Below are 265,057 nucleotides of genomic sequence, written 5' to 3'. Positions count from 1 at the left end.
ATGTGGAACTGGGGGGAGGTAGGGAGGTTCCCAGGACTGAGAACCAGCCTTGGTCCCAGGAGGAGCTGCCAAGGCCCATCACGGGATGTTGAAACCCCAAACCATTTTCTCGTCCCTAATTTGGGATCCCAAAGGATTTTGGTGGCTGCGATCACAGAGTGGTAGCAGGTGGGGGGTGAACTGGGGATTTGCAGCTCAGGCTGGGAGGGAGGGAGGTGTTTTGGGGGAGAAACTGCTCTCAGGGATGAGGGGGTGATGGGAAGGGAGGTGATCCGAGAGGGGTTGATCCCAGGTGGATGATCCTGGACTGAGTGCAAGAAGCCCGATGCTCATCACCAGAGCCAAGTCCCGCGGTGAAGCCGGACCATTTGTCCCCAGGGTGGTCTTGGCTTGTCCCTGCTGCTGGCTGGGGTCCCTTGGGGGTCCCTCGGGGCCCAGCTCCAGCCCTTTGAGTCTCACACCCCCTGCATCCCATTCCCGGTGGTGCCAGGGCCGTTTGTCCTCTGGGGGAGGTCCCCTGGCACTGGGTCCCTTTTTAAAGCAACGTGACCTTGAGAGTCCTCGTCCCACCCTCGCTGGTGGCCTCTGGGGGACAGGGCTGGGGTCACTGTGCCCGGCTGGGGCCGTGTGGGGGCCCTCGGCCCCGGGGGGCGATGCCCGGAGGGCCAGGACGCCCTAGCCGGGAGGTGGGTGACAGTGGCCTCGGTGGGTGACAGTGGCCTCGGTGGGTGACAGTGGCCTGGGCACACGGCAGAAGCCACGGTCACGGTCGGCATCGGCTGCAGAGGGGTCGTCGTGAGGGTCCCGCTCATCCCGGGGGGACACCGGGGCTCAGCCGGTGCTGCCGCACCCTGGGCGGCTCCCCAAGGACACGGGGACGGCACCGGGCGGCTCCGGGGGGACAGGTTCGGTCTGGGGGTCCGGTTCGGTCTGTAGGGACCGGTCCGGTCGGGAGCGGCAGGTGCGTTCCGGGACACGGGGACCGGGCAGATGCCGGCGTTTTTGCGGAGGCTGGAAAAGAGGCGGATGGAGGCGAACGGAGCCCTCCTTGGGGGTCTCGTCTCCCCACGCCCGGCACAGCCCGGGGGGGCGCGGGGGGAGCGCGGGGAGCCCCCGGTGCCGCCCTCTAACGGCGGCGGCGCCGCTGGAAAATCCCGACCGGGAGCGGGGGGGCGGGGGCGGGATGCGGCTGCTCGGGGCCGCGCCGGAGCCTCGCCCAGCTCCGCACCGCTCTGCACCGCCCCGCACCGCTCCGCACCGCCGGGGATGAGGTACGGCTGCACCTGCCCCCCGCACCCCCGCGCACCCCCCGAACCCCCGGGGGTCCCGGCGGCTCCGGCCGCTGAAGCCGCCAGGGATGGGGGGAAGCGGGGGGGGGCTGCGCGGTGGGGCCGGGGGGGATCGGGGTGCGGTGTCGGCTTGCGGGGGGTTGGATGCACCGGGGGGGCCCCGATCTGCGCCCCCTCCCCGCGGCCGAGGTGCCCCCAGCCCTGGCTGCGCTGGATCCTGCGGCAGGCGCGGCTCCATCCCGGGGGATCGGGGGGATATTGGGGGACAGCAGGGTTCAGGGCGGATCAGGGGGTTCAGGGCGAATCGAGAGGGTCGGGCAGCGTTTATCCCCCGCATCCTGCAGGGACAAAAGCCGGACAATGCCGGGGCTCGGCGAGGGGTCCCCGGGCGGGGGGGAAGACGGAGCAGAACCCCCCGTCCCCATCCTCACCTTCATCCCCTTCCCCATCTCATTCCCATCCTGCGGGTGAGGCGGGGGGGTCCTCCCTGGGGTGACAGCAGCTCCCCCACCTCGATGCGAGCTCGGCTCCCCGCAGACCCCCCCTCCCGATGCTCCCCCAGCACGGCTGGGCCGGGGATTGGGGCTGAGCCCCAGACTTGGAGCCCCAAAACCTCACCCAAAACCGCACCCCGAACCTTCCCCACAAACCCGCACCCTAAATCCACCTCCCAAACCAGTCCCTGAAAAACCTCGGCCGCTAAACCAGCACATCAGCCCCACCCAGGGGGCACCCCAAGGGTCCCAGTGCCGTGTCCCCGGGCAGGGGTGTCCCCAGTCACCCCTGGATGGGGGTGGGGAGGTGCCTGCTGGCCTGAGCACGTTCCACTCTGCTGACTCCCACGGGTGCCCTGGGGCGTGGGGGGCCCTCCATTGTGTGGGGGCTGTGCTGGGGGTGTTGGGGACCCCAATGCTCGCCCCACCAGGGCCCCACATCCATCCCCAGGCCCCGATGTGTGTGTGCGTGTGTAGGGGGCTGCGGGGGGAGGGTCGGTGCTGTGCAAGAGGAGGGCGATGGATCCCAAGTCCCGGTGTCCCTGCGTGTGCCCCCACACGTGTGCAGTGTCGAGGTGGGGGGCCTGTGCTCCCCAGGGGGGGTTTGCTGTGGCCGGGGGTCCCCGGGGCCGGGTCGATCAGCCCGAGCTGGTGACAACACGCTGTTTGTTTAATGTCCCCGAGGGCTCCGGGAGCCGCAGCCGGCCGGGGGCTCAGCTGTGGCTTTGGACGTGGCTGCGCTCGGCTGATGGCAGCGGTCCCTGTCCCCAGAGCTGCTGCCAGGCTGCAGTGAGCCGAGGGGTGCGGGGAGCTTGGGGTATCCCCAAGGCCCCCCAGGCCCTGCCCTGCTCTGCCCAGGCCAAGGTGGCATCAAAAATGGTGAGCAGTGGCCAGTGGGTGCTGTGGGCAGGACAATGCAGTGATGGACAATGCAGAGGACGGTAGGGCGGTGGGCAGTGGGCACTGTGGGCAGTGCAGTGGGCAGTGAGGGTTGGCAGTGGGCACTGTGGGCACTGTGGGGTGGGCAGCGTGGTTCACAGTGGGGTGTGCTGGGCAGCGCAGCTGCTGCTTCATCTGCTGCAGCATCTGCCCTGCCAGGAAATTGCTGGATGCATCCAGGCCCCACCAGTGGCCTCAGCCGGTCCTGGGGTGCCCTCAGCAGAGAGGGGCAGCTTTTGGGGGTCAGAGGAGACACACCCAGGACTGCGAGCCATCACATCCCCCCATGGTCAGCCCATGATCCCGCCTGGGATCCAGCCCGTGGGGGGACACTGGGTCCTGTGGGACAGTGACCATCAGGGTGCTGGAGCGTAGCTGCCGCCCTGGCCCACAGCTCTGCCCCCCTTCCCGCAGCCCCAGCCCCCCTTTCCCACAGCCCTGGCCCCCCTTTCCCGTTGTGTCTCGCCGCTTCGTGGATGCAGGTGAGGCCCCAGCCCCTCCCCGCAGGCTGCAGATCCCGGCGCTGCTGCGGCCGCTGCACTCAGCCGGCCCTGCCAGGAATTTGGAGGGCCAGAGCTCAGCCCCCACCTCCATCAACCCCCCAAATATCCCAGCCCTGACCCCACCAGGAGAGAGCTGGAGCACCCCAGAGTCTTACAGGGTGGGGCCCCCTGACTGAGCTGTTGGGTGGGTACCCACAGGTTTGGGGTGCTGGGGAGGGGGGAACATGTTCCCCTGGAGCAGTGGAAGCCCCTGGCCCCCATTTTCCCCTATAGGGCTGAACACCCCCACCCTCCACGTCTGAGTCCTCAGGAAGGGCCGGGAACCGCCTGTGCTCCCCCATCACTGTTGCCATGGCAACAGCAGGCCGTGCTCATCCCGCATCCCATATCCCGCATCCCGCATCCATTATCCTGCATCCTATATCCCGCATCCATCATCTCATCTCCCTCACCTGGCACCCTGCGTTCCTTATCCCCCATTCTGCATCCCTCGCCCTGCATCCCATATTCCGGATCCTGATCATCCCTCACCCTGCTCCGTCATCCCGCATCCATCATCCCGCATTCCACCTTCCCGCATCCCTCACCCATCCTCCCACATCCCTCACTGTCCACCCTGCATCCCCCATCCCACATCCCTCATCCCACACCCCACACCTCCACCCTTCCTCTGCTCCCCACCCTCTCCCGTCCCATCCTCCTGGGGTTTTTTCTTTCCCGGGGGGAATTTTTAGCAGCTGGGGGGGTTGGCACCGGGGGTTTTGTGTCCCTTGGGAATCACGGGCAGGTCTGGGTGCTTCAACGGGGGACCCCACAGCAGGACCCATAGGGCAGGAGGGGGGGATCCCCCACCGCTGTGGGGTGCAGGGGTGAAGGAGCAGCCTGGGGGGCCCAGGATGGCTCCTGGGGGTGCGAAGGACATCGACGGGGCCTTGGGGGGTTGCTGGGTCCCACCACTGCCTGGTGGGGCCTCTGTGCTTGGAAGGGGGTGCTGGGACCCCCAAAAGCATTTGCAGAAGCGGAGGGGCCCCAGGGAGCCGCCGTGGGGCAGTTTTGGGGGTGTCAGAGCCGTGGGGGGGGGGGGGGTGGTTCGATCGCTGCCGCCCCTGAGCCCGCTGTGGTGGGGGGGTGCGGGGTGGGAGCAGCAGAGGGGAGGAGGGGACCCCCCAGCCCCCCCATCGCCGGCTCCCCCCGCTCACACGTGGTGCTGACGAAGGCACCGTGGGGCCGTCGCGCTCCCGCTGCCGGCCCGACCCTCTGGGGGGGTGGCGAGGGGTCCCCGGCCCCGGCCCCCCCTCCCCGCGTGTGACAGCGTCGTGTGTGTCCCCCCCACCCGGGCAGGTGCGAGGGGCGGCCGCGGGCGTTGCGGCAAGAGGAGGTTTTGGGGGGCTGGGGTTGGCTGGGGGGCACAGGGGGCCTGAGAGGGTTTGGGGGGGGGCAGAGAGGGGCGGGGGGGCCGCGGAGGGGTCGGGGCTGCCCCCGGTGCTGGAGGGAGAGGAGCGGGAGAAGGTCGGGAGCGGGAGAAGACAAAAGCGAGACAAAGGGAGCGCAGAGCGGAGCTGTGCGGAGGGTGGGAACCAGGCGGGGGCTGGCGGGGGCTGGGGGGGCCCTGACTGGCGGGGGCGGCGCTGGACCCCCCCCCCCGAGCCGGGGACGCCCCTCTGGGGGGGGTTGGGGGGGCACCGGCTCTTCCAGGGCTCAGGGGGTGCGGGTGGTGGGGTGTCCGGCGCTGTGCCGTGGTCTCGGGCGGGTGGTGGGTGCTGGGGGGCTGTGAGGGTGCTGGGGAGCCCCCCGGGGTGCTGCCCACCCCCACGCCCCCCCGCAGGCGCTGGAGGAGGTGAAGATGTCCGGCTCCATCGCCTCGTACGACCAGCTGGTGCGGCAGGTGGAGGCGCTGAAGAAGGAGAACAGCCACCTCCGGCGGGAGCTGGAGGACAACTCCAACCACCTCTCCAAGCTGGAAAATGAGACCTCGGACATGAAGGTGGGGACAGGCCCGGTGGGTGGGGAGGGCACAGACCTCCAGCGAGGGGGGGTTTCCATCCACGTCTCCCCCTCCTCAACGGCTCCATCCCTGTTTTAGGAGGTCCTGAAGCACCTCCAGGGCAAGCTGGAGCAGGAGGCCCGAGTCATGGTGTCCTCGGGGCAGACGGAGGTGCTGGACCAGCTCAGAGGTGGGTGCTGGGTAGGGTGGGGAGGGGGGGAACCCTGCCAAGCCCACCCTGACACCACCATCCCCGTCCCCAGCCTTGCAGATGGACATCACCAGCCTCTACAACCTCAAGTTCGCCCCGGAGGTGACGAGCGCCGGGCGCGGCGCCGAGGAGAGCCCGCCGGCCCCCGCCTCCCACCGGGACGGCCCCGGGGAGCTGGGCAGGGCCACCTTCCGCATGCTGGAGGAGCTGGACCGAGAGAGGTGAGGGGCTGGGGGATAACGGGGACTGGCGGGGGGCCGGGGGCTGTGCTGATGGGGTCCTCCCCTCTCCCCAGGTGCTTTCTGCTGGGGGAGATCGAGAAGGAGGAGAAGGAGAAGGTCTGGTACTACGCGCAGCTGCAGAGCCTGGCCACGCGCCTGGACGAGCTGCCCCACGTGGAGACGGTGAGTGGGGGACACCCCCTGTCCCCCCTCCCAGGCCACGGGGCACCGCCCGGACCCTGCTCCGCTCATGCCACCCCCTGTGCCCCTCCAGTTCTCCATGCAGATGGATCTGATCCGGCAGCAGCTGCAGTTCGAGGCGCAGCACATCCGCTCGCTGATGGAGGAGCGCTTCGGGACGGCCGATGAGATGGTGCAGCGGGCACAGGTCGGGTTCTTCACCCCCAAACTCCCCCTGTCCCTCCCCTGGGAGGCCCCAGATTGATGGGCTCAACTCTGGGCACCCTCCAAGCAGCTCCAGGCACCCTACACCAGCTCTTTGCACCCTACACCAGCTCTTTGCACCCTACACCAGCTGCTCACACCCTACACCAGCTCCTCACACCCCGTTCCTTGCACACTGAAACTCCTCCCTCCCATCTTTTTGTGGTTCTGAGGGGGTCCCAGACCTCTCCAACTCCCTCTCTGCCCCCCCCCCCAGATCCGGGCATCCCGGCTGGAGCAGATCGACAAGGAGCTGATGGAGGTGCAGGACAAGGCGCAGCAGCCGGAGCCGCAGGTAGCGGGGCCGGGGTGTCCCTGGTCCCCGCGGGGCGATGGAGCCAGGGAGGGTGGAGGAAGGGGCCAGCACGGCCCCCCCGCCATTGTCCCCGCGCTGTCCCCATCGGCACAGCCAGGGCTTTGTGTGGCTCGGGCACCGTGAAATGGGCAGTTGCCATGGAGACCAGAAGTAGGCCATGGCGGGCGGGCAGGCGCGGGGGCTCCCGCGGCATCTGCCGCCGACCGAGACGCCAGGGTGGGCAGCCTGCCATCATCACCGTCATCGTCACAGGCTGGCATCGCCACGGTCCCAGTGTCACCCACAGCCCCATCACCGCCGTTGTCCCACTGTCACCCACAGCCCCACCACCATCATCATCGTGGGCTGCCATCATCATCGTCACTGTCACCCACAGCCCCACCATGGCCACGGACCCACTGTCACCCACAGCCCTGCCATTGTCACCATCACAGGCTGCCATGGCCATTGCCACTGTCACCCCCAGCCCCATCACCATCATTGTCGTGGGCTGCCATCATCATCGTCACTGTCACCCACAGCTCCACCCCTGACACCATGGCCATCGTCACTGTCACCCTCAGCCCTGCCACTGCCACTGTCACAGGCTGCCATCACCACAGCCCCACGGTCACCCACAGCCCCACGGTCACCCACAGCCCCACCGTCACCCACAGCCCTGCCATCGACACGGTCCCATCACCACTCCCCTCCCACCATCACCCACAGCCCCACGTGGCAACACCAACAGCCCCCCCTCACTCCCAGCCCCTCCAACACCCCCAGACACCCCCAGATCCGCACAGCCCCCCATTTCCAACCCTCCCATCAGCTCCACAGGCTCAGCCCCCTCCCCGCTGCCCACCTGCTCGCTCGCCCACGCTCTCCCTTCCCTGAGCCCGCGGCTGTAGCAGCCCCCCCATCCCTGATTTTAGCTTAAAATACACCCCTGGCACTGACGGAAGCAACGCCTGGGAGTCGCGGGGGGTGGCAGGAAAGTGGGGAGGGGCTGGGCATGGGGGCGAGGGTGCTGCAGTGCAGCCCCCCCCACCTGCCCCCTCCTCTGCAGCTCTGCGGGAAGGTCCCGGGCATGGACGGGGACGGCAGCCTGGACCCCCCGACCCACCCCGAGGAGGGGGGCAACACCAAGGTGAGGGGCAGCAGCCGGAGCCTGGCTGGGGCGGGCTGAGCCCGCGGTAGGGCTGAGTGTGACCCCGCGTGTCCCCCCGCAGGTGGAGGTGGTGTTCTGGCTGCTGTCCATGCTGGCCACACGGGACAAGGAGGACATGTCCCGCACGCTGCTGGCCATGTCCAGCTCGCAGGAGAGCTGCCAGGCCATGCGCAAGTCGGGCTGCCTGCCCCTGCTCATCCAGATCTTGCACGATTCCGACGGGGAGCCGGGGCCCCCCGAGAGCCCCACGGGCGCCAAGGACGCCCGGATGCGAGCCAACGCCGCCCTGCACAACATCGTCTTCTCCCAGCCCGACGAGGGCCAGGCCAAGAAGGAGATGCGGGTGCTGCACGTGCTGGAGCAGATCCGCTCCTACTCGGAGACCTGCTGGGACTGGCTGCAGATGCAGAGCCGGGACGGGGGACGGGGCCCCGAGGGCGCGGGTACGGCCGGGCCGGGGCTGGCCGGGGCTGGGAGGGGCTGGGAGCATCTGCGTGGGACAGAGGGGACTGACCCTCATCCCCCCGCAGTGCCAGTGCCCATCGAACCCCAGATCTGCCAGGCCACCTGTGCCATCATGAAGCTGTCCTTCGACGAGGAGTACCGGCGGGCCATGAACGAGCTGGGTGAGCGCAGGGCGGGGGCTCCTTCCCTCTGCACCGCAGCCACACGGTGTGCTGGAGGTGGGGGAACCCCAAATGACCTCTGTCCCGTCCCACAGGTGGGCTGCAGGCCGTGGCCGAGCTGCTGCAGGTGGACTACGAGATGCACAAGATGACCAACGACCCCCTGAACCTGGCGCTGCGACGCTACGCGGGGATGGCCCTCACCAACCTCACCTTCGGCGACGTGGTCAACAAGGTGGGGGGCGGAGGTTTGGGGGGGGTCAGCCGGGTCTGGGGGTCACGGCGTCACCCTCACCACCCTTGTCCTCCCCGCAGGCCACGCTGTGCTCCCGCCGGGGCTGCATGGAGGCCATCGTGGCTCAGCTGGGCTCCGACAGCGAGGAGCTGCACCAGGTGGGTGCTGGTGGGGCTCCCTGGGGTGGGGGACAGGCAGGGGGACAGTCCCAGTGGTCACTCACCCCGCTCTGCCCCTCCAGGTGGTCTCCAGCATTCTGAGGAACCTCTCCTGGCGCGCTGACATCAACAGCAAGAAGGTGCTGCGGGAGGTGGGCAGCGTCACCGGGCTGACGCGCTGTGCCCTGCATGCCGGCAAGGTGAGCTCGGATGGGTGACAGCGGGCACAGGGTGACCGGACAGGGCTGATGGGGCTGTGTGTCCACCTTGGGGTGGGTGACAGTGGGCACAGGGTGACCGGACAGGGCTACAGGGCTGACAGGGCTGTGTGTCCCCTCCTGGCACAGGAGTCGACGCTGAAGAGCGTCCTGAGCGCGCTGTGGAACCTCTCGGCGCACAGCACGGAGAACAAGGCGGCCATCTGCGGGGTGGAGGGGGCCCTGGGCTTCCTGGTCAGCACCCTCACCTACAAGTGCCAGAGCAACTCCCTGGCCATCATCGAGAGCGGCGGCGGCATCCTCAGGAACGTCTCCAGCCTCGTCGCCACGCGAGAGGATTACAGGTGAGGAGCGTGGTGGGGTGGGGATGCACCTGGGGATCCCAGGGCTCCATGGACCCCAGGATGGCATTGGGGGATGCCAAGGCTGGGGGTAGGATGGGGATGGAGATGGAGATGGAGATGGAGATGGAGATGGAGATGGAGATGGAGATGGAGATGGGGAACCTTGGGCACCATGGATGGTGTTGGGGGGATACCACGGCTGGGGGTGCTGCAGGATCAGGGGGCACTGCTGACCCAAGGGAGCACTGGGGCAATGTCACAGCTGGGCAGCTGTGGGGGCACTGCAGACCCCACAAAGGGGTTGGGGAGGGGTCCAGGACCATCCTGACGGCTGTGGGGTCTCCTCTGTCCCGCAGGCAGGTGCTCCGGGACCACAACTGCCTGCAGACGCTGCTGCAGCACCTGCGCTCGCACAGCCTGACCATCGTCAGCAACGCCTGCGGCACCCTCTGGAACCTGTCCGCCCGCAGCCCCCGCGACCAGGAGCTGCTGTGGGACCTGGGGGCGGTCAGCATGCTCCGCAACCTCATCCACTCCAAGCACAAGATGATCGCCATGGGCAGCGCAGCCGCGCTGCGCAACCTCCTCACCAACCGGCCCCCCAAGTACAAGGACGCGGCCGTGGTGTCGCCGGGCTCCTGCATGCCCTCGCTCTACATGCGCAAGCAGAAGGCGCTGGAGGCCGAGCTGGACGCCAAACACCTGGCGGAGACCTTCGACACCATGGAGAAGCAGAGCCTGAAGGGCCAGAGCGCCAAGAAGCCGATGCGGCACATGGAGAGCCTGGTGAAGGACTACGCCTCCGACTCCGGCTGCTTCGACGACGATGAGGTGCCCAACGTCTCCACCGGCGTGGAGACGGCCAGCGCCTCCGTCCTCTCCATGTTCCTCAACTCCTCCTTCCTGCAGGGCCAGGCGCTGCCGCGGGCGCTGGCGCAGCGGCACTGCCCGGAGCCGGAGAAGGACGGCAGCGGGAAGACGGCCGAGCCCAAGAAGCCACCGCTGCCGGAGGATGACGTCTCGCTGGCCGCCGAGAAGTTGGCCAACAAGATCTCCAGCACGGTGGCCAAGATCGACAAGCTGGTGGAGGACATCTCCACCATGCACAACTCCTCGGACGACAGCTTCAGCCTCAGCTCCGAGGACCACTGCCTGGACTGGCAGTACGGCCCCGAGGAGGGGCACGAGGCCCGCGCCCAGTCCTGCTCACCATGCCGGCTGTCGGATGCCGGTGGCTTCGCCAAGCGGGAGAGCCTGAGCCGGGCGCACACCCTGCTGCGGCTGAAGACGGCCTACACCAGCCTGTCCACCGACAGCCTCAACAGCGGCAGCACCAGCGACGGCTACTGCACCAAGGAGCACATGAAGCCCTGCCCCAGGGCCGCCTTCCTGGACTATCGTGACGAGATGCAGCGCTACCAGAAGCGGCCCAGCCGGCTCGACCTCAAGAGCATCCTGGGCAAACCAGAGCGGGTCGAGCCCCCCGCGCGGGATCCGGCCGAGCCAGACAAACCGGAGCAGCGGGACCTGCCTGAACGGGCCAAGAAGACGGTGACTTTCCCCAGCCCAAAGATACCGGAGAAGGAGACAGAGTGGAAGAAGGAGGTGGGCACCAAGCCACCCACCGACCCCCATGTTCGCACCATCAAGCTCTCTCCGTCCTACCAGCACGTCCCCATGCTCGAGACCCTGGCCAAGAGCAGCGCTGCTGCCGGCCACCAGCCCTCCCTCCTGGGCAGGAAGCAAGCCTGGCTTTCCCCGGCGCTGCTGCAGGCGGCCGAGCCCCTGAGCAAGATCCCAGAGAAGCTGCCGGCCCAGCCACCGGCCTCAGCGGAGCAGGAGTCGGTGCAGAAGTACTCAGTGGAGGACACCCCGATCTGCTTCTCCCGGTGCAGCTCCCTGTCCTCCCTCTCCTCGGCAGACAACGTGCTGGACGGGCAGAGCCACAGCGAGAACGACCTGGATAGTGACTCCTCCCTGGAGATCCTGGAGATGGAGGAAGGGGACGCAGAAGGGGAGGGCGGGAGGCAGGAGAAGGAGAAGGCTGTGGATCCTGGTCCCACCACACCGGTGGGGATCTCCCAGCCCATCTCCATCCCCTTCCCAAAGCGTGACAAGGTTTTCCTGCGGGAGGCCTCGCCCTCGCGCCAGGAGGACCTGACACCCTCCAGCTCCTCGGAGAACTACATCCAGGAGACGCCGCTGGTGATGAGCCGCTGCAGCTCCGTCAGCTCCCTGGGCAGCTTCGAGAGCCCCTCCATCGCCAGCTCCATCCAGAGCGACCCGTGCAGTGAAATGATCAGCGGCACCATCAGCCCCAGCGAGCTGCCTGACAGCCCCGGGCAGACCATGCCCCCCAGCCGCAGTAAGACTCCCCTCTTCGAGCTGGGCTGCCAGCCGGAGAAGGAGACCAGCCAGTTCAACATCCAGTGGGAGAACAACGTCAAGAAGTTCATGGAGATCACCGACTTCAAGGAACGCTTCCAGCTGCCCCAGGACCTGGACTCCATGGTCTACTTCACGGTGGAGAAACCCAACGAGAACTTCTCGTGCGCCTCCAGCCTGAGCGCCCTGCCCCTCCACGAGCACTACGTCCAGAAGGACGTGGAGCTCAAGCTGATCCCCACCTTCCCGGAGAAGAACAGCCTGAACTTCGCAGCCCACGAGAAGCGGGAGGAGCGGCGGGAGGAGCGGTACCTGGAGGGCCGGCGAAGGGCCGAGCGCCCCGAGCCCCCCGACGACGACGACATCGAGATCCTCAAGGAGTGCATCAGCTCGGCCATGCCCTCCCGCTTCCGCAAGGTCAAGACCTCGCTGCTGTCCGGCCAGGTGCTGCACCCGCAGACCAAGAAGCCGGTGCACGTCCCCGTGTACATGCTGGTGCCGGCCCACGCCCACCCCGGCGTGCCCAAGCACCTGCGAGCCACCGCTCGCGACCTCTTCAAGGACGACGACTCCTTCACCGACTCGGCCGACGGGACCCCCGTGAACTTCTCCAGCGCCGCCTCGCTGAGCGACGAGACCCTGCGGTACCCGGCGGGCGAGGAGGCCGAACACCCCCTGCCCGAGCGGCGCCGCGAGCCTGGCACCATCCCGGCCCGTAGGGCCGCCTCCGGCAGCTCGGCGCCCGCCCGGCTCAGCTCTGCCGGAAAGGGCAAAGCGGGGCCAGGCCGCGGCGAGGGGAAGCGGGGCCAGACCCTCCCGAAGGGCACAGCCAGCCTGGAGCTGGGGGTGGGCAGGGCCAGCGGTGCCCCCGGGAGGAAGGATGACGCCCTGGAGGACGGGGTGGTGTTCCAGTCTCTGTGCCACACCACGCCGACGGAGGAAGCCGTCTACTGCTTCTACGATCCGGATTTGGACGAGCTGCCCGAGGAAGGCAGGGATGGTTCCAGCAGCAAAGCCCAGCCCGGCCGGGCGCCGCGCAGGGAGCGCTGGGGAGGCTCCGTCCCCCACAAGGACCCCGAGCCCGGTCCCCGTCCGGCAAAGACGAAGCCTCAAAACAACCTCATCGCCGACGAGACACCACCGTGCTACTCCCTGAGCTCCTCCATGAGCTCCCTGAGCGAGGCCAACCTCTCCGAGGGCGAGGAGCGGGGCCAGCCCTGCGGCAAAGCCACCTGGCCGCGGTCGGCCGCGGTGGGGCAGGCGCAGGGGGGCTCGCCCAGCTCGCCCAGCCTCAATTCGGAGGATGATCTGCTGCAGAAATGCATCGGCTCGGCCATGCCCAAACGCCGGCGGCCCACGGCTCGCCGCAGGCTGGTGGAGAGAAAGCAGAAGCCGCCGGGCCCTGGCGGGAGGGAGCGGAAAGCCGAGGCCAGGCATCACCCCGAGGAGGAGGCCGGCTCCGACCGCGGCTCCGACCTGGACAGCGTGGAGTGGCAAGCCATCCAGGAGGGAGCCAACTCCATCGTCACCTGGCTGCACCAGGCTGCCGCCTCCCTGTCACGGGAGCCTTCCTCCGAGTCCGACTCCATCCTGTCCTTCATGTCGGGGCTCTCGGTGGGCTCCACGCTGCAGCTCTCCCTGGGCAGGCAGGAGAAGCAGCGGCCCGGCAGCGCGTCCGGCCGGGACACGGCGAGGAGGGAGCACAGCAAGGGCCGGCCGGAGCGGAAGGAGGCGGCCGGTGCCCGTCCCGCCGGCCGTGCCAGCGCCAGGCCGGAGCGGAGCCCTGCGCCCGCCAAGCCGGTGCCCAACCTGCCCGTGGTCTTCCGCGGCAGGACCGTCATCTACATGCCCAGCCTGGCCAAAGATGCCCCCAGCCCACGGGCCACCCCGAAGAAGACCCCCGCGGCCAAGCCCGAGGCACCGCCGGCCAAGAACCTCTCTCTGAGCCAGCAGCGCTCGCGGAGCCTGCACCGGCTGGGCAAAGCCCCCGAGACCGGGGACCTGGCGCTGCCCAAGAGGAGCACGACCCCTCCCGCCCGCATCGGCAAAGGCCCCCCCTCCTCGGGCTCGTCCCGCACCTCCACGCCCTCCCAGCACGCCCCCAAAAAGCTGCCGTCGCCCTCCCAGGTCAACAAAATGGGTGGCCCGGCCGCGGGCAAGGCGGGCGGCTCCTCCTCCCCGCCGGGACCCCCGGCCAGAGCCCCGGCCCCCAAATCCCCGGCTCCCAGGCAGTCCAAGACGCAGAAATCGCCCGTGCGCATTCCCTTCATGCAGAAGCCCAGCAGGAAGGTGCTGCCGGGCCGGGGGGCCATGCCGGTGCTGGAGGAGCAGGTCGATGGCTCCAAGGCTCGGCCCGGGGGGCCGGGGGGCAGCCGGCTCAACCTGGTGCGGATGTCATCTGCCCGCTCCAGCGGGAGCGACTCGGATCGCTCCGGCTTCCTGCGCCAGCTCACCTTCATCAAGGAATCCTCGAGCCTGCTGCTGCGGCACCGCTCCGACCTGTCCCCGGCGCCACCGGCCACCTCGCTGCCCCGCCGGGGCTCCCCCCAGCGCAGCCGCGGAGCCGCGCTCCCGGCCGTGTTCCTCTGCTCCTCCCGCTGCGACGAGCTCAAGGCGGCCAAACCGGCGAGCCCAGGCCAGCGGCCGCTCATCCCCAGAGCCCAGCCCGGCGGCAAAGCCACGGCCGGGGTCAAGCCGCCGCGCCGGACCAGCTCCGAGAGCCCGTCCCGGCTGCCGGTGAAGACCAGCGCGCCCTCGGCCGAGCCCTTCAAGCGCTACTCGTCCTCGCCCAACATCAGCGTGGCGCGGCGGGCGGCCAGCCCGTCCTCCGTGCGCTCCGAGGCGGCGGCGCGGCGGCGGCAGAACGAGCCGGCTCCCGGGGGGCCGCCGGGGAAGCCGCCGGTGGCGGTGATGAAGGGCACGTGGCGGAGGATCCGGGACGAGGACATCCCGCACATCCTCAAGAGCACGCTGCCCTCCTCCGCGCTGCCGCTGGCGGGCTCCGGTGACGAGGAGCCCCCCGGCACCCCCGGTACCCCCGGCACGCCCAGGAAGACCAGCGACGCCGTGGTGCAGACCGAGGACTTCGCCACCTCCAAGACCAACTCCAGCACCTCTCCCACGCTGGAGACCCACGACGGACCCCCGCACCCCCGGGTCACCGGTGATGGCGAAGCCCCCGCGCCCGCCAAGGCCGCCCTGCCCATCTCCTTCGGCCACGATGCGCCCGCCGGGACCTTCCCCGCCAGCCGGCACGGCTCCCCCAGCAAAGCCGCCCGTGTCACCCCCTTCAACTACGTCCCCAGCCCCATGGCGGTGACGGCGGTGGCCGACAAGGCGGTGGAGAAAATCCAAGCTTGATGATGCCCCAGTGAGGGTCCTGCGACACCCCCAGCCCCACGGGAGCTGGCCAGGACTGTGCTGGGGGCACACATGGGGATTTGGGACAGCTGGGGACCAATGAGTCACCCTAACCCGCTGCTGGCCCCGGCTGGGGTCTTGCTGTGCTGAAGCATCACGATTGCCAGTGGCAAGGACTGGACAGAACTGGGAATGTGCCGGGTCTGACACCCCAAGCTGGGGCGATTCTCATGGACCATCTCCTGGTGCTGATGGACATCCAGGGACAAGCTGAGGTGGGGCCGTGTCCCCGCGTGCTCCCATCCCGCTCACCCAGGGGTTGAACCAGAGCCTGATCCCACATGCCGGGAAGCTGACACAGCCCACCCTGGTACCGGGAAAACCCCACACGCTCCAGCTTGTCTGGCACCAACTCTGGCTCTGCCAGCGATCACAGCTCGTTTATTAACAGCGGAAGGGACTCAGGGGAGAGGCTTTGGAGGGGGAGATGGGGGCCAGGACCCCCGTTTGTGCTGCTGGAGGCTCCTGATTGCTGCTGGGTGACCTGTGCCGGTCTGAGGTGGTAGCAGGTGGAAATGGTGCAGGAGGAGCTGGGCAGGGGCTCACAGGGGTGGCTGGGGTCCTGATGGGCTCATCCCGGCGACTGCTCACAGGGTGCTGTCACCAGGCTGGGGGGCTGCCCTGGGAGGGGACAGGGTGCTAAGCCAGCACCGGGATGCCCCAACCCCCAGGAAAGGGTCTGGGGTCCTTCACCTTCATCTGCAGCCCCCCAGCCTCCCACCCCTGGGGCAGAAGAGCCTCGGCTCGCAGCCAGGATGCTGGTGTGTCCTTGTGGATGTGGACACGAATCCATCCAGGACTGGATTACGCCCACGAGCACGGGGCCTCCTGGCCCCAAACCCCGGAGACACCCCCACTGCTGCTGCCAGCCGGGCCCAGGTGCTGAGACCGGGGTGTGTGGGAAGTGCCTCGGCCCCTGGGAGCGGGATGGGCTTCAGAGGGACCCCCAATCCAGGTGGTCTCAGACCCCATGGATACCTCCCGGTCCTCCCACCATCACTACCTGCTTCAGGTGGGGTCACCTTTGTACCCCCCCATCCCAGTGCTGGGGAGTGCAGGGACAGACACAGGGCTATGGGGACATGTGCAGGGGACACACCTGGGTGGCTGTGGGGACACAGTGAGGGGCTCTGGGTTGTTGCACTGGGGACATACAGTGGGGACAGGGGGACACCAGGACCGTGGGGACATGCAGGGTGTCCCCAGGGATGTGCACTGGGGTTGTGGGGACGGGCACACCCCAGTGCCCACTGGAGCCCCCCTGCCCTGGCAGCAGCCGGCACTGAAGGAAAAGGTGGAAAATCCCAGGAGCAGCACTCCCGAGTACTGTAAGGGAGCGCAGGGGTGGCAGAAGGGCCAGCATCACCTGCCGGGGTCCAAGCCACTGCCCTCCCCCTCCTCCATGGACAATCCCGCCGAGCTCCGCTCCCCGTCACTGTATCTATGTACTAAGGATGTTATTTTACCAGACTCTGGACAGTATTCCCAATTAAAAGCCAACCTGTGTAAATAGGAAGGGGTGTTCTGTCTATCCCTGGGGGCAGCCCCTCCGCAGAGTTTTCTGGATCCATTTCTTGTACTTCACGGTCGAGGTGGCCACTGGCGGCTTGAAAGGGTCAGTGGCGTTCTGGCCGCTGAAGGACATCACGCCGGCCACTGCCGGCCGCTTCCCGCACACCAACGGGCCCCCCGAGTCACCCTGAGGTGGGGGACACCGGGGAGTGAACCCTGAGCAGGGGACAGGGACCCCCACCATGGCCAGGGAGACATCTCACCTGCTCAGGGTGAACACCCTCCCCGTAGCCCCCCGCAACCCGCACCGGGGCTGGGGGTGGGCAGAGCTTTATAGCCCTTGGACCCCCAAACCCTCACCTTGGTGGGTGCCGAGCCGCGGTTCTGCCCCTCGAAGCAGATCATGGTGCGGGCGATGCCGCCGTGCCAGAAGCGGCTGTTGTTGCACATCCGCGCGTCCATCACCTTCACCTCCAGCTCCTGCAGGGTGGGCGACAGCTTCCGGCGCCCGCGGACCCCCCAGCCCGCCAGGCTGCACCGCGCTCCCGGCGCCGGCTCCCGGCTCGGCAGCGAGATGAGACCCCGTGTCCTGCTCAGGGTCACCGTCCCCTCCAGCTGCGGGTGGGGGGCGGTGTCAGATCTCCCCCCACAGGGGTTGGCAGGGAGCACCCCAATGCCGTGGGTGGGGGGCTAAAGGGGAGCCCCCAATCGCGCAGGGGAGGGGTCGAGAGGGAGCATCCCCATGCCGCAGGCGAGGGGGCGGAGGACGAGCCCCCCAAGGCCGCGGATCGAAGGCGGAGCAGCGAGGCGGTGCAGCGCCTATGGGAGCGGGGAGATGACACCCAGGTGTGAAAGCTCTTGGGGGTGAGAAGCGGAAATGTCACCGAGCCGCCCGCCCTGGCTGCGAGCGCAGCTGCGCCGACACCGTGCGAACCCCCCGCCCCTTCCCCGCAGCGCTTCCCGGCACCGCCGCCGCTCCAGCCCCGCATCGGAGCCTTCCCCGCGGCCGGCCCGAGCCCCACCTGGAGCAGGAGCAGGTCGTTCTCCATCGTATCTCCGTCGTAGCCGGGGTGTGGACAGGCAGCCCGGATGGGGAATCTCTGCACGTCCGCCCCGCTATCCCGCAATTTGTGCAGCCCCACCACCAGCTCCAGCTTATCCCAGGACCTGCCCCGCACCGGGAGTGGTGTCAGCCCGGTGCCGGTCACTCGGAGCCCCACCCAGAGCCCGGTCTCTTCCCCGGGCAGGACACCCATGCCGGACTCACCCCCGAGGCAGGCAGTGCGCGGCCGTCAGCGCCCAGCGCCGGTGCAGCAGCGCTGCCCCGCAGATGTGAACCTTCCTGAACTGGAGGGACGCCATATAGGGCCGGGAGTGGGGTTCGGCCTCGTGTCCCCCGATGATCGACAGATGGAGCCAGGTCCTGTCCCCACCAGCACCTTCCACCGCCCCGGCAAGTGAGTCCGAGCCCCCGCTGGCCACGCCGGACCCGTAGCCCCGGTGCTCACCCCGAGGGAGGGGCGGCAGCAGCAGCAGCAGCAGCAGTGGCCCCAGGCAGCCCCTCGCCCCCATCCTGCCTGCTCCGCGTCTCCCGGCGCTGGTCCCGAGCTGGAGCAGTGCTGGAGGAGCCCCAGGTCGCGTGTGACAGCAGAGCAGGGCAGCAGTGGGGCACAGATCACGCTTAGGGGGGCAGGAAGGGGAAGAAGCACCCACAAGGTAACACCTGTGGGGGTGGGAAACACCCACGGCCCCTCCTTTGCAGACAGAAAGCGGCACTTTCAGCTCGCCAAAAAACGGGGGTTTATGGGATTTATGACAACCCACAGTGCTGGGTGACCCATTCCCACCACCTTTATTAGCAAAACAGGGCAGTTTTCACACCGTGGGGCTGTGCTGGCCCCCAACCCAGCCCCCGTGGTGGTCCCTCAGTTCGTCCCCTTGGGTGGGACCCGCCTGGCCCCGCTCCCTGGCTGGGACCTCAGGCTGGCCAGGAGCCGCTGGAAGAAGAACTCATTCTGGTATTCCAGCGGGACGAGGTGCTGCAGGAACGGGGGCACCTCGGCTCTGGTCACCCCCACGCACACGGGGACCACCTTGGTGCCGCGCTGGTGGATATTGCGGAACAGGCTCCACTGGGACACGTGCTGGCACCACCGGTCGCCCAAGGACTTGGCCGAGAGGAGCAGGATGGCCACCCGGCTAGCCTCGATGGCCTCCATGGCCGTCAAGATGACAGATGTTCCAGCCACTTGGTCCTGGTGCTCAGTGAAGCCCCGAAATCCCTCTTCCCTCAGGCGCTCCGCGATGCGGGAGGCGACGTGGTCATCCTCAGGGAAGTACCAGAGGGAAAAGTCGTAGGGGACAGAGGACGTGCCACCCGCGGGGGACATGGCAGCCAGTTCAGGGGTGCAAGCCTTTGTTCCAGCACCGGGAAGGTGCTGCTGTGCTGGACTGGCGGATCCCAGAGTTCCTTGGGAAAAGGTCACTGGGGTGGCACAGCCGGGGCTGTCCTGGCAAATCCGGATCCTCCCAGTGCAAACGGTTCTGGGAAGGTGAAACCACAGCGTGAGGTGTCCCGAGGCGCCCACCGCAGTCCCTCAGAACACCTTCTGCTTCATTTCCGCGATCCGACGATCCAGCGCCTCTCCGACCCTCTCCAGCTCCCGGCGCCGCTCCCGCAGCTGCTCCCGGGCTTCCTGCAGCCGCTGGTTCATGCCCACGTAGGAGCGGACCTGCTGGTACAGCCGCTCCCGCTCCCCGGCCGCGGGCTCGGGGCAGCCTGGCGGGCAGAGCGGGGGCTCAGCGGGGCTGGGGGTGTCCCCACGCCCCCCCCCCCTCTCTCCCCACCGCGGGCTCACCTGGAGCGGGGCCGTGGTCCTGGGGGGGCTCGGGGGGGAGGACGAAGACGGGGTCGGTCGGGGGAGCGCCCTGCACGTCGGCCAGGATCTGCTCCACGCTGGGGGGCTCAGGGCGGGTGGGCAGCACCCGCTTGGCCTTGGAGCTCATCCCGGGGGAGGCTCATGCGGGAGGGGCTGAGGATGGGGGCGGGGTGTGAAGGCGCTGCGCTGCCCCCACCCCGGACAGACAGACGGACGCTTCCCCCCTTTTGCTATCTCAGACCCTCTGTGCTGCCGTTTGGACAGACAGACGGACACCCCGCAGCAAGCAGAGCCCCCTCACTGTCCCCCCGGATGGACAAACAAACAAAGCCCTCCCCCCCCCCCCCCCCCACCTTCCCCGCCGGACAGACAGACAGACAGACACCTGCCCTCCCCCCAAACAGACACACAGATCCCCTGTGCTGCACCCCCCCCCCAGACAGACCGACTCCCTTCCCCCAGACTAACAGACACCCTCCCCCCGCCCTTTGGACGGACAGACAGACGGACAGACCCCTCCTTCTCCCCCCTCCCGCCGCTAGACAGACAGACACAGCCAAACCGGTTGTTATCACAGACAAACCGGCTCCCTCCGCCCCCCGGACACACAGACGGAGCCCTCGATCCCTCCCACCGGACAGACCGACCCCCCGGTACCGCAGACGGACCGACGGACCGACCCCTCCCCTGTTCCGGCCACCGTCCGGCCGCACTTCCGCCACGCCCTTGTTACGTCATCGGTGATAGCCCCACCCCTTCCCCAAAGCTCCGCCCCCACGCCGCTCTTAAAGGCGCCGCGCGGTGTCACGGAGCACGCGGGAGCGGCGCTTCGTGGGCACCGGGGTTTATTGGGGGAACGGGGGAACAACAGACTGGGGCTGGAGAAACTCGGGATCCCGGGCGGGTACAGTCCGGGGTGGCCGGTACCGGTAACAGGGCCATGGTGCCGGTACTGGGAGCACGGTGCCGGTACCGGCGTCTGTATGGAGGGCTTCGGTGCCAGAACGGGGGATGCCGGTACCAGTACCCGGCCGTGGTGCCGGCACTGGCGTCTGTAGTGCCGGTATGGGGGACTTCGGTGCCAGAACGAGGGTTTGCCGGTACCAGTATTGGGAGCGTGGTGCCGGTACTGGGGCCGCGGGTACCGGTACCGGTCCCAGTACCGGGGCTGCAGTGCCGGTACCAGAGACACCGATGCGCCTCTTACTTCGCCTTCTCCACTAACTCTGCCAGGGTCAGGGTTGCTCTGGCGCCTGCGGAGACACGGATGGCGTTAGTGCCCGTCCCCGGGGCAGTGACCGGTGTCCTGGGGCACTGCCCGGCCCGGCCCCGCGTCACCGTCCCGTTCCCTCCCTGTCCCGCTGAGCACGGGGGTGACAGCCGGCCCTGCCCTCCCCGCACCCGGGGGGCTCCGGAGGGGAGCCCCAGGTCTGCAGCAGCGCTGAGGAGCGCGTGGACACAGGGATGGACACAGGGATGGACACAGGGATGGACACAGGGATGGACACACGGATGGACACGCGGATGGACACACGGATGGGGTCTGGCTACGGAGAAGCGGGAGGGAAGCGCCTGCTCTACCCACGCCACGGGAGAAAGGGCCGGTTGTGCGGGAGCCGCGCCGGTGGCTGCGGGAGCAGAGCGGTTTGGGCGGTGCCACGGCGGACACGAGAGACGCGGCGGGCGCCTGGCACGGCCCGGCCCCGTCCCCCCGCGGCGGCAGCGGGAGCCGCGGCTCGTTACATACGGACAGGCTGGGCTGCGGGGCCACCCCGGCCGCCAGCCGGGCTCTGCTGTTGGCCAAAGACTGCAGGACTGGACCGTGCGGCGCAGAGAGGAGAGAGAGGTTAGAGAGGGGATTGTGACCCCCTCACCGGGGCTCCTGGCACGGGGCTGCGGCAGCACGGCCCGTGGGCACGGAGAAATAATCACTTGCGGGTAATTAAACCGAGCTGCTCACGCCCCTGCGCTGGGAAAACCCGGACACGGAGCACGGTGGAGGGACAGGGGGACCCGAGTTACCTTCTCGGGTGACAGCGGAGGCCGCGTCCAGGGCCTTGGCGCCGATGTCACCCATCATGTAGTCCACGGTCTGGTGGTGCTTGAGGAAGCAGGGCCGGATGAAGCTGTGGTAGATGACGTGGGAGCCGTTCCAGGGCACGGGGGCCATGCACCACACCAGGAACAGGCACTGCGGGGACAGGAGGGGCTCAGCTGCTCCGGTGCCCCCCAGCCTGGTCCAACAGCAGTGCCCAGTGCTGGAGCTCACAGGATCTGAGCCGGTTGCAGCCCCACCAGTGCCCTGCTAATGGGTCGGAGCCCACCACACTCAGCTCCTTCCCGTTCAGCCATGGGGTGAGAGGAGCCTGGCACAGCCATTACCTTCCCGACGTAGTAGAAGGGGAACCAGTAGAGGAAAAGGTCGGAGAAGAACTCCGCGACACTGAAGACGCCGTAGACCACCCAGTACGTGAGCCACAGCGTGTCATCCTCCTTGCTGCTGCTCTCGATGGCTTTGATGCTGCGGCAGGAGAGGGGAAGGACACGGCTGCTGCAGTCCTGGGATGGGCTCCACCTTCCCAAATCCTCCAAACCCTGGAGGGAACCTGCCCGCCGGGCACTCCTGCCCCCGAGCTGGCACAATCCCGGCCTTTCCAGGAAAGTCTCAAGAGCTTCCCAGCCATGATTGCCTCTTCACGGAGCAGGGAGACCCTCAGCTAAGGGCAGGGAACGCTCTCCTGGTGCCGGGACAGGTACTTACGAGACGTAGGCGGGGTAGACGAAGCCGATGATGTTGCAGATCAGGGAAGCGCCATAGCCGAACATGAGGTACAGCCCCAGGAAAGCCACGGAACCTGTGGGGGACAGGGGACGGGCTCGTACCTGCTGTCACCTGGGAGAGCGGGATTCTCATCCTGGAGTGGCCACGGGCACGTGCCAGGAGATAACAACCACCCCCAATTAATCCCACGACACCGCTCGGTGTAACGAGGCGCGTGGCAGCGTCCGCTCCTCCCCGAGGGACCCGTGACCTGCTCCTGTCACCGTTCGCCCCCTGCCCTGACCCCGGATGGGACTTTACCACCCCAATCTCGCAGCACTTTTGCCCCTGGAGCGGGGCCAGGGCGGCAGGAACGGGAGACGCTGACAACACACCCATGGTCCAAAGTCAAGGCCCCGCTCGCGGGGCCCGGAGCGCGGGGCCCGGAGCCTCTCGGCATTCCCAGATCTCCCGCTCAAGGACGAGCCCTGCTCCCGGATCAGCCGCCCGGGATCGCGGCTCCTCCCGCGGGCGCTCCCCGTGGCTGAGCAGCCGCTGGCAGGGAAGGGTTGGCTCCCCTGGGAGCGGCAATCCAATCCAGCTTCCCTGCTACTCAATTGCATCGTTAAATTAAATGTGAGCCAGAGGGTTTGGTGGCCTGGAGCCTGCCCAGCGCTCGGACACTCGCGGGAGGCTGGAGCAGCGGAGCTGGGAGAGAGCCCGGATGGGGAAGGTGGCACAGGGAGATCTTGGGGTGGAAACCACGGCAGAGCCTCACTCGCAGCGGGGTTCAGAGGGCAGGAAAACCTCAGGGATACACAGCATGGAGCAATTTTGTCCAGCCCAGCAGCTTCTCCCCAGCCCTGGAACAAACTCCTCCATCAGCAGCAAGAAAGCTGGGAATTAACCTGTCTGTGCTGGTGAATTAGAGGAAAGTCCTTGCTGGGGATTATCCCTGCTCTGCTCACTGCAGCATTCCTGGGCTGAGCTCCGGCCCCGATCCGGGGCACCCACAGCTCCGGGTCTTTCCCGGGAGACGGGCAGGAGCAACGTGGCTTTGGAGCAATCCCAAACCTCCCTCCAAGGAGGGCAGGCAGGTCCAGGCAGTGCTGGGTTTCATTCCCCAAGAGCCTTAGAAGGGATTTCACAGGATTTTAACCCCCAGAGAAATTTATGTAACAGCAAAAACCGAGGGAAAGGCTCTGCTGAGGGAGCGGTTGGAGGTGGTGCTGCCCAGAGGCCACAGAGGTTGCTCCAAACCCCAGCCCATGGGTTCAAACACAAATTAAGGATTGCTCCAGAGCCCTGGGAGGGAGCAATTGGGAATTTTTAGTTTAGCAGCAGCTTCTCCTTTCCAGGACAGAGATCCAGAAGGCAGAGCCATCACTTTTTGGTGCATCCACTCCTGTCCTACTCCAAAAGTCCATCACAGCCAAGCCTGACCAAATCCCCGGGATTATTTTGCTTGGAAGACACCTGAGTGGCACCACATCCTGCACAGCAGCACGTGCTCCTTCACCAACACTTTTCCCCCTCAGAGTGGGAAAACCAGCCCTGCTGGCAGGTGAAGGGCCAGGAAACCACACGTGGAGGCCAAAGGACTGGAGGGACACAGGAAACAGGGAAGCCCCTCCTGGGAGGTTCGATATGAAATCTCAAATTGGAACATGCAGACAAGGCCAGTTTAAGTTGGCAGAGAGGGCACAGGGCCGAGGGTCAGAGGAGAGGGGGGCACGGTGTGCCAGGAGGAGGATCCCTGGGAAGAATCCGGCTGGTTCCTCATTAATGAACAACTGGGATCCGGTTAAAGGCCGGATCCCCACAGTCCCACCTGTGGGACACAGGGGCGAGCTCCCATCCCCAGTGCCTGGTCGGACGCACCACGACCTGGGGGCTCACCCAGAACGGGCACCCCCCTCTGTCAGGGGCCAGGGGTCTCGAGGGTCTGTCTAACACCTCCGACCCTCGAACCCTGCAGGTTTTGGGGTTTCGGGATTTCGCGCCTGCCGAAGGTGAGGACGGTGCGGTGACAGCGGTGTCACCCCCGGCACCCCCAGCCCCCTCCCAGCACGGCCCCGCTCCGCACCCCCAACCTCCCCTGCCCTGCCTGCCCTCCCCGTGCCCCCGTGCTGAGCCCAGAGCCACGGTGAGGGGCTGCCAAGGCGCCTCAGGATACAGGGGAGAAGGGGACAGAACGGGAGGACCGGGGAGGCCCCGCGGTACCCGTCGCACCTGTGGCCAGGTAGAGCCGTTGAACGCCGGTACGGGCTTCTAATTGACCCAGCAGGTCGCCGATCGGGCCGGGGCTGTGGAGGAAGCGCTGCAGGCGCTGCTGCATCGAGCCCATGGCGGCGGTGGCGATGATGAAGGCGGCGGCGGTGGCCCCGGAGCGGCCCCGGACCGACCCCGCGCCCCGGTCAGTGCGGGCGGTGGGGGCGTGGCCAACGAGGGGAGGGGCGGGGCCAGTGAGGAGGAGGGGCGGGGTTAACGCTGGGGCGCGGCCAATGGGAAGGCGGGGCGATCGAGGCAGGCCAATGAGGCGAGGCCGTGCGGAGGGGCGGGGCCGACGCCGTTGCCATGGCAACGCGCGCAGCGGCGGCGCGGCCTCATGGCGGCTTGGCCCAGGCCCGGCCCGGTGCTGTCGCTGTTCCCGGTGCTGTTCGCGCTGCTCGTGGTGGCTGCCACCGCTTCCCCGAGCCCCGCCAAGTCTCGCGTCTACCTGAGCAGCTGGGCCGTGCGGGTGGCGGCGGGGCTGCGGGACGCCCGGGCCCTGGCCCGCCGGCACGGGCTGCTCTGCCTAGGCCAGGTGCGGCCTGGGCGGGGGAAGGCGGGCCCAGCCCACCTCGTGTGCCCCGGGTCCGACCTTTTTGCTCGTACCCGCCCTGTGTCGCCACTGTTTGTCCCCTTCACTTGTCCAGTGGGCAGGGACGCCTTCCACTAGACCAGGTTGCTCCAAGCCCCGTCCAGCCTGGCCTCGAACGTTTCCTGGGAATCTGAGAATCTGTGCCAGTGTTCCCCCACCCTCACAGCACGCTCGGCCTCTGAGCATGCAGGGGTGAGCGAGGGACCCCCAAGGCAACACACCCCCATGTCAGGGCTCCATTCTGTCTCCAAGCGACACTTTCTGCTTGTCCCGCACTACAGCTCACATCAAATTCACCCTTCCAACCTCCACAGCCCACGTGGGGCTGGCACTGGTGTCCCCTAGAAAGACTCACAGCAGCTCTTTGTGCCCGCAGGTGATGGAGGGAGAGCCCTATTATCACTTCAGACACCGCGGCACCCGGCAGAGAGCCCTGAGCAGGCACTGGGGGTGGCACATGCGGCTCACCAGGGACCCCCAGGTAGGCAGGAGGGCACAGGGAGCTGTGGGACAGCTGTGGGCAGGCGCTGCCTGGCACCCACAGAGCTGCTCCTCGCCCAGGTCCTGTGGTTTGAGCAGCAGACGGTGAAGAGGCGCTCGAAGAGAGGCACCAGCGTGGTGCCCACGGACCCCTGGTTCCCCAAGCAGTGGTACATGGTGAGACCGGGCTGCTTCCCCTTCTAATCCTCACCCAAATCACGGAGTGGAAGGGACCACAGTGGGCCATCTGGTGCCACCTCCCTGCTCCAGCAGGGCCAGCCCAGAGTACGTGGCACAGGATTGTTTCTGGATAGTTCTGGGATACCCCCAGTGAGGGACACTCCACAGCCTCTCTGCTCTCTGTTCAGGGCTCGGGCACTGCAGAGCAGAGAGGTTCTTCCTCCTGTCCAGGTGGATTTCCCTGGGATCAGTCCCTGCCCATTCCTCTGGTGCCATTGCTGGGCTCCACAGGGCAGAGCCTGGGCCCTGCTCGGAGCCCTCCCTGCACACAGGGACACCCAGGGCTGAGGGCCCCTCTCGAGGCTGAACAGCCCCAGCTCCCTCAGCCTCTCCTTGCCAGGAAGATGCTCCAATCCCTTCCTCAACTTTGTCACTCTCCACGTCCTGAGGAGCCCAGAGCTGGACACAGCAGCCCAGATGTGCCTCCCAGGGCTGAGCAGAGGGGCAGGACCCCTCCCTGACCCACTGGCAATGCTCTTCCCAGTGCCTCCCCAATGGATAAACCAGGCTAATGCTGGCAGTGATGAGGCAGCAGAAGTCCTCGAAGGTCACCTTGGGCTGCCGATCGAATTTAATCTGTTTTCCAGAACAACGACATCCATCCCGACCTGAACATCCTCACGGCTTGGAGCAGAGGCTACACGGGGCTGGGGGTGGTGCTGACCGTCCTGGATGATGGGCTGGAGAAGGATCATCCCGACCTGGCTGCCAACTACGTAACTATGGGGGGGTGTCCAGGAACCAGCTCCTTCAGGGTGGGTGGGAATCAACGCCTTCACCCCAGCCCCGGGACTGTGTGGTGGGAGCTCAGCCTCTCCAGGACTGGATCCAAGGTTTGGAGTCTCCTGCAGTGAAATCTCACCCTGAGGAAATGTTAGAACTCGTGCACACGCTGGAGCCCCCTGAATAGGTGTAATTACAGCAAGCTGCAAAGCCAGTAAAGCTGGTAAACCCTTCCTGTGCTCCACGGGGAAGGAAAGGCAAATCCTGGGTGTTTATGACACCACCATTTCCGTGGGTTGTGGTTCCTCTCTCCTGGCTGCGTGGTCAGCAAGGGTCACCCTCAGGTGACTCGCCACGCTGGGCTCTGTCAGGGGAAACAGCAGAGTTGTGCTGCTTTCAGCCCTTTTTGCAGAAGCTCAGAGTCACTGAGGTAGGAAAAGAGCTCTGGGATCACCGAGTCCCAGCTGTGCCCGATGCCCACCTTGTTCTGAGTGCCACCTCCAGGCCTTCCTTGGGCACCTCCAGGGCCAGGGACTCCAAACCTCCCTGGGCAGCCCCTTTCCAACCCCTGAGCACCCTTTCCATGAGGAAATTCCCGCTGATGTCCCACCTGGCACAGCTTGGGGCCGTTCCCTCTAATCCTGTTGTTCCCTGGGAGCAGAGCCCAACACCCCCCCCCCCCCCCGCTGTCCCCTCCTGTCAGGGACTTGTAGAGATTGGGAATGTCCCCCCTGAGCCTCCTTTCCTCCAGGCTGAGCCCCTTCCCCAGCTCCCTCAGCTGCTCCTGCTGCTCCTTTCCCCAGCTCCATTCCCTCGCAGGACTCGATTTAGCTCCAGCTCCCAGTGCAGTTGGGCACGAAGGGGCCCCGCTGTCCCCCCCTGGGGCTGGCAGGCGGGGCCCTCGGCGGTGCCAGCGCCGGGGTCGGTGCCAGGCGCCTGTGCCAAGCTGTCACAGCCCTGCCCGGGCCCTTTGGCTCACGCCGGTGCCTCGTTCTGTAACAGGACCCGCTGGCAAGTTACGACTTCAACAGCAACGACCCCGATCCCCAGCCCCGATACGGAGACGGGGACAAGAACTGGTGGGTTCTGCCCAGCTCCCTGCACTGGGGGGGTTCATCTCCTGGGGGAGCCAAGGCTGTCCCAGGCCCCCCCACCCCTCACAGGGTCACTCTGTCCCCCCACCAGGCACGGGACACGCTGTGCAGGGGAAGTGGCAGCTGTGGCCAACAACAGAATCTGCGGTGCAGGCGTCGCCTACAACGCCAAAATCGGAGGTGAGACTTTGCTCCCGTGGGAGGGAAGCTGGAAATCAGCTCCAGCACCCCTGGGGGAAACACAGGAGCCCAGGTGGGGCTGCTCTGGGGGGTTCAGGGTGCTGCAGTGTTATCCCATGTCAGTCTCGGTGCTCCCCAGGGGTTTAATGCTCACCCCAACACCCAGCAGGGCCAGCTCAGGCTCCGCTGTGGAAGTGAGGGTGGCAAAGGCGGCTAAAAGCTGGGAGCACTCCCTGGGCTTAATTACAAAAGGCTTAACGAGGAGCTTTAGGAACCAGCTCATGGCAGCAGCACAGGCCCACGGGGGCCTGATCTCCTTAGGGCAGGGTCATGTGAAAGCTGCTCGAGGCTGTGGGGGGCCAGGGGGGCCTGGCAAGGTGCCCCCAGGCCCTTCCCTTGGTGTGGCACATGGGTGGCTCCCGTCCCCTCGGAGCCACCGCGGCCTCTCCCGGGTGCTGCCGCCTCTCGGCCACGGCTGCTCCCGGTGCCGGCCCTCAGGCGTGCGGATGCTGGACGGTTCCATCACGGACATAGTGGAGGCTCAGGCCCTGAGCCTGCAGCCCCAGTACATCCACATCTACAGCGCCAGCTGGGGCCCCGAGGACGATGGCCGGACGGTGGACGGGCCGGGCGTCCTGGCTGCGGCCGCTTTCCAGAGAGGGGTCAGCCAAGTAAGCCCAGCCCTGGCCTCGGGAACCACAGGGACATCAGGACACCCTGCTCACCCCCCCCTCTGCACTTCAACAGGGACGGGGTGGGCTCGGCTCCATCTTCATCTGGGCCTCGGGCAACGGCGGCACCAACTATGACAACTGCAACTGCGATGGGTACACCAACAGCATCTACACGGTGTCGGTGGGCAGCATCCTGGGGGACGGGCACCGGCCCCGCTACAGCGAGAGCTGCCCCGCCATCCTCACCACCACCTACAGCAGCAGGACCACCAGCAAGGTGCAGATTGTGAGTGTCACAACAGCCCTGCCAGAGCAGCAGCTCCAGAGCCGACACATCCCAGCACGGGCTGGGCTCGTCCCAGCTCTCCTTAACTTGGGTAATAAAGTGTCAGTGGGGAGCCCAAAAAGCCCAAAGGAACCCGAAAGGAGCATTTCCTGAAGGTACCCAGCTCCTGGCAGCTTTCTTGGGAGCAGTGCTGAGACCCCTCTGTCCCCCCAGGTGACCACTGACCTGCACCACCGCTGCACGGACAAACACACCGGCACCTCCGCCTCAGCCCCGCTGGCCGCAGGGATGGTGGCCCTGGCACTGGAGGCCAAGTAGGTGGCACTGAGACAGAGGGACCGTCCCCAGGGAGAGCTGGTGCCTCACCAGGGATGAGGAAGGGGAGGGACAGCAGGGAGGTTGGGGGTGCAGAGCTGTGGTCTTCCCCCAGGGCCAGGGGAGAGCAGGAGGAGGGTTGTCCTCTGGAGGCCTTTTTGCTCCCATTTTGGCACTGAAGGTCACGGGGGGACCAGCTTGGGCTCAGACAGTTGCTCTACCCACCCCAGAGAAGCCAAATCTCACCCTTAAAAACCATCCCAGACCTCTGTCCCCACCTCCTCCTTGCTTGCAGCCCAGCCCTGACCTGGCGTGACCTGCAGCACCTCATCATCAGGGCCTCCAAACCCACTCACCTGCAGGCAGAGGACTGGGCCAAGAACGGCGTCGGGCGGAAGGGTGAGTGCAGGGCTCAGCCCCTCAAACACCTTCCAGCAGCCCTCCGTGCCCTGGTGGCACCGAGGGGCTCACGGGTCCCTCTCTTGGGTGGCACCTGTGGCCCAGTGAGCCACTACTACGGCTACGGGCTGCTGGACGCGGGGCTGCTGGTGCAGGCGGCCACGACGTGGGCAGGGACTCGGCCTCAGGAGAAGTGTTCAGTCCAGGCCGTTCAGGTCCCCAGGTAAGGGACAGTGACCCCAGGTCAGGACTTGCTGTGCCCACCACAGGCACAGAGACCCAAAAAGTGATCTGTGCTGCACAGCATCTTAGAGGCCACAGAAGAGGGCAGGATGCCCATGGCCTCACCGCCAGCTTGTCCCCGACAGGGACATCGGCTCCAGGCTCACCATCTCCACGGATGCCTCCTCCTGCTCCCAGAGCATCCGCTCCCTGGAGCACGTCCAGGTCCAGCTGTCCCTGAGCTACAGCCGCAGGGGGGACCTGGTGGTGGCTCTGAGCAGCCCCATGGGGACCACGTCCACTCTGGTGACCGTGCGGTAAGGACAGGGCCAGGAGATTCCCAAAAAGGGGCTCACTGTGCCCAAAACTCCTCTGGACCCCTGCCACGTGGGAGTGCCTGCTCAGAGCAAGAACAGGGTGACCCTTCAGGTCACATCCTGCCCCTCCAGCCCCCTGGGCTGGCACTCCCAGCTCTGCTCTCCTCCTCCAGCCCCTATGACACCAGCCAGGAGGGCTACAAGGACTGGACCTTCATGTCCACACACTTCTGGGACGAGAATCCCAAGGGGATCTGGACGCTCCGGCTGGAGAACAGGGGTGATGACCGTAACACAGGTGGGTGCCCCATGGGGGTGAACCCCATTTTTACTGGGGTCACCCTGTGCCTGGTCATTCTTCCTTCCCCCACTTGGATGAGCAATTTGTTGGCTTCTCCCTCCTGGCAGTGAGCCCTCCTTTTCCACAGGACCCTGTGTTGGCTCTGAGGGTGTCCCTGGGCAGCACAGGGCTGGGAGCCAGACACAACCCCAAAGCTTCCAGCCCCATATCCCTCACCTGGCAGACCCCTGTCCCTTCCTGTCCCCAGGCCAGCTGAGCAGCTTCATCCTGCACCTGCATGGCACAGATGAGGACATGCCAGCCCGGCGCTCCGCAGCCACTGCCACGGACGAGTGCCTCAGGAGGGACGAGCTGGGAGACTGTGAGGGTGAGCGAGGCTTTGGGGGGGACAGTGACAACACTCTGGTCCCCAGGGTCTCACCCCAGCCTCTCTCCACAGACTGTGGCAGCTCCCTGTACACCCACCAGGGCTCCTGCCTGTCCTACTGCCCCCCACGCTACTACGGCCGGGCCCGGAGTGCCACCCCCAGGGACACCGCCCGTGTCTGTGCCCGCTGCCACCCCTCCTGCTACACCTGCCAGGGCACCTCGGCGAACAACTGCACATCCTGTCCCTCCGGCCACACCTTCCAGGACATCACACACACCTGCCCCCACCCCGCTCAGGGCTCCCCCAAGCCGGTGGGGATGCGCAGGGACCTCGTGGTCGTCACTGTCCTGGCCTGCAGCAGCCTGGTGCTGGCAGGGGTGCTGTACCCCACGTACCGCATGGTCCTTCGCACTGGCAAGGGAGCTTTGTGCTGTCCCCAGGCCAGGAGGGCAGAGTGACACCAGCCTGGGCTGCATCGTGCCTGGCTTCCCAAATAAACCGGTTGTTGCCTTTCCAGCTGCTCTCTCCGAAGGGTGATTCCCCTTTCCAGCAGCACCTGGGATGGTCCCACCCCGTGTCCAGCTGTGCCCCTCCCACAGCCCCTGGGCACAAAGACATTCGCAGAGGGGCGGGGAGCACTGTGCCCTTTCCCAGACGTGTCCCCAAAAAGCTGCACTCATGTGGCCACGACAGGAGCTCGGCCACAAGCCCGTGTGGCTTCCAGCAGAGCGGGAGCAGCAGAGGCCAGCCCAGACCCCCTCCAAAGTCCCCAGTTCCTGTTCACCAGCAGTTTTAGGCCTTAAAAAAAGGCGTCCCAGGGTGGCTGCACCCCCTGCCACTCCGTGTCCCACAAGCACTGGCAGAGGCACAGTGGCAGCTGCGCCCCGGCACGTGGCACCCGTGGCACCGGGCAGGGATGGGACAGGGAGAGCTGCCAGCTGGGGCCCTCCCGGGGGCACCGGCCCTGTGCCGGGACACTGGACTGCCCTGGGACACGGGGGAGGTGGTTTGTGTCCCCCCCGCCCCGGATATGCCATCCCCAGCACAGTGTGTTTGCTCAGCTGAAGGGTTTTGGGAATTAAGGCAGCGAGCCAGAGCTTTCTCCAAGCTTATAATGACCTGTGAAAAGCCTTGGCTGGACCTTACAGAGCAAGGACAGGAGGGAACCAGGATGAAGCCTCGTCTCCAAAGGCAGGGGCTCGCCTTAGAGGGACCCCCAGCCCCCAGGGATAAGCTGGGATCCCTGCAAGCACCACAGGAGAGTCCTGGGACAACCATCCAGCCCAGTTCCATGGGATGAGATGCTGCATGCACCTGAGCTCAGCTTCCCCACGGCCTCTCTGGGAGGTTTTCCCCATCCTGCTCCTCCAGGCTGGCCTAATCCTCAGTGGGCAGCTGGCAGGGCTGGAAGCATCTCTGGATCTCGGGGCGCACATCCTCCTGCACAGGGAGAGACAGGGTAGGGGATGGCTGTGCCCAGAGCCCAGAGCTGCTGTCCCCTCCCTGTCCCCATGCCCACATCCTACCGCCTGGCCCAGCTGTGCCAGCACTGGGATGAGGCGCAGCAGCTCCTCGTCCTGTGGGTCCCCAGACCACCGTGGCACCGAGATCCAGTTGGCAGCCTGGGGGGACAGGGAGAAGGTTGGATCCCACACAGCCACGGAGCTCCCAGGGATTGGGATACATAAATTCCCCGCTGGAGCCATACCTGGGCAGGGAAACCCTTCATGGTGTGGTCCAGGGCCACCATCTTTGCCAGGTCCCTGCCCAGGCAGGTCAGGTCTTTCCAGTAGCAGCCCTGGGAGCAGACACAGTCTGACTGGGAGAAGCAGCGCCTGAGGGGGAGAGACAGAGCCATGGGGACCCCACCCTGTCACACAGGGGGTCCCCAGCAGGCCACCACCAGCACCATCACCTGATCAGCTTCTTCTTGGGGTCCAGCACCTGCAGGAGCTTCTTGGCGTAGTCCTGCTTCGCAGTGGTGTAGATGAAGATCTGGCAGAGAGAGGGTGAAGGTCCCTGCATGGCTGCCCAGGTCCCCCCAACCCCCAGGCAGTGTCACCCCACAGACCCCAGGGGCTCTGGGTACCTCGTAGGTCTTGGAAAGGCTCTCCAAGAACTCCTGCACGTGTGGACGCAGCTTCACGTAGACCTGGGAGGAAACGGCCTCTTGGAAAACCACCAGCACCCTCATCCTGGCACCAAGGTGAGCCCCAAGGCGGGTTCAGTGCCCTCAGCAGGATCCCTCAGCCACCCTCACCAATGGGATTTTAGGGCCCCTTCCCCTTCAGCTGCAAGGGGCATTGGCACAGAGGTCCCATGGGATGGCAGTGAAGAGCCACATCATCCACGGCCCCAAACCACGGCTCCCCAGCACCCCCAGACCCACTGTCCCCACCCCCCCAAGGCACCCACCTTGTAGGAACCTGCCTGGAAGCCCGTGGTGAAGGTGGCCGTGGCGTCGTGCTGCTCACGGGCGAGGAGAGAGGAGTAGAGCAGGGTCCCATCCTGTGGGCAGGGACAGGGTCAGCCCCCAGCCCCAGGGGCTGCAGAGCCCCCCCAGACCCCCCCCCCCCCCCCAGCTCACCAGCTCCAGGACCAGGGTGTGCTCCAACTTGCTCCGGATCTTCCGGGGACCATCCCTCCCAGGGGTCACGGTCCCACGGATTGGCCTGGCAGGGGCGAAGGCAGAGGGTCAGCACTGCTGGGAGGCTGTTGGACCCCCCCCTTCCCCCCCCGACATACTGGGGGGCTCTGGGGACCCCCCCTCACACTCACAGGCTGGGGGCTACGGGAACAGCAGGGTCCTGATGCTCAACTTCGGGAAGCCCCGAGAAATAGGAGCCCCCGGGGCAGGGCAGGGGCGTGGGGCTCGCAGGTTCTGTGGGGCAGAGGGGTCCTGTCAGCACAGCCAGGGCAGACCCCTGCCCAAAGCAGGGATTTCCCGGGTAGGGACGCGCTCACCCCCTCCCCCGGGGCTGTGACACTCCTCGGGTCCCCGCCGGACCAGCCGCCCCTTCCCGGGCGTGGTGGGGGAGCAGGGGACCCGCGCCCACCCCTGCGGGACTTTCTCCCCCTGCTCCCCCTCTCTCTGCCGGCTCTTGGCCCGGCTGCGAGCCCCAGCCCCGGGGGCCGAGAGCCCCTGGTCCTCCCTGGAGGGTTTCTTCGTGCGTGGGGTGGCCCCCAAACCCGCCATGGCTGAGATCCCGTCCACCCTGCCCACCCAGCAACCCCAAATTAACGGTGGGATGGGAGGGAGCACTTTTATAGGGTGGAGGCACCTTTCCAGCCCCAATTACGCCGGAGCACTTGGAATCACTCAGACTTTACTGGGACCAGCTGGGGCTCAGTTCTGGGCTCCCCAGCTGGTCCCAGGGCTCGGTTCTGGGCTCCCCAGCTGGTCCCAGGGCTCAGCTCTGGCCCCTGGCGGTGTCACCCGATGTGACAAGGACCCTCCTGGGCTGGCAGCTGCCACTCGGGACACCCCAGGGCACCCACCCCTGACCCTCCATCGGGACCCCAGTTTGGGGACAGTCCCCAGCCACACGAGCTGGGAGGTCTCAGCCTCCCCTGGCACCAGCTCCAAACCCACCCCAAGGGAGCCCCGAGCGGGCGAACCCCCCCGGGGTGCCTCAGTGCCCCCCGGCTATCCTGTCCCCACAGGGGCCCCGCGGTGGCCCCCAGCAGCCCAAGGGTTGGGTTACGGGCGGAGGGGCTCTGTCAGAGGCGGGGGACACGCTCGGCTCCGCCGGAAGGGAGATAAGCGGGAGGTCCCCGACCCCGGCAGGCAGAGCCTGGCACGCGGCCATCGGGGACGGGGACACGCCACCGGATGGGAGCTGCTCCTGGGGCTCAGCGCGGGGACACGGAGGAGACCCCCTGCCCATGGGGACACAGAGGGGACCCCCTGAAGCGGAGGGACAAGGAGGAGACCCCCTGCCCATGGGGACACAGAGGGGACCCCCTGAAGCGGAAGGACGAGGAGGAGACCCCCCTGCCCATGGGGACACAGAGGGGACCCCCTGAAGCGGAGGGACAAGGAGGAGACCCCCTGCCCATGTCCTCCCCTCCCGAGGTGGGAGGACCACCTGGGCCATCGCCAGCCAGGAAGGGACACGCGGCCAGCGAGGGGATAAACAATTTATTTTCTGCAAAAAAAAAATAAATTACCACCCCCCTCCACCCCCCGCTGCCCCGTGGACCCCAAGGACGGCGAGATGGATGGGGGTCCATGGAGGGGGGGCCACGGGAAGGGTTCGGTGCCCAGCAGCAGCACCCGGCTCGCCCTCGGGGTCCCGTCCTGGGGGCGGTGGCACCGGGGAGGGCTCAGGGTGGCCGGGGGTGGGGGCAGTGCCGGGCTGCCTCCCGCACCAGCCGGGCCTCGCGGGGCGTCCAGGGCCGGGCGTAGCCGTCGTCCTGCAGCAGGATGCGGTTCAGGGTGTGCTCGCGGTTCACGTGGCGACGCGCCATCAGCAGGTACTCGCCGCCCTCCCGCAGCGGGGGGCACCCGCAGGTGTTGGGCACCCACAGGTACTCCCGGGACACCAGCGGGAAGCGGCGCCGGTACGGCGCCTTCACCTCCACCTCGTAGCGCGTCTCCTGCCCCACCACGCGCCGCGCCAGGATCCGGCCGTGGAATACTGGGGAGGGTGAAGATCGGGCACCCTGAGCCCCTTCGTGTGCCTGGCAGCGCCCTGAGACCCTTCTCAACACCAAGATCACCCTAAGCCCCTTCCCATCCCTGACATCATCCCTGGCATCATTCTGAGCCCCTTTCCATTGCCTCTGGCATCACCGTGAGCACGTTCCCGTCCCCAGCACCGCCCTTGGCATCACCCTGAGCCTCTTCCCGCTCCTGCCATTGTCCCTGGCTGTGTCCTCAGCCCTGTCCAAGCCCCGGCATCCTCCCGAGCCCCTCCCGCCCCGGCGCTCACCGAAGTCGCTCTGGCAGAAGTGCCGGATGCGCTGGGAGCGTCCCTTGGGCGGGCGGCACCTCCCGCAGCGCCCTGCGGGGATAAAGCTGCAGCAATTTAGGGGGCACAGGGGACTCCTGACCCCCCAAACCCTCTCATGCAACTTTGGGAGGGGGGATTGCGGGTCCAGACCCCAGAGAGGGTCACAGCGGCTCCGGAGAGTCCTGGCGAGGGCTTTTAGGGCCCTTTTAGGGTTCCCATCTCATTCCTCCCCCTGGGCAGCCCAGCAGGGGTTTGGGGGGCTGTGGGGACTCCCGAGAAGGTACCTGTGGCAGCCCCGTCCTGGCTCCAGCCAGGGGGGCTTCTCAGTGGTGGCTCCGTGGCAAAAACCCCGGGCCGTGGGGGCGGCGTGGGGGTCGGGGTGAGCCGGGGCTCCGGGGGCGGGGGGCTGCCGGCCCCCCGGGGCTGGGGCTGCCGCAGGGGGCTCGTGTCACTGCGGCCGAGCTGGGGGTGCCCGCGGGGCAGCCAGAACTGGTACTCGATGCCAGGGTTGGGCTCCTGCAGCAGCACCTGGGAGGGGGACACGGGCAGGGCTGAGGGGAGCGATGGGGGCTGGGGATGGCTGTCCCCACCCCCGTGTCCCCCCTGCCCTCACCATCACGTGCAGGTCCTCGTGGGTGGGTCCGGGAGCCTCCAGGCTCTCGGTGCCGTCGGGGGCTCGGCTGTAGGTCAGGAGGGTGCCCGCGGCCTCGTAGGGCCCCGGCCAGGTGATGGCCCAGTCCCCGTTGAGGACGTAGCGCCCATCACTCGCCATCAGCGCTGCGGGAGGGAGCGGCTCTGGCAAACCCAGCCCCACACGGGCCCCGGGACCCCCGCCCGGGTCCCCACCGGAGGCCTCTCCCGGCGTGGGAGGGCAGCGTGGGCCGGGGAGCCGCGCTCGGGGCTCCGGGAATCTGTGTTCCTGTAGGATCTTGGCTTCGGGCCCGAGCCGCAGCCAAACCCTGGTGTGCAAACCCACCCCCGAGCCCCCAAATGCTGGCCGGGATGGGGGAAGCGGCTCCAGCTGCATCACAAAGGGGATGGGGGGATGGGGACGGAGATCCCTGTCCTGGCGCTGCAGTGGCCGGTCTGGCCCCGATCCAGCTCAGCCCTTCCCAAAACTCGCGGCCGCGGCCTCTGGAAAATTGCCCCGAGCGCTTGCGAGTTCACTGACCCCGCGATGCTCAAAACAGCATCCGAGAGAGGAGCGGCACGGCACGACATGGGACAAACATGGGACAACACAGCGTGACACGGCCACCCCTGCCCTGCCCTGCCCTGCCCTGCCCGCACACACAGCTGGCACCAGCCTGGGCCAGCTGGGATGGACTGGGACTGACTGGGACTGACTGGGAGGGGGGCAGTTCGTGTCCTACCCAGGTAGTTGCGGCTCTTGTCCGTCACCTTGATGTGGGTGGCCCCGGCCGGGATCTTGGTCACATTCACGTATCCCAAATATCCTGGGGGGTGGGGCAGAGTCAGGGCAGAGCCTGGGCAGGGTCTGAGGGGACACCACAGGGGATGGGGCAGGAGGGGACGGGCACAGAGGGGATCTGGGTCTGGGCATTAACCCAGCTGGGCCCCACGTGCTGGGACATCAGGGACATGTGGGCACAGGGACTCTGAGTGTCCCCAGTGTCCCTGAACACCCGTGGGGACACAAGAGACCTCCCCCCCACCCCAGGAGTGACATCCTCTGCAATGAGGTAAATCCCCCCAAGTGATGGGGCTGTCCCTGCGTGTTGGGGACGGGGAGAGACTGGGGACAACGACTCTCTGGATAGGGGAGTCGGAGAAGGGATGGGACAACGAGGGACCCAGGTGATGCCTTGGGGACACGGACAGGGGACAGGAGGACAGGGGAGGCAAGAGCCAAAGCATTCACCCATGGAGGGGGCCGGGGCAATGGTTCATTCACCGGAGGAGGGGTCCGTGCCCTGGAACAGCCGGTGCACGAGGACGCACGAGCCGTGGCCGCTGCCGCAGTGGCCGCAGGTGTCAGGGCGAGCGCCCGAGCCCAGGATCCCGTCACAGCCCACGCTCTGCGGGGAGCCCAGACACCCCCTCAGCGCTGGGGCTCGAGGCTGGGGGTCCCGAGGGCCCCGGGGGTCCCGGCCCCGTGTGCACCCACCAGGCAGCGCCCGCCGACGCACAGGTCCGGGGAGCCGGGGCTGCAGCGGGTGCCGTCCAGCACCCGGCCGAAGCTGTAGTAGAAGTTGTGCCCCTCGGCCAGGCAGTTGAGGTCGCAGAGGTTGGGGGCTGCCAGAGCAGGGTGGGAGGGGATTGAGGTGATGCCGGGGACAACCGTGGAGCCCCGGTGACGCCGTCACCACCCCGGGACTCACCTCCGTGGAAGGGCAGCCAGCGGTAGCGGGCGGAGGTGCCCAGGACGGGCCGGTTGTCGTAGAGGGAGCACTGCATGGCCCGGAAGGGCACGGAGCCGCTGGGGCAGCCCTGCGGGAGCACCAGGATGGAGCCCAGGGGCCAGCACGGGGACCGGGGACAGCCACGTCGGTGCCGTGGCGCTCCCGGCGCTCACCTGGAGCTGGCAGAGCCGGTACTGCCGCGGGTCCCCCGTGCACGGCTGCTCCTCGCTGGTCCTGGGGTCACAGTGACAGCACGTGTCCCCCCCCCGTGTCCCCCACAGGGACCCCCCCACCCCAGGGCCACGATGCCACCGAGCCAGCCCAGGGCTGGGAGGGACACGTCCCCACAGGGCAGCAGAAGAGGAGTGGGGACCTCCATGTCCCACAGGGTCCCTCTGCACCCCAGGGTGGGGTCGCCAGGTTCTGGGTGGTGCCGAGGGCCCAGGGGGACGCGTGCGAGGTGGTGGCAGAGCGGTGCCGTGGGATTTGGGAGCCACGCGGGGTTTGGGAGCGGCCGTGGGCCCGGGGACACCCCGGGGGGGTCTGTGCTGCCCCGTGCCCCACTCACCGCAGGCACCTCCGGCTGCGCAGGGCGACGCCGTCCCCACACGAGCTGGAGCAGGAGCTCCAGGGTCCCCAGGACCCCCAGGTCCCCCGGGGCCGAGCAGGGGCTGGGGGCTCAGGGACCCTCGCTGGGTCCTGCGTGAGAAAGGTGACGGTCAGCAATGGGGGCGGGGTGGAGCAGCCCGGGGGTGAAGCAACCCCTCACCTGCACCCCCCAACCCCCTCACCTGTGCCCCCAACCCCCTCACCTGTGCCCCCAACCCCCTCACCTGTGCCGTGCCCACCAGGCTGAGCCAGGCCAGCAGCAGCAGCCGCCACAGCCGCCGGCACCTGCGGAGCAGAGAGCCCTGAGCCCACTGTCCCCAGGGACAGGGGGGTGGCACTGCGGTGTCCCCCGGCCCAGCACCCCCGCCGAGGTGGGGGCACCGCCGAGCCCCCCGGGGACCCCAGCGAGGGGGAAGGGGGTGAGGTGGGGGCAGCCCAGACCCAGCGCGAGGGTCCCCAGGGAGGGGATGTGGGGCCTGGTGCCACCAGCGGGGGCACGCGGGTGGGGGACACCGAATGGGTGATGCCGGGTGGGCGACACCGGGTGGGCGACACCGGGTGGGCGACGCCGTGTCCCCCACACGTGCCCACGCTGCCCCGGGACGGGCGACGGCCCCGCCGCCCCCAGGGCCCCGCGGCGGGCGCCGGGCCGGGATCGCTGCCTGCCGGGGCAGGACCAGACCTGCACGCTGGGGCTCCGCGTCTCTCCCCGATCCGGATCCGGCCCCGCCGTGGGGCGAGCAGGGCGGGGGGCAGCGGGGGGCCCCCCACGGCCCAAAGCGCCCCATCCTGGAGCACCCCAAAGCGCCCATCTCGGGGATGTGGGAGGTGCCGGGGGGGTCCGCGGGGCGCGGGGGGGTGCGGGTGGTGCGGGGGAGGTGCCGGGTCCCCATCCCCGTGTCGGGGAATCCCCCGGCAGAGCCGGTTCCGTCCCGCCACGCAGCTCCCGCGGGGACCGGGGGGTCGCGGGTGGCCACCGGCAGCCCCCGACTCTGGGACCCCCCAGTAGAACAGGGGAAGGGCCGGGGGGTCGCGGTGCCGCCGCTCCGGGGGGGGGGGGTGTTGGGAGCATCCGAACCCCGCCGAGGCTCGGGTGATGCCGGGTGGGTGATGCCCAGACCCCGCCGGCAGCGCGGGGGGCACCGCGTGCCTCAGTTTCCCCGCAGAAGCTCCGGGCGTGCGCGGGGCTGCGGGGCGGGGGGGTCCGCGAGGGTTAAAGCAGAAATCGGGAGCTTACCCAGCACCGTGGGGTCCCCCGCGGGGGTCCGAGCCGCCCCCGGGGCCCCCCCCGGCCATGCTGCCCCTCGTCCGCGGCGTCCCGGCGGCTCAGTCCCGGCTCGGCGTCCCGGCGGCGGGGAGCGGGGGGGACCCGGGACGAGCGGGCATCGCCTGCGCAGCTCCGGGGGGGCCGGGCGAGGCTTCCCCCCCCACCCTCCCCGTTCGCCTCCCGTCCCTCCCCGCCGCGTTATTAATATCCAGCCCCAAAGGTGCGCCCAGCCCTCCCCGGCCGCCCGTTAACCCTTGGGGGCCCGGAGCTCCGGCGGTCGGGGGGGGGGAATGGTGGCGTTTCGGGGGGGGGTGCAGGTGCTGCAAAGCAACATCAGCGCCCCCTCCGGGACCCCCCAGCCCCAGCTGCGGAAGGGAAGAGGCACCGGGAACCCCCGCACGGCCGTATCCCGATCCGGGACCCCCCCGGTGCTGGGCATCCCCGAGCGTGGGGAGCCCCGAGGGGGTCCCGGCTTCGTGATCGACGTCTTCTGGGGGGGTTCGGGGGCCGGAGCGGTGGGTGCTGGCTGCGGGGAGGGCACCCAGCACTCTCGGGCCCCACGGGCACCCCCAGCCCGGAGCTGAAGGGGTTACAGTGTGGGGGTGCGGGTGTCCCTTGGGGTGTCCCTGGTGAGGAGCAGAGCGGGCAGGATGGTCCCGGGGCGCGCAGGGGCAGAGCCGCCCCCCGGCTGGTACATCCGGGACGAGGGCAGCGGGATGCTCTACAAGAGGGGACGGCTCCTAGGACAGGTAAATCCCCCTCCCTGCCCCCCTGAACTGCCCCTCGCCCCAGCCAGCAGCCCCTCGCCGCGGGGCACCCCGGGGGGGTCACACCCCGCACGGTGCCCGAGGTGTCCCGCTCCAAGGGGGACCCACCCCATCCCCTCTGGGGAAGGGGAAACTGAGGCAGAGGACTGAGCCTCAGCAGATCCGGTCCCTGGAACTCCTCGCCCCACGGGGGTGGGCGGGGGGGGGCACCTGGGTGAGCACCCCAGCCCTGGGACCCTCTCCTGTCCCCCCTGGCTGTGCCGGGCTGCCCATTCCCACGGGGTCATCGTCGCAGGGCACCTTCGGGCGCTGCTACCAGGTGACAGAGGTGACCAGTGGCCGGGTCTACGCGGCCAAGGTCATCCCGCGAGCCGGGCTCGCCACTGTGGGCATCGGGGACAGGGTGAGTCCGCGGGGGACACCCCCCAGGGACGGGGGGGACAACACCCATGGGGTCACCGCAGAGCCCCACAGCCCTGCCCGTGCCTCTCCACGGGTCTCTGGGGGGGTTCCCATCCCCCGTGCTCGGTGGTCCCCGGATCCCGAGGGTCCCCCGGGGGCTGCCGGGCTCCTGTCGGTGCAGGTGGAGCGGGAGCGGGAGCTGCAGCGTCACCTGCGCCACCGGCACATCGTGCGCCTGCACGGGCACTTCACCGACCGCGGCCACCTCTACCTGCTGCTGGAGCTCTGCAGCCGGGGGGTGAGACCTGCACCCCGAAACCGAGCTCCCGAACCCCGAAACTGAGCCTCTGCAACCCTAAACTGAGCCCTTGAACCCCGAAACTTAACCCCTAAACCCTGAGATCCCGCACCCCAAAACTGAGCCACTGAACCCCGAAACTGAGCCCCTACACCCCGAAACCGAGCCCCTACACCCCCAAACCGAGCCCCTACACCCCGAAACCGAGCTCCTACACCCTGAAACCGAGCACCTCCAGGCTGGGGTCCCAGGCCCCCCTCGCTCTGTCCACAGTCCCCCTTCATTGTCATCGTTTCGAGTCGTTCTTCATTGTCCCCAGTCCTGCGTGGCTCTGTCCCAGTCCCTGTCACTCCATTCCCAGTCCCTGTCGCTCTGTCCCAGTCCCTGTCGCTCTGTCCCCAGCCTCTCCTCACTGTCCCCAGTCCCTGTCACTCTGTCCCCAGCCGCTGTCGCTCTGTCCCCAGTCCCTCGCCGACATCCTGCGGGCGCGGGGCCGCCTCACGGAGCCGGAGGTCCGGTACTACCTGCGGCAGCTCCTCTCGGGGCTGCGGTACCTGCACGGACACGGCCTCGTGCACCGGGACCTCAAACTGAGTGCGTGGGGCTCGGGGGTGACCCGGGGGTGACCCGAGGCAGCGGGAGGTGGCCCGAGGGTGGCTGAGGGTGACACGATTCGTGTCCCTCCCTCCACAGGCAACTTCTTGGTGACGGAGCGGATGCGGGTGAAGATCGGGGACCTGGGGCTGGCACAGCGGGCGGCCCCGCCCGGGCGGCGCTGGGGGTGAGCGGGGACGGGGACGGGCTGCAGGGAGCGGGGTTCACCCTGCCCGTGTCGCCGGGGGTCACCTCTCCTGTCCCCGCCTCAGGGCACTCTGTGGGACACCCAATTACCTGGCCCCGGAGGTGCTGGACCGCAGGGGACACGCGGTGCCCTCGGACATCTGGGCCCTGGGCTGTGCGGTGTGAGCGGGGCCGGCGGGGGGGCTGCAGGGAGGATGGGGGGGCTGGAGAGAGGGCGAAGGGAGATGGAGGGAGGATGAGGGGAGATGGAAGGAGAGTGGGGGCAGCTGGAGGGAGGACGGGGGGCTGGGAGGATGGAGAGGCTGGAGGGAGAATAGGACTGGAGGGAGGACAAAGGGGTTGGAGGCTGGACAGGGATGCTGGAGGGGGGACAGGGACGCTGGAGGGGAGACAGGGGTGCTGGAGGGAGGACAGGGATAGGACAGGGACGCTGGAGGGAGGACAGGGACATTGGAGGGAGGACAGGGACGCTGGAGGGGGACAGGGACGCTGGAGGGGGACAGGGACGCTGGAGGGGGAACAGGGACGCTCCCGGCCCTGCCTCCCAGCCGCTCCCCCCCAGGTACACGGCGCTGACCGGCCACGCCCCGTTCGAGGCGCGTCACCGGCCGGAGCTGTACCGGAGCATCCGGGGGGCTCGGTACCCGCTGCCCCCCCAGCTCTCCCCCCGTGCCCGCGCCCTCATCGCCCACATGCTGGACCCCGACCCCGCAGCACGGCCCAGCCTGGCAGGGGTGCTGGGCCACCCCTTCCTCACGCAGGTGCGGGGCGGGGGGACACGGGGGGCACGAGGGGACACGGGGGACACCCGGAGGTCACCGCCTGTCGCTCCCCAGGGTTTCACACCCCACAGGCTGCCGGCCCGCGCCTGCCACTCCGTGCCCGTCTTCGTGGGACAGGAGCCCCTGTGCCGGATCCTGAGGGGGCTGCGGTGCTGGCAGGGCTGTGGCTGTGTCCCTGTCACCCCGGGGAGTGGCCGTGCCCCTCCCCAAAGAACCTGAGCCCGAAGATCCGCGGAGGAAAACCTTTATTAGTGTTGGGAACCGTCTAAAATCCAGGCATGGAAACAAGCAGGGTGGGACGTGACCAGTACGAACGGCACACACACACCAGTTTGCCCTTAAAACCGTAGACAGAAAAAAAACCCAAAACAAACAACCCCAAAGTCCAAACCCCAAATAAAAGGAACTCTCTTCCCTGCCAGCCTGGGATGGGATGGGAACGGGGAGGTGCAGCTCCGAGGAGCCGCATCCCGGTGCTGCTCCTGGGACTGGAGAGGTGTCAGGTCACCCCCACTGGGCAGCGGGGACACTGGAGGGGGGGACAGAGGGAGCTGTGGGCTGGGAAGGAGCGGGGAAAGTGCGTGGTTTCCCTGTTCAGCTTCACTTCTCTCTCTCTCTGGAGAGAAGAGTCTCGGAAAAAACGATGAAAGCTCAGTAAAACAGGACACTAAAAACACCCACGGGGCAGCGCGGGCCGGCACCTCCCGGCCATGCCTAAAACACGGAGGGGGGGACGGGACAAGGACAAAACGCTCGAGGTGGCCCCAGCAAGCACCAAGGAGCCGCTCCCGGAGCCCTCCGCATGTCAGCGCCAGAGGGGATGGGCCAGGGGTTGTCACCAACCCTCCCGTGTCACCAGCGGGGTCTGGGGGAGCGAGGTGACAGCAACGACTTTGTCTGCACTGGGCGGGGGCTTCTCCCAGCGCCAGAGCCGTGCTGGTGACAAAGGAGAGGGACCAGGGAACAGCCCGCAGTGGCTGGGATGGCGGGGGTCACCCGGGCTGTCACTCGTGTCCCCAAACCACGGCAGAGTGGCAGGGATGGATCCCACAGCCCTCAAGCTGCCTCACGGAATGCACCCGAAGCTGGAAGCGGGGTGGGACACAAATCCCAACTGCCCCGAAGCTCCTCAAGCCCCCTTGGAGCTCTGCAGCTCCAAGCGGCTCCAAACCTTTCCCCTGGGAGCAAACCCAGCGTTCCCAACAGGAACCTGGTGCCACAACCCCCTGTGCCACTGGGGCACACTGGGGACAGCCCGGGGCAGGTGGCACAGCCCAGGCTGGTTGCTGGCCCTCCCCGTGGCACCACAGCCACAGCCTGGCCGGCAGCTCAAGGCCTGGCACGGAGCCCATGGGATATTTTTATCCTGGCATTTGTGTTGTTTGAAGCTGTCGGCTCCGTGTTTTCGCTCATAAACACAACCCTCCCCTGGCCCCACCCCAGCTCAGAGCTGACAGCGACAGCAACACCCTCAGCTGTCACAGCCTGAGCCCCTGGCTGCCCTGGATGGCGCTGGGGTGGCCCCGGGATGACCCCAAGCTGGCCCTGGGACATCTGGCAGCACACAGAGGCCACGTCCCCAAACCTGCTGTTCTGGGAACGCCTGCACCGGCCACCTCTGTCCCCCCTCCCAGGCAGGAAGGTCCCTGAGGGGCTCAGGGCAGGCTGTTCCAGTTCATTCCCTGTGGGTTTTAAGCTCTGGGATCTCCCCATCTTTATTGCACAGCCAAGAGCTGCTCAAAGATGGGGAGAGCGGGATTGGCCCTGCCCTCGTTTGGGGCTCGGGACAGTTGTGGCTGTCCCGGGGCACAAACCAAGCCAAGGTGGGAACAACAACAACGTTTCTTAAAGAGAAGGGATTTAAAAACAAAGATTCAAGTTTGGGAACTCCTCTCCCCCTCCTCCCCGGCTCCGAATGAGGCCGAAACTCACCCTCGTGCAGAAATCAGGTTCAAAGTTCAGCCAATTGGGGTGGGTGACCAGGGCAGGTCACCTCCGTGTCACCGCAGAGCCCCGGCTCGGGGCTGAGCCCGGCTCCCAAAGCCCAGGAGTGGCTCGGAGCGGGACCCTGGAAGGGCAGCTCCAGGCAGGGGTGGCCCGGGGGGTGTTTGGTGACAGGAACCAGGCGAGGGCAGGGGCGTGGGTGGGAGCAGCGCCTCAGGCCGAGGGCACCGAGTTGCTCTCCACCTTCAGTCCCTTGCTGGCCAGGAAGGCGTCCTGCTTGGGCTCCCGGCCCAGGAACTTCCTCAGCATGTCAGAAGCGTCCACGGAGCCGCCGGGATGCAGGATGCAATTCCTGTAATCCATGCCCACCTGCGGGCACAGACGGGGGCAGGGGTGGGACGCCGCCCTCGATCCCACATCCCGGCTGTCCCGCTCTCTCCAGACCCTCTCCCTACCTTGCAGTTCATGATTCCCTCCTGCTTGAAGCGGGTGTGGAACATATCCATGGAATACACCTCGCTCCAGAGGTAGCCGTAGTACTGGGCGTCGTAGCCCCCGGCCAGGTGGCCGAAGGTGGCCGGCATGTTTGTACCTGAGGGGACAGAGGGGTCATGGGGGACTCCCAGTATGGAAAAACCTCCCCCAGTGCTGGCAGTGCTTTTCCCAGAGCCAGCAGAAAGTGTCCCCAGCCCAGAGGAACCTGCAGAGCCACGTGCGCAGGGCAGGCCTAGAGGGACAGGAGGGTGGCACCCATACCTGGGGTGGCAGGGACACCCAGCACCTCTTCACAGAGCCGGGCAAACACCTCCACGGGGTCAGCCTTGGTCTGGGTGTGCAGTGCCTGGTCCACCTTGGCCAGGACGATCTGGCGCAGGTTGAAGAGCCCTGTTTCCAAAAGGAGGAGGAGAAGCCAGACTGAGACTGGAATGCTGCCTGCAGGAGCGTCACCGAGGCTGGTGGCAACAGGGCAGGCTGGCTGGCACCTCTTTGTCACCGTGCCACATCACCTTTTCTCTTCCCAGATGTGTGGGTCCCTTCCCTGCATCCCTTTATCATTCCCAGCACCTTGGGGAGCAAGGAAAAGCCTTTCCTGTCCCCAGCCAGGTCACTGAGTGTCCCCTTCCCGTCCCCACAGCCAGGGAACTCCCAATTCCCTCCGCAGGGACCCACCTGTGTTTGCCTGCCGGGATTTAATGAGCTTCTCCAGGAGCTCATCCGGGATGGGGCTCCCAGTTTTGTAGTGCCTGGACATGCGCAGCAGCGGCTCCTTCTCCCACACCCAGTTCTCCAACATCTGGGACGGGGCCTCCACGAAGTCCCGCTCCACGTGTGTCCCGCTGAACATGGCAAACTCCGCCTGGGAGACACGGCCGGCTCGGAATTCCACGGGAAAGCGGGATAGGGGGAAAACACCGACCTGTGCCAGCGCAGGGAGGCCTCACCTGAGAGCACAGCTGGTGCATGACGTGCCCAAATTCGTGGAAATAGGTCTCCACCTCGTCGTGCTGCAGCAGGGAAGGGGCGTCAGGCGTGGGCTTGGTGAAATTGGCCACCATGGCGGCCACCGAGATTTGCCGGCTGGAGTCCGGCAAGAGGCAGCCGGGCTGGAGGCCGAAGCAGGCAGCGTGTCCATACTTCCCTTCCCTGGGACAGCAAGAGGAGGCTCACAGGGATCCTTCCAACAGCCAGACACGGCCACAGCCTCCCCCATTGTGGCCCTCAGAGCAGGAGCCCTCGGTGACCCCCTCGGTGACATCCCTGACCAAGCACACAGCGCTCCCTCCACACTCCCGTCTGGAAGCAGGAATCTCCTCTTCCTCAGGCCCTGCTCCCCCTGCCCCAGCCCAGCTCCCAGATTTCCCCTCACCCCAGGCCTCACCGTGGGTACAGGTCCAGGTAGAACTTCCCGATGGTCTCCCCGGAGGACGTGTCCTTCACCGTGTAGAGCTGCACGTCCTCGTGCCACACCTGAGCCTTCTCCTCCAGGTGGAAGGTGAGGCCCAGCAGCTCCTGGTAGATGGCCAGGAGGCCTGTGGTGACCACCTGCATGGGGAAATACTCCTTGAGCAGGTTCTGGTCCACGCTGTACTTGGTCTCCTCCACCTGGTTCATGTAGTAGCGCATGTCCCAGGCGTTGATGCGGTTGTCGAACTCCAGCCCGCGCTTCTCGCACTCCTTCTTCTTCAGGTCCAGGATCACAGCCCGCTCCTTCTCCCCCAGCGGCTTCAGCTTCTGGGCCAGCTCATCTGGGGGAAGCCAGGCAGGGTTGGGATGTGGGATCAGAGCAGCACACCCGGCCTGGGATGTCCCTGCTCGGCCCCAGGACGTACCCAGGAACGTGGCCACCGTCCGGCTGCTTTTGGCCATGTTCATCTCCAGCACGAAGTCGGCGTGGGTGCTGAAGCCCAGCAGACTGGCCTTCTGAGCCCTCAGGTCCACCAGCTCCTTCAGGATCAGGCAATTCTCCTGCAAGGCAGGGAGTGAAGTGGGGTAGGCAGGGGAAGAAGGGAAGCGGTGTGGAAAGAAACACAAATCCCAGGGGAGATCCCCTCGGTGCTCTGCTCAGTCCCACCAACCTCTTTGCACCTGGAGTTGAACATCTCCTCCACCTTCCTCCTGGTCTCGGGCACGTAGCACTTCTTCAGCAGTGGGAAGTAGTGGGGGTACTTGAGGGTGACTTTCAGCTTCCCGCCCTCTGTCTTCTCCAGGGAGTTCAGGAAATCCTCAGGGAGCCCCCCTGGGAAAAAAAGCAGGCAGGGGCTGAAGGAGAGCCCAGGATTCTCCAGGAATGCTCTGGGATCATCCAATGCAGGTGCTCAGGGCCACCCCAGCAGAGCACTCCGTACCTAATTCCTCCCTGGAGAAGGGCAGGAAGGTGGTGTCTTCGTTGAGGTTCTTGTTGAAGTCTATGCACAGCACGCTAAGCTTCTTCTTGATAGCTTTGATTTTCTTCAAAATGCAGAGAAATCAGAGAGAAATCAGAGCCAGGGGGGACACTCAGGCTGTGACCTGGCTCTGAGCCAGCCCAATGGTGCAGATTCAATGATTGTGAGCAAGCAGCGAGCCCTGAGCCCGGAACAGACTCCCTGGGATCACACCTGGCAGGGAATCAGCCACCTCAGCAAGGTCCTGCCTGTCCCCCTGCCGGCTCAGGAGCTGCAGGTGTTGCAGTAACAACCTCCTCTCTCCTCGTTTCACCTTTTCTTCTATTTTTAAACCCAGTTTTGAGCTCCTTTGCTGATGCATGGTAAAGAGAGGGAGGCCCCTGAGCAGCTCAGCCCCCTCACCTCAACTCCAGCCCTTGGCACGGGGGGGGACCTGGTGCTGATTCCCCAATTTCAGCTTCCCAGGAATTCTCTGACTCCCAGCATTGACCCCACTTTGTTAATGTCACCCTTTTAATAGAAAGGAAAAAGAGGGGCTGGAAATACCACCCAAAATCACCGGAATCAGGGGCAAACCCCAAACCTGAGCCTCAGACCCTGCCCTGAGCCCTGCCAGGGTTCCTCTCCCTGTGCTTAATTCGCTCGGAGACAGGACAAGGGGGAATTGATTCAGACTGACAGGAAGTAGGATTAGATGGGATATTAGGAAAAAACCCCTCCCTGGGAGGGTGGGGAAGCCCTGGCATAGGTTTCCCAGAAAATCTGTGGCTGCCCCATCCCTGGAAGTGTCCAAGGCCAGGCTGGAGCACCTTGGGATAGTGGAAGGTGTCCCTGCCCTCGGTAGGGGTGGAATGGGATGAGCTTTAAATTCTCTTCAACCCAAACCATCTTGGGATTCTGTGCTCTCACCTCCTGTGTCTCCTCGGGGAGATGGAGCCCGTTCCTCTTTCCCAGCTTGATCAGCCTCTCCAGGTACCTCTTGGCCTCAGGCTTCAGGGAAGCGCTCTCTGCTTTCTCCTGGAAAACCAGAGCGGGAGCTCAGGGAGCTGCAGGATCAGGTGCTGCAGGATCAGGTGCTGCAGGAAGCTGCTTCCCTTCAGTGGGAGTTCAGGGAACACCAGCAGCAGATGGGAACCCCCTCCCCCGGGCAGGCTCTGGTTTGGTGCTTTGGTTCCTGTGCCACCCCGGGGCGCGGGTTCCTCCCAGCCTGCTTTAAACGCGTCACCTTTGTGCCGTACCAGCATTTTTGGGGGGACATTTTTGGGGACATCACGACTGAGGTGGGTTGGATTTACCAACAGCCCCTCAGCAAAGGGGTGAGCAAGGCCCTGAGTGTGGGCAGAGCCCTCAAACCCCAATTTCCCACCCCTCCCTGACAGCTGGATCGCTCTGCCGTGACCACACCGCGCTCCCGCTCCGCCCCTGCCCCGCCATCCTTCCCTTCCCAGCTCTGGCATGAGGGGAAAAGGATTTGCTGCAATTCCAGGGGGTTTCAGTGCCCTGCCCAGGTGGCAGGGGACGCACCTGGAGCCACACAATCCTCTGGTACACGTCCTGCCTCATGCTCATCTCCACGTCGAACTCCGAGAGCTTCTTGTCGGCCTCGGTGCTGGCGGCGCGGATGGCCTTGCAGGGGGACACGTGCTGGGGGAAGTCCAGCATGTTCCTACGGACTGGGAGGACAAAAGGGAACAGGGACGATGGATCCACGTCCCAGTGCACACCCAGAGCCCGTCTGGCAGCCCCAGTGCCCTTCCCACTGCGCACACACGGGAAGGGAGAGGTGAGAAGCGGCTCTGGCTCCTTTTTGTCCCTTCCCTGCTGCCCAGCACATCCATGCACTGGATTCCCACCACAATCCTTGTCCCAAAACCCACAGGAATTCTGTGCCTGTGAGCTCCCAGCACTTCTGCCCCAGCTGTGGCACCACAGGAGTTTTGGGGTGTCCTGTGCAGGGCCCGGAGTTGGACTCGATGCTCCGTGTGGGTCCCTTCCAACCCAAGGTATTCCATGATTCCACGCTGGCAGCAGCATTCCCTGTGTCTCCTTTAAAGCTAAAAGTGGGACAATCCTTTCCCAAAAGCCACCACACTCCAGGTGTGCCCTGTCCTGATGCAATCCCAGCTGGGAAAACAGGGAGAACAAACATTCCCTGCTGCTATCCCTGCAAAACCTCTGAGAACAGAGCTCCAGGTGCTCTCCGGGCACCTGGATTCTCCCCCCAGGAGAAGGTGAGCAGGCAGCTTAGCCAGGGAAGTGCTGACAGTTGTGCTGAAGCAAACATTCCTCCTGCTGAGCAAGAGGCTTTTTTCCCTGTTATTTTAGGGAAAAGAACAGGGGGAGAAGGAAGATGAGGCTGGGCCCTGCCCCAGACAGGTGGGACACCAGGTGTCATGAGGAGGGGCTGCCTGAATTGTCACTCTGCTGCAAATAATTATCCAGAAAGCCGCCAAAAATGCATCGTTTTGGAGCCATCACGTCGTGTTACTCTCCCAAAAAAAAAAATCCCAGCAGGATTCACTCTCTCCAAAAAAAAAAATCCCAGCAGGATTTACTCTCCCCAAAAAAAATCCCAGCAGGAAACAAGGCCCATGGAGAGACATTTATCCACTGCCCCAGGGAAAAATTAGGAAGGAGGTGAGAGTTTCTTGGATCTTTTCTGCTGTTTGTTCCCACTGGTGACACATGAAAGCCGGGACAGCCTTGGGAACGCGGCTGCTGCTGCTGCTGCTGCCAAAGGGTTGTCCTTGGGTTAATTTGCTCTTCCAAATCTGTTCTTTGTGCTGGTTCCTGGCTGTATAAACATGAACTGGGAAAAAAACCAACACTCAGCTGGCAGCTGAGGGGAGAGAAAAGCAGGTGACAGCACAGAGCTAAAAAAAAAGCATCAAAAATAATAATAATAATAAAAAAATCTTAATAATCGTGGAATGGGTTGGAAGTGACCTCGAAGCTCAGCTCATGGGCAGGGACATCTTCCACTATCCCAGGTGGCTCCAAGCCCCATCTCCAAGCTCTGTGGGAGGGTTTGGGGCTGGTGCGTCTCAGAGTTAGGGAGGTTGAGCCACTTCCAGTGGTTAAAGGGGCTCCAGGAGAGCTGGAGAGGGATTTGGGACAAGGGCTGGAGGGACAGGACACAGGGACACTTCCAGCGATGGAGCAGCCACAGCTTCTCTGGACAAGCCCAGGGCCTCCCCACCTTCCCAGAGGAGAATTCCTCCCCAGTATCCCGTCCTTCGCCAGCAGGAGCGCATTCCCGTGTGCCCGATTCCCGCAAAGCCCCGACTCCCCGTGGCCGTTCCCACCTGTGTATTCCACCTCCACGTCCGCCAGCGCCTTGAGGGTGTTCTCGTAGGACACCTCTCCCCGTTCCTGAGCTCCCACGCGGTCGTACACCAGCTTGGTGCTCTCGGTGAGCTCGGCGGCCATGGCCTCGATCTGCTCGGCCGTCAGGTCCCAGCGCAGCTGGTTGGCCACGAGCCGCGGGGCCTGGCTGTCCACGACATTCCCTGCGGGAAAGGCGCGGTGAGACGGCGCCTTGCCACGGGAAAAGCTCGGGGAAAGGATCCCAGCGAGGCCCTGCAGCCAGCGAGGCGATGGGAGCCGCGCTCCGGAGGAGCCCGGCCGTTGGGAATTTGCGGGCGGATCATCTCCCGGGCGCTGTTCACCCTCCCGGTCACGATAAATCCTTCACCGAAACCCGACTCCGGCCGGCCGTGCCCCGGCAGGTGCCTCTGCCAAGGGGACGGGCAGGGGGCTGTCCCCTGCTCGGGGACACGGCCGTGCGCTGCCCCGCGGGGCACAGAGGTGACTCGGGGGACAGAGGAGACCGCGATCGCCCTGAGGGGCTGCCCCCGGCCTCGTCCTGCCGCCCCCGGCCCCGTCCTGCCGCCCCCGGCCCCGTCCTGCCGCCCCTTCCCTCTCCCCTCACCCCCTCTCCCCACGCCGCGCCAGCCCCTCGCCCTCTCCCCCGTCTCCCCCCGCTCTCCGTGTGCCCCCATCCCGCCGCCGCCCGCCGGTACCTGTCGGAGGGGCCATGTCGGGGGTGCCGGGGGTGCCGGGAGGCCCCGCGCTGCTGACGAGGCCGGGAGAAGACCGGGCCGGCCCCACGCACCGAGCATGTGCCCCGACCGTAGAGGCGGGCGGGAGAGCGGGGCATGCTGGGAGCGTGGAGGACCGGGCCGCTCCCGCCTTGGCCGCACCGCACCGGGGCCGGGGAAGGGGGGCGGCGCATCCCCGCCGCGACCGTCAGAGCCGGCCGGGAGCGGCCCCGGGGCGGGCGCGGAGCATCCCCGGGGTCCGTCCCGCCCGCCGGTTCCCATGGCAACGCCCCCGCGCGTTGCCGTGACAACGCCGCATCTCTATGGTACCGGCGGGGCGGGGCTTCCGCCGTAGGCCCCGCCCCTCTGGGCCTCTAGGGGAGGGGCGGGGCCAGAGCGGCGCCGGCGCGCGGTGGGCGCGGCGCATGCGCAGTGCGGGAGCGCGCCCGGCCCAGGCGAGTGTCCGGTGAGCGCGGGGGGACCGGGGAGCACCGGGACCGGGACGGGACCCCCGCCGGGACCCCCGCCGGGACCCCTCCGCCTCCGGGCAGAGCGGTGCCGGGCCGTGCTGCCCGCCGGCAGCCGCGGCTCCGGTCCGGGTGGAGGCAGCGGCACCGGGGAGTACCGGGTGCACCGGGGCCTGAGGGGGCGGGACGGGACGGGACGGGACGGGACGGGACGGGACGGGAGCGGACGGGACGGGAGCAGGCTGTGCCCCCCGCCGGGCCTGCTCTGTCTCCGGTCCTTCTGGTGCCGGGCTCTGCTCCCCGCTGGGAATCGCCGGTGCCGGTGAGGGCACCGGGGGTGGCGGAGGGTCCCGGCGGTTTCCCCGGCCGGGGGTCCCCGGTTGCCTCTCCCCGGGGAGGGTCCGGGCGGTGCTCCCGGCGCTTGGGGAAGCGGGGAGGGGGCACCGGGGGAGCCGTGCCTTGCCCTGTCCGCCCGCCCCGGGGCCCGGCGGGGTCTGGGGGCTCTCGGGGCCGGGGAACGGGAGCCCCACCCGGGCCCGGTGCTGTTCCGGTGCCTCTGGGCGGCTGGGCCCGGCTCAGCTCTGTGGACCTCTCATTAAATCGGTCTCGTTTCTCAATTAAATGAGCCTGGATGTGCTACAAACCCAGTTAATGCTCGGGAGCAGCGGAGCTGGATCCGCTTCCCGCAGGAGCTGCCGTGGGATCGCTGGGAATTCCCAGCCCCGGGATGTGCTTTTTGGGGTCTCTTTGCTTTGGGATCTCCCTCCCCTTTCCTTGTCAGGACAGGGTGGGAGGAGGTTTGGCAACTCTGGGGCACATTCCTTCTGCTCGTGGCGTTGGTTTCAGGACCAAGTTGTGCTTTGGGAACAGAAAAGTGGGAATTTTGTTGTGGCGAACTCCTCGGTGCTCCAGGTGTTCCGTACCCTAAATACCTGCAGCACCTCTGGTGTGCTTCCCTTGGCAGGACTGGTGAATCCAGGCCCGAAGAATTCCTAAAGCAGACTATAAGGAAGGTTTTGGAGTCTTGAACAACTCCCTCATCCCCCCAAATCCATCCTGAGCTCCTCAACACCTCCCTTATCCCCCAGAACTCCTCCCGAGGGACAGCAGCAGCAAAACCCTTTGCCTTCTACTCTCTCAATCCACAACTTCTCTGTCTCTCCAGGTTTTTTTCTGGAAGCCAGGAGCGGTGGAGCCCGGCCCCTCGCAGCCTCTCTCCCAGCATGGCAGACCAGAAGCGTCTGGCCTACTCCATCATCCAGTTCCTCCACACCCAGCTCCAGAACGGGAGCATGTCTCCAGATGCTCAGGAGAGTTTGGAAGGTGAGTGGCTGCATCTGGGTCTTGTCCCGGGCCAAAATTCGGGAGAATTTGGGTGTTTTTTCTCTGTTTTCTGCCCCTGCCTTGGCTGGGCTGTTCAGCAGCGCCGAACCTGGCTGGAATTTTGGAGTTAATTTTTCCTTCTGGGAGGTATCCAGGGGTGCTGGCGGCTTGTCTGGCTTCTGATCTCTTCCAAGAGCAGATTAACTCGAGGCAGGGATGTACCTGGGGTCAAAAACCTCCCTGATCCCAGCTTGGAGACTTAGAAGGTTTATCCGGGACAAGGCGGAGTCGGGAGGGTTCCGTGGGGCACGAGGTGGGAATTCCCTGGCTCCAGGGAAGCGTTCTGTGCTCGTGGAGTTGTTTTTCCTCTTCTGCTCCCCAAAACACTGTCCCACAGTGGTTTTTCCAAGCTCTTCCAGAGGGCAAGGAGAGCACACAGATCTTAAAAGGTCTCCTGAAGGAGCTTCGGGTTTAGTCCTTGGCTTGTCCTGGTGAAAGGAGCACGGCTGTGGGGTGGGGGGGGACATTCCTGAGGGATGAGTGCCAGGAATGGGATATTTTGGGATGTACAATGTGGCAGGAGAGCTCTGTGAAGCTCTCTTTTCCCTGGGAGCAGCTTCTCAAGCAGGGAAGGAGGCGGCTCGGAGTCCCCGCACTTCCCGGAGCAAGGGGAATGTGTGGATCTCTCCTTGGAATGCCGGGGCATTCCCACCTTCCCAGCTGCTGCAGCCTCAGCCTCATTCACTCCTAACCCCCAGGAATCCCTTAAGGGGAGTGGGAATTGGGGTTGGCTTCATCCAGGGTATCCAGAGGGAAGAGCTTTGCCAAAGTCTGAGGCTACGGCCCAAAAATCCAACCTGGTGTGGGGAAAATGGGTGGTTTGGGGTGGTTTTTTTCCCTGTTTTTTCAAGAGATAAGGGAGAGGGATGAATATTTATCAATTAATGACCTGACTCTCCCTTTCCAGTGGCCATCCAGTGCCTGGAGACAGCGTTTGGAGTCTCCATGGAAGACCAAAGCCTGGCTGTGTCCCAGACCCTTCCCGAAATATTTGAAGCTGTGGCAGGGAAGGTGAGAGAGTGCCCTGAAATGCTGCCTTTTTTTTTTTGTTTCCCGGAGTTCTGCTGGATTTCCAGGAGGCTGCTGCTCCCCTCAGAGCCCTGTGGGAGGGGAATGTTTTGGGCTGGAAAAGTGGGAAGTGTGGGACAGCTCAATGGGAATCCTTATCTCAGCTTCTTCCTCTCCTTGGAAGGAGCTGGAACACTCCAGAACGAATTCCGAGCCCGTCACCCCCTCGGAAGATGACGTGGCTGAAGCTGAAAGACTCAAGACTGAAGGTACCAACCCCTGGAGCTGCTGGATAAGGAGGGTTTGGTGGGAATTGGGAGGGAATTTTAATTCCCAGGCACCTGGGGAATGCTTGGAATGGGGCGAGGGGAGGCGGGGAAAGGGAAGTTTCTCCATTTCTGCCTCTTGCTCTACTTGGGGAGATTTTGCTGCCAGAAATGCTGGATCAGTGGGATTTTTTTATCCCAAAAAACCCATGAGGTGTGTAGCAGAGCACCCATCCTTCCTGTTCCATGCATGATCTTTTCCTGGGAAAAAATGGGATGAGTGTGGACGCAGCACTCCCATCTGAGCCAGCACCTGGGGCGATTTTTGGGATGCTGTGCTGAGGGTCAGGAATGCTGCAATTCCCAGGACAGCTCTCCAGCCTCACGCTGGCAGAGCTCTGTGCTATTTCCGTGGATCTGGGCCTGCTTTTTTCCCCCTTCCCTCACGAGCCTTTCCCGCCCTCCTTTTAGGAAACGACCAAATGAAGGCAGAAAACTTCGAGGCTGCCGTGTCTTTTTATGGAAAAGCCATCGAGTTAAACCCAGCCAACGCCGTTTATTTCTGCAACAGGTACTGGGCAGCTTCCCCAGCTCCTCCTCACTCGGATCCAAGATCCCTGAATGCTCCAAAAAATCCCTTTTTTTTTTTTTAAGGGTTTTTTTGGGGACTCTTGGATCAGCTCCTCGCTCATCGTGTGGTTGGAGCCGATCTGTTGGTGCCTCCTGGCATCTCGGGATGGGGTGTGGGTGTGGAAATGACCTTTATTAGGCACTGGAGGGGATGAGGAATGCCAGGAAATGGTGTCTGCTTCCATGCAGAGTGGGGTGGAGAGGAATTAAGGGATGAAACGAGGAGCTGGAGGCTCCTCACTGAGAATTCAGGGAGCTCTGTGCGAAATCGGCTGTGGAAGGGGGATTTTTGTGTTTCTCGGTTCTGAGAAGTGTTTGGAAGGCAAATGTTGGGTACAGGAGAGTTGGAACCTTAATTTCATTTAATCACCTGCTTGTGGTGGGAGCTCAAATCCACCTGGACATGGTGGGAAGGGGGATTTGGGGCTGGAAATTGGTGCTTTGAGCTCTGTGGGAGGGTTTGGGGCTGATGCGTCTCAGAGTTAGGGAGGTTGAGCCACTTCCAGTGGTTAAAGGGGCTCCAGGAGAGCTGCAGAGGGATTTGGGACAAGGGCTGGAGGGACAGGACACAGGGAATGGCTTCCCACTGCCAGAGGGGAGGATTGGATGGGATATTGGGAAGGAATTGTTCCCTGGGAGGGAATGGGATGGAATTCCCAGAGAAGCCATGGCTGCCCCTGGATCCCTGGAAGTGCCCAGGCTTTAAAACCAAGTTTTCCCTCTTTGGAATGTGGGGAAATGTTGAGAAATTGAGAGATGAAGGGAAACCAAAGGAATTCTCTGAGCTAGGAAGCGATCCTGGAATGTCACCGGGAGAAATGAGAGCCGGGACCTGCACCGAGCCAGGCTCGGAATCGCTCACCTGGATACAGATTTAGCTCAAATTTAGCTCAAATTTAGCTCAAACCCACACTTGGCTCTGCTGGAGGGGACAGGGATGACATCCCTCAGGATATTCCAGCTGCTCAGCATTCCCTGCTTCCTATTTTTTCCCCCCTTTCTTCCAGAGCTGCTGCCTACAGCAAACTGGGGAATTACGCGGGAGCAGTGCGGGACTGCGAGCGAGCCATCGGCATCGACCCCAACTACAGCAAAGCCTACGGCAGGATGGGGTGAGCAGCTGGAATTTTGGATGCCTGCACACCTTGGAACAGGGCTTTTATCCATGTGTTCCACCGTGAAAAAATTCCTGCTGTTTCAGGTTATTTAGGGTGGAGAAAAAAAAAACAAACCCAAATTCCCTATTTCTCAACTTCAAGGAGCGCTTGAAAGTCAACAGTTGGATTTTAAAAAGCGACCCGAAAAATCCCCTCTGTGACTTGGATTTTGCTTTTCTTCCCCCAGCTTGGCCCTGTCCAGCTTAAACAAACACACAGAAGCTGTTGTTTACTACAAAAAAGCTCTGGAGCTGGATCCAGACAACGAGACCTACAAATCCAACCTCAAAATAGCTGAACAGAAAATGAAGGAGACTCCCAGTCCGGTGAGTCGTGGGATTTAGGAGTTTGTTAAGGTTAGAGGAGGTGAAAATCCAGCAGGTGCTGCCTGGGAGGGTGTTAAAAATGTGAAATTTGGGCTGGAGGTGGTGGAGGATTGTGCTGTGAGCATCCCACTAAAATCCAGGGGGCAAAATTGCTCCTCACGGTCACTTTGGGAAGGTTGGAAGCAGCTGGAGAAGGAGCCTGATGAGGGTTTTACGACAGCAATTTGCACTTTGGGGATTAAATCTCTCCAAAATCCACCTTTTTTATTTTCCCCGTGCCCTTTTAGTGACACCAAAGGTGTTTTTAGGGTTTTTTTTATACAAAAAGTTGTTTTCTCGAAAAGAAACCTGGAGGTTTTCCAGGCAGGGAGCTGCTGGCTGCACTGTTCCAGGCAGGAATGTCCTTGGGCAGCGTTTTGAAGGGGATTTTAATTTTCCAAGGGCTTTTCCAGGGCAGAGGGGAGGGAGGGAGGGAGGGAGGGAGGGGTTGAATTTGGGTTTCCAGATTGGGATTCCAGAGGAGTGAGCACAAGGAGTCTCTCTGAGCCCTATCCCCCCCAGGCTGGGGTTTTCCAGAGGGTTAGGACAGAACCTCTTCCCATTGTCAGGGTTTAAGGGATTTGGGATCCTTCCAGGAGGAAGGAAGGGAGCCTGCAAAGAATGGGAGAAGGGTTTTTCCAAGAGCCTGGAGAGACAGGACAAGGTGGTTCTTGGGAAGGGTTAGGTGGGATAATGGGAAGGAATCCTTGGATGTGAGGGGTTGGGATGGAATTCCCGGAGAAGCTGGAAGTGTGCAAGGAAAGGCTGGAGAAGAGAAGCTCCAGGGAGCCACTTCCAGTGGTTAAAGGGGCTCCAGGAGAGCTGGAGAGGGATTTGGGACAAGGGCTGGAGGGACAGGACACAGGGAATGGCTTCCCACTGCCAGAGGGGGGAGGATTGGATGGGATATTGGGAAGGAATTGAGGGAGTGGGATGGAATTCCCAGAGAAGCCATGGCTGCCCCTGGATCCCTGGAAGTGTCCAAGGCCAGCTCGGAGCACCCTGGCTTTGTGGGAGGTGTGGGGGTGGCACTGGATCCCTTCATCCCAAACCATTCCCGATGGGATTCCCTGGCTCTGGTAGCTCTGGGAATGAGGGCTGGCTGTGAGTGAGCTCTGGTTTCTCCTGCAGACCGGTGGCCCCGGAAGCTTCGACTTGGCCGGATTGCTGAACAACCCCGGCTTCATGAGCATGGTAATTCCCAATCCCAGCCGGGATTCCTCGGCATGGAGCTTCTCCAGTGTCTCCCCAAATGGGTTTTCCCGATCCCTGGAGCTCTGTGGAAGCTGCAGTTGTTCCCTTCAGCTCCAAGGAAATCCAGGGATTTCCTCCACAGGCTTTGCTGAGGCTGTGGAAGGGCCTGTTCTGCTCTGGGGTTGGGCTTTGCTCTTCTTTCCCCCCCCCCCTTTTTCCCTCTTTTCTCCCCCCCCTTTTCCCCCCCTTTTTCCCTCTTTTCTCCCCCCCTTTCCCCCCCCTTTCCCCCTCCTTTTCCCCTCCTTTTCCCCCCCTTTTCCCCCTTTCCCCCCCTTTTTTTCCCCCCTTTCTCCCCTTTTTCTCCCTTTTTCCCCCTCTCTTTCCCCCTCTTTTTCCCCCTCTTTTTCCCTCTTTTCCCCCTTTCCCCCCTTTTTTTCCCCCCTTTCTTTCCCCCCCCTTTCTCCCCTTTTTCCTCCCTTTTTCCCCCCTTTCTCCCCCTCTTTTTCCCTCTTTTCCCCCTTTCCCCCGTTTCTTTTCCCCCCTTTATTTCCCCCCTTATTTTTCCCTCTTTTCCTGGATTCCCAAGCTTCCCCTGCCTTCCCTTTGGGGTTGATCCCACCCCCATCCCCACTGCCTCACTCAGGTGTTGTTTTTATTCCCCACAGGCATCAAACCTCATGAACAACCCCCAAGTGCAGCAGCTGTGAGTCGGATCCTGCTTTTATTCCCTCTTGGAATTGCTCATTCCAGTCTCTCTCTCTCTCTCTGTGTTTGGCCTTTCCTGGTGGGAGCAGGCAGGAATTCAGGCCAGGAATGTGGAGGGGGGCTCAGAACCAGCCCAGTTCCCTGAGCTGGGGGTGGGGTTTGGGTGCTCTGGGCTGAGTTTTGGGAGGGATTTTCATGAAATGATTCCAGAGGGAAGTGGGATGGGATGGATCATAGCCCTGGAATTGGCTTTGCTGTGGTTTTATGGGATTTCAGTGTTTCCCAGCTTGGTTGGAATGGGAATATTCCCATTCCTGGATGGTTCTGAGGATTAGTTCACAATATTTGGGGGAAAATGGATAAATTCATAAACCCAGCCCATTCCCACTCATCCCTTTGAAGCATGGGAGGATGGAGAGACCCTCGGGAGCCCCCAAATCCAAGGATTTTGGGATGAGACCACTCAGCTCCCATTGGCTTCTCCCTGCTCCTGTGCCTGGTGCCAGCTGGAATTCCCACCTGGATACAGCCTGAGGATGGGGCTGGGAGTCCTGGGATGTTCCCCATGAGGGAATCCAGGGAATCCAGCCCTGGATGCAGAGCAGGGAATGAGCTGGTGTGAGAAGGGGCAGGGTTTTAATCCATAAATCCAGGAATCTGGGAATTGTGATGTTTTTATCATTACTTTTATTTCTTGTTCAGCTTAATTCCTTATTTGCAGCTGACCAAGGGAAAGCTGGTGCAGGGAATTCCATAATCCCTGGGATGGGAAGGTGCTCCCATTCCCAGGTGGAAAACATTGGGTTTTTAGGGATTTTTTTTTTTTTTTTTTAATTTTCCCCCCAGTTCTGACACTTTTTTCCTCCCCCTCACAGAATGTCAGGGATGATTTCGGGAGGCCACAACGCCATGGGAGCAGCCGGGAGCAGCCCCTCCACCAACGACCTGGCCAGCCTGATCCAGGCGTGAGTGCGGGGATGGGGACGAGCCTGGGGGACAATCCCGGGGGAAAATCCGGGATCCAGGGCTGGGAAATGCCTGGGGTGAGGCCAGGAGAGACAATCCCGGGGAAAATCCGGGATCCAGGGCTGGGAAATGCCTGGGGTGAGGCCAGGAGAGACAATCCCAGGGAAAATCCGGGATCCAGGGCTGGGAAATGCCCGGGGTGAGGCCAGGAGAGACAATCCCAGGGAAAATCTGGGATCCAGGGCTGGGAAATGCCCGGGGTGAGGCCAGGAGAGACAATCCCGGGGGAAATCTGGGATTCAGGGCTGGGAAATGCCCGGGGTGAGGCCAGGAGAGACAATCCCGGGGAGAATCCGGGATCCAGGGCTGGGAAATGCCCGGGGTGAGGCCAGGAGAGACAATCCCGGGGAGAATCCGGGATCCAGGGCTGGGAAATGCCCGGGGTGAGCCCAGGAGAGACAATCCCAGGGAAAATCCGGGATCCAGGCCTGGGAATGTCCCAGGGTGGGAATGAGGGACAATCCCGGGGCAAAATCCGGGATCCAGGGCTGGGAATGTCTCGGGGTGGGAATGGGGGGCAATCCTGGAGCTGGGAATGTCCCTGAGTGGGGCCAGAGGGACAATCCTGAATCCGGAGCTGGGAATGACCCAGGATGGGAATGAGGGACAGTCCTGGATCCAGAAATGTCCCTGGGTGGGGCTGGGCCAGGGAGGACAATCCTGGATCCGGGGTTTGGAATGTCCCAGGGTGGGAATGGGGTGACAGTCCTGGAGCTGGGAATGTCCCAGGGTGTTGCCTGTGTCCCCTCTCCTGTGTCACCAGTGTCACCTGTCCTGTGTTCCGTCTTGTCACCAATGTCCCTTGTCCCCTGTGTCCCCTGTCCAGTCTCTCCTGTGTCACCAGTGCCACCTGACAGCTGGTGTCCCTGTGTCACCAGTGTCCCATGTCCCTGTGTCACCAGTGTCCCCAGGGTCTCCTGTATCCCTGGTATCCAGTGTCCCCAGTGTCCCCAGTGTCCCCTGTCCCGTGTCTCTGTGTCACCAATGTTCCCTGTGTCACTGCTGTCTCCTGGTGTCCCTGTGTCACCTGTGTCCCCATCCCTGGTGTCCCTGTGTCCTCAGTGTCCCCTGTCCTGTGTCCCTGCTCTCCCCGGTCTCAGTGGTGTCCCCATGTCTCCCCATGTGTCCCTGTGTCCTGTCCTGTGTGTCCCCACTGTCCCCAGTGTCCCCACTGTCCCATATCTCCCTACTGTCCCTGGTGTTCCCGGTCTCAGCGGTGTCCCCTGTGTCCCTGTGTGTCCCCACTGTGCTGTGTGTCCCCCATGTCCCCATGTGTCCCTGTGTCCCCGCTGTCCCCCGTGTGTCCCTGCTGTGCCCCGTGTCCCCGGTGTCCCCGGTGTCCCCGTGTCCCCACTGTCCCTGGTGTCTCCTGTGTGTCCCCATGTGTCCCTGCTGTCCCTGGTCTCAGTGGTGTCTCCGTGTGTCCCCTATGTCTCTGCTGTCCCCTGTGTCCCCCTGTGTCCCTGCTGTCCCTGTGTGTCCCCACTGTCCCCATGTGTCCCTGTGTCCCCTATGTCCTCTGTGTCCCCTCTGTCCCCCGTGTCCCCGGTGTGTCCCCGGTGCCAGCGGTGTCCCCGGTGTGTCCCCGGTGTGTCCCCGGTGTGTCCCCGGTGCCAGCAGTGTCCCCGGTGTGTCCCTGGTGTGTCCCCGGTGCCAGTGGTGTCCCCGTGTGTCCCCGGTGTGTCCCTGGTGTGTCCCCGGTGCCAGCGGTGTCCCCGGTGTGTCCCCGGTGTGTCCCCGGTGCCAGCGGTGTCCCCGGTGTGTCCCCGGTGTCCCCGGTTTGTCCCCGGTGTGTCCCTGGTGTCCCCGGTGTGTCCCCGGTGTCCCCGGTGTGTCCCTGGTGTCCCCGGTGTGTCCCCGGTGTGTCCCCAGTGTCCCCGGTGTCCCCGGTGTGTCCCTGGTGTGTCCCCGGTGTGTCCCCGGTGCCAGCGGTGTCCCCGGTGTGTCCCCGGTGCCAGCGGTGTCCCCGGTGTGTCCCCGGTGTGTCCCCGGTGTCCCCGGTGTCCCCGGTGTGTCCCCGGTGCCAGCGGTGTCCCCGGTGTGTCCCCGGTGTGTCCCCGGTGTGTCCCCGGTGTCCCCGGTGTGTCCCCGGTGCCAGCGGTGTCCCCGGTGTGTCCCCGGTGTGTCCCCGGTGTGTCCCCGGTGTCCCCGGTGTGTCCCCGGTGCCAGCGGTGTCCCCGGTGTCCCCGGTGTGTCCCCGGTGCCAGCGGTGTCCCCGTGTGTCCCCAGGGGCCAGCAGTTTGCGCAGCAGATGCAGCAGCAGAACCCCGAGCTCATTGAGCAGCTCCGCAGCCAAATCCGGAGCCGGACCCCGAGCGCCAGCAACGAGGAGCAGCAGGAGTGAGGCGGTGAGGCCGGGGCTGGGGCCGGGAGCGCCTCCTTAGTACAGGAACCCCCGTTGAAATCCTTTGAATTCAAATTTTTCTTTAATTTAAAATTTTTTTTAATCTTAATTTTTTTAATTTTAATTTTTTAATTTTAATTTTAATCCTTTAAATTTTAAATTTTAATTTTTTTTAATTATAATTTTTAATTTAATTTTTTTAATTTAATTTTTTTTTAATTTTGAATTTTTAAATTTAATTTTTAATTTTTTTTAAATTTTAGATTTTAAAAATTTTAATTCTTTTAATTTAATTTTTTTTAATTTTAAAATGTTTAATTTAAAATTTTTTTTTAATTTTAATTTTTTTTAATTTATTTTTTTTAATTTAGATTTTTTAATTTTAATTTTTTAATTTAATTTTTATTTAATTTTTTTTATTTAATTTTTTTTAATTTAAATTTTTTTTAATTTTAAAGTTTTAAATTTAATATTTTAAATTTTTTTATTTTAATTTTCTTTATTTTAAATTTTTTATTTTAATTTTTTAAATTTAGTTTTTAAATTTAATTGGTTTAATTTTTTAATTTTAATTTTTTTAATTTAAAAATTTTTTTATGTTAAATTTTTTTCATTTTAATTTTTTAAAATTTTTTTTTAATTTTTAAAATTTTTTTAAATTTTTAACTGAAAACCAACATTTTTTTAAATTAAATTCCGTTGAAAACGTGGAAATTTCATCCCAAAATTCTTAAAAATAGGAATTGTTCAATTTTTATTATTAATTGTTAAATTTTTAAAAATATTAAACGGTGGAATTATTAAATTTTTAAAATATGATTTCAAACATCCAAATAAAAACGTTCTTTAAAGTCATGGTTACAAATGTTAAATTCAACCTTAATTAAAAATATCTTGGAGTGATAAAAAAAATGCCAAAAGGGTCAAACGTTATTAAAAATTGAAAGAATTTGAAGAGAATTTATTCAAAATCTTGAAAAAAAATATTAAAAATGAGAAATGGTGGAGTTGAAAATGTTTAAAAAGGAATAAAAGTGGTAAATGGTGCAACTTTCTTCTAAGTGAAAAGAAAATATTCCTTTGAAGAAATTATTTTTAAATGGCTTAAAAATGCTGAATAATCAGATTAGTAAAAATAAAAAGAAATGATTAAAATTGGAAATGGTTCCATTTTATTCCCAATGAAATGATTTTAATGATGCTAAATGGGTCAAGTTGATTGAAAATTAAAAAATCTTTCAAATGTTGAAGGGTTAAAGGATTAAAAATGGAAACAAATTGAAAATACTCAAAAATTTCAAAAATGATTCCAAATTCTGAGTGGTCAAACTTCATTGAAATCTTTAAACTTTCTTGAAATTAATAAAAATTCTCAATTTAATTGCAAATTTAAAAACAGAAATCATTAAAGTGATTTTTGGCCACTCTTTTTTACCAAAACTTCATTCAAATGAGGTTTTAAATTGAATTTTTTTTCAATTTTTAAAGTTAAATTTAAGTGGTTTAAATTCAAATGTCAATGCTGAAACTTTTTTCTTTCATTTAAGTTTAAACATTTTAAGTTTAACTTAAAATGATGAAACGATTTAAATGTGAATATTTTAAGTTAAAATGATGACACTTTAAAAAAAAACTTGAATTTAAAATTTATGTTTAAATTAAAATGACAAAACTTTTTTAAAAACTCAAATATATTAAAATAAAACGATGAAGTTTTTTAATTTAAATAAAAATATTTTAAATTTAATTTTAAATGATGAAACTTTTTAAATTTAAATATTTTCAATTAAAACGATGAAACTTTAAAAAAATTTAAATTAAAATATTTTAAATTGATGAAACTCCTTTTTTAACTCAAATCTTAAAATAAAATGATGAAACTTTTTAATTTAAATTTAAATATTTTCAATTTAAATCAAAACGACGAAACACTTTATTAAAAAAAAATTAAGTTAAAATATTTAAAATCAAAATGACGAAACTTTTTTTTAATTTAAATTAAAATATTTTAAATTTAAATCAAAATGATGAAACTTTAAAAAAAAAAAATTTAATTAAAATATTTTAAATTTAAGTTTTAAATGAATAAACTCTTATTTAAATGAAAATATTTTTAATTGACAAAACTATTTCTTTAAAAAAAATTTTAAATTAAACTATTTTCAATTTAAATCAAAACGACAAAACTTTTTTTAAAAAAAAATTTAAATTAAAATATTTTCAATTTAAATCAAAATGACCAAACGCTTTCTTAAAAAAAATTAAAATATTTTCAATTTAAATCAAAACGACAAAACCTTTTTTAAAAAAAAATTTAAATTGAAATATTTTAAATTTAAATCAAAATGATGAAACTTTTTTTTTTAAATTTAATTAAAATATTTTAAATTTAAATCGAAATGTCGAAACTTTAAAAAAAATTAAAATTAAAATATTTTCAATTTAAATCAAAATGACAAAACTTTTTTTAAAAAAAAATTAAAATTAAAATATTTTCAATTTAAATCGAAACGACGAACCTTTTTTTCTTTTTTTAATTTCAATTAAAATATTTTCCATTGAAATGAAAATGACGAAAATCCCGGTTTTTCCCCGCTGAACTCCCTGGTTTTCCTCTCTCCCGTCTCCGCAGCCCCTGGGATTTCTGCTCTTCGCTCTCCCGCCTGGAATCCTCCTGCCCGCTGCCATTTCTTGAGTTGGAAGTGTCCAAGAAAAGGGGGAAAAAAAGAAACAGAATGGAAAAAAAATCCAAAAAAAACCCCAAACCCAAAACAATTCCCAAACCCTTTCCGTGCCCTGCATGTCCCCCACACATTCCCCATTTTCCTGCCCTGCTCCTCCCGGTTTTTTTCCACTTTTCCCAGGTTTTTTTTGTTGGGATTTTGGGGTTTTTTTGTCTCCTGGAAGCCCCAGCAGAGCTGAGCACAGAACTTTGCTGGACTCGGCTCTGAAATTCCCACGGGATTTTTTCCCCGGGGATTTTTTATTCCCGGTTTTTTTGGGGGGTATTTTTTGGCGTTTTTTTTTGTTTTTGGGGGGGGGGGGGTTGGTTTTTTGGGGTTTTTTGGGGGGGGGGGTTGGGTTTTTTTGGTTTTTTTTTTTGCGTTTTTTGGGGGGAGTTTAGGGGTTTTTTTTGAGGGGTTTTTTTTGTTTTTTGGGGGGGGGTTTTTTGAGTTTTTTGGGGTTTTTTTTGGGGGGGGGTTTGGTTTTTTGGGTTTTTTTTGGTTTTTGTTGTTTTTTTGGGGTTTTTTGGGGGGTTTTTTTGGGGAGGTTTTTTTTGGGGTTTTTTTTGGAGGATTTCACTGGAATCCTTCTGGGTTTATTTTCTTTTTTTTCCCCAATATTCCCCCCTGGGGAGGGGCCACTTCCAAGAAGTGTTGGAGTCCCCCCCTCATTCCCTACCCTGCCCAACCCCTCTGGAAATCCCAGGATTTTCTGCCCTCTGGGAATGGGGATTTTTGATCCTTCAGCTGCCATCCAGCTCTGGGATTCCCGGGAATTTCGGTGCTTCCCTTCTCCAAGGGTGGGGAGGAGTTGGGACTGGACCCCCCCCACACACCCCGAGGTGTTTTGGGGGTTTTTCCTTCCCAGAAAAATCCCAGGACAAACCCCACGAGCTCTGGAAAAGTGGGAATTTTTTCCCCCATGGAAAGCGAGCGGCGAGGAGGGAGCGAAGGTGTTTTTAGTGTGTTTAAAAGGAGTTTTTTTCCTTGGTATTATTATTAATTATTATTATTATTAATTATTAATTATATATTTTTTTTTAAACCTTGCGTGCATGGCAGTGCTCAGCCTGGCCGGGGGTGGGGGATGCCAGGATGGAGCAGAGGGAATGCAAAATTCCCCTTTGGATCCGGCGGATTTGGGGAGGGCAAAAAACTCCTGGAGCCGCCTCAAATCCCAGCTCAGCTCCTGCGTGAGACCAGAGGCTTTTTTTTGGTTTCTTTTTGGTTTTTTGGGGTGCCTCCAACCTGATTTGAAAGCTGATTTTTGGCTGGGGGGGGGAGGGGAGGAGCCCCACAGGAGTGAGCAGGAACGTTTGGGAGATTGGAGAAAAAAAAGGGGGGGGGGGGGCAAAAAAAAAAATCATGGAAAAAAAGGGGGAAAAAAAGTGATTTTTTTTTTTTTCCCCCTAAAATTTCTTTTTTTTGTAAACGCTCCGTGGAATAAACGTGGTTCATGTCACTCGTGAGGAATAAAACATTTGGACACTTTCGTTGTTATCCCTTCGTGCTCGGGTGGTTTTCCAGAGGTTTCCGTGGGCTCAGGGCACTTTTTATCCCCCTTTTTCCCAGTTTTTTTCAGCTTTCCCTGCAGGAATTCTCCTCCTGTGCCTTCCTCCAGCTCAGAAAGAGGAAAACTTTTCCTTTTCCCCACCATTTCTGCTTCCCTACATTCCCTTTAAGTTCTTTTCATGGAGCCTCACCAAAGGAATTTGGAGCTGGAAAGAAAAATATTCGGGAATTATCCAAAAGGACCAAAACATGGATGCATTTTCCCTCTGTTTTCTGGTGCTTTTTCCTTCCCTCTCACCCTCCTCCTTCTCTTCTGAGTCGTTCTTCTGGATTTCTCCACCTCTCCCGGTTGTGTTTTCCCATCCCTGAGCTCCAGGTGCGATTTTCCAGCGGGAATTTCTCCTGCCCCGCCTGCCTTGGAGCTGCTCCTCGCTGCCAAAGGAACGAGCAAGCCCCTGGATTTGGCTGCCCCTGAACTCCAGACAGCGTTGAGAGCCTCCTTTTTCACTCTCCCTGCAATTCCCGACTGCTCTGGGAACTGACAGCACAAAAAAAAAAAAAGGGATTTTAGGGAATTTTGTGGAATTTTAGGGAATTTTGTGGAATTTTATGGAATTTTGTGGTTCACCTCATCTCTCTCTGGAGCCTCCCGCAGCTGCCATTTGTGCAGTTGAACCGCCAGGAGCTGCGAAGCGGCAGGAGCAGGGGCTGTCGGTGCTGGGGACGCTGTTCCAGGGCCGTTTTTCCCATTCCCGGTGCTCCCGGTTCCCGGTGATCCCGGTCAGCACCGGACAGCGCAGCGGGGCCGGCGCTGCCCCGGAACGCAGCGCTGCGGGACGCGTTTCCCGCGGACCTCAATCGCCGCTTCCCCCGTGCTGGGCGGGGGCGGGTTGATTGACAGCTGCCGCAGCCAATCAGAAATCGGCGCTCCCGCCTCAGCCAATAGGAGGGCGCCGTGGGCGGGCGCGTGCGGGGCGGCCGGGCCGGGAGCGAGCGGGGCCGGCCGTGAGTGGACGGGGGGGGGGGGGGCGGTTACCGGGGTAACGGGGGGCGAAGGGGGGGGGGCCGGGGGTCGTGAGGGGATGGCGGGGCCGAGGAGGGGGCCCGGGGGTCACAGCGGGGCTGGGGGAGCCGGGGGTGCGGGGGGACAGGGGCAGGAGAGCGGGGCTGGGCCCCCTCCCTGTGTGAGGGACCCCAAGCTCACCTTGAGGGGTTGGTGCTGGGGCGCCTCTCGCTGTGAGGGGCTCAGGGCGGGCCCCAACCTCCTGTGAGGGGGTTGGGCCCCCCTCTGTTTGTGAGGGGCTGGAGCTGGGCCCCCTGCCCACCTTGGAGGGCTCAGGGTGGGCCCCGACCCCCCGTGAGGGTCTCCCCAGCTGAACACTCCGCACTCGAGCTGCTCACCCCGCTCCCAGCAACTCTGAAACCCTTCCCCTCATCTCTGCTCCTTTTTTTGGGGTGCTCAGGGGTGCTGGTGGCCTGGGAGGAGCCCCCTCCTCCTTTTAAAAGTGGCTGGGACCATCTCAAGCGGTTTCAGGGCTTGGAAGTGCCGGTTTTTAACAGAAAAGCAGGGATCTAGGAGCTCACGGATCAGGAACTCCTTTGTTTTTCCTCACACAGAGCCCTGCCTGGTTTATATAATATTTTTCATCGCTTGGATGCTTCATTATGAGCCACTAATCCGAGCAGGACCGGAGTTAATCCTTTGTTCCAGCAGTTTGCAGGCTGGGGACACAGCCCAGGTGTCGGTGCTGCTGCAGGAGGAGCAGGTGAGGAGAACCACCAGGAATTCCTGGCGCTTCCTTTCCCTCCGAGCTGCTCCCAGCCCCGCTCAGGGACACTGGATGTGGCTGTCCCACCTGAACTCGGGAGGTTGAGGCTTTGGTGGGAGCTGGTTTGGGTTAAAAACGGGAAAGAAAGGGAAAAAACTGAGGTTAAAGGGTTTCTGGGGGGAGCCAAAGGTGTTCCAGAGGTGTGAGGTCTGGAAAAGGAGGATTTTATCCTTTCCCTCTGCCCTGGGACGGGTGCCTGGTCGAGGATTTTGGGCTTGTCCAGACCTGGAGTGAGTCAGTGTCACCTGCTGGGTTCTGAATTCCATTCTTTGTCCCTTGGGGAGGGACTTGTCACAGGACCTGGGGTGACAGGACAAGGGGGAATGGCTTCCCAGTGCCAGAGGGCAGGGATAGGTGGGATACTGGGAAGGAATTCCTCCCTGTGACGGTGAGGAGGCCCTGGCAAGGATTTCCCAGTGGCTGCCTCCTCGCTGGAAGTGTCCAAGGACCTCCAGGGAAGGGTGGTTTGCAGTGACCACAACAATCCCAGAGCTTTAAAATCCCTTTAGAATACAGTTCAGCTTTTCCCTGGCAAAATCTCGGTGTTATTCCCATCTCCAGGGAGCTCCTTTCCCTGAGGCCCGTCCAGGCTGTCACCCACTGATGTCCCCACTCTGAGCACATGCAGGGGGGCCCCTCCAGGGCCTGGAATCCTCGGCAGGATGAGGATTGTGGTGGCCAAGGTGCTGTGTCTGCTGGGAATCTGTGTCCTGGTGCTGGCTGGGGCCCTGCTCCCTGTCAGGGTCATCGAGGCCGACTACGAGAAGGCTCAGCGTTCCCGGAAAGTCCTGGCCCTCTGGAATTCCTTCGGAGGAGGCGTCTTCCTGGCCACCTGCTTCAACGCCCTCCTGCCCGCCGTGAGAGGGAAGGTGAGTGCTGATTCATTCCTGCCTTAGGGACGCCTGAGCCTGCAGGATCCCAGCCCTCATTCCCTGTGGGAATAGGGTGTGTCCTGCTGGAGTGGCCTCTGGAGCTCCCTGGAACATCTCTGCTGTGTCTGGTGCCTCATGAAGGGGGAGCTGTGCCCAGCTCCTGTTGCTCTCTGTGGAACGAGGGGAGGTTTTTGGGGTACAGAGGAGGCTGTGGGGTGGGAGGATCCAAACTCGCCGTGTTTGGAACAGCAAGGCAGAGAGGTTCCTTGTCCCCTGCGGTATCCAAGGGTGTGGCAGCATCATGGACTCAGTGTCCACGTGGGAATGTCTCCCTTCAGAGGGATAAAGGGGATGGCTTCACTGTGGATCTCTTGCTCCCTTCCAGCTCGATGAGGTCCTCAGGCAAGGCAACGTGACCACGGACTACCCGGTGGCCGAGACCATCATGATGATCGGCTTCTTCCTGACGGTCTTCGTGGACCAGCTCTTCCTGACCTTCCAGAAGGAAAAGCCCTCCTTCATCGACCTGGAGACCTTCAACGCCGGCTCGGACGTGGGCAGCGACTCGGAGTACGAGAGTCCCTTCATCGCCTCGTCCCGCGGGCGCGCCCTGTACGGGGAGCACGGAGCCCATTCCCACAGCCTCAGCATCCCAGAACTGTCCCGCTGTGGCCCCCGGCGCCTGCTGGGGCTGGTGTTTGCCCTGTGCACTCACTCCATCTTCGAGGGCCTGGCCCTGGGCTTGCAGGAGGACGGCGGCAGAGTGGTCAGCTTGTTCCTGGGAGTGGCCGTGCACGAGACGCTGGTGGCCGTAGCCTTGGGCATCAGCATGGCCAAGGCCTCGCTGCCGCTGAGGGACGCGGCCAAGCTGGCGGTGGCCGTGTGCCTGATGATCCCGCTGGGAATTGGCATCGGGATGGGCATCGAGAGCAGCCAGAACGCCGCCAGCAGCATCGCGTCGCTGCTGCTGCAGGGCATCGCCGGCGGCACCTTCCTCTTCATCACCTTCTTCGAGATCCTGGCCAAGGAGCTGGAGGACAAGAGCCACCGGCTGCTCAAGGTGCTGTGCCTGGTGCTGGGCTACGCCGCGCTGGCCGGGCTGGTGCTCATCCCGTGGTGAGCCGGGAGCCTCGGGAAGCAAAGGGAGCAAAACCTCCCCTCTCTCCTCCCACCGGCACCGGGAGGAGCCGCCCCTTCCACCCCAGCCCTGCCTGGGAGGTGTTTCCACGATTACCTGGAGGAGGAGAATCTCCTCCCGTGTGCTCAGAGGGAGATGAGTGAGGAATATCCCAAGGGATTGTCCCTGCCCGAGGGGCTGCGGGGATTAGCGGACACAAACATTAAGGATCTGGATAAATGCTGCTTTTTGAGTGTGAGTGGCTTCCTGCACTGCCCACAGCCCGCTCTCCCTCCTTCCCCTCGCCCACGCTCCGGAACGGGCCAGGAGCCTGCTCCGGAGGCTCCGAGGAGGTGAGAAACAAACAGGAAAGGAGGCAGAGCAGGTGGGAACGGGGATTGCTGGGCTGCACTAAGCTGCTTTCGCTGGCTTAGTTGGGAGCAAAACCTGGTTGTAAGAGCTGCCAAAAATAACATCCCTGTGGGACTCCGGCCTTCCGGGGCCCCACTCCCTCTGGCACAGCTTCCAGTGCCCCACCTGGGGCTCGGGGAGCTCGGCTTTCCCAGGGATTCATGGAAGAAATGAGGCCGGGCCTCTCTACCCTGCTTCCTCCTCAGCATTGGATCCATAGGCTGAGAATTCCCTAAGGAAAACCTCCAGCAGCGTGGTTTGAAAATCAGAGGATGAATCCCAGGATGGTTGGGGTTGGGAGGGACCTTAAAGCCCATCCAGTGGCACCCCCTGCCATGGGCAGGGACGCCTTCCACTAGCCCAGGGTGCTCCAAGCCGTGTCCAGCCTGGCCTTGGACACTTCCAGGGATGCAGGGAGCAGATCCTCACATTATCCAGAGCCTGGGATCCACGAGCTTGCAGGAAACGGGCAGTAACCATTTCCAGCACTGATCCTTTGGGGCAAACCCTTGCGTTTTCAGTGCTCTGCAGTCAGAGGGGTTGAGTAGTTCCTATCAGGGGCTGCTCCAAGGCTTTTCCAGTTTTCCAAAGGAATGAAATCACCTCCCTTGAGGGGAGTGGAGGTGGTGGAAAGGCTGCTGAGAGCCACAAGCAGATCGCAGTGGCTGCAGCGTGGGGCCCCCGGGAAGCTCCGTGTGCTGCTGATCCCGTTGGATTTGCCCTTCGGAGCGAGGAGCCGGGATCAGAGGCTGGAGCCGGGATCAGAGGCTGGAGGAGCCGGGAATGTGCTCTCCCCCCCAGCCGTGTGACACAGCCTGGCTCAGGCAGGGGCTGCATTTTAATTACCCGGAGCCTTCGCTCCTGCAGCAGCTTCCGCCGGGCTCCTGGAAGCGCTGATGGAATCATAAGGATGGCGCAGTGCCGGCAGCGGGAAGGAGGCTCGGAGCCTCCGCGGTGGCCCAGCTGCAGCATATGGAGGCAGCTGAGCATCATCTGACAGATCCTGGGGCTCGTTAGTTTAATTGCTGCAACATCCCCGAGTCAATTAATCTTCCTTTGAAAACCTGGAGTGGAGGGGAGGGGGGCGGAGGGAGGTTATTTTGGGCCTGGCATGACACAAACCAGCAGGATGAGGAGAACGTGATTTGCCTCGGCGTGGTAGAGCCTCGGGGCTCTTTCACCTCTCCTGGGGGGTGACCTCGCGCCTGGGGGGCTTCTCTGTGCTGCGGGGGGACGAGGAGGGAGAGGTGACACCGTGCTGAGTGTCCCTTGCTGGGCTGTCGCCTCCGTGTCACACCCTCCTCCTGCTGGAGTTTGGGATCGGGGGGAAGGGGGGCTGTGAAGTGCCGGCGGGTGCTGAGCTCCCCCATCCTCATCCCGCCGCCCTGGAGGGGTTCATCCACAGCATCATCCCGTGCTCCAGGATGGAGGAGGAGGAGGAGGAGGCCCTGCTGCTCCCAATAAATTCCCTGCCCTTCTCCCCTCGCTGTCACTCGCTTTTTTTTTTTTCCCCCCGTGTCCACCATGGCTGCTCCACGTCCGGCTCACGCGGCGGCCGCACGTGCCCGGCCCCGGCGTGGGCTGAGCCCCTCCTGGGCAGCCAAACCCCTCCGGCCGGACCCCCCCAGAGCCCTGCTGAGCTCGGGGGAGGGGGAACAGGACCCCCCCCAGCACCCCCCGCTCGGCAGCGCCGTGATTCAGCCCTGCGTGAGCGGCCGCCCCGTTGCGTCAGGCCCGGCGGGGAGCTGCGGCTCAATGGAACGAGGAGGAGCCGCAGGAAAAATGATCAAGGAAAACTCATTCATTCCCTCTAACGAGGAGTATCCGGCCGGCTCCGAGCGCGCCAGGGAGGGGGGGGGGGGGGGGCTGAGGTTGCCACCCCCCGAGCCTTGTAACCTCACGGGGCGACCCGAGGTCCCCGTGCCCCCCGCCCTCGCTGGGACGCGGTGCCAGAGCGTGGGTGCCACCGTGGCCCGGTGCCCGCCGGCTGCTATTAATAGAGGCTGCGGATTTTAATTGCTGCCACTCGCGAGTGGGGTGGGGGGGAGGCAGGAGCAGGCCCCGGCTGTGACAGGGACCGTCGGACCCCCGGGGGCACCGGTCACCTCCAGTGCCCAGTGCCAGTGGTGGGGCACAGAGCTGGGGACGGTCACCCTGGAGCGGTTCTGGTCCCACTCAGGCACTGAGGGAGGGGCTCAGCCAGCACTTGAGTGTCGCACGGCCCCACAAGGACCCCCAGTGTGTCCCCTCAAGGGCCCCTCAGGGGTTTTGGGGCTCTGCCATGAGCAGGTGACACCAGCTGGTGACAAAGGCCCTGTGGTGTGAGCACAAGCTCCTGGTCCTGCGCTGGCCTGGCACCGTGGCCTCTGCGTCCCCAAAGCCTGGCATCACTGCTCAGGCCACCCCAACTGCCACAGGGGCTCAGGGCACCCTCTGCCACCCATGCCCTGCCTGGTTGGGATGTTGGCATCTGTCTGTCCTGTCCGTGTGTCCCCTGTCACCACCTGTGGGGCTCTGTCCCCATCCACAAGTCCCTGGGCTGTTCCTCTTCAGGTGGCTCCGTGTCCCCACCTGTGCCCGTGTCCGTGTGGGGTCCCTGTCCGTGTGTCCCCACCCCCAAGTGTCCGTGTCCGTGTGTCCCCACCCTGTGTCTCCCTCTCTGGCTGTCCATCCTCACCCCCATGTGTCCCCATCTCTCTCCATGTGTTCCCATCCCTGTGTCCCTGTCCCCATCCCCGCATGTCCCTGTTCGTGTGACCCTGTTTGTGTCTGTTCGTCCGTGTGTCCCCATCCTGTTCCTGTCCATCTGTCCCCGTTCCTGTCCGTCTGTCCCCGTTCCTGTCCGTGTGTCCCTGTCCGTGTGTCCGTGTCCGTGTGCATCCCTGTCCGTCTGTCCCTGTCCGTGTGTCCGTGTCCGTGTGCATCCCTGTCCGTCTGTCCCCATCCCTGTCCGTGTGTCCGTGTCCGTGTGCATCCCTGTCCGTCTGTCCCCATCCCTGTCCGTGTGTCCGTGTCCGTGTGCATCCCTGTCCGTCTGTCCCCATCCCCGTCCCGCCGCCGCCGCGTCCCGGAGCCGCTCGGGTCCGGGGGTCCGGGGCCCCGGGCGGGGCGGGCGCGGCGGGCGGGGCCGGCGGCGGGGCGGGATCGACTCTGCGGCGGCCGCACCGCACCGAGCCGAGCCGAGCCAAGCCCGCCGAGCCGAGCCGGCCCCGCCGCACCGGCCGCAGCCCCGCCGAGCCCCGCCGTACCGAGCCGAGCCGCGCCGGGCGGAGCGGAGCCGCCGCGCCGGGGCCGCCCCGGGCCGGGCCATGCGCTGAGGCCGCCGCGCCGCCCGCAGCCAAGGGCGGATCCCGGGCAGGACACGGTGAGGCGGCGGGCACCGCAATGCGACCGGCGCGGCGGGGGCCGGGGGAGCGCGGCCGGCGCGGGGACCGGGGGTGCTCCCGGCAAGGGCGGGGAGCGGCGCGGGGGGACCCGCGACCCTGCCCCGCCATCTCTCCGTGCCCTTCTCCTGCTTCTCCATCTCCATCCTGAGCGGGATGCTGGCCCGTCCCGCCCCTTCTCCCTCTTCTCCATCTCCATCCTGCCCCTCCATCCAGCCCCTTCTCCTGCCTCTCCATCTGGATCCTGCTCTTCCCCTGCCTCTCCATCTCCATCCCGAGCGGGATGCTCGTCCATCCTGCTCTTCCTCTGCCGCTCCGACCTCTCTCCAGCCCCTTCTCCTGCCCTTTCATCCCTGCATCCTGCCCTTCCCTGCCCCTCCATCTTCACCCTGCCCTTCCCCTGCTCCTCCACCCCACCCCTGCACTGTCCCTGCCCTCCATCCTGACCCCCAGGCCCCCCACCAGCCGTTTGTCATCCCCAGTGCTGGGGACCCGAGTGGGAGGGTGCTGGGGGGCCCGGGGGGTGCAGAGCCCCCCGGCAGGATCAGGCCCGGCCTGGCCGGTGGTCCCTGCCCACAAGCTGGGGGGGGCCGTGCTCAGGACCCTCAGGCACCGGGGACTGTTGGGATCGGGGCGCTGCTGGGCACGGGCCATGGGGTCACCCCAAAGAGCCCCCCCAGGGTCCGTGAGGGTCTGTCCAGCCCAGCCCCTCACCCCAGTGCCCTATGGCGGGGCTGTGAGGCCGGGAGCGCTTTCGGCTGTGCCATGGACAGGTGGGACGGACAGGTGGAACAAGTGGAATGGGACAGGGGGGATAGGACAGGTGGGACAGGCAGGTGGCACGGGTGGGATGGCACAGGTGGGACAGGGCAGGACCGTTGCCAGCCCCGGCCAAGGCTGGACGTTCCCACGCGCCAAACTCAGCCCCGGCCCCCGCTCCAGCCCCAGCCCCCATGTGCTGGTGACGCTTCCAGCGCAGTGGGATCCAAGGAGCCCACGGTGGGATGAGCTCCTCGGCTGCCCGAGGCCGCGGTGAGGGGCTCCTCCAGCTCCCAGCCTCACCTGGCTCTGGTGTTTGGGGTCACACCAGGGTTTTGGGGTTGCTTTGCAGGGTCTGGATCCCCCAGTGCTGTGGGATGGGGATGCTGCCGGAAGGGGTTGGTTCCTCTGGAGATGCTCAGGGATGCAGGAGCTGCCGTGCCCAGGACAGCCACTGGCACGGGGCTGTCTGGGGCACTTTGCTGTCCCCCTTCCCTGAATTGGGGTGGCAGGAAGTGGAGCCGACTGGGGACAGTCCTAAAGCAGTGCCCAAGCCCCCTTCCCTCCCCTTCTTGCCACTCCTCCTGGGACTGGACACCTTTGGAAATCCTGTCCCATGGTGGGTTTAATGTCCCTAAGGCTCCGTGAGGGTCCCACACACTCTGGGGACCCTCCTGGGGCAGAGCTGGTGCTGCCACCCCTGTGCTGCACTGGGGGAACCGGAGCAGGGCCCAGCCCGGGGCTCAGCATCGGTGACTCTGTGCCCCCTCATTTCACACCCCTTCTGCATCGCTCAGGGGGCACTGGGGACCCTGCCCCGGTCCCGGTGTCCCCTGTGGGTGGGCACCGAGGTGTGGCAGCGTAAGAGTGGCCGGGGGGGGGTCTCTGACCCACTGCCCACCACCCACGGCCATGCCACGCTCCTTCCCCCCACTCCCCAACGCATTCCTGGGGTGGGAGCAGAGCAGAGGGATGGCACAGGCCAGGGTGGCAGGGAGTCACACGGGTGACAGGACACCAGCAGCATGGCCTGCGTGTGCAAGGCCACCTCTGTCCCTGGCCAGAGCACCCAGGTGGGCACCCCAGGTGCCACCACGTCCTCACCAGGCCGGCGACTGCCCCGCAGAGCTGCTCCTGCTGCCCGGCCGGGCCCAGGGGGTCCCTGCCCAGCGTGCCCCCCCCCCCGGCAGCCTCGGTAGCAGCTGTGGCGCCGGTGGCCGCGCTCGGCCATATGGCCACAGCGGGCGGCTGGTAAAAATAGCCAAGGCGGCTGCACCCCGGGCCAGCTGGCAAGGGCATCCCAAGGGCAGCGACCCCAGCTCCTGGCAGGAGCTGCATCTCAGGGGGGCCATCCGCTGGGTCCGGGGGGTGACGCCGCCTCCCTGTCCCCCCGCAGCGGCGGCGACTGCGGGGCAAGATGCCGGAGCAGAGCAACGACTACCGGGTGGTGGTGTTCGGCGCCGGCGGCGTGGGCAAGAGCTCGCTGGTGCTGCGCTTCGTCAAGGGGACCTTCCGCGACACCTACATCCCCACCATCGAGGACACGTACCGGCAGGTGATCAGCTGCGACAAGAGCGTGTGCACCCTGCAGATCACCGACACCACCGGCAGCCACCAGTTCCCGGCCATGCAGCGCCTGTCCATCTCCAAGGGCCATGCCTTCATCCTGGTCTTCTCCGTCACCAGCAAGCAGTCGCTGGAGGAGCTGAAGCCCATCTACCAGCAGATCGTGCAGATCAAGGGCAGCGTGGAGAGCATCCCCATCATGCTGGTGGGCAACAAGTGCGACGAGACGCAGCGCGAGGTGGAGAGCAGGGAGGGGGAGGCCATGGCCAAGGAGTGGAAATGCGCCTTCATGGAGACCTCGGCCAAGATGAACTACAACGTCAAGGAGCTCTTCCAGGAGCTGCTGAACCTGGAGAAGAGGAGGAACGTCAGCCTCACCATCGACGGGAAGCGCTCCAGCAAGCAGAAGAGGACAGACAAAATCAAGGGGAAGTGCAGCATCATGTAGAGCCCCGGACTGGCCCGCGCCCCCCTCCCGGATACCCCCCTCCCTCCTTCCCCCCACGGCTGGACGTGGCAGTGGCATCGCAGCGGGACCGTCCCCTCGTCCTCCGTGTGCCATCACTGTGACTGTGCGGGGACGCCTGCGCTCGCCCCGGGGCCGGGGGTGAAGACGGGGCCGAGCCGAGGGACACGCGGCCGCCCCCGCTGGGCACGGCAGGACCGGGGCAGGACCGGGGACGCGCCGCCGGGACGCCCGCACCGCACTCCCCGCACTCACAGCACAACCGGTGGCATCGGGCCCGGCCCCCGTCGGTCCTCGTGCGAGGGAAGGACGGTGCCACGTAGGGGTGGCGGTGTCACCCCTGGGGACAGTCACACGCGTCCCGGGCACTCCCCCGCGCCCCCGTCCCCACGCCATAGTGCTCTGCTCCTGCGGGCAGAGACCCGGGGCGGGGGCAGCCCCTGCGCGGTGCCCGTGCCCCCCTGACCCCCGCGCCCCACAGCCTCATCGTGGTGCCATGACCCCCACCCCGAGCCCCCAGCCCCGTCCTGGTGCCACGGCCCCCCCAGCCCCGTCTGCCACTGCAGCCCCCCGAGCCCCCATCCCGGCACCGCGGCCCCCTTGACCCCCGGCCCCATCGTGGTGCCATGACCCCCCTCACCCACCCCCGAAGTCCCCAACCCCACCCTGGCGCCGCGGGCCCCCCCGTAACCCCCCCCAGCCCCGTCCCGGTGCCGCAGCCGGAGCCGCCAGCCCAAGCACAAAGCATCGGGTCCGCGGGAGGTCCTGACCCAGCACAATCCTGGTGAGCTCCGGCGGGAGACCCCCGGCCCCACAGCCAGCCGGGCCCCCGCGCCCCCCGCTGCCCCCTCCCCACGCAGGACGCGCCCGGTGCCGCCGTGCCGGGCGCTGCCGCGGTGCCCCGCTGGCGGCCGGTGCCACCCCGTCCTCAGAGTCCCCCCCCGCCGGGTGGCCTGGCCCCACACCCTCGGGACCCCCCCGACACCCTCCAGCTCTGGCGCAGCCCCGCTTGTTCCCCCCTGGCCGGAGCGGGGTCCCCGCGCTGTCACCAGCCCCTCGTCCCCTCGAGGTTTGTCCCCTCGCTCCGGCCCCGCTCCTTCCCCCGCCGCCACCGGGGTGTCCCCGAGGGGGTGTCCCCGGGCAGGCCGAGCCCCCCCAGCTCCCCGCACCCCCCCCGGCTTTTTACACGAGGACCCGAGCGCCCAGGGGACAAGGTGACGTGACGATGTAGCCTTTATTCTAGAAATAGTCTTCCTTCAATAAAGAGACGAGAAACGCTCCCGCGTCCCCCGGAGCCGCCCCCGGCCGGGGCGGGAGGCCACGGGGGGATGGGGGTCCCGAGGGGCACGGGAAGGGGGGCGAGGAGGAGGGGTGGGGTGCACGGGTGTGGTGTGAGCGCGATGCGCGATGCGGTGCGCGTGATGCATTGCGCGTGCCCGGCCGCGCGCGGGGCCGGGGGCACGCTCGCGGCTCTGCGGGCTGGCCACAGACACGCGTGTGCGCAGAGGCGTGTGACACGCGTGACGCGTGCGCGTGACGCGCGTGTGCGGGGCAGGTGTGACGCGCGGGCACGCGCGGGCGTGTGCGGGGCCGCGTGCACGTGCGGGGTGTGCGCGCGCGCGCGCGTGTGTGCGTGCGTGTGACGTGTGTGACACGCGTGGGACGCTCGCTCCCGCGTGCCCGCGCGCGCGCGCGCCGCCGTCCCCGCCGGGCGCCCCCCGCCCGCCGCTGCCCGTGCCCGTGGGGAGGGGGCGGGAGCGCGGCGTGTGCGTCATCACGCCCGTTGCCATGGAAACCATCGCTGCTCCCCGGGCGCGGGAGCCGCGTGGGCTCCGGGAGCCGGCGGGGGTGGGGGTGGGGGGGGGGTGGCGATGGGATCCGGGGGTGGGGTGGGGCTGCGGCGGGCACCGAGGGCCCGGCGGAGGGCACGGCTCCGTGGGGATGGTCATGGATCTGTGGGGATGGCAGGGATCCATGGATACGGTCATAGATCCCAGGGGATTGTCGTGGATCCGTGGGGATGGTGTGGATCCACGGGGATAGTTATGGATCTGTGGGGATGGTATGGGTCCACGGGGATGGCACAGATCTGTGGGGATGGTCATGGATCCATAGGGATGGTTGCGGATCCATGGGGATGGCACAGATCAGTGGGGATGGTCATGGATCCATGGGGATTGGTCATGGATCCATGGGGATGGCACAGATCCGTGGGGATGGTCATGGATCCATAGGGATGGTTGTGGATCCGTGAGGATGGTCATGGATCCATGGGGATGGTCATGGATCCATGGGGATGGTCATGGATCCATGGGGGATGGTCGTGGTTCCATGGGGATGGCGTGGATCCCTGGGGATATTGTGGATCTGGGGGAACAGTCACAGCTCCGCGGGAATGGCAGGGCTCGGTGTGGACAGCCACAGACAGGTCCCTGGGGACAGCCACAGCTCTGTGGGATGGTCACGGATCCGTGGGGATGCTCTGAGCTCCATGGGGACAGCCACAAGGGATGTCACAGCTCCCTGGCACTGCCCATGGGAGCCACTCCTGCCTGTCCCTTTGTCCCTTCTGCGGCCTGGGGGGATTCAGGGCCCTCTGTGGGTGCCAGAGCAGGGCAGCGGGACAGGCACACGCGGGCGTGGGGACACTTGGTGCCAGTCCCCACCTGCTGGGACCCCTCAGGACTCTTTGGGGGGCTCAGGTATTTGAGGTGGCAGCTCCTTGGGCACCATCACGCCAAAACTCAGAGCTCTTCCAGAGGCTCCACAACACCTTGGGGGCAGAAAATCTCTGCTTCCCCCCATTCTCGGGTCTCCTGCTCCCCATCTCTGCCCCCTCTGTCCCTCCCCACTGCCCCCCCACCTGATGGGGACCTGTGCCCGCCGTGCCAGGGGACACCCCGGTCCTGCCGCAGCCCCGGGTGTCCCTCGGGATGCTCCCAGGGATGGCCCTCGGGACGCTCTCGCTCTCATCGGAGGCTCCTGGGAAGCGCTGGGTCCCTGCAGCCCCCCGGAACCCCATCCGGAGCCCCCCGAAAATCAGCGCAGGAGCGGGGGGAGGATCCTCGCAGGGCGCTCGGAACCTCCCCCGGGTCCAGGCTTTAAACGAGCTGCTCCGGAGCGTTAATTAGCGGGATGAGCCACGGGATGAGCAGTGGGATGAGCCGTGCTGCAGCCCGTTCCCGTCGCTCCCGTCTCTCCCCTCGCCATCAGGAGCCGTGGCTGCATCCCGCGGCCATAAATTTCACACAAATTCAGTTTTTGGGACCCAAACCAGCTCCTGGCACCGTGTCTCTCACCGGCATCGGTGCTGCGTGGAGTATTGTCACTCGTGTGCCTCCCCGCGGCGACCCTGGCACCCCTAGGGGGGTTCCCCCACGCCCGGTGCTGCCCATCTGCAGGAAAAGCGGATTAGGGCACGGCGGGCTGGGACATATGGGAGCAAACTGGATTAAGGGAAAAATCAGCCTTCTTCGCACTAACAGGATTATGGAGTTTTCAGCCCAATTCCAGCGCAGCCGCCGGCGAGGGCTGTGCCGTGTGTGCCCGGCAGCGGGGCCACGTCCCTCCCCCGAGGTGGGAACAGCCCGGGCTTGGCATTTCTCCACCTCAATTCCCGCTGGGATCGCAGCCGCAACTGGTGCGTGCTGGTGCGGCCCTGCCGCGGGCCAGCGCAGACTGGGATGCGCTGGGAAGCTGCCGGGGAGCGCTGGCTCCTTCCCGGGGGACGTGGCTGTGTCCCCCCACGGTGACTCCCGAGGGGACACCGGGCCCCCTTCGCCCCGCCGGGACCAGGCACCACCGGGACCCGCCGGCCGCGCTCTCCCGGTGCCGGTGGCAGCTGGGGGGGGGAATCACAGCCTCGATTCAGGGCGTGATTCCCGCTCCCCCCGCGCCGCCAGCGTGACTCCCGCCCGCTGCTGATTCATCCCCATGGATTTTCCCCTCGGTTCTCGGGGGCAGCAGCTCCCCAAGGTGGGGGGACACCGAGGCGGCGACCCCGCGGCACGCAGGGCTCGGCAGCGCCCGGCTGGGAAGGGCTGCCCCGGGGGATGGTTTGGGGGGGTTGGGGTGCTCCAAGTCCTGTAACGGGGTCGCAGAGGGGGTCTGTGGGACCCGTGGCCTTTCCCGTGGGGGCAGCAGCCACGCAGCCCTCGGGGGTCCCGGGTGGGCACGGGGGGGACTCGGCAGTGGGGCCGCACACGGGGTCCCTCCAGGAGATGGGGTCCCGCATCCCCCCACATCCTGCACCCCTCGCCTGTCCACTGCTGTGGGGCACGGGCACGACACACGGGGGGTGTCCTGGGAGCACCTCCCCCGCCGCTTGTCCCCCCGGGGCTGGGAAGGGCAAGAGGGGACGGGGGGCAGCACAGCACCCCCATATTTTGGGGGTCTCACAGGGCAGTGCCGGGGGGCTCACAGGGCTCCGGTGCGGCTGCACCGGGGGCTGCGAAGGGGCACGGACTGGGGCATCCCGGGGAGGCCTGGGGGGCACCAGGGGGACCCAGGGGACGCCACACACCGGGGGGGTCCCCGGGGGTCCCGGGGTGTCCCCTCTCGATGCCTCGCGCCCCGGCCGCCACGCGCCCCCTCCCACCTTATTAATATTAATGAGGCGCTCATTTAGCCACGCCCCCTTCCCCGCCCCGCGCGCTGATTGGCCGCTCCTCCCGCCGCTCCTCCGTCGGCCCCGCCCCCTTCCCGCCCTCCCTCCGCGCCGCCGCCGCAACCGAACTTGGCGGCCGCTCTCGGTCCCGCCCTCGGCCGGACCGCCCCCCGCGCGCCTTCCTCCGCGGGCTCCCATTGGCTGGCGGCGCTGTCCATCAGGCGCGGGGGGCGGGGCCGGCACCGCCCGCGGGGCAGCAGGGTGCGTTGCGCCGCGCGGTGTCTGAGGCGGCGGCTCCGCTCCGCGCCCGCCGCGCCCTCTCCCGCCGGTACCGGTGAGGACCCGCCGGGAACGGGGCGGGACGGCCGGGGACAGCGGGAGGGGACGCCCGGCTGGTTCAGGCCGCGGCTTAGCAGAGCCCCCGCCTCGGCGCGGCCCTGCCCGGGGCCCCTCTCTCCCCGGGGGGAGCGGCGGGGCTGGGCCGGGGGCGCCCGGAGAGGCTCGAGGGGGCTCCGGGGGGGAGTGAGGGGGGTCTGGGCAAGGGGAGAGGGGCGGGGGGCCCGAGGAGGGCGGGAGGGGTGGGGGTGAGGGGCAGGGGGGGGTCTGGGAAGGAGGTGGGGGCGCGGGGGGCCCCGGGCAGGGCTGAAAGGGGGCTGGGGTCGGGGGGGCTCAGGGAGGGCTGGGGGTGCGGGGGGGGCTGGGGGTACCTGGGGGGCGAGGGGGGAGCTGAGCGGGAGGGGGGGGGTGGGACGCGTTGGGGTGCTGGGGGAAAGGGAACCCCTGGGCAGGTCTGGGGGGAGGCTGGGGTGGGGGTTTGGGGGTTCTGGGGGGAAAAAGGGGGGTCCTGGGGGTGCTGGAGGCTGGCACAGGGGGGAGGATTGGGGTGGGCAGCTCAGAGGGTCCCCATGGGGGTTACAGCACTGGGGGGGGGATTGTGGCACAAGGCTCAGGGCAAGGAGCTGATGTGAGGATGTTTGGGGGGGGGGGCACAGAGAGGGGCTGTGGTGGATTTTTGGGGTGTCCCCAGGGCTTCGGATGAAGGAATTGAGTGGATGGGGCTGGAAGTGGGGGGCAGAGGAGGGTGGCTGGCGCTGAGGGTGGGGTGGGATGGTGAGGGACATCTTTTGGGTGGGTGAGGTGACAAGGGACAGTCGGAATTGATGAGGGGCATGGTTCGGTGCCAGCTGCTTGGGAACTTGGGGGACTTCATGGTGAACAGTCCAGCCCCTGTTTTGGGGTGAAAAAGGAGGTTGGGAGCTTGGCAGAAGGTCCAACAGCACATAATTTACTTGTTTGTTTCCTGCGTGGAGTTGAGGGTGGGTTGGAGTAGAGAGGAGCCGGTGGCTGGCGAAGGACAGCGGTGGGGGATCCCGCCTGATCCAGGCAGGATTTGGGAGGCATCAGGGAATGGTGTGGGTTACATAAAGGAGGGGTGGCTGCAGTATCGGGATTTTGTGTTATTGAGGTGTAGAGGAGGTAAGTGGGTGCCGCAGACAAAGAGAGAGAGAGAGAAATCTGTCTCCTGCTCCTCACTTCCAATTAGAGGTGTGGAATGGGGAGCTGGGCGTCCTTTAGGAGTTGGGGAAGTGGAGGGAAGCAGGAATTGGAGCTGTGGGTATCTGATGTGGGATTTGCCTCCGTCCTGGGCCGTGGCCATCAGGTGTGGCCTTAAACCAAAGCCAAACGGGCTGGGCTGGAGTCCTGTCTGCTCTGAGGCACCTCTGCTGCTGCTTGTAGGAAGTTATTGTTGTATTTAAGGGTTTTTTTCTGGGAAAACTGGCACCTTCCAGCTTTGTGAGCTTCTTGTGATGCTGCTCTGGACACCCAATGGTGGTGATTCCTACCAGGAGAAAACCTGGCTTGCGACAGACCACAGGAGTCAGCAACTCGGTATTTAATCCAAGTAAACTCGGGGCCTTTTAGAGGGTTGCTTGGTTTTCTTCAGGTGCTGCTGCTGCTTCTCGGAGCTGAGCTCAGCCCTCCATCCTCGGGAGGTTCCACAGGTCTTTGTCTCCCTGCTGTGTGGGGTAGCCACAGGCAGGTGAGCAGATCCCCAAGGGTTCGGCTCCCAGCTCAGCTCCATGACCCTAAAACAAACTCAAGGGAATTTGGGACTCTGTAGCCACGGTTTATCCCGTTCTTTTGGGGGGGGAAAATGGGGAAAAACTCCCTCGCCCCCCCCCAAAAAAAACCCCCTGGATCAATACGGTTAAACAGAGTTGCTTGTCCCAGAGGTTTTCTCCTGCCATCTGTGGCTGTGACACGAATGGAAATGTCTCTTTTGTGTGGCTGCTGGGGGCGGGGAGGGGGTTGCGCTGCTTGACACAGTTTTGGTGCCCATTCCCGTTTTCCTGCTGTTTCCATCTTATCCCTGGGTGTGGTGTTTTGACGCCAGAGTTGCCCTGGGGAGGTTGAAGGAGGGGAGGAAGAGCGGCGGCACGGCAGGGATCCGAGCCCCGCGGGAAGCGTTCCGTGGCCGGCAGAGGAGCGTGTGACGGCGGACACGGAGCTTTGTCCCCTGCTCATCACCCTTCCCTGCGCCTTCCTGCCCGGTTTCCTTATCTGCCCGCCGAGATAACGGCCCTGCCTCGTGCCCTGCCGGGGTTGTCATCGAGCCCTGGAGCTCGTTAGCCTAACGAGGGCAGTGCCAGGCTCCCGGACCCGCTGCCTATCCCTGGGCTTGGCTTCGGAGGAACCGGACGCTCTGGCCTTTGGAAAACGCCGATTTCGTGGTGGTTTCCTTGCTGTCGGTGTCGGGGACTCGTGGCTGTCCCTGCCCCGTTAGAGCCAGGGCTGGACAAGCTCCAGCTCCGGAATAATCGCTCTGGGAACGCTCTGGCTTGTGGAGGGCTCCAAGTAGCCACTTGTGCAGTGGCCAGTGGATGGGGGAAGCTGTTTGGACACCCTCAGGAGGAGGTGGCGAGCACAGAGCTGGAGCTGGCGCTTCAAAAAAATCGTTTCCTCGCCTTTTCAAGCCTGAAAATGAGCTCGGGGTGGTTTGGTCAGTTTGGATTTGTAGCCCCCAGTGCAGCTCTGGAAGAGTTTCCAGAGGCTGTGGGGAGCAGCAGAGCTGGGAGAGGGGTGGAAAAAAAAGGGTGGGTGACCCAAAAACCTGGAAAAGCAGCGGGGAAGTTTGTGATTCCTTGGGGATTCTTGTGCTTGGAAGGGGAAAATGAGGGGAAAAAGGGGTTTGTGAAATATGGTGTCTCTGCTGATGTGAGAAGAAGTGAGGGACCTGCTTGAGGTGGTAGATCCAGTGCTGTTTTCCTCATTTTTATGAGAAATCAGAGGAAATGAGATCATCAAAAATCCTGGAATGGTTTGGGTTGGAGGGACCTTAAAGCCCATCCAGTGCCACCCCCTGCCATGGGCAGGGACACCTCCTGCTCATCCATGTTGCTCCAAGCCCCACAATTCCAACCTGGCCTTGATGAAAAGATCTCACAGTTGCACTTTGAGGTGGAAACCTCTAATTGCTTCAATATCCTGAAATTCCTGAAGTGGTTTAGCCACAGAAATCTGTGTAGAGCCGGATTCCAGATTCCCCAGCCACAGCATCTCCGAGGTCTCTGCTCAGGGTGTTTCTCTCAGTCCTCCTCACCTGTTGCCAGGTGATTTTTTTTTTTTTGCTTTATCTTCCTCTCCTCTGGCTTTCCCAGCAGAAGGAGAGAAGCTGGGAAGGGAACAGAACTAAAACCAACACATAAAAATCCAGTTCCCTGCCTGCCCATTGTCATATTGAGACAAAAAAAAAAAAAAAGGAAAAAAGCAAAGCTGGGAGAGAGCTTTGTCTTAAATATTAATTAGTCTGAGATTTACCCACTTAATTTGTACTTGACAATGAATTGCTGGGATTCAGAGAACTGGCAGAGCCCAGGCCTTGCTTTTGGTCCCCCCTGTTATCATCTGCTGCTGCTGGGCTGTGCCAAAAAGGCCCTTGATGAAAACCCTGGGACAAACGAGCCATTGTGCCCCAAACCACGGTGGCATTCGGAGTTTCTGAAAGTGAAACTCGCTCACAACTGCTCTCTCTCGAGTTTAAATCTTCCCACCCCCACCAAAACCGCTTCTGAAATGTGGTGTCTTGCACAACCCTGGTGTTTTCCTCCTCCAAAATACCTGAACAGCCACCAATTAATTTAAAAAAACAAACAAAAAAAAAATCCCCAACCAAAAGCGGTCCCGGTGATAAATTTGTTTAATCCAGGGAGTTCTCGCCGGTGGGTGCGAGGGGAGCGGCTCTGAGGGAGGTTTAATCTTTGTTTTAAGGTTTTAAGGGGTGCAGGGAGCTGGATTTTTCCCGGGAATGAGCTCTGGATTCAGCTGCTCGTTCCTATTCCGACGGGCTCGGAATCTGCAGTAGTTCAGGGTTAGGTTTTTGTGGAATGGGTGGGTAGGGATTGGCTGTGACGTGAAAGACAAGGGAAAAAAAAAAAAAAGAAAAGAGGAAATTCGGGCACGCTGTTAAATACCGAGACACAAAACAGGAAATTTAGTTAAGGGTTGTGCTTTTTCATAATTTATCGTGTGTTTTTTCCCCCTTCTGACAGAGGAGAAGGAGTTTTAAAGTACTTCAGCCTGGGTTGGGTCTGTACGGCTGAAAACACTCCCAAATTCCCACTTGGAGATGGATTTTTAATGGGCTTTTCAGAAGCTGTAAAAGCTGAGAAACCTCGGCAGCTCCTGCTTTATTTTCATATTTCAGGGAGAAAACTGGAAAAGGGAGTTCTTGAAAAAATAATCTCACTCCTAATGGGAACAGAGGAGCTGGAAAATGGGCCCTGATTCCAGAGGGAAGGAGATTCCCCCTCTTGACACTTCCCAATTCCTGCTCAAGTGGCAGCAGGGAGGAGGTGACAACCAGGGATGGACATTTTCTACCATTCCCCCCCAAAAAAAAGCTTTTCTGTTTTATTTCCAACTTGTCCCCTCTGGAAATAAAACAGAAATCTATTTTTAAATCTATAGAATAGTTTGGAGGGGGTTTTTTTTTGAGCCCTGCAGGCATTTTGTCCATTTCTGCCTCATCTGCTGTTAGAAAAATGCACAAGATTTAAACGTTCCTGGTGTGGTTTAACCCCTCCAGATCCCATCCCGAGCTTGGGAGCTGCAGGAGGATTTCTCTGGCTGTCCTGCAGGAGCTGCTTTTGGGAGGTTTTTTGTGGGTTTTTTGTTCATTTCCTCCACTCCAAGAGTGATTTCTCTTTTTTTGTTGCTGGCAGGGGCTCAGTGTTTATGCTCCATAAATCCTGACGTGTCCCAGCTGCTCCTCCGAGCGCTCGCCGTGATGCAATTCCCAAACAAATGTCGGGAATTTCAGAAAACTTTCTTATTAGGAAGGAAAGCAAGGCCTGAGGGGCTCTTTATTTCCTTTTTTTATTAAAGCTACACCTTTTGTTGAGGCTGAGAATTGCTGGTTGTGCTTCCAGCTTGGGAATTCTATCCCTGAGTGGGATCTCAGCAGTTCTGGATGGTGCAGGAAGCTCCAGGTGCTGCATTTCCAGGGATCCACAGGATCTGGCAGCATTTCCAGGGAGCTTCACGCTCTTGGGATGAAGTCTTGGGAACCATTTTTCCTGTAATCCATGAGCATTGGGAGAGCATCTGATGGAATTCCACCGAGGTCAGGCAGGTTTCATTGCACCAATCCCGATGAAACGTTGCCATTCCCATCGTTTGGGTTATCCTGGAATCCTGACCCTTTGGCTTCTTTAGGATGATCTGGCCTCACTCCGTGCCTTTCCTTCCCATTTAAATCCCAGTGCTGCTTTCCCTACAAATGCCAGGTGTTCCCTGGAAGTTTCCCAGGTTGCAGCACCTTGGGAGGGGGAAAGGAGTCCCTGCCATGGCAGGTGGTGGCACTGGATGGACTTTTCCAACTCAAACCATTCCATGGTTTTCCAGACCGTGGGGATCTGCTCGGATCAGGTTGGAACTGTGCAGCGCGCTGGGGGTTTTTTTGGGAAACAAATCCACGATCCAGACATTCTCAGCAGACATTCTGGCACAGGCAGCAGCGTGATCACGGATGTGTCTTTATCTCTCCCAAGTTTATCCTGTTTTACTGAGCCGAGTTGGCTCCTGGTGCTCCGGCATCCCCGTGCTGAGCGTTCCCTGCTCGCCTGAGTGAATCCCTGTTCCCTGGTTTTGCTTAAAAAAGAGGAAAAGGAGCTGGGAAGGGACTAGAGAATTCCTGAGGGAGATGGGGAAGGGGCTGGAGAATTCCTGAGGGAGATGGGAAGGGACTGGAGAATTCCTGAGGGAGCTGGGAAGGGGCTCAGCCTGGAGCAAAGCGGGATCAGGGGGGACATTCCCAATCTCCACCAGTCCCTGCCAGGAGATTGGAGCCAGAGGGAGGTCGGGCTCTGCTCCCAGGGAACAACAGGATTAGAGGGAACGGCCCCAAGCTGTGCCAGGTGGGACATCAGCGGGAATTTCCTCATGGAAAGGGTGCTCAGGGGTTGGAAAAGGGCTGCCCAGGGAGGTTTGGAATCCCCATCCCTGGAGGTGCCCAAGGAATTCCTGGAGGTGGCACTCAGAACAAGGTGGGCATCGGGCACAGCTGGGACTCGGTGATCCCAGAGCTCTTTTCCAACCAAATTCCCTTGGATCCCAGTTTGCTGAGTCCGCAGCCCATTCCTTGCCTGTTACTGCTCCACAGGGGCTTGCTGCAAATACATTCCCGGGAAAGGCAGCAAAAATCCCAGGATGTGGGGGATTTACACCGCAGAGGTGCAATCCAAGTCCCTTTAGCAGCACTCTCCAGAGCTTTAACTCTGACCTGTCATAAGCAGCACCCCCGCTTTGTGGGGACACGGCCGGGATCACCCACAGCCTTTTAAGAAAGGATTCCGCGGGGTTTTTTTTTTTTTAGGATCCAACAGGAGCCGCTGGAAGCGGCAGCCGACGGCACTGGTTGGCTGCCAGGGATTAGTCACGGGGCAACACCTACTTTGGGAGAGTGGCCCGTGGGTTTAGAGGGATAATTCTTTCCCTCCAGCCCTGTGGGGCACGAGCTGGTGGAGGACAAGGAAGGGCTCGCTCCGGAATGTTGTTGGGAATTGCGTGTGAGCCACAGCTGGCCACGACTTGACCGGAATTGAATTTATGCCGGCGTTGTCGGGCCCAGGCAGCGGGGAGGACGCGGTGGCTGAGCCGGGAACGGCTTTTTGGGGGATTGCAGAGGGGTGGGCAGGGCGGCAGCGGAGCCTTGGGAATGTCGGGATGAGCTGCCTGGAGAGGGTCAGTGTGAAGCGAGAGGAGTCGGTGCCTCTCCCTGATCCCAGCACTCCTCTCCCTCTCTCTCTCCCTCTCTCTCTGATTGCTAATTAGCTGGTTAACATTCCCTGCCTTATTATCCCACCCTCGGCTTTTCTTCCTTGGAGCTGGGCTGACACTTCCAGAGGCTCCAGAGGAGCGTTAACTCTTGCACTGACTTAAGAAGCGCCTGTTTGTGTGTGAAACCCAAATCCCAGCCTCCACATTCACCCTTTTTAGGGATACCTCTGACACCAACTCCGTGTTCCATCCCATTTTGCTGTTTCTTCGGATTTAGGACGGTTCCCAGGGAATCGGCGCTTCCCTGCCTGCTGGTGAGGAATATCTTTGTGGCAACCCAGTTTAAGGCTATTTTTCCCATTCCAACAGGGAGTTTAATTCCAATTTAACCCTCCCAGCCACTCCATGAGCTCATTAATGCAGGCAGACCCTGCCTTTGCTGCAGAGAGTTCTTCGCCCTGTGGCAAAACTTTCAAAATTCCGTGATTTTTTTTTTTAATTTTTAAATTTTTTTTTCCCCTGTTAAGGTGTGAAAAACGCTGTTCTGGTGTTCTCTGGAAATAGTTCTCACCTTTGGAATAATACTGGAGAGAGGCAGAGTGCTGAAAATAGCAGCAGCTGCCATAGGCCGGGATGGAGTTGTGTTGTCAGTCATGGGAACAGAAATCCAATTCCACCTGCGGATGAGCATTCCTGAAATAGAAGAGGGGTTGTCAACCACCAGAGGAGATGCATTGTGTGCATCCCTGGTGGCAAAAAAAAAAAAAAGAAAAAAAAAATTAAAATAAAAATCATCAAATCCACGATTTCCAGTGGTTCAGAAAGCTCGGGAGAGTCCCGACTTCCTGCTGCCTTTTTGGCTAAAATGTGATGGTTTGGAGGTTAAATCGAGGAAAACACCTCCCTGTGATTCCAAAGGAATTGTCAGAGGGAAGCTTTGCCAGCCTGGGGAAGGTGGGAATGTCTCCAGGGTCAGCAAAAGCACTCAGGGAAGGTCGCTGGAGGGGCAGGAAGTTTTTATGGGAGGCCGAACAAAGCTGGGTAGGAAATGGATTCACAGCCAGGGCAGGGGGGCTGCGCTGCTTCCCTGAATTCCAGCGCTCCCGAGGCATTCCAGGTACAAACTTCTCCATGCCCAGGCGTTTTTCCTTCCATTCCAGAAGCCCCAGAGCCTCTGGTGCAGCTGCTTTTCTTCCCCGAACTTCCCCAATCCGTTCCCTTCACGCTTTTAACCGTTTTCCCCCTGATTTATTCGTCTCATCCTCGAAACTCCTGTCCCCTGCATAAATAAACCCTCCCTCCTTCCTATTTCCCATGTGCAGGCTGCTGTAATTACGGGTTTGGATTCCTGCTGGGACTGATTGTATCGAGCTGATCCAAGTGCTGGTGCCCATGGATGGGGTTGGGAGCTGGTGATGAAAATAAAATATAACAGCTGGGTGGGGAGAGGGGTGGGCTTGGCCACGTTCCATTTCAGCCCAGAGTCTGAAAGGCTTTTGTCCACATCCCTACTTTCCTGAATGTTCTCCCGGGTTTCATCCAAGCAGGGATATTTTTCTCCTCCTGGGTGTTTGTAAATTCCAGAACTTTGCGGAATTGGTTGGGTTTGAGTTTTGCCCGGATCGCTGCGTAACTCGAATTTCCGTGGGATTATCCGAGGGGAAAAAGCCATTTTTGCCAGCAGTGGTTGGATTTGTCTGAATAAAAGAGGGGATGGTGAGGGCTGGGAAGTGCTCCTTATCCATTCCTTCCAGGATAACGCTGTTATCCCGATTTAAAGGGTTGTTGTGGAGCTGCTGGTTGGAGTAGGAAGTGGAGGAGCAGGTGAAGCCGTTGCCGGATTTAATTAATTCCTGTCCCTAATGCCTGTGTGTGCATTCCCATTAGCCCAGAGGAAGTGGGAATGACAAAGAATTCCAGGAGCACAGCTGGATAAAGCTGCATAAACTCTGTGAGCTGGATAAATGTGCTGGAAAAAAAGATGGATTGGGAAGTGAGAGGCCATAAATCTTTCACCTCTGTCACCCTCACGCCTCTCCGGGAACGGGAATTTGCTCCATTCTCCGCATGAGCAGATTCCCAGCAGATCCTGCTCTAATCCAGGGCTATAAATACTCCCAGTTTGCTTTCCTGGCTGACGTGGCTCCGACAGGGATCTCGTTAGGAGCGGGTTTTTGTGGAATTCAAAGGCTTTGCAGTGGTTGCTGCTGTGCTCCTTGAAGGTTTGCTGGTGCCTCGGAGCCTTCAGCAGCAGCTCGGAGTGAGGATGACACGAGGAGAGCTGGAATCCCATTCCTGCCAGGATCTTGGGATATTTCCTGCTCTGTGGGATGGGAACCACGCTCGGTGTTCCAGGGGTGGAAGGAGCTTCACTCCGAGCTCCTGAGTTGGTCCATCCTGAGGGATGCAGATTTTGCTGCTTTGCCAGCTCCGGGGAGGGCAGGGTTAGATGGGATATTGGGAAGGAATTCCTCCTCCCTGTGAGGGTGAGGAGGGAACGGGATGGAATTCCCAGAGCAGCTGTGGCTGTCCCTGGATCCCTGGAAGTGTCTAAAGCCAGGTTGGAGCACCCTGGGATAGTGGAAGGTGTCCCTGCTCGTGGAGGGGGGCTGGAATGGGATTTAAGGCCCCTTCCCACCCGAACCACCCAGAGATTCCATGATCCTAAACACGATTTTTCTGAAAGTCCCACGTCTGGGATTGTCTCAAGTGCAGCATCATGTTGTGTGAGGGGGTTTGGTGTAAATCCAGGGCTTTTGGTGTAAATCCCGGGGTGTGGGAATTCAGACCAGCCAGGAAGAGGCTCCGTTAGACACCAGCGAGCTCGCAGTGGGTTTTGTGGTGCCGTCCTCCATCCCAGCTCGTTTTCCCGAATTATCCCCACACGGAGCTGTGTGGGGGCAGCTCTGCCCTTCCCCACCCAGCACCACGGCTCGGCTGTGCCACGTCCTGGGGGGTTTTGTCCTTGTGCTCAGCGAGTCCTGTGGGCCCCGCTGGGCTCTGCAGAGGCCTCTCCTGGCACAGAGCTCCCGCTGCCAGCTGGGTCCAGGGCCCGGGGCTGGGATGCTGCAGCCAGGGCTGTCACAGCCTTTGGGGTTGTTGATTCACACTTCACTCTGTTCAGGACCTGCCTTTGACCACAGAGATTTTTTTATTTTTTTGGCAGAGGGGGGTGAATCCTAAAAGTACTCAAAGGAGAGGTTTAGTGAGGATGAGGCAGGTGGCGCTTTCTCCGTGCTCACCCATGGATTCTGGGAATAGAAATCCCAATTTCTATCAACTTAGAGCAGTCTGGTTTGGTTGTGTTGCGTTTTCCTCACCAGGCTCCAGCTGCAGCAGCTCCCCTGTGCCCGTTGCAGCTGCAGAGATTCCAGGGAAAGGGTGGAGGTGGACACCACTCCTGGGAGGAGGCTCTGGGAATCCCGGTCCCGCCGACAGCTGAGGGGGTTTTGCTCTCAGCAGTTATGCCTGGATTCCAGCCTGGACAGAGGGTTGGGAGGAAGGGGAACAAACAGCTCTCTGTTCCAGGGGTGGGGGGCATTGAGGCTTTGGGAATGAGGGAGTTTAGGGGGTGTCCTAATGCAGGTTCCTTGGGAAGGGTGAGAGGACTGGAGGGGTTCCATGTTGTCCTGGTGGTGTCCGTGTTTGGGGTGGGAGCAGCTGAGGATGCTCGGGAGCTGCAGGTACAACCATGGAATAGAATCATGGAGTCTTGGAATCTCCTGAGCTGGAAGGGACCCACAGGATCATTGATCCAAGCCCTGGACACCCCAAAATCCCGTCCTGTCCCTGGGAGTGGTGTCCAAACGCTCCTGGAGCTCTGGCAGCCTTGGGGCCGGGACCATTCCCTGGGGAGCCTGGGCAGTGCCCAGCACCCTCTGGGGAAGAACCTTTCCCTGAGATCCATCCCAAACCCTGCTGGCACAGCTCCAGCTGTTCCCTGGGTCCTGTCCCTGCTCCCAGAGTGCAGAGATCAGAGCTGCAGATCCCAAGGAATCTCCCCTCAGGCTCCAGCTGGACAATCCAAATGTCCTCAGCCGCTCCTCGTGTGGCCCCTCCAGACCCTTCCCCATCCCCCAGGACTGCTGCTGATCCCCAGCTGTGCCATCCCTGTGCCTGCAGCCTGTCACCCCCATCCAGGTGCATCCCAGCACACCTGGAATCCCTTTCCCAAGGCGGATGTGTCACCTCTGGTCCATCCCAGGGCTCCCAGCTCTGTGGCTTTGTCACAGCTAAGGCCCCTCCAGGTGCCCTCACAGCCTGACCTTGCAGGGAGCAGAGGAGGGACCTCATTTCCAATTGGGAATTGGAAAACTGGGAAGTGGAGCAGCCACGCAGCAGCTGAAAGCCCCGATGTGTGAGCTGCAGGAGGAACAAATGGATCAGCATTCCCAATTCCCATCGCTGCTGTTTCCTGCTGTCCCCTCGGCAGGGGAGCCACAGGAACAAGCAAACATCCCGAGCTTCCTGGTGACTGGAACATCTCTGCTGGCTCCATCCCTGCTCCAGGCTTTTATCAGGGCTGGGATTTGCTGTTAATGATTACCCAGGGAGCAGTTCCCTCTGGAAAGAGGCTCCGCAGCTCCTGGCCGAGCTGGCAGCAGCTGGTTTGGTGCTGTTGCCATGAAAACAGAGGCTGGCACTGCCCTGGCACTGCCCTGTGGCCTCGTGCAGCACCAGCTCTGCTTAACCTGGTCGGTTTTTGTCATCCTTAAAAAAAAGCTGGGATAATAATTCCTATTCTCTGCTCCCCGTGGGATTCATTCCCTTAAAATTCCGGCGTGCATCGGGGGTTTCTCTGCCAAGAACGAGGGGGCTTCTGCAGGGTTTTGCTGCTGGAAGTGCTGAGGAGTTAAATCCCAGAGTCCCATCTGGAGCCTGGGACACGACGGGAACACAAACCTGGCTGGGATATTTACCCTGAGTCGATGACGTCGCTGGGGCTGGGTTTTATCAGAGGTGTTTTCCGAGGGATAAATCAAACATCAGGCAGGTTCCTGAAGGAAGGGGGGTTTTTTAGGGAAGCAGAGCTCTGTAACCACATCCCAGCCCCTGGTTTAAAACAAAACAAGGAGCTGATGAGGTGTAAAAGTTGGGATGTGGAGAAAACGTCGGGATCTTTGCAGAGCCACCTGTGTCCTGTCCCTGTGCCCTTGGGGGGGGATGAGGCTCCTCAGATCCAGCCTGGCCAAGCCTTCCCTGAATTCCCTCAGTTTCTTTTGGTTCTGCTGTGCTGGGGGCTCAAACTCTGCTCTTTTTTCCCCCCCCTTTTTGCAGATGTCATTCTCTGCCACCTGACAAAGGAACAGAATGCAGCAATTTTCCCAACCTAAATAGTGGCTCTGTATTTCCAGCTCCCCTGGAACTGGAATTAATTTAGTGTGTGGGCTTTTTAATTGGCTCGTTGTGGGGAGGAACAGAAGATGAAATGCTGCAGCTCTGCCTTCCTCTTCCCTTTCTTTCCTCAAATCTTTGTCACTCTTCTTGTCTCTCACTTCCATGAGTCGCTCAGGTTATTTTTCCCCTGCTTTCTTTTGTTGTAGCTCCCCTCTCCCAGCCTCAGGAATATCATGGATGGGGCTGCTTCCTTCAGCCTGTGACAAATCACCTGTGATTGATGGAGGCACTGGGAATTATTTCTCCATTCCTGGTGGTTTTTGGAGGTGGGGGATGGATGGCATCCCTCGTTCCAATGGAGCCATCTTCAGACTTGGATATGGAATTGCACAGGTGGCAGCCTGGGAGCTGCCAGGCTCCTTGTGGATGGGTCCCCTCGTGCTGCTGGGTGCCTTTAAATAGTTCTGGAATGGCCTGGGCTGGATTCCAGCAGGGAAAAAAAAACCAGGGAAAAAAGGGGCTGGTGGGAATGGGGGAAAATGGGGGAATTCCCTGCAGGAGCCTTTCAATTGCTGAAAACTTTCTCCATTTCCTTTTTTTTTTTTTTTTAAGGAGATCCTCTTCCCCCAGCAGCGAGTGCCTGTGTGCCACAGGAGGTGGGGACACCTGCCCAGGTATGTGACAGCAGCACCCACAGACACCCCAACACCTCCTGAGCCCCAAATCAGGGAATTCCCCACCCAGAATTTGGGTTGGAAGGGCCCTAAAGCCCATCCAGTCCCACCTTCCACCATCCCGGGGTGCTCCCAGCCCCATCCAGCCTGGCCTCGGGATGGGGCAGCCGTGGTCACCTGTGCCAGGTGGGCAGGGGGGACTGGCCCTCCCCTGAGAGATGGTGGCCAAGGCAAGGTGACAAGTGCCTCAAACTGCCCTGAGGTCACAGAGAAAGCTGCCTCTACACTGGAATGGTTCTTCTTCTGAATTCCATCCTTTCTCCTGGAACTGGCTGATCTTTAAGGTGCCTTCCATCCCAAACCCCCAAAACCTCCCCAACTCTTTGGGGAGTTTAAATATTCTCAAGCTTCAAAATTCTTAATCTGAGACAAGATCCAAGTTCTGATCAGAGGATCCAAAGGTTATTCAAGGTCACTGACCTGCCTCGGGAGCAGCTCCAAAGGTGTTCCCCTGTTCCTCCAAGGAATAACCAGCCAGGGCAGAGTCATTTCTTGGGCAGGAATAATTTTTTTTAGGATATTCCAGCGGTGTTTTGTCCTCAATCCTGGCGTGGGGCTGGATTTGGAGTGTCCAAGAGAGGGCACTGTGTCCCTGGCAGCCGCAGCTGTGGATGAGCTGTCAGCTGAGAGGAGCAGCACCAGCCCCGAGCTCCTCATCCCGGGAGCTGAGTAATAAACTGGGCAGCTCATTAGCAGCTGCATTTGGGGGCTGGACATCATCATGTGACCATTGGTCCTTTCCCTAAATCCCAGGGATTTGGCAGCACTTCCTCTTGCCTCGTTTTTCCTCAAAAAAAAAGAAATCAGGCCCTTCTCTGTCCCACTTGTGTTGCTTTGCCCTAATTTGTGCACTTGGGGTGTCCTTGGAGATAGGATGGATGTGGGATCCTTGGGAGCCTCGCTGTGAGTCAGAGGTTTAATGCAAAGCAGGAGGAAAAAGGGGAAAAATAAATGAAAGAAAGGGAAAAACTCTGGGAGGTTGTTGCTGTTGGAATGTTTGGCCTGAGGGCACCGAGTGGGAAATGTTTGTGCTCCAGCTCCCAGCAAATCTTTGTTCACTGAGTTTTTGTGGAAGTGTGGAAAGGGGGATTTTTCCAGCTCTGAGTGCTCAAGGAGGGACCTGACAGGAGAATGGAGCAGGAGGGGACAGCCAGGGAACACCAGGACAGGAGGGAACGGCCCCAGGCTGTGCCAGGTGGGACATCAGTGGGAATTTCCTCCTGGAAAGGGTGCTCAGGGGTTGGAACTGCCCAGGGAGGCTTGGAATCCCCACCCCTGGAGGTGCCCAAGGAATCCCTGGATGTGGCACTCCGGGCTGGGCACAAGGTGGGCATCGGGCACAGCTGGGACTCGATGATCCCAGAACTCTTTTCCATCCTCAGTGATCCCACGATCCTGATTTTTTTCCCCCCTTTTTAATCTCTTTGTGGTGCCAGTCAGGACTCTCACACTCTTCTCTGATTTTTAGGAGCAGCTTTTCCTGCTCTCAATTCTCCCCCCGTTCCTAAAGTGACACAAATCCCCTTTTTTTGGGGGGGGATTTATATCCTGCAGTAACGGTGCTGCCCTGACCCAGGAATCACAGCTAGATCAAGACCCTCCAGGGGTCATTAAGGCATTTAATTATTGAATTAATTGCCTGTCTAACGTTGCTGATCCTCCCTGGAAGATTGAGGGCACTTGTGTAACGTGAACCACTCTGAAACAACCTCAGGAGCTGCTCTGAGGTGAAAACCTCTCCTGGGAGAAGCAGCCACAATTAAACCCAAGTTATTCACCTTGCTTCCAAATCCTTTCCCTCCTTTCCCTGTTTGCTGTGGTGATCTTTTCCCAGCTGGAAGGAAAAGGGGGAAGATCCCTTCCCCAGGAAGTGTTGGATTGATTTGGAAGCGGGGCTGGTTTATCAGGATTATTTTTGGGTGGTGTTTTTAGTGGTTTTACTGGAGAAATTCCCAAATTGTTGGAGCAACCTATGGAATAACCCTTTGCAGAGCACTGCAAAGGCAATTCCTGCTCTCCTGCCCAGTGGCTTTGCAGGAATCCCAAACCTCAGCATCCCCTCTGGTATTTACAGTGCCAGGAATTCTCCCTCAGCTGGATCCTCTTTCACCTCCTCTTCTTCTTCCAAGCAGTTGCTGTGAATTTTAAAATTCCTGCCGTTTTTGGGATGCTGTCAGTGATATAAAAGATCCCCTCGTGTGTGTGCCTGGCAGAGGCTTTGGGCTGGAATAATTCCATTAAACCTCAGGAGTAGGGAAGGATTGTCCAGGATTGTTTATTCCTGGTTTGATCTGCTTGGAACAGCTGCAGGCATTTGCTAAAACTGGAGGATTTGGAGAATAAACTTTTTTCTTTCCTTTTTCTTTCTTTTTGGTTGCTATTTTGCCCTCTAAAAGGAGGAAAAGGTGATTTTTTTTTTTTATTTTTGGATGAAAGGAAGCTGGAAAGTCCAACCCATCCCTGGTGTATCCCGAGCAGAGGGAGCTGCTGCTGCTGCACACTTTGTTCCTTTAGCCTTGGTACATTTTGAAAATCTCATTTTCCAAACAACTCCTGGAAATTGGCATCCCAGAAGCAAAAATCCTTTTAAAAATAGCTCTGTTCCCACTGAAACGAGTCCTGTTGTTTGCACAGCCCCTCGTCCCGAGAAAACTCGGGAAGTGGTGAAGGAGCTGCTGCTGAGCAGAGCTGGAGCCCCAAATATTTCCTGGGGAATGGGTTCCTGGGAGGAACGAGCTCCTGCTGGTGGAATGCTGCTGTCTGCAGGGTTTATTTTAAACTTTCTTCCCTCTTTTACTTCGAGGAAAAGCAATTCCTGGGCAGGAATGCATGAGTGGGTTGGAAAAATCCCTTGGAATATCCCAGGTGGGGGGAAATGTGTTGTTGCATCCTTGGATCCACGAGGCATTCCATGCTAAAATTCCACTTCTGAGTTACTCTGGTTTATTTCCCGTGGTCTGGAATGTCACTTTTTCCCCCACAGAAATCCACCAGATGTGTGAAATTGGGGTGCTGGGCTGTTCCCTGGCTGCCAGCAGTCCTTCCCCTTGCTTCCCAAAATTCCTGAGCCTTTCCAGGGACAGCCTTTGCCTTTGGAAGGATTTGAAAATGTCAAGTGTGGTCACTTAGGTCCTGTCAAAGAATTTCCTGAGCCCGAAGCTCAGATCCCTGAGGATGAGAATCCCTGCAGACCCTTTTTGCTTCCCCTCTCCTCCAATCCTTCCTTTTTTAGGACTTAAAAAATATTCCAGAGCCAGTTGCCAACGCAGACTTCCACAGCAACTTCCCAATGAGCTTCCAACAGCAAATGTTCCCCCCCAAAAAACCCCCAAAAACCTGGAGCTGTGGGCTGGAAAAGGGCACAGGGGGAAAAAAGGATCTGCTCATGGGGAAGAGTTCAAATGTGAAGCTCTGCCGTGGATGTTTTGTGGTGGTTGCCCTGGTGCAATTGTTGGATAATTTGCTATTTATAGGGGGATATTTTTAGGATATTTTTAGGGATGTGACAAGTCCAGCTCTGGACCTGGATCTGGTGCTATTCATGGAGCATGAAGTGACAGAATGAAACCCGTGGTGCTTGTTGATTTAATTCTGAGCAGGGAGCGGAGCATCAGGAGGGACATTGAGGGATTGGAGCGTGTCCAGAGAAAGGTCTGGAGCACCAGGAAAAGCTGAGGGAGCTGGGAAGGGGCTGGAGAATTCCTGAGGGAGCTGGGAAAGGCTGGAGAATTCCTGAGGGAGCTGGGAAGGGGCTCAGCCTGGAGCAAAGCGGGATCAGGGGGGACATTCCCAATCCTCACCAGTCCCTGCCAGGAGGGCACAGCCGGGGTGGGGGATCCCAGGGGACACCAGGACAGGAGGGAACAGCCCCAAGCTGTTCCAGGTGGGCCATCAGTGGGAATTTCCTCCTGGAAAGGCCTTGGAAGTGCCCAGGGAGGTTTGGAATCCCCACTCCTGGAGGTGCCCAAGGAATCCCTGGATGTGGTGTGGGTGACAGGGTGGGCATCGGGCACAGCTGGGCGTGGGCAGCAGGAAGGGGAATTCCTTTGCCAGTTCCCTGGAAGCACCAACAGCTGGGCATGCAGAGCATCCTGGGGTCATCCTGGAGGTCTTTTCCAACCTCAGGGATTCCATGATTCTGGGATAAATTCACCTTCAGCCATTTAACTCCTCTGTCCCCTTGGGAACCTGGGCTCCAGGTGAGCTCCTGGCAGCTCCTTCCCTCGGGATCGCAGCTGCTCCCAGCCGTGGCCTGGCACTGCCACATCCCATGGGATCATTTCCCATGGCTCAGCAAACCCTCCACATCCTGTGGTTTTGGGATCAGGGATCCAGCAGCCATCCCAGGAGGATCCTGTGGCTCTGGGACAGCTCCAGGTGCCACCAGCCATTCTGGAGGTCATCCCTGGGACAAGGAGGGCAGAGCTCCACTCCAGCCACTGCCAGGGGAGCCAGGAATGGGAATGCCCAGGCTGTCCTGCACAAGCTGGCTCTGCTGAAATCCTTGGATCTTTGCTGATGGATCTTTGAACTCCGACAGCAAGCTGAGCACTGCAGGCAGGACTCGCTTTTTAGATCCTCTGCAAATGCAGATTTTTTTATAGTTCTCACCTTAAACCCCCCAGGTTGGTTTTCCAGGAACAGTGGATATCATCCCAGCCTTGTCCAGGTGGGAATGCTGGACTCTTTTAGGAGCACAGAACCTTTTGTTTTTGTGGTTTTTTCATGTATTAACCCATTCTTTGACAATCTGAAGAGCCACACCTGCTGCCTCCTCCAGGAGGAGCCTGGCTCTCGTATTCCTGAGCGCTGGCTGATCTTTTCCTACAGCTTTTTATTCATCTCAGTTGGAGCAGTGGATCCTGCTGGATCCTGGGGAAGCTGAGGGAAGCACAGGGATCCCAGCAGCACAGAATTCCTGCTGCTGAGCTGGGAGCTCCTCATGGAAAGGCTCCTGCTCCTTCCCCCGGGATTCCTGGCTCCAGAGTGGGGAATTCTGGTGGGCTGGAGGATCCGGTTTCCTTCCCGGCTCTGGCCCTCCAGGATGCTCTGCATGCCCAACTGTTGGTGCTCCCAGGGAACTGGCAAAGGAATTCCCCTTCCTGCTGCCCACACTCCCTCCAAGGCATCCCTGAAAAGGAATAGTTCTGGCTAGGCAGGGAAGGAAGGAAGGCCAGGAAAACCTGGATGCAGCCAAATTTTTGCCCAATTTGTCAAGTGTGACACATTCCCAGGAGGAATTGTCGTTTGTGGCGAGAAGGCAGAGCCTCTCCAGGCCCTCCACGGCCACTTCCAGACCTGGAGCTGCTGCTGCTGCTGCTCCACAACATCCAGAGGATGTTTCCTGGAGGGAATCACAGCCTCTGTGTCCCTGGGGTGTCCCCAGCTCGGTGTCCTCACTCAGGATGGCAGCAGGAGCGTTCCCTGCGTGGCTCTGGAATCTGTAGCCAGGAGCCTGTGGGATATCGAGTTCCTCACCTCTGCACCGGGACACGGCTGGAAGGAAGGAAGGAAGGAAGGAAGGAAGGAAGGAAGGAGGGAGGGAGGGAGGGAGGGGGCTGAGTTGATTCCAGCAGCCTGAGGTCAGCCTTGTTTTCCCTCTTGGAGCAGATCCTGCAGCGGGATCCTGCCGGGCTGGAAACAAGGGGCCGGTTCCTGCGGAAAGCCAAACATGGGATTTGTCCTTCTGGGAGGCTGCGGGGTTGTTTGGCCCCTTGGTCCTGCTGTAGGTGCTGCCAGATCCGAGGGAATGCAGGGAATGGGAGTGGTGGCAATGGGGCAGGATTTAGGGGTCTCTGAGTGCAGCTCTAAACCTAAAATGGGAAAGAATAGGAGAGGTTTGCATCATTTTGGGGGGGGAATGTAAAGAATAGGAGGGATTTCCCTTGTTTTTGGGGGGAAATGTGAAGAACAGGAGGTGTTTGTCCCATTTTTTGGGGGAGAAATGTGAAGAATGGGAGGAATTTCCCCTGGTTTTGGGGGGGATGTGAAGAATAGGAGTTTCCCCCATTTTTGAGGGGGAATATGAAGAATAGAAGGAATTTCCCCCATTTTTTTGGGGGGGATGTGAAGAATAGAAGGAATTTCCCCCGTTTTTGGGGGGGGGGGAATGTGAAGAAGAGGAGATGTTTGTCCCATTTTTGGGGGGAATATGAAGAAGAGGAGGAGTTTCCCCCGTTTTTGGGAGGGAATGAGGAGAGGAAGAGGCACTTGCCCCATTTTTGGGGGGGAAATGTGAAGAATATGAGATGATTGCATCATTTTGGGGGGGGAATGTAAAGAAGAGGAGGTGTTTGCATCATTTTTGGGGGGGGGATCAGACAGGGAGAAGCGTTTGCCCCATTTTTGGGGGGAAATATGAAGAAGAGGAAGAGTTTGCATCATTTTTGGGGGAGCAATGTGAAGAAGAGGAGGAATTTCCCCCATTTTTGGGAGGGAATGAGGAGAGGGGGAGGTGCTTATCCCATTTTTGGGGGAGCAATGTGAAGAAAAGGAGGAATTTCCCCCGTTTTTGGGAGGGAATGAGGAGAGGAAGAGGTGCTTATCCCATTTTTTAGTGCGTTGCTTTGAAAGGAAGGCAAAGAAGGAGCAATCCAAACCAGCACTGACAAATTCCAAGGAAAACCGAGGGAAATAAGGAATGTGGTGTGTTGTCACTGCAGGTTTCCAGCTCAGCTCCAGCTCCTGTCAGCCTCACACTCCTGCTCATGCCCCCCCTGTTCCTCCATCAGCTGGATTTTGGTGATGAATTCCCAGGAATTTCAGTCATTTTGGGTAAATCTCAGGATTCTGCAGGGAATCAGGGCTGCTCCAGCAGGAATGAGGAGCTCTTTTCCATCTCCCCTCCCCAAATCCAGCTAAAGCCTCCCCAGGCTCCAGGGACTCCTGGATGGAGCTGTGGAAAACCTCCCTGGAGCAGAGGGAATGGCTGGAAACATCCAATTCCAGAGGTTTGGAGCAACCTGGGATGGTGGAAGGCGTGGAACGGGGTGGGCTTTAAGCATTCCATGATTCTGTGATCCTCAGGGATCCTCTGGCAGCCATTCCAAGGCCAATCCCAAACCTGGAGCTGTCTGAAGTGTTTGTGCCTTTACCCCCCACTCCTTTTTGCTCTCCTGACCTGCCCCCAATTCCAGCTTTTTTCCTGCCTTCACCTTCCCATTTCTGGCCCTGCAATGTGACATTTGTAAAAAAAAAAAAAAACCAAAAAACTGGTTTTTTGTTGTTTTTTTTTTTTAAAAAAGCTTGTTTTGGCTGTTCCTCATCCCTGAATTCCCTGCAATCTGCAGGAAAAGGAGGTGAAAGGAGCCAGGCGAGCCCTGGCCTGAACCCCAGGCCAGAATCACTGACGTGGGTTTGACTTCTTTAGAAAAGCAAGGGAGGAAAAAAACAAACAAAAAAAAAACAACCCCAAACCCAAACCTTGTTTGTGTTCAGCCAGCGAGCAGGGAAAACAAGCAGGCTTGGATTTCAGCTCCAATGGATTCTTGGAATTCATCCCTCGCTGCCTCCCAGCTCTGACTTCAGCAGGGGTTGAGCAATGGGAAGCAGGAAGGGGCCAGGGCAGCTCCAACGTGTGGCACGAGGGGTTCTCAGCAGGGCTGGGAACTCTCCAAAGGTCACCTCGTTCCTACAGCCCAGCACTTGGGGTTTTCTTGGAATTGAAACCTGCCAGGATGTGTTCAGCCAGGGGAGTCTGTGTGGTGAAATGCTCTGGAATCCCCTCTGGAATGATGCAAACTGCTCCTGTTCTTCATATTCCTCCCCCCCCCAAAAAATGGGGGAAATGCTTCTCCTCCTCCTCATTCCCTCCTAAAATGGGGAAAACAGCTCCTATTCTTCACATTTCCCCCCAAAAACGGGGGAAACTCCTTCTATTCTTCACATTGCTCCCCCAAAAATGGGATAAGCACCTCCCCCTCTCCTCATTCCCTCCCAAAAATGGGGAAATTCCTCCTCTTCTTCACATTGCTCCCCCAAAAATGATGCAAACTCTTCCTCTTCTTCATATTTCCCCCCAAAAATGGGGCAAATGCTTCTCCCTGTCTGATCCCCCCCCCAAAAAATGGAGCAAACGCTTCCTCTCCTTTACATCCCCCCCAAAATGATGCAATCATCTCATATTCTTCACATTTCCCCCACAAAAATGGGATAAGCACCTCTTCCTCTCCTCATTCCCTCCCAAAAATGGGGGAAACTCCTCTTCTTCATATTCCCCCCAAAAATGGGACAAACATCTTCTATTCTTCACATTTCTCCTCCAAAAATGGGGGAAACTCCTTCTCTTCTTCATATTCCCCCTCAAAAACGGGGCAAGTGACCTGCAGGTCATGGCTGAAATTTATAAAAATCCAGATTAAACCCTGATCCCACGGCTTCCCTGGTATTCTTAGGGATGAATGAATGTCAGCCCTGATTTTCCAGTAAATCATTGGATTTCGGGCAAAGCAGGGATGTGCCTCAGCAATACTCATTAATTATTGCAATCAATGGAGGAGAGATCCCGAATTGTAACTCCATTGATAAGGCAGCACTGTCTGCTTGGGGTGTCCGTGATGGAGCTGCTGAATTCCCATTTTTCTTGGCAGGAGGAATCGAGGAATCCCCCCGGATCCGGGACGGTGGCCGAGACTGCTCTGCAGTAGGAAGGTGAGCAAAGACCTCGTGATTAATCTCCCATTAATTGGGTTCGTTTTACCTGGAATACGGTCGGGATGAAGGGTCTGGAATGGGTTTGGAGGTGGATTTGGAGGTGCTGACTCTGTTGTTTGGGGTTGTTTCCGTCGTTTTTGGGTTTTGCCGGAGCCTCTGGATGTGTGGAGCAGCCGAGGCTGCTGGGGGTGGGATTTTATCCCGTGGGAAGGGTCAGTGGTGCTGGACACTGCTGTGTCCATGTCTGGGTGCTCACAACGAGGATGTGGAGGGGCTGGAGTGTGGCTGGAGCTGGGAAAGGCTGGAGAATTCCTGAGGGAGCTGGGAAAGGCTGGAGAATTCCTGAGGGAGCTGGGAAGGGGCTCAGCCTGGAGCAAAGCGGGATCAGGGGGGACATTCCCAATCTCCACCAGTCCCTGCCAGGAGGGCACAGCCAGGGGGGTCCCAGGGGACACCAGGACAGGAGGGAACGGCCCCAAGCTGTTCCAGGTGGGCCATCAGTGGGAATTTCCTCCTGGAAAGGCCTTGGAAGTGCCCAGGGAGGTTTGGAATCCCCACTCCTGGAGGTGCCCAAGGAATCCCTGGATGTGGCACTCCGGGCTGGGCACAAGGTGGGCATCGGGCACAGCTGGGACTCGATGATCCCAGAGCTCTTTTCCAACCTCAAATTCCACGATCCTGGTTTTGCTCCGTGCTGGAACATGAAATGCTGCCCATGTCCCCTCGTGGAGGTGCCTCCTGTCCCCGTCTCATCCTCAGCTTCCCAATCCCTGACCCTGCTCCCTTCTGGAATTGTGTGGCTCCGTGTCCATCCTGCTGAGCTCAGCTCTTCCCCACTGCCTTGTATCCCATTAAAACCATTAAAATCCTCCCTTCCAGCCTTCCCTACACCAACAATCCCACTGGAATATTGCCTGGCACGCTGTAATTAGTGATCTCCAGCTAACGAACCAACACAGCGACCAAACCTCCTGACTTTTCCATCAGAAACACCAAAAATGACTCCGGAGCTTTGGGTGGTCTCAGAGGGCGGAATAAACTGCTCTGCTCTGAAACCTTCTGCTCCTTTTCCCATTTTCCAGATATTTCCCCTGTTTTGGCCCCCCCAAATTCCATCTTGCAGTTGGATTTAAGTGGGATGCTGCCTGTGGGGGTTGTTCTCTGACCTCACTGTGATGACGAGAGATGGATTCGGAATGAAACGCTTCAAAATCCTTTGTCAGGCTTTACAGAAATCCGATTTATTGCTGCTGGGAATGCTCAAGAGCTGGGAATTCCACAGCAGGAATTTGGGGGTTGGCCTCTCCTTTCCACCTCCAGCACCTTCCGTGGAGCCTCTTTTGTGGGATCCCACATTTCCTGCCCTGGGTGGAGGTCCGGGAGCTCGGGATTGCTGAGGTGACGGAGCCAGAGCTGGGAACTGAGGTGGTGTTGTCCCAGGGCTGGGTTTCCAACAGTGCTGGATCCTTGGGAACACCCTTGGGAATGGAAAAGGAGGCTGAGCCCGTGTTCCCTGGATTTGGGAGCTGTTTGGGGCTGGTGCTGCTTTGGGACAGGAGGAAATTCGGGTGATGAGGATGATGAGGAGGAACGGGTGCTGCTCCTGAGTCGCCCCAAAGAGCTGAGATCCGCGTGGCTCCAGAGCTCCGTCTTTCCCTGCGTGTCGCGTCCAGGCTTTCGGAAGTGGAAATTGTGGCAGATTTTGTGCATTTCGGGTGTCAAATCCCTTAAAATCCCTTTTTTTTTTTTGGCGGCGGGGAAATCCCTGGATTTCTTTACCTGCAGTTCCGCGCTGCGGGCGGCAGAGGGCGCGCTCGGGCCGCCGTTGTTGGGCTTTGCTTTGACTCTTATTAATTATTCGGCTTTAATATTAATTATTATTATCGAGATTCCTTAATCAAAGGGCTCCCAGCGCTTCCATTACAACCGGAGCCAGCCAGCACAGCGGGGTGAGGCTCTGCAGGGCCACCGGGAGCACTGGGAATTGCCAGCTGGCTTTCCCAGGAGGATGAGGAGGAGGGAGAGGAGGATGAGGATGAGGAGGAGGATGATGAGGAGGAGGAGGAGGATGAGGATGAGGAGGAGGAGGATGAGGATGAGGATGGATGTTCCCCCTCACTCTTAACCCCGAGCCAAGCTCCGCACCCCCGGAATGACCCCAAAAAATCCCAATCCCTGCCAGGGGCGCGGCTGCCATCAGCAGATGGCAGCACCCTGCCCTGCTGCCTCTGTGTTATTCCTGGCTGGGAGATTCCCTGGATTCAACACCACAGTCTAGACTTACTGACAGACGGGATTCTTGCGCTGTTAGGTAAGCAAGATACAGACACCCATTATGCAAATCCCCAGCCGGCGTGGCCTCTGAAACATTCCTGGGATTGTCTAAATAAGGTGCTGTTTCAGCCCCAACTGGAGCCAGGATTTTGGGTGCCTTCCAGCTGGAGGTGGGATTTTTTTTATTATTTTTTATTCCCCTTCCCACTCAGCTTTCAGCCTCCACAGCTGCCCAGATGTGCAGCAAGGAGAGAAAATGGGGCAGAGAAAAAACTTCCAGGCTGCTGTGCCTGTTGCTGCTGCTCGTGGGTGCTGCTCTGTGTGGTTTGGAGCTGGATTTTATTAGGATTGCACAGAACCCACGGCGGTTTTTTTTTTTGCTCTGTGAGCTGCAAAAATCCCATTTTAGCGGCGAAGGGAAAGTTTGGAGGGTGCAGTGACCCAGCTTTGCACGGAGGTGTTGTCCTGCTCAGAGCCTGCCTGACTCATTCCCGAGGCTGGAGGAGGTGGGAATGGATCATCACCGATGATCCAAAGGCCTCGGAGACGTCTGTGGCATTTGCACTCTGTCCTCTTTGCAGGCAGAAATTCAAAGAGCCTTTCAAACCCCCGTGACTGCAGAGTTGTTTGTGCAGCCCTCTCATGGATCCCTTCCATGAATCCCAGATTTCTGACCGCTCCGACGTGCTTCTATCCCTAAAAATCCGTTCCCAGCCCCAGCCTGGAGCTCTTGGAGGCTCCTCAGAGCACACAAAGAGCTGGCCAGGAGTGGAGTGGCAGCTCCTGAGCTGCTCCAGGAGTTGGGAATTGGCTGCTTCCCAACTTAGCCCCGCTCAGGAAAACATTGGAAAGCTTCCCAATCCTGAATCCATTGCCCAGGCACGTGATTTTCTGGGAATTCGTTTGGAAAGCGCTTCGGGGTGGTTCAGAAATCCCTGCATGGGGTGGTGTTGGCTCAGGGAAAAGCTGGGATGAGCCCTTTTCTTCGTGGTGGCCTCTGAGCCTGGCGCTGCCAGCTCTGCTCCTCTGCTCCCTGCCTAAGAAAGGACAGAAACAAATCCGGGTTTTTTAGACAAAAATTGCGACATCCCTGCTGTTTTCCTGAGCTTTTATTGTTATGGGGCACGGTTAATCCTTTAAGGGCTGCTGGCAGGGATTTTCAAGGGATTCTTGCAGCCCAGCAGGGGCAAGGGTGGGATGTTCACCCTGCCTTGGACAGCCTCGAGGGAGACTTGGAGCAGGGTGGGAGCTTCCCTTCCCGCCCTGGGGGCTGTGAGTCCTGGCTGGGAGTTCTGTCCTTGGGTGTCTCCTGCCCTTTGGGGTGAGCTGCAGCCCCCATTACCATCCACGGTGATGGATGGCCCTGCAAAACCTGCTGGGGATTCATTCCAGGCCCTAAAACCTGCTGGGGACTCATTCCAACCCCCCAAAACCTGCTGGGGACTTGTTCCAGATCCCAAAACCTGCTGGGGATTCATTCCAGGCCCTAACCTGCTGGGGACTCATTCCAACCCCCCAAAACCTGCTGGGGACTCATTCCAACCATCCCAAATCTGCTGGGGACTCATTCCAGACCCCAAAACCTGCTGGGGATTCATTCCAGACCCCTAAATCTGCTGAGGGGTGATTCCAGACCCCAAAACCTGCTGGGGACTCGTTCCAGACCCCAAAACCTGGCGGGGATTCATTCCAACCCCCCAAAACCTGCTGGGGATTCATTCCAGACCCCAAAACCTGCTGGGGATTCATTCCAGACCCTAAAACTTGGTGGGGATTCATTCCAGACCCCAAAACCTGCTGGGGATTCATTTCCAAACCCCCAAAACCTGGTGGGGACTCGTTCCAGATCCCAAAACCTGCTGGGGATTCATTCCAGACCCCAAAACTTGGTGGGGATTCATTCCAGACCCCAAAATCTGCTGGGGATTCATTCCAACCCCCCAAAACCTGCTGGGGATTCATTCCAAACCCCCAAAACCTGCTGGGAGAAAATTCCAGACCCCAAAACCTGCTGGGTATTCATTCCAGACCCCAAAACCTGCTGAGGGGTGATTCCAGATCCCAAAATCTGCTGGGAGATGATTCCAGACCCCAAAACCTGCTGGGGATTCATTCCAGACCCCAAAACCCTGCTGGAGTTTTTTGGGACAGCTGAGGGAAGGGATCACCGCTGCTGGGGTTGGCTGGGTGCTGCCTTTGCCAGGAGGATCATCCAACCTTTCCCTGGAAAAAACACCGGGATCATCCCTAGAAACACCCACATATCCCATTCCTGCTGCAGCACCCCAGAACCGAGGAGCAAATCCTCCCCAAATCCTCCCCAAATCCACACAAAACATTCCCCACCTCTGCTGGGGGAGCCAGCCCTAAAAAAAGAGAAAACCCCAATCCTGGAATTTGGGGTTGTTTCCCAGCAAAGCCGCAGTGCTGGCGGAGTCCCGTGGGGCTGTCTGGGGAGAAATTCCCAAATTTGGAGCTGTCACAGAGGTTTTTTTTGGGATTTTGGTGGTTTTGGGGGATTGCTCAGCTGAGGTTTTGGGTGAAGGGCAGGGTGAAGCTGTGGGAAATTTGGGAAAGGCTCCGTGCTGCCGGGAGATTCCGGCTGGTTGGGAGTGAGTGTGGGGTGAGGGATTTCTGTGGGGAGGGTTGAGGTGAAAATCCCAAATGTTTCCAGGGAAAAGGGGTCAAACCCAAGGGGGTTTGGGGCAGACGGGGTTTGGGGCAGCAGCAAAACCAGGCCTGGTTTGTAAGGAGAGTTTGCCTTTCCTCCCTGAGCTCAACAGCGGAAAACAGAGCTTTAAATTCCTGCTTTTCTAAACTTAAACCTGAGACCTGGAGCTTAAAAACTGAGCTTTAAATTCCTGCTTTTCTAAACTTAAACCTGAGACCTGGAGCTTAAAAACGGAGCTTTAAATTCCTGCTTTTCTAAGCTTAAAACTGAGACCTGGAGCTTAAAAACTGAGCTTTAAATTCCTGCTTTTCTAGGCCTAAAACTGAGACCTGGAGCTTAAAAACGGAGCTTTAAATTCCTGCTTTTCTAAACTTAAACCTGAGACCTGGAGCTTAAAAACGGAGATTTAAATTCCTGCTTTTCTAAGCCTAAAACTGAAATTTGAAATTTAAAAACTGAGCTTTAAATTCCTGCTTTTCTAAGCTGAAAACTGAGACCTGAGATTTAAAAACTGAGCTTTAAATTCCTATAAATTCATATAAACTCCTTCAAATTTATAGAAAACTCCTATAAATTTGTATAAAACTATAAATTTATAGAAAACTTCCTTAAATTTATAGGAAAATCCTATAAATTTATATAAAACTCTTATAAGTTTATATAAAACTCCTTTAAATTTATCTAAAATTCCTAGAAATGTATACAAAACTCCTATAAATTTATAAAAAACCCCTTTAAATTCCTTGAAAACTCCTATAAATTTATAAAAAAACCCTTAAAGGCCATAGAAAACTCCTGTAAATTTATATAAAACCCCTTAAAATCCATAGAAGACTCCTATAAATTTATACAAAACCCTTTAAATTCATAGGAAACTCCTAAAAATTTATATAAAACCCCTCTAAATTAGTATAAAACTTCTGCAAATTAATACAAAACCCCTCTAAATCCATAGAAAACTCCCATAAATTTATACAAAACCATAGAAAACTCCTATAAATTTATATAAAACCCCTTTAAATTAATACAAAATTCCTATAAATTTATATAAAACCCTTTAAATTAGTAGAAAACTGCTATAAATTAATATAAAACCCCTTAATATCCATAGAAAACTCCTATAAATTAATACAAAACCCCTTTAAATTCATACAAAACTGCTGTAAATTTATATAAAACCCCTTAAAATCCATCGAAAACTCCTATAAATTTATACAAAACCCCTTTAAACTAATACAAAATTCCTATAAATTTATATAAAACCCCATTAAATCCATACAAAACTCCCAGAAATTCCCATCCACCTCCCTGCCCTGTCTCTTTTCCCCCTTCCCTGCTCTCCCAGGCTCCCATTCCCGAGCCCTCAGCTCCCCTTCCCCTGCCCCTTTCCCTGGGATTTGGTTCCATTTGGGATCCCAGCTCCGGCCCCACCCTCTGGAGATTCCAACCTTGCCTAAAACCCGATGGATTTTGGAGTTGGTTGTTGCTGGAGCTGGCTGGAATTCCTCAGGAATCCCCAAATTCCACGGGATGGAGCAAAAGCCTCGCAGTTGCTGAGTCCGTTCTCTTTTCACTGGAAAAACCCCAGAGGAAAATTTGGGGTTTTGGGGGTTTGTTTTTTTTTGGAAAGTCTGGAGCGGAGAAATCTCTGCTTTGGGATTCTCCAGTGCTCTGGGCTCATCCCTGAGCTGCTTTTTCCTTGGAATTCAGCTTTTCCTGCCAGGCCAGCTCCAGATCTGCAGGGAAAAGGAGCCCAATAAAAAGAGGAAGAGGCAAATCAAGCCTGGATCGATTTGGGTTTGGTGCTGCTTTGCCCCATCCCGAAGCTGCATCGCTCTCCAGGGATTATTTGGTGGGAAGGGATAATCCACATCCCTCTTTTTGGGGGGATTTTGGGGGGAAAAAACCTCCAAAAATAGCCCAATCCATCCTATCCAACCTCTGAGCCTGAGCTGGGCTCGGACACGGCTGGAATTGGTTTTCCTTTTAAATTCTTTCTCTTTTGAAACCTTCCCAATTCCGGGGAATTTTGAGGAATGTTGGTGGCCTCAGGGCCAGCAGCTGCCAGGAGCAGGAAAAGCTGGAGGGGAAGGACCAGGCACCCCCAGCACAAACCAACCAAGGACTTGAAATCTCCCTGGAATCTCCTGGTTGAAAATTCCCATCCCCTGGTGATGGAATGGGATGGATTTGGGGCAGCTGGATGAATCCCAGATGAATTCTGGATGAATCCCAGATGAATTCTGGATGAATCCCAGAAAATCTCTGAGCCTAACCAGCCGATTTTGCTGATTTAATTGTGCCACATCATCTCTGCTGGTGCTTCCCAGGCCTGAATCCCTTGGGAATTCTTTCCTCTTCCCGAATTGTTCAGCAGCTCGGAGATTAAGGAATGCTGGGGTTTGGGATGGAGCTTGGGGAGCTGGAAGTGGGTGAGCTTTAAGATCCTTTTCACCCTATTTCCATCCCATTTGGGGATTTTATTCCCAGAGCACATCTCCAGCCTGGCTCTGGGCATTCCTGCAGATATTCCCAGCTTTTGGGATACCTGGAATTGTGGAGCACCCACAACGGGATAAAACCCCCTCCCAAAACCCTCGGGAAGGTGAGGATGGGGGGATTGATCCCAGAAATTCCCTTCTGAGTAAAGCCCTGCTGCTGGGAATTCCTGGGAATTCCTGGCCTTCCCCAGGGCTTGCCAAACACACGGAATTCACGCCTGGAATTCCTGCCCGGCCCTGGTGTGAATCCCACAGAGCAGAGGGGAAAAAAATTCCCTCGGCTGCCCCTTCTCCCGGGGTTTCAAGGTGGGAAGAAAATTCCCTGAGTCACCTGAGCTGCTTTTCCAAACCTCTGCTTCCCAAACCTGTCCTGCTGCTCTTCCTTCCTCCGGAGCTCTGCGGGGAAAGTGGATAAAACCCCGAAAAATGGGAATTTTGGGGGGTCTCTGAGGAGCCTTTTCCCTTCTCCCGAGGCCGCAGCCCTTGGAGGGGACAGTCACAGGAGATGGGGATGAGGGATGGAGGCACTCTGGAATATTCTGCTCCCGTTTTCCCACATTCCAAGAGCTTGGATTTGGGGATAGGAGAGGGAGGAGCTGCTGCAGGGCTTTGGGGACCCGAAATCTGCTCCGTTTTCCCTTGGAATCACCCCAAATCCGTGCCCTGGATGTGGCTGAGGGGCCTCACTGTGGTGGGAATTCATTTGTGCCGCTGGAATCTCTTCCCACCCTTCCCACACCTGATCCTTTTCTGCTCTCTCCCTCTCTTGGATGTTGATTTTCCTTCCTCAGACGAGCTGACACCTCTTTGTTTTCCCAGGTTTTGGGGCAAATGAGCTCGGCTTTCCCACAGAGGGGGGAATCCAACCCCTGGGAAAAGGCCTTGGAATGTTTTGATCCGGGTGCCATTCCATCTGGGAAAGGCATCACCGGCTGGGAACGGCTCCAGCTTGGAGTTCCCAGCCCCAATTTAAGGATTTTGGAGAGCCTGGATTTTGGATGTCACAGATTCCCAGAGAAGCCGTGGCTGCCCCTGGGATCCCTGGAAGTGTCCCCGGGCAGCTCGGAGCAGCCTGGGATGGTGGGAGCTGTCCGTGCCCGTGGATGGGGTGGGATGGGATGAGCTGGAAGGATCTGGCATTCCCTGGTGGATCGCGAGGTGGTTTTTGGGATGTTTGGGACACGTGGGGCAGTGTCCCCACAGCTCTGGTGGCTGCCGGGGTGGGTGGGACACAGAGAGCGCTTCCAAAGCTTTTCTGGGAAAGGGGAGCTCTAATTCCGGCAGCTGTTGAGAGGGAATTGCCTCCAGCAATTTTTAGAGATTCAGCTGCCTTTGATGTTCCTTTTTTGCGCCAAAACGGAGCCGTTTTCTCTCCATTTCCCCCATGAAAAATGGATTTTTTTTTTCCCTAAAAGAAACAACTCAGTAGGAACTGGAGCAGAACCTTCAAAAACCCCGGATAACTTTGATCCCTAAACTTGAAAAGCTCGATGGGATCAGAGCTGGGATTCTTGGAGATAAATATTTGGGAGCGTTCGTGGCTTGAACAGAAATTAAAGGGGGGGGGAAATCTTCGGGCTTTGATGGGCTCCGTGCTCATTCCCTGTGGGAATCTGAGGGTTTGGGGCTGGGAAGGATTCCAGGCACGTGGAAGCATCCCAGATCTTTTCCCATGTTTTTTTTTTTTACAGACAGTGGGATTTTAGCTGTAGACACAGCAGAGCTCCAGGTTCCCTCTGGTTTTGAGCCATCCCAAAGTTCTGGGATTCCTCCTTTGGGGTTTTGGGTTGGATTCAGGTCTCCTGGTGCACCTGGAGGGAGCTGGATGGGATCCACTGATCCCAAAAATCCCAGGAGTCGCCTGCTGCTCCAGGAGGGATCAGCTCCTGAACAGCACCGAGCCACACCAGGGCTTCAATTCAAGCTGGAATTCCGGGATCACCCTTCCCTTAATTCCCATCCTGGAGGAGAATTCCAGCAGCACATCCGAGGGAGGGGACTGTGGGATGAGCACGGAGAGCAGTTTGTGCTTCAGATTCCCAAATTCCTCTTGGAGGAAGAGGGTTGGGAGCAAGATCCTCCTTAAGGTGCTTCCCAAGCCAAACCATTCCAGAATTCCGTGCTGTGCTGGCGGCCGGATCGAGGAGCACACCCTGCTTCCCATTCCTGCTGCTTTTCCGGGAGTCCAGGGCGGTTCTGCAGAACTTGAGGAGAAAGTTGGAGTTATCTGGGAATTGGATTGCCCTGGGGTTTGTCTGGAGCAGGAGGATTTGTTTACAAACAACAAACGGGGCCAGCTGCTGTCCCGAGGAACCTTTGGAACCTTTGGAACCTTTGGAACCTTTGGAACCTTTGGAACCTTTGGAACGGGATATCTGAATCCCGAGATTCAAATGACAGCGCCCAAGGGATGCCAGGGGTTGGAATTCTGCCCTCAGCTCCTGCTGCTTGCCAAAGTGTCCCAGCCACGTGTGCTGGCACCTGGAACCACCCCCGAGTCCTGGGCTGCATCCAGGGAATTGTGGGCAGCGGGAGAAGGGGGAATTCTGCCCAGGCAGGATCTGCTGGAGCAGATAAAGGAGTGGAGCTCTTCCCTCTGGAGCCGGGCTGGGAGAGCTGGGGGTGCTCACCTGGAGAAGGGAGGGATCCAGGGAGAGCTCCGAGCCCCTTGCAGGGCCTAAAGGGGCTCCAGGAGAGCTGGAGAGGGATTTGGGACGAGGGCTGGAGGGACAGGACACAGGGAATGGCTTTGAACTGGAAAAGGAGAGATTTGGGTGGGATACTGGGAAGGAATTCCTCCCTGTGAGAGTGGTGAGGGAATGGGATGGAATTCCCAGAGCAGCTGTGGCTGCCCCTGGATCCCTGGAAGTGTCCAAGGCCGGGCTGAAGCACCCTGGGATAGCAGGAGGTGTCTCTACCCATGGAATGGGATGATCTTCAGGGAGCTTTGGAATTCCCATCCCTGGAGGTGTCCAAGGAATTCCTGGATGTGGCACTCCGTGCTCCGGGCTGGGTGACAAGATCCAGGCGTGGCTTGGACTCGGTGATCCAGATCTTTTCCAACCTCTGGGATTCCATAATTCTATTCAGATCCACTCCCTCCATTCCCGTCCATCTGCTGACCCGGATTGATTGATTGATCGATCAATTGATTGATTCCCTCAGGGAGATATTCCCTGGAATCTGCTGCCTTTGGCACAGCCTGGAGTGCAGATTCCCACTCCTCCTCCCGGCCCCGTGGCACCGCTCAGGGTCCATCCAGCTCCAGCATTCCAGGACTCATTTCATCCTCTTCTTCCTGCCAAGGATTTGGGGTCGGCAGCCGGATCCGAACGCGATCCCGGTGGGAGCGAGGAGGAGCCGGGATGTCCTCGGAGCAGGGAGGAGCTGGCATTGCCCCGGGAATGTCAGCCCAGGGGGGCTTTTTTGGGTGTTGTTCACATCGATCCTGATCCCACAGAATCCCAGGATGGGAAATCCCAGGATAGGGAAAGACCCTAAAACTCATCCACTTCCAGCAGGGACACCTTCCCCTATCCCAGGTTGCTCCATATCCCTGGATTTGGACTCTTGCAGGGATGTGGAGGAGCAGTTTGGGCTGGAGTTGATGGAGTGATGATAGATTTGCAGGATTCCAGGCTGGGAATCTCCTGTCCCATCCCAGGAGTCAGGACTGGCAGATAAATGATCAAACATTGGGAATCCAGAACTCCTGGTGGGACACGGAATTCCAGTCCCAGCCCATCCCTTCCCAGCGCTGCCAGCTCCTTGGGAATGGCCATTCCCAGAGCACCGATCCCCCTGCTTTTCCATTGCTCCTGCCTCTGGAAAACTCATCCCAGTCATTCCAGAGGCTCCTCACATGGCAGCAGAGCTCTGCCTGGTCCGTGCCAGCCGATCCCACGTGCCCGCAGCCGGATCCAAACAATCCCGTTATTTTTAACGCTTTCCAACCCCTTTATTTAAGGCACTTCCCACCCACCCATCCATCCATCCACCCATCCATCCATCCATCCATCCATCCATCCATCCATCCATCCATCCATCCATCCATCCCTCCCTAAATTCAGGACTGTCCTTACTGCATTCCTCCGGGCACGTTCCCACCCTGCATCCCCTCATCCCTTGCCGAGCGCACGCTCCTGCTGTGACATTTGGGAAAGTTGGGAATGTGTCCCAGCCACGGGGCTGAATCACCGGGAACGGGGCCGTGTTTGTCTGCAGGGATGTGCTGCTCACACGTGGGGGACAAAACGCCTTCAGAGGCAGCTCTGGGATGGGGGGAGCGGCGCTTTGGAAAATCGGGAAGCGCCGTGGGATCGTGCGCTGCCAGGGATGCGGCTCGGGCGGGCTCAGCTCGCCCTTCCTCGGAATTCAAGGATGTTTTTCCTGCCCTTTGCACACCAAAAGAGGAAAAGTGGGATGAGTGGGTTCCTCAGGGCTCGGGGAGGTGGGACTGTGACTCATGTGCCAGGGAAAGCTTGGGAAGAGGGAGGAGGAGAAGGTAGAAAAGGAGGAGGAGGAACCGCACGGTGCCAAGGATTTCACTCCTCCTGCTGCAGCCTTTTTTTTGTAGCCATAGTAGCACCGAGCTCCCAGCAGCTTTTCCTGGCATTCCCAAATTGGAATTTTTCACAGGATGCTAAATCCTGCCTCTCTTCCCTTTATTTTTAGCCTGGGAGACTCCAGGTAGGAGCAGCACTGCTGAATCTCAGAACGAGGGACTCGAGGCAAAGCAGGAATCCTGTGCAGCACCAAGGATTTTCCCTCTCTTTTTCTAGGGAGAATCTTGGTTTTCCAAGATAATTTCAGGGTTTTCGGGTTTTCCTTGTGAGGCTTTTAGGGTGTTTGGGGTTTTTGGTTTAGGATTATGTTAAGATAGCGGGTTTAAAGGATTGTAAGGATGTGTGTTAAGGATACTGGGAATATATAAAGGGATATAAAAAGAGAAGGCAAAAAATCGTTGTGGCACCATCGGGAACTGCGTGGATTTATGGAATTGTGGAATTCCCTGGATTGGAAGGACCGTAAAGATCATTCTGCCACAGACAGGGACACCTCCCACTATCCCAGGTTGCTCCAGCCTGGCTTTGGACACTTCCAGGGACGAGGCAGCCACGGCTTCTCTGGGAATTCCACCCCATCCCAACCCTCACAGGGAGGAATTCCTTCCCAAATCCCACCTAAGCCTTCCCTCTGCCAGTTTGGAAGCCATTCCCTTTATGCTGGCCCTGTAAACAACCCCTCTCCCCCTCCCTGCCAGCTCCTTCAGCTCCTGCCAGGCCATAATTCGATCTCTCCAAACCCTCTTCTCCTCCGAGGCAAGTTCAGCTTTGCCAATTTCTGGGTTCTTTTCCCAGATCATTTTCTAAATATAAACCCCCAAAGCTTGCCCGTGACCCCAGAGCAGCTCCCTCACGTGCCTCCCTCCCCAGCCCTTTCACACAGAGGGGAAAATTCCTTTTTTAGCCTCGCCGGCCCCTCTGGCAGCAGCTCCAGCCCTGAGCTCAGCCCTGGAGCGCCGCCAGCCCAGCGTGACCGCGCTTCCTGCGAGAGGCACAAAAGAAAAGGACCTTCAGCTTCCTCCCTCCCCACACATCCAGCCCCGAGCTGGGAGTTGCAAACCCTCACATGATGCTGCAGTCATCGGCTTTTCCCAAAAAGCCGCGGTTTTGCGGGGAAACGGCCGCGGTCACGCGGCGAGAGCGGCCTCGGCTGGGGTTGTTTGGGTGATGTAACAAGTGCAGAGGAGTCATCAGGCTCCTGAATCCATGGGTCCCGCTGTGGATGAGGCCTCTGGGGTTTTGGGGATGATTTGGGGGGGGGAGTGGCTGTGTCATCGTTGTCACCCTCTGGAGCTCCAGCAGGGATAAAAACAGAGCTGGGGAGGGAAAGTCACAGGACTGTGGGGATGGGCGGAGGAGGAGAAGCAGCAGCGTTTCCCTCACGTGATGTGCGCGCTGCCGAAGGTCACTCACGTGGCCGGGGGAACGGGAATGAGCCGGGCACCAGTGCCAGCAGGTCCCTTTTGTAGGGAATGAGCATTCCAGAGCGGCTCCATGTCCCTGTTCCAACCCGGGATTGCAGCTGGGTGTCCACCCCAAAGTGTAGCTCAGTGTCCCCATTCCAACCCGGGTTTGGAGCTGGGTGTTCATCCCAAAGTGCAGCCCAGGGATTGGAGCTGGGTGTTCACCCCAAAGTGCAGTTCAGTGTCCCCATTCCAACCCAGGATTGGAGCTGGGTGTTCATCCCAAAGTGCAGCTCCATGTCCCCATTCCAACCCGGGATTGGAGCTGGGTGTTCATCCCAAAGTGCAGCCCAGGGATTGGAGCTGGGTGTTCATCCCAAAGTGCAGCTCAGGGATTGGAGCTGGGTGTTCATCCCAAAGTGCAGCTCAGTGTCTCCATTCCGGGATTGGAGCTGGGTGTTCACCCCAAAGTGTGGGGTTCAGATTTTGGGGTTTTGCTTCCCAGCAGGGCTGAACTCTCCCACTCCAGGTGCATTCCTGCCTTAGGGAAAAGATTCTCCCCTGAGACTTGGTTGGCAAAGGGATGTTAATTACGGGATCCTGGAATGGTTTGGGCTGGAAGGACCTCAAAGCCCATCCCGTGGCCAGGAACACCTTCCCCTATCCGAGGTTGCTCCGAGCCCATCCAGCCTGGCCTTGGGCACTTCCAGGGATGAGGAATGTGTGGGATCAGAGCATTTGGGGTTTGTGTTGGCAAAAATCCCTGAATTCAGTGCAGCCCATTCCCTGCCAGGAGCAGCTCCGAGCTTGGAGTGTCCGTGGGGTTGTGTCCAGCTGTGGCCTGGTGCTGGGCAGATGTTGGGATGTTCCAGGAGGAATTTCCTCATGGAAAGGGAGGGTCAAGCATTGGAAGGAGCTGCCCGGGGAGGTTTGGAGTTGCCATCCCTGGAGATGTCCAAGGAACAGGACGTGGCACTGGGTGGGAATCAGGAGCAGCTTGGATTTGATGATCCTGGAGGGCTTTTCCAACCGAAACACAATTCTGGAATTCTGTTTCGTTCCACACCGGGCTGACGCCGTGGAACCCGTTCCTCCATCCCAGCCTGCTCCAAATCCCGGCACTTACACAATCCCAGCATTGCTCCATTCCCACCTGGATCCCTCCCTCCCATGAGCTGGGACAGGGACAGCATTTGTGCCTCTCCAAGGTCCCATCCAGAGCTGGAGCCGCTCCCAATCCCTGCCCGTGTCCGGGCGCCTCCGGAGCCGATCCCGCACTCCGGCCCTGTTGCAACGTGGAATTTTCTTTGGGAAGAGCCCGTCTGGGCGCTGGCATTTTGGGGCCACGCCGGTCTCGAGTCAGGGCTGGCACCACAATGTCTGGAGAGGTTGGGGTTTTTTTTCCTGCTTTTCCTCTTCCCCTTGGAGCCGCTCCAAGCTCGCTTGGCATCTCCCGGATGGCTCCGTTGGGAAAGCGGCAGGTGGGTGTCACACACCTGAGCTTCCTGGGGGTTGGAAAAGCTGGAAGAGCTCATTCCTTCCCTGATTCAGGCTAAATTCGGGATTTTTGAATCCTGAATTCACCCCAAAGAGTGGTGGCTGTGGGCAGCCTCCCTCCCACTCATCCCTTTGGAAAAGCTTTTCCAAACCCGGTTCTGGTGGTGAAGCCAAGCAGGTGCGACCCAGGGAAGAGATTCCTGGGTGGAAAATGGGATTTAAAGGACGGGGGAAAATCCTAATGAGCAGCTCCCGTTGGAAAATCTCCCCCAGGGAGCTGGAAGATGGGATTTTTGTGAGAGCAAGCGCCAGTCGATGTTCCGAGCTCTGGGAGTCGAAATGGGATAAAAATCCCACTAAAAAACGGGATTTAAAAGCCTCGGAGGGGTCGTTGGGAGATGCTTGGACAGAGAATTCAGCACAGAAATTCGCAATTTAATTCGAACTGGATTTTACCTGACTCAGCCGTGGGCAAACACACCCAGCAGGAGGGCAGGCATTGGGAATTCCGGCTTGGAAAACATGATTTTCCAACCAAAAAAAACCCCCCCCAGGGATTGGAGATGGATGTTTTCCTTGGAGCTGCCTCAGGAAAGAGGCTGGAAATGCTCCTGGCTCCCATTCCCGGGAGGTTTCTCCATGGATCATCACGGAGAGCCAGTCAGCACTTCTGCTGTTTGCTCAGCGTCGGCTGCTTCCCGGGAGAGAATTCCTCATCTCCCTGTTTGCCACATTTCATTTGAAGTCAATATTTTTGCCACAACCTCCAGCTTTTTGGGGCGGGTTTTTGGTTTTTTTGGTTTTTTTTTTTTTTCCCCATGGATGTTGTTGTTTTCCAAAGCCTCGTGCAGGCACGGGGATGAAACGGATCCAGGCAGGAAATGATCCACAGGGAGGATTCATCCCATGGTAGGGAAGGGGAGGGGGTGGAATTCCCAAAGTTTTCCAGGGTGCACGTGGTGGTTGGCACTCAGATTCCGGAGCCTGGGGAAAGTGGGGTGGAGGGGGAGAATTCCCCCCAAAATCCATGGATTCCAGACAAAAACCTGGAATTCTGCTCCAGAGGGCCCTGAGTGATGCTGGAGCAGAGGCCGGGTCCTGCAGGGATGCTGGTGCTGGAGGTGCTGGTTAGTGGGGGAACTGGTGTGGGGTTAGTGGGGGAACTGGTGTGGGGTTAATGAGGGAACTGGTGTGGGGTTAATGGGGTAACTGGTGTTGGTTAGTGGGGTAACTGGTGTGGGCTTAATGGGGGAACTGGTGCTGGTTAATGGGGTAACTGGTGCTGGTTAGTGAGGGAACTGGTGCTGGTTAGTGGGGGAACTGGTGTGGGGTTAGTGGGGTAACTGGTGTGGGTCAATGGGGGAACTGGTGTGGGGTTAGTGGGGTAACTGGTGTGGGTTAATAGGGTCACTGGTGTGGGTTAATGGGGTCACTGGTGCGGGGCTCAGCAGCTGGAGCTGCTTGAGGTGGGATTGCTGCGGGTACGAGGCCGATCACCCCCTCTCTTTTCCCATAACTCCCTCAAGGTCCCTCCCAGTTCCATCCCCAGTAGCTCCCAGTTCCATCCCCAGTAGCTCCCAGTTCCATCCCCAGTAACTCCCAGTTCCATCCCAGTAACTCCCAGTTCCCCAGCGAGGATTGTGCCCTGTGCTTCCGATGGCACCAAAAATCCCTTCCCACAATGAAATCCCCAACCCAAACTCCACATCCCTTCCCTCCCCAGCCCGCAGAAGCTCCATAAACCCCCTGGAATCCCCCAAAATCCCGGGATTTCGGAGTCTCTGGGGTCTGTAAGTGGCACAAAGCTCCTCCTAAAGGCTGCTCCACACACGTTGGGGCTTTGAGGTCTTATTTTAGGGCTTTCTCTTCATCTCCCTGAAATTCCCAGTGACTCACGTTGCTCCGAGCAGGGGATCCGGGTTTGGGGAGAGGCAGAAGAAATTTGGGATGATAAAAACTCCCAAAGTTTTGTGCTGCAGGCTGGGAATTCACCCGGATCCTCACGTGCCACGGGAGGGTGTTGGATGTTGGCAAGGAAAAGACATTTATTCCTGGGATGAGATCACTTCTAAAGGATGGGATTTGAGCTGGGAATTTGGGAAACTTGGGAGGTGCTGCTGTCATGGATTTCATCCTAAAACGTGGGAATTCCCTGCTGCTCTCTCCACTCATTTTGTCCTTTTCCCTTAAACCATTCCCAACCTCTCCTGGCTTTGGGGCTCCCAAAAAGTGAAGGATTGTGCAAAACCGAGCTGGAAAATTTGGGATTGGGCTGCAGGGAAGGAAATGAAGGATGCTGGGATACCACAGGCTCTCATCACACCGTGGGATTTGGGGGATTTGGGGATTTTGGGGGGGCTGGCAAATGTTCTGCCCTTGCACTGGGTTGGGTTTTTTTGTTGTTTGGTTGGGTTTTTTGGGGTTTAAAAAAAATTTTATTTGTTTTTAATAGGAGATCTAAAAATAAAGTCTGGAATGTGCTCCGGTGACTCAGGGCATGGGGAAGGGAGTGGAATCACCCTGGCAGCGCTGCCAGGGATCTCCACCCAGCTGGCACCACACCTGCTCCAGGGAAATCGGGGAGAAGGGAAGTGCCAGCCCTGGAGTGGGAGGAGAGGGAAAAGGGGTGAATTCCTTGGGAATGCTTCAGGCTTCCCTGGAGAAAGGGGATGAACTCCTGGAGGCCTTCAGGCTTCCCAGAAAACCAGGAATGAGTTCATGGGGGCTTCAGGCTTCTCTGGAAAAAAGGGATGAACTCCTGGAGGCCTTCAGGCTTCCCTGGAAAAAAGGGGTGAATTCCTTGGGAATGCTTCCGTTTTCCCTGGATCAAGGGATGAATTCCCTGGGGGATTTCAGGCTGCCCTGGATCAAGGGGTGAGTTCCTGGAGAGGAGTTCCCAGAAAACAAGGGCTCTGGAATATCCCACAGCACCCCTGGCAGGTGTGACCTGGATCCAAGCAGGATTCCAGGCTCTCCCAGCCAGGTTAATCCCGGCCTTGAACGGGAAGGAAACGGAGCTGCACATCCCCAGGGATGCTCTCTCCTTCCTTGGCTGCTTGGAAAGTGGAGCAGCTCAAGGGATAAAATATTCCAGCAATTATGGGATCTCCTGGATCTCGCCACCGCCTGCTTGCAAACTCTCCTGTGGAATTCGGGCAGGAGCTTTTTGGGGCACCAAATCCATGCCCTGGATCCCGTTGCTCCATGCTCCTGCTGGAATTCTGCCTTCCCTCAGGAAAACTCCACTTGGAGCAACACAAACTCTGTTTTCCCACCCAGGCTGTGCAAAAAGCAAATTTATTCCGTGCCTCACGAAAGAAAAAACCCCAAAGCTGAGCTGTGGGATTGGGGTTTTTTTCCTGGAAAGGGCAATCCCAAGAAGTTGGAGCTGGGAAAAACCAACCCCCAAGAATAGATTGTGGAGCTGGGATTGAAGAGAAGGTTTCTCTTGGGCTAATAATGATGGGATTTTAAGGTTTTAATGGATTGAAGTGGGATGGAGCAGCTCCAAAGGGTCCATCCATGAGACGTGGAACGGCTGAGCAGAGCCCAGTCCTTTTTTTAGGACTTTTTTTAGGGACTTTTCCCACCCCTGAATGGCTCCTGGGCTGATTTCTCCCGAGGATTGTCCCACGCCACAGAAACCTGGAGGTCTTAAAGGAGGTGAGGAAAGGGAAAAAAAAGGAAAAAGGGAATAAAAACTTGCTGCAGTCAGGGAAAAATTCAATGGCTCTTTGAGGCGCGGAGCTGCTGCTGCAGGAAGCGTGAAGGGAAAATGGAGCCGGCTTTGTTCTGCCCAGACAAGGAGCAAATGCCGCGGCCCCGACAGCCGCGCTCTGTTCCCGAAAAGCATGAGGTCATCCCGAAAAGCAGGAACCGACTCTGGGATACCGATCCCGCTGCTGCTCCCCTCCCTCCCTCCCCTCCCCGTGCTGCTTTTCCTGGCTCCGCGATCGCTGAGGTGCTGCTGCCTCCTGGGAGGAGCTGCTCCATCCCTGAATCCTCAAACGCGCGGGGTTTTTGGAGAACTCTCGGGTTGCTGGAGGAGGTGGAGGTGGCTTTTTGCAGCTCCGTTTTGGGATGGGAGGTTGCTCTTGGATTAATTAATTAATTGATTCAAAGCACGATTTGGTTAAGGCAGAGATCCAGGAGTGCGTCCTCCATCCTGAACCATCCCCCAGCGCGGAGGGAATCTCAAATCCCACAGGGAGAAGGAGGATGCAGCTCTCCCAGTGCTTCCCACCGGGCACAGGCACATCCATGAGCACCGATCCCACATTTTTTCGGGGCGGGGAAGGGGAAAGGAAGGCAAAAGCGGTATAACTCGAGCAGTTCCTGAGAATTTCGGTGTTTATTCACCCTGGCGAGGAGTGGCAGCTCCCAGCTATGAGAAGAATGGGAAGAATTCCCAAACGAGCGAGGGATCAGCGCATATTTCTGCCCTGCCGTCACCTCTTCCTGCGGCGGGCAGGTGGTGGCACCCGTGGGATAAAAAGGGCGAGAGGGATTCGTGCCAGGGCTGATTCCCGGCTCGGCCGTCAGGCTGGGACAGGCCCGGCTTCCCGGCACGCCGCGGTGCCGGTTTCACCCTCGTGACCGGCATCCCGAGGCCACGTTTCGGTTGGAAAAGCCGAGGGTTAGAGGCAGGGAAAAGGTCTGGCTGATCCCGCCGGGGATCCAGCAGAGCCGGGAAGCACCGGGGATGAATAACGAAAGAAATGAATAGCGAAAGAAATGAATAACGAAATAAATGAATAAATAAATAAATGGATGAAAGGGCAGAGGCTGCTCGGAGATCCGTGATGGGAGAGGAGGAGGCGGCTCCTCCGGCACGGAGCCGCTGCTGAGTCACGGCTCGGCAGAGCCAGCGCTGCTGTCACCGCTCTGTCACCGCTCTGTCACCGCCGCTGCGCGCGGCTGACTCAGGAGCTGCGCGGGTTTGCGCTGCTTTTTTCCCCCAAGAAAACAGCCCAAATCGGGACTTTCGCAGGCTGCCGGGTACACAAAGAGCTCGCTCGGGAACAAAGCGGCTCCCGTGGGGACGCGGAGGGGCCGCTCCGGCCGTCACTCGGTGCTGCCGTGACGTCGGGGCTGGTGCAGGACACCCGGGAGGGTGGCACAGCCGCGGCTCTCCGCGGTCCCACCTGCTGGGAAACGCCGAGCGGCATTTTTGGGAATGGGCGTGAAGGATGCGAAGCATGAGACATCGGCTTTTGTGACAGTGGAAGCCTGGAAATGTAGGGGTGGAACCCAGGAGGGGAGATTTGGGGCCGTTCCTGAGTCAGACAGAGCTGGTGCAGGACGGGGGTCTGAGCATCCTAAAAGTCCAGAATCCCCAAACCGGTTTAAAACAGCAAATCCTGATCATCCCAGGCTTTATCCTGGCTTAACTGCTTTCCCTAAAGCAGGCAGGAGTGCTCCCGGGGGGGTTGTGCCGCAGCCAGACCTTCCCTGGGATGTGTTTGCGTCATTCCCAAACCCCTCACCTGCACTCCGGATTTCACAACCTCCCTCCCAGCTCTTTGTGCCGGCCTTGACCTCGGGACACCCCTGGATGATCCCTCCCTGCCCGTGCTCTTGCGTTCCCCGTATTTTTATCGATTTCCCATGTTTTTTAGCGCTGCTGGGAAATCTTTCTCCAACCCCAAGCACCGTAAATGTTCCCTGGCCTGGGATGTGCCGGATCACGGTGCTGCTGGAGGGAGAACAGCCCGGAGAGCTGCAAGGCCGGGTGACTTCATCCCTGCTGGAATCGCTCCCTGACACAGCGTGAGCAGCGACGCCACCAGAGCCATTCCCGAAAATCTCGCTGTCCCTTAGGGCAGCCCGGGAATGCTGCTGCTGGCTGCCGGGATCGGCGGCTCAGCCGGGAAGGCAGGAGGTGCTGCGGCAGAAATCGGGGAAGGTTTCTTTCTGCTGAGCGAGGGCCGGGGGTGGCTCAGCCTCGTGCTGAGTCACGGAGCAGATCCCGGGAAGGGAGAAGTCAGCGCTGGCCCGGCTCCAGCAGCAGCGGGAGGTGGCTCCAGGCCAAACCCCGGAGCTTTGCCCCCCTGGCAGGAAGGAGTTCTGGCTCTGTGGTGGGGGTCAGAGGATGTGCAGGAGACCTGGGTGTCCCCACTGCCCTGCTGCAGACATCACATCCCAGTCCTTTCCCAAACAAGTGTTTTCCTTAAAAAAATGGGCAAAGGGACGATGGAGCTGAATCCAAAACCAGGGCAGTGCTGGTGGCACCCGATCTGCATCACACACACCTCGCTCCTCTCCTGTGGCTCTTTCCCAAATCCCGTTACCTCACGGGCTCTTTCCACACCCTCCGAGTGCCGAGGGACATCTCCAGAGTTTGTTTTGGCTTTTCCAGCTCCCGAGGACGGAGCCATGTGCCGGGATGGCTCCGGGGATCGATGGCCGCGGATGTTAATTGGTCACCCAGGGGTGGGAGCAGCCCCGGAGCGTGGCCGGGGAACCTGACCCAGTGCAGGGCCTGCTGTGGAACCAGTGGGAACTGGGAGTGGGAGGGATTCAGGTCCTGCTGCAGGATCTGGGACTGGGAGAGATGCAGGCCCCGATGTGGAACCAGTGGGAACTGGGATTGGGAGGGATTCAGATCCCACTGTGGGACCAGTGGAATTTGGGACTGGGAGCAACGCAGATCCCACTGCAGAACCAGTGGAATTTGGGATTGGGAGCGATGCAGGTCCCACTGCAGGACCTGGGATTGGGAGGGATTCAGATCCCGCTGTGGAATCTGGGACTGGGAGTGGTGCAGGTCCTGCTGTGGAATTTGGGATTGGGAGCGTTGCAGATCCCACTATGGGACTCAGCATCAACTGCTGCTTCTCTTTTACTCCTGGGAGAGGGAAAAGGCACCGCTGGGAAAAGGGAAACAGGGATTCACTGGGGAGCTGCAGAGCAGCTGAAACTCCATGAAACCAGAAACCCGGGAGTAAAACTTCTCCCCCTTGCCGAAGATTTTTAGGATGCTCATTTAACAATTCCTGCCGTGCCCTCTCCACACCGTCCTTCCTCCAGCCAGGCTGGGCTTCCCAGGATGCTGCAGGGACAGGGATGGGGGTGGGAACGACTCCCAGAAGTTCTCTGATTCATCAGCCTGGCTCCATAAACAGGAAGCTGGGAAAGTGCAGGCAGGTGATCCTGTGCTGCTGCAAACTGCTTGGAAACACAAATTCCTTGGATTTTTTCAGCCCAGCTGGATAACTCCTTATCCAGGTGAACACCGTTTGGCAGTGTCTGGGGCAGGAAGGGCTCTGGAGTTCATGGCACGGATTCAGAAGGAGATGGACTTTAACACGGAGCTTTTCCCTGCTCCTAATCCCACCCACACTGCCTCAAACCGGAGCAGGAGGCTCTTCCCACCGGGAACAGCCACCTTCCTCCTCCCATTTGCCACAGAACCAGACCTGATTTCACCCTGGCAGCTTCCCGTGTTGGCCTGACTTAACTTCCAGGACGGGAGAGGCGGAGATGTCCAAACAACCCGGCTGATTCAGGGAATCATCCCGCACCGGAGCCGGGAACGCCGGCGCTGAAGCGCCGCTTGTTTTCCCCCGCAGCATTCCCTGCTCCGAACTCAGCCGAGTGCTGCTCAGGGATTGAGGAGCTGAGAGCACGCTGGATGTGGCTGCCAAGCAAAATAATCCCTGAGAGTGCCGTCGTGGTCTGGAATAAACTCCCTAAGTGTCTAAACATAGGCGAGACGGCGAGGATTTGGGATGGGACAGGCGTTCCCGCTGGGAATGCTCGGCTTTGAAGCTGCCAGGCCTGGGGAGAAGGTTGGAGGAGCCTCTAATTAAGGCATGGAAGGGCTGCAGTGGGCGGCTGGCGGGGCTGGGAGCGCCGGCGGGATCCGACTCCGTGTTTGCTTTGGCTCCTTCTCCCCCTGGAATCATCTCCAGGTCTGGTGGGGGGGTGGGAGCTGCCCCCTGCACCCCTGGGAATGAGTCACGGGCAGGAGGTGACAGCCGTGACACCTCCACGGGGGTGGCACAAAGGGAACGGCCCGGCAACGGCGTCTGGCCAAGGGATTTGGCGCGGCCGGAGCTGCCCCCGGAGCGCCCGGCCCCGGGACAGGGGGGATTATTTTGGTCTCGTGGACAAAATCCTTCAGTTCCTGCTGTGAAACTCTGAGGAAGGAGGTTCAAGCCCTGTCGGGGCTTTGGGGGGGTGCAGGGACATGGCCCCATGGAGAGGTTGGACATGATCCCATGGGCTGGATGGACATGATCCCATGGGAAGGTTGGACATGACCCCATGGGGAGTTTGGACATGGCCCCATGGAGAGGTTGGACATGGCCCCATGGGCAGGATGGACATGACCCCGTGGGAAGGTTGGACATGGTCCCATGGGGAGTTTGGACATGGCCCCATGGAGAGGTTGGACAGGATCCCATGGGCAGGATGGACATGATCCCATGGGAAGGTTGGACATGACCCCACAGAGACAGGACCCCATGGGCAGGTTGGACACGGCCCCATGGGAAAGTTGGATGTGATCCCATGGGAAGGATGGACACGGCCCCATGGGAAGGTTGGGCATGATCCCATGGGCAGGTTGGACAGGATCCCATGAAGAGGTTGGACATGGTCCCATGGAGAGGTTGGACATGATCCCATGGGAAGGTTGGACATGGTCCCATGGGGAGTTTGGACATGGCCCCATGGGAAGGTTGGACATGATCCCATGGAGAGGTTGGACAGGATCCCATGGGCAGGATGGACATGACCCCATGGGCAGGATGGACATGACCCCATGGGCAGGTTGGACACAGTCCCATGGGAAGGTCCGACCCAAATCCCATGGGCACATGGACATGACCCACCTGGAGGTGTCACCTGCCGAGGTGCCAGGGACACCAAAGCCACCAGGGATGGGTCCAGGAGCCCCTCAGAGCCCCCCTCGGTGCCCAGCCCGGGGTGGTGCTCGGGCAGAACTTCCCTTCCCCACAGCCAGGCTCCTTTTTCCGCTCTCCTCAGCAGAGTTTTTACCGGAACTCCCGGAACAGGGATCCCGAGCGCTCCTTCGGGGAAAGGGGAACTCGAAACCACCTCAGGAAGCGCCAGTGGGGCCAGCAGAGCTCCTCCTCTGCACGTGGCCGTGGGGACACCTTCCCGAGGTGGAACAGGACGAGCTTTAGGGTCCCTTCCGACCCATTCCGTGATCCCACCTGGAGCACGCGGCCGGAGCAGCTTCACACACAACACCAACCCCGATTTTTCCATGGTTTTTCTGCAGGATTCTCCTGTGCTGGGGCCTGGAGCCGATGGCAGAGAATGTCCACGACTAACAACATAGCACAGGCCCGGAAGCTCGTGGAGCAGCTCCGCATCGAGGCCGGGATCGAGAGGATCAAGGTGAGCATTGGAGCGGGAAAAGATCCCGGGTTTTCCCCCAGTGGGATGTTCCCAGCTCGGAATGGCAGCATTCCAGCGTTCCCTCCAGGATCTGGAGCAGCCTCCAAGGATCCCTCTGGATTCGGAGCCTCCTCGGATCCCTCCAGGTTTGCCCTTCCCAAAAAAAACAGCTTTGGGATAAACCAAGCAGAGCCTTAAATCGTGGATCCTAAAGGTTTCCAAACCTGAACACGAGGCTGCACTCGGGGAAGCTTTTCCATCCCAAATCCCTGAAAAACATGGATAGAACAATGTTCCTTTCAAATCTCCCTGCTGGATTATTTCCCCACACTCCTCGCTATCTATTCCCATAAAAACTCAGATTTTCCACATCCAATCAGGAAAAAAAGGGTTTTTCCCTCCTCCACAAAATTCCTGTTGGGAAAAGCTGGATGTGAATCCCCACAGATCCTGGAAGCTCTGAGCTGGGAATATCCCCCAAATCCCTGCTTTTTTTCCCCCACTATCCAGGTCTCAAAGGCATCCTCGGAGCTGATGAATTACTGTGAGCAGCATGCCCGGAATGATCCGCTCCTGGTGGGAGTTCCCGCTTCCGAGAATCCCTTTAAGGACAAAAAGCCCTGTATCATCCTATAGCTCCGGATCCCTCTGGAAGGGAATCCTCCTCCAGCCTCTGGATCCAGGCTCCTCCACAGCTCCACCTGCACCCAGAGGGTAAAAAACTCAACGCTGGCTTCAAAAGGAACTTCCAAAAAAATTCCCGAGAAAAACAAACAAACAAACAAACAAACAAAAAACCCCAAAAAACCAACCCCAAAAACAATCCAGAGGGGGGGAAAAAATTAAATAAATAAAAAATTGGGGAGCGGGGGTTCTAGGGAAGGGGCGGCTGCTTTGCTGGGAAGGAAGGTGGGAGAGGGGTTAAAAACTGGGATCAGGATTTTTAGGAGTTATTTAGGGAGGAAAAGGGGGGTGGGGAGGAGGGGGGGATTTTTCACCGGGATATTTGGATTTGGAAAAGGGGTGGAGGTGGGGGAGGGGGTCATTCCCAGTGGGATGTGAGAGCTGGACCCAGCTCCAAATGCTCTGATCCACTCAATCTCCGACCAGCAGGAATTTCCTCTGGAGAAGGAACGAGATGGGAGCGATTTTGTAGAAAATCAGCATCAACCCCCCCCCCCCCCCAAAAAAATCAAAAACCCAACAAAAAATCCCCCAAAAAAATCCCTGTTGGGAATGGGCAAAGGGAGGCTGGGGGGGGCTTTTCCCTGAATCCCACGGCTCTGCTGGGATCAGGGGATGGCCCTGTGGGGGAACTCTCAGCCAGGAGAGATCCCAGGAGGAATTTTAGGGAGCTCCAGGGATGGGGGAGGCCGGGATCCATCCCCCCCCCTCCCCCGGGGTGGGGTCTCTGTGCTGTCCCCAAATTTGGGGAGGGAAGGGGCTTCCAGGTGCATCCAAAATCTTGGGAAAATGGGAACTTCAGCCCAAATCGGCAAATTCCCGGCGTTTCCCAGCTCGGTTTTCCACACTGGGAGCAGCGGGTGGAATTCTTCCCGCTAAACCCAGGGCCTGGGAGATGTCCAGGGAAATTTAGGGCAGGTGGGGAGGGGAAGGACCAGCTCTGTTCCCATCCCTTGGGAATCCGGGACTGGGATTTACCCGGGAGCACTTGGGGATAACCCGGCACGGAGGGAGGAACCTGGGGGAGCAGGAAAAGGGGGATCCAGGGAAAAGGGGGGAGCAGAAGACACTTCCATGGAGCCCTTGGAATGTGCTGGGGGTGGTTGGATGCTTGGGAGAGCTCCGGGAATTCCCACGGGCACCTTTTGGCCACCGGATCTGTCAGGAAGGGGACAGATCCCGGGATTTGGGTGCAGTGTCCAAACCCAATCCATGTCCCCAGGGCCCATCCCGGGGCTCAGCAGCCTCCTGGGTGACATTCCCAGAATCCACGAGGTTGGAAAAGCCTTCCCGAGCTCGCCGTAAGGAGAGGCCTTCCCGGTTATCCTGAGCTCAGGTTTTTTGGGAAGAGAAGGGATAAAAACAATCCGGCCACACCTGAAGTGAAATCCTGGGATTCCCCCTATTCCCCAGAAAATCACGTTGGAATGCCAGGGGTCCTGTCACGAGACCGGGAGCGATTCCCATGGGAAAGGATTCGCAATTCCCTGGATTCGCCTGATCCCGCCCTGCCCGTCCCGCTCCAGCGGGAGGGAGAATCCCTGCGGCCCAAACTGGTGCTGCTGGTCGGGGTCACTGGTGCGGGCTGGACACTGGGAGCTGCTCCGGCCGCTTTCCAGAGGCCGATGGAATTCCCAGGGGGGCCGGGATGGGCAGAGCCGCTCCATGTCCCCTCCTCGGCTGCAGGAATGTCGCTATTCCTTGTTTTCAGTCCGCCGTCATTTGCCTTTTCAACAAAATCGGGGGAAATCCCACGTTTTTAACACTAAAAAACCCGTGCGGCTTTCCCTGGGAAAGCTCCCCCGCTGTGTCCCGGAATTCCAAGGCTCGGGAATGTCAGAGCAGGGAAAACGGGATCATTCCCCTCGCTGTCCCCCCCAGCCCCGGCCCAGCAAAGCCTTTTCTGGAGAGTTTCATCCCAAATCCTTCATCCCAGCCCGCTCCAAGCTCCCGCCCGCCGGGAATGGCGTGGACACTCCCGAGTCCAGCCTGGGATTCCTTCTCCAGGAGGGAATTCCCTCCGTCCTTAATCTCTCGTCCAGTTCCAGCCTTATTTTTCTACTCCAGATCTGATTCTTCCTCTGTGTTCGAGACCAGAGCTTGGTGCTATCCCGGAGCGGGGGCTGGAGCCGGGAATTCTTCCTCTTCCTTCCTCCTCCTCCTCCTCCTCAGGGGCTCCAAATCCCCATCCCGGGCAGGGATCCCGCCCTTTCCAGCCCCGCTCGGTGGGAGAATCCCGTGGGATGTGAATCCCAAGGGATGCTCGGCCGGCGAATCCGCTCAGACGATTTTGGGGTGCAGCGTTTTGGGGTCGCTCTGCCTCCCCCATCCTCGTCCTTCTGCCCTGAGCCGGGAGAAAAGGGGCTGGGAGAAGGGAAAAGGGGTTGGGAAAAGGGGCGAGGAGCTGGGGAAAAACGGGCAAGGAGAAGGGAAAAGGAGCCAGGAAAAGGGGTTAAAAAAAGGGGGAAAGAGCCAGGAAAAGGGGTTGGGAAAAGGGAAAAAGAGCCGGGGAAAGGAGCCAGGAAAAGGGGGTAAAAAAAGGGAAAAAGAGCCGGGAAAAGGGGTTGGGAAAAGAGAAAAAGAGCCGGGAAAAGGAGCCAGGAAAAGAGGTTGAAAAAACGGGAAAAGAGCTGGGAAAAGGGGTTGGGAAAAGAGAAAAAGAGCCGGGAAAAGGAGCCAGGAAAAGGGGTTAAAAAAAGGGAAAAAGAGCCGGGAAAAGGGGTTGGGAAAAGAGAAAAAGAGCCGGGAAAAAGAGCCGGGAAAAGGGGTTGGGAAAAGGGGAAAAGGAGCCAGGAAAAGGGGCAGGGAGAAGGGAAAAAGAGCTGGGAAAAGGGGTTGGGAGGAGGGAAAAGGAGCCGGGAAAAGGGGCAGGAAGCCGGGAGAAAGGCCATGGAGCATCTCCCAGGGATCCCGGAATGCCGGCGGCCGAGGGTCCCGCCGGGAGCGGGGGGTGGGAGCTGCTGGCAGGTGCTGGTGTCTCCATGGGTGACTCGTTTTTGGTGGGGGGAAAAAAAAATCCTTAATTTTGATTTTCTTTTTTTTTTCTTTTTTTTTCCTTTTGTTTTTTTTTTCTTTTTTTGTTTTTTTTTTTCCCCTCGGAATTTTTTCCTCGTCCGAGTAAAATCCGTGCTCATCCCGTAGGTGTTTTTGTATGGCAGAAATAGAAGTGCAGATTCCCAGTAGTTGCTTGTACTTTGTTTAGTGCATTTGCCAAATAAATTTATTTAAAAAAAAAATTTAAAAAAAAAAACACACAAAAAAAAAGGGAAAAAGGAGGGAAAAAAATCCACTAAAAAAAAAGGGAAAAAGGAGGAAAAAAATCCACCAAAAAAAGGGAAAAATGAGGAAAAAATTAAAAAAAAAAAAAGGAAAAATCCACAAAAAAAAAAAAAAAAAAAAAAAAAAGACTTTTCAGGACTTTTTTAAGTGCTGGAAGGGGGAGCGGGAGGAGCCGGAGCCCAGCTCCACAAAAGCCCTTTTTTTTTGGGAATAACCACATGCCCAGATCTGTCCGGCTTTTCTTTCTGGCGTGTGGTGAAGCCAGTGCCAAAAATAGAAAACTGGGAAAGAAAAGGGACAGGGAAAAACATCGCTCCCATTCCAGTTTTCCTCCCTTTGCCTCGCCCTCCCCTCCCTGTCCCGGGGGACGGAGCCGGGAGCTGCCCGGACACCCCGGAGCCTCTGGATCCTCCCAAATCCCTCTTTATTCCCCCCCCCCCGCCTTCCCAAAGTACTTAAAAATCCAATTTATTTAACGAAATCCCAAGAATTCATTTACTCCGAGCCCACGTGGGATCCTCGGCGCTCCTCGTTTCCTTCTTCTCTCTGGTCTAACATTCAAATCCTCATTAATTAGGATGATTCTTATTTGCCAAACTCTGAGCTCGTTGCCGAACGCCAATCCAGGTTTTTCCGGACTGTCCTTAGGAAGTGGTCGGTGTCTGTGCCGTAGGCTCCTCATCCGTCTGCAATTCCCGAATTCCCGGTTTTTTGGTTCGGTTCGGTTTTTTCCTTTCTCGTGTGCCATAGCCCCGATCCCTCCTCGCACCGTGTTGAATATTTCGTGGAATTGTTGTTCCCAAGTGAATGGATAACACAATAAAAAGGCTCACTTTGCATTTTGCCAAGATTCCCTCGCCTGCCTCTCCTCCTCTCAGGGGATCGGGAATTCCGGATCCTCCGGGATCCCTCTGGGATTGAGGATTCTCTGGGATCGCGGCCCCTCAAGGAAACCCCTTGGGAATCCCCCGTCCCCTTTCTCCCACCCTTTGGAGCTGCTCCCCATCCCCTCTGGAGCTCCCCTCCCCATCCCTGGATGATCCAGTGGGATCGGGAATGCCCATTCCTTATGTGGATCCTTCAGGGATCCCAGTCCCTCCGAAATACCCTTATCCCACCCTTGGGAATTCTCCCGCTCTCCGGGATCACCTTCTGCCACCCTTGGGAGCCGCTCTGACCCCCCTGGATCTCCCCTCCCCATCCCTGGATGCTCGGATGGGATCAGGAATGCCGATCCCCAGGAATTGCAGCCCCTCAGGGATCTCCCATCCCTGGATGATCCAGTGGGATCGGGAATGCCGATCCCCAGGAATTGCAGCCCCTCAAGGATCACAGACCCTCAGAAATCCCCTTATCCCACTCTTGGGAATCCTGTCAATCTCAGGGATCCTCTTTTCCCACTCCATCCCTGGTGGCTGCTCCACCGGATCCCTCGGGAATCTCCTTTTCCCGGGAATCATCGGAGCCCTCCCATCCCACGGGGCTGCGGGAAAACGAAACCCAGCGCTGCGTCCTTCCCTTTTCGGAGAAAAGGGATCCCGGGCCGCCCCAGCTTCCCGGCAGCTCCGGAGCCGCTTTCCCGGAAAGGCCGCGGGGATCCACGCCGGAATCCTGCAGGAGTCCGGCAGGAACGCGCTGCTCCCGCTGGAGCCGGGAATTGTTGGGATTTTTTCAGTGTCGGCCCCAAAACGCCGCTGGGAAGGGCGGGATGGGCACAGGGACAGGGGGACAAACAATGGGGCGGCAGCAGGTCCCCGGCACAGGATCCCAAACCTGCCCCGAATTCCCTTAAAAACTCCGCGGCACCGGGAGCGGCTCCTCTCCCTGGAATTCGCTTCCGAGCAGCCGGAGGTGGCAGCGGGTGGCGGTGCCAGCGCCAAGCGACACCGGCCGGGTGGCACCGGGCTGGGAGCGCCTAAAAATAACCCTCCCTCCTCCGCCGGGCTATTTTTAGCCTGCCTGCCGCTCTAATTAACTCCCCGCCGCCCTAATTAACTCCTTGCCCCTCGGAACCGCGGGCACCGGCGCTGCCGGGATGGCACCGGCCGGCCCTGCCACGGCCGCGGGTCCCCCCCGGTGCCGCCGGGGCGGCGACAGCAGCGGAGTCACCGCCGCACCCCCGCCCCGTTCCCGGGGACCCCCCCTGACCGCGGGGATTCCGCGTCCCTCCGTGGAGCCTCCCACGATGTCCCCCCGCGGGTGACACGGGGACACCCGTGACGCAATGGAGCCGCCACCGTGACATCACGGAGGGACTTCCTGCTCCGGCCGTCACCGGCGGGGGCGGCGAGCGGCTCCGTGCCTCAGTTTCCCCCAATTTCCAGAGCTGGGCGATGTCGGGATGGGCCGAGCCGCCGGGGAGGGGGGTGGGGGGGGGGGGGAAGGGGCGGGCGGTGCCCCCCCGGTTTTTGTCGCCGGTGTCGCTGCCAGGGTGGAGACGGAGCGCGGGGCCGGGGCCAGGAGCCGCCGGAGCCACCGGAGCCACCCAGGCCAGACTCATAAATCAGCGGGAGCCGGCCCTGCCCTGTCTGGCTGCAGCCGCCCCACAGCCAGGAAGGGGCTCGGGGCCGCCCCCCCCGAACCGAACCGGCCCCGTTTTCACCGCCCCGGGGACACGGCGGGTGCGGGGTCACCCCCGCGGGCCCGCTCGGGGTGGCGGCTGCAGCCCCCGTGTCACCGCCAGCCCCGAAACCCCTCCCCCCCTGCGCGGCGGCTTTGGGGGGGTGCCCAACACCCACCCTGCCCCCCCCCCAGGGCTGGCTGCGACCTCCTAATTATTGATTAATTTCCTAATTATCCTTCCGTGTTTTGTTCTACCCCGGTGTTGATGCGGGGGGGGGGCACGGTGGTGTTGGGGGGGGGGGGGGGTCTCCCCACGACCCCCATTCCCAGCCCTGGGATTCCTTTTCCCGGCGCTGGGAGGGTGCTGGGTGGGGTGGTGGAGGGGGTGGGGGTGAATCAGGGACCCCTCCCCAAACCCCCAAACCTCGCAGCCGCCCCTCCCCCCCCGCGGCGTCTGGGCGGCTCTGGAGGGGTGGAAAGTGTGGGTCACTGTGGGTCACTGTGGGTCACTGTGGGTCACTGTGGGTCACTGTCCGGCCGGGGTCCCACCACCCCCACACCCGGCTGGGGCCGGGAGGGGGCAAAGGAAACCCTGTCTGGGTGTTGGGAGGGGCGAGAGGTGGCTCCGGGGGGGGGGCCCATTGTCCCCCCTCTTGCTGGGGGGTCTTCGGGGGTTCCTGGACCCCTGGGGTGCCCCAGCTGCTGTTTGGGGGGTCCCCTGGGGGGGACACGGGGACACCGGGGCTGGGTGGGATGTGCGTGACCCGGTCCCGGGGGGGCGGCTCCCCTCGAGCTCCGGGGTGGGCGGCGCTCGGGGCTGCTCCGTGGGTGCCCTGCGGGTGGGAGGGGGCGGTGTTGGGGGGTCTGGGGGGGCTGTCACCCCTCCCGCCCCCGTGACAGAGCCGCGGCCTGACACACCGGTCACACGAGCGGCCGCCGCGGTGACAGCGGCGACAGGAATGGCCTCGTGACCCCGCTGCCTCATCAGTGAAACGAGTTTCGGCAGCCTCAGCCGCCCTCGGGCCCTTTCCCTTGGGATTTTCCCAGGGGGATCGCAGGGAGCAGCGAGGCCCCATCGCCCCCCACCCCGAGCTGAGACCCCACAGCTCATGTCAGGTGTGGCCGGGCAGAGCCGGGGGGGGACCAGGCCGGGGGTCCTTTGCAGGGCGGGGGTCGCAGTTGGGCCACCCAGAGGGGGCTGCCACCCCTTTGTCCCCAGGACACGGCGGGGGGGCTGCGGTGGCCTCCGCCGGGGCTGTCACACGCCGCGGTCCCTCCGTGCCTCAGTTTCCCCCCCCCCCCCCGCAATCAAAACCCCAAGGGAGGGCCCAGGGCACGTCCCCAAAGCCACGGGACCCTCTGGGATGGCCACCGCGTCCCCAGCCGGGGCTGGACGGTCGCTGTGTCCCTGCCCAGGCGGACGCCGTGTCCCAGGCGGGCAGCAGCGTCCTGGCTCCGTGCCGGGGCTGGCAGCGCTCCCGGGGCCACCCCGGGGTGACACCGCACGTGTGGAGGGGGACAGGGCTGAGCTCACGGGATGCACCGGACACGCTCCCCCGAGCCCACCCCACCTCCAGGACAGGTCCTGGGGAACCCCCGGGGGTCCCCGTTGCCCACAGAGGGGGGACCCCACCCGCAAGCCCCGCCTCACTTTCCCCGGAGCCCTGGGGCTTCCCTCTCTCCTTGTCCCCAACTCCGGGGGACGCTGAGGGGGTGCCCCAGGTGCCCTGCGGAGGAGGGAGGGAATTCCCAGCCCGCGGCCGGGGGAGGGGATGGGGGCGTGGGGACTGCCCGGGCTCCCCCCACCCACGGGCAGCCCCGGGCCCGGTTCCTACGGCCGCGGAAGCCGCGGGGTCTGTGGGGGTGGGGGAAGCTCCATCCCATAACCCGGGTCAGCCCCCACCCCTCCGAGGGGGCCCTGCCTCAGTTTCCCACGGAGCTCAGGGCACCTCGTGGGTGTTTTTCTTGGAAAGAGCCTTTTTTCAGAGAAGGGTGCGGTGGGAATTTCTCCTCCTCCTCCAGCAGCAGCGGGGCCACACGCGGCTGGGAACCCCCGGCCCTACAAAAACCCCCCCACAGCGTGCAGAGCCCCCAGGGGAGGTGGAGCCCACCCCAAAACCCACCCAGGAGGAGGCGATCCCTCTCCCTTGGGAACGGCTCCAGCAAGGGAGGGAAGAGCAAACACGAGTCACGTCAGACATTTTATTGCAAATAAATTTAGCTCCTCGCTCGGTATAAGAATAAACTCTGGAAAAGGTTCAGCTCAGGGTCTCCAAGTGCAAAAGCAGCACCCGGGGGGCGCAGGTCCATCCGTGCAGACGTCGATAATTCCTTGGAAAAAGCAGCTTTTGCAACGAAAAAAGAAAAAAAAAATCAATCCAGCCCTCTGCAGTCCTCGCCTCCATCGGGTCCCAGCTGCCAAAAATCGCGACAGTGTCCAGCTCCGGGGTCACCCCCCCGCGCTCCGCAGCGCCCGCCCGGGGCTCCCCAGCTCCGGCCCACGGTCCAGCACGACTCCTCGGCCGGCAGCTCCGGCCAGTGTCCATCCGGGCTCCGGCCAGCGTCCCTCCGGGCTTGGCACGGCTCCCTCCATTCCCACCGCAGCGGCCGCGCTCCCCCTTCCTCCTCTCCGGTTAAAAAGAAAAATAAAATCGGTGGGTTTTGGGGATTGTGGGTTGGAACTGGCTGTTTCTCCTTCTTTTTTTTTCCTGCTGTTTTACGTTGGTGATTTTTTTTTTTTTAGGTTTTTAATCCTTCAAGTCCAGGCCGGGAAGGGGCCAGGAAGGGCTCAGCGCTCCTGCAGACACACGTAAGGCACCCACTGGTTCCTGTCGCGACTCTCGGCGCAGTAACTCGCCACCTCCGCCAGCCCTTGGCTCTTCCAGGCGTCCGTGTGCGGGTTCTGGAGGAGCAAGAGCACGAGGTCAGTGCCACCAGCGCCCCGACACGTGTCCCCGAGCCACGCCGTCACCCTCCCCGACCCCTGGCGCGGCGCCCGGCGGAATCACGGGGCCACCAGCGCGTCACCGCCCCGCTCACCGTGACCAGGAGACAGTGCAGGTCGCGGGGCTCGGAGCCCGGCTCGGGCTCGCCCAGGATGGCAGCGAGGCGCTGCATCCCCGACACGCGCAGGATGTGGATGTCGTTGTCGCAGCAGAACGCCTGGATGAGGGTGAAGTGGATCTGCAGGGCGATGTCACCTTCGTCCTCCTCGTCGGTGGCCAGCACGCACAGCACCACGCTGTCGGGGTCCCTGCGGGGGCACGGCGCGTTAGGGGCGGCTGGGACAGCTCTGGATGGTGGAACCCCCTCCCGCGGAGCTGCCACCCCCCCGTGTCACCCCCCTGTCGCACTCGGAGTGGGGGACAGACCCCCCCCAAATGCTGCCTGGTCACCCCCCCCCCCCCCCCCCCCCGTAAAACGCTCCTGCCAAGAGCCAGCTCTGCGCTAACGGCTCCGAGATAGACCCCGGCCAAGCGAGCCGCGCTGGTGCTGCCCGGACCCCCCCTCCCCGACAGACCCCGCGACAGAGCCCTATCGCGATACTCACACATTCATGAGCTTGGCCGACTCGTAGACCCCCACCGTGAGCCGATCCTGCCGCTGCGCCGCCACCAGCACCCGCTCCACCGCCTCGCTCACCGCCTGCATCCTGTCACGGAGGAACGACAGCGCCGGTGAGCAGCGACGGCGACAACCACGGACATCCCCCCCCGCCGCAACGCGCCGAGCTGCCCGCGACTTACTTGCTGCTATCGCAAGGCACCAGCTCCTCCAGGGTCATGGTGCAATTGTAATCCCAAAGAAAAGAAGGCAAATTCCAAGAGCAATAATCCTGACAGCGGCTATCGCGCAGATATCGCGGCGCTATCGCGATCACCGCTCCCGCTCCGCTCCTACCGCAGCTCCAGCGCGATCGCTCTGAGGCTCCGCCGGGCGCTGCGCTGCCTTTTATAGGCTCCCGCCGGGGGGCGGGGCCTCGCTCCGCGCCTCCGCCCCGTCCATTGGCTGCCGCCGCGCGGAGCCGCCCGCGAACGCGGCGCTGATTGGGCGCCGCCGGCGGGGCCCACGTGGGGGTGAAACGCGGGGGGGAGCGCGGGGGAAACCCCCGCCCTGAAACTGCGCCCCCCCCGCGCCGGGACTTGAGCGGGACCGGGGGGGGGGCGGCGGCACCGGGGGCGGGCCGGGGGCCGGGGTCGGTCTGTGGGGCCGGGGTCTGCACGGGGGGGTCGGTCTGTGGGGCCGGGGTCTGCACGGGGGGTCGGTCTGTGGGGCCGGGGTCGGTCTGCGGGACCGGGGTCTGCACGGGGGGGTCGGTCTGGGGGACCGGGGTCTGCACGGGGGGGGCGGGCCGGGGGTCGGGGTCTGCACGGGGGGTCGGTCCGTGGGTCGGGGTCGGTCTGTGGGGCCGGGGTCGGTCTGTGGGGCCGGGGTCTGCACGGGGGGTCGGTCTGTGGGGCCGGGGTCGGTCTGCGGGACCGGGGTCTGCACGGGGGGGTCGGTCTGTGGGGCCGGGGTCTGCACGGGGGGTCGGTCTGTGGGGCCGGGGTCGGTCTGCGGGACCGGGGTCTGCACGGGGGGGTCGGTCTGGGGGACCGGGGTCTGCACGGGGGGGGCGGGCCGGGGGTCGGGGTCTGCACGGGGGGTCGGTCCGTGGGTCGGGGTCTGTCTGTGGGACCGGGGTCTGCACGGGGGGTCGGTCCGTGGGTCGGGGTCGGTCTGTGGGACCGGGGTCTGCACGGGGGGGTCGGTCCGTGGGTCGGGGTCGGTCTGTGGGACCGGGGTCTGCACGGGGGGGTCGGTCCGTGGGTCGGGGTCGGTCTGTGGGACCGGCGTCTGCACGGGGGGGATGGCTCCGTGCACCGGGGGGTCGGGGTCCGCTCCGGGGGTCGCACCGGGGGTCGGTCGGTGAACCTGGGGGTCGGTGCGTGGGGCAGGGGTCTGCACCAGAGGTCGGTCTGTGCACCGGGGGTCGCACCGGGGGTCGGTCCGTGCACCGGGGGCTGCACAGGGGGGTCGGTCCCTGGCACCGGAGCTGCACCGGGGGTCGCGGGCTGCAGCGGGGGTTTTGTGCGTGGGGTGGGGGCTGTACCGAGGGTCGGCCCGGGCACCGGGGTCTGCACAGGGGGGTCGGTTCGTGCACCGGGAGCTGCTCCGGGGGGTGGGTTCGTGGGTCGGGGTCCGCCTGCGGGAGTCGGTCGGTGCACCGGGGGTCTGTCCGTGCACCGGCGGCCGCGCAGAGGGGTCGGTCCGTGGGTCGGGGGCGGCAGCGGGGGTCGGTTCGCGGACCGAGGGACGGTCCGTACACCGGGGGCTGCACCGGGGCTGTGCCGATGGAGCGGAGGCTGCACCGGGGGGCGGCAATTCACGCACCGGCAGCGGGAGGGGTCGGTGCGCTCAGGGCGGGGGGAAACGGGGACACGCGGGGCTGCGGGCGGGCGGCGGCCGCCACCTGCCGGGAACACGGCCCGGGCCCGCCGGGGACGCGCTCCCGGGGACGCGCTCCCGCCCGCCCGCCCGCGCTTGTGCCGGGGCTTTGCACACCGTGGTCGCCTCGTCTTGGCCCCCGGGTCCCGCTGCGGCGGGGCCGGACCGGTGCGTGCACCCCCGGGGCTGTGGGGTGGCGGGAGGTGCCCACGCTCTGCCTCAGTTTCCCTCGGCCGCGCCCGCCTGAGCCGTATTTCCCACGCTGCCACCTGCCCGCGGCGGTGCTGGCGCTCTGTGCGTGTCCCCGCTGTCCCCTGTCCCCTCTCGCTGTCCCCGCTGAGCTCTCCCGTGTCCCCTCGCCCCGTCTCCGAGCACCGCCGCAACTCATCACACCGATGGCCGCGCTCCCGCTCTGAGTCCTCCGGCCCAACAGGCGGCGCTGTGGCCGCCCTCTCGCTGCCCCCCGCCGCAGAGCCTTCTGGGAAGTGTAGTCTCGCCGCGTCCCGCCCTTCCAACGCCATTAAACGAGGACTACATTACCCACAAGGCTTCGCGTCCTTCGATAGGCGGAGCTTCTGTGTGTGGGCGGGGCCTCGGGACCGGGACCGGGACCGGGACCGGGACCGGGGAGCTGGGGCTGAGCTGGAATGGGGCCGGAGGCCACGGCGACCGGCTGGGACCCGACTGGGGCCGGGCTGGGGGTCACCGAACTGGGCTGGGGGCAACCGAACCGGGACCGGACCGAATGGGAACAGGATTGGAGGCCACCGGACCGGGTCTGGGAGCCACCAGACCGGGACCAGACTGGGCTGGGACCGGGCAGGAGTAGCGGGGACTGAGCTGGACCGGGTTTGGGAGCGACGGGACCGGACTGGTCTGGGGGCGACCGGACCGGGATGGGAGGTTGGGACTGGTCCGGATCGGGGAGACCGGACTCGGTGGCGGTCGGGGATCTCCACGGTTCGGTCCTGCCGGTGTCCGGCGGTGCCCCCGCCCCATCCCGCTTTCCGAGGGGGGGCTCCCGCTCCCCCTGGACCCTCCGGGCGGGGACCCCCAAACCCCCAGCGAGGAGGAGGAGGAGGAGGAGGAGGGGCAGGAGGAGGATGCTCGGCTGTGGTGCTGATGGCTGGGACAGGACGGCGGGACAGGGGGGACCCCACAGGAGTGATGAGGGACTGGGGGACCCTCTGGGCACAGAGGGGGTCGGGGGCTGCCTGTGGGGTTTGGGGAGGGTTGTGGGACATAGAGGGACCAGACCGGGATGTAACGGGACCGGAGAACCCCGCTGGGCACACTGGAGAGCCTGGCAGGGCTGTGGGACAGCAGAGCCGCAGCTCCCCCGTGTCCCCCTGTCTGTCCCTCCTGTCTGTCCCCCCGGCTGTCGCCAGCTGTGCAATAAATCCGTTCGTGAGCCCCTCGTGCCCCTCCCCGTCTGTGCCGTGTCCGGCGGGACGCGCCGGGATGAGGCTGCCGGGACGAGCCCCGTGTTTGCTCAGGGAATTGGCGGCGGCCTCCGCCCGCCTGCGGGCCGGGGGGGTCACCCCGGGGGTCCGGGGGGTCACCCTGGGGGTCCCTCCATGGCCTCGCTGCTGACGTCCATCCCGCCCGCTGGCCGGTGGCACCCGTGTCCCCAGGGATGCGTTTCCCGGGGATGTGTCCCCCCTCCAGCTCGGTGACGGTGTCGGGGTTCGGGGGGGGACACAGGCGGCCCGTCTGCGTCACCGCGTGTTTGCCCAGGCCGGGGGCGGCTCAGGGGGTATAAAGCTGAGCCTGGCACATCCCTGAGCACCCAGCGACGCAGCCGCCAACATGGAAAACGCTCGGCTCTGCCTGCTCTGCCTGGTGGGCTCCGGCTTCATCCTGCTCGGCACACCGGAGCCGGTACCGGAGCCCACCCTGAGCCCGCCCGGGCAGAGCCGGGAGGACACAGAGCTGGTAAGGGGCTGGGAGAGCGGGGAAGGGAATCCCCAGCATCCTCCGTGCGGTTTTGGGGCATTTCGGGATGTTCCTGTTGCCCCCACCCCGGTTTGGAGCCGGTTCTGGCCGTGCCGGGGGGTCCCTGGGGAATTGGGGAGGGGGAGGCCGAGACCCCTCCGCTGGTTTTGTGCTGCCGCTGTGGGGTCCTCGGGGGGCTCCTCGCAGCAGCGACAGCGGGGACATCCCGCAGCACGCGGGAATTGCTGCTTTGGGGGATTTCGGTTGGGTTTCCCTTCCCTGTTCCATCCCAGCGTGCTCTGGCTCAGCTGCAGGGAGGGTGGTGGGTACCGGAGGGGGGGATGTGAGGGTGGGATGCACCCTAAGGACAGACCCTGAGCCCCCCGATGCTGCCCCAGCCCCGATTCCGGGCCGGGATGAGCCAGACTCGGGGTGGGGATGGGAGAGGAGCTTGGAACACTCGGGGTGACACGGATCCGGAGCTCCTGGATGTCCCGGGAATTCGGGGTGTCCCGCTGCTCTCCGTGGCAGGTGGAGGTGCTCCAGGAGGTGCTGGACAAGTTGGAGACCCGGGAGCCGCCGGCGCTGGAGAAGAGGCTGAGCTGGGTGCCCTGGGTAAGGGCGGGGCCGGGGGGCGGTGGGCGCTCGCCCTGGGGGCTCAGGGGGACCCCCAAACCCCCCGTGGTGGGGGTGCAGCCCCGGTGCTGACGGTGCCGTCCCGCAGTGCGAGCCCGGGGAGCCGTGCGCGGTGCGGCGCGGGGCGCGCATCGGGAAGCTCTGCAGCTGCCGCCGCGGCACCTCCTGCAACCTCTTCATCCTCAAGTGCTCCTGAGGGACCGGGGACACCGGCGGACAACGGGGGACACCAGCTGCCACCCGCCTGCGCCCCGGGCGGGGCAGGGAGGGCGAGCCGCGGGCCCCCAGCCCCCTCCCCGCACCGGGAGGGAGGGACGCAGCACCCTCGGTGCCCTGGCCCGTGGGGCTGGCGGGGTCCAGGGGCACATTAAACCATTGGGTCCACGCCTGCCGCCTGCTTTTTTGGGGTGCCAGCACCCTCCGCCGCTGGGCAGGGTCCTGGGAGGGGGGGGGGTTTCCATTCTGTTGTGGGTCCAAGTCGGGGATCTGAGGCTGGGGCAGGGATGAGGGACAGGGAATGGGAATCTCAGCCCGCTGTGGGTCCAGCTGCGGCTGGGCTGGGATGCGGGAGAGGGGCAGCAGGAATGGGAGCGTTGCGGGACGGGCAGAGGGCTGAGTCCGGAATCCTTCCGTGGTCACGGCACCGGTGATTCCCGAGCCGCTGGAGGAGGATGGAAGGAGGATCCATCCGGAGGCAGCGGGGTGCGGAGGGCTCATACGGCCCGGCTCGGCCGCATCCCGCATCAGGAATCCCGGATCCCCATCCAGAATCCCGAATCCCCATCCCGAATCCCGGGTCCGAATCCCGAATCCCGGGTCCCCCATCCCGAATCCCGGATCCCCCATCCCGAATCCCGGATCCCCATCCCGAATCCCGGATCCCCCATCCCGAATCCCGGGTCCCCCATCACGAATCCCGGATCCCCCATCCCGAATCCCGGATCCCCATCCCGAATCCCGGGCCCCCCATTCAGAATCCCGAATCCCCATCCCGGGTCCCCCATCCCGAATCCCGGGTCCCCCATCCCGAATCCCGGATCCCCCATCCAGAATCCCGGATCCCCCATCCAGAATCCCGGATCCTCATCACGAATCCCGGATCCCCATCACGAATCCCGGGTCCCCCATCCCGGATCCCCATCCCGAATCCCGGGTCCCCCATCCCGAATCCCGGATCCCCCATCCAGAATCCCGAATCCCCATCCCGAATCCCGGGTCCCCCATCCCGAATCCCCCACCCATAGCCCCTCACCGCCCCCGCGGACCCCACCCGCGGCCCCACCCCGCGCGTTGCCCCTTTAAGAACCCTCGCTCCTCCGCTCCGCCCACCCGCTTCCCTCCGGCGCATCCCATTGGCTGGCGGTGACATCAGTGGGCGTGGCCCGCCCGGCAGTGACGCAGGGGGCGTGGCCAGCGGCGGCGGGCGGGGGGCGCCGAAGATGGCGGCGGCTCCGGTGGCTCCGGCCCCTCCGGCCGCTCCGGCCGCTCCGGCCGCGGGGCCGCGCCGCTTCTCGCTGCTCGCCATCGTGGGCGGCGGCTGCCACCGGCCCGGCCTCAGGGCCGCCGCCCTGCAGCAGCTGGAGCGAGGTGAGACCGCGTGATGCTCCGGGGGATCCTCCCGGACCCGCCCGCCCGCCTCCACCGGAGGAGCCCCCCCTGAGGATGCCCCGTTCGGCCGCGCAGCGCCGGGCTGGGATCGCCCCCATCGGGCTGCCCCTTTCTGCCCCAGCCCCCCGGGATCTGCCTCTCTCCTGCCCCTTTGGGTTCCCAGGATTTGCGCCTCGAAATTCCCAGGATTTGCCCCATTTCCTGCCTCCGCCCGCCTGGATCTGCGGCCTCTCCTGGCCCTCAACCTCTGCGTTTGCCCCTCTGAAATCCCACGATTTGCTCCTTTTTCCTGCCCCAAAATCCTCAGGGGTTTGGGTCCTCAAGCTCTGCTTCCTTCCCAGGCCCCCAGGAATTGCTCCCCCTGGATCTGCCCCGCCAGGATCTGCCCCTTTCCCTGCCCCCCTAAATCCCCAGGAGCTGCACCCCTAAATCTCCAGGATCTTCCCTCCTAAAATCCCAGGATCTTTCCCCCTAAATCCCCAGGATCTGCCCCCCCATAATCCCAGGATCTGCCCCCCTAAAATCCCCAGTATCTTTCCTCCTAAAATCCCAGGATCTTTCCTCCTAAATCCCCAGGATCTGCTCCCTTAAATCTCCCGGGTCTTTCCCCCTAAAATCCCAGGGTCTGCCCCTTTCCCTGCCCCTCAACCCCCCAGGTTCTTCCCCCCATCCCCCCCAGGTTCTGCTCCCCAATCCCAGCATCTGCCCCCCAGGATTCTCAGGATTCGTCCTCCCAGATCTCCAGGATCTGCCGCCCTAAATTCCCAGGATTTGCCCCTTTTCCTGCTGCAGACCCCCAGGATTTACCCCCCCTATTGCAGGGGCCCCCCCCCAGCCCCCACACCCCATTCCTGCCCCTCCCTGAGCCGGGACCAGATCCCAAAATCACGATGGGAGGGACATTTCCAGGCCTGACCCATTGTCCCCTCACGGCGGGACTGTCCCAAACCTCACCAAAACCACCCCAAAACGGCCCCAAACCCTTGTGCAACCCGCGGGCGGTTGCACCATCCCCCACCGATTCTCTGGCCGTTACCGGGAGCACTCAGAGCCACCCAAATTTTTTGGGAACAGGCTCCCAAAATCCCTCCTGGGAAATGCTGAAGGTGCAGCACCTGTCCCGGTGCTGACAGGTAGCCCCGGCGTGCGCCAAATCTTTTTAATTCCTTAATTACCACCTCGGAGGAGGTGCTGGCAGAGCTGTTCCGTGCCCCGAGGGCTCGGGATTTGGGATTGTTGGGATTGGCAGAGCCGGAGCTGCCCTGAGTCACGGCACGAGGAGCTCACCTGCCGGGCAGGTGTTGGCACAGGTGGGCTCGGGGATACCCCAAAAACACCTCAGGGTGGGGTTAGAGGGGGGGTGGATTTTGGGGTGGGTTTTATAGGGTCAGCCCCCACTGGCAGCGTGTGGGTTCTGGGGACGGTGCCGGTGGGTGCTGAGCCCCCTTTCCCAAATTTTTATTCCGTGTTTTTCTCCGCAGGGATCCGCTCGTGGGACATCGACCTCACCTGCTGCAACCTGGACGAGCAGCTGAAGCTCTTCGTGTCCCGGCATTCCGCCACGTTTTCCAGCATCGTGAAAGGTAAAATATGGGATAAAACAGGGAAAAAACGGGGGGAAACCTCTCCCAGAAGCTGGGAAATGGTGGGAAAGGGTGGGGGGGTTGGTGATAAGGGACTCCCCCTCCCCATTCCTGGCTTTTGTGGGAACAGGCCTGGCTTTGTGCCCACCCCCCCCCACATCCAAACCCCGTGATCCCCCCACGTGAGGAGCCGCTTCCTTCTCGCACCCCGGGGCGGGATGAGATTTTCCATGGAGGAATGGAACGGGGAAGACGGAGCTGGGGCCGCTCCGGTGCCTTTTTCCCCCACCCCTTCCCACATCCCACCCCCGCTTGTGTCTTTCCCTGCTTAGAAAGAGAAGGTGAACCCCCAAAACCCCACCCTAGGAGCACCCAGAGCGTTTAGGGGAGGTCCCCACCTGTCCCCCCTCCCCTCCTGTGGCAGGAAGGACACGGGAAATGTGTCCCTTGGCCCCCGCGGTGTCCGGCAGCCGGGACGGTGCCCGTCCCTCTTCCACCGGAAAACCGGGCAGGCCCCGGCCGTGCCACCCCCACGGGGCCAACCCCCCCCCACGGGGGAGGGTGGTGGTCACCCCGTCGGTGCCCACAGGTCAGCGGACCCTCCACCACCGCGGGGATGTGCTGGAGACCCTGGTGCTGCTCAACCCTTCCGACAAATCCCTGTGCGACGAGGTGAGCTGGGAATGCTCCCGCGGGATGAATCCCGCTGCCGTCCCCGCGTCCCCCCCGTGTGTCCTGACGTCCCCCCCCGTGTCCTGACGTCCCCACCCGTGTCCTGACGTCCCCCTCTGTCCCCAGCTGAGGAACCTGATCACGGACGTGTCGCAGCACAAGCTGCTGGTGTTCGCGGGGCCCTGCGTGGAGGACACCGGGGAGCTGATGCTGCAGACCGGCTGCTTCTCCCTGCGGGATTTCATCCAGATCTTCACGGATAAGGAGGTGCGGGAAGGAGCTGGGTAAAGGGGATGGGAGGGGGGGGTGGTTTTGGGGTGGGAGTTGCTGTGTGAGGACGGCAGCGGGAGCCTGGAGGGGTTGGTGGATCTGTGGGAATGCTGCCACGTCCTCCTCCTCCTCGTCTCAGGGGTGTCCTTGCAACGTGTGGGGAAAATCCTGGGGGTCTGCGGCTGGGAAAGGGGCGGATCCTGGGATTTAGGGGGGCAGATCCTGGGAGTTTAGGGAAGCAGATCCCAGGGATTTAGGGGGAAAGATCCTGGGATTTTAGGGGGGCAGATCCCAGGGATTTAGGGGGACAGATCCCAGGGATTTAGGAGGGAAGATCCCGGGGATTTAGGGGGGTGGATCCTGGGAGTTTAGAGGGAAAAATCCTGGGGATTTGGGGGTGCAGATCCTGGAAGTTTAGGGGGGCAGATCCTGGGGATTTAGGGGTGCAGATCCTGGGGATTTAGGGGGGCACATCCCAGGGATTTAGGGGGGCAGATCCCAGGGATTTAGGGGGCAGATCCTCGACTGCCAGGCTGGCGGGGCACTGCCGCAACCGGGGTGGGGGGGATCAAGGAAAGCTCCTCTTGGGGAGCCCCCCAGGACCCTGCTCAGCGGCAGAGGGGGCCGGCACCCCAAAATCCCCCAAAAAGCAGGCAGCGGGTGTAGCTCCAATGGTTTAATGTGTCCCTGGACACCTCCCACCCCCCATGGGTCATCCATGTCCATCCTGGTGTGGGACGGGGGCTGAGGTCCGGCCGCTGTTCCCGGTGCCCCCTCCCACCCGAAGCTCCCCCTCTGTGCAGGTGGGGGACATCCTGAGCTCTGCGGACCCCTCGGCCAAGGCCAGGCTGACCATCAGCTGCCCCGATTTCGGGGAGTGGCGGGACTCGGGCTTGGAGCACCACAACCTGCAGGACTTCATCGAGCTGCGCTACAACCCCGGCTGCGTCCTGCCGGAGATGGAGGGGCTGGAGGAGTTCATGGAGTACCTCTCGGAGTCTCTGGAACCCCAGTCCCCCTTCGACCTCCTGGAGCCCCCCACCATGGTGGGATTCCTGAAGCTCTCCAAGCCCTGCTGCTACATCTTCCCGGGCGGGAGAGGGGACTCGGCTTTCTTCGCCGTCAACGGCTTCAACGTCTTGGTCAACGGCGGCTCCAACCCCAAATCCTCTTTCTGGAAGCTGGTGCGGCACCTGGACCGCATCGACTCCATCCTGGTGACGCACGTGGGCACGGACAGCCTGCCTGGCATCAACAGCCTGCTCCAGAGGAAGCTGGCCGAGCTGGAGGAGGACCCTTCCCAGAGCTCCCAGGGCAACGGCGACTGGGCCAAGAACCTCATCTCGCCCGAGCTGGGCGTCGTCTTCCTCAACGCCTCCGAGAAGCTGAAGGACATCGAGGGCGACTCGCGGGTGCTGAAGAGCTGCGACGAGGCCGCGCTGACCCTGCACTACCTGGAGAAGTTGGGCATCCGGCCCAACCTGCTGGCCCGGGACAGCGGCCCCCGCGCCGAGCCCACCGTGCTCTTCCAGAAGATGGGCGTGGGCCGGCTGGACATGTACGTGCTCAACCCCGTGAAGGGCACCAAGGAGCTGGAGTTCCTCCTGCAGCAGTGGTCGGGGAACGGCTTCCCCAAGGAGCAGGAGCTGCCCCTGCAGTGCCTGACCTCGGTGTGCGTCCTGCTCGTGTGGCACCCCGTGAGCCGCTCCGAGAAGATCATCCGGGTGCTGTTCCCCGGCTGCACGCCCCAGGCTCGGATCCTGGAAGGGTTGGAGAAGGTGAAGCACCTGGAGTTCCTCAAGTACCCCGTGGTCACCAAGAATGACCTGAAGGGGACGTCGCAGGTGGAGAAGCCGCTGAAGCAGAGGAGGGCGGAGAGCAAGGAGAGCCTCAAGTCGGGCTCTAAGCTCAGCTTGGTGGAGGCCGGGGCGCCGGCGCCGAAGGAGAAGGCTCTGAAGGCGGAGAAGAAGGAGGTGAAGCCTGGTGGGACGAAGGAGAAGCCAAAATCCCTGGGGGACGCGGCCAGAACGGGGTCGGAAGAGGAGAAAGCCAAGGATGGCCGAGCCAAGCCGGACTCGGCGGCCGAGAAGGCGAAGGGGGACGCGAAGCTGAAGCTGAGCAAGGAGAAGGCGGCGCCCAAGAAGGAGCCGACTGCCAGGAAGGAGGAGAAGAAGCCACCGAAGAAGGACGAGGGGGCCGAGGCGAAGGCGGAGCCCAAGAAGGAGGTGAAGGTGGTGAAGAAGGAGGCGAAGGCCGAGACGCTGCGGAAGGACTCAAAGGACAGCAAGGCCGAGGCCAAAGCTCCGGCCAAGGCTCCGGCCCGGAAAACGCCGGTTCCGGAGAGCCGCAAAGCCCCGGCCAAGGCCGGCAGCATCAAGAAGACCCCGCTCAAGAAGGAGCCGGACAAAACCAAGGCTAAAACTCCCCGGAAGGAACCGGGGACGTCGGACGGCTCCAAATCCTCCTCCCCCGAGGAGATGCTGCCGGAGGCCGAGCGGGAGGGCGGGAGGAGGAGGAAGGAAGAATCCACGGATGAAGGCATCGCCACGGCCGACAGCGAGCTGGAGCCTTTATCCCTGGAGAACGGGGGGAACCAGCGTCCGGGGGTCCCGGGGGATCCGTCCTGCCTGGAGAACGGCCTGGAAGACCCTGACAGCCCCCAGCGGCTGCGCTACCTGGAGAGCAGCCCCCTGCGAGCCGTGTGCCCCCCGTCGCCCATGGCCAAGACCCCCAAGAGCGACCGCAGCGTCAACTTCGACCTGACGCCCACCGGGCTGCTCAACCACGGCCCCGAGGGCGCCGACGATCCCTGCGGCAGCTCCGAGGAGAAGACCCTGGAGATGATGTCTCCGGCCAGCTCGGGGCCGGCCAGTGCTGGCCACACACCTTTCCACCAGTCGCCGGTGGAGGACGGCGCGGAGGAGCCGGGCAGCGGCGCTGGCCGGCAGCAGAACGCGTGGCCGGCGGCCGGAGGGGGCAAGGCCGCGCAGGACGGCTCCGTGCCGGACAAGCAGGCGGGGTGCCTGTCCCTCAGCCCCTTCAAGGATGACGTCCCCGACGTGTCCCCCACCATCACCACGCCCTCGCTGCCGGCCGAGGTGGGCTCCCCGCACTCCACCGAGGTGGACGAGTCGCTCTCGGTGTCCTTCGAGCAGGTGCTGCCACCGGTCAGCGAGTCCCCGCCGGACGAGGGCCGGCGCTCCCGCGGCTCCGGGGACGCGCCCGAGCCCGAGGCCACCAAAGGGGGGCTGTCGCTGCCGCTGCGGCCGTGCCACCACCCGCCCTGGGCCGACGGGGACGCCGCGCCGCGGCCTGGCCGCCGCTCGGACTCGCCCCACGACGTGGACCTGTGCCTGGTGTCCCCCTGCGAGTTCGAGCACCCCAAGTCCGAGCGGTCGCCCTCGGCCGCCGCCAGCCCGCGGGAGCTGTCGGACAGCGACCCGTCGCAGGAGCTGGTGCCACCCCGGGGCCGGCCGGGCGAGACCCCCCCCACGTCGGTCAGCGAGTCGCTGCCCACCCTCTCCGACTCCGACGTCCCTCCGGCCACCGAGGACTGCCCGTCCATCCTGGCCGACGGGCTGGAGTCGGACGAGGACTCGGAGCGGCCGCCCCGCGCCGTGGCCAGAGCCTGTGACCCGCTGCCAGCCCCCCTGAAGGACCCCTGTCCCCTCCCCGCCCAGCCCGGAATCTGCATGGTGGACCCCGAGGCGCTGCCCCCCGGCCGGAAGGAGCCCCCCGGTGCCAGGGTGAAGAGGACCCCATCCCGCGTGGGCTCGGCGCCCGCCGCCCCCAAAGCCGAGCCCCCGCGTGCCCCCGCCTCGGCCACCAAGGCCAGGCCTCCCGCCAGCGCCGCCGGGGACAAGGACAAGGCCAGGCTGCCCCTTGGGGACAAGAAGGGCCCGTCCAGCGGGGACCCCCGTGCCCCCGGCAGCGCCCGCGGCGCTGGAGCCCGGCCGGCGGCCGGAGCGGGCCGGGCATCACCGGCAGGTACGGGCGGGGGGGGCCGGCGGGGGGGTGGCACTGTGGGGTCTGTGGGGGCTGCTGTGACCACGGTCACCCTGTCCTGGCAGGCACAAGGGCTGCAGCCCCCCAGGGACCCCCTGTCTACGTGGACCTGGCGTACCTGCCCGGCTCCTGGAGCGCCCGCACGGTGGACGAGGAGTTCTTCCGGCGGATCCGCTCCCTCTGCTACGTGGTCAGCGGCGATGACCACCTGAAGGAGGGGGTCCTGCGGCCGCTGCTCGATGCCCTCCTCACGGGCAAGCACCAGTGGGGCATCGACATCCAGGTGAGGTCCCGGCTCTGGGGGTGTGGAGGGGTGGGGTTGGCACCCTCACGGTGCTGGAGAGGTGATAGGATGTCCTGGGGGTCCCTTCTTGGTCCTGGACGGGTGACAAAGTGTCCTGGGTGTCCCTTCCTTTTCCTGGAGGGGTGATAGGATGTCCTGGGTGTCCCTTCCTGGTGCTGAGGGGGTGACAAAGTGTCCTGGGTGTCCCTTCTTGGTCCTGGATGGGTGACAAGGTGTCCTGGGTGTCCCTCCCTGGTGCTGGAGGGGTGATAGGATGTCCTGGGTGTCCCTTCCCAGTCCTAGGAGGGTGACAAAGTGTCCTGGGTGTCCCTCCCTGGTGCTGGAGGGGTGACAAAGTGTCCTGGGTGCCCCTTCCTGGTGCTGGGCGGATGATACGATGTCCTGCGTGTCCCTTCTTGGTCCTGGGGGCTGATAGGATGTCCTGGGTGTCCCTTCCCAGTCCTGGAGGGGTGACAAAGTGTCCTGGGTGTTCCTTCCTGGTGCTTAGAGGGTGACAGAGTGTCCTGGGTGTTCCTTCCTGGTGCTGGGAGGGTGACAAAGTGTCCTGGGTGCCCTCTCCCAGCGCCCAGGGGTGGTGACAGAATGTCCCTGCCGTCCCCTCAGGTGACTTTGATCCCGACCTTCGACTCGCTGGTGATGCACGAGTGGTACCAGGAGACGCACGAGCGGCAGCAGGAGCTGGGCATCACCGTGCTGGGCAGCAACAGCACCGTGGCCATGCAGGACGAGACCTTCCCCGCCTGCAAGGTGGAGTTCTGAGCTGGCACAGGGGGGGGCACACGGCGTGGCTACCACCCCCAGCCTCCTCCCCAAGCCCCCCGCCACCCCTCTCTGAGCCCCCTCCCCACGGAGCTCGGAGGGGAGGGACGGGGGGACAGCAGTGGGGGGGAAGATGGGGTCGTGTCCCGCTCCCCACCTCCGCCACCACCCCCCCAACGCCGCGTGGTCCCCGCATGCCCACGCCAGCCACGCTCTCTGCACCCGCTGCCAGCCCGGGGAGGGGACAAGGGACCAGCTGGGGGTGGGAGGGGGTGGCAAGGTGTGGCCCCCACCGTGCTGAGCCGCCCCCCCCCCCCCCCCCCCCCTCACGGGCAGCTCGATGGAACAGGGTAAATTTTGGTGTTTGGGTAAATTTTTGGTGTTCGGTAAATTTTGGGTTTTTTTTTTTTGTTCTCCCCCCCTCCCCACCATTCCCTGGATGAGCCCCGGTTTTTCCCCTCCACCCCAAATAACCACAGTGCTCAAAGGTGGGGGGGAGGGGCTGGGTGTCTTTTTTGGAGATGGGGGGGGCACAAAGCTTGGACAACCTCGGGGGTCCCATCCCTGAGGGGGGTGGGATTGGGGGGGCTGCTGCTGCTCTGGGGTTGTCCCTGGTGTTTTGACCCCTCCCTCCCCAAAAAGCCCCCCCCAAAACAACGGTTGTAGCCCCCCCCAAAATTGATTGTACCCCCCCTTCACGTGCAGCATCCTCCCCCCCCCAGGCTGAGACCTACCCAGCTCGCTGCACTGATGGCCCTTCCCTCCCCAACCCCCTCCCTCCCCCTAAATTTTGGGGTGAGGGGGCTGAAGGAAGGCACCACCCTCCCCCTGCAGCCCCTCATTTTTTTGGGGGTGGGGAGGGAGTGGAAAGCAGCCCCCCCACATCCACCCCCACCCCCGTGAGTTGCTGGAAGCTGTTCAAAACCAAACGTCACGTGCAATTTTTAAGGGGTTTTTAGGAGCGGAGAGCTCGAAAAAGTGGGGGGGGTCAGGGTGGGGCTGGTGGGGGAGGGGGGGGAACACAAGATGTGACCCTCCCCCCCCCTCCCCAAAATCCCCCCTCCCCAAATTCTCCCCCTCGGGACAAACACTAACCCGTTTTGTAGGAGGCTCCTCAATGGTTCTTTTTTTGTAATGACTTTTTAAGATAAAAAAAAAAAAAAGCCAACAACAAAAAAAAAAAAAAAAAAAAGAAAAAAAAGAAAAAACGACAAAAATCGTGAAAACTGAAGAAACCAAACCTTTTTTGTTTTTGGCGGGGGGGGGAGAGGGAATTTATTTATCTTTACACCCTTCCCCCCCTCCCATAAATGCCCGTGGGGGCTTTTACCTTCGATTGTATCGTCCTACGTGTTCGGGGAGGGGGCACTGAATGTTTCACCTTTAGTGCTTTAAATCGTTTTTTTTCTCCTCAGCTGGAAGGTTTGGAGGTTGGGGGGGCGGTTTTTTTTTTTTTGTGGGTGGGTGGGGTGACTGTGACCTCTCCCCCCACCCCAAAAACCCCGCCCCTGCCCGTGGCTAGTGGCACACGCTCCCTGTCTTGCACGCCACGTTCCCGTTTGGCAAATGTGTGGAAAACGAGCATTAAAGAGGATCATTCCCAGTGGATTTGTGTCTCCTGGGGTGGTTTTTTTTTTTGGCGGGGGGTGTCCCCGATGGATTTGGGGAGGGGGTGGGAAAAGGATGAGTTGGGCAGGGAAGGAAGGGGGAGTTTGGGGTTGTAGCTTGAGGCGGGAAAGGGGTTTTGGGGTTGTTGTTTTTTTTTTTTGAGGGGGTGGGAGGGAGTTCTGGGGTTGCTGCTGGTGGTGGGAGAGGGGTTGGGGGGTTTGGGGGGGTCCAGGGTGTCACGCGGGGGGGGTTGGAGAGGGGTCGGGGGGGTGTGGATGCGCTGCGGCAGCACCGAGGCTGAGGCTGGATGCGGGGTTGCCATGACAACTGCATCCCCATCCCCATCCCCATCCCTGGCAGCCCCAGCCCCGCCGCCCCCGGCCCCCCGAGGAGGAGGAGGAGGAGGGGGGGGGGGGCTGCAGCCGCTGCCTTCGGCCCCCGTAGCTTTTGGGGGGGGGATTTTGGGGGGGGGGTTTGGAGCCTCCTCGGTGCTGCGGGGGGGGTGGGGGTGCTGCGGGGGGGTGGGGGTGCTGCTCGGTGCGCGAGCCTGGCACGAGCAGGGGACAAAACCGCTTGAAATCCCCCCGGACCCCCCCCCCCCAATTCCCCGTTCCACCCCCCCCCCCCCCCAGCCAATCCCAAACCTCCCCTTCCCCAAAATCTCCTCGTTCCCAGCCCCTTGCTCCATCGGGGGTGTTTTGGGGAAGGGGCTCCTCGGGCGCTCCTGGGGGGGTTCGGTCCCTTGGAGCCCAGGGGTGACCCCCGGGGTCGGGGCTGTCCCTGTGTCCCCCCCCCAGGCCGCTCTGAGCCCCCCGCTCCGGTGATTTCCCAGTGCTGTGACTGGTCCCAGTGGCTTTGGGAGCTTCATGGCCGTGGGGAGGGGTCCCAGCGGGGGCTTCTCCGCCACTGCCACCCGACTGGGGGCTGCCAACCCGCGCGGGGACACCGCGGGGTCACGGAGGTGACAATGCCCGTGGTGGCAGCGCCGGCAGAGGCTGATCCTGGCTGAGCCGCGCGTGGAGCTGGGGAGGGGTCTGCACCCCCCCGCCCCCCCCGAGCCCACCGGCGGTGCCACCGGCTGGGCCTGGCACTGCCACCGCGGCGCGGTGACACCTGCCAGGTGTCACCGGCACAAAAGGCAGCGTAACCGAAGCTGTCCCGTGACGTCCCCGCCGTCCCAGCTCCGGTGGCACCGCGGGCTGGCGCGTTCCCCATCCCGGCGGGATGTTTGGTTAATTCCCGACGGGAATGTCCCGTCTCCCCCCCCCCCCGCCTCCCCGCCCCGGGTCCCTGCCCTCCGTGCCCGCTCCCGCAGCTGCGCCGGTGACAGCTGGAGCCGGGGCATGAGCTCAGCGGGGTGCGAGGCACCGGCTGGTACCGGCGGTGGTGGTGGAGATGGGGGGGGGGACAGCCCGGGACCGCGGGTGCGGTGACAACCGGCAGGGTCGGGTGGGAGCCGCTGCACCGGGAGCAGCATCACGGCGAGCTCGGGGGGAGCGGCAGCGTGCGCGGCGGTGGCAGTCCTGGGAAGGGCGCGACAGCTTGGGATCGGTGACAGCCGGGGGACGGCGCCAGCTCCAGCGCCAGGTCTCCGGTACAGGCGGCTCCGCTCCCGCATCTCCCCCCCGCGCCGCTCCCGCCGCGCTTTCGGGGCGGCGGCCGCTTTAAAAATGCAAATCAGCCCCCTCCCCGCGCGCGGCGCGGCGGCGCCTCGGCCAATGGGAAGCGGCGGCCGCTGGCTGCGGTCACCGCTGCCGGGCGCGCTGACCAATGGCGACGCGGCTCGGCGGGAGGGGGCGTGGCCAGCGCCGCCCCCGGCGCGGTCCCGGCGCGGTCCCGGGGCGGCGGCGGCAGCGGAGCGGGGCGGGGGCGGCGGCGGCCCCGCAGGTGAGTCCCGCGTCCTCCCCGGAGCGGGCACCGACCCCCGGCCCCGCGCCCCGCACAGGGGTCCCGCCTCGGAGTCCCCTAAGCCCCCGCCCCGCCGCGCAGCCCCCCCCCCCGGCCCCGCCGTTCCCGCGCGGGTCCCCCCCCCGCCGCCCCCGCAGCATCGCCCTCACCGGGGCGGGGGTGCAGCCCCGCGCCTCCGCCGCCGTACCGGAGATCCCCCCCCTTTGCTGTGCAGCGCGCTCCGCTGCACCGCACCGCGCCCCGGCGCCCCCCGTTAATAAAGCCCCGGTGCACCGGTGCAGCCCCCGCTGGCCACGATCCCGCTCCTGGTGCTGCGGGCGGCCCCCCCGCGACCTCCCCCCGCTGCAGGTGCAGGGCTCGGTTTGGCGCTTTCCCTCCTTTTTAATTTTAGGGGTGCACGCCCCGACCCCCCCCGCGGTGCCTCCCGTTCCCCGGGGGTTCGGGGGGCGCAGCCCCCCCCGGTTCCCGAACCGGGCCCCCTCCCCGTTGCCCCCCGCATCCTTCGGGGGGGTCCCCCGCGCCCCCCGCGCCCCCCGCGCCCCCCGCGCCCCGCTGAAGGTCACGGCTGCGTGTGGCCAGAGCCGCGGGGTTTCGGGGCGCAGGCTGGGGGGGTCTCTGGGGTGACCCTGCCGCAGCTCCCCCACCCCGCACCCCGCACCCCGCACCCCCCGTCCCGCTCGGGGACTCGGTGGCCCCCGCCACCAGCGGGGACTTTGGCCGGCGGCGCGTTCGTGGCGTTTGCGGCCGCTCGGCACCGGCGGGGGTGGAGGGGGGGGGTCCTGCGGTCCCTGAGCCCCCCCTGGCCCCTCCCAGCTTCCCCCCCCCCCAACTTCGACAGGAGGGAAATGGGGGGGCCGCGCTGAGCCCGCCCCGCTCGTGACACAGGTGGCTGAGCCCGTGCGGAGGGACCGGCGAGCACGGGGGGGGGGGCTCGGAGCGGGTTTTGGGGGGGCTGCAGCGCGCTCTGACCCCCCATTTAATCCCCCCCAGACCCCCGGCACGCCGAGGATGCTCGGGGGGGCCCCGCGAGCCCCGCAACAGCCCAGGGTGAGTCGGGGAGCGGGGGGGGGCCTCCCCCGGTGGCGCCAACCGGGCGCGAATTTTTGGGGTTTCCTGTTTTTCTCCGGTGCATGATGGGCAGCGCGGCCGGGGGAGGGCACAGCCAGGGCTGGGGGGCACAACCTGGGCTGGGGGGGCACATCTGGGGGTCACCCCACTGAGTGCTGGTGGGGGGGGGGGGTTGCTCTGCTTGGGGACCCCCACCCAGCACGGCACATTTGGGGTGGTCGGGACACTCGGATCCTTTCTTGTGTAGGGCGGGGGTTCCCCGGGTGGTGCGGGGGTGTTTTGGGGGGAGTTTTTTGGGGGGGCACGGGCACGGCCGGGTGTGGGAGCAGCCGCCGCACGCAGCAGCCGCTCATTTATTATTTATCTGCGTATCTGGTGTCGGGCCCAGCGCCGCCCCGGGGGCCCCCCCGGTGGCCCCCCCATCTCCCACCGGCACCTCGGGGTGCCGCACACACCTTGGGGAGGGGTCCGTGGTGGGCGGGGTGGGTGTGGGGGGGGTTGGATCCCGCGGTTTCCATAGTCACGGGCCTGCGTTTTCCCGGGAAAATTGATCAAGACGGGTGGGTGCCGGTGGGGTGGGGACCCCGCTGAGCCCCCCACCACCCCCGGTAAGGTCCCGGTGTCCCCCCAGGGCGCCGGGAGTTGAGCTGCGGGGTCCCCACCCCCCCTCCCCGGCCAAGATGTCCTATTTCACCGAGCACTTCTGGGTAAGCCCGGACCCCCCACCCTTGGGTGCCCCCCGCCCTCCAGGGGTGCCCCCCACCCCTCTGGGCTCACCGCAGAGACCCCTCCTCCCCTCTCCCCCTGCCCACCCTTGGGGGAGGTGAATTTTCAAGGCCTGGCATCTTCATCAATGTTGTTCATTAATTAATTGGGGGGTGTCTGGGGGTCTCCCAGCTGCGGTGACACCGCTGTCCCCCTCCCCCCCCCCCCTCCATGGGGGTCCCCAGGCTGGGGAGGGGGGCACGGAAGTCGCGTGGTCGGGGTTTCCCGGTTCGTCTGGCAGCTGCCACCACCTTCCTCTTCCTCCTGCCTCAGTTTCCCCTGGGGCTCCACCTGCACCCCCAGCCCGGCGTGTGCGGGAGGGGGGGTGGGGCTGAGGGGAAACCTCTTTGTGGGTGGGGGGGGCAGCACCCAAAAGAACCCCGGGGGCGTTTGGGGTTCAGCCCAGCCCTTCCTGCCCCGGGCACCCCAGGGAGCCCCCGGGGCTGGTTCTGGGTGGGGTTGGGGGGCTGAGCGCCCCAATCTGGGGGGGGGTTTGGGTCACTCCAAGCGCTGATCGTGGTGCTCCCAGGGAAAAGGGGGTGTGGGTCCCTTGGGATTTGGGATCTGAGGGTGGGGACACCCCCCGGCAGGGCGAGAAGAACCACGGCTTCGACGTCCTCTACCACAACATGAAGCACGGGCAGATCTCCACCAAGGAGCTCGCCGACTTCGTCCGGGAGAGGTACCCGGGCGTGGGGACAACCTGGGTCCCCAGAACCCCCGCGGGTGTCCCCAGAATCCCGGCTCCATCCCAAAGCCCCCTCCCCACCACCCCCAGGGCTGCCATCGAGGAGAACTACGCCAAGGCCATGGTGAAGCTGTCGAAGATGGCCACGAACGGGACCCAGCTGGGGTACGGGGCGGGGTCTCATCGGGGAGGAGTCCGGGGCACCTCGAGGTGGCTTTGGGGACCTCGCTGACCCTCGCCCTGGCCTCCACGCAGGACTTTTGCGCCGCTGTGGGAGGTTTTCCGCATCTCCTCGGACAAGCTGGCCCTGTGCCACCTGGAGCTGATGAAGAAGCTGCACGACCTCATCAAGGAGATCTCGCGCTACGGCGAGGAGCAAGGCCGGGTGCACAAGAAGGTACCGCGCTCCCCTCCTCCATCCTGTCCCCTCCCCGGCGTCCCAGGACAACCCCAGCCCAGCCCGCTGTCCCCTCCCAGTCCAAGGAGGAGGTGTCAGGGACGCTGGAGGCCGTGCAGCTGCTGCACGGGGTGGCCCAGCTGCTGCCCAAGTCCAAGGAGAGCTACCACAGCAAGTGCCAGGAGTACGAGCGGCTGCGCAAGGAGGGCACCAGCCAGAAGGAGATCGACAAGGTGACACCCCCGAGTGTCCCTGTGTCCCCTCAGGTGGTCCCTGTGTCCCCTCAGGTGGTCTCTGTCTTCCTGTCCCTTCCGTGATGGTCCCCGAGTCCCCTTCAGTGGTCCCTGTCCCCTCGCACCGGTTCTTGTTCTTCCTCCCCGTGGTCCCTCTCACCCCCCCCTTAGTGGTCCTTGTCCCTTCCCTGGTGAGTCTTGAGCCTCCCTTGATGGTCCTGTTGTCCCACAGTGATCCCTGTCCCCTCCCTGGTGATCCCTGTCCCTCCCTGGTGTCCCTGTCCCCCCCAGGAGGTCTCTGTCCCCTCCCTGATGGCTCCTGTCTTCCTCACGGATGGTCCCTGTCCCCTCCCTGGTGGTCCCTGTCCCCCTGGGTGATCCCTATCCCTTCCTTGTGGATGATCCCTGTCCCCTTCCTGATGGTCATTGTCCCCTCCCTGGTGGTCCCTGTCCCTTCTGGATGGTCCCTGTCCTGTCCCTGGTGATCCCTGTCCCCTGCCTGATGGCTCCTGTCTTCCTCATGGATGGTCCCTGTCCCCTCCCTGGTGATCCCTGTCCCTTCTGGATGGTCCTTATCATTCTTGTGGGTGATCCCTGTCCCTTCCCTGTGACCCCTGTCCCCCTGGGTGGTCCCTATCCCTTCCTTGATGATCCCTGTCCCCTTCCTGCTGATCCCTGTTATTCTTGTGGATGCTCCCTGTCCCCTCTCTGATGCTCCCTGTCCCCTCTGGATGGCCCCTGTCCCGTCCCTGATGATCCCTGTCCCCTCTGGATGGTCCTTATCATTCTTGTGGGTGATCCCTGTCCCCCTGGGTGGTCCCTGTCCCCTCCCTGGTGATCCCTGTCCCCTCTCTGGGTGCTCCATGTCCCCTCTGGGTGATCCCTGTCCCCTCTGGGTGCCCCAATGCCCCTTCTAGGTGATCCCTGTCCCCTCTGGATGATCCCTGTCCCCCCTTCTGGATGATCCCTGTCCCCTCTGGGTGCTCCCTGTCCCCTCCCTGACGATCCCTGTCGTTCTCCTGGCTGTGCCCTGTCCCCGGCCGGTGGCACAGGCGGAGCTGAAGTCCCGGAAGGCGGGCGAGGCGCTGCGGAGGGCGGTGGACAAATACAACGCTGCCCGCGCCGACTTCGAGCAGCGCATGCTGGACTCGGCCATGGTGGGCACCGCCGGGATTTGGGCTCCACTGGGCGGGCAGGGATGGGAACTGATGGGATTTGGGAAGGGATGGGCATTGGTGGGATGTGGGAAGGGGTGGGCACTGATGGGATTTGGGAAGGGATGGGCACTTGGGGACATGCCACCCTCCTTGGGGACACGCCACCCTCCTTGGGGACATGCCAGCCTGACTGAGCCCCATTCCTTGGAGATGCTGTCCCTTGGGAATGTGCCACCCTGGCTGTGCCAAGCCTTGGGGACACTGCCACTCTTCCTGAACCCCTTCCCTGTCCGCATGGTGATCCCTGGGAACATCCCACCCATCCCAAACCCCCTTCCCTGCCCACCTGGGGACATCCCACCCATCCCAAACCCCTGTCCATGCCCACCTGGGGTCATCCCACCCATCCCAAACCCCCTTCCCTGTCCACATGGTGATCCCTGGGGACATCCCACCCATCCCAAACCCCTTCCCTGCCCACCTGGGAACATCCCACCCATCCAAACCCCTTCCCTGCCCACCTCCCGATCCCTGGGGCCATCCCCCACTTCCTGACCCCGCGTTTTTCCCCACTCCAGCACTTCCAGGAGGTGGAAGAAGCCCACCTGCGGCACATGAAGGGGCTCATCGGCTCCTACTCCCACTCCGTGGAGGACACCCACGTCCAGATCGGCCAGGTGAGTCTCCAGCTGCGTGACCCCCTCCCTATTCCCATTTTCCCTCTTTATTTCATGTCCCCTTCCCTATTTTTCCCCCCCCTCGCCTCCAGGTCCACGAGGAATTCAAGCAGAACGTGGAGAACATCGGCACGGAGATGCTGCTCCGGAGGTTTGCCGAGAGCAAGGGGACGGGGAGAGAGCGGCCAGGTGAGGCTGGGGGGTCCCACCTGGGCAGGGATGGATCCGAAATGATCCCGGATGATCCCGGATGATCCCGGATCATGCCGCTCTCCATGGCAGGAGCGTTGGATTTCGATGAGTACCGGCTGGCTCCAGCGCAGGAAGGCAAGTACGTCCGCATCCAGCTGGGAATTCCGGGGGCTGCGGGGGCTCTTCCTCACCCTGTTCCCGCTTTTCCCAGGACCCAAGAGGAGCCGGAGCAAAGCGTTCCGGATCCCGGGCTTGAGCCGTAAGGAGCGGGAGCGTGATGCTGTGTAAGGGCCTGAATCCCGGCATCCCTGCATCCCTGCATCCCTGGATCCCTGCATCCCTGCATTCCTGGCATTCCTGCATCCCTGGATCCCAGCATCCCTGAATCCCGGCATCCCTGCATCCCTGCATTCCTGCATCCATGAATCCCTGCATCCCATATCCTGCATCCCAGCATCCCTGCATCCCTGCATCCTGGCCTTCCTGCATCCCTGTGTCCCTGCATCCTGACATCCCTACATCCCGGCATCCCTGCATCCCATATCCTGCATCCTGGCATTCCTGCATCCCTGGATCCTGGCATCCCAGCATCCGTGCATTCCTGCATTCCTGGCATCCCTGCGTCCCGGCATCCCTGCATCCCATATCCTGCATCCCAGCATTCCTGCATCCTTAGATCCCGGCATCCCTGCATTCCTGCATCCTGGCATTCCTTCAATCCAACATTCCTGCATCCAGAATTCCTGCATCCCTTTGTCCTCGGATCCCGGCATCCCTGCACTCCTAAGTCCTGCATCCTACATCCCTGAATCCTATATCCCTGCAGCTGGCATCCCCGAATTCCCGCATCCCCGAATTCCCTCATCCCCCGATTCCCTCATCCCCGAATTCCCGCATCCCCGAATTCCCGCATCCCCCGATTCCCACATCCCCGCAGTCCCACATCCCTGCATCCCCCAATTCCCGCGTCCCCCAATTCCCACGTCCCCCAATTCCCGCATCCCCCAATTCCCACATCCCCAAATTCCCACATCCACGCATCCCACACCCCTTCCCCGCTCCAGCACCTGACTCTCCCCCTGTCATTCCCCAGGGAATCTCCGGATAACGACCTCGTGAGTGTCCCAGTGCCCCCCCCCCTACCCCAGCACCGCCATTCCCAAACTGGGAGCACTGGGAATGTCCGAGCGTGTCCCCGCAGGGCTGCCCGGAGGTGGACGAGGACGGATTCACCGTGCGCCCGGACATCGCCCGCAGTATCCTTGGGATGCCGTGGGAAAAGCGGGGGGGTTTTTGGGGGGATCCAGGGGGAATTCCAAGCGGGAGTTGCCTTGACGGGGGTGCTCAGGCGAGGCGGAGAATCCCGGCTGTTCCTCCAGCGATTCCGACTACGATGAGGACGAACCCCGGAAGTTTTACGTCCACATCAAACCGGTGCAGCCGCGGGAAGCGTCCGGCAGCGCCGAGGCCACCGTGGAGCAGCTCAAGGCCACCGTGGGAAATCTCATCCTGGCCCCCGGCGTCGGGGTGAGCCTGGGGGGGCCGCGGGGATTCCCGGGATTCCCGGGATCACCTCAGCCCTGTCCCCTTCTCTTGCAGGGCACTGTCAGGAGGCAGGCGTCCCGTAAGTGGCACCGCGGGCGTGTGGCAGCCTGGGGGTGGCATCGAGGCTGAGCCCCAATCCCTGGGGATATCCCGTCCTTCCTGAGGGCCATTCCCTGGGGATATCCCGTCCTTCCTGAGAGCCTCTCCCTGGGGATATCCCGTCCTTCCTGAGCCCCAATCCTTGGGGACATCCCGTCCTTCCTGAGAGCCATTCCTTGGGGATATCCCGTCCTTCCTGAGCCCCATTCCTTGGGGATATCCCGTCCTTCCTGAGCCCCAGTCCCTGGGGATATCCCGTCCTTCCTGAGCCCCATTCCCTGGGGACCTTTAATCCTTCCTGAGTCCCCTCCCTTGGGGACAATGCCACCCTTCCTCACACCCATTCCTTGGCGACATCCCATCCTTGCTGAACCCCATTTTTGGGGACATCCCACCCTTCCTTAAACCCACTCCTTGGGCACATCCCACCCTTTCCCAACACCCGTTCCTTGGGGACATCCGATCCTTCCTGACCCCCCTTCCTTGAGGACAGTCCCGCCCTTCCTTAAACCCAATCCTTAGGGACATCCCACCCTTCCTAAGCCCCATTCCCTGTCCACTTGCCGACCCCTGGGGACACCCCACCCTTCCCGAGCCACCCCAGAGCTTCCCTCATGGTGACATCCCTCCGCAGGACACGCGGCATCCCTGGCCCCAGCCTCGGGTGACACGGACCCCGAGGGGACACTGGCGGCGGGTGAGGCTGGGCCGGGGGTCCTGGGGATGTGGGGGGAACACGAAGGGGGGTGGCATTGTCCCCAAGGATGCAGCGCCGTGTCCCCTCTCCCCGCAGGTGACAGCGCGGGGAGGGGTCTCCCAGCAGCGCCGGTGAACAGGTATGGGGCAGGGGGGGTTTGGGGTGCCGTGGGGTGGTCACCCCCCATCCCTGGGGGATCCCAGGCAGGCTCTGAGCCCCCCCCTCTGTCCCTGTCCCAGCGGCCCCGGGAAGCCCCCCCAGGACACGCTGCCCTCGGCCGCTCTCTTCGGGCCCCCCTTGGAGTCGGCGTTCGAAGCGGAGGAATTCCCGGGTGAGGATTTGGGGTGCGGGAGGGAGACCCCCTTTGGGATGGGGTGGGGTGGGGAAGGGGGCCGCGCTCTGACCGGGGCTGTCCCGCAGCCCCCCGCGCCTACGTCCTCACCTCGTCCTCGTCGCCCTTCTCGTCCTCGTCCCCGGAGAACGTGGAGGACTCGGGGCTGGACTCGCCCTCTCACCCCGCCCCCGGACCCTCCCCGGACTCCCGGCCCTGGACCCCGCAGCCGGGGACGCCGCAGAGCCCCCTCCCCAAACCGGACCCGCCGCTGCCCCCCCCCTCCAGCAGCGCCTGGGCCCCCCGGCCCCGCAGCCCCTCCGGTCGCCTCCCCGAGCCCCCCAACTTCGCCGTCTTCAGCGGCCCCGGCGCCGAGGGGCTCTGGGGGGACGGGGGGGCCGCGCCCCGGGGGCGCAGCCGCTGCCTCAGCGGCCCCATCCCGCGAGAAGCCCCCTCGCCAGACCCTTTTGGGGAGCCCCCGGCCTGGGGCAGACCCCGCAGCCCCGGGGGGGAGCAGCCCCCCCCGACGCGTCCTTCCTCCAACTCGGCCTCCTCCTCGTCCTCGTCGCCGGCCCCCCCGAGCCGGGGGGAGTCCTCCAGCCCCTCTCCCTGGACCTGCCAAGGGCCGGGGGTGAGGCTGAGCGAGGGGGGCACGGCGGGGACACCCCCGTTGCAGTCGGAGCTGGGTGAGTGGCAGGGGGTGCTGCCCCCCCCCATTGTCCCTAAATCTGCCCCCCATTGTCCCTAAATCTGCCCCCCATTACCCCTAAATCTGCCCCCCCATTACCCCTAAATCTGCCCCCCATTACCCCTAAATCTGCCCCCCATTGCCCCTAAATCTGCCCCCCCATTACCCCTAAATGTGCCCCCTATTATCCCTAAATGTGCCCCACATAACCCCTAACCCTGCGCTGCATTGCCCCGAATTCTGCCCCCCAATTACCCCAAGCTCTGCCCCCAACTCTGCCCCCAATGACCCCCAACTCTGCCCCCAATGACCCCCAACTCTGCCCCCCATAACCCCAAACCCTGCCGCCCCATCACCCCCAACTCCGCCCCCACCCCGCCCCACCCGAGCCGCGCTGAGCCCTGCCCAACTCACGACACCTCTGACCCTGCTGGATCCTGGGCGGGGGGGGGGGGTCCCTGATCCCTGGGGGGGATCCCTGATCCCTGGGGGGGGTCCTGCCGTGTCGGGGCTCTCTCCTCACCCCCTCCCCTTTGTGCCCCCCAGATTCTGCCCCCCCCTGGCCCAGCGCAGCCCCCCGGGACGTTCCTCTCGTGGCCCCCCCGCGCCGCTCCCGCACGAAGCGGCCGCCGGCCGGGCCGGCCGCGGGCAGCAACAGCGACCTGGTGCGGGGCTGGGCCGGGGGGCGCGGGGACCCCCGGGCTGGGGCACCCCCGGGTTGGGGGACCCCCGGGAGGGGCGGTCAGACAGGCTCCGGCTTCCCAGTGCTCCCAGTATGGGAATGGCAGCGTCGGGGAGGGGGCACTGGGAGGAAGATTCCCTGGGGAATGGCAGCGGGAGAGGGGGGTGATGGTGCGGGGTGTGGGAATTCAGGGATTCGGGACTCCGGGAATGCCGGGTGCAGGGATATAGAGTTTGGGGATGCGGGATTTGGGAATGCCGGGGTATAGGGTGTGGGAATTCAGGGGTGAGGGGTGCAGGATTTGGGAATGCAGGGGTGCCGGGATGTGGAATTCAGGGATTTTGGGAAGGCAGGATTTGGGGAATGCAGGGGTAGCCAGGGATGCAGGGATGTGGAATTCGGGGGTGCAGGGATGCAGGATTTGGGAATTTGGGGATGTAGGATTTGGGAATTCAGGGGTGCAGGGATGCTCATATGTGGAATTCGGGGGTGCAGGATTTGGGAATTAGGGGGATGCAGAATTTGGGAATTTGGGGATGCAGGATTTGGGAATCCGGGGATGCAGGGGATGCAAGATTTGGGAATCCGGGGGTGCAGGGCACGGGATGTACGATTTGGGAATTTGGGGATGCAGTGATGCTCGTATGTGGAACTCAGGGATGCAGGATTTGGGAATCTGGGGATGCAGGATTTGGGAATTCGGGGATGCAGGGATGCAGGATTTGGGAATCTGGGGATGCAGGATTTGGGAATTCGGGGATGCAGGGATGCAGGATTTGGGAATCCGGGGGTGCAGGGATGCTCGTATGTGGAATTCGGGGATGCAGGATTTGGGAATTTGGGGGATGCAGGATTTGGGAGTCTGGGGGATGCAGAATTTGGGAGTCTGGGGGATGCAGGATTTGGGAATCGGGGGGTGCAGGATTTGGGAATCGGGGGGTGCACACACACCCACACGCCCCCCGCCTTGCCTCCGCAGTCGCGCTCGCTGAGCCCCTCGCCCTCCTGGAGCTGCGGCCCCTCGCACTCGGCGCCCGCCAGCCTGGGCGAGCGCGGCTTCTTCGCCGTGGCCCCGCCGGCGCTCGGTGGGTGCCGGGGGGCTGTTGGAGGGGGTGGCATGGGGGAATCCCAGCCGCTCTTTGACCCCCCCCCCGCCCCCTCCCCAGGGCTATCGCGCGGCCCCAGCCCCGTGGTGCTGGGCTCGCAGGACGCGCTGCCCGTGGCCACCGCCTTCACCGAGTACGTGCACGCCTATTTCAAGGGGCGCGACGCCGACAGGTACGGGGAGGGGGGGGGGGGGACCGGGCGGGGGGAGGACGGATCCCGGGGGTCCTGGGGCATCCCCTGACCGCCGGCGTGTCCCCGGCAGCTGCCTGGTGAAGGTGACGGGGGAGCTCACCATGTCCTTCCCCGCCGGCATCGTGCGCGTCTTCAGCGGCACCGCGGCCCCTCCCGTGCTCAGCTTCCGCCTCCTCAACGCCGGCGCCATCGAGCAGTTCCTGCCCAACGCCGAGCTGCTCTACAGGTGCGGGGACGCGGCGGCACCCGCGGGACAGCCCCGGGCAGGGCGGGGAAGCTGGGGGGGGGGGCGCGGTGCTGGGGGGTGTGGGGGGCGCAGGGAGTTCGGGAAGGGGTGGGTGAAGGGATGGGGGTGGGTTTTGGGGTGTCTGGGGATGTCTGGGGGATGCAGGGAGTTTGGGAAGGGGTGGGTGAAGGGATGGGAGTGGGTTTTGGGGTGTCTGGGGGGCACAGGGAAGTGGTGGGTGAAGTGATGGGGGTGGGTTTTGGGGTGTCTGGGGGTGTCTGAGGGATGCAGGGAGTTTGGGAAGGGGTGGGTGAAGGGATGGGAGTGGGTTTTGGGGTGTTGGGGGATGCAGGGAGTTTGGGGAGGGGTGGGTGCAGTGATGGGAGCGGGTTTTGGGGTGTCTGGGGGACGCAAGGAAGTGGTGGGTGCAGTGATGAGGGTGGTTTTTGGGGTGTCTGGGGGGCACAGGGACCTTGGGATGTGGTGGGTGCAGTGATGGGAGCAGATTTTGGGATGTCTGGGGGATGCAGGGAGTTTGGGAAGTGGTGGGTGAAGTGATGGGAGTGGGTTTTGGGGTGTCTGGGGGATGCAGGGAAATGGTGGGTGCAGTGATGGGGGTGGGTTTTGGGGTACAGAGTGTCCCCGTTTTCTTGGGGATGCCCCCAGGAGCTGAGGGATGCAGAGATGGGGAGCTGAGTTTTGGGGTTCGGGGGTTCCCAGGGGTCTGGGTGTCCTGTGGAGCCGGGGGGGGGTGCAGCAATGGGGAGCTGAGTTTTGGGGTCCTTGGGCATCCTGGGAGCTGGGGGACGCAGCAATGGGGAGCTGAGTTTTGGGGTTTTTGGGCATCCTGGGGGATGCAGCAATGGGGAGCTGAGTTTTGGGATTTTTGGGCATCCTGGGGGATGCAGCAATGGGGAGCTGAGTTTTGGGGTTTTTGGGCATCCTGGGGGATGCAGCAATGGGGAGCTGAGTTTTTGGGCTCCCAGCGCTCTGGGCATCCTGTGGAGCTGGTTTGGAGCTGGGTACCGGGCTGCTGAGTTTTGGGGGTACCCAACCCCTGCTGCCCCTCTTCCCCCGTGCCCCCAGCGACCCCTCCCAGAGCGACCCCAGCACCAAGGACTTCTGGCTGAACATGGCAGCGCTGACCGGGCACCTGCAGAAGCAGGCGGAGCAGAGCCCGGCCGCCTCCTACTACAACGTGGCTCTGCTCAAGTACCAGGTGAGCCCTTCAGGGGACCCCTCGTGGGCACGGGAGGGTCTCAGTGCCCCCCTAAACCCCCTCCTCACCCCGGTGTGCCCCAGTTCTCGCGGCTGGGCCCCGGCTCGGCGCCGCTGCGGCTCTGCGTGCGCTGGGACTGCGCGCCCGGGGCCACGCGGGTCAGCGTCGAGTACGGCTACAACGCGGCCGCCCTGGCACTGCCCGTGCCCCTCGCCAACGTCCACGTGCTGCTGCCCGTGGAGGAGCCCCTGACCAACCTGCGGCTGCAGCCCGCGGCCAGCTGGTAACGGGGGCAAGGGAGGAGGAGTGGGGGGCTTGAACCGCCTCGGGGTGGGAGGGTCTGAGCCTGGATGGGGTGGGGGATGCAGGGTTTGGGGTCCTGAACACCTGCCAAGGGTGGGAGATGCAGGGTCTGGGGTCCTGAACCTGCCAAGGGTGGGAGATGCAGGGTCTGGGGTCCTGAACCTGCCAAGGGTGGGAGATGGAGGGTCTGGGGTCCTGAACCTGCCAAGGATGGGGGATGCAGGGTCTGGGGTCCTGAACACCTGCCAAGGGTGGGAGATGCAGGGTCTGGGGTCCTGAACACCCCCAAGGGTGGGAGATGCAGGGTCTGGGGTCCTGAACACCCCCAAGGGTGGGAGATGCAGGGTCTGGGGTCCCAGAAACCCTCCAAGGTGGGAGATGCAGGGTCTGGGGTCCTGAACACCCCCAAGGGTGGGAGATGCAGGGTCTGGGGTCCCAGAAACCCTCCAAGGTGGGAGATGCAGGGTCTGGGGTCCCAAAAACCCCCCAAGGGTGGGAGATGCAGGGTCTGGGGTCCCAGAAACCCTCCAAGGTGGGAGATGCAGGGTCTGGGGTCCCAAAAACCCCCCAAGGGTGGGAGATGCAGGGTCTGGGGTCCCAGAAACCCTCCAAGGTGGGAGATGCAGGGTCTGGGGTCCCAAAAACCACCCAAGGGTGGGAGATGCAGGGTCTGGGGTCCTGAACACCTGCCAAGGGTGGGAGATGGAGACTCTGGGGTCCAGAACCTTCACAGGGTGTGTGACACGGGGCTGGGGGTCCCAAACACTTCCAGAGTGGGAGATGGAGGGTCTGGGGTCCCAAAAACCCCCCAAGGGTGGGAGATGGAGAGTCTGGGGTCCTGAACCTTTACAGGGTGGGGGGGCCACAGGATCTGGGGTCCCAAAATCCCCCAGAGGGAGGGGACACAGGGCTGGGGGTCCTGAGCTCTCCCAGGATGGGAAACGCATCCCAAACCTGCCCAGGGGGGGAAACGCAGGATCCGGGATCCTGGACACCCCCAGGGGGATCCCAAACTTTCCCCAGGATGGGAAGCACAGGAAGGGGGGTCCTAAATCCCCCCAGGGTGGGAGAAGGGGACCCTGGGATGGGAAACGGGAATGCTGAGCTTGGAAAAGGGAACCTTGAGCCAGGAACCGGGGACGCTGATGGGGTAAGGAAGGCAGAGAGGTGCGGCTGGGTGGCAAGGGGTGGATTTTGGGGGGCGCGTGGGGGCTTGAGGACACCCCGTTATCCCGGCAGGAACCTGGAGGAGAAGCGGCTCCTCTGGAAGCTGCTGGACGTGCCCGGTGCCCCGGGGCAGGGAGGTGAGGCCGGGCCCGCCCTGCTCGGCGGACACGGGGTGGGGGTCCCGACCGACCCCTCCCCTCCCAACCCCTGCGCTGTCCCCCCAGGCTGCGGGCGGCTCTCGGCCAGCTGGGAGCCCCTGGGGGGGCCCAGTAAGCCCAGTCCCGTGGCCGCCCAGTTCAGCAGCGAGGGCAGCACCTTGTCGGGAGTGGAGGTGGAGCTGGCGGGCGCCGGGTACCGCATGTCGCTGGTCAAGAAGAGGTTCGCCACAGGTACGGCCCTAGAGGGGGGGTCCCGTCCCCACGGCCTTGGGGGGTGCGGGGTCCTCTCCCCATCGCCTGGGTCCTGGGGGAACAGAGGGTCCCTTCCCTGGGGTACTGAGGGTCCTTTCCCTGCCCCTTGGGGTGCTCGGGGGTCCCTTTTCTGCCCCTTGGGGTGCTCAGGGGTCCCTTCTCTGGGGTACTGAGGGTTCTTTCCCTGCTCCTTGGGGTGCTTGGGGGTCCCTTTTCTGCTCCTTGGGGTGCTCAGGGGTCCCTTCTCTGGGGTACTGAGGGTCCTTTCCCTGCCCCTTGGGGTGCTTGGGGTCCCTTTTCTGCTCTTTGGGGGTGCTCAGGGGTCCCTTTCCTGCTCGGGGTCCCTTTCCTGCGGTACTGAGGGTCCTTTCCCTGCTCCTTGGGGTGCTCAGAGTCCCTTCTTCGGGGTACTGAGGGTTCTTTCCCTGCTGTTTGGGGTGCTTGGGGTCCCTTTTCTGCTCCTTGGGGTGCTCCGGGGTCCCTTTCCTGCTTGGGGTCCCTTCCCTGCCCCTTGGGGTGCTCGGGGGTCCCTTTTCTGGGGTACTGAGGGTCCTTTCTCTACTCTTTGGGGTGCTCGGGGGTCCCTTTTCTGCTCGGGGTCCCTTCCCTGCCCCTTGGGGTGCTCAGGGGTCTCTTCTCTGGGGTGCTGAGGGTCTTCTCCCTGCCCCTTGGGGTGCTCGGGGGTCCCTTTTCTGCCCCTTGGGGTGCTCGGAGTCCCTTCTCTGGGGTACTGAGGGTCCTTTCCCTGCTCTTTGGGGTGCTCGGGGGTCCCTTTTCTGCTCAGGGTCCCTTTCCTGCCCCTTGGGGTCCCTTCCCAGGAGCACACAGGGGTCCCTTTCCTTCCCTTTGGGGTGCTCGGGGTCCCATCCCTGGGGGTCTCTCCCTGCTCCCCACGACCCCGGGGTGCTGAGATCCCTTTCCAGAGGGTCCCTTCCATGCTCTCCACAATCCTGAGGGGGCGTGGGTCCCCTCCCCACCCCCCCAAACTCCTTTCCCCCCCTCACTGGGCCATGCCTGAGGTCGCTCAGTTCGGTGCTGGCACCGTGCTCCGGCCGCTGGGCAGTGCCCATCCTTTGGTGGGGCCGTTCCCTCCTCCCTGCCCGCCTTTCCTCCGCAGGGATTTACCTGGCAGGGTCCTGAGCCGCCTCCCAGCCCCCCCCGAGCCCCCCGGGCTTCTCCTGTGGTTGTGTGAACTGGAAAACACTGGATGGAGGGAGGCTGGGGAGGGGGCTCTTCCTCCTCTTCCTCCTCTTCCTCCTCTTCCTCCTCTTCCTCCTCTTCCTCCTCTTCCTCCTCTTCCTCCTCTTCCTCCTCCTCCTCCTCCTGTCGCTGTCCCCGCTCTGTCGCTGTCCCCACGTTGTCTCCTGCTCCCCCCCCGCCGCCCTCCCCTGTGCTGTGAAGGGAGCAGGAGCTGCTCTTTTATTAAACATTTTATTTTCTAATAAACCGGCCCCGCCGGCTCCCGCCTCCCTCCTGCCACGGCGCCCGTCCCATGGATCCCATCCCATGGATCCTGTCCTATGGATCCCATCCCATGGATCCCATCCCATGGATCCCATCCCATGGATCCTGTCCCATGGATCCCGTCCCATCAATCCCGTCCCATCCCATCCCATCCCATCCCATCCCATCCCATCCCATCCCATCCCATCAATCCCATCCCATCCCATCCCATCAATCCCATCCCATCCCATCCCATCAATCCCATCCCATCCCATCAATCCCGTCCCATCAACCCCATCTCATGGATCCCATCTCATGGATCCCATCCCATGGATCCCATCCCATCAATTCCATCCCATCCCATCCCATGGATCCCATCCCGTAAATCCCGTCCCATCAGCCCCATCTCATGGATCCCATCCCATCCATCCCATCCCGTCCCATGGATTGCATCCCATGGATCCCATCCCATCCCATCCTATGCCATCAATCCCATCCATCCCATGGATCCCATCCCATCAATTCCATCCCACTCCATCCCATCCCATCCCATCCCATCCCATCCCATCCCATCCCATCCCATCCCATCCCATCCCATCCCATCCCATCCCATCCCATGGATCCCGTCCCATAAATCCCGTCCCATCAACCCCATCTCATGGATCCCATCCCATCCCATCCCATCCCATCCCATCCCCAGCCCTCCCGGAGCTCCTTGGAAACGGCGCCGGCGGCTCCTCCCCGCGGGGAAACTGAGGCAGGGAGGGCTGGCAGGGCTGTGCCGAGGTGCCTTGGGCGGGTGGGCAAAGGGGTGGGTGGCACCTCCAGGGGGGAGATTCCCACGGGATCCTGGGCATCACCGGGGTGTCCCTGGCTGCGGTGTGAGAGTGGCACCAAGGGATTGGGGATTCTGGGGACCTTGGAGGTGTCTTCAGGGAGGTTTGGTGGCTCTTGGTGGCATTGAGGGCTCTGGGATGGTGCCACTACCTCGGGTAGGGACCTCCTGGATGTGTCCCTGTCCCAGTGGGAGTATCCTGGGGTCCCTGGGGTGCCCCCAGCTGTGAGGGTGGCACTGGCTCTGCACCAAGGGACTGGGGGTGTCTCTGGGGACGTTTGGTGGCTCTTGGTGGCATCGAGGGGTCTGGGATGGTGCCACCACCTCGGGTAGAGACCTCCTGGATGTGTCCCTGTCCCAGTGGGAGGATTCCTGTGGGATCCTGGGGTCCCTGGGGTGCCCCCGGCTGCGGTGTGAGGGTGGCACTGGCTCTGCACCACGGGGGTGTCTCTGGGGAGGTTTGGTGGCTCTTGGTGACATCGAGGGACGGTGCCACCACCTGGATCTGTCCCTGTCCCACCGGGCTCTGCAGCGAGGAGTCCAGGGAGGCTCTCCGGGGGAATTCTTGGCTCTGGGATGCTGCCACCACCTCGGATGGGGACCCAAGATCCATGGATCCATCCCTGTCCCACTGGACTCTGCTCTTGGGGGGCTCTCCAGGGGGGGATTTGTAGCTCTTGGCAGAGCAGAGGGGTCCGGGATGGTTTGGGGATAACCGGTGGCAAATCCCAATCCCGCTCCCTTCCGCGTGCCGGCAGCTGCAGGGTCTGGTTCCAGAGGGAATGAGGCCATTCCCTGCTCCGGGTGTGGATTCCGAGGGTCTGGGAATTCCAGGCGCTCAATCCCGCTCCCCTCCCGTCCCCACGTGTCCCCCCCTCGCCTCATCCCAGCAGGAAAATTTACCGAACTTTAATCAAATAAGGCTGAATTCTGCCATGGGGGGGGGGGAGGAAGGAGGGAAAAGAGGGGGGGGAAAGCCGAAGGGATTGAGGGGAGGGGGGGTTTGTGCTGCGGGAAAAGGGGGCGGGGGCCGTGTCCCCCCCACGCTGCGCCCCTCAAAGCCCAGGGAAGCGTCGTCATGGATTGAGGGTCCCAGCGGGATTCTGGGGGGGCCGCGCTACCCCCGCGTTTTGCTCCTCCCATCCCGCAGCGCCTCGATTTTGGGGGCCAGCTGCCCAAAAGTGGGTCTGGCGCTGGGGGCGAAGGCCCAGCAGCTCATCATCAGCGCGTACACCTGGCGACAAGGGACACAGCGAGGCCATCAGGGGAGCGGGGCGACCCCGGGGACCCCCTCCCACCAGCCCCGGGGCAGCGGTGTCACCTCCGCGGGGCAGCCGGCGGGGGCCGGGAGCCGCCGGTTGTCCTTGAGGAGCTCCAGCAGGTGACAGATGATCTGCGCCGGCTTCCCGGTGCCCATCATCCGCAGGAATTCCTGCGGGCACGGGGGGCACAGCCATGAGCGTGAAGGGGGGTGCGGGGGAGGTGGGGAAGGGGCTCGTCCCCAAGGGAATGATCCCCGCATCCCGGGAAAATCCCACCTCCGAGGGGCTCTTGCTCTTGGAGCTGTAGGTGAAGAGCTCGTAGAGCAGCACCCCGAAGCTCCAGGTGTCGGAGGCGCGGGAGAAAATGTTGTCAGCCAGGGATTCCGGCGCGTACCTGCCGGGAAAAGCGGGATTCTGAGCTCCGGCTCCCGCTGGAATTCCAGCCCTCCCCCGGTGTCCTCCCCTCACCAAAAAACGGGGCTCTGTCCGGGCTCCCGCACCACGTAGTAATCCTTGTCCTGCGGGAGCAGCTTGGCCAGCCCGAAGTCGCCGATCTTGACGTGGCTGTCGCTCTCCACCAGGATGTTCCTGCTCGCCAGGTCCCGGTGCACGCAGCGCTGCGCCCCCAGGTACTCCATGCCCTGCCGGGAGGCGGCTGCTCGAGGGGAGCGGGGACACGGCGGCGTCCCCCGGGGCTGGAGGAGCCCCGGGATGAGGGTCCCTGGCGGCTCAGCCCGGCTGGAGCGCGACCCGCCGGGTGAGGGTGGGATTGCTCCGGCCGGGATGCAGCTGCTGGCAGGGACAGGATCCAGGAGCATCCCCAGGGGTGGGACCGGATCCCGGCGGGACAAATGACCCTTGGGTGGGCACCCCTGGGGGCTCATCCCGGCTGGACAAATGACCCTTGGGTGGGCACCCCTGGGGCTGGATGATCCCGGCTGGACAAATGACCCTTGGGTGGGCACCCCTGGGGGCTCATCCTAGCTGGACAAATGACCCTTGGGTGGGCACCCCTGGGGGCTCATCCCGGCTGGACAAGTGACCCTTGGGTGGGCACCCCTGGGGGCTCATCCCAGCTGGACAAATGACCCTTGGGTGGGCACCCCTGGGGCTGGATGATCCCGGCTGGACAAATGACCCTTGGGTGCACCATGGCATTGATCCGGCCAGGATGCAGCTGCTGGCAGGGGCAGGATCCCAGGGGTGGGACTGGATCCCGGCTGGACAAATGACCCTTGGGTGGGCACCCCTGGGGGCTCATCCCGGCTGGACAAGTGACCCTTGGGTGGGCACCATGGCGTTGCTCCAGCCAGGACACAGCTGCTGGCAGGGCCAGGACCCAGCAGCGTCCCCAGGGGCTGCACCAGGACCCTTGGCTGACCCATGGCACCGTTCCAGCCCCATCCCGGGACAGCGGGATGCCCGTTTTGCCCGTGCCCGCCCTGATCCCACCTTGCAGATCTGCCAGGCGTAGAGGAGCAGCGTGCAGTGCTCCAGGCGGGGCTGGTTCTTCTGCAGGAAATCCCGCAGGCAGCCGTTGGGCAGGAATTCCATCACCAGCCGCAGCCCGCGCATTCCTGGGGCCAAATCCATCACCGCGATGGAGCAGCGGGATAGGATCGGGGATCCCTGCGCGCTCCCTGCCCCGTTCCCTGCCCCGTTCCCTGCCCCATTCCCTGCCCCATTCCCTGCCCCATTCCCTGCCCCACTGCCTGCTCATTCCCTGCCCCATTCCCTGCCCATTCCCTTCCCCGTTCCCTGCCCCATTCCCTGCCCCATTCCCTGCTCATTCCCTGCCCCATTCCCTGCCTATTCCCTGCCCCGTTCCCTGCCCCATTCCCTGCCCACTCCCTGCCCCATTCCCTGCCCCATTCCCTGCCCATTCCCTGCCCCACTCCCTGCTCATTCCCTGCCCATTCCCTGCCCCATTCCCTGCTCCACTCCCTGCCCCGTTCCCGGCTCACCCCGGCTGTAGCAAACCCCCCGGTACTGGACGATGAAGTCGTGCTGCAGCGAGTGCAGGATTTGGATCTCCCGCTCGAAATCCCGAATTTCCTTGGCTGAATCCTGCTGCAGCTTCTTCACCGCCACCAGCTCACCCGTGCTGTCGCCCAGGGGGTCATAGCGGCACAGCTCCACGCTCCCAAAATTCCCCTGGATGCAGGGAACCGGGGCTGGATATTGGGGTGCCCCCCAACATTCCCAGTGCCTCATCCCTCCCAAAATCCCACGCATGGTGGAGGAACCTCAGGATTTGTTTCTCAGCACAGCCAGGGTGTCCTGCACCCCAAACCAGGGAAGGGAAGAGCGGCTGAGCTGAATTTTGGGGTTTGGGGTCTCTCCTGTGCCCCCACCTTGCCCAGCAGCGAGATGTACTTGAGGTGCCGCTCCTGGAAGAGCTCGGGATCCTGGCTCATGGCGAGGGAATCGTGGCCCCAGAAGCCATCCCGGAGCGTCACATCCGTGGGGGACAGGTCGGAGAGCAGCTCGTAGTCTGGGGGAGGAGGGCGGTGAGGCCCCTGTGGGGTCCCCCCCGTGTCCCCCCAGCCCGTCCCGGCACCCACCGGAGGTGATGAGGCTGTTGAGGTCGCGGATGAGGGCGCGGAAGCAGGGCCGGCGCTGGGGCTCGTATTCCATGCACTGGGCCACGAGTGTGGCCAGCTCTGGCCACTTGGGAGCCGGGAGCTGCTGGTGGCTCTGGTAGAATTCCAGCTTCTGCGGGAGAGGGGGAATTGTGGGGTGTGGGACCCCCAAAGAGCCCCTGAATGGCTCCAGGATGGGGAAAAGAGCGGGGTCTGGGAGCAGCAGGGTAGGGCAGGAGGGATGGGATGGGATGGGATGGGATGGGATGGGATGGGATGGGATGGGATGGGATGGGATGGGATCAGTGGGATGAGGATGGGAATGGGGACAAGGACGGGATGGGATGGGATGGGAATGGGGATGAGGTAAAGGATGGGATGGGATGGGATGGGATGGGATGGGATGGGATGGGATGGGATGGGATGGATGGGATGGGATGGGATAGGGTGGGATGGGATTGATGGGGTGGGATCCATGGGATGGGATGGGATTGATGGGATGGATGGAATGGGATGGGATGGGATTGGGCAGGGAAGAAGGGCTGGGATACAGCGGGAAGGGACAGGAAGGTTGGGATGCAGTGGGATGGGGCAGCAGGATCAAGATGCAGCGGGATGGAGCAGGAGGGTTGGGATGGGATGGGAGGATCAGGATATAGGAAGGGAAGAAGGGCTGGGATACAGTGGGAAGGGAAGACGGGCTGGGATACAGCGGGAAGGGACAGGAGGGTTGGGATACAGTGGGATAGAGGAGGAGGATTGGGATGGAGGAGGAGGATTGGGATCCAGCAGGATGGGTCAGGAATGCTGGGATCCAGCAGGATGGAACAGGAGGATCGGGGTCCAGCGGGATGGGGCAGCCTCACCCTCTGGGGCTCCAGCAGGCTCAGGGGCATGTTCCCCCCACTGAAGATCTCCCAGAGGGTGGCTCCGAAGCCCCACTTGTCGGCCGGCAGCGCCAGGCTCCCGGGATCGCTGACGCACTCGGGGGCCACCCACGGGATCCGCTCCACCAGCACTGGGGGGGGACCCGGCCCCACTCAGCACCCACGGGGGGCCCAGCACCCCCAGGACCCCCCCGGGACCCCCTCACTCACTGTCCCGGGCCAGGACGGTGGCGCTGACCCCGGGGTCGTTGAGTTTGATGAGGGGGGTTCAGAGCCCACAGCCAGGACCCCGCTTTGAGGATGAGCACAGAACTCCGAGCCCAGAGCCAGGAGCCCAAAGCCAGAGCCAGGAACCCAAACCCACAGCTGGGATTCAGAACCCAGAGCCAGGAACCCAAACCCAGAGCCAGGAGCCCAAACCCAGAGCCAGGAACCCAAACCCACAGCTGGGATTCAGAACCCAGAGCCAGGAACCCAAACCCAGAGCCAGGAACCCAAACCCAGAGCCAGGAGCCCAAACCCAGAGCCAGGAACCCAAACCCAGAGCCAGGAGCCCAAACCCAGAGCCAGGAACCCAAACCCCAAAGCCAGGAACCCAAACCCAGAGCCAGGAACCCAAACCCAGAGCTGGAATCCAGAGCCAGGATTCCCAGTTGAGGATGAACACAGGACCCTAAACCCAAAGCCAGAACCCCAAACCCAGAGCTGGGATTCAGAACCCACAGCCAGGACCCCGCTTTGAGGGGCAGAACAGAACCAGGAGCCCAAACCAGAGCTGGGATCCAGAGCCCACAGCCAGGATTCCCCATCGAGGATGAGCACAGGACCCTATAGCCAAAGCCAGAACCCCAAACCCAGAACCCCAGGACACCCCAGGACCCCCCAGGACACCCCAGGACCACCCAGGACCCCCCCGGGACCCCCTCACTCACTGTCCCGGGCCAGGACGGTGACGCTGACCCCGGGGTCGTTGAGTTTGATGAACGGGGGGCTCCCCCCGGCCGTGTCCCCCTCCCGTGCCAGCAGCACCTTCTTAGCGGAGACGTTCCCGTGTGGGATTTTCTTGTCCTCCTGGATGGGGGGGAGAGGGATCGGGACCCTCAGGGTGGCCCCGTGCACTGGGCTGGGCTGGGGGAGCACCAGGGATGGGTGGGAGCCGTGGGACGTGGATGGATCGGGAGCTGTGGGGTGTGGATCCATGGGATCCGTGGGATATGGATGTGTGGGATCCATGGGATCCGTGGGGTAGGGATGTGTGGGATCCATGGGATATGGATGTGTGGGATCCATGGGGTATGGATGTGTGGGATCCATGGGATCCATGGGATATGGATGTGTGGGATCCATGGGATCCATGGGGTATGGATGTGTGGGATCCATGGGATTCATGGGGTAGGGATGTCCAGGATCCATGGGGTATGGATGTGTGGGATCCATGGGATATGGATCTATGGGATCCATGGGGTACAGATCTGTGGGATCTATGGGGTACAGATCTGTGGGATCCACGGGGTACAGATCTGTGGGATCCATGGGGTACAGATCTGTGGGATCCATGGGGTACAGATCTACGGGATCCACGGGGTACGGATGTGTGGGATCCACGGGGTACAGATGTTTGGGATCCACAGGGTACAGATCTGTGGGACCCATAGCCATGGACTCATGGGAGCCGCGGATGCGCTGAGCCTGCAGGGCGGGGATGCAGAGCTGCAGGACACCCAGGGGATACGGATTCCAGGGATCCCTGGGATATGGACACGGGAAGAACACGGAACGCGGGCGGGTGGGAGCTGCCGGACACCGGCATGGGCTCACCAGGTAGTTGAGGGCGTAGGCCAACTGCTTGGCCACCGTCAGCTTCCAGCCGGTGGTCACCGCGCCGCGGTGCTTGCGCAGGTACAGGTCCAGCGGCCCGTGCCGGACGTGCTCCTGCACCATCACACCTGCGGGGCCACCCGGGGCTCAGGGGGTGCCCACAAAGGGGTCAGGGGGTGCCCACAAAGGGGTCAGAGGGTGCCCAGGTGGCCCCGTGGCCGCGGCCCCGCCGGACACTCACTGTCCTTGCCGAGGCTGACGCCGTGCAGCAGCACCAGGTGCTTGTGGGAGAGCTGGCTCATGGTGCTGGCGGCCTCCAGGAAGGACTGCGACAGGGACAAGCGGCTCAGGGCGGGCCTTAGGGCCCCCCAGGTGACACCCTGGAGGTGGCAGTGCCACCCCCTCACCTCCAGGCAGTTGCGGTGGCTGCTGTCCATGACCTTGAGCACCACCGGGGTCTGCCGGGGTCCGTCCTCCTCGTCCTGGTCCCGTTTGATGCCTTTGTAGATCTGCGTGAAGGAGCCCTGGCCCAGGCTCTCGCCCTGGGGGACACGGGGACGTCGCCAGGGGGTCCCCGTCCCCCCTGTGCCACCCCCCATGGCCCCGATCCCACCCGCCCCGTACCCGTGTCAGGCTCTGGGGGTCGATCTTGTGGAACATCATCTGGTGGAGGCTGCGGCAGCGGGGCACGGGAGGGGACCCGGGGGGACAGGGGACACCGCTCCGAACGATCAGCAGGTTGGACTTCTCTGGGGGGGGAGGGGAGGGGAGGGGAGGGGAGGGAGGGCGTGAGGGGGGGGCTGGGGAAGGGGACCCCCACCTGGTGACCTCACACAGCCCCTCTGTGACGTCACAGCCGCTCTGTGACATCACAGCTCCTCTGTGACATCACAGCCCCTCTGTGACCTCACCGCACCCCCCCTCCGGTGTCACCTTTGGGCCGGGGGGGACAGGCGACCTCCAGGCGCATTTGGGCCCCCTCGGCCTGCAGCCCCCGGCGCCCGTAGGTGCCCAGCAGCTCCCGCAGGCTGCAGAACCTCCGCGCCACCCCCGACAGCCACAAGTGCCCGTCCTCGTCCCGGCGGATCTGGCACCGCTTGTAATCCCGGCCGGATCGGGTCTGCGGGGGAACCACCGGGATCAGCACCCCCGGGACCCCCCCCAAACCCCTCCGGCCCCAAAGGGACACCGCGCGTGGCTCCGTCCCCGTGGCTCCGTCCCCGTGGCTCCGTCCCCGGCTGCGTTTCCCTCCCGGTGCCGGGGCCCCGCGCGATCCCGGCCGCCCCAAAGCCCCCCCCGGGGGTCTCACCTGGACGCACACGGTCAGCAGGTAACTGTCGAAGTCCTGGGGGCTGCGGCGCAACAGGAACAGCCCCGGGGCACCCCCGGCCGCCTCCAGCTTGTTCACGGCGAACTCGGCGCTGCCAAGGGCAGGGATGGCCGTGGTCCCCCTGGGGGACACCGCGGGGACCCCCCGTGCCCACCCCAGGGTGCCCAGGGAGCGGGATGGGGACCCGCCCGTGCCGGGGGTGGTTCCGTGCCCTCCCTTCCCGCCTCCCCTCCGGCTCGGGGGTGCTCAGGGGGTGCCGGTACCCACCTGATGGGCCCGTGGCACTGATTTTCCAAGTCCTCCAGCAGCCGCGGAGGGGCCACCTCCTTGCAGAAGTAGTGCTGGGCATCCACCGTCAGCCGGTAGTAGCCATCGAGCAGCGCCACGAAGGACCGAGCCTCGCGCAGCGTGGGGAACTCCACCTCCTGCGCCAGGCTTGGGGTCACCCCATCGTCCCCCCGAGCCCCCCGGGGGCCTCCCCAAACCCTTCTCGAGCTCACCAACACCCGGTTGTCCGCCTTGGTGAGGGTGACCAGCCGGTTCTCCACGGGGCCGCCGTCGCGGCTCGCCGCCTGCTTGATGCTGATGTCGGCGATGTCGGGGAAGTCGCAGAAGTGCTGGCGGCTCTGCGAGGGGGACAGCGGGCGGGGGGGTGAGGTGACAAGGCCGTCACCCAGCTCCCCGCACCGCTCCCGGCCACCGCCAGCACCTCGGACCCGCCGCAGCTCCAGGACACGCCGCTCTCGCCGGACACGTGGATGGCCACGGCCGCGGCCGAACCGGGGGAGCGCACGTGGAAAATCTCGCCGGTGCAGCGGCGCTGGAGCCGCTCGAGGTCCAGCAGGTACTTGAGCTTGAGGTGCGGCCCGTCCGTGTGGCAGCCCCCGAGGCGCCGCAGGGATTTGCCGAAGCGGCGGCGGAGGCGCTGGCGGGTCAGGAAGCTGTGCTGCTGGATCTGCCTCCGCAGCGGCGCCGGCAGGCACGACTTGTAGCTGCGGGGAGCCGCGGATGCCGAGGGGGTCCCCGAGGGCGTCGGGGTGTCCCCAGGGGTGCCAGGGTGTCCCTGAGGGTGTTGGGGTGTCCCCAGGGGTGCCAGGGTGTCCCCGAGGGTGTCGGGGTGTCCCCAGGGGTGCCAGGGTGTCCCTGACGGTGTTGAGGTGTCCCCAAGGGTGCCTAGTGGTCCCCAGGGGTGCCAAGTGTTCCCCAGGGTGTCCCGAGGGTGTCCCCGAGGGTGTTGGGGTGTTCCCAGGGGTGACGGGGTGTCCCCAGGGGTGCCAGGGTGTCCCCGAGGGTGTTGGGATGTCCCCAGGGGTGCCAGGGTGTCCCCAGGGGTGTCGCGGTGTCCCCAGGGGTGCCAAGTGTTCCCCGGGGTGCCAGGGTGTCCCGAGGGTGTTGGGGTGTCCCAGGGGTGCCGGGATGTCCCCAGGGGTGCCAAGTGTTCCCCAGGGGTGCCAGGGTGTCCCTGAGGGTGTCGGGGTGTCCCCAGGGGTGCCGGGATGTTCCCAGGGGTGCCAGGGTGTCCCCAGGGGTGCCAGGGTGCCCCCAGGGATGTCAGGGTGCCCCCAGGGATGTCAGGTTGTCCCAATGGACACCAGACTGTCCCCAGGGTGCCAGGGTGTCCCCAGGGGTGCCAGGCTGTCCCCAGGAGTGTCAAGTGCTCCCCAGAGGTGTCGGGATGTCCCCAGGGGTGCCAGGCTGTCCCCAGCGGTGCAAGCCCGACCCCCAGGGCTGTCACACTGTCCCGTGGCTGCCAGGCTGTTCCCAGCCATGCCGGGCTGTCCCGTGAGTGCCACTCTGTGCCCCCCAGGCCCCGCTCACCTGACGTGGCTGCAGACCTGGCCGGGGCTGTGCTGCTCCTCCTTGGCGATGCGCAGCATGTCCAGCACGGCCAGGCTCAGGCACTGCTCCTGCGTGGGCAGGCTCAGCCCCACGGCCACGCGGCCCGCGATGAAATCACTGCGGGACTGGGCGGGGCACGAGGTTCGGGGGGGTCTCCCATCTCCCGAGACCCCCGACCCGTGCTCGTGTCACCCTCGTGTCCCAGTGCCCACGGGAGTCACATCCTGCCCGGGCTCTGCTTTCCTGCTGCTTCCCTGGCCCCGATCCCTGGGCATGTCCCCCCCCCAGGGGACACAGTGACCCCATCTCGGCCAGCTGGGATGGCTTGTGCCCGCTGTGGGGTGGCCACGAGCTGCTCCAGGTGAGCCAGGGAAAGGGATCCACATCCACCGGGCACCGGTGGATGAGGAGGAGGAGGAGGAGGAGGAGGAGCCAGCCCAGCAGGGCTCACCTGGGCGAACAGGTAATCGATGACAGGATAATCCAGGACAGGGCTGGCCCGGTCATTGAGCAGCTGGAAGCGGTGGGACTGTCCCGGTCCGCACCAGTTGGGGAAGAAGAACCTGATGGGAACAACGGAGGGGTCTCAGCGCTGCGTCCCCTCAGAGAGCACAACCCCAAAAGCCAGCAGAGCATCGCGGGAGCGGGGCCGGGGCTGTACCTGATCCTGTACACCACGAGCTGGCTGCGGGACTCGTCCACGGTGAACAGATGGTTTGGGGGGAACCAGCAGCTCAGGTCCTCCGTGGCCAGGGCGAAGAGCGGGTGGCACACGGGCAGCACGCCTGGGGATGGAGAGCGGGGCTGGCACCGGGACCCCGAGCCCACGGACAGGATCTTGACTCAGGGCTGGGACCCTGAGCCCAGGGCCAGGATCGCCTGTCAAGGATGGGCACGGGACCCCAAGCCCATGGCCGGTAGCCTGAGCCCACAGCTGGACCCCAAACCCAGAGCTGGGATTCAGAACCCACAGCCAGGATTCCCTGCTGAGGACAAGCACAGGACTCCAAGCCCACAGCCAGGACCCCACATCCACATCCAGGACCCCACATCCACATCCAGGGCCTCATTCCCACATCCAGGACCCCACACCCACATCCAGGATCCCACATCCACATCTAGGGCCCCATTCCCACATCCAGGGCCCCATTCCCACATCCAGGACCCCATTCCTACATCCAGGACCCCACACCCACATCCAGAACCCTACATGCACATCCAGGACCCCATTCCCACATCCAACACCCCATTCCCACATCCAGAACCCCACATCCAGAACCCCACACCCACATCCAGGACCCTGTTCCCACATCCAGCACCCCCATTCCCCCCCCGGCCGGCGCTCACCGCAGGCTTTGGCAGCGCGCACGCAGAGCTCCTCGGCCGTGTACTCGCCGAAGGTGAAGCTGAGGGTGCCGGCGGCGCTGCCGGGGCCGCTGCGCGGGGTGGGCTCCCGGTGGTACAGGAGCACCTGCAGGGAGCCGCTCTCGGCCGAGGAAAGGCTGCACGAGCGGCCCCCGATCAGCGGAGTCTCCTCGCCCAGCGGGGCCATGGTGGCCTCTGCAAGGAGGGATTGGCCTCGCGGTGACCCCCTTGTCCCACACCTGCCCTTCCCTCCTCATCCTCCCCGCAGCGCTGCCAGGGCTGGGAGCGGCTCCTCTTGGGGAGGAGGAAGGGGAAACTGAGGCACGCGGTTGGATATCCCCCCCCTCCTCCCTCCCTGTTCCCAGCCTGTCCCACCCTCCCGGCCGCTCCTCCTGCTCCTCCTCAGCGCTCCCGGCGTGGGCAGGGAGGACCCGGCTCCATCCCCTGCCGCACCCCCGGAGCCCCCCCGGTACCTCTGCCGCGCAGGGGGCCTCGCTGTGACCCTGAGGAGGGGGTCCCGAGCGGGCTGCGCTGCCAAAAAATCGGGGTTCTCGGGGTGCGTAGGTGGCTGCGAGCGAAGGAGAGAGATTAAAAAAAAAAAATCCCCCGGGTGATTTCCTTCCTGCCCGAGGCCTGCTGGGCGTGCGGCTTCCTGGCAGGGGAGGGGGGGACGAAACGAGGCAGCGCAGGGTGCGGCGAGCGGGGTGTCGGGAGGGAGAAGGGCCGGAAACCCGGGCACCCCTCTGGGTACCCGTCTGGGCACCCCACGCCCTCCGGGGCTGGCGCTGTGGGTACCGCAGGGACGGGGGATGCTCTGCCAGCGCATCCCAGCCCGGGGTGAGGGGCTGGGTGCTGCCATCCCCCTGCTGCACCCCATTGCTGCCACCCCCAGCGCCCCAGTGCCGGCTGCTGGCCCCGGAGCTGGCCCAGGTGCCACGGCGGGGCTGGGCGTGTGCCAGCCCCGGGGTTGTGCGGCGTCGCACGTCGCCGCGGGCGGATGTGGACCCGAAATCTCGTTGTTTTATCCCCTGGAGCTGCTCCAACCCGCTCGGCGAGGAGGCGGCGCCGCGGAGAGGAGGGGAAGGGGTCCCGGCCGGGGACAGGGGGTGGGGACAGTGCAGGGAGCCTCGTGTGCCCGGTGGAGAGGGCTCAGAGAGGGCGGTTCCGCCGTGGTGGCACCTTAGAGGGGATGGTGGCACCTTAGAGGGGATGGTGGCACCTTAGAGGAGATGGTGGCACCTTAGAGGGGATGGTGGCACCTTAAAGGGGATGGTGGCACCTTAGAGGGGATGGTGGCACCTTAGAGGCGATGGTGGCACCTTAGAGGGGATGGTGACACCTTAGAGGCGATGGTGGCACCTTAGAGGGGATGGTGACACCTTAGAGGGGATGGTGGCACCTTAGAGGGGGTGATGGCACCTTAGAGGGGATGGTGGCACCTTAGAGGGGATGGTGGCACCTTAAAGGGGATGGTGGCACCTTAGAGGGGATGGTGGCACCTTAGAGGGGATGGTGACACCTTAGAGGGGATGGTGGCACCTTAGAGGGGATGGTGGCACCTTAGAGGGGATGGTGGCACCTTAAAGGGGGTGATGGCACCTTAGAGGGGATGGTGGCACCTTAGAGGGGGTGATGGCACCTTAGAGGGGATGGTGGCACCTTAGAGGGGATGGTGACACCTTAGAGGGGATGGTGACACCTTAGAGGGGATGGTGGCACCTGGGAGGGGATGGTGGCACCTTAGAGGGGATGGTGGCACCTTAGAGGGGATGGTGGCACCTGGGAGGGGATGGTGGCACCTTAGAGGGGATGGTGACCTGGCAGTGATGGCTCAGAGGGTGACGCTCCGTGGTGGCACCTGGGAGAGGTCAATGCCTTCATGGTGATACATGGAAGGGGACAATGCCTCCATGGTGATGGCCTGGAGGGGACGGTGACCTCGTGGCGATGACCTCGAGGAGGTGACAGTGACCTCGTGGCGATGACCTCGAGGAGGTGACAGTGACCTTGCAGTGATGCCTCGGAGGGGGACGGTGCCACATCCGAGGACACACTGCCCGCACAGCAGCTCTGTCCCCCCCTCAGCGCTGTTCCCCTGCCCCAACCCCAACCTCATCCGCGGGGTTTGAGGTGACGGGGTGGAAATTCCCAAACCTGACCAGGGGCCGGGCGGGACAAAGTGGCGTTTGTGCCAGGGAATGAGGAAGCGGGGCCAGCCCCACGCCCGGTGCCACGTATCCCGGCACCGCCGCGCTCCCGGGGCCAGGGAGCTCCGCGGCACCGGGGCCGTGCGGGAGGGAAGGGGTTATGGCCGCGGCCTCCGACAGCTCCATCCTCCCCGCCGAGGGTCCCTCCCCGACGCTCTGAACCTGCCTCCCACCCGCTGGAGCAGCCCGAGGCACGGCCGGCCCCTCGACGCCTTCCGAGAACGTCGCAGGGACCCCCAGGGACCCCCAGGCAGCCCCCGCCCGGCTCCCCGGGCTCGGCAGCCGGTCTGTCCCGCTCTGCCGGCAAACAACCTGCTCCTTCTGGGTAAAGGTTCCCTTCGGGTTTGTTGTTTTTTGCTCTCGGCTGGAGATAAATTTGGCTCCACCGAAGGCTCTGCCCCTCCTTGTTTGTGGCGGTTTGGGGAGGGGTCGCTCCCTTCCGGCCGTGTCCTTTGGGTGCTGGCGCTTCCCTGGAGCCGGTGGCCGGAGCAGCTGGACCGGGGGCTCCAAACCGAGAGGGATCGGGGAAATTCCCGTGTCAAATTCTGGCTGTTCCTGGGGCAATTCCCCGGCCAAAATCTGTCTGTTCCTCGTCGGACTCTGCCCTTTTTCACCCCTTGGCACAGCTCCTGCCGGGGAAGGGCACAGGGTGGGGCACAAAAACCCTGCTCCCCGCTCCGCGCTCGCTGCTTTCCCCTTGGAGCGCCCATTCCAAGGAGTTCTCTCTCCCTCCAGCGTCCCCTCGGATGCGTCGCTGCCGCCGAGCCCCGGCCTAACCTCGCCTGAAGTCCCCGCACCCCCGTCCTCCCTCAGGTGCCCAGTTTGGGCTTGTCCCCACCCTGAAGTGACCATGGCAGCTCCGGAGGGACTCCGGGACGTGCGGGACCTCACCTTCAGCCTGTGGGATTACGGCGTCTTCGGGCTGATGCTGCTCATCTCCACGGGCATCGGGCTCTTCCACGGCCTGGCCAAGGGCGGCCAGAAAACCTCGGAGGATTTTTTCACGGGGGGCAGACGGATGTCGGCGCTGCCCGTGGGGCTCTCGCTGTCCGCCAGCTTCATGTCGGCCATCCAGGTGCTGGGAGTGCCGGCCGAGGCGTTCCGCTACGGAACCAAATTCCTCTGGATGTGCCTGGCGCAGCTCATCAACACCGTGCTCACGGCGCAGCTCTTCCTGCCCGTCTTCTACCGCCTGGGGCTCACCAGCACCTACGAGGTGGGCGCGGGGCGCGGCGGGGGAGGACGTGGCAGGGGACATGGCAGGGGACATGGCAGGGGACATGGCAGGGGACGTGGCGGTGCCGGGGTGGCCCCCGACGTTCTCCTTGTCCTTTGTCGCAGTACCTGGAGCGGCGCTTCAGCAGGAGCGTGCGGCTGTGCGGGACCGTGCAGTACGTGGTGGCCACGGTGCGTTGTGGTGGCCACGGTGCGTGTGGCCGGGCCCGGGGACAGCGCGGGGAGCCGGCGGGGAGCGCAGCGGCGCTGCCCTGAGCCCTTGGCAAGCGTCCTCGTTCCCGTGCTCGTGTTTTGCCTGGCTCCGAGCGAGCGGAGCGCGGCGGGAGCGCTGTTTGGAGTGAAAACCTCCGTGTTTGCCCAGCCGAGCTTTTTGGGCAGCGTTATCCCCGCGGGGTCACCTGCTGTCACCCCTCTTCCCACAGATGCTCTACACCGGGATCGTCATCTACGCGCCCGCCCTGATCCTAAACCAAGGTGTGGTGGCTCGAGGGGGCTGCTCCTCGTCCCTGTCCCCCCTCTCCAGGTGACATTTCCCCCCCTTCAGCACCTCCCCTTCCTCTCCAGTGACCGGCCTGGACATTTGGGCGTCCCTGCTGTCCACGGGGATCATCTGCACCTTTTACACCACCATAGTGAGTGAGGGAGAGCCGGGGAGTGTCCCGGGGGTGTCCCTGAGGTGTCCCGGGGGTGTCCCGGGGTGTCCCGGGGGTGTCCCGGGGGTGTCCCGGGGGTGTCCCTGAGGTGTCCCGGGGGTGTCCCGGGGGTGTCCTGGGGGTGTCCTGGGGGTGTCCTGGGGTGTCCTGGGGGTGTCCCGGGGGTGTCCCCGGGGTGTCCCGGGGGTGTCCTGGGGGTGTCCTGGGGGTGTCCTGGGGGTGTCTTGGGGGTGTCCTGGGGTGTCCTGGGGGTGTCCCGGGGGTGTCCCCGGGGGTGTCCTGGGGGTGTCCTGGGGTGTCCTGGGGTGTCCCGGGGGTGTCCCGGGGGTGTCCCGGGGATGTCCTGGGGGTGTCCTGGGGTGTCCTGGGGGTGTCCCCGGGGTGTCCCCGGGGGTGTCCTGGGGGTGTCCCGGGGGTGTCCTGGGGGTGTCGCCGGGGTCTCCCGGGGTGTCCTGGGGGTGTCCCGGGGGTGTCCTGGGGGTGTCCCGGGGGTGTCCCGGGGGTGTCGCCGGGGTGTCCCGGGGGTGTCGCCGGGGTGTCCCGGGGGTGTCCCGGGGGTGTCCCGGGGGTGTCCCGGGGGTGTCCTGGGGGTGTCCCGGGGGTGTCCCGGGGGTGTCCCGGGGGTGTCCCCGGGGTGTCCCGGGGGTGTCCTGGGGGTGTCCTGGGGGTGTCCTGGGGTGTCCTGGGGGTGTCCCGGGGGTGTCCCCGGGGGTGTCCCGGGGGTGTCCTGGGGTGTCCTGGGGTGTCCCGGGGGTGTCCCGGGGATGTCCTGGGGGTGTCCCGGGGTGTCCTGGGGGTGTCCCGGGGGTGTCCCTGAGGTGTCCCGGGGGTGTCCCGGGGTGTCCTGGGGGTGTCCCGGGGTGTCCCGGGGGTGTCCCGGGGGTGTCCCGGGGGTGTCCTGGGGGTGTCCCCGGGATGTCCCGGGGGTGTTCCCGGAGCTCAGCCCCGGCTCGCTGTGGCGCAGGGTGGGATGAAGGCTGTCATCTGGACCGACGTGTTCCAGGTGTTTGTGATGCTCGCGGGCTTTGTCGCCATCGCCATCCGCGGGGTGCAGCTGGTGGGGGGTCCCGCCGAGGTGCTGAGCATCGCCGCCAATGGCTCCAGGATCAACTTCGCCGAGTGAGTCCCCCCCAAAGCCCGCGGGGTGCGGACCCCGCTCCCCCTGCCCCGGGGTGCTGGGGGGGTCACTGTGTCCCCCCCAAAGCCCTCGGGGTGCGGACCCCGCTCCCCCTGCCCCGGGGTGCTGGGGGGGTCACTGTGTCCCCCCAAAGCCCGCGGGGTGCGGACCCCGCTCCCTCTATCCGGGGGTGCTGGGGGTCACTGTGTCCCCCCCAAAGCCCTCGGGGTGCGGACCCCGCTCCCCCTGTCCCCGGGGTGCTGGGGGTCAATCCCAGCCCCTCTCACTCCCTGCCCCGGAGTTTTGGGGGTCTTTTCTGCCCCAAACCCACAGCGTGTGGATCCCTCTCCCCCCCTGTTGAGGGGGCACTCCCAGCCCCTCTCCCCCCTGTCCTGCGTTCTGGGGTCACTCCCAGCCCCTCTCCTCCCCGTCCTGGATTCTGGGGGTCAGTCCCAGCCCCTCTCCCCCCCTTTCCTGGGTTCTGGGGTCACTCCCAGCCCCTCACCCCCCCTTTCCTGGATTCTGGGGGTCACTCCCAGCCCCTCTCCCCCTGCTTTGGGTTCTGGGGTCACTCCCAGCCCCTCTCCTCCCTGTCCTGGATTCTGGGGTCACTCCCAGCCCCTCTCCTCCCCGTCCTGGATTCTGGGGTCACTCCCAGCCCCTCTCCCCCCCTTTCCTGGGTTCTGGGGTCACTCCCATCCCCTCTCCTCCCTTTCCTGGGCTCTGGGGGTCACTCCCATCCCCTCTCCTCCCTTTCCTGGATTCTGGGGGTCACTCCCAGCCCCTCTCCCCCTGCTTTGGGTTCTGGGGTCACTCCCAGCCCCTCTCCTCCCTTTCCTGCGTTCTGGGGTCACTTCCAGCCCCTCTCCCCCCCTTTCCTGGGTTCTGGGGTCACTCCCATCCCCTCTCCTCCCTTTCCTGGGCTCTGGGGGTCACTCCCATCCCCTCTCCTCCCTTTCCTGGATTCTGGGGGTCACTCCCAGCCCCTCTCCCCCTGCTTTGGGTTCTGGGGTCACTCCCAGCCCCTCTCCTCCCTTTCCTGGGCTCTGGGGGTCACTCCCAGTCCCTCTCCCCCTGCTTTGGGTTCTGGGGTCACTCCCATCCCCTCTCCCTCCCTTTCCTGGATTCTGGGGGTCACTCCCACCCCCTCTGACCCCTTCCCCTGGCACCGGGGCTCCGTGCCCAGCTTCAACCCGGACCCGCGGAGCCGCTACACGGCCTGGACGTTGCTGCTGGGCGGGACCGTGGTGTGGCTCTCCATGTACGGCGTGAACCAGGCGCAGGTGCAGCGCTACGTGGCCTGCAGGAGCGAGAGGGAGGCCAAGATGTGAGTCCGGGGCTGCTCCGGATCCCAGGGATCGCCTGGATCCCGGGAATTGTCCGGATCCCGCTCTGTGGGTTCACGGGGGGGTGAGGGGATGCGTTGAGTGCTGCTTTGTTCCCTGCGTGGGTCGCTGTATGGCTCCTGCACCCTGTAAGGACCTGGCACCCTGCAAGGACCTGGCACCCTGCAAGGACCCTGCGTAGAGCGTGCAGGTTTTTCTGGACCCTGAATTGACCTGATAGCCCTGCAAGGACCTTGCAATGAACCCAGCACCCCTGGGAGGACCCTGCGGTCCTTTATGGACACTGAAATCACCTGAAAGCCCCGCACGGCCCCTGAACAGACCCTGCAAGGACCCAGCGCCCTCGTATTGCCCCTGCAAGGACCCTACGAGGTCCCCGCACCCCTGCAAGGACCCTGCACCCCTTCACGGACCCTGAATTGACCTGAACCCCCTGCACAGGCCCTGCAAGGACCCTGCACCCCTGCCTTGCCCCTGCACCCCTACAAGGACCTGCATTGCCCTTATACAGCCCCTGCACGGACCCAGCACCCCTGTACGGACCCTTTACGACCCCTACCCCCCTGCCAGGACCTGCCACCCCTTCCTTTGCCCTGCGCAGACCCTTCAAGGACCCCGCACCCCTTTCTGGACCATGAATTCACCCGAAATCCCCACACGGACCCTGCAGAGCCCCAGCACGGACTGAACCCCGACCCCCCCCCAATGACCCCTACCCCCCTGCCAGGACCTGCCAGCCCTTCCTTTGCCCTGCGCAGACCCTGGCAGGGCCCCGCTGAGCCCCGGTGCCCGCAGGGCGCTGCTGGTCAATCAAGTGGGGCTGTTCTGCATCGTGAGCAGCGCGGTCTCCTGCGGCCTCGTCATGTTCGCGCTCTACCGGGACTGCGACCCCCTCCTGGCCGGGGCCATCGCCGCCCCCGACCAGGTACGGGACCCCCGAGCCCCCCTTCCCCCTTCCAGGACCTCCCCCGAGGTCGGGGTGTCACAGGGTCCTTCCTCATTCCAGGATGTTGGGGTTTCGCAGAGTCTTTCTCCCTTCCAGGACCCCTCCGGGGGTTGGGGTTTCACAGGGTCCTTCCCCCTTCCAGGACCCCTCTGGGGGCTGGGGTCTCACAGGGCCCTTCCCCCTTCCAGGACCCGCTGGGTTGGGGTCCCTCAGGGATCTTCCCCCTTCCAGGACGTTGGGGTCTCACCGGGCCCTTCCCCCTTCCAGGACCCCGTCGGGGGTTGGGGTCCCTCGGGGATCTTCCCCCTTCCAGGACCCCCAACGCAATGGGGTCAGAGGGGGTTTTGGGGGTCCCACAGGGTTCTGCCCCTTCCAGGACCCCTGGGGCAGCAGCGTGGGAGGCTGAAGGGGGTCCCAGAGAGTTTTGGGGTCCCGGAGGTTCCTGATCCCTCCAGCACCTCCCAAAAGCAGTGGGATGGGGGGGAAAGGGGTCACAGGGGGGGTTTTGGGGTCCCCATGGTACCGGCCCCCTCCAGCACCCCCTGAGGTAACAGGATGGGAGGGTTTTGGGGTCCCAGAGGGTTTTGGGGTCCCCCCAAGATCCTGATCCCTCCAGAACCCCCCAAGGCAGCAGGGTCAGAGGGGATTTTGGAGTCCTCCAGCACCCCCTGAGGCAGTGGGATGGGGGGGAAAGGGGTCACAGGGGGGGTTTTGGGGTGCCCTGGGGTCCTGATCCCTCCAGCAACCCCTGAGGCAGTGGGATGGGGGGGAAAGGGGTCACAGGGGGGGTTTTGGGGTGCCCTGGGATCCTGATCCCTCCAGCAACCCCTGAGGCAGCAGGCTGGGACTTCGGGGGGATCTCAGAGGGTTTTGGGGTCCCCCCAAGATCCTGATCCCTCCAGCACCCCCTGAGGCAGCAGGATGAGACTTTGGGGCGATCTCAGAAGGTTTTGGGGTCCCCTGCGATCCTGCCCCCTCTGAGGCCGTGGGGTGGGAGGTTGAGGCTGTCCCAGGGGGGATTTTGGGGTCCCATCCCCTTCCAGCACCCCCTGAGGCAGCGCAGGCTGGGGGATAAAGGGATCCCAGAAGGTTTTGGGGTCCCAGAAGGTTTTGGGGTCCCCCTTGACCCCCCTTCCCCCCACAGTACATGCCCTATTTGGTCCTGGACATCTTCGAGAGCACCCCGGGGGTGCCGGGGCTGTTCCTGGCCTGCGCCTACAGCGGGACCCTGAGGTGAGGAGGGGGTGCCCGGCGCAGGGACCCCGCGCAGGGGGTGCCACCCGCGGTGCCCCCGCGGGGCTGACCGGGCTCTCCCGGTGCCCAGCACGGCGTCCACGTCCATCAACGCCATGGCCGCCGTCACCGTGGAGGATTTCGTGCGGCCGCGGCTGCCGGCGCTGTCCCCGAGGAGGCTGGCGCTGATCGGCAAAGGGCTCTGTGAGTGCCGCCCGCGGCTGGCATGGGGCACCCCAACCTGGCATGGGGCACCCCAACCTGGCATGGGGCACCCGCGGCTGGCATGCGGCACCCCAACCTGGCATGGGGCACCCCAACCTGGCATGGGGCACCCCAACTTGGCATGGGGCACCCGCGGCTGGGGTGGGGCACCCCAACTTGGGATACGGTGCCCCAACCTGGGATGGTGTAGCCCAGACTGGGATGGGGCACCCGTGGCTTGGGGTGTGGCACCCCAACCTGGGATGGGGTAGCCCAGACTGGGATGTGGCACCCTCAGCTGGGATGGGGCACCCGCGGCTTGGGGTGGGGCACCCTCAGCTGGGATGGGGCACTCCAACCTGGGATATGGCACCCCAACCTGGGATGGGGCACCCCAGACTGGGATATGGCACCCCAACCCGGGATATGGCACCCCAACCTGGGATATGGCACCCTCAGCTGGGGTGTGGCACCCCAACCTCGGGTGTGGCACCCCAACCTGGTATGGGGCACCCCAACCTGGGATATAGCATGCCAACCTGGGGTGGGGCACCCCAGACTGGGATGTGGCAGTCCCGGCTGGGATGGGGCACCCTTTGCTGGGATATGGCACCCCAATCTGGGATGTGGCACCCCAATCTGGGATATGGCACCCCAATCTGGGATATGGTACCCCAACCCGGCATGGGGCACCCCAACCTGGGATGTGGAAGCCCCAGCTGGCATGGGGCACCCCAGACAGGGATGGGGCACCCCAACCCAGCATGGGGCACCCTCGGCTGGCATGGGGCACCCCAACTTGGGATGTGGCACCCCCGGCTGGGATGGGGCACCCTCAGCTGGGATGGGGCAGCCCAACCTGGCATGTGGCAGCCCCGGCTGGGATGTGTTATCCCAAACTGGGGTGTGCCAGGCTGTGCCACCCCATCCAATCCCACCCCGAGCCGTTCCCACATTCCCGCAGCTCTCACCTTCGGCACCTCGTGCATCACCGTGGCCGCTCTGTCCTCGCTGCTGGGGGGGGGCGTCCTGCAGGTGAGACCCCCCCGCGACCCCAAATCCCCTCCCTCAGCTTCTGCCCCATAAAAAACCCCAAATCCCCCCCCATGGTGTCAGTGCCCATCCGAGCGGGGACACGGCCACGCTCTGCTGGCACCTGGAGAGCCCTCGGGGATGGGGATTTGGGGCTGTGCCAGGGACCCCCTAAGGCCCCCTCAGACCCCAAATCCCCTCTCTCACCTTCTACCCCATAAAAAAACCCAAATCCACCCCCCTGGGCTCTCAGTGCCCATCCAAGCAGGGACACGGCCACGCTCTGCTGGCACCCGGAGAGCCCTCAAGGACGGGGATTTGGGGCTGTGCCAGGCACCCCCTGGGGCCTCCTCAGACCCCAAAGACCCCAAAAACCCCAAAAACCCCAAAGACCCCAAAGAGCCCCAAAACCCCAAAGACCCCAAAGAACCCAAAAACCCCAAAGAGCCCCAAAAACCCCAAAGACCCCAAAGACCCCAAAGACCCCAAAAACCGTAAGGAGCCCCAAAAACCCCAAAGACCCCCAAAGACCCCTCAGACCCCAAAAACCCCAAAAGCCCCAAAAACCCCAAAAAAACCCAAAAACCCCCCAGCCCCCCCAGCAGAGCTGTGCCCCCCCAGGGCTCCTTCACGGTGATGGGGGTGATCAGCGGGCCCCTGCTGGGCGCCTTCGTGCTTGGGATGTTCCTGCCCCGCTGCGGCACCGCCGTGAGTGGGGTCACGGGTTTGGGGTTTGGGGTTTGGGGTTTTGGGGTCCTGCCCCGCTGCGGCGCCGCCGTGAGTGCGGTTTGGGGTTTGGGGTTTGGGGTTTGGGGTTTTGGGGTTTGGGGTCACAGGGTTTTGGGGTTTGGGGTTTTCGGGTTTGGGGTTTTGGGGTTTGGGGTCACGGGGTTTTGGGGTTTGGGGTTTTCGGGTTTGGGGTTTTGGGGTCTGGGGTTCTGGGGTTTGGGGTCACGGGGATTTGGGGTTTTGGGGTCCTGCTGTTCTGCAGCACTGCTGGGAGTGGGGGGTTGGGGATTTGGGGTCACGGGGTTTTGGGGTTCTGCCCCGCTGCAGCACGGCTGGGAGTGGGGTTTGGGGTCATGGGGATTTGGGGTTTTGGGGTTTTGGGGTTCTGCCCCGCTGTGGCATGGCCGTGAGCGGGGTTTGGGGGTTTGGGGTTTGGGGGTTTGGGGGTTTTGGGGTTCTGCCCCGCTGCAGCGCGGCCGTGAGTGGGGGGAGCTTGGGGAGGGGGTTTTGGGAATGGGTGGACTCGGGGAAAGAGAATTTTGGGGAGGGGGACTTTGGGATGGGGGATTTTGGGGGATGGGGGGAATTTGAGGATGGGGAATTTTGGGATTTTGGGCTGGGGGATTTTGGAGTGGGGGGATTTTGGGATGGGGGATTTTGGGATTTTGGGCTGGGGGGATTTTGGGCTGGGAGCTCTCCACAGCCCCCACGCCCCCGCTCAGTGCCGAGCCCTCCCCGTCCCCACGGCAGGGGGTGCTGGGCGGCCTGGCCGTGGGGCTGGCGCTGGCCCTGTGGGTGGCCGTGGGGGCCACCCTGTACCCGCCCGGCGCGGCCGCCATGGGGGTGCTGCCCACCTCGGGGGCGCTGTGCCCGCCCCGCAACGGCACCGTGGGCACCGACGGCACCGTGGGCACCGACATCGGCACCGCGGGCACCGCGGGCACCAACAACGGCACCGCGGGCACCCCGGAGAGCCCCCGGTGAGCGCGGCTGGGGGGCGGCTCCGGGGAGGGTGATGTGTCCTGTGATGTCATAGCGCTGTCCCTGACAGCTGTGACGTCACAGCGCTGTCCCTGTGACGTCACAGCCCTGTCCCTGTTCCCTGTGACGTCACAGCGCTGTCCTGTGCCCTGTGATGTCATAGCACTGTCCTGTTCCCTGTGACGTCACAGCGCTGTCCCTGTGACGTCACAGCGCTGTCCCTGTTCCCTGTGATGTCATAGCACTGTCCTGTTCCCTGTGACGTCACAGCGCTGTCCCCATTCCCTGTGATGTCACACCAATGTCCCTGTTCCCTGTGATGTCACAGCCCTGTCCCTGTTCCCTGTGATGTCACAGTGCTGTCCCTGGGTCCTTATGACGTCACACTGCTTCCCTTGTCCCTTATGATGTCACAGCCCTGTCCCTGCTTGTGGTGACGTCACACCACTGTGCCCCTTCCCTGTGACATCACAGCCATGCCCCTTTCAGCTGTGACATCACACCCCTGTACCTGTCAGCTGTGACGTCACATCCCTGTACCTGTCAGCTGTGACGTCACATCCCTGTCCCCGTTCCCTGTGACGTGACACCCCGTTCTCCACTCCCTGTGACGTCACACCCCATGTCCCCGTTCACTGTGACGTCACACCCGGTCCTTGTAACGTCACACCCCATGTCCCTGTTCCATGTGATGTCACACCCCATGTCCCCGTTCCCTGTGACATCACACCCGTTGCCTGTGACGTCACACCCCATGTCCCCATTCCCTGTGACGTCACACCCGTTGCCTGTGACGTCACACCCCATATCCCCATTCCCTGTGACGTCACACCCCATGTCCCCGTTCCCTGTGACGTCACACCCGTTCCCTGTGATGTCACACCCCGTCCCCCGCAGCCCGGCCATCCTGGGTGACCTCTACGCCGTGTCCTACCTGTACTACGGCGCCCTGGGGACCCTCGGCACCGTGGGGACAGGGGCCCTGCTCAGCCTCCTGCCAGGTGAGGGGGGGGGGGGGCTGGCCCTGGCACCCTGGCACTCCTCAGTGTCACCCCGTCACCCTGTGACCCTGTCCCTGGCACCCTGGCACCCCTCGATGTCACCCTGTCCCTGGCACCCCTCCCTGTCACCCTGTCACCCTGACCCTGGCACCCTGGCACTCCTCGGTGTCACCCCGTCACCCTGTGACCCTGTCCCTGTCACCCTGGCACCCCTCCCTGTCACCCTGGCACCCTGACCCTGGCACCCTGGCACTCCTCAGTGTCTCCCTGTCACCCCTCCCTGTTACCCTGACCCTGTCACCCTGTCCCTGTCACCCTGTCACCCCTCCCTGTTACCCTGTCACCCCTCCCTGGCACCCTGTCCCTGGCACCCTGTCCCTGGCACCCTGTCCCCTCTCACCCCTCCCTGTCACCCCGTCCCCCCTCCCTGAACCCCTGACCCTGTTACCTCTCCCTGTCCCCCTGTCCCCCTTGTCCCCCTGTCACCCCTCCCTGTCACCCCTCCCTGTCACATCACCCTGTCATGCTGTCACCCCTCCCTGTCACCCTGTCCCCTTGTCCCTGTCCCCTTGTCCCCCCTATCCCTGTCACCCTGTCCCCCCGTCCCTATCCCCCTGTCCCTGTCCCCCTATCCCCCTGTCCCCCTGTCCCCCTGTCACCCTGTCCCCTTGTCCCTGTCCCCCTGTCCCCCCATCCCCCTGTCCCTGTCACCCTGTCCCCCCCTCCCTGTCCCCCATCCCCCTGTCCCCCCGTCCTCCTGTCCCCCTGTCCCTGTCCCTGTCACCCCTCCCTGTCGCCCCTGTCGCCCCTGTCCCCCTCTCCCCCTGTCCCTGTCACCCTGTCCCCCCTCCCTGTCCCCCTGTCTCTGTCCCCCTGTCCTCCCTCCCTGTCCCCTTGTCCCCGTGCCCCCTGTCCCCCCATCCCCCTGTCTCTGTCCCCCTGTCCCCCTGTCCCCGTGCCCCCTGTCCCCCCGTCCCCCTGTCACCCTGTGGCTTCCCGGCAGGCCCAGCCCGGCAGAAGCGCCGGCCCCAGGGCGTGCTGTGGTGGGACATCGTCAGGGCCAGGCCCTCCGCTGGCCCCAGAGGGGACCGGACCCCCCGGGACGAGCCCCCGGACAAGGCCGGAGCGTCCCAGGAGCTGCTGGGCACGGAGGGGACACCCCCGGGTGACCCTGCCAAGGGTGGCACCGTGGCCGAGAGCGACGTGTAGGGGACAGCGGGGTGGGGACAGCGCCCTGACCCCAATAAAGGAGCTGCTGACCCTGGCCGGAGCCTGGCCTTGGGGACACGGGGAGGGGACACGGCCACTGCCCCTCGGGTGACACGGCCCGAATGGGGAGGGGGCCATGGGCAAGTGGGGAGGGGGGCTGGGAGTCAAGGCCTGCCCTGGGAGGCCACGCCCAGTCTGGGGACAGTAGCCACACCCTTTTAAGCCCCACCCACTCTGGGGACAAAGGACCCCACCCTTTTAAGCCCCACCCACTCCGATAACAATGGCCACACCTTTTTAAGCCCCACCCACTCCGTTGACAACGACCCCACCCTGATAAGCCCCGCCCACTCCGGTGAAAATGGCCACACCCTGATAAGCCCCGCCCAGTCAGATGACAATGGCCCCACCCTTTTAAGCCCCGCCCACTCCAGTAACAACGACCACACCCTTTTAAGCCCCACCCACTCCAGCGACAATGGCCACACCCTTTTAAGCCCCACCCAGTCTGGGGACAATGGACCCCACCCTGATAAGCCCCACCCACTCCAGTAACGACAGACCCCACCCTTTTAAGCCCCACCCATTCCGGTGACAATGACCCCACCCTTTTAAGCCCCGCCCACTCCAGGGACAAAGGACCCCACCCTTTTAAGCCCCACCCACTCCAATAACAATGGCCACACCCTGATAAGCCCCACCCACTCCGGTGGCAATGGCCACACCCTTTTAAGCCCCACCCACTCGGATGACAACGGACCCCACCCTTTGAAGCCCCGCCCACCTCGGCGACAAGAACAAAGACCTGACCAACGTTCCAGGTGCCAATGGGCCCCACCCTGTGATGGGCACCCCAATGGTGCCTCCCGCCGCTGACAAACGGCCCCACCCTGTTAGACTCCGCCCACCCAGGCGGCAACGACCCCGCCCTCTTAAGCCCCGCCCACCCCCCCTCCCTCAGGTGTGACGCCATCTTGGAACCGGGCAGAGCCGCCCCGTGGGTTCCCCCGCGGATTTTTTTCCAGCGCGCCGCCAGCGCTGCCGTGAGCGGGGATCTCCGCCCGTCCGCTCCCTCCGCTCCCTCCGCTCCCTCCGCTCCCTCCACCGCCGCTCCCTCACGGAGGCAGCACGGCCTTGCCCTCAACCAACATGGCGGCGGCGCCTTCCCGGTCCTCTCCCGCCATGCTGAGGCGACGGCGCGCGGTGATGACGCGCAAGGCGCGCGACGGGCGGGGCGGCGGGGCCCGGGTAGGAGCGGGGCCGGTTCGGGGCCGGTTCGGGGCCGGTTCGGGGCCGGTTCGGGGCCGGTTCGGGGCTGAGGGACCGGGACGGGCCCGGGCGGGGAACGAGGGGAAAGGACGGGAGCGGAGGCAGCGGGGGAGGCCGGGGGGTGACGGGGCGGGGAGGGCTGGGCCGGGCCTGGGTGTCCCTTGTTGCACCCCCCCCCCCCTCCCCTCAGGTGGGGCCCAGCCCGGCTCGCGCTCCTTGGGAAGGGTCAGGGGGCGGGAAAAGGGATTTTAGGAAGGCTCAGAGGGCGGGAAAAGGGATTTTCGGGATGCTCAGAGGATGTTCCAGGCAGGAGAAAGGATTGAATCCATCCCAGGCTGTGAAAACCTCGGCAGTGGAGCAGCCCTGCCCTGCCCTGTTTGATTTGCTAAGCAACGATCCGTCACGAAAATCAAAGATTGAAGCCCCAGCGCCGCGATTTTCGCGGCGTTTGCTTGATTTGAAAGCTCAGATCTCCCTGGATTTGACTTTTCCCAGCCTGGATAACGACTCCAGCCCATTTTTGTGGCTGTTTATCCAAATTAAAAGCGGTCCTGTCACATCCCTGTGGGTAAAGGCACCTGAATCCCTTTTTTTCCTGCTTCAGGGTTTTTTTTTGCCTTTTCCTTGGGGTGGGGGGCGTGTCCCCTGCTGGAATTTTGGGATGGACTGAGCACGTTCCTTTGGGATGAGCCAGGATCTGGGAACTGGTGAAATATGGAAAATTTATCCCGGTCTGAGGTTGGGATAAATGGGGGGAGGGAGGGGGGGATGGTCCCAAGTTTTTCATCCTCCACAGGGCTCAGGTTTGGGGAGCTTCCTTCCCCCCCACAATTCCCCAAAATCTTTATGGATCATCGGGAGGGGCTGGAGAGTGTCTGGGGAAGGGAATGGAGCTGGGAAAGGCTGGAGAATTCCCAGTTGGGAAGGAAGTGGAGAATTCCCAGTTGGGAAAGGCTGGAGAATTCCTGAGGGAGCTGGGAAAGGGCTGGAGAATTCCTGAGGGGGCTGGGAAGGGGCTCAGCCTGGAGCAAAGCGGGATCAGGGGGGACATTCCCAATCTCCACCAGTCCCTGCCAGGAGGGCACAGCCGGGGTGGGGGATCCCAGGGGACACCAGGACAGGAGGGAACGGCCCCAAGCTGTTCCAGGTGGGAATTTCCTCCTGGAAAAGTTGCTCAGGGGTTGGAATTACCCAGGAACGTTCGGAACCCCCACCCCAGCTCCTGGGCGTGCCGTGGATGACCTGGATGACCCCAAACCTCATTCCCAACATCTCCATCCCTACCAAAGCCCATCCCAACCCCCGACTGTTGCTCTCTTTTCCCTTCTTTCCCACAGCATCTTGAGGGATGCCCAAGAAATTCCAGGGGGAAAACACCAAGTCGGCTGCGGCCCGAGCCCGCAGAGCCGAGGCCAAGGCAGCGGCCGACGCCCGCAGGCAGCAGGAGCTGGAGGATGCCCTCTGGAAGGATGAGGATAAACACGTCCTGAGGAAGGAGCAGAGGAAGGTCAGCAGGCCCAAATCCTGGGAAATCCACTCAGCATTCCCAAAAAATCCACTCAGCATTCCCAGGAAATCCACTCAGCGTTCCCCAGTCCCGGGAAATCCACTCAGCATTCCCAGAAAATCCACTCAGCATTCCCCAATCCCAGGAAATCCACTCAGCATTCCCAAATCCTGGGAAATCCACTCAGCATTCCCAAAAAATCCACTCAGCATTCCTAGGAAATCCACTCAGCAATCCCAGGAAATCCACTCAGTATTCCCAGGAAATCCACTCAGCATTCCCCAGTCCTGGGAAATCCACTCAGTATTCCCAGAAAATCCACTCAGCATTCCCAGGAAATCCACTCAGCATTCCCAAATCCTGGGAAATCCACTCAGCATTCCCAGGAAATCCACTCAGCAATCCCAGGAAATCCACTCAGCATTCCCAGGAAATCCACTCAGCATTCCCCAAATCCTGGGAAATCCACTCAGCATTCTCAGGAAATCTACTCAGTAATCCCAAAAAATCCACTCAGCATTCTCAAATCCCAGGAAATCCACTCAGCATTCCCGGGAAATCCACTCAGCATTCCCAGGAAACCCACTCAGCATTCCCCAATCCCAGGAAATGTTGTTGGAGGTCCTGAGGGAGTCTTTCCTGGGCTTTTCCAGCCTTTCCTGGGGTTTTCCAGCCTTTCCTGGGGTTTTCCAGCCTTTCCAGAGCCTCTCCAGCTTTTCCAGGGAGAGGAGGAGCAGCCCTGGGAATGAGGAGAGGAGGAAAACTGGGAATGGGAGGAGGAAAATCTCTGGGAAGGAGAGGAGAAACAGCCCTGGGAATGAGGAGGAGGAAAATCTGGGAATGGGAGGAGGAAAAACGCTGGGAATGAGGGAGAGGAAGAACCCTGGGAATCAGAGGAGGAACGTCCATGGATCCATCCCTCCCTCCATCCATCCCTCCATCCATCCATCCATCCATCCATCCATCCATCCATCCATCCCTCCATCCATCCATCCATCCATCCATCCATCCATCCATCCATCCATCCATCCATCCATCCCTCCATCCATCCATCCCTCCATCCATCCCTCCATCCATCCCTCCATCCATCCCTCCCTCCATCCATCCCTCCCTCCATCCATCCCTCCCTCCATCCATCCATCCATCCCTCCATCCATCCCTCCATCCCTCCATCCATCCATCCATCCCTCCATCCATCCCTCCATCCATCCATCCATCCATCCATCCATCCCTCCATCCATCCATCCATCCATCCATCCATCCATCCCTCCATCCATCCCTCCATCCATCCATCCATCCATCCCTCCCTCCCTCCATCCATCCGTCCATCCATCCATCCATCCATCCCTCCATCCATCCATCCATCCATCCATCCATCCCTCCATCCATCCATCCATCCATCCATCCATCCATCCATCCATCCCTCCATCCATCCATCCATCCATCCATCCATCCCTCCCTCCCTCCATCCATCCATCCATCCATCCATCCATCCCTCCATCCATCCGTCCATCCATCCATCCATCCCTCCATCCATCCATCCATCCATCCATCCATCCATCCATCCATCCCTCCATCCATCCCTCCATCCATCCATCCATCCATCCCTCCCTCCATCCATCCATCCATCCATCCATCCATCCATCCCTCCATCCATCCATCCATCCATCTATCCATCCATCCATCCCTCCATCCATCCCTCCATCCATCCATCCATCCATCCCTCCCTCCCTCCATCCATCCATCCATCCCTCCATCCATCCCTCCCTCCATCCATCCCTCCCTCCCTCCATCCATCCATCCATCCATCCATCCATCCCTCCATCCATCCCTCCATCCATCCATCCATCCATCCATCCCTCCATCCATCCCTCCCTCCATCCATCCATCCATCCATCCATCCATCCATCCATCCATCCATCCATCCCTCCCTCCCTCCATCCATCCGTCCATCCATCCATCCATCCATCCATCCATCCATCCCTCCCTCCCTCCATCCATCCGTCCATCCATCCATCCATCCCTCCATCCATCCCTCCATCCATCCATCCATCCATCCATCCATCCCTCCATCCATCCCTCCATCCATCCATCCATCCATCCCTCCCTCCCTCCATCCATCCGTCCATCCATCCATCCATCCATCCATCCATCCATCCCTCCCTCCCTCCATCCATCCATCCATCCATCCATCCATCCATCCATCCCTCCATCCCTCCATCCATCCATCCATCCATCCATCCATCCATCCCTCCATCCCTCCATCCATCCATCCATCCATCCCTCCATCCCTCCCTCCATCCCTCCCTCCATCCCTCAGGAATTCCCCATCCCCCCTCATTCCCATCCCCCCAGCCCAATCCCATCTCATCCCCTTCTCCCCGAGCACCCCAAACCCCCCCCCACAGAACCCCCCTCCCACCAGGACAACACCCCACAAACCCCATTCACCTCTGGCAACAAAACCCCAAAATCCCCCCAAAAATCCCAACCCTGACCTCCCCCCTTCCTTCCCCCGCCTCCAGCACCGCTGGGATCCCTCTGGAATTTGGGAATCGAGCGCTTCCTTATCCCCTTTCCCAGGAGGAGCGGGAGAAGCGGCGCCTGGAGCAGCTGGAGCGCAAGAAGGAGCTGCAGCGGCTCCTGGAGGAGGAGGATTCCAAACTCAAAGGGAAAACTCCCAAGCAGGGAAATCCTGGGAAAATCACCCGGGCTCAGATCGAGGAGAGCATCCGCAAGGAGCAGCAGCACCGGGAGAGCAGCGATGGAGGTTTGGGAATTCCTCGGGAATGCGCCCCGAGTCGGCGCTTTTCCGGGAAAACGGGGCTGGAAGTGGGAGCTGCCGGCGACCGCGGCGTTCCCGCTGGGATTTGGGTCGGAGTTGTTGTTCTTTGGGGTTATCCCAGGGAAATTCAGCCCCTTCCCTGTTCCCAGGGCTGTGGGGTCGGGCTGGGGTTGGGTGCGAAGGATCTTGGCCGGCTTTGGCTGTGGGGTTTTGTTCTTGGGCTTCTGGGTTTGTTGTGGTCGTGTTTTGATCTGTCCCAAACTTCCCATCCCCAATCCCAGATTGCCTCCCCAATCCCAAATTCCCGTCCCTATCCCAAATTCCCATCCCTATTTCCCCTTCCCCAATCCCAAATTTCCCTTCCCCAATCCCAAATTTCCCATCCCCTATCCCAAATTCCCATCCCTATCCCACATTTCCCCTTCCCCAATCCCAAATTTCCCATCCCCAATCCCAGATTGCCACCCCAATCCCAAATTCCCATCCCTATCCCACATTTCCCTTTCCCCAATCCCAAATTCCCTTTCCTCAATCCCAAGTTCCCCTTCCCCAATCCCAAATTCCCCTTCCCCTATCCCACTTTTCCCCTCCCCTATACCGAATTCCCCTTCCTCAATCCCAAATTCCCCTTCCCCAATCCCAATTTCCTATTCCTTATCCCATATTTCCCCTTCCCCTATCCCAAATTCCCCTTCCCCGATCCCAAATTCCCATTCCTTATCCCACATTTCCCCTCTCCTATCCCAAATTCCTTTTCCCCAATCCCAAATTCCCCTTCCCCAATCCAAATTTCCCATTCCTTATCCCACATTTCTCCTCTCCTATCCCAAATTCCCCTTCCCCAATCCCAAATTCCCCTTCCACAATCCCACATTTCCCCTCCCCTATCCCAAATTCCCTTTCCTTTATCCCACATTTCCCATCCCCAATCCCAAATTCCCCTCCCTTTATCCCAATTTCCCATCCCAATCCCACATTTCCCATCCCCAATCCCAAATTCCCCTTCCTTTTTCCTAAATTTCCCTTTCTCAATCCCAAATTCCCATCCCAATCCCAAATTCCCATCCATATCCTGAATTTTCCAAGGGAAACCTGAGGGGTTTTTTGGGGAAAAACGGGGCTTTCCAGAGGGAAAATGGAGTTTTCCAAGGAAAAGCTGAGTTTTCCAGAGGAAAATCTGAGCTTTTTTAGAGAAAAAAATGGAGTTTTTTAGAGGAAAAATGGAGATTTTTTGAGGAAAACATGGAGGTTTTTAGAGCAAAAAATTGAGTTTTTTAGTGGAAAAAAATGAGTTTTTTTGAGGAAAACATGGAGTTTTTTCGAGGAAAAATTGAATTTTTTAGAGGAAAAATGGAGTTTTTTTGAGGTAAAAATAGAGTTTTTTTGAGGAAAACATGGAGTTTTTTAGAGGGAAAAATGGAGTTTTTTAGTGGAAAAAATGGAGGTTTTTTGAGGAAAAATTGAACTTTTTAGAGGAAAAAAACGAGGTTTTTTGAGGAAAAATGGAATTTTCCAAGGGAAAATTGACGTTTTTAGAGGGAAAATGGGGATTTTAAGCGGGAAAACTGAGGGTTTTTTTGAGGAAAAATGGAGTTTTTTCACGGAAAAAACGGGATTTTCCAAGGAACCCCCGAGTTTTCCAGGCCCCCCCGATTTTTCCAGCGCCCCCCCGATTTTTCCAGGGCCCCCCAAGTTTTCCAGGGAACCCCGAGTTTTCCAAGGGACCCCCAAGGGACCCCCAAGTTTTCCAGGGACCCCCGATTTTCCCAGCCCCCCCGATTTTCCCAGCCCCCGCCGATTTTCCCAGTCTCCCCCGATTTTTCCCAGGCCCCCCGAGTTTCCAGGCCCCCCCGAGTTTTCCCAGGGCCCCCCGAGTTTTCCAAGGACCCCCCGAGTTTCCCAGGAACCCCCGAGTTTTCCAGGGAACCCCGAGTTTTCCAGGGACCCCCAAGGGAACCCCAAGTTTTCCAGGGCCCTCGAGTTTTCCCAGGGCCCCCCGAGTTTTCCAGGACCCCCGAGTTTTCCAAGGGACCCCCGAGTTTTCCAAGGGATCCCCGAGTTTCCAAGGGAACCCCGAGTTCTCCAGGCACCCCCGAGTTTTCCAGGGACCCCCCAAGGGACCCCCGAGTTTCCCAGGACCCCCCGATTTTTCCCAGCCCCCCCCGAGTTTCCCAGCCCCCCCGATTTTCCCAGCCCCCCCCAATTTTCCCAGCCCCCCCCAATTTTCCCAGGCCCCCCGAGTTTTCCCAGCCCCCCCCAAGTTTTCCAAGGACCCCCCGAGTTTTCCAAGGACCCCCCAAGTTTCCCAGGAACCCCCGAGTTTTCCAGGAACCCCCGAGTTTCCCAGGAACCCCCGAGTTTTCCAGGAACCCCCGAGTTTTCCAGGGACCCCCAAGGGAACCCCAAGTTTTCCAGGGACCCCGAGTTTTCCAAGGACCCCCCGAGTTTCCCAGGAACCCCCGAGTTTTCCAGGAACCCCCGAGTTTTCCAGGGACCCCCAAGGGAACCCCAAGTTTTCCAGGGACCCCGAGTTTTCCCAGGGCCCCCCGAGTTTTCCAGGACCCCCGAGTTTTCCAAGGGACCCCCGAGTTTTCCAAGGGGAACCCCGAGTTTTCCAGGAACCCCCGAGTTTTCCCAGGGCCCCCTCAGTTTTCCAAGGACCCCCAAGGGAACCCCGAGTTTTCCAGGGATCCCCGATTTTCCCAGGCCCCCCCGATTTTCCCAGCCCCCCCCGAGTTTTCCCAGGGCCCCCCGAGTTTTCCAGGACCTCCGAGTTTTCCAAGGGACCCCCGAGTTTTCCAAGGGATCCCCGAGTTTCCAAGGGAACCCCGAGTTCTCCAGGCACCCCCGAGTTTTCCAGGGACCCCCCAAGGGACCCCCGATTTTTCCAGGCCCCCCCGATTTTCCCAGCCCCCGCCGATTTTCCCAGCCCCCCCCGATTTTCCCAGGCCCCCCGAGTTTCCAGGCCCCCCCGAGTTTTCCCAGCCCCCCCCGAGTTTTCCCAGGGCCCCCCGAGTTTTCCAAGGACCCCCCGAGTTTTCCAGGAACCCCCGAGTTTTCCCAGGGCCCCCCGAGTTTTCCCAGGGCCCCCCGAGTTTTCCAGGACCCCCGAGTTTTCCAAGGGACCCCCGAGTTTTCCAAGGGGAACCCCGAGTTTTCCAGGAACCCCCGAGTTTTCCCAGGGCCCCCTCAGTTTTCCAAGGACCCCCAAGGGACCCCCGAGTTTTCCAGGGATCCCCGATTTTTCCCAGCCCCCCCGATTTTTCCCAGCCCCCCCGATTTTTCCCAGCCCCCCCCGAGTTTTCCCAGGGCCCCCCGAGTTTTCCAAGGACCCCCCGAGTTTCCCAGGAACCCCCGAGTTTTCCCAGGGCCCCCTCAGTTTTCCAAGGACCCCCAAGGGAACCCCAAGTTTTCCAGGGATCCCGAGTTTTCCCAGGGCCCCCCGAGTTTTCCAGGACCCCCGAGTTTTCCAGGACCCCCGAGTTTTCCAAGGGATCCCCGAGTTTCCAAGGGAACCCCGAGTTCTCCAGGCACCCCCAAGTTTTCCAGGGACCCCCCAAGGGACCCCCGGTTTTTCCAGGGACCCCCGAGTTTCCCAGCCCCCCCGATTTTTCCCAGCCCCCCCCGATTTTCCCAGTCCCCCCCGATTTTCCCAGGCCCCCCGAGTTTCCAGGCCCCCCCGAGTTTTCCCAGCCCCCCCCGAGTTTTCCCAGGGCCCCCCGAGTTTTCCAGGAACCCCCGAGTTTTCCAGGGAACCCCGAGTTTTCCAGGGACCCCCAAGGGAACCCCAAGTTTTCCAGGGCCCCCGAGTTTTCCCAGGGCCCCCCGAGTTTTCCAGGACCCCCGAGTTTTCCAGGGAACCCCGAGTTTTCCAGGGACCCCCAAGGGAACCCCAAGTTTTCCAGGGACCCCGAGTTTTCCAGGGACCCCGAGTTTTCCAGGACCCCCGAGTTTTCCAGGAACCCCCGAGTTTTCCCAGGGCCCCCTCAGTTTTCCAAGGACCCCCAAGGGAACCCCGAGTTTTCCAGGGATCCCCGAGTTTCCCAGCCCCCCCGATCGTTCCCGGCCCCCCCGGTCGTTCCCGGCCGGGCAGTGAGGCCGTGCCGCTGTTCCCGGCAGGGCAGAAGGAGAAGGAGCGATCGCACCTGGAGCTGCCGCTGGAGGAGAACCGGAACCGGCGGCCGCCGGACGAGGGCGCGCTGGAGGCGCGGAGCGTGGAGGAGGCCATCGCTGCCCTCAGGTGAGGCCTGCTCCGGGATTCCTGGAATTCCGGCTTTCCCAGGGAATTCCCAGGGAATTCTGGCGTTTCCCAAGGAATTCCGGCGTTTTCCAGGGAATGCCGGCTTTTCCCAGGGAATTCCCAGGGAATTCTGGCAGTTTCCAGGGAATTCCCAGGGAATTCTGGCGTTTCCCAAGGAATTCCGGCGTTTTCCAGGGAATTCCGGCTTTTCCAGGAAATTCCCAGGGAATTCCTTCTGGCTTTTCCAGGGAATTCTTTCTGGCTTTTCCAGGGAATTCTGGTGTTCCCAGGGAATTCCCAGGGAATTCTGGCTTTTCCAGGGAATTCCCTGAGAATTCCTTCTGGCTTTTCCAGGGAATTCTTTCCGGCTTTTCCAGGGAATTCTGGTGTTCCCAGGGAATTCCCAGGGAATTCTGGCCTTTTCCCAGGGAATTCCTCCTGGCATTTCCCAGGGAATTCCCAGGGAGTTCCAGCTTTTCCAGGGAATTCCTTCCGGTGTTTCCCAGGGAATTCCCAGAGAATTCCGGCTTTTCCCAGGGAATTCCTCCTGGCATTTCCCAGGGAATTCCCAGGGAGTTCCAGTTTTTCCAGGGAATTCCTTCTGGCATTTTCCAGGAAATTCCCAGGGAATTCCTTCTGGCATTTTCCAGGAAATTCCCAGGGAATTCCGGCAGTTTCCAGGGAATTCCTGCGTTTCCCAGGGAATTCTGGTGTTCCCAGGGAATTCCAGCGTTTCCAGGGAATTCTGGCTTTTCCCAGGGAATTCCCAGGGAATTCCAGCTTTTCCTAGGGAATTCCCTGAGAATTCTGGCAGTTTCCAGGGAATTCTCAGGGAATTCCAGCGTTTTCCAGGGAATTCCCGCCCGGGATTTCGGGAGGAGGGGTTGGAGAGCGGTGGGGGGAGGATTGCTTTGGGGTGATGCCTGTGGGATTGGGGTATCCCTGAAATCCTTGGGGTGATTCCTGTGGGATTGGGGCTGATCCTGGTGCCGTTCCCTTTGGGATCAGCCCATCCCTTTGGGATCAGCCCATCCCCTCTCCTCTTCCCTTTGGGATTGGGGCCATTCCCTTTGGGATCAGCCCATTCCCTTTGGGATCAGCCCATCCCCTTTGGGATCAGCCCATTCCCTTTGGGACCACCCCACCCCCTCTCCCATTCCCTTTGGGATCAGCCCATTCCTTTTGGGTTCAGGCTATCCCTGGTGCCATTCCCTTTGGGATTGGTGCCATTCCCTTTGGGATCAGGCTATCCCTGGTGCCATTCCCTTTGGGATCAGCCCATTCCCTTTGGGACCAGCCCATTCCCTTTGGGATCAGGGTATCCCTGGTGCCATTCCCGTTGGGATTGGGGCCATTCCCTTTGGGATCAACCCATTCCCTTTGGGACCACCCCACCCGTCTCCCATTCCCTTTGGGATTGGTGCCATTCCCTTTGGGATCAGCCCATCCCCTTTACCACCAGCCCATCCCTGGTGCCATTCCCTTTGGGACCACCAGCCCATTCCCTTTGGGATCAGCCCATTCCCTTTGGGATCAGCCCATTCCCTTTGGGATTGGTGCCATTCCCTTTGGGATCAGGCTATCCCTGGTGCCATTCCCTTTGGGACCAGCCCATTCCCTTTGGGATCAGCCCATCCCTGGTGCCATTCCCTTTGGCATTGATGCCATTCCCTTTGGGATCAGCCCATCCCCTCTCCCATTCCCTTTGGGATCAGGGTATCCCCTCTCCCATTCCCTTCGGGACCACCCCACCCCTCTCCCATTCCCTTTGGGATCAGCCCATTCCCTTTGGGATCAGGGTATCCCCTCTCCCATTCCCTTTGGGATCAGCCCATCCTCTCCCATTCCCTTCGGGACCACCCCACCCCTCTCCCACCCCCTTCCCCCCTCAGCCATCCCCTCTCTCCGGCAGCGTGGCGGCTCCCTCGGAGCGGCACCCGGAGCGCCGGCTCCGCGCCGCCTTCGCCGCCTTCGAGGAGCTGCAGCTGCCGCGCCTGAAGCAGCAGAACCCCAACATGCGGCTGTCGCAGCTGCGGCAGCTCCTCAGGAAGGAGTGGATGAAATCCCCGGAAAACCCCCTGAACCAGCGGCACAAACCCTACAACAGCCACTGACGGGACTGCGGCTGCCGCTCTCCCCCTTGGGATTCTCCCGGGAAACGCCCGGAGCTCTGCCGGGGTTTCGCTTTCTCTCCGTGGATTGCCGGACGTCGGCGGCGCCGCGGTGGTGGGGGTCGGACTGATGGCGGCTTCTCCTTCCTGAAATTCCCGGCGTTCTCCTGTCCTTCCCTGCTTGGAATTCTCCCAGAGTGCTGCTTTTGAAGAGATTCCAGACCGGGATCGTCGTTCCAGCCTTCCCAAAGATGTTGGGAAGAGGGAAAATCCCTCTGGAAGGAGTGGGAAAAGGCACGGCCCGGCCGGATTCCCGCTTTTCCTGAGGGGGGCCCAGCGGTGCCAGGCAGCTCCAGGTGATATTCCCGGTGTTCCCTGGAATGCTGGAGCCCCAAATCCACCTGGAGAAGGGAAATTCCTGCTTTTCCCATTCCCTTTTTTCCCCCTTTCCCTGATCCCAGGCTCGGGATGGGAGCCTTGGGAAGGGGAGGTGACGCTCCCTGAGCTGCGTTCCCGTGGGAATGCGGGGTGAGATCCCTGAGCGTTTTCTAGGGAATTCCGGAGTTTCCCAGGGAATTCCCAGGGGATTCCGGCGTTTCCCAGGGAATTCCAGCATTTCCCAGGGGATTCCTTCTGGCATTTTCCAGGGAATTCCCAGGGAATTCCAGCGTTTCCAGGGGATTCCTTCTGGCATTTTCCAGGGAATTCCCAGGGAATTCCAGCCTTTTCCAGGGAATTCCAGCCTTTTCCAGGGAATTCCTTCCAGCCTTTCCCAGGGAATTCTGGCATTTCCCAGGGAATTCCTGAGCTCCCTCGGGAATGCTGAAATCCTTGGGAATACCAGAATCCTTGGGAATACCAGAATCCTCGGGAATGCCAATCCTGCCCTTTCCCCTCTCTTTTCCCATCCTTTGGGAATGAAATTCCTTCCCAGGGAATCGTTCTGGGGGTGCCACTGGACTTCCCAAAACTCCCCCCTCCAAATCCCTGTGGGATTCCTCCAATCCCACTCCCTGGTTTTGGGGCTGGTCCATGGTCCCCCATCCCAGAATTCCCAAATCCAGCCAGGGAGGAATCACCCCCCGCCCCCCCTTTTTTTTTTCGGTGAGAGTTTGGTGTGTTTGAATCCGATTAAAAACCTAAAAACCATCCCAAAATCCTCATAAATCCGGGAAGGAATCATTTGGGGTTTCCAGGAGGATTCTTGCTTTGCTTTGCTCACTTTTATCCCTGAAAATGTGGAAAATCCCGCTGGAATTGGGGCTGGGGTTCCTACATGGATTTGGGGGGGGGTTCTCTCCCTTTGGGACCCCCCCCAGGTTGTTCCTGGGGAGGGGGAATTCCCCATTCCCGCTGCTCCTGGAGTGAGGAACCCACAGGAGGGGTGGGGGGGTGTCCCCCCTCCCATCCCCATCCCAGGAATTCCCTCCTCCTTCCCCCATCCCTGGGGTGTCTCCTCCCTGTCCTCCCCCACCCCCCCTCGGGGCTCTTTGTGTGGCAGAGCCCCCCCAGGCCCCTCCCCTTCATCCCCGTTCCCATCCCCGTTCCCATCCCCGTTCCCATCCCCGTTCCCATCCCATTCCCATCCCATTCCTGTTCCCATCCCATTCCCATCCCATTCCCATCCCATTCCTGTTCTCTCCCCATTCCCATCCCATTCCCCTTCATCCCTGTTCCCATCCCATTCCCAGACCCCTCCCCTTCATCCCCGTTCCCATCCCCGTTCCCATCCCATCCCATTCATTCCCATTCCCGTTCCCATTCCCATCCCATTCCCCTTCATCCCCATTCCCATCCCATTCCCATCCCATTCCCGTTCCCTCCCCATTCCCATTCCCATCCCATTCTTGTTCTCTCCCCGTTCCCATCCCATTCCCATCCCATCCCATCCCATCCCATCCCATCCCATCCCATCCCATCCCATCCCATCCCATCCCATTCCCATCCCCGTTCCCATCCCATCCCATCCCCGTCCCATTCCCGGTATTCCCTCACTGGGGGGGGGGATGGGGCTGTGGCTGTCAGGACCCCCCCCCCATTCAGCCTCAGGGGAGCCGGGGGGGATTTAGGGGACCCTAAAAGATCGATGGGGTCCCCCTGCTTTGAGGAAAGGGGGGATTTGGGGGAACCCCTCTGTGCGAGGGGGGGCATCGGGATTAAATTCCCACGGGATTTGGGGGAACCCCTCTGTGCCGGGGGGGGGTCGGGATTGAATTCCCACGGGATTTGGGGGAACCCCTCTGTGCCAGGGGGCGTCGGGATTAAATTCCCGTGGGATTTGGGGGAACCCCTCCGTGCCAGGGGGGGTCGGGATTAAATTCCCGTGGGATTTGGGGGAACCCCTCCGTGCCAGGGGGGTCGGGATTAAATTCCCGTGGGATTTGGGGGAACCCCCCCACTCTGTAGGGTGGGGGGCGTCCCGGTGTCCCCCTCCCCCTCAGCAAAGCGGTTCCCGAAGGGAGGGGATTCCCCGCCCCTCCCCCCTTTTCCCATCATTTGGGGGGGGGGGGGAACGGGACATTGCCATGGCAACGGGGGGGGCATTGCCATGGCAACGGGGGGGGGCATTGCTATGGCAACCGGGGGGCATTGCCATGGCAACCGGGGGGCATTGCCATGGCAACCGGCTGAAGGAGGGGGACACGCGGGGGCGGCGGTCACGCAGCCCCGGGATCCGCCCGCGCAGCCGTGTGGGGCTGGCACCGGGCATCGCCCCCCAAACCGGGCATCGCCCCCCAAACCGGGCACCGCCCCCCCCAAACCGGGCATCGCCCCCCAAACCGGGCATCGCCCCCCCGAACTGGGCATCGCCCCCCAAACCGGGCACCGCGCCCCAAACCGGGCATCGCCCCCCCAAACCGGGCACCGCCCCCCAAACCGGGCACCGCCCCCCAAACCGGGCATCGCCCCCCAAACCGGGCATCGCCCCCCCCAAACCGGGCATCGCCCCCCAAACCGGGCACCGCCCCCCCAAACCGGGCACCGCCCCCCCCAAACCGGGCATCGCCCCCCAAACCGGGCATCTCCCCCCAAACCGGGCATCGCCCCCCCCAAACCGGGCATCGCCCCCCCAAACCGGGCACGGACCCCCAAACCGGGCATCGCCCCCCAAACCGGGCATCCCCTCCCTCCCCCCATATCGGGCATCCCCCCCCGTTCTCACCGGGCAACCCCAAACCGGGAATCCCCCGCTGCCCCCGCACCGGGAATTCTGCCCCCCCCCCCCCCACCGGCTTTTCCCTCCCCCTCGTCCTCCCCCCTCACCGGGAATCCCCCTCCCCCCTCACTGGGCATCCTGGGCCCCCCCCGTCGCCCCCTGGCCCCGGTCCCGCCCCCGCCCCCCCCTCACCACCCCCGCCCCCTCCGGGCACCGCCTGCGACCCCCCCGCGGCACCGGGGCGGCGATTGCGGGGATGGAACGGGACAGGGACACACGGACACACGGACATGGACGGGGACAGACGGACAGGGGGACACGGACTGGGGGACAAGGACAGGGACACGCGGCCAGGGGGACACGGACACACGGACACGGACACACGGACATGGACGGGGACACACGGACAGGGGGACACGGACAGAGGGACAGGGACGGGGACACGGCCAGGGGGACACGGACACACGGACACGGACACACGGACAGGGGGACAGGGACACGCGTGTGTCACACCCGCCCCGCACAGCGCCCCTTGCACGCCCCTGTGCACAGCCGGCCTTGCACACCCCAAATTCACCCCCCAAATTCACACCCCCTGTTCACACCCCTGGACCCCCTGTTCACACCCATTGCACCCCCCAAATTCACACCCCGATCCACACCCCCCGTGCACAACCAACCTTGCACACCCCAAATTCACCCCCCCGTTCACCCCCCAAATTCACCACCCAAACTCACACCCCCTGTTCACACCCTTTGCGCACCCCAAATTCACCCCTCAAATTCACACCCCAAATTCACACCCCAATCCACACCCCCCGTGCACAACCAACCATGCTCACCCCAAACTCACACCCCCTGTTCACACCCCTTGCGCACCCCAAATTCACCCCCCCGTTCACACCATCCCTTGCACACCCCAAATTCACACCCCAAACTCACCCCCCAAACTCACCCCCCCCATTCACGCCCCTCTCACACCCCACCTCGCCCCCCCCGTGCTTTGTTCCCCGCCGACTCCATCCCTGCTCCCCCCTAACTCCACCCCAACCCCACTGTTCACACTCACCCCCCGTCCTTGCACACGCGTGTGCCCGCGCCCCCCAGCCCCCCCCCCCGCGCGTGTGCGGCACTCCCCAAACCCGGGGGTCACCCCGCGCCCCCTCCCCACCGCCAGCACCCCCGGGGAGGTGACACCGAGGGCTTTGGGGGGGCGGGGGGGGGGGGGGTGACGGCCACTCCCGGGGCCACCCCGGTGTCACCGTGGGGGGGTCCCCACGGGGAGGGCGGGGGGAGATCGCCCCCGGCCCCGCGGCTGCGGCGACGCGCGTGGGGAGGGACCCCGCAGAGGGGTGTGAGGGGGTGGGGGGGGTGGCTGAATTTATCCGCAGCGGCTGCCGGGAGGCCCCGGGAAGCCCCGGGAATCACCGGGAGGCCCCGGAAGGCTCTGGGGAGCACCGGGAGGCCCCGGGAAGCCCCGGGAAGGCGGCGGGGCGGGCGCGCGCGGCTGCGCGTGTGGAGCGGCATCGCAACGGCGCCGCATCGCCGCCCGCAGCCCCCGCGGCCGCCGCCTGCGCGCTGGGGAAACCGAGGCACGGGGCGGCCGTGAGGGGCTCGGCGGCACCGCGGGGCCGCTGTCCAGGCTCGCCCCCGGCCCCCGGTTGTGCCACCGGAACCTGCCGGGATCCCGGGCTCGGCGCCGCACGTGTCGCCGCCGCCGGGCCATGGTCAGCGGCGGCAGCGCCCGAGGGCAGCGGAGGCCGGGGGCTGGCGGCAGGTGGGTGAATTTGGGGGGGTCCGTGAGGGTGGGGAACCCCCCCTCAGCTCCAGGGGGGGGCTGCTGGTGCTGGGGAACCCCGTGGCTCCCGGGAATCCCCGCATTCCTGGGAATCCCCCGGCTCGGGAGGATCCCCCCGCTCGCGGGGAGCCCCCGGCGCAGTGTGAGGGGGGGGGTGCCCGAGGGGGTTGGCGAAGGGGAGGGGGCACCATGGGGGGGCTTCCCCGGGGGTTCCCCGGGGTTCTGAGGGTCCGAGGTGCTCGGGGCCTGCTCAGGGCCCCGGTGCGGCGGCGGCGGGGGGGGGGGGGGGTGGGCTGCGTTGGGGCACGGGGGGCGCGGGAGGAGCCCCCGGCGGTGACAATGAGGACGCGCTGGGAGTGACTGTGCCCGGCTAAAAATATCCTCGGCTGCCACCCACCGCCAGCGCCGCGGTCTCAAGGTCACTGCCCTGCCGGGGGGGGGGAACGCGGGGGCGTGGGGCGGGGAAGCCCCCGGCCCCCCCCTCCCCGTGCCGCGGCTCCCGCACGCTGCTGTCGCCAGTGTCGCTCCGCCGCCGCGCCGAGAGCCAGCAGCGCCCGCCGCCCCCGCGGCCCCCGGCACATGTCCCCGCCGCCCCCCGGGCCCCCCGGCGCCTCCCGACGCTCCCCGTAGCACGGGGCCGTGGCAAGTGAGCGGGCGAGGGGGTGGCAGCGGCAGGGGGGGACACCCCGGGGGTGGCAGCGGTGGCGGGGGGGGACCCCGCGCTTGGCGTTGCCCGGTGTGGGGACGGCGGGGAATCCCTCCCTGCGGCGGTGGGGACGGCGGGGATGGCGTGCCTGGGGGGTGGCGGATGTGGGGACGGCGGGGACTCCCTCCCTGAGGGTGTGGGGACGGCGGGGACTCCCTCCGTGAGGGTGTGGGGACCGCAGGGACGCCCTCCCTGCGGGGTTTGCGGCGTGGGGACAGCGGGGATGTCCTGTCTGCGGGGTTCGGCTGCTCGGGGCTGGTGGAGCCCGGGCATTTGGGGGTTCCCGTCCTTGGGGACGATGTGGCGGCTGTCACCCAAAGGCGTGAGTGCGGTTGAGGGGTTGGTGGGTGCTCGGGGCTCCCCGGTTTTGGCCACCAGCTGCTGGGGTGGCCCCGGTGCCACAGCGGGGGTGACAGCGATGGCACAGCGGGGGTGACACCCGGCTCAGCGCCCACCAAAACCAGGGGGACCCCGTGCCACAAACAGCCTCGGCTGGGACACCGGTGCTGGCGGGCCCCGGGGCCGGTGCCGAGGCCGGGGTGGGCACCGCGGGCTCTGGGCGGGTTCCGGCTCCGTGTGGCCCTCGTGGCCTCGACGCGCGGGGCGAAGCCGTCGAGGCGGGGACCGTGGGGACGTGGGGGCCTTGCCGCCCCTCACGACCTTCCCGGTGACCTTGGCGCACCCCTGGGGACCCCGCGCTGGGTGGGCACCGCGGGGACCCCTCCTCAGCGCTGGGGACCCCCGCCCTGCAGTGGGGACACGGGGCTCTACAAGGGCGGTGCGAGCTTTGGGGGACCCCCCCCCCCCCCCCCGTGGCTGAGGGGCTTTGTGGCGGTGCCAGGGACAGCGGCGACCGCCGTGTCCCCCCCGGGTGGCCACGGGCGGGGGGTCCGCGGTGGCCCGGCGGGGGCAGCCAGGCGGAGCGGCTTTGTCCTTTCGGCTGAGCCGAGCGCGTGGGGGAGGCGCAGGGAGAACCCGGCGCGGCGGCTTTGTCTGGGGACGCCGGCGCGGTGGCGGCGAAGGGGGGACGTGGGGAGCCCCCCGAACCCCCCTCGCTGCACCCCCCGCGACCCCCCAGCGCAGCCCCTCGCACCCGCTTGTCCCCACGCAGGTAGGGTGTCCCCGGCTGCGCGTCCCCTCCTGAGGCGGAGGGATGGGGATGGGGTCCCCCCTTGGGTTGGGGGTGTCGCGGGGGATGGGAGGGGGAATCACGGCTGTCTCTGCCGCCCCTGGGGACATCGGGGGTGTCGCGGTGTCCCCGGATCCAGCGGCGGTCCCTGGGTGTCCCGGTGGGGCTCTGGGGAGGGATTTTCTCGGGGAGACCCCGGCAGCAGCCGGGGATTCCCCGGCGTCGCGGCGGGGCCGGGGAGCTTCGGGTGTCCCCGCGTGTCCCCGCGTGTCCCCGCGGGTGTGCCAGCCCCTGTGGGTCCCCCCGCGCCGTGGGGGACACACGGACACCCCGCGGGTGGCACCGGGCCCGATCCTGCCTGGGGGAAATCCCCGCCAGCGCCGGGCGCTGCCCCTCTGCCCCCCCACCCCCCCCACGCCGCTGTGCCAGGGGGGTGACACGGGGAGGGGTCGCGGGTGTTGGCACCACCGGGGATCCCCCCGTGGCGGGGCTGGGCTGAGCCTCTCGGGGGAGCCGGGTGGCCTCGTCCCGCCGCCTCCGGGGCTCTCAGCCGCTCCTGGGCCCCCCCAAACCCCGCTGAGCCCCCCTGCCCTGCCCTGGGGGGGCAGCGGCGGTGCCACCCCCGGCCCGCCCCGTGCCGGCGGGTGGGCAGCGGCGATTGCGGGGGCCGGGGGCTCCTGCTGGCCCCGCCAGCTGCTCCCCAGCCTGGGACATATGGCCAGGGCTTGGCGGCGGCGGGAGGAACCGGGGCCACCGCGGCGGATTTTTGGGGACGAGAAGGGGGGGCTACCAGGGGTCTGACGCACTTGGTGCCCCCGGCGAGCCCCGGGCCGCGGTGGCGGCTGGCGAGGAGCCCCCGTGACCCCGGGCGGGGTCACCGCGCGGTGCCACAAGCCCTGAGCACCCTCAGCGCCCCGTCCCCAACCCCACAACCGGCGAGGGGAGAGGGGGGGTTCCCCGCTCCCCTGGCCGCTGTCCCCGCGGGCACCTCCCCCAAATTCCTGCCCCACCCTGCCGTGATTCCCGGGCAGGAATTAGGAGCGGGCGATAAATAAATCACCCGCGGGGAGCCTTTCGGCCGCCCGCCGCTATTTTTAGCCGCACCCTCCCTCCTCTGCAGTTGCTCCGAGGCAGCGCCGCTGCTCCGGGCCACGGGGGGAGCCCCATTGTCACCCCGCTGCCACCCTGTTGTCACCCCACTGTCACCCCGCTGCCACCCCCGGGCACTGCGGGCTGCTGCGGCCCGGCCGTGGGGGCTCAGCTCCGGGCAAGGGTGGGCGGTGCTGCCGTGGTTGGGGTCACCCTTAGGGCCGGTGCTGCGCCAGCCGGGTGGCACCCTGAGCTCCCCACGTCCTTGTCCCCAGTGCGGGCTGGCAGAGCCACCCTCCCCCCGTGCCCCGCCACCCGTGGGTGTCCTGCTGCCGTGTCACATCCCGGAGCAGCGCCACGCGTGCCCGTGGCTCAAGGACACGCGGTGCCCGTGGTTTGGGGGAGCTGCGATGTCCCCATCCCCACCTTGGGGACGATGGGGACACCCGCGCATCCTACCCTGGGCATGCAGCCCCCGGCCAGGGCGTCCCCTTGGCGACAGGGGACAGGGGACAGGGGGTCCCGGAGGCCTTCCCGGGATGCGGGGAAGCGGATCCGTCCCTGTGGATGCTCCGGCGGGAGGGGGGGAAGGATTGGATCAGGCCCTTTTGCGGAGGAATGAAACCACCCCGGAGCGGTGCTTCATGAAATATTTACTATCCCCAGCCAGGGAGGGCTCCAGGGTGGCCTCACCCAGCCCCATTTGAGGCGACCAAAACTTTTCCGGGCTGTGGGGCCCTGGCAGAGCCACAGGGGAATGAAAATTTCCCCCTCAGTCCCTGCCCGCTGCGGGTTTTTTGTTTTTTTTTCCTCCCCAGCCGAATATTAAAAAGAAATCGGAGCCCATTTTCCTGCGATAAATTTGGCAGAATGGAGAGAAAATGATCCGGCCCTGGAGGGGAGCCAGGCCCCGGCTGCACACCGGGAGCAGCTGGGGGCTGGAGCCCGGCCACGCTCCGGAGCTCCCGGGGGGAAACCGGGACCGGCTCAGCCCCGGCTCTGCGGGGTGGGAACGGGGTCCCGAGGGGCCGCAGCCCCCCCAGGGCATCGCGGGGTGCTGCCGGCGGCTCCGCACCGGTGTCCGAACCCATCCCGGTGTTTCGGAGGCCCCAAATCCCGGGAGCTGCTGCAGGGATGGAGGGAGGGAGGGAGGGAGGGAGAAGCTGCGGGAGCCCGGGGATGGGGTTGTGGGGTCTGGGGGGGGGGTTTGGAGGGTGTTGTGCAATGGGGTTTGCTCGTGGTGCAGCTCCTTGGGTGATGGGGTTGTGGGTGCCATGGGGCTCCTCGTGCTGTGGGGTTTTCCGTGTGGTGCAGCCCCTCGAGCCATGGGGGTTTTGGTGCGATTGAGCCCCTGGTGCAAAAGGGACGCAAAAGGGACAAAGGGCCTCGTGCAAGGGGGTTGTTGGTGCAATGGGGCCCCGAGTGGGATGGGGTTTTAGTGTGACGCAGCCCCTCGAGCAATGGGGTTGTTGGTGCAATAGGACCCCTCGTGCAATGGGGTTTTAGTGTGACGCAGCCCCTCGAGCAATGGGGTTTTAGTGGGATGCAGCCCCTCACTCAATGGGGTTTTTAGTGTGATGCAGCCCCTCCAGCAATGGGGTTTTCCCATGTGGTGCAGCCCCTCTGGAATGGGGTTGGTGCAGTAGAGCCCCTCGTGCAAGGGGGTTTTGGTGCAATGGGGACCCTCGTGCAACGGGGTTTTTAGTGTGACGCAGCCCCTCGAGCAATGGGCTTTTTGGTGCAATAGGACCCCTTGTGCAGTGGGGTTTTTGGTGTGGTGCAGCCCCTCGAGCAATGGGGTTTTTGGTGCATTAGGACCCCTCGTGTGATGGGGTTTAAGTGTGATGCAGCCCCTTGAGCAATGGGGTTTTTCCATGTGGTGCAGCCCCTCTGGAAAGCCCCTCTGGGGTTGGTGCAGTAGAGCCCCTCGTGCAATGGGGTTGTCAGTGCAATAGGACCCCTCGTTCAAGGGGGTCGTTGGTGCAATGGGGCCCCGAGTGTGACGGGGTTTTTAGTGTGACGCAGCCCCTCGTGCAATGGGGTTTTTGGTGCATTAGGACCCCTCGTGTGATGGGGTTTTTGGTGTGGTGCAGCCCCTCAAGCAATGGGGTTTTTGGTGCAATAGGACCCCTCGTTCAAGGGGGTTGTTGGTGCAATGGGGCCCCTCGTGCAATGGGGTTTTTAGTGTGACGCAGCCCCTCGAGCAATGGGGTTTTAGTGTGCCCCTCGTGCAGTGGGGTCGTTGGTGCAATGGGGTTTTTCGTGTGGTGCAGCCCCTCGTGCAACGGAGTTTTTGGTGCAATAGGACCCCTCGTGTGATGGGGTTTTCCCATGTGGTGCAGCCCCTCCTGCAATGGGGTTTTTGGTGCAATAGGACCCCTTGTTCAAGGGGGTCGTTGGTGCAATGAGGCCCCTCTTGCAATGGGGTTTTTCGTGTGGTGCAGCCCCTCGTGCAATGGAGTTTTTGGTGCAATAGGACCCCTCGTGCAGTGGGGTTTTGTTTGTGATGCAGCCGCTCGTGCAAGGGGATCATTGGTGCAATAGGACCCCTCACTCAAGGGGGTCGTTGGTGCAATAGGACCCCTCATCCAAGGGGATCATTGGTGCCATGAGGCCCCTCATGAGCAGGGGGTTGTTGGTGCAATAGGGCCGCTCGTGCAATGGGGTTTTTCAGGCGACTGATGGGGTTTTTCTTGCGGTGCAGCCCCTCGTGCAACGGGACCGTTTTTGTGCTGCAGCCCCTCACTCAGAGGGGACATCGCTGTGACACCCCCTCGTGCTATGGGGTCGTGGATGTGACAGACCCCTCGTGCTATGGGGTCACTGAAGTGACACCCCCTCGTCTGTGGGGTCACGGATGTGACACCCCCTCGTCTGTGGGGTCACGGATGTGACACCCCCTCCTGCCCAGAGGTCACCGGTGCCAGGGACAGGGTGACCCCCCCTGGGTGGCCGTGCCAGGGCAGGACCCTCGCTGGCTGTGGCAGCTCTGGGGGGTCCCTGCCCCGTCACCGGTGGAGGAGGGGAGGGTTCGAGGACCCCCTAACGCCGCGTGTCCCCCCGGCCAGGCGTGGAGGGAAGCCCATGGCCCCCGGACCCCCGGACCGCCCCCGCGCCCAGCCCCGGCCCCGCAGCCCCTAACGCCCCCAGGACCCCCCCGGCCGGCCCCGGGGAGCCCCAGCAGGTACGGGGGGACGGCGGGGGGTGCACCGAGGGCTTGGGGGTGTTTTGGTGGGGGATGAATTTTGGGGTGCAGCGAGGCCGAAGGATGGGAAGGGGCTTCCGGGGGGTGCTGAGGGGCTGTGATGGGGAAGAGGCCTTTTGGGGGGGGGGGGGCGGGGTCCGGGGGGGCTCCGGGATGGCTTGGGGGGGTGGGGGGGGGGGGGAGGGAGGGAGCTGGGGGGGCGTGGCCAAAGGCGTGGCGCGGTGTCCGTCAGCGGGGGCGGGGGCTGCTCGGACCAATCAGAGCGCGGGGTACGGGGAGACCACGCCCCCAGCCCCGCCCCCCGGCGCTCCGGTGCCGCCGCCGCGCGCCCCCGGGACCGGCTCGGGCTGCGGCGGCGGCGGCGGCGGGACCCGGCCCGGCCCCCGGGCCCCGGGCACGGCAGGTACCGGGCACGGCAGGGCCGCGTCCCGGCCGGGGGGAGCGGCCCCGGAGTCCCCCCGGCAGCCCCGGGCACGGCAGCCCCGGGCACGGCGCGCTCGGGGGCGGCGGGGACGCGCAGCTGCGGCTCGGGACCGGAGCCGTCCCGCGGCCGCGGGGAGGGGACAGGGGACAGCAGCGAGGGGGGGTGGCCGTGAACGCAGCGGGGAGGGCGGCGGGGACACGGCGCGGTTGGGTGGGCAGGACACGGGCACGTCCCCGCGGGCAGGGCACGGACACGGGCACGTCCCCGCGGGCGGGACGCGTACCTGTGGTCGCGGGGAGTCCCCGCCACGGGCAGGACACGGCCGCGTCCCCCACGAGCGCCGCTCGTCCTCCCCCACCGTGGGCGGGACGCGGAGCTGTGGTCCCAGCGTGTCCCCCGCGGGCAGGACGTGTCCCCCATGCCAGGACGTGTCCCCCATGCCAGGACGTGTCCCCACGGCCGTCGCGGCCACCGCGGCACGCTGGGCTCCCCGTGTCCCCCAGCCGCCACCACGCACTCGCCCCCGATCTGTCCCCCTGTCCCGCAGGTCGCCCCCGCGCCGCTGAGCCATGCGGGATCGCCCGGCGCCGTCCCCGCCAGAGCCATGAGCGGCTGCCGCTACAATGGGGGGGTGACACGGCCCCGGGGCCCCCTGAGCTCCTCCGCCCGCACCCCGCAGCCGCTGGAAGGGGAGACGCAGCCGCTGCGCAGCCCCTGCCCGTCCCCGCGCCTCGAGGTGGTGGTGTCCCGGCCGGAGCAGCCCGGGGCAGCGGATCCCGGCCCCGCCGCGGCCCCACCGGGGCAGGATGCGGCCGAGGAGCGGGCGGGGGAGCCGCGGAGGAACCAGAACATCGGCTACAAGCTGGGCCACCGGCGAGCGCTCTTCGAGAAGCGCAAGCGCCTCAGCGATTACGCCCTGATCTTCGGCATGTTCGGCATCGTGGTCATGGTCACCGAGACGGAGCTGTCCTGGGGGGTCTACACCAAGGTTGTGGAGGGGGGTGGGGTGGCCGGAGAGGGGTGGGGGGTGGGAGCTCAGGGAGGTCCGGCCAGGCTCACAGTGGCCCCCTGCCCTCGGCAGGAGTCGTCGTATTCGTTTGCACTGAAATGCCTTATCAGCCTCTCCACCCTCATCCTGCTGGGGCTCATCGTCATGTACCACGCCAGGGAGATCCAGGTGAGAGCCGGCCCGGCAGAGGGTGTCACCAGCGTCGTGTGACCTCGCCGGAGGTGTCAGCAGCCCGGCCTTGTCCCCGTGTCACAGCTGTTCATGGTGGACAACGGCGCGGACGACTGGCGCATCGCCATGACCTACGAGCGCATCTTCTTCATCGCGCTGGAGCTGATCGTGTGCGCCATCCACCCCATCCCCGGGCAGTACCTGTTCACCTGGACGGCGCGCCTGGCCTTCACCTACGCCGCCTCGGTGGCCGACGCCGACGTGGACATCATCCTGTCCATCCCCATGTTCCTGCGGCTCTACCTGATCGGCCGCGTGATGCTCCTGCACAGCAAACTCTTCACCGACGCCTCGTCCCGCAGCATCGGCGCCCTCAACAAGATCAACTTCAACACCCGCTTCGTCATGAAGACCCTCATGACCATCTGCCCCGGCACCGTGCTGCTGGTGTTCAGCATCTCCTCCTGGATCATCGCCGCCTGGACCGTCCGCGTCTGCGAGAGGTGCGGGGCCGGGGCCGGGGGGGGGGCGGCGAGGGGTTGGGGGGTGGCTGAGGAGGCACCGGGTGCACCCCGGGGGGATGTTGAGGGGTGGGGAGAGACCCCCACAGTCCGGACGGATCCCTCTGGTGGGGTTTTTGGGGTTTGTCAAACCAAATCCCCCTCGTGGGGGGTGGGGGAGGAGCTTTCCTGAGCGCCTCCGTGTCCCCCCGGGACGGGGCAGCTTCTCGTCTGTGGGGCTGGGGGTGTCCCAGAGGGGACCGAGGAGCTGGGGGTGTCCCAAAATTGGGTCCCGCAGAGGGGTCTGAGGTAGTAGGGGTCTCACAGAGGGGACTGAGGAGCTGGGGGTGTCAAGAGAACCAAAATTTGGGGGTCTCACTGAGGGGTCTGAGGAGCTGGAGGTGTCCAGGTGACCAAAATTTGGGGGTCCCACAGAGGGGACTGAGGAGCTGGAGGTGTCCAGGGGACCAAAATTTGGGGGTCCCACAGAGGGGACTGAGGAGCTGGAGGTGTCCAGGGGACCAAAATTTGGGGGTCCCACAGAGGGGACTGAGGAGCTGGAGGTGTCCAGGGGACCGAAATTTGGGGGTCCCACAGAGGGGTCTGAGGCAGTGAGGGTCTCACTGAGGGGACCGAGGAGCTGGGGGTGCCCAGGGGACCAAAATTTGGGGGTCCCACAGAGGGGTCTGAGGCAGTGGGGGTCTCACTGAGGGGACCGAAGAGCTGGAGGTGTCCAGGGGATCAAAATTTGGGGGTCTCACTGAGGGCTCTGAGGAGCTGGAGGTACCAAGGGGACCAAAAATTTGGGGTCCCACAAGGAAGATCTGAGAACCTGGGGGTGTCACAGAGGAGACCAAAGAGCTGGAGGCGTCAAGGGGACCAAAATGTGGGGGTCTCACTGAGGGGTCCGAAGAGCTGGGGGTGCCAAGGGAACCAAAATTTGGGGGTCCCTCCGAGGGGACTAAAAATTTGGGGTCCCGCAAGGGGGGTCTGAGGACCTGGTGGGGGGGGGGGGGTCACAGAGGGAACCGAAAAGCTGGAGAGGTCAAGGGGACCAAAATTGGGGGTCCTGCAGAGGAGACCGAGGAGCTGAAAGTGCCAAGGGGAACAAAATTTGGGGATCCCACAGAGAGAACCGAAGAGCTGGGGGTGTCCAGGGGACCAAAATTGGGGGTCCCACAGAAAGAACCGAAGAGCTGGGGGTGCCAAGGGGACTAAAATTGGGGGTCCCTCAGCGGGGACTGAAATTGGGGGAGTCCCACTGAGAGAACTGAAGAGCTGGGGGTGTCCAGGGGACCAACATTGGGGGTCCCACAGAGAGGACCAAAAGTTGGGGGTCCCACAGATGAGACCGAGGAGCTGAAGGTGCCAAGGGAACCAAAATTCAGGGGTCCCATCGAGGGAACCGAAGAGCTGGGGGTGCCCAGGGGACCAAAATTTGGGGGTTCCACAGGGAGAACCGAAGAGCTGGGGGTGCCAAGGGGACCAAAATTGGGGGTCCCACAGAGAGGACCAAAAGTTGGGGGTCCCACAGGGAGAACCGAAGAGCTGGGGGTGCCAAGGGGACCAAAATTGGGGTTCCCTCAGCGTGGACCGAAATTGGGGGGGGGTCCCTCAGAGGGGTCCCACCGAGGCCGTGCCGTTCCCCCCGCGGGCCGTCCCCGCGCTCCTCCGCCGCTGCCCGCGGGCTACCGGCGATGTCCCCGCCGTGCCCCCTCCCCTGCTGGCCCCGGTGCCCCCCTCACCCCGACCCCCCCAGCCCCCTCCCCATCCCCCCAAGCCCCCGGGGGTCGCGCATTAACCGCTCTTGTTTTCCCTCCCTGCCCGCTCTGCTGCTTGCAGGGACAAACTGTGAGTGACCGCAGGGACCGCCCCAGGCTTCTGCTTCCCGGAATTCCCAGAATTTAGGATTAGCTGCAGCCGGGGGTGGGGGATGGGGACACGGAAAGGGGCCGGAGTCCTTTTCCACTTGGAACCTCAGCAGCTGCTCCTGTTCCCCCTCCTTCCCCCCCCCCAGCTGGAGTTTGGGGACTTCCGTGGTGCTTTTGGGGGATTTTCGGAAGGGTTCTGGAAGGGGAAACCTCACGAGGAGCTGCTGGGTCCTGCTCGCTTTTTTGGGAGTCTCCAAAGGGGTTTTTTGGGTGTTGTTGTTGTTGTTCCTGGGTTTTGGTTTTGTCCCGTCGCGTTTCCCTCCATCCTCGGCCCCGCACGTTTTGGGGTCCTGGAGGGAATCCCGGGTGTTCCTTGGGAATGGGGAGCTCGGCAGGGCCTGGGAAATGTCCCCGTGGCTGTCACCTCCCCCTCCCCCCCCTCCCCGGGGTGTCCCCAACACGTCCCCGCCGTGTCCCTCGGTGCCGGGTGAGGTTCCAAGCCCAGACGGGGTTGGGATGCAGCAATCCTAAATTCCTGAGACCCGCCACTGCCAGCCCGGCTTGCTCCTGTGTCCCCTTCCCTTTCCCCACCCCATTTTCCCGTTCCTCATCCCATTTCCCTTTTTTGACCCCGTTTTCCCCTTTTGGACCCCATTTTCCTGCTTCCCATCCCATTTCCCCGTCTCCCAATTTTCCCTTTCCCACCCCATTTTCCCTTTTTTGACCCTTTTTTCCCCTTTTTGACCCCATTTCCCTGCTCCCCACCCCATTTCCCCTTTCCCACCCCATTTCCCCGTCTCCCAATTTTCCCTTTCCCACCCCATTTTCCCTTTTTTAACCCCATTTCCCCCCCTTTTTGACCCCATTTCCCTACTCCCCACCCCATTTTCCCTTTTTTAACCCCATTGTCCCTTTTTTAACCCCATTTCCCCCCCCTTTTGGACCCCATTTCCCCTTTCCCCACCCCATTTCCCCATCTCCCCGCATGTCCCTGTCCCCTTGCCCGGCTTGGCCGCTGCTCCGCGTCCCCCGGCCGGTCCCGTCCCCTCCCCGGCTGCCCCTCGGGGAAGGGGGGGGAGGGCGGTGGCACCGCTGGCATTTGTGCCGCCGCAATCTCACGGTGCCCCCCGCTGCCCTCCCCTCATTGTCCCCTCATCGTCCCCAACCCCATTCCCGTCCCCACGGTCTCCCCAACTCCAGCTCGGGGACAGCACCCCCCAAAAACCACAGCAGCACCCGGAGTGGGGGGTGGGGAGGGAGGGGATGAAGGGGATTCGGTGACAACAACGGTGACCACCCCCTGAGCAGGTACCACGACAAGCAGGAGGTCACCAGCAACTTTTTGGGGGCCATGTGGCTGATCTCCATCACCTTCCTGTCCATCGGCTACGGGGACATGGTGCCCCACACCTACTGCGGCAAGGGCGTGTGCCTGCTCACCGGCATCATGGTGAGCACGGGGACGGGGCTGGGGGTCAGGCACGGCCACCCCGGCGTGTCCCCCCCCTCACCCTGACCCCCACCGCCGTCCCCCGCCCCCACAGGGCGCCGGCTGCACCGCCTTGGTGGTGGCCGTGGTGGCCAGGAAGCTGGAGTTGACCAAAGCGGAGAAACACGTCCATAACTTCATGATGGACACGCAGCTCACCAAGCGGGTGAAAAAAAACCCCAAAACCCCCCCCAGAAATGCCATTCTTGTCTCCATCCGTGGCTAATTCCCAGGATTTGGTGCCTTTTCCAGGTGAAAAATGCTGCTGCCAACGTACTCAGGGAAACGTGGCTCATCTACAAACACACCAAGCTGGTGAAGAAGATCGACCATGCCAAAGTTCGGAAACACCAGCGTAAGTTCCTCCAAGCCATCCATCAGTAAGTGCCAAAGCTTTTCCTGCTTCCTACCAGGAACCCCGCTGCGAGGTTGTTGTTCCCGGCGGGAATGCTCGGGGTGGAGTCCCCGTCCTCGTCCCTCCCCCCGGGTGGGAGCCAGCTGGTCCCGGTGTGGTGGCCCGGTCACTTGTTGGCTGTCGGTGTCGCCGTGCCGGCCGTCTCTGCTGCTGTCGTGTTCTTCTGGCCTTGTTCGCTGTCCCCTTCTTGGCCCCATTCCTTGGCCCCTGTCCTTGGCCCTTGGCCCTCTCTCCCACTGTCCTGCTCCCCTGTACTTGTCCTCTATCCCATTCTTGTCCCCCATTCCTTGTCCCCATTCCTTGTCCCCATTCCTTGTCCCCTGTCCTTTTCCTTTGTCCTCTATCCCATTCTTGTCCCCTGTCCCCATTCCTTGTCCCCATTCCTTGTCCCCTGTCCTTTGTCCTCTATCCCATTCCTTGTCCCCATTCCTTGTCCCCATTCCCTGTCCCCTGTCCCTGTCCCCATTCCCTGTCCCCTGTCCTTTGTCCTCTATCCCATTCCTTGTCCCCATTCCTTGTCCCCATTCCCTGTCCCCTGTCCCTGTCCCCATTCCCTGTCCCCTGTCCTTTGTCCTCTATCCCATTCTTGTCCCCATTCCCTGTCCCCATTCCCTGTCCCCATTCCCCGTCCCCATTCCTTGTCCCCTGTCCTCGTCCTCTATCCCATTCTTGTCCCCTATCCGTGTCCCCATTCCTTGTCCCCATTCCCTGTCCCGTCCTCACCCTCTATCCCATTCTTGTCCTCATTCCTTGTCCTCATTCCTTGTCCTTTGTCCTCTATCCCATTTTTGTCCCCTATCCCTGTTCCCATTCCTTGTCCCCATTCCTTGTCCCCTGTCCATCATTCCCACTGTCCCACTCCCCATTCCTTGTCCCCTGTCCCATTCTTGTGCCCTGTCCTTTTTTTCCATCCCCACTGGCCCCATCCCCACTGGCCCCATCCCCTGTCCCATCCCAGTCCTCCTGTCCCATTCCCATTCCCCATCCCCCCTCCTGTCCTTGTCCTTGTCCTTGTCCTTGTCCTTGTCCTTGTCCTTGTCCTTGTCCTCCACCCCCTGCCCCCTCCCCTATTCCATCCCCATCCCCCTCCCCTCTCCCTGTCCTTCTCCCCCACCTCTGCCATCCCCTGGCCCTGTGGGACCCTCTCCCACCCCAATCCCACCGGGGTTAATTGCCTGTCCCCAATTAACGACCTTTCACCTCACTGTGACCGCATCCCTCATCCTGGGGGGAGCAGAACCGCGGGGCCGTGACCCCCCCCCCCTGCTGCCTCCGCCTTTGGGGGGGGCTGTGGGGTGTGACCAGGCCGGGGCTGGCGGGGACAGGGGGGCTCCTTTTGGGGTGGGGGTGGTGGCGCTGCTCCGCTGTCCCCTCGGAATTAAACCTTTGTTTTGTCTCTGTTCCGCCCCAAACCTGCAGAGCTCAGAAGTAAGTGCCCCCCTCCCTGCCCTCCTCCCCCCAGCTTTGCATGGGCTCTGGCTGCCAAATTTTGGGGGTGGGGGACACCCCACAACTCAGGGGGACACCCCACAACTCGGTGTGACCCCCCACAACTCAGGGGGACACCCCACAACTCGAGGGAACACCCCATAACTCAGGGGGACACCCCACAACTCGGTGTGACCCCCCACAACTCGAGGGGACACCCCACAACTCGAGGGGACACCCCACAACTCGGTGTGACCCCCCACAACTCGAGGGGACACCCCACAACTCGAGGGGACACCCCACAACTCGGTGTGACCCCCCATAACTCAGTGTGACCCCCCACAATTCGAGGGGACACCCCACAACTCGGTGTGCCCCCCCACAACTCGGTGTGCCCCCCCACAACTCGGTGTGCCCCCTCCCCACACCCCCAGGAGCTGTTTTGGGGTGGAGGGGCTGCGCTTGCTTGGAGGGGTTGCACGTTTGGGGTGAGGGGCTGCATGGGCGAGCCCAGGGGGGTTCGTGGCGGGGTGACAACGCTCGGGGGGGGGTCCCCAACCCTGTGGCCGTCCCCACAGGCTGAGGAGTGTGAAGATGGAGCAGCGCAAGCTCAACGACCAGGCCAACACCTTGGTGGACCTGGCCAAGGTGAGCCCAGCTGGGGACGCTTTGTGGCCACCCCATTTTTGTGGGCTCAGATCCATCCCTGACACCCCCCCCCCTAAATCTGACCGTCCCCCCTCACCTCCCCCAGACCCAGAACGTGATGTACGACATGGTGTCGGAGCTGCAGGAGCGCCACGAGGACCTGGAGAAGCGGCTGGGAGCGCTGGAGAGCAAACTGGAAGCGCTGGGGCTGAGCCTGCTGGCCCTGCCGGGGCTCGTCAGCCAAGCCCTGGGCCAGCAGCAGCGGGAGCTGCTCGGGGCGTGGCCCCCCCGCCTCTGCTCCGCCACCGCCCCCTGCACCCCCACCCGGGCCCCCTCCCGAGCCGCCCCCGACAGCCCCCGGCCCGCCTCGGACAGTGGGTGAGGGGTGGGGGGTGCTGGGGACACCCCCGTGTCCCCTTTGGTCACCTCAGATAGAGGGTGGGAGGCTTTGGGGACACCCCCGTGTCCCCTTTGGTCACCTCGGATAGTGGGTGAGGGGTGGGGGGGCTTTGGGGACACCCCCGTGTCCCCCTTGGTCACCTCTGCACCCCTTTGGACTGTGGATAATGGGGTGGGGGGGCTTTGGGGACACCCCCGTGTCCCCCTTGGTCACCTCTGCACCCCTTTGGACTGTGGATAATGGGGTGGGGGGACTTTGGGGTCACCCCCAGCTCCCTTTGTGCCCCCTCCTCACCCTCGGGACGGCGGGTTTGGGGTGCAGAGGGGGGGTCCCAGCTCCCTTTGTGCCCCCTCCTCACCCCCGGGCTGGCAGCTCTGGAGTGGGTGCAGAATAGGGGGGGGTGTGAGGGGTCCCAGCTCCCTTTGTGCCCCCCACCCTCCCTCCTCACCCTCGGGACGGCGGTTTTGGGGTGCAGGGGAGGGGAACGGGGGGGTCCCGGGGGGGCCCCGTTAATGTCTGGCCATCGTGTGGCTGATCTCAGTAGCTTTGTTCTGTAAAGCCCTGTATAAACTTCCTGCGTTCACTGTGCTGGCCTCAGGCTGGACCCCGGGACCCCCTCCCCACCAAAAAAAAAACACCCCCAGACCCCCTCCCCAAAACCCCCCCCCGGCCGCTGGGAGCCGAGCTGAGCCTCCAGGAAGGCTTTTTTTTTGGGGGGGTGGGGGGGGGGGTGGGACGCTCTGGGGGAGGGGGACAAGGGACAGAGGGGACAAGCCAGGAGCCCTGAGTGGTTTTGGGGGGAGGGGGGGGGGTTCAGGGTTGTGTCCCCCCCTTCGGGGTGGGGGTTTGGGGGGGTGACCCCCGTGGTGAGAGCAGGGCTGAGCCCCAGGGTGGTGGTGGTGGGGGGGGGATTTTTTTTTTTTTGGGGGGGGGGATGGAGGGGGTTGGGGGGGGACAATTCCTGGCTCTGCCCCGAAGTGACCTTGGCGAAGTCACGTCACCTCTCTGTGCCTCAGTTTCCCCCATCTGTAAAATGGGGGGGGGGGGGGGGGATTTTTTTCGAGGTTGGAGGGGTGTGGAGGGGGGGGCACCAACCAGAAATCCCTGGATGCAATACTGAGCCCAGCCCCCACCCCAAAAGGGGGGCCACGACCCTGGACCTCCCCCCTCCCCCACACATCGTTCTGCTCCCCCCCGGTGTGGGGGAGGGGGTCGTGGGGGGGGGGGGTTGGGGGGTTTTGGGGGGGCTGAGGCGCACATTAAAGGAGCCTGAACTGGACGCGTCGCTCTCTGCTCGCGCTGGGCGGGGTTTGGGGCGGTTTTTGGGGGGATTTGGGGGGTTTTGTTTTTAATTCCGGGTGACAAAACCCCACGGGGAGGGCTGGGGGGGGTGACGCCCCCCAAATGGGGCAGTTTGGGGGGGGGGAGAGGGGAGGTTATGGGGGACCCCAGCCCCTTTTTGTAGCCCCGGGAGGGTGGGGGACGCTCAGGGGTGGTGGCCCCATGGTGGCCACGTGTGACAATTTGGGGGTGGCCCAGTGAGGCTGTCAATGATTAACCCGCGGTGCCTGGCGGTGGTGGCGGTGCCTGGTGGCACTGGTGGTGGCACCGGTGGTGGCACCGGTGGTGGCACCGCTGGGAACAGCCAGGGGACATCGCGCTGGGCCCCAGGGTCGCGTGTGTCCCCTCCCCAGGCGGTGGCGGGGACAGGAGGGGACACGGAGCACCCACGAAGGAGGGGGACCGAGGGGTCGCTGGGGGGTCACCAGTGGGTGTTTCCCACTCATCCCAGTCCAAACTGGGAGCGACTGGGACGTGCTGGCTGCGCTGGAAGCGACATCCCGGGGGACACCGTGGCCTCGCGGTGCCACCGGGAAGGGATGGCTGCAGGTGCCCCGCGGGGGAAACTGAGGCACGGCACCGGTGGCACCGTGCCCGGGGGTCGCTGTGTCACTCCAGGGGTGGCCTGGAAGCGCCAGGAGACCCTCGGGGGTCCCACGGTGCCCAGGAGCGGGGACATCCCCGCGTGGTCCCCGCCGTGTCCCCCGGTCCGGCGACAACGCCACCTCACCCTCGTCCCTCGCGTCGCGACGCCGCTGCCAGCCCGTGCCAGGCGCGTCACCTTCGAGGACGAGGTGGTGACAGCGCGGGGGAGGCCGCCGGAGAAGCCGGGGGACAGCGCTGTGTCCCCAAAAGTGTCACCGTCCCCAAAAGTGTCCCCGTCGCCAGGCGCCGTCCCGGACTACGTGGCGTAAGTGGCTGCTGGGGGACGGCGACAGGGCTGTCACAGCCCCTCAGGGACACCCCGCCAGGGTCCCCGGGGGTGTGGCGGACCCCCAACGCCACGCTGGTGGCTTTTTGGGGTGCAGGAGGTACCCCGCGATCCGGAGTCCCCGGCAGCGGGCCGGCTACCTGGGGGTGTTCCAGGACCAGCGCCAGGAATTCCGGGATCTGCTCCGGGAGCTCCGTGTCACTTGGCACCCCCCGGGCAGCACGGTGGGTCCCCGTGAGGGGTCACCGGGAGGGGGGTGGGTGTGGGGAGAGGACAGAGGGGACACCCGCGAGGGCTGGTGGCACCGGGAGGGGTTGGGTGTGATAAGGAGACACCCCCAGGCTCTGGTGGCACCGGGAAGGGTTGGGTGGCATGAGGGGACAGAGGGGACACCCGCAGGGGCTGGTGGCACCGGGAGGGAGGGGACAGAGGGGACACCCCCAGGCTCTGGTGGCACCAAGAGGGGTTGGGTGTGGTGAGGGGACAAAGGGGACACCCGCGGGGTCTGGTGGCACCGGGAGGGGTTGGGTGGCATGAGGGGACAGAGGGGACACCCTCAGGGGCTGGTGGCCCCAGGAAGGCTTGGGTGTGATAAGGGGACAGAGGACACCCCCAGGCTCTGGTGGCACCGGGATAGGTTGGGTGTGATAAGGGGACACCCCCAGGCTCTGGTGGCACCGGGAGGGGTTGGGTGTGATAAGGGGACACCCCCAGGCTCTGGTGGCCCCAGGCGACACCGGGCAGCTCCTGGAAAAATCCACGAGCTCTGGAATTCCACGGCTGCGCCCCGCGGGGACATTTTGCCTCCCTGGAAGCTCTGGAATTGTCCCCGAACTCCCCCAGATTTGTCGCCTGAACCCCCCCCCGGGCTGTATCCCTGGCCCGCGGCGTGGGGACACCGCAGCGCTGAGAGCTCGGGGTCAGTTTTGGGGGGTCCGGGGTGGGGGGATCCCCTGGACATTCCCGGGGGGATCCCCTGGACATTCCCGGCGGGATTCCCGCAGGATCCATCCCGGCTGCAGAAGCAGCGGCGCTGTGAGTACCTCAAGGAGAAGCTGTCGCACCTCAAGGCGCGGATCCGCGACTACGACCGCGCCACCCTCGCCAGCCCCGCTGCCCCCTGAGCCGGCGACAACCGGCGACAACCGGCGACCACCCCGGGCCACCCCGAGGGCTGGGCAGGGGGTGGCGGTGTCGTTGCACCCCCCGTTCGGGGCTTTTTTGGGGAGCCTCGGGGGGCGTTCCGACCCCCTTCTTGTGCCCCTGGATGTGGCGCTTGTCCCCCGTGGGAATTGGGGACCCCTCCCCCTCGTGAAGGGGGGGAAGGTTTTAATTTCATAATTAGGACTCATTAATTGGTGGTGCTTGTGAGTCTCCGAGTTGTTTTTTGGGGGGGGGGGGGTCTCCAGGTTTTTTTGGAGGGGTCTTCACGCCCCTCTTGGGGACACCCACAACGACCGGGAGGGGGGGGGGAAGGGGGGATCCCCCCCGCTCCATCCCCACCACCCTTGGGGGACCCTCCTGTCCCCAATTTCCCCCTTTTATCACCCCCCAATTTAATCCCCCCCCCCCCCTTTTACCTCACCCCCAAATTTTCCCGGTGCTGCCCCCTGCCCTTTTTTAACCCCTCCCTGCCCGGAGGCGGCCCCGGTGCCCCCCCGCCCTCCCCGGGGGCGGGACCCGGGGCCGGTCCCGCAGCGCCGCCGCCGCCGCCGCTCCCGGCTGCCATTTTAAGGTGAACAAAGCGGCGGAGGAGGCGGCAGGTGAGTGGCTCCGCGGCCGCGGGACCCCCCGGTACCGGCACCGGTATCGGCAGCGAGGGCCGAGCGCGGTCTCGGAACGGGAGGGAGCACCGGGAGTGGGGGGGAGGTTCGTCCTTCCCCGCCGCTCCACCGGCACCGGGGGCCCCACCGGGCTTCCCTCCGGTACCGGGGTCTCTACCGGAACGCAGGTCCCCGCCGGTACCGGCTACGGGATTCCAAGGCGGTACCGGGCTCCTCACTGGTACCGGGGGCCCCACCGGGCTTCCCTCCGGTACCGGGGTCTCTACCGGAACGCAGGTCCCCGCCGGTACCGGCTACGGGATTCCAAGGCGGTACCGGGCTCCTCACTGGTACCGGGGGCCCCACCGGGCTTCTCTCCGGTACCGGGGTCTCCACCGGAACGCAGGTCCCCGCCGGTATCGGCTACGGGATTCCAAGGCGGTACCGGGCTCCTCACCGGTACCGGGGTCCCCGCCGGTACCGGATTCCAGCGCGGTACCGGGGTCCCCACCGGGTGCACACCGGTACCGGCGGCCGAACCCCGCAGCGGTACCGGGCTCCCCAACAACACCGAAATCCCCTCCGTGCTCCCTCCTCACCGGTCCCGGAGCCTCCACCGGCACCGCGGCTCCTCCCGGTGTCCCCGCAGCCGGGAAGGGACCCCCGAGCCCCCAGCCCTGTCCCCTCCCCGCCGCCACCGGGGACACCGCGCTCCGGTCACCGCTCCAGGGCGCTCCCGGTGGGCTCAGACCGCGGGATCCCACGGGGATTTGGGGTTTATAGGATTGGAGCACCGCGGCTCTTGGACACCCCCACAACCCCACCGGTGCCCGCCCTTACCGGGGGTCCCTCCCCCGCCCCTCCCGGAGGTCCGAGCAAAGCCCGGTACGGCCGGAACGGGCTCCCGGCTGGGTTTTCCCACAGGGATCCGGTTTTCCCCGGCGCTGCTCCTCACTCCGGGGTCTCCTGTGGGGTCCCCACATTGATTTTGAGACCTCCCCCCCCAAATTTTCCAGCCGCGATTCGCCGCGTTCCTCAGGGCTGTGCCTCGCGTGCCCTCTGTAATTATTATTACTTCGAAAATTACTATTATTTCTTGCGTTATCATTATTTTTCTCCCCATTATTTCCGTTTTTAATCCCCCCCCCCCCCCCTCCGGATCAGCTTAGGGCCCCGCGTAAGCGCTTGGCTGCTTCCCTCAGAATTCCAACAACCCCAATTAATTCCCAGCCGGCTCTGGGCTGCTGGGCGAGGGAGGACAGGGAGGTGGCACCCGAGCCCGGCGTGCCTGGGGTGGCACCGTCTGGTGAGTCACCCGCTGGCCGTGCCTCAGTTTCCCCACGAAACCACGGCGACTCCCGGTTCGTGACGAAGGGCTCAAAGTCCTTTCTCTGGCCACAGAACCTCCCACGAGCGGCTTTGTCCCCTCCAGGCTCGGCCGGGATGTTCAGCAAGAAGCCCTACGACAGCCCCGCCACCGGCTACGGCCCCGCCACCACCTACGGCTCCCCCACCGTGGCTTACGGGCCACCTGTGGGCGACTACGGCTACGATTTCGGCGCCCGCTCGCCGCCGCCGGGCTCCTACTACATCGAGGATGTCCCTCAGCATTTTTACAAGTGGTCGTCGCCGCCCGGCCTGGTGCGGATCCTGGAGGTCGTGGTCATCCTGCTCTGCATCGCCATCTTCGCCTGCGTGGCCTCCACGCTGGCCTGGGAGTACGGCTACGGCTTCGGCAGCGCTTTTGGGAACGGTTTCGGGGGGTTTTATGGCTCTGGCTACTACGGCAGCGGGGTGAACTACGGCTACGGCTACGGCGGCTACTACGGCGGCGTCACCAACCCGCGGGCGGCCAACGGCTTCATGATCGCCATGGCCGTGCTCTGCTTCCTGGCCCAGCTGGGGCTCTTGGTGGCCAGCCTGAGCAAGTCGAGCGGCTCGCGCTCGCGCCGCTTCTACCTGGTGGTCATCGTGGCCTGCGCCGTGCTGGCCTTCGTCATGCTGATCGCCACCATCGTCTACGTGGTGGGGGTCAACCCGCAGGCGCAGATGAGCGGCGGCTACTACTACAACCCGCTGCTGACCATGTGCAGCCAGGTGTACGCCGGGGGCACCGTGCTCAACCAGTACCTGCTGCACTACTGCACCGTGGACCCCCAGGAGGTGAGGGGGGAGCCCCCAAAAGATGAGGGAGGGACCCTCAGGAAGTGAGGGAGGGACCCTCAGGAAGTGAGGGAGGGACACCCTGAGGTGAGGGAGGGACCCTCAAAAGGTGAGGGAGGGACTCCCAGGGAATGAGGGATGGATCAAGGGAGGGACCCCCAGGATGGGAGGGAGGGATCCCCCAAAAGATGAGGGAGGGGCCCCCAAAAAATGAGGGAAGGACCAAGGGAGGGACCCCCCAAAAGATGAGGGAGGGACCCCCAGGAAATGAGGGATGGGCCAAGGGAGGGACTCCCCAAAAGATGAGGGAGGGATCCCCCAAAAGATGAGGGAGGGACCCTCAAAAAATGAGGGATGGACCAAGGGAGGGACCCCCAGGGGGTGAGGAAGGGACCCCCAAAAGATGAGGGAGGGACCCCCAGGAAATGAGGGAGGGACACCCTGAGGTGAGGGAGGGACCCCCAGGAGGGGAGGGAGGGACCCCCCAAAGATGAGGAGAGGATTCCCAGGAAGGGATGAAGTTGTCGATCCCAGAGGAATCCCAGGAATTCCCAAAGGAGCGAGGGACCCCCTTGGGGTGAGGGAGGGACCCCCAGGTCGGGTCAGACCCCATGGATTTGGGGACAAGCGGGATTAGGGGGGGGAGAGGGGTCAGCACGCGGCCCCACTCGGGTACTGTCCGGCCCTTGGGGTTTTTCTGCTGGACTTAAAGGGTTTGGTGGTCACTCTTTGGTGTCCAGCCCTAAATCCCCATCCTGTCCTTCATCCCCATCCTGCTTTTGGGGTTTTCCTGCTGGATTTAGGGGATTTCATGGCTCAGGTCACCCCTTGGTGGCCGGGGGTGTCCAGCCCTCGATCCCCATCCTGCCCTCAATCCCTCTCCTGCTTTTGGGGTTTTTAAGGGGTTTGGTGGCTCCCGTTCCCATTCCCATTCCCGTTCCCACTCCCATTCCCGTTCCCATTCCCGTTCCTGTTCCTGTTCCCATTCCCATTCCCATTCCCGCTCCTGTTCCCATTCCCGTTCCTGTTCCCATTCCCGTTACCCTTCCCATTCCCGCTCCCATTCCCGCTCCCATTCCCGTCCCCGTCCCCGTTCCCATTCCCGCTCCCATTCCCGTCCCCGTCCCCGTTCCCATTCCCGTCCCCGTTCCCATTCCCGTTCCCATTCCCATTCCCATTCCCATTCCCGCTCCCGTTCCCATTCCCATTCCCATTCCCGTTTCCATTCCCGTTTCCATTCCCGTTCCCATTCCCGCTCCCGTTCCCATTCCCATTCCTGTCCCCATTCCCGTTCCCATTCCCGTCCCCGTTCCCATTCCCATTCCCATTCCCACTCCCATTCCCATTCCCATTCCCATTCCCATTCCCATTCCCATTCCCACTCCCATTCCCATTCCCATTCCCATTCCCATTCCCGTTCCCGTTCCCATTCCCATTCCCATTCCCATTCCCATTCCCATTCCCGTTCCCGTTCCCGTTCCCGTTCCCATTCCCGTCCCCATTCCCATTCCCGCTCCCGTTCCCATTCCCATTCCTGTCCCCATTCCCGTTCCCGTTCCCGTCCCCGTTCCCATTCCCGTTCCCATTCCCGTCCCCGTTCCCGTTCCCGTTCCCGTTCCCGTTCCCATTCCCGTCCCCATTCCCATTCCCGTTCCCATTCCCATTCCCATTCCCGTCCCCATTCCCATTCCCGTCCCCATTCCCGTCCCCGTTCCCATTCCCGGCCAGGCTGGAAGTGCCGCATTCCAGCCCCGCCCCTCCCGAGCCGCCGGGGCCGTGCGGGGCCCGGGCTCAGGGATCGGGATCCTGCCCAGGGTTTGGGATCGCGGCGCCGCCGCTCCTGAGCCCTGCCAGGGCCTGTGGGGGCCCACTGGGTTTAGGGATTGGGATCCTGGGAATGGTTTGGGATCTCTCCTTCCCAAGTCCCAAACCTTTCCCGGCTCTTCCAGAGTCCCAAACCTTTCAGAATCCCAGACCCTTCAGAATCCCAAACCTTCCTGTCCTTCCCAAATCCCAAACCCTTCAGAATCCCAGACCTTTCAGAATCCCAAACCTTTCCCTGCCCTTCCCAAATCCCAAACCTTCCCAAATCCCAAACCCTTCAGAATCCCAAACCTTTCCCTGCCCTTCCCAAATCCCAAACCTTCCCAAATCCCAAACCCTTCAGAATCCCAAACCTTCCTGTCCTTCCCAAATCCCAAACCCTTCAGAATCCCAGACCTTTCAGAATCCCAAACCTTTCCTTGCCCTTCCCAAATCCCAAACCTTCCCAAATCCCAAACCCTTCAGAATCCCAAACCTTTCCCTGCCCTTCCCAAATCCCGGGATGAGGCCCCTCAGGGATCCCAGAGATTCTGGGGTGCGAGGGAGGATTGGAATGGGGGGGCTTGATTTTCCCATGGAGATGGGAAAGGTTTGGGATTGGGGAAGGTTTAGGATTCAGGAAGGTTTGGGATTTGGGGAAGGTTTGGGATTCAGGAAGGTTTGGGATTCAGGAAAGGTTTGGGATTGGGAAAGGTTTGGGATTGGGGAAGGTTTAGGATTCAGGAAGGTTTAGGATTCAGGAAGGTTTGGGATTCAGGAAGGTTTGGGATTGGGAAAGGTCTGGGATTCAAGAAGGTTTGGGATTCAGGAAGGTTTGGGATTCAGGAAGGTTTAGGATTCAGGAAGGTTTAGGATTCGGGAAGGTTTGGGATTGGGGAAGGTTTAGGATTCGGGAAGGTTTGGGATTGGGAAAGGTTTGGGATTCAGGAAGGTTTGGGATTCAGGAAGGTTTGGGATTCGGGAAGGTTTGGGATTCGGGAAGGTTTGGGATTCGGGAAGGTTTAGGATTCAGGAAGGTTTGGGATTCGGGAAGGTTTGGGATTCGGGAAGAACAGGGAACCTTTGCAACTCAGAATTCGGGAACATCTGGGATTTAGGACCTACAGCAAACCTTTCCCCTTCGGGGGTTCATCCAACCCCGTGAAGATTTCCGGGATCAAATCCCCGATTCCTGGCGCTCCCGGCCGATGCCAGGAATTCCCAAATCCCGATGTTCCCGTTCCAGGCCGTGGCCATCGTCTGTGGCTTCCTGATCGTGCTCCTGCTGTGCCTCATCTGCCTCTTCGCCCACAAGACGCGGAGCAAGATCTGGAAATATGGGAAACCCAACATTTTTTGGGATAAAATCCCGGCGGTCCCGGAAGGGCCGGATGTGGAGGAGTGGGTGAGTCCCGGGAATGTTGGGAATTCCGGGAATGGGATCCGGGAGATGCTTCCCGACGGTCCCGGCTTTGGGATGTGGGTGCTGGGAGGGGCTTTGGGGGGGGGGGGATTTGGGGAATTTAAGGGGGTTTGGGGACACCAGGAGGGGTTGGGGACACCAGGAAGGGACTTTAGGGGGGGTTTGGGGACTTTAGGGGAGGTTTGGGGATTTTAGGGGGGGTTTGGGGACTTTAGGGGAGGTTTGGGGACACCAAGAAGGGACTTTAGGGGGCGTTTGGGGACTTTAGGGAGGGTTTGGGGACTTTAGGGGGGGTTTGGGGACACCAAGAGGGGACTTTAGGGGAGGTTTGGGGACTTTAGGGGGGGTTTGGGGACACCAAGAAGGGGTTGGGGACACCAAGAAGGGACTTTAGGGAGGACTTTAGAGGGATTTGGAAAAGTTAGGGGGGATTTGGGGACTTCAGGAAGGGTTTGAGGACACCAAGAGGGGACTTGAGGGGGGGTTGGGGACACCAGGAGAGGTTTGGGGACACCAGGATTGTGTAGGGACCCCAAGAGGGTTTGGGAACCTCAGGAGGAGTTTGGGGACACCAAGAGGGGACTTGAGAGGGGTTTGGGGACACCAGGATTGTGTAGGGACCCCAAGGGGATTTGGGGACTTGAGGAGGAGTTTGGGGGACCTCGGGAAATTTGGGGACTTGAGGAGGAGTTTGGGGGACCTCGGGAAGTTTGGGGACTTCAGGAGGAGTTTGGGGGACACCAAGAGGGTTTGGGGACGTTGCCAGGTGCCACTGCCAGGTGCCACCGCGGGGCCACCGCGCTCGGTTTCGGTCTGGCCAATGATTCACCGGGAGGTGGCACCGGGAGGTGGCACCGGGAAAAGGAGGAAGAATTCCCGGCTGGTGGCAGCTGGTGGCACCTGGATGGGGACCCTGGCGACATGAGGGAAGGAGCTGCTGGCCCCGAGCGTGGCTTTGGGGCCACTCCTGTCCCTGTCCCCATCCCCGTCCCCAATCCTTCAGCTGCTCTCCAGCCTGGGAATTTGGGGCTGTGTCCTTGTGGCCCCCCCACCCCACCCCACTCCTGGCTCTGGGTCCCCTCATGTCCCCAAGCCCCACTCCTGGTGTCCCCTGGGTCCCCTCATGTCCCCACCCCATTGTCCCTGTGTCCCCAAACCTCTCTCTGTGTCCCCACTCCTCTCTCTGTGTCCTCACCCCATTGTCCCCACCCCTCTCTCTGTGTCCCCACCCCACTGTCCTCATGTCCCCACTCCTCTCTCTGTGTCCCCAAACCTCTCTCTGTGTCCCCACCCCATTGTCCCCCCTGTCCCCACTCCTCTCTGTGTCCCCTGTGTCCTCCCCACTCCTGTCCCCCCTGTCCCCACATCTCTCCTCGGGTCCCCAATCCTCTTTCTGTGTCCCCCCAACACCTCACCCCCTGTCCCCACTCCTGTCCCCGTGTCCCCAGTCCTCTCCCCTGTCCCCACCACCGTCCCCTCTCCTGTCCACCGTCCCCTGTCCCCTGTCCCCACTCCCATCCCCTGTCCCCAATCCTGTCCCCTGTCCTACTCCTGTCCCCTCTGTCCCCTGTCCCCACTCCCATCCCCTGTCCCCTCTCCCCCCTGTCCCATGTCCCCCATCCCTGCTGTCCCCACTCCCATCCCCTGTCCCCAATCCTGTCCCATGTCCCCAGTCCTGTCCCCATATCCCCACTCCCATCCCCTGTCCCCACTCCTGTCCCCTGTCCCCTCTCCCCCCGTCCCATGTCCCCCATCCCTGCTGTCCCAATCCCATCCCCTGTCCCCAATCCTGTCCCGTGTCCCCAATCCTGTCCCCATATCCCCACTCCCGTCCCCTGTCCCCAATCCTGTCCCGTGTCCCCACTCCCATCCCCTGTCCCAATCCCATCCCCTGTCCCCACTCCCATCCCCTGTCCCCAATCCTGTCCCCCTGTCCCCACTCCCATCCCCTGTCCCCAATCCTGTCCCCCTGTCCCCACTCCCATCCCCTGTCCCCAATCCTGTCCCATATCCCCACTCCCGTCCCGTGTCCCCAATCCTGTCCCCTGTCCCCACTCCCATCCCCTGTCCCCACTCCCATCCCCTGTCCCCAATCCTGTCCCCATATCCCCACTCCCGTCCCCTGTCCCCAATCCTGTCCCCTGTCCCACTCCCATCCCCTGTCCCCAATCCTGTCCCCCTGTCCCCCTCTCCCCCATCCCCCCCCACCCCCTCTCCCACTGGGATTTCCCCTCGGGCCCCGCTCCCTTTGTTCCTTTCCCTTTTATTTCGTTCCCATTTATTTACTCCAAGTCCCTCCCTGGCCGAGCATTTCCTGTCCCCCTGGGGACCCGCGACCCCCTCCCGGTGCCACCCTCCCTGTCCCCACCCCCCTTTTCAGGGCTGTCACCCCCTTTTGGGGCCATCACGCTCGATGGGGCCACCCCACAGTGCCACCGCGGCTTTTGGGGACACACCTGGTGGCCCCCGGGGAGGGGACAACGACGGAAGCGGCGATGTCCGGCCGGATGTCCCCAAGGCCACCGAGCCGGAGGGGACCGGCGTCCGGCACAAAAAACCCCACAAAGGGCAGGAAGGAAGGGGACAGGGGACAGCCGGATGTCCCTTTGTCCCTTTGTGGGGCCGCAGGGGACACGCGCGGCCACCCCAAATCCTTGGGGGGAGGAGGAGGTGCGGGTGTCACCCCGGGGATGTCGCCGCCCCCCAGGCTGGGTCACGCTGGCGCTCCGGGGGGATTTGGGGTTTTTTTTGGGTTTTTTTGGGGTTGTGGGGTTTTTTTTGGGTGGGGGTTGGGTCCTTCCTCAGCCCCACACCCCAAATCCCCCATTCCGAGCTCCATCCCCACCTCCAGAGTCATGGGGGACGCTCGAATTCCAGGGATTGTCCCTGGATTTTCCAAGGGGGTTTCCTTGGATTTGGGGTCCCTCCTGAGTCTGGGGGTGACCCCATAAAAGGTTCTGCGGGCGCTGGTGGGGTTTGGGGTGTCCCTGAGGGATTTGGGGGATTCCTGGAGGGTTTGGGATATCCCTGGGAATTTTGGGGGAATCCAGGGGGGACAAGGACCCCTCGTTCCCATGGATTTTCCGCGGGATTTCTCAGGGAATTTTCAGGGATTTCTTGAGGAATTTTCGGGCGTTTCTCAATGAATTTTCAGGGAATTCTTGACAATATCTCGGGGAATTTTCAGGGATTTCTCGGGGAATTTTCAGGGATTTCTTGGGGAACTTTCAGGGATTTCTTGACGATTTCTCGGGGAATTTTCAGGGATTTCTTGGGGAACTTTCAGGGATTTCTTGACGATTTCTCGGGGAACTTTCAGGGATTTTTCGGGGATTTCTCGGGGAGTTTTCAGGGAATTTTCAGGGAATTTTCAAGGAATTCTCGACGATTTCTTGGGGAATTTTCGGGGATGTTTTGGGGAATTTTCAGGAATTTCTCGACGATTTCTCAGGGAATTTTCAGGGATTTCTCAGGGAATTTTCAAGGAATTCTCGACGATTTCTCGGGCAATTTTCAGGGAACTCTCAACGATTTCTCAGGCATTTCTCAGGAAATTCCCGGGCAATTTTCAGGGAATTTTCGGGCACTTCTCCTTGATCCCAGATGATTTTCCCCCTCCCCACCCCGCCCTCCCCAAACCCTCAAACCACCCCCGGTCCGTGCCGCAGGTGAAGAACGTTTCGGGCGGGGCGAGCGTTCCGGACGAGGCGGCGACCGTGGCGTACTCGGAGAAAGCCGCGAGCCCCGCCCTGGCCCCGCCCTACAGCCCCCCGTCCTACAGCGACCCCCCCCAAAACGGCTTCGGACCCCCCCCGACCCCCGGCACCCGCGACGGGGGCTGGAAAAGGTGGGGAGGGGTCGGGAGAGGTGGGGGAATATGGGGAGGGGTCGGGAAAAAGGGTGGGAGAGGGGTGGGGAGAGGATGGGAAATATGGGGAGGGGTCGGGGAAGGATTTGAAGGGGTCGGGAGAGGGGTGGGAAAGGTGGGGAGGGGAGGGAAAGGGATGGGAATGTGGGGTGGGGTCGGGAAATATGGGGAGGGGTCGGGAAAAGATTGGAGGGGTCGGGAAATATGGGGAGGGGTCGGGAAAGGGTTTGAAGGATCGGGAGAGGGGTGGGAGGGGTCGGGAAAGGTGGGGAGGGGTCGGGAAAGGATGGGAGAAGGTGGAAAAGGTGGGAGGGGGCGGGAAAAGGGGGAAAAAGCTCGGGAAAGGAGGAAATCCCAATGTTCACCCCCCCCCCCCATTCCCCCATGCCAAACCCCATGTCCCCGTGTCCCCCTCAGTGACCCCCGGGAGGAGCCCCCAAATCCCCCAAAACCCCCTGTGACCCGCTGATGTCCCCATATCCCCCTCAGTGACCCCCAGGAGGATCCCCCCAGCCCCACAGAGGGGACGGAGTGGGACCAGCCCCCCCAAAACCCCCTGTGACCAACCCATGTCCCCCTCAGTGACCCCCCAGGACCAGCCCCCCAAATCCCCCTGTGACCCACTGATGTCCCCATGTCCCCCTCAGTGACCCCCAGGAGAAGCCCCCCAAAACCCCCTGTGACCAACCCATGTCCCCATGTCCCCCTCAGTGACCCCCGGGAGGATCCCCCCAGCCCCACAGAAGGGAAATCTCGAGACCCCTCCCCAACCAAACCCCCAACCCGCCGGGGCCGCCGGCGCCGCCGGCAGCAGCCCGAACTGGAGGAATCCCAGTACGAGACCGATTACACCACGGCCGTGGAGTCGGGGGACGAGCTGGACCGCCAGCAGTGGCACAGGTGGCACGGCTGCGGGCGGGCAGGGGGGCGCTCGGGGGGCTGTGCCCATCGCTGACCGCCCCCCGCCCTGCCCCCCGCCCTGCCCCCCGCCAGGCTGTACCCCCCGATCGGCTCGGACGGGGCGCGGCAGAGGTACAAGGAGGAGTTTGCGGCGGAGCTGCGGCGCTACAAGGAGCTCTGTGCCCACATGGACGGCGTCAACGAGCGGCTGGCACAGCTGGGCAAACAGCTGGATGAGGTGGCCGAGGACAGCGCCCAGTACCAGGTGCTGGGATGGGGTGGGATCAGATCAATGGGATGGGATCAGTGGGATGGGATGGGATGGGATGGGATGGGATGGGATGGGATGGGATGGGATGGGATGGGATGGGATCAATGGGATGGGATGGGATGGGATGGGATGGGATGGGATGGGATGGGATGGGATGGGATGGGATGGGATGGGATGGGATGGGATGGGATGGGATGGGATGGCATGGATGGCATGGCATGGGATCAATGGGGTGGGATGGGATGGGATTGATGGGATGGGATCAATGGGGTGGGATGGGATGGGATTGATGGGATGGGATGGGATGGGATCCATGGGATGGGATTGCATTGATGGGATGGGATCAATGGGATGGGATCGATGGGATCAGTGGGATGGGATCGATGGGGTGGGATTGGATCGATGGGATGGGATTGGATTTATGGGATGGGATGGGATGGGGTGGGATGGGATGGGATTGGATCGATGGGATGGGATTGGATCGATGGGATGGGTCAATGGGGTGGGATCGATGGGATGGGTCAATGGGGTGGGATCGATGGGATGGGATTGATGGGATGGGGTGGGATTGGATCGATGGGATAGGATGGGACTGATGGGATGGGGTGGGATCAATGGGATGGGATCTATGGGATCAGTGGGATGGGATTGGATTGATGGGTTTGGGATCAGATCAATGGGATGGGATGGGGTGGGATCACTGGGATGGGATTGATGGGATGGGATCGATGGGATGGGATCAATGGGATGGGATGGGATCAGTGGGATGGGATCAGTGGGATGGGATCAGTGGGATGGGATCGATGGGATGGGATCAATGGGATGGGATCAATGGGATGGGATGGGATCAGTGGGATGGGATTGATGGGATGGGATCAGTGGGATGGGATTGATGGGATGGGATCGATGGGATGGGATCAGTAGGATGGGATCAGTGGGATGGGATCAGTGGGATGGGATGGGATCAGTGGGATGGGAGGTGTAGTGGGCCTGGGACACCGATGGGAACGGGGGATGGATTTTGTGGAGGCTCTGGGATGCTGCGGGGTACAGGGGATGGGGGGTTTGGGATGGATTCTGTGGGGTTTGGGATGGATTCTGTGGGATTTGGAATGGATTCTGTGGGGGATTTGGGATGGATTCTGTGGGGTTTTGGGATGGATTCTGTGAGGTTTTGGGATGGATTCTGTGGGGTTTTGGGATGGATTCTGTGGGATTTGGGATGGATTCTGGGGGGGTTTTGGGATGGATTCTGTGGGATTTGGGATGGATTCTGGGGGATTTGGGATGGATTCTGTGGGGTTTGGGATGGATTCTGTGGGGGATTTGGGATGGATTCTGTGGGGATTTGGGATGGGTGTCGGAGAGGGTCTGGGATGCTGAGGGGTTTTGGGATGGATTTTGTGACAGATTGGGAATCCCTCCATTTCCCCCCTTTTTTCTTCCCATTTTTCTCCCCTTTCCCCCCATTTTTCCCCATTTCCCCCCATTTTTCCATTTTTTTCCCCCATTTTTTCCCCATTCCCCCCCATTTTTCCCCTCATTTTTCCCCATTTTTTCCCCCATTTTTCCCCCCAATTTTTTCCCCATTTTCCCCCATTTTTCTCCATTTTTCCCCATTTTTCCCCATTTTATTTCCCCATTTTTCCCCATTTCCCCCTCTTTTCCCCCTCCCTGTCCCCACAGGCCCTGGCCGAGGAGTACAACCACCTCAAGGACCTGAAGCGGGTGAGTTTTGGGGTGGAGGGGCCGATTTTTGGGGTCCACCCCCCCCATCTTTCCAAGGACACATCCCCTGTGACCCCAAACATCCCCAAACCCTGAACCCCCCCCAAACCCTGAGCCCCCCCAAACCCTGACCCCCCCAAATCCTGACCCCCTCAAATCCTGACCCCCCAAACCCTGAACCCCCCCCAAACCCTGACCCCCCCCTCAAACCCAATCCCTGACCCCCCCCAAATCCTGATCCCCCCAAACCCTGAAACCCCAAACCCAAACCCTGACCCCCCAAACCCTGACCCCTCAAACCCAAACCCTGACCCCCCAAATCCTGACTCCCCAAACCCTGAACCCCCCCAAATCCTGAACTGCCCCAAATCCTGACCCCTCCTCAAACCCAATCCCTGACCCCCCCCAAACCCTGACCCCCCAAACCCTGACCCCCCCCAAACCCTGACCCCCCCAAATCCTGACCCCCCCAAATCCTGACCCCTCCTCAAACCCAAATCCTGACCCCCCCAAACCCTGACCCCCCCAAATCCTGACCCCCCCCCAAACCCTGAACCCCCCCAAATCCTGACCCCCCCCCAAACCCTGAACCCCCCCAAATCCTGAACTCCCCCAAACCCTGACCCCCCCAAATCCTGACCCCCCCTCAAACCCAATCCCTGACCCCCCCTCAAACCCTAATCCCCCAAACCCAAACCCTGACCCCCCAAATCCTGACCCCCTAAACCCTGAACCCCCCCAAATCCTGACCCCCCAAACCCTGAACCCCCCCAAATCCTGAAACCCCTCAAACCCTGAACCCCCCAAACCCTGACACCCCCTCAAACCCAATCCCTGACCCCCCCTCAAACCCTGACCCCCCCAAACCCAAACCCTGACCCCCCAAACCCTGACCCCCCAAACCCAAACCCAAACCCTGACCCCCCCAAACCCAAACCCAAACCCTGACCCCCCCAAACCCTGACCCCCCCAATCCTGACCCCCCCAAACCCAAACCCTGCCCCCCCAGAGCCCGGAATACCAGGACAAAAAGCAGGAATCCAAAACGCTCCGGAACAAACTGTTCCACATCAAGAGGATGGTGAGCGACTACGACCAACTCCGGGGCTGACCCCAAAAGCCCCCACCCCACAACAAAAAAAGGGACATTGGGATGGATTTGGGAGGGGACAACGACACCCCAAAAAATCCCCCTCTCCCCCCCCCAACCCCCTCCAAAGACTTTTGTGCCTTTGTATGAAAAAACCCCAAAATTCCTCATTTTAAGCCCTCCCCGGTGCCAAGGGTGGGATGGGGGGGGGGGTTGTGTGACCCCCCCCAAAAATGTCCCTAAATGTCCCCTAAATGTCCCCTCCACCCTCTGGGACCCCCCTCCAGTGCCTTCCCCAGGTTGTAAATAGGGTTTTTTATGGGGTTTGCACCCCCCTGGTTGCCTTAAAGGGGTTGGGGGGGTCCCAAATTGTGGGGGATGGGGGGACACACACACACAAAAAACCCTTTAGGGGACCCCGATCCCAAAATATTTTGTAGGGAAGCGGTGGGAATTGTGTGATATTGTAATTGTGTCTGGGTTTTGGTTTGTTTTTTTTTTTTAATAAATGAAGTGTAATTGTTGATTTTAATTTGGGGCCAGGGTGAAAGGGGAGGTGGTCGAAAGCTCCCTAAATTTGGGAGGGAAATCCCAAATCCCAAATCCCAAATCCATCCCTCCCCCAGCCTTGGGAAGAGAAATCCCAATTCCCCCCCAAATTTCGGAGGGAAATCCCAAATCCCAAATCCGTCCCTCCCCCAGCCTTGGGAAGAGAAATCCCAATTTCCCCCCAAATTTCGGAGGGAAATCCCAAATCCCAAATCCCAAATCCATCACTCTCTCCTCCCCCAGCCTTGGGAAGAGAAATCCCAATTTCCCCCCAAATTTCGGAGGGAAATCCCAAATCCCCCCTCCTTGGGAATAAAAACCCCAAATCCCCACAAACCTTGGGAGAGAAATCCCAAATCCCTCCAAATTTGGAAGGAAAACCCCAAACCCCCCCAAATCTCAGGAAAAGCAGCCCCAAATCCCTTCACCTTGGGAAGAGAAACCCCAACCCCCCCCAAAAATCCCAAACTTCCCCCATCCCACTGCTCCAGCTCTTCCCAGCCTGATTTCTTCCCAAAAAACCCCAAACGGAAGAAGAACCCCTGAAATCCCCATTTTCTCCTCCCCCACCCCAAAAAAAAACCCCCCAATTTTGGGGGATTTTTTATGGACCTCTCCTATTTTTGGGGTGGGATCACCCCATGCCGGCCTCCCCCATTCCAGTTTTTCCAAATCCCAAATCCCAAATCGCTGCAGACCCGCGGGGGTTGTAGGAAACGTCTTTAATTGGCGTTAATTACCGGGTTTCTGGGGCGGAGCGAGGATTCCATCGGCCGGGAACGGGCCCCAAAAAATCCCCCCAAAAATCCCCAAATCCCAACGAATCCCGGCTCATCCCGGTGCCAGCCAGGAGGGGGCAGCCCTGGGGGGGGGGTGCTGTGTGTCCCCTCCTTCCTTGGGGACACCCATGGGTGGCTCTGTCCCCTCTCCACCCTTGGGGACACCCTGGGGACACCCTTGGGTGCCTCTGTCCCCTCTCCGTGTCCCCTCCTTCCTTGGGGACACCCCTGGGTGCCTCTGTCCCCTCCTTCCTTGGGGACACCCTGGGGACACCCTTGGGTGGCTTTGTCCCCTCTCCATGTCCCCTCCACCCTTAGGGACACCCTTGGGTGCCTCTGTCCCCTCTCCGTGTCCCCTCTCCCTCCTTGGGGACACCCATGGGTGGCTCTGTCCCCTCTCCACCCTTGGGTGCCTCTGTCCCCTCTCCGTGTCCCCTCCCCCTCCTTGGGGACACCCCTGGGTGCCTCTGTCCCCTCTCCACCCTTGGGGACACCCTTGGGTGCCTCTGTCCCCTCTCCATGTCCCCTCTCCTTCCTTAGGGACACCCTTGGGTGCCTCTGTCCCCTCCCCCTCCTTGGGGACACCTCTGGGTGACTCTGTCCCCTCTCCATGTCCCCTCTCCCACCTTGGGGACACCCTTGGGTGCCTCTGTCCCCTCTCCATGTCCCCTCCACCCTTAGGGACACCCATGGGTGGCTCTGTCCCCTCTACGTGTCCCCTCTCCCTCCTTCAGGACACCCTGGGGACACCCTTGGGTGCCTCTGTCCCCTCTCCGTGTCCCCTCTCCCACCTTGGGGACACCCCTGGGTGGCTCTGACCCCTTCCCCTCCTTGGGGACACCTTGGGGACACCCATGGGTGGCTCTGTCCCCTCTGCTACCTTGGGGACACCCTTGGGTGCCTCTGTCCCCTCTCTGTGTCCCCTCTCCCTCCTTGGGGACACCCCTGGGTGCTCAGGGGACACCTCAGGGCCCACCCGGCCACACTTCCCAACCTCCGGAATCCGGGAAAAAAAGAGCGGGATCGCCCTTCCCGGGGCTCCGAGGAGGGGACAGAGGCACCCTGGGGACACCCTGGGGACACCCCGGGGACACCCCGGGGACACCCCGGGGACACCCCGAGGACACCCCGATGGCCCCAAGGGGTGGCCAGAAGGTCGGGAAGCTCCACAGGGATGGGATCAGTCCAGATTCCAACCGGGAGAACCTTCGGATTTAGGGCGATCCCACAGATTTGGCGACAACGGCGGGACCCCAAAACTTCTGGCGACAATGACAGGAGCCCAAAAGTTTTGGGGACAATGTGGGAACCCCAAAACTTTTGGGGACAATGCCAGGACCCCAAAATTTTGGGGACAACCTCACAACTTTTGGCGACAATGGCAGGACCCCAAAACTTTCAGGGACAACCCCATAACTTCTGGGGATAACGCTGGGACCCCAAAACTTCTGGTGACAGCCCTGGGACCCCAAAACTTTTGGGGACAATGCCAGGACCCCAAAATTTTGGGGACAACACCAGGACTCCAAAACTTTCAGGGACAACCCCATAACTTTTGGGGACAACCCTGGGAACCCCAAAACTTCTGGTGACAACCCTGGGACCCCACAACTTTTGGGGACAATGCCAGGACCCCAAAACTTTCAGGGACGACCCCATAACTTTTGGGGACAACGTTGGGACCCCAAAACTTCCAGTGACAACGCCGGGACCCCAAAACTTTTGTGAACACTCCCACAACTTCTGGCGACAACGCTGGGACCCCCAAAACTTTTGGTGACAATGCCGGGAGCCCAAATCTTTTAGGGACAACCCCACAACATTTTAGGGACAACCCTAGAGGGAGAATCCCCGTTCTTGTGGGAACGGGATGAGCTCCGGAGCGAGCAGTTCGGGGGAATCCACATCGAGCATTCCCGGGATATTTTCCTTCCCTCCCCCACCCTGGTCCGGAGCGTCCGTCCCTATTGTCCGGTCCCGTAGGGCCAGTTGAAGGTGCTCCCGGACAGCAGCATGTCCCGGATGAGCGTCTCGATGGGAGTTTTCCCGACGAGCCTCATGAAGAAAAGTTGGGATATGAGGGCGGCGGGAACGGCCCGGAGCGCCGGGAGCCGCAGCAGGAGCCTCCCGAAGCGTTGGGGTTGGGATGGATATTGGGATCGCACGTATTCCGTCAGCGCCACCTGAGCCTTCTCCTGCAGGTTCTCCACGTGGGCGGGGTCGGAGAGGCCGCAGGCGTCTGCGGAAGGGATGGGATGGGGGTTGGAGCAATCCTGGAATGTGTAGGGAATGTCCCGAAGTGGGAGAGGGGTTGGTGCTGGTGGGGGATGAGGTGAGGGAGGGAGGGGTGGAGGGAGGGGAGGGATGGATGGATGGATGGATGGGTGGATGGGTGGATGGATGGATGGATGGATGGATGGATGGATGGAGGGATGGAGGGATGGAGGGATGGAGGGATGGAGGGATGGATGGAGGGATGGAGGGATGGAGGGATGGAGGGAGGGATGGAGGGATGGAGGGATGGAGGGATGGAGGGATGGAGGGATGGATGGAGGGATGGATGGATGGAGGGATGGAGGGAGGGATGGATGGATGGATGGATGGATGGATGGATGGATGGATGGAGGGATGGAGGGATGGAAGGATCTATGGAGGGATGGATCCATGGAGGGATCCATGGATGGGGAGGATGTTTGGGTCCATGCCCAGGGCTCATTCCCAGGGAGTGATCCCTGGCTATGGGAGGAAAAGCAGGAACTGGTCCTTGCCCTGCTCATTCCCAATCCACCAAACCCTTGGAAAAACCCGGGATCAACTCTTCCAACTCATTCCCAAGACCCCAAACCCTTGGGAAAACATGGACCAACCTCTCCCTGCTCATTCCCACCTCTGGATTGATCCCAAACCCTCAGGGGCCATCAGGAAAACCTGGAAAAACCCGGAAAAACCCCTCCCTACTCATTCCTAAGACCCCAATCCCTTGGGGAAAACCCAGAAAAACCTCTCCCTACTCCTTCCCAACCCCCCAAATCCTCGGGAAAACATGGACCAACCTCTCCCTACTCCTTCCCAACCCCCCAGGTCCTTCCCAACCCCCCAAATCCTCAGGAAAACCTGGACCAACCCCTCCCTACTCCTTCCCAACCCCCCAAGTCCTCGGGAAAACCCGGACCAACCCCTCCCTACTCCTTCCCAACCCCCCAAGTCCTCGGGAAAACACGGAAAAACCCCTCCCTACTCCTTCCCAACCCCCCAGATCCTTCCCAACCCCCCAAATCCTCAGGAAAACCCGGACCAACCCCTCCCTACTCCTTCCCAACCCCCCCAAACCCTCGGCAAAAATCCAGGCCAACCCCCTCCCACCTCATTCCAGCCGAAAACCTCCACCCCAAGCCCTACCGGGCGTGAAGAGCGCGATGGCCTTGAGGCAGCTGTACTCGGCCGAATCCACCTGCAGCCGGTTGAGCTTCTCCACCTGCTCCTGGAAAACGCGGATCTGATCCATGAAGGACACGACCCTCTCGGCCGACATGGGCGAGGCGTGGAAGCCGGCGGCCGCCAGCAGCGGCGCCATGTGCAGCGGCAGCGCCGACTGCGCCGCGTTGAGCACGAAGAGCTCGCTCCAGCTCAGCCGCAGCAGCGCCACTTGGTCGGAGACGGGAAGCTCCGGGAAGAAGGGAATGTTCCGGGCCCACTCCACGGTGCTGAAGAGCAAGCGGGCGGCCAGCTCGCAGATGTTGTCGATGCCCATCACGCTGCCCTGCTGGGCGTACTGGGAGCCGTAGCGGGCGGCCGGGTAGGGCTCAGCGCGGAGGAGTTGGGAAATCAGCTCCGACACCGGCTGCCCGTTGAAGTATTCGCCGCTGGGAATGGGGTTGGGGCTGCTGCTGGAGTGGCTGGGCGGGATGCGGCCCCGCTGCACGGCTGCAGGGCGAGAGCACAAACCCAGCTGGGGGAGCCCGACCCCGGCCTTGGGACACGGGGAGAAGCTCCCCAAAATCACCTCGGAGCTTTCCCAATGGATGACCCCAATCCCGGGCTTGGAGCAGCAGGAGAAGCTCCCCAAACTCATCCCAGATCTTTCCCAATGGATAAAACCCCATGGATGACCCCGATCGTGGTCTTGGAGCAGCAGGAAAAGCTCCCAAACTCATCCCAGATCTTTCCCCAGTCTTGACCCCAATCCCAGTCTTGGAGCACCAGGAAAAGCTCCCCAAACTCATCCCAGATCTTTCCCAATGGATGATCCTGATCCTGGTCCTGGAGCACCAGGAAAAGCTCCCCAAATCCATTGGATCTCCATCCCAATGGATGAACCCACCTGGGGGACCCCAATCCCAGTCCTGGAGCACCAGGAAAAGCTCTCCAAACTCATCCCAGAACTTTCCCATTGGATGACCCCAATCGTGGTCTTGGACCATCAGGAAAAGCTCCCAAACTCATCCCAGATGGTTCCTGATGGATGACCCCAATTGTGGGCTTGGAGCACCAGGAAGAGCTCCCCAAAAATCATCCCAGACCTTTCCCAATGGATGATCCCGGTCCTGGAGCACCAGGAAAAGCTCCCCAAATCCATTGGATCTCCATCCCAATGGATGAACCCACCTGGGGATGACCCCAATCATGGGCTTGGAGCACCAGGAAAAGCTCCCCAAAAATCATCCCAGACCTTTCCCAATGGATGATCCCAGTCTTGGAGCACCAGGAAAAGCTCCCAAGCTCATCCCAGATTGTTCCTGATGGATGATCCCAATCGTGGTCTTGGAACACCAGGAAAAGCTCCCCAAAATCACCTCGGAGCTTTCCCAATAACCCCAGGCACGGTCCTGGAGCAGCAGGAAAGGCTCCCCAAACTCATCCCGGAATTTTGGGATAAACCTGGGAATTTTGGAATGAACTGGGATTTTTTGGGAATAGACCTGAGATTTTTAGCGATAAACCTGGGATTTTTGGGGGATAAACCTGGGGATTTGGGGATAAATCTGGGATTTTTAGGGGTAAACCTGGGAATTTTGAATAAACCTGGGGTTTTAGGGATAAACCCGGGCTTTTTAGGGATAAACCTGAGGATTTGGGCGTGAATCTGGGATTTTTAGGGATAAACCTGGGGTTTTTTTAGGAATAAATCTGGGATTTTTGGGGATAAACCTGAGAATTAGGAGGATAAACCTCGGGATTTGGGATAAACCTGGGGATTTGGGGATAAACCTGGGGATTTTTAGGGATAAACCTGGGATTTTTCAGGATAAACCTGGGGGTCTTTTAGGAATACACCCAGGATTTTGGGGGATAAACCCAGGCTTTTCGGGATAAACCCAGGTTTTTCGGGATAAACCCAGGATTTTTGGGATAAACCTGGGTTTTTTTAGGAATAAACCCAGGATTTTTTGGGATAAACCCAGGATTTTCGGGATAAACCCAGGCTTTTCGGGATAAACCCAAGCTTTTCACCCTAAACCCCTCATCCCAAACACCCCATCCTTGAAAAACTTGGGCATTTCCACCCCCACACCTGCCAGAACAAAGAACAAACTCCAGGATTTCCCTGGATCCAGGAATCCACCCCACCCCACAAACCCAACCCCAGCTCCAGGCGAGCTCGGAACACTCAAAAACAAGGAAAAAAAAAAACCCAAAAATCCCAAAAAATCCCCCAAAAAAAGAGGGAAACCCGGGGTTTTTTGCTGGAAACAGCCATTCCCAGGATGGCTCGGGATCCCTCTGGAATTTTTTCCGTACCTTCCTTCCTCATTCCCACTCGGAAGCACTTCTTGAGGCGGCAGTACTGGCATTGGTTGCGGTGGTGTTGATCGATCTGGCAATCCCGGTTGGATCTGCGGGAAGCACCGGGATCAGCCAGAATTCCCGGGAATTCCATCCCCCCCCTCCCCCATCCCGGGAATTCCTGAGCTCATTCCCGAATTTTTCCAGCCCCTTCCTGCTTTTCCTCATCGGGATTTTATGGGAATGGGTGGTTTTGGGGTGGCATTCCTCGTTTTTTTCCCCCCTTTGGAAAAGCGGGAAAAGGTTTGGGATTTTTGGGATTTGGATTTTTGGTGATGCCATAAAAGTGGTTCCTCATTGCTGGGTGGGGCATGGTTGGAATTCCAAGGAATTCCAGGAATTTTCTACGGGGTTGGGGGTGAAATCCTTCAGGCAGCGCTGTTCCCAAATCCTTTGGGATGCTGGGATGGAGGGATCTTCCCAAAATTCCCCCAAAATCCCTGGAAAAGGGGATTCATCCCAAAATTCCCAAATTTCCTGGAAAAGGGGTCCTGGCTCATGGATTCATCCCAAAATTCCCTCAAATCTCTGGAAAAGGGGTCCTGGCTCAAGGATTCATCTCAAAATTCCCCCAAATCGCCCCAAATCCCATTTTCCAGGGGGGGAGGGGGTCCCATGCCAGGAATGCAGCCGGAAATCCCTTCCCAGCTGTAATTGGGGCGGGAAAAGGGAATTTGGGATGGATGGAACGGGATAAAACCAGGCCGGGAAGCTCCGGGAGGCGCGGGAATCGCGACATGGAGCTCCTGGAATCGCGACACGGATCTCCCAAAATCCCGACACGGATCTCCCCCAATCCCGACACGGATCTCCCCAAATCCCGACATGGATCTCCCCAAATCCCGGCATGGATCTCCCAATATGGATCTCCCCCAATCCCAACACAGATCTCCCGGAATCCCGACATGGATCTCCCCCAATCCCGACATGGATCTCCCCAAATCCCGGCATGGATCTCCCCAGATCCCGACACGGATCTCCCGGAATCCCGACACGGAGCTCCCGGAATCCCGACATGGATCTCCCCAAATCCCGACATGGATCTCCCCAAATCCCCACACGGATCTCCCGGAATCTGGACACGGAGCTCCCAATATGGATCTCCCAAAATCCCGACATGGATCTCCCCCAATCCCGACACAGATCTCAGGGAATCCCAACATGGATCTCCCCGAATCCCGACACGGAGCTCCCGGAATCCCAACATGGATCTCCCCAGATCCCGACATGGAGCTCCCAAAATCCCGACACGGTTCTCAGGGAATCCCAACATGGATCTCTCCCAATCCTGACACGGAGCTCCCCGAATCCCAACACGGAGCTCCCGGAATCCTGACATGGATCTCCCCAAATCCCGACACGGCTCTCCCCCAATCCCGACATGGATCTCCCCAAATCCCGACACGGCTCTCCCCCAATCCCGACACGGATCTCCCCAAATCCCGACACGGCTCTCCCCCAATCCCGACATGGATCTCCCCAAATCCCGACACGGCTCTCCCCCAATCCCGACACGGATCTCCCCCAGTCCCGACACGGATCTGCCGGAATCCTGACACGGCTCCGGAGGCGAAGCCGGCGGGGATTGGCACGGAATTAATTCATCCCGAACATCCCCGCTGCGGCTCCCGATGAAAAGCCCGGAGCAGAGCGGCCCTGACGTCTTCATTGCCAGGAATGGCCTCGGGAAGGCCCCGGGAAGGGCTCGGAGCAGCGGGAAAAGCTCCCAAAATTTATCCCGGATTTTTTCCAATGGATGAATCTGCCTGGATGACCCCGATCGTGGTCTTGGAATATCAGGAAAAGCTCCCAAAATTCATCCTGGATTTTTTCCAATGGATAAAACCTCCTGGATGATCCCAATTGTGGCCTTGGAGCAGCGGGAAAAGCTCCCCAAATTCATCCCAGATCTTTTCCAATGGACAAATCCTCCTGGGTGATTCCCACCACGGCCTTGGAATATCGGGAAAAGCTCCCCAAATTCATCCCAGATTTTTTCCAATGGACAAATCCGCCTGGGTGATTCCCACCACAGCCTTGGAACATCGGGAAAAGCTCCCAGAATTTATCCCGGATTTTTTCCAATGGATAAAACCTCCTGGATGATCCCAATTGTGGCCTTGGAGCAGCGGGAAAAGCTCCCAAAATTCATCCCAGATTTTTTCCAATGGATAAAATCGTCTGGTTGATCCCAAATGTGGCCTTGGAGCAGCAGGAAAAGCTCCCAGAATTTATCCTGGGTTTTTTCCAATGGATGAATCCACCTGGGGACCCTGATTGTGGTTTTGGAATATCAAGAAAAGCTCCCAAAATTTATCCCGGATTTTTTCCAATGGATAAAATCACCTGGATGACCCCAATTGTGGCCTTGGAATATCAAGAAAAGCTCCCGAAAATTATCCTGGATTTTTTCCAATGGATAAATCCGCCTGAGCAATTCCCACCACGGCCTTGGAATATCGGGAAAAGCTCCCAAAATTTATCCTGGATTTTTTCCAAGGGATAAAATCACCTGGATGATCCCAAATGTGGCCTTGGAGCATCAGGAAAAGCTCCCAAAATTCATCCTGGATTTTTTCCAATGGATAAAACCTCCTGGATGATCCCAATTGTGGCCTTGGAGCAGCGGGAAAAGCTCCCAAAATTCATCCCAGATTTTTTCCAATGGACAAATCCGCCTGGGTGATTCCCACCACGGCCTTGGAACATCGGGAAAAGCTCCCAGAATTTATCCCGGATTTTTTCCAATGGATAAAACCTCCTGGATGATCCCAGTTGTGGTCTTGGAGCATCAGGAAAAGCTCCCCAAATTCATCCCAGATTTTTTCCAATGGATAAAATCGTCTGGATGATCCCAAATGTGGCCTTGGAGCAGCAGGAAAAGCTCCAAAAATTTATCCTGGGTTTTTTCCAATGGATGAATCCACCTGGGGACCCTGATTGTGGTTTTGGAATATCAAGAAAAGCTCCCAAAATTTATCCCGGATTTTTTCCAAGGGATAAAATCACCTGGATGACCCCAATTGTGGCCTTGGAATATCAAGAAAAGCTCCCGAAAATTATCCTGGATTTTTTCCAATGGATAAATCCGCCTGGGTGATTCCCACCATGGCCTTGGAATATCAGGAAAAGCTCCCAAAATTTATCCTGGATTTTTTCCAAGGGATAAAATCACCTGGATGACCCCGATTGTGGCCTTGGAGCAGCGGGAAAAGCTCCCCAAATTCATCCCAGATTTTTTCCAATGGACAAATCCGCCTGGGTGATTCCCACCACGGCCTTGGAACATCGGGAAAAGCTCCCCAAATTCATCCCGGATCTTTCCCGACATCCGAACCCCCTCCCTCAGCCCCGGCCAAAGCTCCCCAAAAATCCCCTCGGCACTTTTCCAATGGAAAAGGCGGCAGCGAGCCGGGAAATTTGGGAAGCTCCAAAAGGCCCGGGCTGTGCTAATTACTTAATTAGGGCGGGTAATTAGCGAGAGCGGGAATTAAAGTGAGGCCGAGGCACTTTGAATATGCAAATGAGCGCCACCGGGGGGCTCGGGGCCGCTTTTGATTGCCGGAACAAAAGCGGGATCCTGGAGCTTTGTTCCCGACCCCTCTTCCCACTTGGAAAAGCCAACAATTCCCAAGTCACTTCCCGGCTTTTTGCTTTTTTTAAAGAAAAGGGAAAAAAAAACACCCCAAAATCCTGGAATATCCCAAAATCCCGGCGTGATCCTGGTGCTGTCACCCCTCTCTCTGCCCCCCCAGGGATTTGCTCCAGCTTTTCCCGTTGTTCCGGGAATGTGGAATTCCTTAAACGCCCCCCCCCCCCCCCCCCCCCCGGTTTTCCAAGCGTTTAATCCCGGTGGATCCAACGGGGAAACTGAGGCAGGGCCGCATCCCCAGGGAAGGATCGGAGGCGCTGCCGGGATTTTGGGAATACGGGGAAGGATCCCGAGGGTCCCGGGGTAGGACCGGGAGGGGATTCCAGCCGGGATCGGAACCGGGAGCGGATTCCAGCCGGGAGTGGATTCCAGCCGGGATCGGAACCGGGAGCGGATTCCAGCCGGGAGCGGATTCCAGCCGGGATCGGAACCGGGAGCGGATTCCGGCCGGGATCGGAACCGGGAGCGGATTCCGGCCGGGATCGGAACCGGGAGCGGATTCCGGCCGGGATCGGACGGATCCAGGCCTCCCAAACGGCTCCCAGATGATTCCCGATCCTTTTCCCTTCTCCCCAAAAAAATCCCTTCGCTCTTCCTCAGCCGGGATGAGGCAACGGGGACCCTCCGAAGTTCGGGAAGCGCCGCTGGAAGCGGGAATTCCCCTCTCCGGGAGCAGCCCGGTGGGATTGGGGTCTCCCGTGTGCCGCCCGCATTCCAGAGCCAGGGAATTCCAGAGGTTCCGGCAGCTCCGAACTCGCCGGGAGTCACATCCCGGTGCTCCCGGATGTGCGGGGGGCGGGGGCATCCTCGCGGATCTCTGCTCCCGGGATTCCAGCGGATCCCGGGATTCCAGCGGCTCCCTGCTCCCGGTATCCCGGTGGACCCCGGTATCCCCAGCAGATTCCTGCTCCCGGTATCCCCGGGATCCCGGGATTCCAGCGGCTCCCTGCTCCCGGTATCCCGGTGGACCCCGATATCCCCAGCAGATCCCCGCTCCCGGTATCCCCGGGATCCCGGGATTCCAGCGGCTCCCTGCTCCCGGTATCCCGGTATTGACCCGGATCCCGGTGATCCCCGCTCCCGGTATTCCAGCAGATCCCTGCTCCCGGTATCCCCGGGGATCCCGGTATTAACCCGGAGCATCCCGGTGATCCCCGCTCCCGGTATTCCAGCGGATCCCGGCTGATCCCGGCGCCCGCGGCCGTGCCCGGGGTGAGTCACGGGGATGGCGGGATCCAGACAGCGGCCCCGGGAACACCGGGAATGGACCGGGAATACCGGGAATGGACTGGGAACACTGGGAATGGACTGGGAATACCAGGAATGGACTGGGAATACCGGGAATGCGGCCCTGGGATGGACTGGGAATACCGGGAATGGACTGGGAACACCGGGAATGGACCAGGAATGCGGCCCTGGGATGGACTGGGAATACTGGGAATGGACCGAGATCACCGGGAATGGACCGGGAACACCGGGAATGCGGCCCTGGGATGGACTGGGAATACTGGGAATGGACTGGGAACACTGGGAATGGACCGGGAATGGGGCCCTGGGATGGACTGGGAATACTGGGAATGGACCGGGAACACCGGGAATGGGGCCCTGGGATGGACTGGGAACACTGGGAATGGACCGGGAATGCGGCCCTGGGATGGACCAGGAATGCCGGGAATGGGGGCGGCTGGGGGAGAAACCAGTGCTGGACTGGGGGATACTGGGATGGACTGGAGGGGATCCCTGGGATGAACTGGGAGATACTGGGATGGACTGGGGAGAATCCCTGGGCCAGACTGGGAGATACTGGGATGGACTGGGGGATGGTTGTGCTGTACTGGGCGGGATCCCCGTGCTGAACTGGGAGCCACTGGGCTGAACTGGGAGGGATCCCTGTGCTGTACTGGGAACCCCCGGCCCGTACTGGGCAACGCCTGTGCTGCACCAGGAGATGCCTGTACCCTACTGGGAGCCACTGGTTTGTACTGGGCGACCTCGAGCTCTACTGGGAGCCACTGGTTTGTACTGGGCAACCTCGAGCTCTACTGGGAGCCACTGGTTTGTACTGGGACACCCCCGCGCTACACTGGAGACCCCTGATTTGCACTGGGAGCCGCTGATTTGTACTGGCTGACCCTCGAGCTGTACTGGGAGCCACTGGTTTGTACTGGGGGACTCTGGTGCTGCACTGGGGACCCTTAATTTACACTGGGGCACCGCTGTGCTGCACTGGTTTGTACTGGGGTACCGCTGTGCTGCACTGGGGACCACTGGTTTGTACTGGGGCACCGCTGTGCTGCACTGGTTTGTACTGGGGCACCGCTGTGCTGCACTGGGGACCACTGGTTTGTACTGGGGCACTGCTGTGCTGCACTGGTTTGTACTGGGGCACCGCTGTGCTGCACTGGTTTGTACTGGGGCACCGCTGTGCTGCACTGGGGACCACTGGTTTGTACTGGGGCACCCTCGAGCTGCACTGGGGATCGCTGGTTCCTACTGGGGCACCCTCGGGCCGCACTGGAACCCACTGGTTTCTACTGGGGCACCCCCATCCGCCCACCCCACTGCTCCCACACCGAGGCCACCGCGCCGCCCCAACCGGGCCAGCACCGAGGTCACCGCGGCTCCCCCGGGCTCCTTTCCCCGGTTTCCCCCCGGCCCTTCCAGGGCCTCTCCGGTTCCCCTCCCCGGTGCCCAGCACCTCTCCAGTTCCCCTCCCCGGTGCCCGGCACCTCTCCGGTTCCCCCTCCCCGATGCCCAGCACCTCTCCAGTTCCCCTCCCCGGTGCCCGGCACCTCTCCGGTTCCCCTCCCCGGTGCCCGGCACCTCTCCGGTTCCCCCTCCCCGGTGCCCGGAGCCTCTCCGGTTCCCCTCCCCGATGCCCAGCACCTCTCCAGTTCCCCTCCCCGGTGCCCAGCACCTCTCCGGTTCCCCTCCCCGGTGCCCGGAGCCTCTCCGGTTCCCCTCCCCGATGACCAGCACCTCTCCGGTTCCCCTCCCCGGTGCCCGGAGCCTCTCCGGTTCCCCTCCCCGATGCCCAGCACCTCTCCGGTTCCCCTCCCCGGTGCCCCGGGCGCCGTTACCTGCAGGTGTAGCTGAGATTCCTGCGGATGCTGCGCTTGAAGAAGCTCTTGCAGCCCTCGCAGGTGAACACCCCGTAGTGCTTCCCGCTCGACTTGTCCCCGCACACCACGCAGTCCACGGCGGCCGCCCCGGCCCGTTCCTCCTCGCCGTGCTCCGCGTCGCTGCCGCCGCCCGCGGGGGACGCCGCCTCCTCCCCTCCGCCGCCGCCGCCGCCGCCGCCTCCTCCGCCGCCTCCGCCGCCTCCGCCGCCACCGTTGGGCTCGCCCCAAGCGCCGGCCACCATGGCCATGGCTCCGCGGGGCTCAGCGCCGCCGCATCGAGCGGAGCCGCCCGGTGCCGCGGCGAGTTCCGTAAGTTTTGGGCAGCCAAAAGGAGGAGGAAAAAAAAAAAAAAAAAAGCACCGCGCGCCGCTCTGGGGTTGGGTTTTTTTTTTGGTTGGGTTGTTTTTTTGCTTTGAGGGTTTTTTGGGGGTTGTTGGGGGTTTTTTTTTTTTGGGGGGGGGGGGGGAGGGGATGGTCCGCGCCGCTGCTCCGCAGCGCTTTAGTCCAGGGACGCGTTTTGGCTCAGGGATTTCTTCTTCTTCTTCTTCTTCTTCTCCTCCTCCTCGTCGTCGTCGTCCTCGTCCTCCCCGCCGCGGTTCACGGCGCGGGCCCCGCGGAAACTTTGCGGCGGCGGCGGCGGGGCCGGGGCGCGGCGCATCCCCCCGCGGGCACCGGCCGCATGCGGGGGCCGCTCCCGCCCCCGGTGGTTCCTCCGCTCCGCGGCACCGGCTGGAAGGAGGAGGAGGAGGAGGAGGAGGAGGAGGAGGAGAGGAGGAGGAGGAGGAGGATGATGAGGAGGAGGGAGGGGGAGGCGCTGCCCCGGTGCGCCCTCACCCCTCCGGGCCCCGCCGCCGCTCGCAGCCCGGTCCCGGTGCGGCTGCGGGTGCGGCGGGACCGGCTCCGCCGAGCCCCGGGGCTCTCCCCGCCTCCCGTGAAAGAGCAAAGTTCAGCCGCTGCCGCGGTGGCCGCCCTGGATGCTCCTCCCCGTCCTCCTCCCCTTCCGCTCCCGGGTCCTGCCCCGGTCCCGGCCCCGCCGCCGCCGCCGCCGCCGCACCGGGGCCGCCCCCGCCGCTCCCCCCCGCGGGTCGGGAACGGCCACCGGGGCCGGGGGGAGCGGGGGGTGGAGAGCGGGGTTTGGCCACCGGAGCTGGCGGCTGTGGCCCCTCGCGGGCCCCCGCGGGCATTTTGGGCACCGGGGCTCGCGGCTGGCACCGGGATTGCAGCGGGAGCCTGGCACGGGAACGGGAGCCCGGTGTGGCACTGGGATCTCGGGATCAAACTGGGAGCCTGGCACTGGGATCTCGGGATCAAACTGGGAGCCTGGCGCTGGAACAGGAGCCCGGTGTGGCACTGGGATCTCGGGATCAAGCTGGGAGCCTGGCACTGGGATCCCGGGATCAAACTGGGAGCCCCCCATTGTACCAGGAATCTGGGATCGGAACGGGAGCCGCACGTGGCACCGGGATCCCAGCACAGAATTGAGATTCCGGGATCAAACCGGGAGCCCGGCGCGGCGCTGGGATGATGGGATCACACCAGGCTGGATTCCAGATCCCCCCCCACCCCTTTTTAGGACAGGGATGGAATCCCGGCCCCGCTGCCCTCCCAGGGACACCCCGCTGGCAACCTGGGAAGCAATTCCCACTCCTGGGGCGGAATCTTTAATTCCCGAGGGGTTCCTTGGGGTGCCACCAGCCCCGGGAAAGCAGCGCGGGGCTGGAAGCGCCTCGGGCCTGACTCCGGCGGCCCCATAAAATCGCGGCGGCCCCATAAAATCCCGGCGGCCCCATAAAATCCCGGCGGCCCCATAAAATCCCAGCGGCCCCATGAAGTCCGGCTGCAATGCGGTCGATCCAGTCGGACCCGTCGGGGCCGGCCAGGTGCGGGCTCCCAGGTGGGTGCTGGGATTCCTGGGAATCATTAACCACGGGATAAACCCTGCGGGGGAAAAAGGTGCCTGACCCCGGCACCCCGCCCTGCCCCCGCTTTTCCCCCCCGCGGCCGAACTCTCCGAGGGGCAAAGTCCGGCGGGCAGGGCACGGGGTGACCCCAAAACCCGGCGGTGTCCCCGAGGGCGCTGCCAGGCTGGGTTTGTCCTTGGCATTCCCGATCCGTGTGCTGGGTCGGGATTAAGGGAACGGCAAAAAGGCGAGCCTGGAGTTGGGGTGAAGCGTGAATTAATTCAATCCCAAATCCCTTGGATTTAGGGCGCTCTGCTCGCTGGGAGTGCCCAGAATGATCCCAAAGCCCTCCGGTCATGGAATAACCCCCGGGCTGGAGTTGGGGTGCAGCAGGGATGGCCATAAATAACATTAAAACGGCCATAAATAAAATTAAACCCCCAATTTCCCTGTATTTAGGGCTCTTAGATCACTGGAAGTGCCCAGAACGATCCCGATTTCCCCCCAGTCACGGAACAACCCCCCGGCACATCCAGCTGGGAACGGGGCCGGGCTTTTGGGGGATCCCCATCCGGGCACAGCGGGGTCACCGCCACCCTTTCCCCTGTGGCAGGCTGTGATTTATGGCCCTTTCCCTGCCGCTGCCCCGAACTCCCTGGGGAAAAAAAAAAAACCAAAAAACAACCCCAAATAATAATCCAGGAACAAAGGAGGAAATCGGATCTGGTCCCCCCCGCGCCGCTGCCGGGTTTGTTTTGACGTCGGTGTCCAGTTGGGGCCGGCGTTTGATCTCCGGAGGAATTCCAATCGCAATTCCTCCTCCTCCTCCTCCTCCTTCTCCTCCTCCTCCTCCTCCTCCTCCTCCTCCTCCTCCTCCTCCTTCCTCGCGCTGCTCCGCTGCTTCCCGCCCCACAAAAGGGCCCCCGGCTCCTTTGGGGCCGCCCCAAAAGGAAGGGTCCGGCAGCGCGGAGGCCTTGCCGAGGGTTTTCCGGGCTCGTGTTTTTTCCGGGGTGGGATTCGGCTCCGGAGGCCTTTGGAAGGGTTGTGGGGTTCTGGTGGAGTTTGTGGGGTGGGGATGGGGTTGGGGCTGTGCTGGTGGTGGTGGAGAAGCGGGGGAAGGTCCCTAAAATTATCCCAGATCTTTTCCCAGTGGATGAACCCGCCTGGGTGACCCCACCAAGGTCTCAGAGGGCTGGGAAGAGATCCCAAAAATCGTCCCAGATTTTTCCCCAATGGACAAACCCGCCTGGCTGACCCCAATTGCGGTCTTGGAGCATCCCAAAAATCATCCCAATGGAAAAGACCCCACGGCAGAGATCCAGAGCCAGCCCCGATGGAGAGATGGGAACCACCAGCCCTGCCCCAAAAATCCCACCCCAGTGATCCCAGTCCTTTTCCCAATCCCACACGGGAGCTGCAGGCAGTGGCTTCCCAGGGGGTTGGATCGGGATTGGATCGGGATTGGATCGGGATTGGATCAGGACCACCCCATCCCTCTGTCTCTCTGATGCCCCATGGCCGGAATTGGGCATTTTGGGGTCAAATCCCTGATTTTCAGCCACTCTGGGGGGTGCAAACCTGGGGTGCGGGGTCACCACATTGTCACCCACCCCTCACGTCCCCGGTGCCACCCCAAGGAGAGGTGACACCCTCCAGACAATTCCCGGGGGGTGACCTCACCCTTCTGCTTTTCCAGAGGGGAAACTGAGGCACGGACCGCGGACACTCAGAGCCCCTCGGTGGCCCCGGGGCTCAGCCAGACGTGGCGAGGAGGGGACAGCGCCAGGTGCCACCTGCCCTGCCCCCCCTGCTGTCACCGAGGCCGAGGCGGCCCCGGCTGCCCCCGCCTTTCACGCGGAGCCTGACCCCGCACAAAGCCCCCGGCAGCGAATTTGAATCTCAAAAGGGCTCCGGGAGCCGAGCCCTGACCTTCAACCCTCGGGTCAGCCCCTCCACGCCACCGCCACCACCCCCGGGATCCCCCCCCTCACCCCCTCCCGGCCACCGGGGGGACGAGCGGAGTGGCCCCGGTGGCCGCGGGTGGCATCGCCGCCGCCGCCGCTCGGTGCCAGCGCGGCTGCCCCGGGCTGGGCCCGGCTTTGATGCGGCCCCGGCGGGGGCGGGCGCGGGGAGGTGACCCCGATTCGGAGGTTCCTGGAGAGGGGGCGGGGATGAGCTGGCTGCTTGAATTCCCACAGCTCTGCGGCCCTGAATCCTGAATTATCGCCGTAGCCCGGAATCCTGAATTATCCCCACAGCCCTGCGTCCTGCATCCCCATAGCCCTGGAAAATCGCATCCCCACATCCCTGTATCCCTGCATCCCTGAATCCCCAAATCCCTGCATCCCCACATCCCTGTATCCCTGCATCCCTGAATCCCCAAATCCATGCATCCCTACATCCCTGTATCTCTGCATCCCCATATCCCTGAATCCCCAAATCCCCACATCCCTGAATCCCCAAATCCCTGCATCCCCACATCCCTGTATCCCTACATCCCTGAATCCCCAAATCCATGCATCCCTACATCCCTGTATCTCTGCATCCCCATATCCCTGAATCCCCAAATCCCCACATCCCTGAATCCCCAAATCACTGTATCCCCATACCCCTGAATCCCTGCATCCCTACATCCCTGAATCCCCAAATCCCTGTGTCCCCACATCCCCAAATCCCTGAATCCCCAAATCCCTGAATCCCCAAATCCCTACATCCCCAAATCCCTGCATCCCCACATCCCTGTATCCCTGCATCCCCATATCCCTGAATCCCTGTATCCCTGAATCCCCAAATGCCTCCATCCCCAAATCCCTGTATCCCTGCATCCCTGCATCCCCATATCCCCATATCCCTGAATCCCTGAATCCTCAAATCCCTGAATCCTGCATTCCCATATCCCCACATCCCTGCTCATTTGCATCCCTGCATCCCCACAGCTCTGCATCCCCAAATCCCCGAATTCCCAAATCCCTAGATCCCTGCATCCCCACATCCCTGCAATCCCCGCATCCCCACATCCCCGCAATCCCCGCATCCCCACATCCCCGAATCCCTGCACCCCCAAATCCCCGCATCCCAAAACCCCACACCCCTGTCTCCGTCTCCCAGCCCTGTCCACTGCCAGAATTCCAGATGCTGATCCCTGGAGCCTTGAACTCTTCTCTGGGATCCCTCCAGGGGAAGTCCAGCCCCCATTCCATCCCATAAATCCCATCCCATAAATCCCATCCCATAAATCCCATCCCATCCACCCCATCCCATCCCATCCCATCCCATCCCATCCCGTCCCATCCCATAAATCCCGTCCCGTCCCGTCCCATCCCATCCCATCCCATAAATCCTATCAATCCCATAAATCCCATCCCATCCCATAAATCCCATCCTATCCCATCCATCCCATCAATCCCGTGAATCCCATAAATCCCATCCCATCCTATCCCATCCCATAAATCCCACAAATCCCACCTATCCCATCCCATCCCACCTATCCCATCCCATCAATCCCACCCCATCCCATCCCCCGCTCCGTGCCTCAGTTTCCCCACCCCCCAACCCCCCAACCCCCCCGCCGATTCTCCCATTATTCCCCATCCATCATTCCAGGCTGGACGGGCTCGCGCAGATCCCTCCTTTTCCCGATCCCCGCCGATTCTCCCGGCGCGGCCCTCGCCGCTCCCGTCCCTGCCGGGCACGGAGGTGCCAACGGCTGCTGCCATCACCTTTGATCCGGCGCCGGCGGCACCCGAGCGGCGTCACCTGCGCGGAGACACCGCTGGAGGGGGGACCCGGCCTTTATCCCCAACCGCGCTGGGGACAAACCCAGCCGGGGGTCCCGCAGCTGAATCCCCGAGCCCCAAAAACCAAACCACCCCAAAAGCGGCGGGGCTGAGCCACGGGGTTGTTATTTGGGGTTAAAGCGGGCACGCCGTGCTTTGCTGGGAGGGTTTGGGGGGGCTCCTGGAGGGTTTTGGGGGGTTTTCTGGGGTTTTGGGGGTTCTTCTGGGGTTTTTGTGGGGTCTTCTGTGGTTTTTGGGGATTTTCCAGCGGTTTTGTGGGGTCTGCAGCGGTTTTTGGGGGGTCTTCCGGGGGTTTTGGGGGTTCTCCAGTGGGTTTTGGGGGTTCTAAAGGGTTTTTGGGGGGTCTCCAGCGGTTTTTGGGGGTTCTGCAGGGTTTTTGTGGGGTCTTCTGGGGTTTTGTGGGTTCTCCAGGGAGTTTTGGTGTTCTCCAGGGTTTTTTTCGGTTCTCATGGGGTTTCTGTGGGTCCTCCATGGTTTTTTTGTGGGTTCTCCTGGGTTTTTTGGGGTTCTCCTGGGGTTTTTTGGGTTTTCATGGGATTTTTGTGGGTTCTCCTGGGGTTTTTTGGGTTCTCATGGGGTTTTATTGGGTTCTCCAGGAATTTTTATGCGTTCTCCAGGGAATTTTTGTATGTCCTCTGTGGTTTCTTGGGGGGGGCTTCTCCTGGTTTTTTGGGGGGTTCTCCTGGGATTTCTTGGGTTTTCATGGGATTTTTGTGGGTTCTCCTGGGGTTTTTATGCGTTCTCCTGGGATTTTTTGAGTTCTCCTG

The 265,057-nt window shown here is 62.1% G+C and overlaps 23 protein-coding genes across 34 annotated transcripts; 13 read left to right on the top strand and 10 right to left on the bottom strand.

The window, feature by feature from the left end:
* Nucleotides 1-4,158: 4,158 nt before the first annotated feature.
* On the top strand, nucleotides 4,159-14,877 carry APC2 (APC regulator of WNT signaling pathway 2). The gene is made up of 15 exons (XM_068997070.1): nucleotides 4,159-4,566; nucleotides 5,051-5,209; nucleotides 5,309-5,399; nucleotides 5,473-5,641; nucleotides 5,716-5,824; nucleotides 5,916-6,029; nucleotides 6,303-6,380; nucleotides 7,450-7,530; nucleotides 7,613-7,994; nucleotides 8,082-8,177; nucleotides 8,273-8,412; nucleotides 8,493-8,570; nucleotides 8,654-8,770; nucleotides 8,918-9,132; nucleotides 9,489-14,877. Exons 2-15 carry the CDS (start codon nucleotides 5,069-5,071, stop codon nucleotides 14,875-14,877), a joined length of 7,200 nt encoding a protein of 2,399 aa, XP_068853171.1. The 5' UTR covers nucleotides 4,159-4,566; nucleotides 5,051-5,068.
* Nucleotides 14,878-15,319: 442 nt separating this feature from the next.
* Nucleotides 15,320-18,021, bottom strand: GZMM (granzyme M). Its single transcript, XM_068996892.1, has 5 exons — nucleotides 17,717-18,021; nucleotides 17,472-17,616; nucleotides 16,810-17,064; nucleotides 16,439-16,636; nucleotides 15,320-15,558 (listed from the first exon to the last, which is right to left on the bottom strand). The coding sequence occupies exons 1-4, from the start codon at nucleotides 18,019-18,021 to the stop codon at nucleotides 16,466-16,468; spliced, it is 876 nt and encodes a 291-aa protein (XP_068852993.1). The 3' UTR covers nucleotides 15,320-15,558; nucleotides 16,439-16,465.
* Nucleotides 18,022-18,282: 261 nt separating this feature from the next.
* C28H19orf25 (chromosome 28 C19orf25 homolog) lies at nucleotides 18,283-20,081 on the bottom strand. Of its 6 annotated transcripts, none has more exons than XM_068996885.1 (3): nucleotides 19,997-20,081; nucleotides 19,308-19,481; nucleotides 18,283-19,228 (listed from the first exon to the last, which is right to left on the bottom strand). In XM_068996885.1, exons 2-3 carry the CDS (start codon nucleotides 19,453-19,455, stop codon nucleotides 19,047-19,049), a joined length of 330 nt encoding a protein of 109 aa, XP_068852986.1. In that variant the 5' UTR covers nucleotides 19,456-19,481; nucleotides 19,997-20,081; the 3' UTR covers nucleotides 18,283-19,046. The 6 variants fall into 6 exon arrangements, with proteins under 6 accessions (XP_068852986.1, XP_068852990.1, XP_068852988.1 ...); XM_068996889.1 differs by having other exon boundaries at nucleotides 20,009-20,071; XM_068996887.1 differs by having other exon boundaries at nucleotides 19,976-20,055.
* Nucleotides 20,082-20,156: 75 nt separating this feature from the next.
* REEP6 (receptor accessory protein 6) lies at nucleotides 20,157-24,533 on the bottom strand. Of its 2 annotated transcripts, none has more exons than XM_068996883.1 (5): nucleotides 24,322-24,533; nucleotides 22,090-22,183; nucleotides 21,711-21,849; nucleotides 21,351-21,519; nucleotides 20,157-20,581 (listed from the first exon to the last, which is right to left on the bottom strand). In XM_068996883.1, the coding sequence occupies exons 1-5, from the start codon at nucleotides 24,434-24,436 to the stop codon at nucleotides 20,532-20,534; spliced, it is 567 nt and encodes a 188-aa protein (XP_068852984.1). In that variant the 5' UTR covers nucleotides 24,437-24,533; the 3' UTR covers nucleotides 20,157-20,531. The 2 variants fall into 2 exon arrangements, with proteins under 2 accessions (XP_068852984.1, XP_068852985.1); XM_068996884.1 differs by lacking the exon at nucleotides 20,157-20,581 and adding an exon at nucleotides 20,589-21,143.
* Nucleotides 24,430-31,270, top strand: PCSK4 (proprotein convertase subtilisin/kexin type 4). The gene is made up of 15 exons (XM_068996880.1): nucleotides 24,430-24,505; nucleotides 25,329-25,433; nucleotides 25,514-25,609; nucleotides 26,260-26,388; nucleotides 27,398-27,474; nucleotides 27,581-27,669; nucleotides 28,168-28,340; nucleotides 28,417-28,629; nucleotides 28,843-28,943; nucleotides 29,240-29,343; nucleotides 29,449-29,566; nucleotides 29,712-29,882; nucleotides 30,056-30,180; nucleotides 30,431-30,550; nucleotides 30,623-31,270. The coding sequence occupies exons 2-15, from the start codon at nucleotides 25,332-25,334 to the stop codon at nucleotides 31,009-31,011; spliced, it is 2,007 nt and encodes a 668-aa protein (XP_068852981.1). The 5' UTR covers nucleotides 24,430-24,505; nucleotides 25,329-25,331; the 3' UTR covers nucleotides 31,012-31,270.
* Nucleotides 31,271-31,642: 372 nt separating this feature from the next.
* LOC138099571 (CTD small phosphatase-like protein 2-B) lies at nucleotides 31,643-33,775 on the bottom strand. 2 transcript variants are annotated; one of them, XM_068996881.1, is made up of 9 exons: nucleotides 33,518-33,775; nucleotides 33,332-33,434; nucleotides 33,141-33,225; nucleotides 32,969-33,061; nucleotides 32,643-32,705; nucleotides 32,469-32,548; nucleotides 32,262-32,388; nucleotides 32,080-32,175; nucleotides 31,650-31,993 (listed from the first exon to the last, which is right to left on the bottom strand). In XM_068996881.1, exons 1-9 carry the CDS (start codon nucleotides 33,747-33,749, stop codon nucleotides 31,931-31,933), a joined length of 942 nt encoding a protein of 313 aa, XP_068852982.1. In that variant the 5' UTR covers nucleotides 33,750-33,775; the 3' UTR covers nucleotides 31,650-31,930. The 2 variants fall into 2 exon arrangements, with proteins under 2 accessions (XP_068852983.1, XP_068852982.1); XM_068996882.1 differs by lacking the exon at nucleotides 32,080-32,175 and having other exon boundaries at nucleotides 31,643-31,993.
* A 1,004-nt stretch (nucleotides 33,776-34,779) lies between these two features.
* On the bottom strand, nucleotides 34,780-39,895 carry ADAMTSL5 (ADAMTS like 5). 2 transcript variants are annotated; one of them, XM_068997013.1, is made up of 12 exons: nucleotides 39,718-39,895; nucleotides 38,705-38,765; nucleotides 38,440-38,570; nucleotides 38,045-38,105; nucleotides 37,851-37,959; nucleotides 37,637-37,764; nucleotides 37,424-37,547; nucleotides 36,882-36,965; nucleotides 36,122-36,285; nucleotides 35,793-36,036; nucleotides 35,488-35,559; nucleotides 34,780-35,193 (listed from the first exon to the last, which is right to left on the bottom strand). In XM_068997013.1, the coding sequence occupies exons 1-12, from the start codon at nucleotides 39,774-39,776 to the stop codon at nucleotides 34,880-34,882; spliced, it is 1,551 nt and encodes a 516-aa protein (XP_068853114.1). In that variant the 5' UTR covers nucleotides 39,777-39,895; the 3' UTR covers nucleotides 34,780-34,879. The 2 variants fall into 2 exon arrangements, with proteins under 2 accessions (XP_068853114.1, XP_068853115.1); XM_068997014.1 differs by having other exon boundaries at nucleotides 35,036-35,193; nucleotides 35,488-35,573.
* Nucleotides 39,896-43,025: 3,130 nt separating this feature from the next.
* On the bottom strand, nucleotides 43,026-51,765 carry THOP1 (thimet oligopeptidase 1). The gene is made up of 13 exons (XM_068997104.1): nucleotides 51,649-51,765; nucleotides 50,932-51,135; nucleotides 49,151-49,299; nucleotides 48,536-48,643; nucleotides 47,588-47,690; nucleotides 47,318-47,478; nucleotides 47,072-47,207; nucleotides 46,621-46,987; nucleotides 46,184-46,385; nucleotides 45,912-46,098; nucleotides 45,498-45,626; nucleotides 45,197-45,333; nucleotides 43,026-45,110 (listed from the first exon to the last, which is right to left on the bottom strand). Exons 1-13 carry the CDS (start codon nucleotides 51,662-51,664, stop codon nucleotides 44,955-44,957), a joined length of 2,055 nt encoding a protein of 684 aa, XP_068853205.1. The 5' UTR covers nucleotides 51,665-51,765; the 3' UTR covers nucleotides 43,026-44,954.
* Nucleotides 51,766-52,089: 324 nt separating this feature from the next.
* Nucleotides 52,090-65,240, top strand: SGTA (small glutamine rich tetratricopeptide repeat co-chaperone alpha). Its single transcript, XM_068997018.1, has 12 exons — nucleotides 52,090-52,132; nucleotides 53,299-53,456; nucleotides 54,424-54,527; nucleotides 54,709-54,793; nucleotides 55,262-55,361; nucleotides 56,428-56,532; nucleotides 56,765-56,903; nucleotides 58,074-58,136; nucleotides 58,802-58,839; nucleotides 59,717-59,806; nucleotides 62,097-62,215; nucleotides 64,844-65,240. Exons 1-11 carry the CDS (start codon nucleotides 52,092-52,094, stop codon nucleotides 62,209-62,211), a joined length of 1,038 nt encoding a protein of 345 aa, XP_068853119.1. The 5' UTR covers nucleotides 52,090-52,091; the 3' UTR covers nucleotides 62,212-62,215; nucleotides 64,844-65,240.
* A 2,157-nt stretch (nucleotides 65,241-67,397) lies between these two features.
* On the top strand, nucleotides 67,398-70,523 carry SLC39A3 (solute carrier family 39 member 3). The gene is made up of 4 exons (XM_068997274.1): nucleotides 67,398-67,451; nucleotides 68,064-68,212; nucleotides 68,837-69,144; nucleotides 69,533-70,523. The coding sequence occupies exons 3-4, from the start codon at nucleotides 68,938-68,940 to the stop codon at nucleotides 70,265-70,267; spliced, it is 942 nt and encodes a 313-aa protein (XP_068853375.1). The 5' UTR covers nucleotides 67,398-67,451; nucleotides 68,064-68,212; nucleotides 68,837-68,937; the 3' UTR covers nucleotides 70,268-70,523.
* Nucleotides 70,524-76,234: 5,711 nt separating this feature from the next.
* On the top strand, nucleotides 76,235-76,831 carry DIRAS1 (DIRAS family GTPase 1). Its single transcript, XM_068997197.1, has one exon. The coding sequence runs from the start codon at nucleotides 76,235-76,237 to the stop codon at nucleotides 76,829-76,831; it is 597 nt and encodes a 198-aa protein (XP_068853298.1).
* A 4,865-nt stretch (nucleotides 76,832-81,696) lies between these two features.
* Nucleotides 81,697-132,549, top strand: GNG7 (G protein subunit gamma 7). Of its 2 annotated transcripts, XM_068996932.1 has the most exons (5): nucleotides 81,697-81,789; nucleotides 94,683-94,744; nucleotides 103,393-103,453; nucleotides 127,618-127,736; nucleotides 128,247-132,549. In XM_068996932.1, exons 4-5 carry the CDS (start codon nucleotides 127,656-127,658, stop codon nucleotides 128,370-128,372), a joined length of 207 nt encoding a protein of 68 aa, XP_068853033.1. In that variant the 5' UTR covers nucleotides 81,697-81,789; nucleotides 94,683-94,744; nucleotides 103,393-103,453; nucleotides 127,618-127,655; the 3' UTR covers nucleotides 128,373-132,549. The 2 variants fall into 2 exon arrangements, with proteins under 2 accessions (XP_068853033.1, XP_068853034.1); XM_068996933.1 differs by lacking the exons at nucleotides 81,697-81,789; nucleotides 94,683-94,744 and adding an exon at nucleotides 100,461-100,529.
* Nucleotides 132,550-136,449: 3,900 nt separating this feature from the next.
* On the bottom strand, nucleotides 136,450-138,179 carry GADD45B (growth arrest and DNA damage inducible beta). Its single transcript, XM_068997257.1, has 4 exons — nucleotides 138,008-138,179; nucleotides 137,812-137,913; nucleotides 137,301-137,514; nucleotides 136,450-137,163 (listed from the first exon to the last, which is right to left on the bottom strand). The coding sequence occupies exons 1-4, from the start codon at nucleotides 138,043-138,045 to the stop codon at nucleotides 137,050-137,052; spliced, it is 468 nt and encodes a 155-aa protein (XP_068853358.1). The 5' UTR covers nucleotides 138,046-138,179; the 3' UTR covers nucleotides 136,450-137,049.
* Nucleotides 138,180-141,497: 3,318 nt separating this feature from the next.
* Nucleotides 141,498-142,459, top strand: LOC138099672 (cocaine- and amphetamine-regulated transcript protein-like). Its single transcript, XM_068997072.1, has 3 exons — nucleotides 141,498-141,623; nucleotides 142,155-142,238; nucleotides 142,348-142,459. Exons 1-3 carry the CDS (start codon nucleotides 141,498-141,500, stop codon nucleotides 142,453-142,455), a joined length of 318 nt encoding a protein of 105 aa, XP_068853173.1. The 3' UTR covers nucleotides 142,456-142,459.
* Nucleotides 142,460-143,698: 1,239 nt separating this feature from the next.
* Nucleotides 143,699-151,780, top strand: MAP1S (microtubule associated protein 1S). Its single transcript, XM_068997071.1, has 7 exons — nucleotides 143,699-143,846; nucleotides 145,349-145,450; nucleotides 146,040-146,122; nucleotides 146,249-146,389; nucleotides 147,196-150,379; nucleotides 150,463-150,680; nucleotides 151,305-151,780. The coding sequence occupies exons 1-7, from the start codon at nucleotides 143,699-143,701 to the stop codon at nucleotides 151,458-151,460; spliced, it is 4,032 nt and encodes a 1,343-aa protein (XP_068853172.1). The 3' UTR covers nucleotides 151,461-151,780.
* A 4,926-nt stretch (nucleotides 151,781-156,706) lies between these two features.
* On the top strand, nucleotides 156,707-170,199 carry FCHO1 (FCH and mu domain containing endocytic adaptor 1). Its single transcript, XM_068997073.1, has 27 exons — nucleotides 156,707-156,751; nucleotides 157,400-157,491; nucleotides 157,588-157,662; nucleotides 157,753-157,894; nucleotides 157,975-158,127; nucleotides 159,180-159,284; nucleotides 159,863-159,961; nucleotides 160,054-160,150; nucleotides 160,244-160,288; nucleotides 160,365-160,437; nucleotides 161,247-161,268; nucleotides 161,355-161,409; nucleotides 161,502-161,680; nucleotides 161,753-161,777; nucleotides 162,432-162,494; nucleotides 162,591-162,633; nucleotides 162,734-162,825; nucleotides 162,915-163,511; nucleotides 164,060-164,178; nucleotides 165,175-165,280; nucleotides 165,362-165,473; nucleotides 165,565-165,720; nucleotides 166,807-166,939; nucleotides 167,023-167,222; nucleotides 168,482-168,546; nucleotides 168,634-168,798; nucleotides 169,937-170,199. The coding sequence occupies exons 1-27, from the start codon at nucleotides 156,725-156,727 to the stop codon at nucleotides 169,957-169,959; spliced, it is 3,063 nt and encodes a 1,020-aa protein (XP_068853174.1). The 5' UTR covers nucleotides 156,707-156,724; the 3' UTR covers nucleotides 169,960-170,199.
* A 1,860-nt stretch (nucleotides 170,200-172,059) lies between these two features.
* JAK3 (Janus kinase 3) lies at nucleotides 172,060-182,686 on the bottom strand. The gene is made up of 24 exons (XM_068996945.1): nucleotides 182,654-182,686; nucleotides 182,163-182,375; nucleotides 181,477-181,600; nucleotides 181,267-181,378; nucleotides 180,795-180,940; nucleotides 179,686-179,968; nucleotides 179,477-179,602; nucleotides 179,244-179,401; nucleotides 178,956-179,067; nucleotides 178,580-178,766; nucleotides 178,271-178,395; nucleotides 178,054-178,188; nucleotides 177,888-177,972; nucleotides 177,647-177,774; nucleotides 176,761-176,899; nucleotides 175,808-175,959; nucleotides 174,924-175,074; nucleotides 174,714-174,853; nucleotides 174,324-174,513; nucleotides 173,812-173,936; nucleotides 172,828-173,000; nucleotides 172,636-172,753; nucleotides 172,419-172,529; nucleotides 172,060-172,331 (listed from the first exon to the last, which is right to left on the bottom strand). The coding sequence occupies exons 2-24, from the start codon at nucleotides 182,365-182,367 to the stop codon at nucleotides 172,215-172,217; spliced, it is 3,342 nt and encodes a 1,113-aa protein (XP_068853046.1). The 5' UTR covers nucleotides 182,368-182,375; nucleotides 182,654-182,686; the 3' UTR covers nucleotides 172,060-172,214.
* A 2,551-nt stretch (nucleotides 182,687-185,237) lies between these two features.
* On the top strand, nucleotides 185,238-196,109 carry SLC5A5 (solute carrier family 5 member 5). The gene is made up of 14 exons (XM_068996817.1): nucleotides 185,238-185,603; nucleotides 185,729-185,794; nucleotides 186,046-186,097; nucleotides 186,188-186,255; nucleotides 187,241-187,395; nucleotides 188,580-188,720; nucleotides 189,535-189,664; nucleotides 190,830-190,918; nucleotides 191,010-191,122; nucleotides 192,087-192,157; nucleotides 192,776-192,862; nucleotides 193,634-193,863; nucleotides 194,762-194,865; nucleotides 195,869-196,109. The coding sequence occupies exons 1-14, from the start codon at nucleotides 185,238-185,240 to the stop codon at nucleotides 196,072-196,074; spliced, it is 1,878 nt and encodes a 625-aa protein (XP_068852918.1). The 3' UTR covers nucleotides 196,075-196,109.
* Nucleotides 196,110-197,291: 1,182 nt separating this feature from the next.
* On the top strand, nucleotides 197,292-209,135 carry CCDC124 (coiled-coil domain containing 124). 3 transcript variants are annotated; one of them, XM_068997200.1, is made up of 5 exons: nucleotides 197,292-197,322; nucleotides 198,681-198,850; nucleotides 201,434-201,620; nucleotides 205,755-205,875; nucleotides 207,788-209,135. In XM_068997200.1, the coding sequence occupies exons 2-5, from the start codon at nucleotides 198,692-198,694 to the stop codon at nucleotides 207,987-207,989; spliced, it is 669 nt and encodes a 222-aa protein (XP_068853301.1). In that variant the 5' UTR covers nucleotides 197,292-197,322; nucleotides 198,681-198,691; the 3' UTR covers nucleotides 207,990-209,135. The 3 variants fall into 3 exon arrangements, with proteins under 3 accessions (XP_068853301.1, XP_068853303.1, XP_068853302.1); XM_068997202.1 differs by lacking the exon at nucleotides 197,292-197,322 and adding an exon at nucleotides 197,605-197,911; XM_068997201.1 differs by lacking the exon at nucleotides 197,292-197,322 and adding an exon at nucleotides 197,934-198,050.
* Nucleotides 209,136-212,693: 3,558 nt separating this feature from the next.
* Nucleotides 212,694-227,503, top strand: KCNN1 (potassium calcium-activated channel subfamily N member 1). The gene is made up of 10 exons (XM_068997329.1): nucleotides 212,694-212,920; nucleotides 218,934-219,049; nucleotides 220,042-220,482; nucleotides 220,576-220,671; nucleotides 220,759-221,177; nucleotides 224,354-224,495; nucleotides 224,590-224,700; nucleotides 224,787-224,914; nucleotides 226,956-227,025; nucleotides 227,132-227,503. Exons 3-10 carry the CDS (start codon nucleotides 220,099-220,101, stop codon nucleotides 227,405-227,407), a joined length of 1,626 nt encoding a protein of 541 aa, XP_068853430.1. The 5' UTR covers nucleotides 212,694-212,920; nucleotides 218,934-219,049; nucleotides 220,042-220,098; the 3' UTR covers nucleotides 227,408-227,503.
* Nucleotides 213,312-213,920, bottom strand: LOC138099536 (uncharacterized). Its single transcript, XM_068996816.1, has one exon. The coding sequence runs from the start codon at nucleotides 213,918-213,920 to the stop codon at nucleotides 213,312-213,314; it is 609 nt and encodes a 202-aa protein (XP_068852917.1).
* A 3,898-nt stretch (nucleotides 227,504-231,401) lies between the features above and the next one.
* On the top strand, nucleotides 231,402-245,238 carry OCLN (occludin). Its single transcript, XM_068997262.1, has 8 exons — nucleotides 231,402-231,460; nucleotides 232,893-233,623; nucleotides 236,673-236,831; nucleotides 240,518-240,696; nucleotides 241,429-241,617; nucleotides 241,711-241,882; nucleotides 243,575-243,616; nucleotides 244,626-245,238. Exons 2-8 carry the CDS (start codon nucleotides 232,904-232,906, stop codon nucleotides 244,725-244,727), a joined length of 1,563 nt encoding a protein of 520 aa, XP_068853363.1. The 5' UTR covers nucleotides 231,402-231,460; nucleotides 232,893-232,903; the 3' UTR covers nucleotides 244,728-245,238.
* A 724-nt stretch (nucleotides 245,239-245,962) lies between these two features.
* On the bottom strand, nucleotides 245,963-259,544 carry NR2F6 (nuclear receptor subfamily 2 group F member 6). The gene is made up of 4 exons (XM_068997052.1): nucleotides 258,551-259,544; nucleotides 251,774-251,868; nucleotides 249,434-249,958; nucleotides 245,963-248,273 (listed from the first exon to the last, which is right to left on the bottom strand). Exons 1-4 carry the CDS (start codon nucleotides 258,838-258,840, stop codon nucleotides 247,999-248,001), a joined length of 1,185 nt encoding a protein of 394 aa, XP_068853153.1. The 5' UTR covers nucleotides 258,841-259,544; the 3' UTR covers nucleotides 245,963-247,998.
* Nucleotides 259,545-265,057: the final 5,513 nt, after the last annotated feature.

This window comes from Aphelocoma coerulescens, chromosome 28 (genome assembly GCF_041296385.1).
Source record: "Aphelocoma coerulescens isolate FSJ_1873_10779 chromosome 28, UR_Acoe_1.0, whole genome shotgun sequence".
Lineage (NCBI taxonomy): Eukaryota > Metazoa > Chordata > Aves > Passeriformes > Corvidae > Aphelocoma > Aphelocoma coerulescens.
This window is presented reverse-complemented; position numbering and strand designations above follow the sequence as displayed.

Coding starts and splice junctions, on each gene's coding strand:
- APC2 (XM_068997070.1), top strand. CDS start 5,069: ATGTCCGGCTCCATCGCCTCGTACGACCAGCTGGTGCGGCAGGTGGAG. Junction 5,400..5,472: donor GGTGCTGGACCAGCTCAGAG/GTGGGTGCTGGG, acceptor CCCCGTCCCCAG/CCTTGCAGATGGACATCACC. Junction 8,771..8,917: donor GTGCCCTGCATGCCGGCAAG/GTGAGCTCGGAT, acceptor CTCCTGGCACAG/GAGTCGACGCTGAAGAGCGT.
- GZMM (XM_068996892.1), bottom strand. CDS start 18,021: ATGGGGGCGAGGGGCTGCCTGGGGCCACTGCTGCTGCTGCTGCTGCTG. Junction 17,617..17,716: donor GCGCACTGCCTGCCTCGGGG/GTGAGTCCGGCA, acceptor GGTGCGGGGCAG/GTCCTGGGATAAGCTGGAGC. Junction 16,637..16,809: donor GCGGCTCGGCACCCACCAAG/GTGAGGGTTTGG, acceptor CCCCCACCTCAG/GGTGACTCGGGGGGCCCGTT.
- C28H19orf25 (XM_068996885.1), bottom strand. CDS start 19,455: ATGAGCTCCAAGGCCAAGCGGGTGCTGCCCACCCGCCCTGAGCCCCCC. Junction 19,229..19,307: donor GGACCACGGCCCCGCTCCAG/GTGAGCCCGCGG, acceptor TCTGCCCGCCAG/GCTGCCCCGAGCCCGCGGCC.
- REEP6 (XM_068996884.1), bottom strand. CDS start 24,436: ATGGGCTCGATGCAGCAGCGCCTGCAGCGCTTCCTCCACAGCCCCGGC. Junction 21,850..22,089: donor GTCTACCCCGCCTACGTCTC/GTAAGTACCTGT, acceptor CTCCTGCCGCAG/CATCAAAGCCATCGAGAGCA. Junction 21,144..21,350: donor CTCCGCTGTCACCCGAGAAG/GTAACTCGGGTC, acceptor CGCACGGTCCAG/TCCTGCAGTCTTTGGCCAAC.
- PCSK4 (XM_068996880.1), top strand. CDS start 25,332: ATGGAGGGAGAGCCCTATTATCACTTCAGACACCGCGGCACCCGGCAG. Junction 28,630..28,842: donor CCACCAGCAAGGTGCAGATT/GTGAGTGTCACA, acceptor CTGTCCCCCCAG/GTGACCACTGACCTGCACCA. Junction 29,567..29,711: donor CAGGCCGTTCAGGTCCCCAG/GTAAGGGACAGT, acceptor TGTCCCCGACAG/GGACATCGGCTCCAGGCTCA.
- LOC138099571 (XM_068996881.1), bottom strand. CDS start 33,749: ATGGCGGGTTTGGGGGCCACCCCACGCACGAAGAAACCCTCCAGGGAG. Junction 33,062..33,140: donor ACACCCTGGTCCTGGAGCTG/GTGAGCTGGGGG, acceptor CCCTGCCCACAG/GATGGGACCCTGCTCTACTC. Junction 32,549..32,642: donor GCCTTTCCAAGACCTACGAG/GTACCCAGAGCC, acceptor TCTCTCTGCCAG/ATCTTCATCTACACCACTGC.
- ADAMTSL5 (XM_068997013.1), bottom strand. CDS start 39,776: ATGGCCGGGGGGGGCCCCGGGGGCGGCTCGGACCCCCGCGGGGGACCC. Junction 38,106..38,439: donor CGCAGCCGGAGGTGCCTGCG/GTGAGTGGGGCA, acceptor CTGTGACCCCAG/GACCAGCGAGGAGCAGCCGT. Junction 35,560..35,792: donor CCAGGACGGGGCTGCCACAG/GTACCTTCTCGG, acceptor TTATCCCCGCAG/GGCGCTGCGGGAGGTGCCGC.
- THOP1 (XM_068997104.1), bottom strand. Junction 47,479..47,587: donor CTTCTCCAGGGAGGAATTAG/GTACGGAGTGCT, acceptor TTTTTTTCCCAG/GGGGGCTCCCTGAGGATTTC. Junction 45,627..45,911: donor ATCCCGGCAGGCAAACACAG/GTGGGTCCCTGC, acceptor TTTTGGAAACAG/GGCTCTTCAACCTGCGCCAG.
- SGTA (XM_068997018.1), top strand. CDS start 52,092: ATGCGCAGTGCGGGAGCGCGCCCGGCCCAGGCGAGTGTCCG. Junction 56,533..56,764: donor AAAGCCTACGGCAGGATGGG/GTGAGCAGCTGG, acceptor TTCTTCCCCCAG/CTTGGCCCTGTCCAGCTTAA. Junction 59,807..62,096: donor CTGGCCAGCCTGATCCAGGC/GTGAGTGCGGGG, acceptor GTGTGTCCCCAG/GGGCCAGCAGTTTGCGCAGC.
- SLC39A3 (XM_068997274.1), top strand. CDS start 68,938: ATGAGGATTGTGGTGGCCAAGGTGCTGTGTCTGCTGGGAATCTGTGTC. Junction 69,145..69,532: donor TGCCCGCCGTGAGAGGGAAG/GTGAGTGCTGAT, acceptor GCTCCCTTCCAG/CTCGATGAGGTCCTCAGGCA.
- DIRAS1 (XM_068997197.1), top strand. CDS start 76,235: ATGCCGGAGCAGAGCAACGACTACCGGGTGGTGGTGTTCGGCGCCGGC.
- GNG7 (XM_068996932.1), top strand. CDS start 127,656: ATGTCCACGACTAACAACATAGCACAGGCCCGGAAGCTCGTGGAGCAG. Junction 127,737..128,246: donor CCGGGATCGAGAGGATCAAG/GTGAGCATTGGA, acceptor CCCACTATCCAG/GTCTCAAAGGCATCCTCGGA.
- GADD45B (XM_068997257.1), bottom strand. CDS start 138,045: ATGACCCTGGAGGAGCTGGTGCCTTGCGATAGCAGCAA. Junction 137,515..137,811: donor TCGGCCAAGCTCATGAATGT/GTGAGTATCGCG, acceptor GTGCCCCCGCAG/GGACCCCGACAGCGTGGTGC. Junction 137,164..137,300: donor TGCACTGTCTCCTGGTCACG/GTGAGCGGGGCG, acceptor TTGCTCCTCCAG/AACCCGCACACGGACGCCTG.
- LOC138099672 (XM_068997072.1), top strand. CDS start 141,498: ATGGAAAACGCTCGGCTCTGCCTGCTCTGCCTGGTGGGCTCCGGCTTC. Junction 141,624..142,154: donor GCCGGGAGGACACAGAGCTG/GTAAGGGGCTGG, acceptor TCTCCGTGGCAG/GTGGAGGTGCTCCAGGAGGT. Junction 142,239..142,347: donor GGCTGAGCTGGGTGCCCTGG/GTAAGGGCGGGG, acceptor GCCGTCCCGCAG/TGCGAGCCCGGGGAGCCGTG.
- MAP1S (XM_068997071.1), top strand. CDS start 143,699: ATGGCGGCGGCTCCGGTGGCTCCGGCCCCTCCGGCCGCTCCGGCCGCT. Junction 146,123..146,248: donor ACAAATCCCTGTGCGACGAG/GTGAGCTGGGAA, acceptor CTCTGTCCCCAG/CTGAGGAACCTGATCACGGA. Junction 150,380..150,462: donor GGGCCGGGCATCACCGGCAG/GTACGGGCGGGG, acceptor CTGTCCTGGCAG/GCACAAGGGCTGCAGCCCCC.
- FCHO1 (XM_068997073.1), top strand. CDS start 156,725: ATGTCCTATTTCACCGAGCACTTCTGG. Junction 162,634..162,733: donor CCAGCAGCGCCGGTGAACAG/GTATGGGGCAGG, acceptor TCCCTGTCCCAG/CGGCCCCGGGAAGCCCCCCC. Junction 167,223..168,481: donor CTGCAGCCCGCGGCCAGCTG/GTAACGGGGGCA, acceptor TTATCCCGGCAG/GAACCTGGAGGAGAAGCGGC.
- JAK3 (XM_068996945.1), bottom strand. CDS start 182,367: ATGGCCCCGCTGGGCGAGGAGACTCCGCTGATCGGGGGCCGCTCGTGC. Junction 178,189..178,270: donor ACCCCCAGAGCCTGACACGG/GTACGGGGCGGG, acceptor CGTGTCCCCCAG/GGCGAGAGCCTGGGCCAGGG. Junction 175,960..176,760: donor CACCGTCCTGGCCCGGGACA/GTGAGTGAGGGG, acceptor GTCCCCCCCCAG/TGCTGGTGGAGCGGATCCCG.
- SLC5A5 (XM_068996817.1), top strand. CDS start 185,238: ATGGCAGCTCCGGAGGGACTCCGGGACGTGCGGGACCTCACCTTCAGC. Junction 187,396..188,579: donor TCCAGGATCAACTTCGCCGA/GTGAGTCCCCCC, acceptor CTCCGTGCCCAG/CTTCAACCCGGACCCGCGGA. Junction 189,665..190,829: donor CCATCGCCGCCCCCGACCAG/GTACGGGACCCC, acceptor TTCCCCCCACAG/TACATGCCCTATTTGGTCCT.
- CCDC124 (XM_068997200.1), top strand. CDS start 198,692: ATGCCCAAGAAATTCCAGGGGGAAAACACCAAGTCGGCTGCGGCCCGA. Junction 198,851..201,433: donor TGAGGAAGGAGCAGAGGAAG/GTCAGCAGGCCC, acceptor CCCCTTTCCCAG/GAGGAGCGGGAGAAGCGGCG. Junction 201,621..205,754: donor CCGGGAGAGCAGCGATGGAG/GTTTGGGAATTC, acceptor TGTTCCCGGCAG/GGCAGAAGGAGAAGGAGCGA.
- LOC138099536 (XM_068996816.1), bottom strand. CDS start 213,920: ATGCCCGGGCTCCACCAGCCCCGAGCAGCCGAACCCCGCAGACAGGAC.
- KCNN1 (XM_068997329.1), top strand. CDS start 220,099: ATGAGCGGCTGCCGCTACAATGGGGGGGTGACACGGCCCCGGGGCCCC. Junction 224,701..224,786: donor ACACGCAGCTCACCAAGCGG/GTGAAAAAAAAC, acceptor TGCCTTTTCCAG/GTGAAAAATGCTGCTGCCAA. Junction 224,915..226,955: donor TTCCTCCAAGCCATCCATCA/GTAAGTGCCAAA, acceptor CCGTCCCCACAG/GCTGAGGAGTGTGAAGATGG.
- OCLN (XM_068997262.1), top strand. CDS start 232,904: ATGTTCAGCAAGAAGCCCTACGACAGCCCCGCCACCGGCTACGGCCCC. Junction 233,624..236,672: donor GCACCGTGGACCCCCAGGAG/GTGAGGGGGGAG, acceptor TTCCCGTTCCAG/GCCGTGGCCATCGTCTGTGG. Junction 241,618..241,710: donor GACCGCCAGCAGTGGCACAG/GTGGCACGGCTG, acceptor GCCCCCCGCCAG/GCTGTACCCCCCGATCGGCT.
- NR2F6 (XM_068997052.1), bottom strand. CDS start 258,840: ATGGCCATGGTGGCCGGCGCTTGGGGCGAGCCCAACGGTGGCGGCGGA. Junction 251,869..258,550: donor AATCTCAGCTACACCTGCAG/GTAACGGCGCCC, acceptor TGCTTCCCGCAG/ATCCAACCGGGATTGCCAGA. Junction 249,959..251,773: donor AGTGGGAATGAGGAAGGAAG/GTACGGAAAAAA, acceptor CTCGCCCTGCAG/CCGTGCAGCGGGGCCGCATC.